This window comes from Magnolia sinica, chromosome 19 (genome assembly GCF_029962835.1).
Source record: "Magnolia sinica isolate HGM2019 chromosome 19, MsV1, whole genome shotgun sequence".
Classification (NCBI taxonomy): domain Eukaryota; kingdom Viridiplantae; phylum Streptophyta; class Magnoliopsida; order Magnoliales; family Magnoliaceae; genus Magnolia; species Magnolia sinica.
Window position 1 is genome coordinate 45929976 of NC_080591.1, and position 250130 is coordinate 46180105.

The window sequence follows — 250130 nt, forward strand, 5'->3', positions numbered from 1 at the left end:
CGGATTGACCAATCCTTACAATCAGGGTTAACCGTTTTATCCAGAATGTGTTTAATTTTCTTGTTGAAAATCTTAGCTTGCCCACTTATCTGCAGGTGGAATGGAGTGCTCACCTTATGAGATATGCCATATTTCTTCATTAAGTTTTCAAATGTCCTATTACAGAAGTGTGAACCTCCATCATAAATGATGGCTCGAGGCGTTCTGAACCGGGAAAGGATATTTTCTTTTAAAAATCGAATGATCGTACATTGGTCATTGTTCCGGCACGGGATCGCTTCGACCCACTTAGTGACATAGTCTACTGCTAGCAAAATATACAAATTCCTAAAGGATTGGGAGAATGACCCCATGAAATCGATGCCCCAACAATCAAACGCTTCAATGATAAGAATAAGGTTCAAAGGCATCATATTTCGACAGGACAATGCACCCAATTTCTGACAACGTTCACAAGCTTTGCAAAACTCATGAGTGTCCTTAAACATAGTGGGCCAGTAAAAGCTGCACTGCAGAATTTTGGTCGTAGTCTTTTTAACAGAAAAATGACCACCATAGGCTACAAATGACAGAAGGAGATGACACTTTGGTGTTCATTGTCTGGCACACATCTCCTTATAATTTAGTCTGGGCAATATTTAAATAAATATGGGTCACCCCAGAAGAACTTACAAGCCTTGATAAAGAATTTTTTCTTATCTTGTGCATTCCAATGAGTCGACGTGAAACCTGTGACAAGATAATTAACAATGTCAGCAAACCAAGATAATTGGGAGAGTTTAAACAATTGTTCATCAGGGAACATATCGTTTATAGGTGGCATTTTAAGGGAATCAGAGAGATCAAGTCTTGAAAGATGGTCAGCCACTATGTTCTCTACTCCCTTTTTGTCCTATATTTCCAAATCAAATTCCTAGAGTTGGAGGATCCATCTTATCAAGCGGGGGTTAGCATTATTCTTAGAGAGAAGGTACTTCAACACCGCATGATCAGTGCAAATGATGGTCTTGGATCCGATCAAGTAAGACCTAAATTTGTCCAAAGTGAACATTATGACTAAGAGTTCCTTCTTCGTAGTAGAGTAGTTCCCTTGGGCAGGATTTAGAGTTTTACTTGCATAGTGAATAACGTAGGGCTTCTTTTCTTTTCTCTGGCCAAACACCGCCCCAATAGCATAGTCAGACGCATCACACATAATCTCAAAAGGAATGTTCCAATCGGGTGGCTGCATGATAGGTGCGGTAGTCAACATGCCCTTGAGCTTAGTGAAAGCTTCTTGGCATTACTCAATCCACTCGTATAGCACATCCTTTTGAAGTAGATTACATAAAGGATGAGAGAGATGACTAAATTTCTTTATGAATCGTTTGTAAAATCCAGCGTGTCCTAAGAAGGATCGCACGTCTCATATGCTCTTAGGTGGAGGTAGGTTAGAGATAAGATTAATTTTAGCCTTATCTACCTCAATTCCCTTAGACGAGATGATATGTCTAAGAATAATTTCCTTACGAACCATGAAATGGCACTTCTCCCAATTTAGTACCAAATTCTTTTCCTCACATCGCTTCAGCACATTTTTCAGATTTTTCAAACACTCGCTGAAGGATGAACCAAAGACAAAGAAGTTGTCTATGAAGACCTCTAAATATTACCCCACCATGTCAAAAAATATACTCAACATACATTGCTGAAAAGTGGTGGGGGCATTACACAGTCCGAATGGCATCCTTCGGTAAGCAAAGGTGCCAAAAGGGGCATGTGAAAGTGATATTTTCTTGATCTTTAAGGGCTATCTCTATCTGATTTAGCCTAAATATCTGTCAAGGAAGCAATAGTAAGAGTGACCAGCTAGCCGAAGGGCAAAGGAAAGTGGTCCTTCCTCGTGACGGTATTGAACTTTCAGTAGTCAATGCACATTCTCCAATCAATAGTAACTCTAGTTGGCACGAGTTCATTAACGACATTAGCTACGATGGTGATCCCAGACTTCTTAAGAACCACCTGAGTTGGACTCACCTATTAGTTATCGGATATGGGGTATATGATACCCACATCCAACAGCTTAAGTACCTTACCCTTAACTACTTCCTTCATGTTTGGATTTAATCAGTGTTATGGTTGTTAGGAAATCTTCACATTATCCTCAAGATGAATGCGGTGAGTACAAATCAAATGGTCAATTCCCTTGAGGTCCGCAATCAACCATTCAAGGGCTCCTTTATACTCAATAAGAGTAGAGATAAGCATACTCTCTTGTTCTTGCTCAAGGTGGGAAGAAATCACCACCGGGTATGTCTCATCTTGACCTAAATAGACATATTTAAGATTAAAGGGCAAAGGTTTTAGGTCAAGATTTGGCGCTTTGAGGCTAGATGGTAAAGGAACTACATTAGTTTATGGTAATTCTTCAAATTGTAGCCTCCACCGGTTAACTTCAAGTACCGGCATAGCATCAAGCATGGCATTCATCTCCCTAATCATGTCATCATCTAAATCAGGGGAGTTGGCTAAGCATGTCTCTAGAGTTTCAGAGTAAAAAGTTAGGATTGATCTATCTTCCATGAAAGAATCTATCAAGTTAATGTCGTGGATATCATCAACATCCTCTGACTGTTTGCTCATGTTGAAAAAGACATTGAGCTCCAATGTCATATTTCTGAAAGATAAATTCATAATTTCTTTCCTACAATTAATGATTGCATTTGATGTAACAAGGAATGGGCGACCAAGAATGACAGGAATTTGAGTGCTTACATCTATGATGGGTTGAGTATCCAAGACAATAAAATCTACTGGATAGTAGAATTTATCAACTTGGACCAACACATCCTCAATCATCCCTCTTGGTACACATACTAAGCGATCAGCAAGTTGTAATGTGGTTTGGGTGGGTTTTAATTCACCTAGACCGAATTGTTCATAAACCAAGTAAAGGGTCAAGTTCACACTCACCCCCAAGTCAAGAAGTTCATGCTTAATTTGATAGTTTCCAATTACACAAGTGATGGTCGGCGATCGAGATCTTTGTATTTTTGTGGCACATTTTGCTTGAGGATGACACTCACTTTTTCTGTCAAAAAGATTTTCTTTTGTATGTTTTGCCATCTTTTGGTAGTGCAAAGATCTTTCAAAAATAATTTGTTTAACAGCATCCAGTAGAGGGATGTTGACCTTCACTTGTTTAAGCACCTCTAGAATATCCTCAGAATTAGATAGATGTTTTGGTGCAATCTACCTTTCAAAATATGTTTTTTCAGGACAATTTCAGAAGTATGTTTGTTTTTAGGATAATTTTAGGATTCCTTTTCTTCACTTCAAATCTTTGATTCTCTTCATTCCTCACTTAGTTTTCATGGATTTTTGGCATGTGAATTCTTCAATCTTGGTCTCCTAAGATCCATCCCTTGCCTTGGTGATTCTTGAGCATCAAATCTATGCTTTTAGCACCCTTCTCAATCCAAGCTCTTAAATTCACCTTGCAACACAAACATGAGTAAAATAGAACACTAAGCATTATCATGTTCATAAAACTAAGATATAAATGGGGGATAATATGCAATATTTAACCTTCAACAATAGCTCTTGGTTTTGCATGAAATTTTCAACCGTATCCACTTGAGGCCTCTTCTAATTTAAAATTTGAGTAAGGGTCACTTCTAGGTTAGCAGTTTGTCCATTCCTCCAACTAAAATTTAGATGGTTTCTCCAATTGAAATTGTATGTATTTGAGGTGGGTCCTCTGAAAGGTCTTTGGTAAAGTTCATGGCATTCGATTGCTCATTCAATATCGCTTGAAAAAAAGGAATTGTTGGGCAATTCTCAGTTGTATGTATGTTACAAGCACAAATACCACAAACAACTTCTTCAGCCTTATCAGATTTGATAGGTTCTACCTTCTTAAGTTCCATGGCCTCAACTTTTCTTGTGAGATTGGTCACTCTTGCACTCATATCATCTTCCTCTTTTAGAACATAAATTCCTCCCCTTTCCTTTAATTGAGTAGGCTTAGAAGTGGTAAGTCTTGGAGAAGTTGTTTACAACCCTAATGTAGGGTCATGATGTAGTAATAATCTCGGTGAGACCGAGGTCGAATCCACAGGGACTAATCTTGTACATTTCTTAATGTAACTAGAACTAGAACTAGAACTAGAATAAGATGTGAATCTAAATCTAAATTAATTAAGAGAATAATTGTGATTAAAGTGATTAAAACTAACAAATTCAAAGGTGGTAACTAGGGTTTCCAAGGATCCACTTGTAGAGATCAGGGAGCCCTCTTACTTGATTCAAGTCACACGATTGGAATTGGAGTCCTATCCTATCCAATTGGAAGATATACAATTAAGATCAATCCGAACTTTCCTTGACTTAATTCTCAATGGAGGAGAATTGTGATAATTGGAAGAGATTCCATCACCAAATCATGCCCATGGGACAATGTCTAACAATAAGATTTACCAATCCCACAATCTCAAAATCAAGAAAAGAAGATACGTAAAGCTATTGCAGATCTACTGTAATTTGAGTCACAATAAACCATTAAGAGCTAAAAGTATTCATTTAAAATCAAAATTGAATTAAAGAAGGTTCAACATAAACATGAATTAAAGTAAAAGAAACATCTCATCACGCTACAAGCTTCACCTTTTAACCCTAGCTAAGAGGTTTAGCCAACTATAAACATGATTGAACTAAAGTCTCTTAAGAAAAGCATTAAAAAAAACTAAGGAAAAGGAAGGAAAACTCTTGGCAACGGCTTTTCCACCCTTTTGCTTCACTCCTCAAACCTTAGAAGATGCTTTCGAGCATCCTAAGAACTCATATTTATAGTTGGGGAACTCAAACTTTCGCACCGAGTTGGAAGAATCCAGAATCCGCCTCAAATTTACGCAATCAGCGTAGAATTTGTGTAACCTTAGGCTAGCCGAAGCAAAATTGACCGACACTCGAGCTAGCCGAAGCAAATCTTTGGCTAGTCGAACTTTCGCAAGTTCTAGAAGAACATGTTACTGGATTTTCAGCCAAACTTTCTTGGGCTAGCCGAATTCTTGGGCTAGCCGAACCAAAACTCGGGCTAGCGGACCGACACTTCAAATCTTGGATTCTCTTCATTCCTCACTTGGTTTCCTTGGATCTTTGGCATGTGAATTTTTTAATCTTAGTCTCTTAAGATCCATCCTTGGCTTTGGTGATTCTTGAGTGTTAAATCCATGCTTTTAGAATCCTTTTCAATCCAAGCTCTTATATTCACCTTGCAACACAAACATGATTAAAATAGAACATTAAGCATTATCATGTTCATAAAACCAAGTAATAAATGGAGGATAATATGCAATATTTGACCCTCAACACAATCCCCAACCAGCATTTTGCTAGTCCCGAGAAAAGCATGCAAAAAATATTTCGAGAACATAAGATAATTTCTATAAGCCCCAGTGATTTTTAAAAACAATTCAGATAATAGAATTCTAAAATACATCAATGTTAAGCATTACTTTCTCCTAAACTCTAGCATTCGGTAAACTTCATAATCAAGTTCAAAGCATTAATCCTCCAATTAGAACCATTCCAAATATTGAGTTCCATAGGTGCATAATGAAGTATAGACTTATCATAATCAAATGTTTAATTCTTCATTTTCATAATAACATTGATAATCAACAGAGCATTCAGGACAAACAAAACCTAAAACGAAACTTGCCTTACAATTCATCTTTAAACTTTCCCTCCTTCAGCTTTTGATTTTCCCATCGATGCCTTTCACTCTATGCTCAATTTTTTTAAAGATCTTTAATAGCTGGCCTTTTTTAATGACAACTATATTTATTTTTAGCTGGGCATTATATATATTTTTTCTTTCATTTCAATTCTTCTCATCGAACATGATGGACAAATTCCCTAGGTTGGTTTCTTTCATGCTTAATAATCACCAAGTAAACAATTCAATGTGAACTAAAGCCTAAAGCTTTAATGTGACGGCTAGATGTGACATGTGAAATCATGACTTGATCAATGTTTAAAACTTCTACTCATGGATTAATAATTCGAACTTAACTTTGAAATCTCCAAGTAACTGAATCCAAGAGACAAATCATCAACATTCAGCATCTTATAATTCTAATTTTCAAAAAAAAATTGCACTTTTCCGCAATTTTTGCTCAAGGACTAAGAAAACAACTAATTAGTTTACTTAATCCCCCATCCCCGACCTAAAATCTACATTGTCCTCAATGTAAAAGAAATAAGCATGTAACACAAAAGAGGTAATAAAAAGAAGAAAGGAAGTAATGGAAAGATAATACCTGAAGAAAAAATTTTGAGGCTTTTCCAATGATCTCAGTGTGAAGATGAGTTAGCACAAAAGACTTAAACAGACGATAAGCAAATTATCCTAAAACAACGGAAACCAAACTATCCTAAAATGGAAAAAAGTAAACTTTCCTAAACAGGGAAAAGTAGTAAACCTAACTACACCTCTGTCAGACTAAGAGGTCAATCTCGGTAAACAGGATCATTTAAAGGTATGGACATGTCCTCTGAAATAAATTTTTCAACAAATGGCTTTAAATGATGTCCCTTCACTTTGAAATCATTGCCATCGTTTGGATTCTGAATCTTGATGACCCTATGAGGATAGACATTAGTAATTATGAAAGGGTTGGTCCAATGAAATCTAGGTTTATCCGAAAAGAGATGTAATCGAGAATTGTACAAAAGGACCCGACCTAGTGTGAATGATTTTCGAAGAATGTGTTGGTCATGAAACACCTTCATCCTATCCTTGTAAATTCTTCAGTTCTTATATGCGTCATTCCAAATTTCTTCAAGTTTATTCAACTGAAGTTTGCATAGCGAGCCAGCATTGTCTAAATTGAAGTTTAGATTTTTAATAGCCTAGTAGGCCCTATGTTCCAACTCCACAAGTAAGTGGAAAGCCTTTCCATAGACAAGTCTAAAGGGAGACATTCCAATAGGGGTCTTAAATGCAGTACGGTAAGCCAAAAAAGCATCGGTCAAACGAATCAACCAATCCTTACAGTTAGGGTTAACCATTTTTTTCAAAATATGTTTAAATTTTCTATTGAAAATCTCAGCTTGCCCACTTGTTTGAGGGTGGTATGGAGTGCTCACTTTGTGGGAGATGCCATATTTCTTCATTAAGTTTACAAATGGTCTATTATAAAAATGTGAACCTCCATCACTAATGATGGCTGCAGGTGTTCCAAACCAGGAAATGATGTTTTCTTTTAAGAATCTAATGACTGCTTGATAATCATTATTTCGGCATGGAATCGTTTCTACCCATTTAGTGACATATTCTACTGCTAGCAAAATATATAAATTTCCAAAGGATTGGGGGAACGGTCCCATGAAATCGATGCCCCAACAATCAAATGCTTCAATGATGAGAATGGGGTTCAAAGGCATCATATTCTGACAAGACAATGCTCCTAATTTCTGACAACTCTCACAAGCTTTGAAAAACTCATGAGTGTCCTTGAACATAGTGGGCCAGTAAAAGCGATACTGTAGAATTTTGGTTGTAGTCTTTTTAGCAGAAAAGTGACCACCACAAACTTGAGAGTGAGAAAAGGAGATGACACTTTGGTGTTCATTGTCTGGCACACATCTCCTTAAGATTTGGTTTGGGCAATAATTAAACAATACGGATCATGAAGAATTTTTTCTTATCTTGGACAGTCCAATGTGTCAACGTGAAACCTATAGCAAGATAATTGGTAATACAGCAAACCAAGGTGAATGGGAGACTTTGAACAATTGTTCGTCAAGGAACATGTCATTTATAAGTGTCATCTTAAGGGAATCAGAGAGATCAAGGTGGGAAAGATGGTCAGCCACTACGTTCTCTACTCCCTTTTTATCTTTTATTTCCAAATCAAATTCCTGGAGTAAGAGAATCTATCTTATCAAGCAGGGCTTAGCATCATTCTTAGAAAGAAGATACTTGAGCACCGCATGATTAGTGTAGATGATGATCTTAGATCCGATCAAGTAGGACCTAAATTTGTGCAAAGCGAATACTACGGCTAAGAGTTCCTTCTCTCTAGTAGAGTAATTCACTTGGGTAGAATTTAAGGTTCTACTTGTATAATGGATAACGTAAGGCTTCTTGTCTTTTCTCTAACCTAACACCGCCCTAATAGCATAATCCAACGCATTACACATAAGTTCAAAAGGAATGCTCCAATCAGGTGGCTGCATGATAGATGTGGTGGTTAACATGCCCTTGAGCTTAGAAAAAACCTCCTGGCATTGCTCAGTCCACTCAAATGGTACATCCTTTTGAAGTAGGTTTCACAAAGGACGAGAAAGGTGACTAAAGTCCTTCATGAACTTTCTGTAAAATCCAGCGTGTCCTAAGAAGGATCGCACATCTCTTATGCTTTTGGGTGGAAGCAGGGTAGAGATAAGATCAATTTTAGCTTTATCTACCTCAATTCCCTTGGACGAGATGATATGTCCAAGAACAATTCCCTTATGAATCATGAAATAGTAATTCTCCCAATTTAGTACCAAATTCTTTTCCTCATTTCACTTCAGCACACATTTAAGATTCTCTAAATAATTGCTGAAGGATGGACCAAAGATAAAAATTGTCCATGAAAACCTCTAGATATTGCCCCACCATATCAAAAAAATACTTATCATGCATCGCTGAAAAGTGGCGAGGGCATTACATAATCTAAATGGCATCCTTCGGTAAGTAAAGGTGTCAAAGGGACATATGAATGTGGTCTTTTCCTAATCTTCAAGAGCTATCTCTATTTGGTTGTAGCCCAAATACCTGTCAAGGAAGCAATAATACGAGTGACTAGCTAACCTTTCTAAAATTTAATCAATGAAAGGTAAAGGAAAGTGGTCCTTCCTCGTGACGGTATTCAATTGCGTATAGTTAATGCATATTCTCTAACCAGTAGTAACTCTACTTGGCACGAGTTCATTATTGGCATTGGCTACTATGGTGATTCCGTACTTCTTAGGAACCACTTGAGTTGGACTCACTCATTGGCTATCCAATATAAGGTATAAGATACCCACGTCTAATAGCTTAAGAACCTCAGCCTTAACCACTTCCTTCATGTTTGGATTTAATCTACGTTGTGGTTTCCGTGAGGTCTTAGCATTATCCTCTAGATAAATGCGGTGAGTACAAATTGAAGGGCCAATTCCCTTGAGATCCTCAATTGACCATCCAAGGGATCCCTTATGCTCAATGAGAGTAAAGATAAGCATACTCTCCTGTTCCTGCTCAAGGTGGGAAGATATTACCATCGAGTATGTCTCATCTTAACCTAAATAGACATATTTCAAATTAGAGGGTAAAGGTTTTAAGTCAAGCTTCGGTGCCTTGATGTTAAACGGTGAGGCACTACATCAGTTTGGGGTAATTCTTCAAATTATGGCCTCCACCGGTTAACTTATAGTATCAGCACTTTATTAAGCATGACACACGTCTCCCTAATTGTATCATCATCCAAATCATGGGAGTGTACCAAATATGTCTCTAGAGGATCATAGTATAAGGTCAGAAGTGCTCTATCTTCCACGAAAGAATCAATCAGGTTAATATCGTGGGAATCGTCTTCATCCTCTAACTATTTTCCTGTGTTGAAAAAGATATTCAACTCTAATGTCATATTCCCAAAAGACACACTCATGGCTCCATTCCTGCAATTAATGATTGCATTTGAAGTGGCAAGGAATGGGCGACCAAGAATGATGAGAATTTGAGAGCTCATGTCCACAATGGGTTGAGTATCTAAGACGATAAAATCTACCGGATAATAGAATTTGTCAATCTGGACCAACAAATCTTCAATTATCCCTCTCGGTACATAGACTGAGCGATCAGCAAGTTGTAATGTGGTTCGGGTGGATTTCAATTCACCCAACCCTAGTTGTTCGTAGACCAAGTAAGGAATCATATTTACGCTCGCTCTTAAATCAAGAAGTTCATGCTCAATGTAGTAATTCTCAAATACACAAGGGATGGTTGGGCTACCCAGATTTTTGTATTTTTGTGCACATCTTGCTTTAGGATGGAACCCACTTTTTCAGTTAAAAAGATTTTCTTTTGAATATTTTTTCATCTTTTCGCCGTACATAAGTCATTCAGAAATTTGGCATATGAAGGTATTTGTTTAACCGCATCCAGTAAAGGAATATTGACCTTCACTTATTTCAACACCTCTAGAATGTCCTGAGAGTTAGATAAAGATTTCAGTGCAATCAACCATTGGGGGAATGGTGCAATCGGCATGCTTTGGAGTTCTGGTTTTAACTCTTGTAGAGTGTTGCTAGGTCTATCAATTTCATCTACTTCCAGGTCCTTAGACTTTTCAGCCCTTACCGAAATAGATTGTCAATTATCTTCCCACTCCTAAGAGTGGTGATAGACTTAGCTTACTCCATTTGATTTGAAGAGCTTAGATCACTTATTTTGTATTGCGATTTAAGATTGGGGAAAGGTTGGGCTAGAAGAATCCCTTTTTCCCCAATTGAATTTTTTGTCTCACGCCCTTGTATGGCCTTTGAAAGGTCTTGAAGGGTTTGTAATATACTCTAAGTGATAAGCTCTTGATTTTAAATATGTTTCCAGACCGAATCCTCTTGAGGTTTCCCTTGATTCAAGAATTGGTTAGGGATTACTTGAAGAGTAGAAGTTTGTCCATTCCTCCAACTAAAGTTCGTATGATTTCTCCAACTAGGAATATATGTGTTAGAGATGGGTCCATTGAAAGGTCTTTGGTAGTTATTTATGGCATTCGATTGCTCGTTCAGTGCCTCTTGAAAAGTAGGTATCATTGGGCAATTTTCAGTTGTATGTATGTTACAAGCACAGACACCACAAACAACTTCTTTACCCTTATCCTTCTTAAGTTCCATGGCCTCGACCTTCCTTGCAAGACTGGCCACTTTCAGTAAGTATATCCCACCTCTCTCCCTTGCTTGAGTAGGCTTAGATGTGGTGTTAGGTTTTGGGGTGATGTCCCATGATTGTGTGGTTTTAGTGAGTTTGTTAAAGTAATCCCACACCTCATCGACATTCTTGTTCATGAATTCCCCATTGCACATCGTCTCGATGAATTGGCACATGGAAGATGTCAGTCCATCATGGAAGAAAGTTGTTATGTGTCACGTTTCAAAACCGTGTTGTGGGCATGAACTAACGAGATCCTTAAACTGCTACCAACATTTGAAGAATGTTTCATCTTCCTATTAGGCAAAGTTCATGATCGACTTCCTAATGGTGGTCATCTTATGGTATGGAAAGAATTTTTTTATGAACTCCATGTCATTCCATGTGCCAATGGATCATATACATAGTGAGTGCAACCAAATCTTAGCTTTCTCTTTCAAGGAGAAAGGAAAGAGTTTCAACCTGACCATGTCCTCAGACACGTTAGGAAAGTATAAAGTGGTTATAACCTCATCAAGCTCTTGTAAGTGTAGGTATGGATTTTCAGATTCAAGTCCATGGAACTTTAGAAGGAGTTGGATCACTCCAGGCTTGATATCCATGTTTCCTGTGTTTCCTGGAAAAATCATACAAGAAGGGGTGCTCACCCCCGCCGGTTGTAAGTAATCATACGAGGCAGGGGTGCATGGTGCACCTCAATCTCATCCTGGACTTCCACAACTTAAGGTTGCGGTTGATTTACAGGTTGATTTGCAACCATAACCTTAATTAACTCTAAGGATCTCGAGTAGTGTCTAACCCTGTGATGGATAGATAACCCCTCAACTAATCCTCCTACACTCAAAAGATGTCGAGTGTTGTCACGGACCCACTTGGGCTTGAAACACTTTCAGCCCTCAATTTCAGAATCTAACATAAACCTAGAAAGAAAAAGAAGGAAATAGAAATCTAGAAATAGAAAGTGATAGAATTAAAAAGAAGTTACCAAATTAGAAGGTTTTATGTTAGGATCTTACAAAAGAAAAAGGAAAGTGAATTAGTTTCTAAAAAGAAATAAGAAAGTTTCTAAAAATAGAATTAGAAAGATGAGTTAGTTTCTAAAACTAGAAAGGAAAGTTTTAAAAAAAAAAAACAGCCTAGTTTCTAAAAACTGATTAAGAAATTTCTAAAAATAGAATTAGAAAGTAAGTTGGTTTCTAAAAATAAATCAGAAAAATCCTAACCTAAAAATAGAAAGTAAACAAATCCTAATCTTAACCTAATTCTAAAACTAGTCAATCTCAGAAAAACTCAATCATTAGTCCCCGGCAACGGCGCCAAAAACTTGTTCACAACCCCAAGTGTAAGGCTGCGATGTAGTAATAATCTCAGTGAAACCGAGGTCAAATTCACAAGGACTAATCATGTACGTTTCTTAAAGTAACTAGAACTAGAGCTAGAAGAAGATGTGAATCTAAATCTGAATTAATTAAGAGAGTAATTATGATTAAAGTGATTAAAACTAACAAATTGAAAGGTGGTAACTTGGGTTTCCAAGGATCCACTTGTAGAGATCAGGGAGCCCTCTTACTTGATTCAAGTCACACGATTGGAATTGGAGTCCGATCCTATCTAATTGGAAGATATACAATTAAGATCAATCCAAACTTTCCTTGACCCAATTCTCAATGGAGGAGAATTGTGATAATTGGAAGAGATTTCATCACCAAACCATGCCCATGGGATGATGGCTAACAACAGGATTTACCAACCCCACAATCTTAAAATCAGGAAAAGAAGATACTCAAAGCTATTGCAAATCTACTGTAATTTGATCCACAATAAACTATTAAGAACTGAAAAGATTCCTTTAAAATCAAAATAGAATCAAAGAAGGTTCAACATAAACATGAATCAAAGTAAAAGAAATATCCCATCATGCTACAAGCTTCACCTCTTAGCCCTATCTAAGAGATTTAGCTAACCATAGACATGATTGAACTAAAGTCTCTTAAGAAAAACATAAAAACAACTAAGAAAAAGGAAGAAAAACTCTTGGCAACGGCTTTTCCACCCTTTTGTTTCACTCCTCAAACCCTAGAAGATGCTTTCGAGCATCTTAAGAACTCCTATTTATAGTTGGAGAACTCAAACTTTCGCACCGAATTAGAAGAATCCAGAAACCGCCTCAAATTTACGCAGTCAGCGCAGAATTTGTGTAACCTTAGGCTAGCTGAAGCAGAGCCAACCGACACTCGGGCTAGTCGAAGCAGAGCTTTGGCTAGCTGAACTTCCACAAGTTCCAAAAGAATAGGTTGCTGGATTTTCAGCTGAACTTTCTTGGGCTGGCTGAATTCTTGGGCTAGCCAAACCAAAACTCGGGCTAGCTGACTGACACTTCAAATCTTGGATTCTCTTCATTCCTCACTTGGTTTCTTTGGATCTTTGGCACATGAATTCTTCAATCTTAGACTCCTAAGATCCATCCTTAGCTTTGGTGGTTTCTAAGCATTAAATCCATGCTTTTAGAATCCTTTTCAATCCAAGCTCTTAAATTCACCTTGCAACACAAATATGATTAAAATAAAACATTAAGCATTATGATGTTCATAAAACCAAGTAATAAATGGGGGATAATATGCAATATTTGACCCTCAATAGAGGTGTCCCATGATTGCGCATTTTCTACTAATTGATCAAGATAATCCCACGTATCATCAGCCTCTTTATTCATGAATTCACCATTACACATCATCTCTATGAACTAGCGCATTGGTGAAGTTAATCTGTTATAGAAAAAGCTTATTGTTCGCCATACTTCGTAACCATGATGTGGACAAGAATTTGTGAGATCTTTGAACCTTTCTCAGCATTGGAAGAAGGTCTCTTCTTCTTTTTGGGCATAATTCATGATTGCCTTCCTTAAAGTGTTACTTTTATGAAACAGGAAAAACTTTTTAAGAAATTCCCAGGTCATCTCAGCCCATGTGCTGATGGATATTGGCTTTAAGGAGTGCATCAACATCTTAGTCTTCTCTTTCAATAAAAAAGGAAATAATTTAAGTCACATTGTGTCCTCAGACACATTTGAAAAGTGCAATGTAATGACTATCTCATCAAACTCCTTGATGTGCAAATATGGACTTTCAAAATCTAGTCCATGTAACTTAGGAAGGAGTTGTATCACTTTAGGTTTGATATCCATGTTTCCTACATTAAGTGGAAAGACCATGCAGGAAGGTGTACTCCCCCCCCCCCCCCTCCCGGGTGATAAATAATCGCGTAAAGTACGAGGCAGGGGTGCATTATGCACCTCGTTTTCATCTTGAACCTCCTTAACTGGTGGTTGAGGTTGAGGTTGAGTTTGATTTCCATCCATCACTTCAATTAATTGAGAGGATCTTGAGTGGTGTCTAATCCTTTGATGGATAGGAAACCCTTCGACTAATCCTCCTTCACTCAAGAGACGTTGAGTGTTCTCACGAACCCACTTAGGCATGAAACACGCACAACCATCAAGTATCTAAACAATTAAACCTAAAAAAGAAAACTAGAAAAACTAAAACAAATAAGAGATCTAAAAAAAAATAGAGAGAATTGGAAAGAGGTTACCGGATTGGAGTTGATATGTTAGGATCCTACAAAATAGAAAATAATGTTAGTTTCTAAAAAAAAAAATTCAAAGAAAAAAATCTTAACTTAAAACCAAAGCAGAAACTTAACCCAAATCTTAACCTAATTTTAATACCAATTAATTTCATAAAAATGTAGTCGTAGTCCCTGGCAATGGAACCAAAAACTTGTTCACAACCCCAAGTATAGGGTCACGATGTAGTAATAACTCATGAGAATGAGGTCGAATCCACAGGGACTAAACTTGTACGTATTCTGAGAAGAACTAGAACTAGAACTAGAAGAAGATCTAAATCTAAATTTTGGAATAAAAGAGAGTACTTATGAATAATGTTTAAACTATCAATTAAAGGTGGGAACTAGGGTGTCAAGGATCCACTTGTAGCTTTTAAGATGCTACCTTGCTTGATTCAATAAACACAATTGGAATTGGAGTCCTATCTTATCCAATTGAAAGATAAAACAATTTAAATCAAATTTAAACTTTTCATTGACTTAATTCCCAATAGAGGAGAATTATAAAGATTGGAAGGGATTCCATCACCCTACCATGCCTAGGAGACGATGGTGAACAATGGGATTTACCAATCTCACTATCTCAAAGCAAGAAAAGAAGATATCTAAAGCTATCACGGCGTCTATTGTAATTTGAGTCACAATAAATTATAGAAAACTTAAAATATTCCTTTAATATCAAATTAGAAATCAATTAAGTTTAATAAGAACAAGAATCAAAGCAAAATAAACATCCCAACATACTGCAAGCTTCTCCTCGTAGCCCTAGCTAAGAGGTTTATCCAACCATATACATGATTGAAACCAAATCTCTTAAACAAAGCATGAAAAATAAACTAGGGAAGAAGAAAAATGCTTTGGCGGCTACTCCACCCATGTGTTATACTCCTTAAGACCTTTCTAGACCCTAGAAGATGCTTTTGAGCATCCTAACGGGTCCTATTTATAGTTGTGGAACTCCAACTTTTGCACCTGTTGGAAAAATCTAGAAATTGCCTCAAATATATGCACTCTCTGCAGTTCACTAAATTAAACTTCACTCTGCACAGCTACAATAAACTCCGAGTTTTAGAATATGCTTTTTCAAGACAATTTTAGGAATATGTTTATTTTCAGGATTCCTTTTTTTCACTTTAAATCTTTGATTCTCTTCATTCCTCACTTGGTTTTCTTGGATCTTTGGCATGTGAATTCTTCATTAATGACTTCCAAATCTCAAAATCTTCATTTAATAATCTTTTGAGCATAAATCTTCCTTTTTACATCAATTTCACCTTAAGCTCTCGAAATCACCTCGCACATAAAAACATGCATAATTAAATCGATTAAGCACTATCATGTATATAAAACCAAGGTATAAATAGGGAGAAATATGCAATATTTCACATTTAACACCTGGCCATAGGCACCTTGACACCCATGACCGGAAAGTTTGCTTTGCCGACCAGATAGTCAACCTCCAAGGGCATGAAGCTAGGGATATCTTCTGCCACCTCTTTAGTCGCCCTCCTGGCCTCTGAAAGGGAGGGAGCGACAGGTTCAGGAACCTCTTCCCATTGCATCCCGGGCAAGATGGAAGGAGTGGCTAGAGGCACCTCAGCAGCATGGACGGGGGTAGTGTTGAATCTCAGCTCGGTGATGGAAGAAACCACGTGAGCAGCAGGGCTCCCCTTCTTTCAAATGGTAGTCTTCGTGTGAAGCATCTCCACAATGAAAGGAGGTTACTTCCTCTTCCCGACCCTTGAGGGTTTGGCCACACCTACAAAGCACAATTTAACTCAGGAAAGCATTAACGTCAGATCTCTAAGTGACAGACGAGCACTTACCAAGAGCAGAAGGGGAAGGGATAGATCTACAGAGCCCAGATCGGTGAAGAATATCTGGAGTGATGAGCAGATATTAAACGCAGAACTCCTCTTTCAATACCCTCGCCTTATCGACTTGGGCTCGGAGGAAAGGGGAGAGCTCGGGTGATCCCTTTGAGTAAACTATAGACCAATACAAGTCAATTGAGTGTTCTACAAAGATAAGAATAGAAAACAGACTTCTCATGAAACCTGACCTAGGAGGGAGAATTTGGTGGGCACTTGAACCGAAAGTCTAGAGAGCTCGGCAGAGGGCGCTTCCCATTCCCCCGATGCCCAAAACCATTTATTCTTCCAATCCTTGTTGGAGGTCGGAAGCCTGGCAATAAGGCCTGGCCGTGGTGTATCCTTGTCAAAAAATAGTACCAGCACGGCTCCACTGGGTCATGCTTTGTAAAGCTCGTATCCTAGTCTGTACCGTTCCGTAGACTCCCGCAATCCTCCCCTTCGAATTTCAGGAACCCGCAACCTGTAATCGGTGTTTGTGCGTGACCCTAAGTCGTATCCCATAAATCTGAGTTGACTCGACTCAAGACTTGTACCATTGTGACCGCCCCATCGCCACAGTTCCAACACCATGTCTTGCGCACCAATGCGAACCGAGGCCAGGAGATGTGGGCCCGCGTTTATCTCAAAGAAACACCACACATTTGCAATCCCGAGAGAATCTCTACAACCCATCTCATCAATCGATCAAGTCAAGTCAAGTCAAGTCAAGTACACATCCCATCTCTGGTCATGCTTTCTTTCTCCCTAAGACAAGCAACCCACCTAAGTCAACTCTCAAGTCAAGTACATCCATCACTCACATCCATTACCCACCCATCACCCCTCTCTTATAACCACCCTCTCTCTCTCTCTCTCTTTCTCTACTTATTTTCCTAAGCACCAAGAGAGGGTGGACATCCAAGCATTCTCAAGGAGAGAGAGCTTTGTGTGTGGCCCACTTCCTACCCCAAGATCCCTCATCCTAGCCCTTCAACCTTCATCAACCTCCATCAAAAAGAGAGCCAAGGAGTTTGGCATTCCATAGAACCAAGAAGATCCAACAGTGGGTGTTTTATAGGCTTAGATTTATGTTTTGATGATGGGCCAAGTGGGGCCTACCGATTGATGGTATGGATCTCACTTTGGACCCTAGGTGTGGCCGATGGCCCACCATGATTCACATGATCATTCCATGATGGGACCATTCTCCATGGACCCCATCATGATGTTTATTTTTCTAGTATGAAAAGGTCATCTAGACCTTGCATTTTGGTGGAGAAGTGATCTCCACTGTTGATTTTGCTTGGTGGGCCCCCATGTAATGGGGCCCACTTGATGTATGTTGTAATGTATGGAAGGGAGGGCCCATAGTGCCGAGGTCCCTCCATCGCACGTTTCTCTCTCTCTCTCTCTCTCTCTCTCTCTCTCTCTCTCTCTCTCTCTCTCTCTCCCCCCCCCCCCTTGATTTTATGGCCCATTTATGATGTATGTATTTTATCCATATTGAGCACCAAGTGGACCAAACCAAGGCCCACGTTGCGGCCACCTTGCTGCCCGTTTGGGCAGGCCCTGTTGAAGGGAAAACACAAATATCAGTTTGGCCCAACAGTGGGCCACATGTGCATGGACCCCACTTGATGCATGCAATCATCCGGGCCATCCATCTGCAGCATGCAGCTGGACTGTTATTCAGCAGCTACATGATGTCTGGACGCTGCTTGTTTTTAAAAATAAAAATAATAATAATAATAATAATAATAATAATATTTATTTATATACATCATATATGTATATCTAGTGGGCCACCACGTGGGACCCATCATTATATATGTGTTCTCCTAGCCGTCCATCCATTGGACGTGGACCCCACCATGGCAGCGTGTGGGGCCCACCTTGATTTGATGTGTTGTGATCCACACTGTCCATGCATGTGGGATCCACCTGATGTGTGAGTTTTATACACACCATCCGTCCAAACGTCCAAGGCCTGGACGCTCGCTGGAGTTCTTAACAAAAAAAATATTATATATATATATATATATATATATATTATAATATATAATGTTATATGGTGGGCCCAACATGGGACCCACCTATAAGGGAAGAGGATTGGCTGGTGTACGCTGACACCAGCTATATAGCTACAGTATATTAGTCAGCAAGTTCTGTGGGTCAACCGTGAGGCACGTGTGTGTCCACACCATCCAGATGGCTGGATGGTGCGCCACACCATGATGTATATGCTTTGGTCCACACCGTCCAGATGGCTGGACGGTGGGCCATGCCATGATGTGTGTATTTTACATCCACGCCATCAAACACTTATCAGGTGGACCACATTACAAAAATCAGTGGAGATTGAACGTCCACCATTGAAACTGTTTGGGGTCACAGAAGTTCTAGATAAATATGAAATTGTTTTTCCCTCTTAATTCAGGCCTTGTGACCTTATGAACAAATTGGATGGAAAATAAACGTTATGGTGGGCCTTGTGCATTGTTAACAGTGGAAATCATTATCTCCACTGCTATTTGTGGTTCTGTCCAGATGATCACCCGATATGATTCATTTTTATTTTTTTGGGTAATGCTATAAAATAATCTCTATAAATAGATGAATGGTGTAGATGGTCCCGCTAGGACGATGGGCCCATCTTGATGTATATGAGGCCCATTGTTGCGGCCCATCTTGATATATATGAGGCCCATTGTTGGGCCTATCTTAATGTATATGAGGTCCATTGTTGGGCCCATCTTGATGTATATGAGGCCCATTGTTGCGCCCATCTTAATGTATGTGAAGCCCATTATTGTGGCCCACCTTTATGTATATGAGGCCCATTGTTGTGGCCCATCTTGATGTATATAAGGACTATGAGTGAGGCCCAATGAGATGTATGTGAGGCCTTTGTGTAAGGCCTAATGTGATGTATATGAGGTCCATTGCAATGTGTGATTCCACCATGATGTATGTAATAATGTTTTGACGGGCCATCCCTTGGGAGCAATGATGGTTTGACGTCCACATTGTAAAAGCAATGATGGTTAAATGTCCACATTGTAACTCTCCCTAGGGCCCATTGTTTGGCCCATTCTCATCTTCCCTTAGTGGGCTAACCCAAAACGTTGGCCCCCCATTGATGATGATACTTTCCACTATCCTTTCAAGTGGACCCCGCCTTAGGATATATGATATACTATTGCCTCAAATAGATTATGATAGTTTGACATGGACCATTTCATATACACTTCTATACCGTTTGGCCCCTATTCTTGTAAGTGGCATACCAGTTAAGACCAATCATCGCCTATTATATCTGATAATCATGCTAGTGTACTTAGTCAGTAAGACACACTAAGAATATGCTTAGTATAATATCATAATACATGCCCATACGCATCATTCGTATGCCTATTATGAGGAGCGTTTGATCATAGCATACGCCGTTGGGCTGAGACATTTATGGGACTCCTTATAAGATGGAGTGCCCCATATGATCGCGCAATATGCGCAAGACTGATGCATGACCAGATGGTATGACTCATGGATTGCACATTGGTGTGACATGATCACTGTACACCCTAACAACATCAGGATCGTGGCCTCCACAGGCACATCGTGGATGGCCAGATTAGATACCGAAAATATTGAGCACATAGGATGTCCTTGGATGAAAGTCTCAGAACCTTTTTGGTACCAGGAGATGCTCTAACGTCTAGACCGAGTAGAAACATGAGCACATGAGTGACGAATACCAGTAGGCCACGTCTCCCATTGTGTCGTGATCGATTGGGAGGGGGTGTGGCCTTATCCGCCCAAGTGAGGAGGTTGTAAGCTAGGCTGAGTTTGACCAGCTCATAAATGGGTTCACTATTGACAAACTGGGTAGGTATTGGAAAACTACTGGTTAGGTAGATAGTGTGGTCTCTTCCACTCGTTGGGCTATGCGGCTAGGGAGGCGACAGTTAGTGTGGAGTGTACAAGACCCTGGTGATATCCCAAAGGGGAACTATACTAATATATGTACTTGATGAGGATTGACATGCTTGTGTTGCATCTTGCATATGACATTTGGCTACGTAGGCATTGTATCGCATAGCCTTGGTATAGCCGATAGCATTCATGCCTTACATGGCATAGCCTTGGTACGACTGATAGTATTCATGGACTTACCAGCATATTCCTGCATTACTCTGATATTGCATACTTGGCACTTGCCTTGCGCATACACTTACACCACCCTCTAAGCTTTTCATAAGCTTATGCATGACCGTTGCGTGCAGGTGATGTTGGATCGCAGCAGCGCTGAGGCGGGAGCGCGTGGCAGATTATTTTGGAGCTTTCTTATCACCTTGTATTTTCCTTTTTGCATTGTACTCAAATGATTTATTATAGTGGATATGTGGTGATGTTGTTTTGTGACTTGGTTATGCTTGTGGTTATGCTCCATTACAAAAAAAAAATCATATTAAAAATCCTCCTTGTAAGGTCCCAGGATCAGAATTTGGCGTATGGGCCCCGAAAGCCAAGAATGAGGTACTATGGAGGCTGTCAGTGATCGGGAATTCTGTGAGCCCAGTTTCTGAGTTTGGGGTGTGACATGCTTGGCTTGGTACAGGTACATGAATTCATCTAGTGTCAGCTCTTTATTTTTGAGCTAATACCAGATAATATAAGCCCCAAACAACGACCTTCAGGCGTTCGGGGTGAGCTACCCTGGAGCCAACCTTAGGTGTTCGGTCATTATCCTCACAAACAGATGGATTAGGAGTTGAAGCCCACATTGGAGGACACAGATGAAGATAGCAACATCCCCTTCAGCCATCTCTTTGGGGACATCGAGAGGAGTAGAGGCTCGAATAACCACATAGTCCGGGATCTAGAAGTCTTAGGGGACTTCGGTCATTTTGGCATCGGTGATGATTGACCCCCCGAGGATGAGTTCAGCGGGTCGTCCAGCTTGTGGCTCAACAGTCGTCCTCACGACCACAAACTGGGCAACCTTCTTGGTGCCTCTGGGCGAGCAGTAGCCTTCGGGCCCTTGGCCTTCCTAGCTTGAGGACGAGCAGTTGTCTCAATAGGCCACAAAGGCACGGCAATTAGCACCTCCACTAAGGCCTCGACCTTGGAACTCACGCTCTCTAGGTCAGTATCATCACCAAAGGCATAGACTTCAGGGATGCCTTCCGAGACATTCGACATTGAAAACTTGACGGAAAAAGGTGCAAAAGCAAAGGAAATGGAACAGAAAAGACCAGGGAATGGGAAAGACTCACCGGAAATCGTCTGCTCCCGGAGCCTGTCTGTAACTAAAGTCTTTGAGCAAATATTGAAATCAACAGAGGAGGAAATTGTTTTTATAACAATGGTCGGCCGGATGTAATCATGATGGGAGTTAATTACTGGAGATGAAGGGCCATCTTGCCGAGCACCATCTCATATGTGGCAGCACACAATCAGCCAAAACGATATGTCTTCAGCAACCATGCAACATCTTCGATAAATGGCATTTAATGCTGCGAATGAGGAGCCATCCTCTAGCCCAATGCTTTACACGCAGCAACTACCCACTCGCCCCAACGTTACATACTCCCATCATCTGCCATGCATCCGTCCACCATAGGTCTGAAGTCGAGGAGCCGCCTCCGCAAAGTACGGCACCTCGGTAGCACTAGGCCATAACTTCGAATCCTCTTCAACACTTCTACCAACGCTAACCGTCAGTAGAGTGTAACGGACTAATCATCCATGTATTTACTCCTCAAGTCCGTGCTGCAAACTCAAGGAGTAGGGGGCTTCTGTTATGGGAAATGTAGTGGGACCACTATTAGCTCGGCTCGGTGATATTACCATTGGTGGAAGTAAAGTATAGCTAATATCCGACCCCATAAGAACAATTCTAAATAATACCGAGCTTCTGCTCAATAGTAGTCTATCAAAAGACAAAAGATCCCTCAATCTAAGAGCTGCCTGGACGAGCAATCTGGATAGTAATCTCCGCAAACTCAGCCAACCAATGAGGCTCGGTGTAAAGCTCAGTATAGGTGAGCCCGACTCGATAACATCCTAGATAGCATAATGGTAAGCTCGGCTCGGACAGTCCTCAGTTGGAGTGAGCTCTGCTCGGACGGTCCTCAACCGATTAGCAAGGCTAAATTAACTCCAATAGCACACGATGGAAGTAATATCCAGCGCACAATCCTAGTGTAACCGCCAGCATTGTTGACCAGGCACGTCCCACCTAATGGCTTAGATTGTGCCTATAATGATGGACCATAACTCCTATGAACATTATAAATGAGGAGCCCACTCATAAGGATAGGTACGCAAAATATCAAACCCAAAACCCCTCTACACTACTAGACCTAGATTCCTAGCCTGACTTTGGCATCGGAGGGTCCCCTACTCTATCCAGGGTCTTTGTTGCCTTTCTCCCATTATGCAGGTGCTCGGAAGGTTGTTAGCTCGATGAGGGTGGACCAGATTTTTGCATCAACAATAACTATCTGCGTAAGTCCTTCAATGCAATCGTCCAACTTTCAAGGCATCTAACTGGCTTTGATGTCATCGAACATGTGCTCAATGGGATCGAAAAACATCCAAATCTATCCAGCGAGTTTACCCCAAAATTCATGATAATTCTGATGTCATCGAACTAGCTTTGATGGCATCGAACTGATCTTCGATGGGATCGAAGGTGTCTTCAATGGGATCGATAATTGCACCCAATTGTCCAGCAACCAAACTTGATTTTCTTTAATTTTCCAATATGATCGAGCCTCCTTCGATGGCATCAAACACTTACTTCGATGGCATCAAATCGTCAAGTTCAGCAGTTACAAAATTATGCACTTTGCAATCTCAAATTTCTTCCTTCTTCACTTAGTTTTCTTGGATCTTAGACTCTTGAAATCTTCATTCTTGGCCACCAAAAATCCATTCCTCACTTTGGTAATTCTTGAGTATCAAATCCATGCTTTTAGCATCCTTTTTATCTTAAGCTCTCAAAATCACCTCACAAGAGAAACATATAGAAATAGATCGATTAAGCACTATCATGTTCATAAAACCAAGAATAAATAGGAGGAAATATGCAATATTTCACAATCAACACCCCTCTCGCTCTCATTTGATCATCAAAGAAATATTCAAGAGCTTCAGTCATAGTACAGGAATTAAGAGCTATAGAGTTTAGGTATCTCGCGGATCATAGCGATGGGAGAAGGAAGGAGTCAGATGAAGAAAGCTGCAAGAAGAGCCTGTTACGTGACCGTGCAACAGAGTCTGGTTGTGCGACCGCACAACAGAGGTCACATATGACCAATATGCTATGCATTTCATGTAGATTTGTCATGGATTCACCATCCTATGTGTGTCTTATACATATTGACGTGAAGTAAGGCTTTCAAACCCGCACACTTCTTCTGTCATTGCAACAGATGCTCTACAAGCCGAAATGATGTCGAAATCATCATTGGATTAATTTTAATTATATTAATTAAGTGTACTTCACTTTAAAATCAAGGGAAATGTGGGAAGTGTAATAAGAATTCAGATTGATGAAATAAAATGATGATGAGTATTTTTTAATTAAATTCTTTTTTTATTATTGAATATAGATATTCCAATTTCTAAAACATGTTTCTGATAGAAACACACCCATAGTGAGCTAACTAGTTGGTAAAATACATAGAAAGCACACTTATATTGTTAGCCACTATGTAAAATCTTCATGCTTTGGATGTATATCTACAACCAATGAAAACCCAGTCTATCGGCAAATTAATCTATGCTAAACTCAAGTAGGAGATGCATATTCGACTGGCATGCGACACCCACAGCGAGCTAAATAGATGGTAAAATACATAGAAAAGTACACCCATACTATTAGGGACCCGGTAAAATCTTCATGCCTAGGATACATATTTTCAACCGACATTATTCCTAATTACTAACAACCTAATCTATAAATAATCCAAACTGTCAAGAATATTTTCAATTAATAGCCCTTCCAACATAAAGGTCCAACCCAAAAGGCAGCTATGGCTGGAAAAGTCCAAATAGAAGGGCAACAAGGTTTCTCAAAGACAAGGTCCATCAATCATAGGGTTGGGCTTCAAGTCCAAAATACTTAAACGACGATCCATAAGAGCAATAACCAATTCTGTATGAATAATCCATATACAACCATTAACTTACATAAATGATTTATAGAATTAACAGATGAATTCACTCAACCATGCATAAAATGATAATTCCAACATACATAAGCCATCCACACACAAGTAATTCAACAGATGCCCATAATACTAGGCATGTCAGCATGATTTGGTCAATTTACAAAAATCTGCATACAAACAACATAACAAACATTATAAGGATAGGCACAATCATACACACATATATGCAAGAACCAAGTTAAAATGTCGGGCAAATCTTGAAGGGTAGATCTTCACTTAATTGTTGTTAGGGTTTTTAAGCTACGAACGCTCTGGCACTAATGTCCTACGGTAGCAACGGATTTTATAGTTGTTGGTCAGGAGAAAATTAGGGAAAACCTAGCTTACAGTTGAAACCAAAATTAACCTAAATTGGAAATATTAGGCCTGTCCTTTTACTTGATCATCTAAATTAGTTTGCTACAATAATGCGTCTAGCTCACCAGAGAGCCTGTTAGGGTTATAGGGTTTCAAGGCTTGGGTTCACTCATGGTTTCCATGTCATTCAGGTCCATGGGGTCAACTAAATTCAAGGTCTCGCTCACTCTCTGGGTTGCACTCACGGCACATGTGAGTATATGGGCGAGTGCTCAACCAACCAGAAAAATAAATAAATAAAACTATAACTGCCGAGGACGCCCAATACCCGAGTAATGGAGGACTGAGTGTCACACCAACTGTGTTTATTTTGTCATCCACCATTGAAACTTTATTAGGCCCACTGTGCGTTTATTTTGTCATTCAAGTTGTTAAGCAGGTCACATGACCCCACCGTATGAAGTGAAAACAAAAATATTAGCGGGGTCCAAGATATCGTGGGCCCCACCGTATTGGGCCCCACCGTGATGTATGTGTTATATCCCTATTGTCCATTGGACAATGGGACCTACAATGATGTATGCCTTATATCCATGTTGTCCATAGGACAACGGGACCCATGATGTACGTGTTGTATTCACACTAACCACTGGATAACGAGCCCCTGTGATGAGTGTGATGTCTACCCAGTCCACTAGACAGTGGGACCACCGTGAGGTGTCTTTTATGTCCACGCTATCCATTGGACAACAAGACCCACCAAAACGTTTATCTGTTATTTGACCAACCAATAAGGTCACTTGGATCGGGATGAACGAAGGACACAAGTATTGTTATTATAAACCTTTTGTGGGGCCTGCCATCCATGAAGCCCACCTATTGTTTGTGTTTTATGTACGCATCCCAACTATAGGTCCACCCCGATGTATATGCTACCCACACCATTCGTGCATGCGAGTTAATTCCCCAAGTTCCTAACAATTCGATGTAGGATTGAGTTGTTTAGGCCAGAAATCTTCTGAACCTCGGAATTCTAACTTGGGGGAATTTGTGCATATCAAGTTCTTGAGGTTTGGATTGGCAGTAAGAGCAGCTCAGCTACATGTGGGTGTCGTGAGTGGTATTAACTTCATGAGAACCTCTAATTTGTGCCAAAGCGAGCCACTAAATTAGCAGTTGAGAGAGGTGAGTCCATCTCCAATTCCTATTATTCAAATTTTAATTAGAAATTAACTTAGGCCTAAACGAATTGAACTTCAAATTCATTATAGGTATCAAGGTTTCCCCAAATCTTATACCTAGGGTGCGCTCAAATTAAAGAATCTCACTTTAGAGGTAATGATCTCTCCCTCAAGATTTCTTACAACATGTTTAGTCTAGTAATAGTTTTAATATATGAATGGTTGTATAAATTCGATTTGGGAATCATGTGATAACACTTGTAATTCACATTACATATGTTAATCTTAAAATGATTGGTAGATTTCTTGATCTCTAGAACTTTGATCATGTACACATCACCTACTTAACTCATGCGCACTATCTTAAGTGTCTGTAATCGCTTGAATATAACTCTTGTCTTATATATTTCACATGAACATAAATCCTAGCATGCTATTGTATAACTAACATGTGCTAGGCTATTAATATGCTTAAAATTATTGAAATGTGGAAATTAAATCAAATCGTGAACTATTGTAAACAGTTTATGTGATTGGGATTGTTATTTAATAAATTGTCACCCTACCATCTTCATGATTTGCTTATGTGATTTGGATCACTAATGATATGAATCAATGAAAGCACACCTCGAACTAGTGGCCTTTGTTATGTGGAGGATTGTGCAAATTGGAATATTTGTGGTGTCCTTGAATGAACTTGATTATCCTATGTGGCTTATTGGAATATTTGTTGTGTGCTTGAATGTTCTTGATTGGCCCATGTGGCTTGATGGATTGGAATATTTGTTGTGTTCTTAAACAGAGTTGATTGCCCTATGGGGTTTGATGGATTGGAGTATTTGGTGTGTCCTTGAATTGAGCTTGTTGGGTTGAATTCCTTATGGTGTCTATAATTGGACTTGTGATAGAAAAGATTATTCTATTGTCATATTACCATTGATTTAATAAGACTACTAGTTGAAGGGGTTAGTTATAATTGGTTTGTATGTAAATTTGACTAATAATGGTTGGGCTAATCATGTATACATGGTATGCGGGCATTATTGGGTTTCTAGCCATTATGAACATGTACTTGTTGTATTTTTGTTGGTGGGTGGTGATTGTATGAATGTCCAATTTGTGTGAAATTTTATAGGGTGGCTAATCATCATAATCACATACTTATTGTATTTTCACTGATGATTAGTCATTGTGTAGTCGTCCCCTTTTTGGTGTGGGCATTATCAGGTGGCTAGTCATTGTGAGTACGTACTTGTTGTATATTTCACTGGTGACTAGACCATTGTACAAATGACCCTTTTTGGATGTGTTTAGTCTTGTTGTATTTTTGTTGGTAACTAGACCATTATATAGTGGGTGTTCACAACCCCAAGTGTAGGGTCGCGATGTAGTAATAACTCGGCAAGACCGAGGTCAAATCCACAGGGACTAAACTTATACGTATTCTGAAAATAACTACAACTAGAACTAGAAAAAGATTTAAATTAAAATCTGAATAATTGAGAGTAATGGTGAATAATGTTGGTTAAAATTTGGCAGTCCAATGTGTTGTGATATTTAGGATATTTTATACCCTTAAGGGCTTGCTTTTTGGATGATGATTATACTACCCAAGCTTGGGGTAGTTAATTTTTGTTTAATTGGTGAATGAACGATGATATCTAATCACCTTCTTTTTTATAATGCTCATGCCATTTCTGTCCTATATTAGCATTTTTTTTAAAGCATGATTAGTTCACATCTAGTTCTTATGCTTCATTCCTATATTTTATAAACTTATGTGATTTCTTAGTCTCTCCCTTTAGCTTTGGTTATACACATACTTCAGTTGTATTGGTTTATTACTTTACCTTTGCCAATCACTGACAAAAAGGGGGGAGAATATTTTATACTCCCAAGTTTGTTGCTGTGTTGTGTTTCTTAAATCTTAATGCAGGAACTTAGTGGGAGCATGATCAACTCTTGAATAGATTTATTTCAAATTTAATCATGTATTGAGTTAATTGTAATATCTTAGGGTTGGTTAGTTCATTTTTATCACGTAATTGACAAAGGGAGAGATTAAAAGTACCCTAGTTTGTCAAGTTACATGAATGTTGAGTTTGTCTTAAGTGAGTCCCAAGACAAATATTTCAAGATGAAGACCTCAACCAAAGAGAAGCTCAAGTGCTCCAAACAGGTAATGAAGCCTCACTTCCCTAAACTAAACCTACTCATAACCCCAAGTGTAGGGTCGCGATGTAGTAATAATCTCAGTAAGACCGAGGTCGAATCCACAGGGACTGAACTTGTGTATCTTCTGAAAGCAACTAGAACTAGAACTAGAAGAAGATGAAAATCTAAATCTGGAAATATTTGAGAGAGTAATTGTGAGAGATTTAATGAAAAACTTAATAAATTCAAAGGTGGGAAACTAAGATTTTCAAGGATCCACTTGTAGAGATCGGGGAGATCTATATTTGATTCAAAGACACAACTGGAATCAAAGTCCCATCTTATCCAATTGGAAGATATCTCAGTAAAACCAAATCTAAACTTCCTTTGACCTAATTCTCAATGAATGAGAGGTGTGAGAACTAGAAGTGATTCCATCACAAAACCATGCCCAGGAGACAAGGCAAACAACAAGATTTACCAATCCCACAACCAATCATAAGAAAATCATGAAGATTAGAAGGATTCCATCACCCAATCATGCCTATGGGACGATGATGAATAACGAAATTTCCTAATTTCACAATCTCAATACATGAAAAGAACATACTCAAAGCTATCGCAGATCTATTGTCACAACAAACCATTAAAAACTGAAAGTATTTCTTAAATATCAAACTTGAATAAAAAATAGTTCAACTTAAACATGAATTAAAGCAATAAAAAACATCACATCACGCTACAAGCTTCACCTCTTAGCCCTAGCTAAGAGGCTTAGCCAATCATAGACATGATTGAATTAAAATCTCTTAAGAAAAGCATAAAAACAACTAAGGAAAGGGAAGAAAAACTCTTAGCGACAGCTTCTCCATGCTTTTGCTCCACTCCACAGACCCTAGATGATCCTTAGGGATGCCCTAGGGACTCCTATTTATAGTTTTATATCACCTCCATTCGCACTGAGTTGGAAATTTTCAGAAACCGTCTCAAATTTACGCAATCCGTGCAAAATTTACGTAACCCTCGACTAGTCGTAGACAATCCTCGACCGGTTGAGGGTCACCTTCGACTGGTCGTGGACCATCCTCAACTGGTCAATGATGACCTAATTTTTTATGATTTGGTCGGTCGAGTTCAAGTCGAGGAATCCTCGACTAGTCGAGCAGATCCTTAAACTGGTCGAGGATGGGCTTGAACTAGTCGAAGGACGCCGATTTTTAGGGTTCCTTTTCTCCTCTTCAAGTCTTCAATGCTCCACCTTCCTCACTTTATTTTCTTGGATCTTTGACATGTGAATTCTTCATTCATGGTCTCATCAAATCCATCTTTGACCTTGGTGATTCTTGAGCATTAAATCCATGCTTTTAGCATCCTTTTCAATCCAAACTCTTAAATTCACCTTGCAACACAAACATGATTAAAATAGAACATTAAGCATTATCATGTTCATAAAACCAAGTAATAAATGGGGTCCAATATGCAAATTTTGACCCTCAACAAAACCCTAAGGTATATGACCCTCATCCAACTTAAAACTTACCTCTAAACTCATTAGAAAACACTATGGTAAGATTAAGTAAGAAAGACACTTAGAATGTTAAAGGAATGAAAATTGCATTATACTAGCAAGTCAATTATATCGATTTGCAATCAAAGACATATTCAAAATATGTCCACCAACAAAATGATCTATTTGCTGGAAGATGGTTCGATACTATCAATATATAGTCTCATTCTGTCCAACAACAAAATTATCTATCTGCTGAAAATCTTGATAATATCAAATACGGTCCGATAATATCGAAATTCAAGCTTCGATACTATCGAACCCTTTTCGATAATATCAACTTAGGGACTTCCTTTAAACAGAAGACATTCTCAAAAGTGTTCATCGATCGAATCGAGTCACCCTCAATTACATCAAGAGTAAGTTCTTAATAACATCAAATCAAACTCAATTGAATCGAACTTATGGAACATCTTTTCCAGCAAGCTTTCAAAGAAAATACATATATATTTGATCATATCGAATATTATTCAATGTAATCGAACTTCGAAATTCGATAACATTGAATGATGATCAATTACATCGAACTTCTGGACAAAATCTTCTAGTGGCCTAAGGTACATTTCTGAAGAGAATTCAAATGGGATCGAACTACCCTCGATAACATCGAAGTGCACATTGATGAATTCGAATGGTATTTGATAAAATTGAGCAAAGTCTGCTCTACACAAAAATAAACATATGTGTAGAAAGTCGATATAATCAAATGAGACTCAACATAATCGAAATTCAAATTTCGATAATATTGAAGACTGTTCGATAATATCGACAATGACAAATTTCTGCCCATTTTATTACAGTTGGGATTCTTTCTCTATAAATATCTCATGTTGCTTCTTCATAAAATGAGCTAGAATCCAAGAAAGTTTGAGTTTGTTATTCCAATATCTATCTATCCTCTTACTCACTCTCTCTTTCCTATTAGAGTTCATCATTAAATCCTTTGCTTGAGCATCAACTCATATCATATATTCTTGGATTGAATTATGAACTCTAACATTCATGAGTTTCCAACTAATCATACTATCTTAGAACTCCTAAATGCCTAGTTCACGGGAACCTTCTCTATTTATTTAAATCTTACCATTTAATAAAGAAGATTAAAAAAAAAAACCCTAAACCTCACAACCTCAGAGCCTTCGCAAAAGCATCATGAACAAGTTGCGGTTCAAGGGAGCTGAAGATTCTTCGTCATCATCGAAGATCTTCACATTGGGCGAGAACGGGACTCACCAACTTACTTTGTAAGTATTTAGAGTCTAAAGTGTTTGAAGCCCTTTCCTTGTGTAGGATTGGGATTCAGAGTTTCAGTGTTAAACTCGCCAGGTCCTAGTTGTAAGCCCCTGATGGGAAAATACGTTGTGCCTTTATATAGGATGTGTAGCCTTACGTAGGTTGTGCCTTGTGTAAGCTTGGGTTGCTTTGTGTAGGCTCCCACTGTTAAGTCCTTAGGTAGGACATGCCACCTTATGTAGGCATCTAGGAACCTTGTGTAGGTGTCCTAGTTTAACCTTGTGTAGGTTGTGAAGGTTTATGGTTAACCTGATTTAAAACCATTGGATAGTGAAATTCGGTACACTCTAAGAGAGAGTGTGTCTACTGGCAGTAGAGTAGGCAAGTAGCCCAACCACTATACATGATTGTGTTTGGGATTGTTTTGAGTACATTTACCTAATTATGCTTATGTTCATCATATGTTTACATTGATGCATGATTTAGTTTATGTATGAGTATTAATAGAAGTCACATCCCACACACAATACATATTATTCTTATAGGATTTGATTTTACATATGTATCTTGTATAAGCCTATGTGAATTGGACCCTTTATTGGCTTGGAAGCTATAAAGTTACTTTGCCTCACTTCCCTGTTTTAAAAGTTAGGCATATGTAGTTATTAAAATATAAAAAAATTTGAAAAAGTCTTATTCACCCTCCTCTAGGACACTTAGTCATACTTTATACTTCAGTACTAGAGGTTCTACTACAATTTCAACTACAAGCTTCACCTCTTAGCCCTAGCTAAGAGGTTTAGCCAACCATAGACATGATTGGATCTAAAACCCTAAAAGAAAACATTAAAAATAAATAAGGAAGGAAGAAAAACTATTGGGAGGTTGTTCTACCGTTTGGCTCTGCTTTTGAAAACCTAATTCATCCTTAGAACTCCTCAAAGAACCCATATTTATGGCTTTATTCGGCTGTCTTTGAATACCACCTCAAATTTACGCATTCTGTGTCACACCCCAAACCCAGAAACCGGGCTCACAAAATTCTCGATCACCGAATCCGGTGCCGACAGCCTCCGTGGTACCACATTCTCGGCTCCCAGCGTGCATATGCCAGATTCCGATCTTGGGATCCTATAAGGAGAATTTTTCAACGTACATTTAACTCGTAATAAGCATAACTACAAGTTTACCCAAATCACAAAGGCAACATCATCATCACATATCCACTAATATAAACATTTGAATACAATGCCGAAAGGAAAATACATATATCAAAAATCATAGCTCTAGAAGACCATTGCATGCTCTAAGCTTAACGCTACTGCAACCTAATGCCACCTACACGCATCTATCGTGCATAAACTTATAGAAAGCTTAGAGGGTGGGGAAAGTGTGTGCATAAGGTAAGTGCCAAGTACACAAATACAACATCATAATCATACAATATTGAAAATACTGACAAAATCATGAATCATACGATATCAGAGTAAGCGAAAACATACTAGTAAATCCATGAATGCTATCAGCCGTACCAAGGCTACATGATGAAAGGCATGAATACTAATGGCCATATCGAGGCTATGCGATGCAAAAAAGTAATAAGTCAATATCATATACTGAGGATGCAAAGCAATATGCAAATCTTGCTAAGTCCACGAATACCATCAGCCATATCTAGGCCATATAATAAGCAAAAATATGGCAACCTAAAATGTTAAATGCCGCAAATGCAATGCAATATGCGGTGCGAATGAAATAACCAAGTTGGAGTGAAGTCGGGATGATAATACATAGCATCACAAGCTATATGGTCCATCACAAGGGAATTCTATCCAAACCAGTCCCATACCTAAATTTGGATAGTCAAACACAATGTGGTAAACTCCTAATCTCAGGTTAGTCGCATGCCCCAACCGAAATCCTGGCCATTGCGAAGGTACACGTAACAAATAGTTGTACACCACTAGCCCGAGTGGATAGTGAATGAATGAATGAATGAGTATGCAACTCCAACTCAATAAGTCCACATATCAGTACGGTTCCTCTTTAAAAAATCACTGGGGTCTAATACACTCAACACCACCTGCTGCCCCATCACGTGCAACCAGGTGAGTGGAAGAGATCTCACTATCCTCCTGTCAATATCGGGCCCAGCTCGTCTATAGCGGACTCATTCATCAAGCTGTCAAACTTAGCCTAACTTTGTCCCCTCCTCTCAGGCAGGTAAGGTCACACCCTCTTCCAACCGACCACGACACAGTGGGAGACGCGGCCTAACAGTATACGGCCCTTATGCGCTCATGCATCTAGTCAGTCTAGGTGTTGGAGCAACCCCTAGAACCAAGAGGGTTTAAAGAATTTCACCCAGGGATATCTATAGCACCCCATGTAAAATAGATTTTTGGTGTCTCATCGGGCCATCCACGATATGCCTGTGGAGGCTACGGCCCTGATGTCGCTAGGGCGTACGGTAATCACAATCACATAATGCAAGATGCATGAGTTACACAGTCCAATTATGCATCAATCCTACGCATACCGTGCACTTATGTAAGGCAACTCCACATATCAAGGAGTCCCATAAACAACCTGCCCTATGACATCTGCAATGACTAACCATATCTCATAACAAATATGCAGATGATGCATATGGGCATGTATCATGATGTTATGCTGTCACATACTCATAATCAGTATTGATAACAAGCATCGATAATTGGCTTATCAAAGGGCCTAAGGGAAGGTCACAATGAGGACATTTAACCATCATTGCCCACCAATATAGACATTTGACCAATCATTGCTCCCAAGGAGTGGCCCGCATAGAGCCAAACATTTAGTGGGTCTATGACCTCACACAAGGGCCTAATATACATCACATCGGGCCTCATCAATGGCCACAATTACATCACAACGGGTCTCATACAATCACAATGGGCCACATAAATCACAATGGGCCACCTACAATCATAATGGGCCTTACACAAGGGTCTCATACATTAAGTGGGCCGCATCACATGGGCCTCAAATGCATCACAATGGGCCGGATGGGACAGCCTATACGGTCCAGAATAAATGGACAGTATGAATATGGATCATATACAACATGGTGGGTCTGCAAGATGGGCCCCAACAAATGGATAGTGTATATGCAACACACACATCACGGCGGGCCTCATACATTCACAATAGGCCTCAATCAATTAGCAATTGGGCCTGATAAAACACATGCTTCTAGTGGGCGTGAAAATTGATGGACGGCAAGGATAAAACATATATCATGGTGGACCGCAGCCCATGAATGGCGTGCACACAAAACATACCTCAGGTGGGTCCTGTCCTAACTAGACGGTGCCAATAAAATACATACACCACGGTAGGACCCACCGTCCTTTAAACGGTATAGATAAAACACATACATCATATTGTGGCCCGACAGATGGGTGGCATGGACATATAATGTATACATCAACATGGGCCCCATGTCACCCTGGACAGATGGATAGAGTGGATACAGAATAAATACATTAAGGTGGGGTCCACGTCCCCAAAAGGATGGACGTTGAGGATACAACATATACCTCATATGTGGGCCCCACATAGACTTGCTGACGTCATACAGTGGGACCTGCAGAGCTTGATGGATGGATGGGGTTGATACAACACATATGTCAAGGCGTGGCCCATCGTCCAGCAATCTGGATGGTGGATATAACACATATTACAGTGGCCCCACACATCTCGTACAAGTGCTGGGGCCCACTTCAGATGGATGATGTGGGTGAAACCCACTCATCTGGTGGGTCCCATGCAGGGCCCACCATAATATATATAATTATATATAAAGATATATAATATAACATTTATTTATTTATTTATGTTATATTTTATATATATATTTAAATCTAGCTGCTGCTTGTATAAACGGATGGGCGGTGTGGATTAAACACATGTGCTTGTGGGTCCCACCGTCCGTATTGTTGGATGGTGAGGATGCACCATGAATACATCAAGGTGGGTCCCACCCCCACACGTGTCACACGTGTAGGGTGGGCCTACGTCATATACAAATGGATGGTATATAAGATACATACATCAATGGTGGGATCCCACCGTCCAGCAGATTGGACGATGGGGATATAAAATATATACATCTCAGTGGGGTCCACATGTACAATGAACACAACTAGGTGGGACCCATAGAACTGTTGCCGTCAGGACAGCATCCATGTGCTGCTGGATGGATAGTCTGGTACAACACATACCTCATGATCGGATGCACAAAACTTGCTGTGTGAGATAGCAGCTACTGCGTGCAGCTGATGGACGATTTGGATCTCACACATAAATAATGTGGGCCCCACGACTAATGACCAGCGTGATTAAAACACACATCACATGGCCTCAAGGCCTGGACGGTGTAGATTTCACAAGTACATCGCATGGGGTCCACATATCAAGCTGATGTTTGTGATTCCCTTCATCCAGGGCCTCCCGAAATCCAGCAGTAAGTGGGCCTCATGATCAAACGGTCCGGTTCAGGTGGGCCACACTCCATCACAAAAAGGGAGAGAGAGAGAGAGAGAGAACGGTGGAGATGGGAGAGACCTCGTCACTATGGGTCCCTCTTTGATACAAAGCATACATCAAGATGGGTCCCACCAAAAGTGGGCCCTCAAATACACAATAATCAATGGTTAAAATTTCATAAAATCACCCACCCTTGATCTTCTTGAACTTCTCCTCATCTTAGCTCCAATGGGACATGATTCAACGGTTGAGATTGATTATGGAGGGTGGGATTGGGTGGTAGGAAGTGGGCCACACCTAGCTTTCTCCTCTCATGGAGCTTGAATGATTGCTTGCTTTGGAGATGGGTTTGAGAAAGAGAGAGAGAGGGTTGGGTGAGTGATGAAGTGATGGGTGAAGTGAGTGATGGGTGTACTTGATGGGTAGAGAGAGAGAGAGAGTTGACTTTAGGGGTTGCTTGGGGATGGGACATGTACTTGACATGTGAGGTGATGTGTACTTGATTGATGGGATTAATGTGATGTTCTCTCGAGTTTAGTAAATGCGCAGTGTTTTCTCGAACTGAACACGGGCCTACATCTCCTGGCCTGGGTATCGCCTCGACGCGCGAGACGCGGCGTCGGAACCGCGGCGACGACGCAGTCGCTAGGGTATAAGTTTCGAGTCAAGCCGACTCTAATATACGAGACATGATTCAGGATCGTCCGCAAATACCGATAACAGATCGAGAGTCACCGAAATTTAACCGGGAGGACCGTAAAAGCCTACGGAACTGTAAGGGCTAGAATACGGGTCTCACACTCTGCATAACGCCTTCAATGTCATTGAACAACCATCAATGTCATCGAACGTAACTTAAATTCAAAAGTCACGCCTTCTTTTCACACTGCATAATGCCTTTCGCACTGCGTAACTTTTCATGTCATCAATCAATCCTTCAATGTCTTGAAGGTGTTTAATCAATCAAGAATGTGTCCAGAGTGTTCTAACGAGTTGCTCCAGAAATCTTCAAAAATTTTGATATCATCGAATTGCCTTCGATGTCAACGAACAGGTCTTCGAGCAATCGCGATGTCATCGAGAAATGCATCTAGTTTGTCCAGCAACCAAACTTGATTTCATGTAATTCTTCGATGTCATCGAACACTAGCTTCGATGTTAGACATTGATGTTCAAATTCTGTAAATTTCTACACTTTTCCTTCCCTCTTACTTGGTTTCCTTGAATCTTAGGGTCTTGAAATCTCCAATCTTGGTCTCCTAAGATCCATCCCTTACTTTAGTGATTCTTGAACATTAAATCCATGCTTTTAACATTCTATTCAATCCAAGCGCTTAGATTCACCTTGCAATACAAACATGTATAAAACATACCCATTAAGTGTTATCATGTTCATAAAACCAAGATATAGACAGGGAAAACTATGCAATATTTGACACTCAACACTCCCCTCCAACCAGCATTTTGCTAGTCCCGAGCAAAACATACGTGAAAGAATCTTCAATTCTTAATGCTCAAACTACTTTTAGAAACAATCTTTTGTACAATCAAGTATGAATGAGTAGAATCCAAAGAAGCAAGAGTGAAAATTTGAAAACCTAGAGCCAAATCACATTAGCAATCGATCAAATAGGCTCTTTCGCAATTACTTAAGAGCATAAGTTCATGTATTAAGTTTTTTAAATGTGCTTAGTGATTTCCAACTTACTTACCATAAAAGTACTATCATTTCATAATGTCAGTCATGCTCATTACCTCAAGATTAATTGAATAATCAAGTGTTGATTCCGAACTTATTTGTTTTTTCTTCTTTTTCTAGTTTTTTATTTTATATCGACGGTCACCTTTATTTATTCATTCTTTTCAATCCTTTCACCTTCATTCTTTTCAGACTTTTCATTCTTTTCCAATCTTTTCATCATATATGACCTTTTTATCGATCTCTCTGTTTTTTAACTGGTTCTTTTCATCTTTTTAAGGTGGATAAAATTCTCCAGATTTACTTCTCAATATCTATCAATGTTCACATACTAACAATCAGAAATTCTAGCATTATTCACAAAAATTAATTTAAATGTATCTTGTGATTTAGACCAACATGATATTCAAACTTTCTCTTAATCAATTGAATGAAAGAACATGAATGATAGTCTACTCAATTGATCAAACTCCAACAATTCAAAATTCAATCTATCTTATCATCATACTCAAAGCATTCTTAATTACTCAAACTTTTATTTTTCCAAACGTATTTTTAATTTCAAAAATTTTAAAATTTTAAAATTTTTGCTCAAAGACTAAGAAAACATAGATTAGTTTACCTAATCCACACCCCCAACCCAAAATCTACATTGTCCTCAATGTAAAAGATATAAGCATGCAATGCACAAGAGACAATGAAAAGATAGGAGAAGTGATGGAAAGGTAGTACCTGAAGATGGAGAATTGAAGCTTTTCCAAAGTTCTCAACATGTAAATGGGTTAGCATGAAGACTAAACAAACTGAAAAATAAACTATCATAATCTTAAATCTTATGAAAGCAATAAACCTAACTACACCTCCTCCATCATATTAGGAGGTCAATCCTGGTACACAGGATCAATTAGAGGTATGAACATATCCTCTGAATCAAACTTCACAACAAATGACTTTAGATGATGTTTGTTTACCTTGAAAATATTGTCATTCGTCAAATTCTTTATCTCGACGGCCCCATGAGTATAAACGTTTACAACAGAGAAGGGTTTGGTACAACGAGATCGAAGCTTCCCCAGAAAAAGATGTAATAGAGAATTGTACAGAAGGACTTTTTGACCGATTATGAATGAATTCTGAAAGATGGTCCGGTCATGGAACACCTTCATCCTGTCCTTATAAATTCTTGAGTTCCCATATGCGTCATTCCAAATTTCTTCAAGTTTATTTAATTGAAGTTTGTATAACAAGTCAGTGTTGTCCAAGTTAAAGTTTAGATTTTTGATAGTGTAAGACTCCGTCCATTCCATACCATGCCTATGTGCACAACAATCCACGCCCTTATCCAAACCTGGACTAGCCATGCATAGTGCACACCCGACTGACCGGAACCTTAAGACCTCAAAACCTATTTTATATCGACCGCCCTGTCGCCGCAATTGTGGAGGTACAACCTGTGCATCTGTATGACGCTCCGTTAGTGAGATACACCACGAAGAATCGTTGGTGTATCATGTGCGCATGTCGTCATATACTCCATTTCACACATGTGCACAACACATGCCATACACACATGTACATGCCGCACATGGGTGAGAGAATCTCTACCCATATGTATGATGTCACCCTCCCATGTCATCCCTCTCTCATGTGCTCCCCAAAGTCAACTTCTCTCCATACCATACCCTATGCATGACATCATCACACCATGTCATCCCATGCCCCTTTAATCCACCATTAATTCTTAATCATGCATAAATTCCCATAATCCTAGCCTAAGCTAACATTAATCACATTAGCCTAACCTAACTAAATTTTTATCCATTTCTCTACAAATACCCCTCCATCCCTTAGCATTTTCACCATTTCCTACAATAGAGAGACAGAGGAGTGATCTTGGTGGGCCTTCAACTCCATCAGTCCCATCCCTTCCATCCATCTCAACCATCCATCTAATCCATCAAGGTGAGTACACCCCCTCCACTCTTATGGTTTGTTTTATTTCTTAATTATTTGGATGATTAATTGTAGTGATGATGTGATGATAATGATAATGATGATGGAATAGGGATTCATTAACCATGGCCCCCACCATTGCATTTAGATGCAATCTGAACCATTCATAGAACTATGACTATTTGGATGAAGGAAATATTCAAAAACGTTTTAGGCTCAGTGATCAAGTGGACCACACTGTATGAAACAGTGTGATTGAAAACCTCACCATTAAAAAACTTCCAAAGGTCCACCAAACCATTGATTTAAAATAATAATAATAATAATTAATTAATAAATATAGAGAAGAGAGAGTGGATGCTGAAGCAAGCAGCGTCCCAGCTACTTTAAAGCAAGGGAGGGGCGGTGGGACCACAACGGGCCCCACCCATGATGTATGTATTTAATCTACAGTGTCATTCAAATTTCTAGCTCATTTTAGCCCTTAAGCCGAAAAATGAAGCCAATTTAAATCTCTGGTAGGCCATACCATCAAAAAGGTTATTTTAATAGTGATAAACTGTTAGGGCCCGCTGTGATGTTTCTATACGTCAAAAAATGCTAAATATTGGGCTCGTTTGGTTTGTCACGAGCCATAGAATCCAATAGATGGACTGGATCATCTTAATAAGGGGCCCCACCTATGAAAATCCATTAAAAAAATTAACAATAGCTCTGGACGATGTTGCTACTAGCGTCCTGCTGCTTGGAATGGGCAGCTACCACGGGCCCCACCATGATGCATGTCAACCATCTACACCATGCATTTGATGGGTCCCCTTTAAAAATGGGTCACCCCCAAAAATCAACCATCCACGGAACTCAGGTGGCCCACACCATCTAGAAACATGTGAAGATCAGCAAGATTTGTGAGTTTGATCATGAAGTATGTCTTATATTCAAACCGTCCATCTAGTTGGCAAGCTCGTCTTAAGGTTTGAGAAGAAAAATAAGACAGCTCTAACTATCAAGTGGTCCACACTACAAAAGCAGCAGGGGATTGAACGTCTACCATTCGAACCCTTTTTGGGTCATAGAAGTTTTGGACCAATATGAAATTTGTTTCTCCTCTTAATTCAGGTCTTCGTGACCTTATGAACAGATTGGATGGAAAAGAACGTTGTGGTGGGCCCTATGAATGGTTTAACGGTGAAATCATTATCTTCACTGCTATTTAAGGTGAGGTCTAGATAATCTTTAGATATGATTCATTTTTTTGGATAATGCTCTAAAATGATCTCTGAAAATAGATGAACGGTGTAGGTATAATAAATACATCACTTTAGGACCCATGTAACTTTGATCTCCTTGAACCATTCGTACAACTCAGATCTCAAGCATATAAAAACACTTACTGGGGTCCACTTGAAATTTTGATGCATCTGAAACTTGGTTTGACCCCTTAACCAAGTGGGACACACATAATGGATGGGCTGAATTTGTGAACCACGCCTCGATGGCCCAACAAATGATTATGAATGTTTTAAAGGGGGATAAGTATGTGCTTCTTTTAATACCTATGTAGGGCCCACCAGACTATGGGGCCCACTATGATGTATAGGCTACATCCAAACCATCTGTCTATTTTAGTGGCACAAGAATCAATGTTGTTGTAATGTCTGCCATTTAAACCTCCTAGAATTTTACCATAATATGTGTGTTAGATCCACACCATCTATTGGCTTTTGCAGACCTTATAGATGTGGCCCTACCACATTAGTGGGACCCACCCACTTGGACAAGCCCAAAATGCCCATAGTTGAAACCTTTAATGATCCACGATGATGTTTAGGAGATATCCAACCTGTCCATTTGTGTTGCACAAATGGTGACCCTCTACCGCTACCAACCTTCTTACGGTCACTTTAATGTTTATTTATCACCTAAAATTGAGTGGGCCCACCATGTGGGACCCACTATAAAGTTTATTTGCCATTGAAGTTTATTGGGGGCTATTGTGTGCCCCACTATTATGTTTATATATCATCCAAACCATACAAAAGTCATCCCTATTAGATAAACTAAAAACATGAAGATATTGCTTGAGCTGAAATTCCCTGTCCCACTTAAACCAATGAACTGGTGATTTTGTGTGGCCCACTTACCTATGCAACCTTGTGATCTTGTATGGCCCACTCACCTGTACAAAAATGGTGATTTTTGGCTTCTAATCTTATGTTTGTAAGATGTGTGAATGACCGCTTAATCTAGTGTAAGGATGCGATATATGTGTTTGGCCCCTTAATCATGTGGGCATGTGACGTATGTATGGCCACCTAATCAAATGCAATTGTGGAGTATATGTGATCGTCTAACCATATGATTGTGAAATTCACACAAGGCCAACCAACTACATGAAATCAGGTGGCATTGGTGACCACCCAATGATATGACCATGTGCTTATGGGCATAGCCATAGTCACCTAAACCATGAACAATCGGGTTGTACATATAGATTTTCTTAGTCATGAGAATTATGATATGAGTTGGATTATACAACTTGATAATGGAGTGGCCCTCATTCCGGTGTCATGCGACATAAATACAAGCCTTATATTATGCTCATAGGTGAGGCAAATGCGGGGACCATTAAACTATATCTAATGTGATGGAACCTAGTTCTTAGCTTCTTGATCATGTGACATAGAATCTTAGTCATTCTCCATATGAAGTATAGGGTGGTCATATTTTAAGAGCTAGTGTAACGTAGTGTAACCGGGTATGGTGGGTATGCTTGTGATTGTACCTTGGATGCTTTGAGATGCGGTCACTAAACCATGATACTAATTGTATGTCTACTCAACCAAGTGAAATTATGGCATCGACAACCTGACCATGTGGGAGCTTAATAAAGTGGTTGTCCATAGATGTATGAGTTATGGTGTAGTAAAAATAAGTAACCATATAACCTTAAATCCTTTATTATGGGAAGTAGAGTGACATTTGTGTGGCCACTTAACCATATGGACTTCTGATAATGGAGTGGCCATAAGACCATGTGGGCATATGAGAATTGTGTGATTACTCAGACTCGTGGACTATACTGATGGTGTAACCTCTTCGGTATGTGAACTTAGGATGTGTGTCAGATTAATTATGGACCCTAACTTGATGTAAGTATTGCATATTTTACCATTTATCCATTAGGTTGGCTAATTCTAGAACATGATTCCAAAATGACCTAGATCCAATTCCTAAATAAGTCAAATGATATAAAATAGTGTTAATTGAATGTATAACTTCCAAACACTTGTGAACCCACTCAATGTACGCATTTTATCCGCACTGTTCAATTGTTTTACCAACCAAATAGTTCGATCATGGAGCCTGCTGACGTGTGCCTTATACATCTGAACTATTCTTCCTTGTACTACCTTAATGTATGTGAGTTGCTTATACTATCTACTTATTGAGACCCATCATAATGTTTGTGTGTGGACCCATCTGCTTGCAGTACCACTTAGAAGTAGGACCCACTGCGTTGTATGAGACAAACCCACATTATCCAACCGTGACTAACTCTTATGTATGTATTATATACCAAGTCGTTCAACTTAGGGCTCACTGTATCTTATGAGGTTTACCTATGCCTTCCAAACCATTATAGAACTACTATGATAATTATTTACAAATCCAACCTACTAACAGCCTACCTGAAGGTGAAACCCTCTACATTATATGAGTTTCACTAGCACTATCCATCTTGTGGCTCATTTACTATATGTTATATCTATGCCTTTCATCTTATAACCACTTGGTGCATGTATTTTGCGTCACCACCACTCATTAACCATAAGGCCCAGTTAGAGTATAACCATGTGGTTCCAATAGAATAAAATCATGTTGGGCCAAAGCCACTAATGAAATATCTATCTTCCGAAGGATATGGTGTAATTCTAAATACAATTAATGCTCGTGATTATGATAGCTATGGATGATATTAGTGATGTTAGTGATTATGGTTAATAGAAGTATGTGATTTAATATCTTGATTAATGTTGTTCTACTTCCTAACATACTAAATTCATCTACTTAACCATGTTGATATTGATCAAACTCATGCACCAAGGAATGATGGTATGTGCAAGTGTACTTCAATACATTTGTTCATGTGTAAGATATGTCCTCTTTAGTTTAGTCACATGACCATGGATTGATATAGTTGATGGTGGCACATGATGATTATATGTCATTTTTTACTTAAAGGTTAAACAGACCCTAAACTCATGGCATTATATGCATACCACATGCCCTTGAACGTATGCCTTATCATAATTGCTTGAATTCATGTATAATCATGACACAGATCAAAATACCACAGTCATGCCGTATAACATGAGTTGGATCTTGATGACGAAATGTATATCTATGATGATAGCTTGGGTTATCCCTGAAAATGAGTAGGACACCGAAAGTGTGGAAATAGGAGGGGATGATATGCCCCTTGGGTTAAAAGTCCTTAAACCCCAATGCTAGCTAGGGATACCTCACCGTCGGGCCGAGTGGATACATGGGTCATGGATTTGACTCCCACTGACGAGGTCGGGTTGAGAAGAGGTGAGTCTAACCTGCTTAAGGGTTGAGGTGCAAACAGGGACCAGTCTAACTCACCGACGAGGAGAAGCACGAATGAGGTCTGCTACTGGCATGCCGGGTGGAAGTTCACCACAGGGCAGGTATGCGAGGTCGATTACTGGTGTCTGGTGCATGGGTGTCGACCACGGTATTTTTTCCAGATATACAATTATGATATGGCATGACATTATGATGATGATGATGTGATTACGGATGCGTGTAATACGGTTATGGTTGTAGTATAGGAGAAATGAAAATATGACTTGGTGATGCTGGTAGCACTGACACGGAGTATTACTATGATGCATATGCATTGCATTGGCATTGACATCATACCTTACGTACTGCACGCCTTTCACTATATATGATTTCTTCGTGGCATATTTATCTTACTTGCATGTAGGACACACTGCACACACGAGTGTACTCACTAGGCTTTTTGCCTAAGCTTCCTATTTCCCATTTTTTCAGGGCAGGAGTAGCTTAGAAGACTTAGCTTTATCGATGCATTGTATCTATTTTTCGATCTTGCAATGTTAACGTTGTGTACCTTTTGGAAAGCATTGTACTTGTAACCATTAGGATTTATAATGGAGAGTGTTGCTTGGTATTTTGATCATCGATCTTCATGCTCAGGTATTATTATTATTATTATTATTATTATTATTATTATTATTATATAAATTTTCAGTCAAAAATCTTTCTTGTGGTGCGCCAAACTCAAGACTTGGTGTATGGAAGTCTAGTGCCAGACTCGGAGCATCACGGAAGTTGTCCGTCTCCGGATTTGGGTCGTGACAGATAGCCCAGTAGGCTCTTTGCTCTAGCTCCACAGGCAGGTGATAAACTTTCCCATAGACTAGTTTAATGGGTGACATTCCAATAGGGATCCTAAAAGTCATACAGTAAGCCCATAAAGCATCAGTCAAGTGGATTGACCAATCCTTATGATCAAGGTTAACCATTTTTTCTAGAATTTATTTAATTTTTCTATTAGAATACCCACTTGTCTATGATTGGTATGGAGTGCTCACTTTGTGAGAGACACCATATTTCTTTATTAAGTTATTGAATGGCCTATTAAAAAAGTGCAACCCTCCATCATTGATGATGGCTCGAGGCGTTCCGAACCAGAAAAGGATGTTTTCTTTTAAGAATCTAATGACCATTTGATGATCATTATTCCAGCATGGGATCACTTCAACCCACTTAGTGACATGGTCTACTACTAACAAAATATAAATAGTTCCAAAGGATTGGAGGAATGACCCTATGAAATCGATGCCCCAGTAATTGAATGCTTTAATGATAAGAATTGGGTTTAGTGGCATTATATTTCGACGGGACAATCCTCCCAATTTCTGACAATGCTCATAAGCTTTGTAAAACTCATAAGTATCTTTGAACATAATGGGCTAGTAAAAGCCGCACTGCAAAATTTTGGTCCTAGTCTTTTTAGCCGAAAAGTGACCACCACAAGCCTGAGAGTGACAAAAGGAGATAACACTTTGATATTCATTATTTAGCACACATCTCCTTAGAATTTGTTCTGGACAATATTTAAATGGATAAGGATCATCCCAGAAAAACTTACGTACCTCAGTAAAGAATTTTTTTCTTATCTTGTGCAGTCAAATATGTTGGCGTGAAACCTATGGTAAGATAATTCATAATGTTAGCAAACCAAGGTAATTGGGACAGTTTAAACAATTGTTCATCAGGGAACATGTCATTTATCGATATTGGTTCAAGAGAATTGGGAAGATCAAGCCTTGAGAGATGGTCAGCCACTACATTCTCTCCTCCCTTGTTGTCTCGTATTTCTACATCAAACTCTTGGAGTAGAAAGATCTTATCAAGCGAGGCTTAGCATCATTCTTAGAAAGAAGGTACTTCAGCGCCACATGATTAGTATAAATGAAGATCTTGGATGCAATCAAGTAAGACCAAATTTGTCCAAAACAAACATTACGACTAAGAGTTCCTTCTCCGTAGTAGAGTAGTTTACCTGGGCAGAATTCAGAGTTCTACTCGCATAGTGAATAACGTAGGGCTTCTTCTATTTTCTCTGGCCTAACACTGCCTCAATAGTATAGTCTGCCACATCATACATAATCTCAAAAGGTATGCTCCAGTCAGGTGGTTGTATGATAGGAGAGGTAGTCAACATGCCCATGTGCTTAAAAAAAGCTCTCTGACATTCTTCACTCTACTCGAATGGGGTATCCTTTTGGAGAAGATTACATAAAGGACGAGAGAGATGACTAAAGTCCTTTATGAAGCGTCTATAAAATCCAGCGTGTCCTAAGAAGAATCGCACATCATGTATGCTCTTGGGTGGAGGCAGGTTAGAGATAAGGTCAATTTTAACCTTGTCTACCTCTATTCCCTTAGACAAAATTATGTGTCCAAGAACAATTCCCTTATGAATCATGAAATGGAACTTCCCCCAATTCAAAATTAAACTCTTTTCCTTACATCACTTCAGCACATTTTTCAGATTGTTCAGACACTCACTGAAGGATGGACCAAAGATAGAGAAGTCGTCCATGAAGACCTCTAAATATTGCCCCACATGTCAGAAAAAATACTCAATATGCATCGCTGAAAAGTGGTAGGGGCATTCCATAGTTTGAATGGCATCCTTTGGTAAGAAAATGTGCCAAATGGACATGTGAACATTGCCTTTTTTTAATCTTCAAGGGTTATCTCTATCTGCTTGTAGCCCGAATATCCATTAAGGAAGCAATAGTAAGAGTGACCAGCTAGCCTTTCCAAAATTTAATCAATGAAGGGTAAAGGAAAGTGGTCTTTCCTTGTGACGGTATTCAACTTTCTATAGTTAATGCACATTCCCCAACCAGTAGTAACTCTAGTTGGCACGAGTTCATTGTTGGCATTGGCTACGATGGTGATTCTGGACTTCTTAGGAACCACCTGAGTTGGACTCACCCATTGACTGTCGAATATAGGGTATATGATACCCACGTCTAACAACTTAAGTACCTAAGCCTTAACCACTTCTTTCATGTTTGGATTTAATCGACGTTGTGGTTGTTAGGAGGTTTTCGCATTATCCTCAAGATGAATGTGGTGAATACAAATCAAATCATCAATTCCTTTGAGGTCCGCAATCGACCATCCAATGGCTCCTTTATGCTCAATGAGAGTGGAAATAAGTATACTCTGAAATCGTGGTAATGACCGCTATAGTCAAAGTGGGAATATGTCAAGATGTCCTAGAAGGGGGTGAATAGGACTTTTTAAAATTTTATGATGATTTAGAACCTATCAACCCAATTCTGTAGTAATAAGCAAATAACAGGATTTCTTCAAGGTAACTCTATTGGCTTCCAAGCCAAAATAGAGGATCCAATCATAAGACTATTCAAAACATAAATAAGTTGTATAATATAGTTCATGATGGATGTGACTGTGTGTGAGATGTGATTCTAATTAGTTTTAGGTAATCATGTAAACATGCATTATGAGAACATTCAAAAAAAATCACACAAGTAGTAAGAGTAAATAATAATCTCAAACACAGTCATTTTTATAGTGGTTCGACTACGTGTCTACTCCACTTCTGGCAGACGCACTCAACCATTGAGTGAAATGGATCTCACTAATGAAGGTTTCAAATCAGGTTTACCTCAAACCAGTATAACCTATACAAGGCTGACTCTAGGACCTACATAAGGTACCTAACATGTCTCCACGAGACACATGTTTATGCCCCACACAGGAGCAAGGGTCAACACACAGCACCTAGATTTTAGGTCACACAAGCCTAGGATCCACACAAGGAACCTAACAGTTTATGCCCTACACAAGAGCAAAAGTCAACACACAGCACCTAAGTTTTAGACAACACAGGTCAAGGACCTACACAAAGGACCTAAGTTTATGCTCTCCACAGAGCAAAGGTCAACACACAGCACCCCCACGTACTCTCCCATCGAAGGCCTCCTATGAGGATTTGAAAGGGGTGAGAAGCACCTTTGACCCAATCCTACAAAAGGAATGATCAAAAGGGTCTGTGGACTCTAATGACTTACAGATAAGTAGATGAGCCCCATTAAGCACGTTGATGAAGATCTCCTCCTTTGATGATGAAGAATCTTCAGCTCCTTTGAACCGCAACACAGATGATGCTCCAATGTAAGGTGACGAGTTGGGTCAAGGTTATGTTACAATCCTACTCTATTAAATGTTTACCTATTTTAGAAACAGAGTGATTCCAAGCATCTATGCATTCAAGATATACCAATTCAATGATTTGCCATTGGTAGCTAGAGGATCCTTGAATGCGAAAGTTTATTCCCCCAATCCACTCTATTGAATATTAATGATGAGGGTGGATTAGAGGATAAACTCCCATGAGAGAAAAAAGGCTTAGGGTAAGTAATCTGAATTAAACACTCAAAAGCTCTATCTCTTTTCTCTACAAACAACAAAAGGCAAGCTCTCATTAAATAGGCAAAAAGTTCCAACCGAAATAAAATAGTCATATTTTCTACAAAGTTCGATATCATCGAGCCGGCTTCGAGCTCATTGAGCGTATACTCTCGATAACATCGATTTGTCGCTCGATGACACGAACTAAATCTATCAAACACTTTTGACCTTTTTGCCAACTAGTCGAGGATATCGAACATGCTTCGATGTCATCAGATTTCAAACTCCGATTTCATCGATTCATTGTTTGATTCCTCGACATTTGAAAACTTGAGAGTAGACTTGCCTTTGAACCTTAATAGGTATCGATATGATCAAGTATCCCTCGATATCATCTGAATTTAAATGTTGATGATATCGATACAGTTTCGATTCATCGATATTTTCAAGGAATTTTCCTATAAACTTGCTGGACAGTTTGTGTTCTATTTCAATGACATCATCCTGGTCTCGATATGATCGATATTTGGATATCGATATCATTGGGTACTCCTCGATACTTGAACGAATTTACCTGAAAGCTTGCTGATCAGATTTGTGTCCTAATTCGATATCATCGAAGGTCCGTCGATATCATCGAGGTTTGAATTTCGAGGATATCGAGGCTCTCTTCGAGATATCAAAAATCTCATGATTTTCCTTAACTGTATTCTAGACACAGACTGATCAGTTGTCAATTTTATCAAGCCATCCCGATGAACTCGAGATTTGAAAGTCGATGATATCAAACATGCCACCGATTCATCGATAATTCAGTCCAGGATTTTATTGTGGTTGTTGGACATCTGAAGTCCTCATTTTGATAATATCGAGTGAGTTTCGAGGGCATTGATAATAGTGTTTGATTTTTTCGAACCACTTATCGATAAATCGACAAAGGAAGAAAACTTAGAGATTCTGATTTTGCAAAATAGTTTTCTCACTTTAAACCTTAAGTTGTTTTATCCATTTTTAGGGGTTTTATTTGCCTGGTGTTTTGGGACAGAGGATGTGAGGCTAAGATTACCTTGACGAATTCGGGCACACATCCTGTTGAGGCAGACTCTTGAATGATCTTCCTATAGGGCTCACTTATCTAGCTGACTCAACACTCATGCTAATTGACAAACCAGGGCACTTTCAATCTCTCCCTTTGTCAATTCGTGACAAAACACCTGAGGTCCTAGAATAGCATCTAGACCAACACCCTAAATTGTGTGTACATAACTCTTTACACAATTTTACAATGCTATTGCAAGTTTAAGCACACAAGTATGTAGCTGCTCCCCCTGTCTTCATGCAACTGCTCCCCCTAACACCTATACCACCATTCATACATTAATACACACAATTTTCTCCGTGGTGGGATTTGTTCTCCCCCTTTTTGTTAATCATTAGCAAAGGGCAGTATAACAATACTAGTTGACTGAAGTTGTAGCATAAAGATATGAGAGAAACAATAGAGATCCAGATATTACCATACATACCAGATATATTTCTAAAAATGCCTAATCAGAAAGAGACAGATGTATAATAGATAACAACATCTCTATGTGCATGGAAACCATTTATGCATACCAGGTCAAAGGAGAGCTGTGAGTTTAATAGATAATAGTTGGATAGCTTTAAATGAAAGAAATCACATACCAACTCTCAATTGTTAAAGAATATGCAGGAGAAGACAATCACAATTTATACCAGCATTTCATAGAATTTCATGCATAATTGTGAGCAAAGAGACATGGCAGCAAAGATATATGAATTATCAAACAGCCATCAACAGAAAATATAAAAGCTGCCCAAGCTTGGCAGTATTTCATCATCCATCCCAAACTAACACAACCAAATATCTAGCCCAACAATGGGCTTACAAAAATACAAGTATTTTCCTCATACGATTTATCGATGATGAGTTCGAGGGCAAACCAATCGACCCAACATTTCAGATTCTCAAGAGTTCGTCGATGAGATTGATACGGTTCCGATGATATCGACGACTCTCGTTCGATTCAATGATTCACTTATCGAGAAGAAGGATGGGACAAGTTATCTCCAGTTTTCGATAATCTTCCATATATGTATATCTTTAAATATTTTCACGTCAGCTTCAGTATATAGTAAAAAATCTTTATAAAAAAGTTGTAATCATCAAACTTATAAACATTAATAATGTTTATGCTCAAAAAGAAGTTCCTAAGGTATAGAAACCTCTGATATATCATGATAATCATCAAGAATGCATCATTTGCATGTATTCATCCAGACTTAGATGTTATAGCCTGGATATGTTTACCATGCTCACTTGTTATTAAGCATATGGATCAAACCTTCCATTTCCTTCAATGACATAACGGTGGTCACTGGTGCGAAGACCCTCCATAACGGATTTTCCTGATAAGTCAAGGATCTTGCATTTTAGTTTGTCAAAGGTAACCACATGTTGGTTGTCACATATTTAAGAGATGCTTATCAGATTGTGAGTCAATCCTTTTATGCAAAAAGCATTTTCCTTTTTCAACATCTCTATTCCTTCTATGGTTCCACACCCTACTACTTCAGCAGTGCTTCCATCACCATAAGTGACTATCCCATCGTCATGATCTGAATAATTTGAGAGAAGGGATTTGTCACCTGTGACATGTCTTGAGCACCCACAGTCTAGATATCATTTAGTATTATTGCTTATTGAATGATTTGAGTGAATAATAAGATAATTTTTCTTTTCTTTCACTACCCATTTTGTGATTGGATTTCTTATTATGGTAGTTTTTGCTTCATTAAGGATTTTGGTAGGCATGTTGGGTAACTGAACCATGTTTCCCTGTTTCATAAATTCGTTTGTTTTTTTATCTAGTTCACCCACCTGATTCAATAGCTCCTTCATTCTCTTGGTCATTCTGGGTGGAGATGGATGAGTTCCTTTTGCCATATTGTTTAATGGACTCTTGATATTCTGTATTGATTTTTCGGTTTGTCTGTATTTACCAATATGATTCAGACTAGAATTAGATTGAGTCTACCTAGGAGTAATACATTCAAATTTGAAATGGCCGGAGTCTCCACATGAATGACAGATAGAAGTAGCTTTTGTGTTACTTCCTGATGCAGATGATTTCTCAAACACTGATGCTGCATTTTTGAATTTTGATTTGAATTTGTCATACCCTAATCCACTCTTGTCTTTTCCAAGTCTTCCCATCCCTAAGAGTTTTTCTAATTTTTCACTACTTTGGGAAAATTTATAATTCAGTTCAACAAATTTTCTAGATTTCTCTGCATCAAACATGAGTGTGTGATTCTCATTCTTCAAATGCACATTTTCTTCTTTCAATAGATCAATCTGTTTAGTCATTTTTGATGATTCAGATTTGAGGGACGATTGATTCATTCCAGCTTATCATTTTTAGAATGGTATTGTTGTAGATAATTGATTAGGTGTGTATTGGCTTCTGAAGTTTTATCTAGATCCATTTGTAGCAATTTATTTTTTTTTTCACCAATCCTAAGTCTTTTAAGGATATTGATGTTATGGATATAAAATTAATTATAGGCATCCTGCAGTTTATCCTTCTCTTCTTCTTCTTTCTCTGTTTCCTCATCATCAGATGGAAATGATTCAGTGGCTTGAGGTTCTTTGATTTTCTGAGTTTCTATGGGAATGTTGGAGGCTGTAGAGACCATAAGAATTTTCAGAGATTTTTGGTCTCCATCACTCTCTAAGTCACTACATTCTTAATTTAACTCTTCAGTATCATCCCATGCAGCTGCCATTGCATTTCCTTTAGTTTTCCTATTTGGGCATTCAGTGAAAAGATGTCCAAACTTTCAGCAAGTGTAGCACTGTGGTTCTTTGGACTTTTTACCAGATTTACCTGTAAAATGTTTGTTGTCCAACTATCTTCCTTCAAATGGTTGACCACGGTTTCTATGGAAGAATTTTCTGAACCGTTGAGCCAACAGAGCTGCTTCCTCATCTTCATTCTCCCTTTCACTTTCATCTTCCTCATTTGTAATGTTCTTTGAAGTTTTGAGGACAATATTTTTGAGTTTAGGAGTTTGCTTGAAGTGTAGTTCAAGTGTTTGTAGGGAACCTACGAGTTCTTCTATTTTCATTTCATCCATGTTTCTACATTATTCAATAGTTGTAACTTTCGAGTTAAATCGTTCCGATAAGGATCTCAGAATTTTCATACAGATTTTTGGAACCAGAACTTTTTCTCCTAATCGACCCATGGTTGCAGATAATGTTCAGTTTTGTGAAAAAATCCATGAAGGTCTCATGCTCTTCCATTCTGAGACTTTCAAACTATGATGTTAGGAGTTGCAGTTTGGATCTTTTCACTGTGCTGGTTCCCTCATGGGTTGTTTCCAATAAGTCCAATGCTTCTTTAGCAGTTCCACACATACTGATTTGATTGAAGACTTCTTGGGACACAGCACAGTAGATGACATTCATTGGTTTAGCTTCAGAGGTTTGTTTCTCTTTATCGAATGTTGTCCACATTTCTTTAGATTTTGGTTTGATGGTAGTTGTGCCATTTTCAAGTACTATTTGTTTGGTTGGCAACACATATCCTTTTTCAACAATATCCCAAACATTATGATCCAAAGATCTCAGAAAGTAGTGCATCCTAGCCTTCCAGTAAGCATAATTTGATCCATCAAATATAAGAGGTCTAGCTACAAATGAGACCTCTCATTTCGCTATATTACCAACTTCAGTCAAGATCACTCTCTAGGCGGTGAAGCCCTTAAGAGAGACCTGCTCTGATACCAATTGAAATTGTGGTAATGACCACTTTAGTCGAAGTAGGAATATGCCAAGATGTCCTAGAGGGGGGTGAATAGGACTTTTTAAAATTTTATGATGATTTAGAACTTATCAACCCTATCCTGTAGTAATAAGCAAATAGCAGGATTTCTTCAAGGTAACTCTATTGGCTTCCAAGCCAAAATAGAGGTTTCAATCATATTACTATTCAAAACATAAATAAGTTGTATAACATAGTTCATAATGGATGTTACTGTGTGTGAGATATGATTCTAATTAGTTCTAGGTAATCATGTAAACATGCATTATGAGAACATTCAGAGAAATCACACAAACAGTAAGAGTAAATAGCAATCCCAAACACAGTCATTTTTATCGTGGTTCGTCTACGTGTCTACTCCACTTCCGACGGATGCACTCAACCCTTGAGTATACCGGATCTCACTAACGGAGGTTTTAAATTAGGTTCAAACTAGTACAACCTATACAAGGCTGCCTTTAAGACCTACATAAGGTACTTAACATGTCTCCACGAGACACAAGTTTATGCCCCACACAAGAGCAAGGGTCAACACACAGCACCTAGATTTTAGGCCACATAGGCTAAGGATCCACACAAGGAACCTAACAGTTTATGCCCTACACAAGAGCAAAGTCAACACACAGTACCTAAGTTTTAGACAACACAGGTCAAGGACCTACACAAAGGACCTAAGTTTATGCTCTCCACAGATCAAGGGTCAACACATAGCACCCCCACATACTCTCCCGTCAGAGGCCTCTTATGAGGACTTGAAAGGGGTGAGAAGCACCTTTGACCCAATCCTACAAAAGGAATGATCAAAAGGGTCTCCGAACTCTAATGACTTATATATAAGTAGATGAGCCCCATTAAGCACATTGATGAAGATCTCCTCCTTTGATGATGAAGAATCTTTATCTCCCTTGAACCGCAACACAAATGATGCTCCAATGTAAGGCGACGGGTTAGGTCAAGGTTATGTTGGAATCCTACTCTATTAACTGTTTACCTATTTTAGAAACAGAGTGATTCTAAGTATTTATGCATTTAAGATATCTCAGCTCAATGATTTGCCATTAAGGTGGTAGCTGGAGGATCCTTGAATGCGGAAGTTCATTCCCCAATCCACTCCATTGAATATCAATGATGAGGGTGGATTGGAAGATAAACTCACATGAGAGAAAAAAGGCTTAGGGTAGGTAATCTGAATTAAACACTCAAAAGCTCTATCTCTTTTCTCTACAAACAACCAAAGGAAAGCTCTCATTAAATAGGCAAAAAGTTCCAACGAAAATAAAACAGTTATATTTTTTTCAGAGTTCGATATCATCAAGCCGGCATCGATCTCATCGAGCGTATACTCTCAATAACATCAATTTGCCACTCGATGACACGAACTCAATCTGTCAAACGCTTTTGATCTTTTTGCCAACTGGTCGAGGATATCAAACATGCTTCAATGTCATCAGATTTTGAACTCCGATTTCATCGATTCATTGTTCAATTTCTCGACATTTGAAAACTTGAGAGCAGACTTGCCTTTGAACCTTAACAGGTGTTGATATGATCGAGTATCCCTCGATATCATCTGAATTTAAATGTCGATGATATCGATGCTAGTTTCGATTCATCGATATTTTCAAGGAATTTTCCTATAAACTTGCTGGACAGTTTGTGTCCTATTTCAATGACATCCTCCTAGTCTCAATATGATCGATATTTAAATATCGATATCATCGGGTACTCCTCGATACTTGAACAAATTTATTTGAAAGCTTGTTGATCAGATTTGTGTCCCAATTCGATATCATTGAAGGTCTGTCGATATCATCGAGGTTTGAATTTCGAGGATATCGAGGCTCTCTTCGAGATATCAAAAATCTCATGATTTTCCTTAACTGTATTCTAGACACAGACTAATCATTTTTCAATTTTATCAAGTCGTCCCGATGAACTCGAGATTTGAAAGTCGATGATATCAAACATGCCACCGATTCATCGATAATTCAGTCCAAGATTTTATTGTGGTTGTTGGACATCTGAAGTCCTCATTTTGATAATATCAAGTGAGTTTCGAGGACATCGATAATTGTGTTCGATTTTTTTGAACCACTTATCGATAAATCGATAAAGGAAGAAAACTTAGAGATTTTCTTGATTTTACAAAATAGTTTTCTCACCTTAAACCTTAAGTTGTTCTATCCATTTTTAGGAGTTTTATATACCTAGTGTTTTGGGACAGAGGATGTGAGGCTAAGTTTACCTTGACGAATTCAGGCACACATCTTTTTGAGGCAGACACTTGAATGATCTTCCTATGGGGCTCACTTATCTAGCTGACTCAACACTTACGCCAATTGACAAACCAGTGCACTTTCATACTCTCTTGTTCCTTCTCTAGGTGGGAAGAGATCACCACTGAGTATGTCTCATCTTGATGTAAGTAGACATATTTAAGATCAGCGGGCAAAGGTTTTAGGTCAAGCTTCGGTGCTTTCAGGCTAGACGGTAGAGGCACTATATTGGTTTGGGGCAATTTCTCAAATTGTGGCCTCCACCGGTTAACTTCAAGTACCGATGTAGCATCAAGCAAGGCATCCATCTCCCTAATAATGTCATCATCTAAATAAGGAGAGTGGGCCAAGCATGTCTCTAGAGTGTCAGAGTATAGAGTCAGGAGTCCTCTATCTTCCATGAAAGAATCGATCATGTTAATGTCGTAGGTATCGTCATCATCCTCTCACTGTTTGTTTATGTTGAAAAAGATGTTGAACTCCAATGTCATATTTCCAAAAGATAAATTCATAATTCCATTCCTATAAGTAATGATGGCATTTAATGTTGCAAGGAATAGGCGATTTTCTTTTGTATGTTTTACCGTCTTCTAGTCGTACATAAATCTTTCGAAAAATTGGCATATGAAGGTATTTATTTAACGGCATTCAGTAGAGAGATATTGACCTTCACTTGCTTAAGCACCTCTAGAATATCCTGTGAGTTAGCTAGAGGTTTTGGTGCAATCAAGCATTGAGGGAATAGCGTAATTGGTTTACTTTGAGGTTCCAATTCTAACCTATGTGGAGCATTTAGGTCTATCATTCTCATCTATTTCCGAGTCCTTGGACTTTTCAGTCCTTATCGAAATAGATTTTTCCATTGTCCTCCCACTCCTAAGAGTGGTGATAGACTTAGCTTCCTCCATCTAATTTGAAGAGCTTGAGTCACTTATTTCATTTTGTGGTTTTTGATTGGGGAGGCGTTAGGCTAGAAGCATCCCTTTCTCCCAATTTTCTAGGTGTAACTCAATCTTTTGAATTGATGATCCAAACATTCTCATTGTTGTTTTAAGATCCTGAAATGCTTGCACCATATTTTGGTTGAATAACTCTTGGTTTTGCATGAACTTTTGAACCATATCCTCTTGAGGTTTCGTTTAATTCAGAAATTGGTTAAGGATTCCTTAAGGAGTAGCAGTTTATCCATTCCTCCAACTGAAATTTAGATGGTTCCTCCAACTTAAGTTATATATATTTAAGGTGGGTCCACTGAAAGGTCTTTGTTAGTTGTTTATGGCATTTGATTGCTCATTCAATATCTCTTGAAAAGTAGGAATTGTTGGGCAATTCTCAGTTGTATGTATGTTACAAGCACAAATACCACAAATAACTTCCACAACCTTGTCGGGTTCTACCTTCTTAAGTTTCATGGCCTCGACTTTTCTTGTGAGTTTGGTCATTCTTACATTTATATCATCTTCCTCTTTTAATCCATAAATTCCTCCTCTTTTCTTTGATTGAGTAAGCTTATAAGTGGTGGTTTTTGAGGAGGTATCCCATGATTGGGCATTTTCAGCAAGTTGGCATTTTCAGCAAGTTTATCAAAATAATCCCATGCATCATTAACTTCCTTGTTCATGAATTCCCCATTACACATCATCTCCACAAATTGGCGCATCGGTGAGGTCAATCCCTCATAGAAAAAGCTTGTTATACGCCATATTTTGTAGCTATGTTATGAACATGAATTTATAAGATCCTTAAATCGCTCTCAACATTAGAAGAAGGTCTCATCCTCTTTTTTTACAAAATTCATGATTGCTTTCCTTAAGGTATTTGTTTTATGATAGGGGAAGAACTTTTTAAGGAACTCCCTTGTCATCTTAGCCCATGTGCCAATGAACCTTGGTCTTAAGGAATGTAACCATGACTTGTCCTTTTCTTCCAAACAGAAAGGAAACAATTTCAACCTAACTGTGTCCTTAGACATGCTCATGAAGTGTAATATAGATATTATTTCATCAAACTCTTTCATATGCAAGTATGGACTTTCATATTCCAATCCATGAAACTTAGGGAGGAGTTGAGTTATCCCTGGTTTAATATCCACAGTTTCTTCATTCAATGGGAATATCATGCAGGAAGGTGTGCTCACCCTTGCCAGTTGTAAATAATCTCATAGAGTACAAGGCAGGGGTGCATTATGCACCTTATTTTCATCTTGAACTTCCTCAACATGTGGTTGAGGTTGATTTGCAGCCATCAATTCTACTAACTCAGAGGGTCTCAAGTGATGTCTAATCTGGTAATGGATAGGCAACCCTTCGACTAATCCTCCTTCACTTAAGAGACATCGAGTGCTATCACAAACCCACTTGGGCATGAAACACTCGTAACTTCAAGTAACTAAACAACTAAACCTAAAAAGAAAAACTAGAAAAAATAAAACAAATAAGAGATCTAAAAAAGGTAAGAGAGAGGGTTGGAACAAATTTACCAAATAAGAATTACTATGTTAGGATCCTACAAAACAGAAAACAGTGTTAATTAAAAACAGAAAATCTTAACTTAAAAACAAAGCAGAAAAAAACATTAATCTTAACTTAATTCTAAAACTAATTAATCTCATAAAAATGCAGCTGTAGTCCTTAGCAACGGCGCCAAAAACTTGTTCACAACACTAAGTGTAGGGACGCGATGTATTAATAACTCGGTAAGACCGAGGTTGAATCCACGGGGACTAAACTTCTGAAAATAACTAGAACTAGAAAAACATCTAAATTGAAATCAGAATAATTGAGAGTAATGGTAAATAATGTTAATTAAAACTTATGAATTTAAAAATAGGGAACTAGGGTGCCAAGGATCCACTTGTAGCTATCAAGATGCTACGTTACTTGATACAAGGAACATAATTGGAATTTGAGTCTTATCCTATCCAATTGGAAGATAAAACAATTAAATCAAATCTAAACTTTTCATTGACCTAATTCTCAATGGAAGAGAATTGTGATGATTGAAAGGGATTCACCACCCTACTATGTCCAAGAGACGATGGTGAACAACGGGATTTACGAATTTCACTATCTCAAAACAAGAAAAGAAGATATCCAAAGCTATCAAAGCATCTATTGTAATTTAAGTCATAATAAATCACAGAAAACTGAAAATATTCCCTTAATATCAAACTAGAAATTAATGAAGTTCAATAAGAACAAGAATCAAAACAAAATAAACATCCCCATATGCTACAAGCTTCACCTCTTAGTCCCTAGCTAAGAGGTTTAAGCAACCATAGACATGATTGAAATCAAATTTCTTAAACAAAGCATGAAAAATAAACTAGAGAAGAAGAAAAACTCTTTGGCGGCTGCTCCACCCTTGTGTATGCTCATTAAGACCTTTTCAAACCCTAAAAAATGCTTTGAATCATCCTAGGGAGTCCTATTTATAGTTGTGGAACTCCAACTTCGCACTTAGTTGGAAAATTTTAGAAATCGCCCCAAATTTATGCACTCTGCACAGTTTTCCAAAATAGGCTTGAAGTTCCAGAATATGCTTTTTCAGGATAATTTTAGGAATATATTTGTTTTCACGACAATTTCAGGATTCATTTTCTTCACTTTAAATCTTTGATTTTCTTCATTCCTCACTTGGTTTTCTTGGATCTTTGGCATGTGAATTCTTTATTAATGACTTTTGAATCTTTAAATCTTCATTTAGTAATCTTTTGAGCATAAATCTTCCTTTTGGCATCAATTTTACCTTAAGCTCTTGAAATCACCTCGCATATGAAAACATGCATAATTAAATTGATTAAGCACTATCATGTTTATAAAACCAAGGTATAAATAGGGAAGAAATGTGCAATATTTCACACTCAACAGTGGGTTTTACCCCAATTTTCCAGCTAGATGTGTATCCCCAGTTATGAGTGCATCTGCATGCATTTATGCATTTAAATAAGATCACATAATAGCTTGTTATTATGTTATATGTCTGTATTTGAAACTATACTTAATTAATATGTTGTGTGTATAATCTTGATGGAATTTCTTACTAAGTTGGCCACTCACATTATTTGATGTGTACTGTACCAAACAGGTGATAAATGGATAAAGCAAGTTGGTAGGGAGTGCGAGGAGGCTCCTAAGGAGGTTGGAAAGGATCTAAGAGACGAGGAGCCATTCCCCAGTGTGGCTGAGCTATACGAGCTCAACCAGTAGATTTATAATTCTTTTCCTTCGCTAGCTTTATCTCGTACATTTGGTTATACTTGGTTTGGACCCTTTTGGATTTATATTTTGATGATATTAGCCCTGATAATTTTTGGTACGGTTATACTTATTTATCTGTTGATGCCACTACTTAATGCATGCTACTTTGATTATTATTAGATAATACTTTGACTATGAGAAAATATGAGAAACAAATCCACGTGTAATTTTATCCTAAAATGAAATATTCTTATTGTGATTGAATAAAAATCTAACCATATATATATATATATATATATATATATATATATATATATATATATATATATATATATATATATAAAGCACAATTAGAGAAAAAGTTTTTTCGAATCCTACGAGTGGCAATAAACCACAATCTAAAGGGAAATCTAAGAAGAAAAAGTGGGGTTATAATGATGGTTGCAGAAGCCAAACCCTATAACCCTATAATGTCTGCATTGTGTTTCTTATCTATAGTATTCGAATAGACATGGAATGTTATTTGTGTGGAGACTCACGAGGTAGAATAAGTTGTGATGGGCTCAACTTTTTCAGGTCTTTTTTTTAAATTATTAAATTTGGTCTTGGTCCCCTCACTAACGCTTGCCAAAACCCATTCCCATTGAAGGGTTTTCTAAAGCATGCAAGGTATGAAAAATCTAGGAACAATAAGAAATCCACATAAAATAATTCATAGCTTTCCAATCAGGTACAAATTTTGGTTTATTTGTTATTTTCGTATTTGATGCATAGATTGGTCCTTTTATTCGAAAGTTTAGTCTAACACCTTAGCCCTGTTTCAAGGCTGATATGCCGGCTTTCATTGCCATCTTCATTTGGGATAGATTAGGAGAAACATTCCTGTTGAATAATCAGCATTGGCAAATCAATAGTTTCTTGGCAGCTTAATCAATATAATCCTAATTGTATAATTTTTATTTATTTTTTATTTTTTATTTTTTTTTGTTTTCTAAAATTTAATAAGATTTAAATAGGGATCAAGGCTATAAATCTAAAACATGGCTTTTTCAATCAGGTATGAATTTTGGTTTATAATTTGTTATTGTTTGATCTTCATAAAATTGGTCTTTTTATTATACAATTTAGATTAACACTTTAGCTCCAGGGCTAATATGTTGGCCTTTATCGTCTCCTTCATCTGGGATAGAAAAAGAGAACTCTTATTGTCAAAGAATCAACATCGGGACATCGATAGTTTCTTGGCAGGTTAATCAATTTAATACTTACTGTATTATTTTTTGTTTTCTAAAATCCCATAAGATTTAAACAGGGATCTTCGCAGCTGTAAATCTAAAACATGGATTTTGAAGACCTTTTATATTCCTCCGTTACATTTGTAGGTTGTTTTTGGGCTGGGATGTATGCATGTGGCTTGTAATTCGGCAGTATTGGTTAGTAATGAAATCTTTACTTACATTGAAAATGTTACTCCATAAAAACTTAGGTGAGCTGCACTAGCAGAATAAAGTAAAATTAGGCCTAAAACCTTTTATGTTGCCAAGATGTGGCTAGTTTTGATACTCAACCAAATTAACTTTTGTATCTTCCCTTCATTTAGGTGAGTCACAACCTAATGAAAGGCTCCATAAAAGTCACACACCATGATGGGAATGCGGATAAATCAAACAGGGCACTGGACAGACTTCATTTTGAGCCGATGAAAAAGGGAATCGGATTGTGTACTGAGTAACTCAGTACCGTAAGGGCTACTGAGTTGAGGTGGCGGCGTTTCATTGGCCCTCATATGTGGGGCCGGCTTCACTCCTTCAAACGGCAGAGCAAACGGCGTTAGCCCGTTTCTCTCTCCAGTTGTGTAGAGAGATTCTCTCCGCGTCTCTCCCGCCGTGCAGAAAAAAAAAAAGAAAACAAAAAAGAAGGAAAATCTCTCCAGCTGTGCAAGGAAAGAAGAAGAAGAAGAAGAAGAAGAAGCAGAGAGGGAGAGCTTCGTAGGTCTCTCCTGTCGATCTCTTCGTCTCCCTCTTGAGTTCAACCTCCCTCTCTTTCTCAGATCGACATCAACTCCTTTCTCTACATGGTGATGTTGATTTAGGATTAAGAATTTTTCTCCTTTCTCTTCTCTCTTTACTTGGTGATGTTGATTCAAGATTAGGGATTTTGCTCCCTTCGGTTGACAGTTTTATGAGAGATTAGAGATTAGGGTTTGAAATTGCAAATCCGCAGTAGGGAATTTTTCAAATCCCTAATCCATAACTTGAGATTTTTCAAATTTATAATTCCTAATTAACATTTTCATATTAGAAATTGAAAATTCATGTTAGGGGATTTTTCAAATCCCTAATCCATAACTCGAGATTCTTCAAATTTCTAATTAGCATTTTTCAATCCCTAATCCATAGTAGGGGGATTCCCTATTTGTTTTTTTTTTTTTTTAATTTTTATAGAGATAACATTCCTAATCAAATGTGCATTTTTTTTTCAATCCCTAATTAGGATTTTGCATTTGTAAATTTAATTGGGGACTTTTTTTTAATCCAATTACGATTTTCAATTTTTAATCCATGGGCTGTATGCAAGCAAACTGTATAGTTATTCTTGGGTCAAACATTATATCCTACCTCTTTTAGTTATGCTTTTACAGGGGATCTTGTGCTTTATTATTTGGAAATGACATAAATCACATGTGATCTGTATTAATCATGAAGAAATGACATAAATCAATGGAAATTATTTAGAAATTATAAAACAGATTTTTTTTAAAAAGCCATATTATTGTTAAGCATGTAACACAAAATCGCTGCTCAGTAGAAGACAAATGCATAAAGAGCTTTCCTCCAGTTCTTGAGGTTTTTTTTTTTTTTCCTGATTCATAATTGCCTCTGAATTACTGAGTTTGGTCTCTTAACTTTATTATAACAACAACAGAATTATTATTCAATTGAGACTTTCAACCTGGAATTCCTAAAAGAAAACGTTGCATGTCTTATCAGAATAGTATTGAGTAATCTCAGGGTTCACTTGGGTGTCTTGGACTAGCAGTTTTAAAGGGGAGTAGTTTCCATAAAAGATTGCATGGAATAGATAGCCTACTCATTTCTGCTCCTTAAGAAGAAATGAACCAGAACCTCATTTTAGGCTGGTATGAAACCAGAAAACCCACTCGATGTAGAATCCATTTTCTGTTATATCCGAGAAAGTCACCTTCTCAACTGCAGGTGGTGTGAAAAGGTTTCCACTGGAAATGTGGTTTAAGAATACTTCAAATTACAGCAAATAGGCCATCTCTAGTGTCCCAAACATGCTGATTGCAGCTGGATCAATGTCTTTGCATCAATCAGTTCAGATGAGCTGGCCTTTTGCAGTTGCTTTTTTTTTTTTTTCTTTGTTGGCTTAAATGTCGCTATATATAGTTTTGAAGGATGTCAATAGTGTGCTCAGCAGTCTGTTTTCCTCTATTGAAAATCATGCAAGTGGTATGTGTGTAATGTTGATCTCCTAAACCGTTGTAATTTGCTTTTCTTAGGCAAGTAATTTTCCCGCTATCTTTGCCTTCTAATAAAGTAATTGTCATCTTTCCAAAAAAAATAAATACAAGCGGTATGTGTGACCCTTCATCCAATGGAATGCACCATGGAGATGTTGTTGCCCAAAATCTTTGAATATCAACTCAATCTTTAATGTTTGGTTGAGGATGGCTCATCTTTGTATAACTTACCTCATTGCTAACCTCCCTTGGGAAACCCAGCTTTTCCTTCTTTTCAAATTGAACAAACCTATGGATTCCACATTTACAGTCATAGAAATATGGCTACGGTTTTTGTTTATCTAGTCGTATTGCCTATGTTTCTGTGCATAACTATAACCATTATTGTTATATCCCACGTGCATATTTTACATTATGAACTAAATTGTATGCATGGTTTGTACGCCTTTTACTTTTGAAGGTCAATTATTGAAATGGATGATAAAATCTTGGAAAGTCAAGCATGTTCTTAAACATATCGAAGGTTACAATTTGATATTGAAATAGATGTTCAAGATGCAAGCCAGTGCAATGAAGATGTAAAGCAAGATGTACTATTCAACATAGGTGATATATTAGATGAAGAACCAAAATTAGGAATGGAGTTTTCTTCTGATGAAAGTGCATATAATTTTTATAATAGCTATGCTAAAAGGATAGGGTTCAGTGCTCGAAGGGGATGGATACAAAAATCAGATGAAGACATCATGGTTTTCAGAGAATTTTGTTGTTCTAAAGAAGGTCGAAAACATGAAAAGAAGCAAACCGATCTCGTAAGGTCTACCCGTCCGATTACAAGAACGAATTGTAAAGCAAGCATGATGATTAAGCTTCAGAAGAATGGAAAATATAGTGTAAATAAGTTTGTGGTAGAGCATAACCATGAGGTTGTTACACCAACGAAGGTGCACATGTTAAGGTCACACAGAAGCTTGACTGATGATCAAAAAGCTAACATAGATATCATAAATGATTCAGGAATAACACCAAGAGCAGGTGTCGAATATTTTAGTAGACAATCTGGAGGTTGAGAGAATATGGGTTTCACGCCAGTTGATTACAAGAACTACTTACAGAGAAAGCGAATGAAAGTGATGGAAAAGGGTGATGCAGGAGCTGTATTGGAGTACTTTCAACAAAAGCAAATTGATGATCCATCTTTCTTTTATGCTATACAAGTAGATAAAGATAATCAAATGACGAACATGTTCTGGGCAGATGGAAGGTCATTAGTGGACTATAGTGTTTTTAGGGATGTCATTTGCTTTGATACTACATATAGGATAAATAGTTATGGACGGCCTTTTGCCCCATTTATTGGGGTAAATCATCATAAGCAGACTGTAATATTTGGTGCGTCCTTACTATACGATGAAACGATTGAATCTTTCAAGTGGTTGTTTCAAACATTTTTAAGTGCGATGTTTGGAAAACAACCAATGACAATACTAACAGACCAAGATGCTGCAATGGCCAATGCATTAGCTTCAGTGATGCCAGAAACATATCATCGTCTATGTATGTGGCATATATACCAAAATGTTGCAAAACACCTTAGCAATGTATTTAATGGTTTAAAAAGTTTTGGTTCTGATTTTAGTAAGTGTGTATATGATTATGAGGAAGAGGAAGAGTTTCTAGCTGCATGGAATAACTTGCTTGAGAAATATGATTTAGTACAGAACAAGTGGCTACAGAATTTGTTTAAAGAAAGAGAGAAATGGGCTATGGTTTATGGAAGAAATACATTTTGTGCTGACATGAAGAGCACACAACGGAGTGAGAGCATGAATGGCGTATTGAAAAAATATTTGAGCTCTAAATATAATCTTTTACGTTTCTTCACTCATTACGAACAAGTAGTGGCCGAACGACGATGCAAGGAATCTAAAGCTGATTTCAATATGAGGCAGAGTACCCCAATATTGTTTGCTGATGTCACAATGTTAAAGGAAGCAGCAAAATCATATACTCCAGAAATATTTGAAATATTTCAAAATGAGTATAAGAAGTGGCTAAGTCATGCAATGTTTAAATGTGGTGAGTTTGGAACGGTTGTCGAGTTTCGAGTTGTTTTTAAAGGTAAAATAGAAGGGCGTACCATTAGATTTGACTCATTAGATAGTACAGTGAGGTGTAGCTGTAAGAAATTTGAATTTGTGGGGATCTTATGTAGTCACGTATTAAAAGTTTTAAATTATTATAATATAGATGTGATTCATCCTCGTTATATTCTGAAGAGATAGCAAAGAGATGTAAAGGTAGGTTATGCTAAAGATTATACTGGGTTAACAATACAAGCTGACTGCAATGTTACTTCAAGTAAATGGTACAATCACTTGTGTCGCAAGCTTCTGAAAGTTGCAGCAATTGCTGGGGAACATGAAGAGGTCTTCAAAGTAGCTGATAAATATGCAGATATATATCATGATCAAGTGATGGAATGTACGAAAAGAATCAAAGAACTTCCATTAATGTCCGATATTGTTAAAGAAAGTGAAGATGATGCACCTACATGCCATTTGTTGACCAAAAGTTTAAATACCGAACATGCACACTCTGAACCCACAGAAAGTTTACATACTGAAGGTGCACCTTCCAATCTGACCTCAAGCGTACATACTGAAAGCACATTCCCTGAGCCAATTGAAATTGAAAACACTGAAAGCGTACGCTCTCGGCTAACCAAAAAACAAGTTACTTTTGTTGATAGTATGGGTACACAAATTGTAAGAGGGATTAAAGTAAAGCCCAAAGTTCGAAGCAACCATCGTGCGTTTAAAAATCCACTAGATCGAATGAGGAAGAAAAGATCCTTATCTGAAACCGTTCAACCACAAGCAAGTCAAATGTTGATGGTGAAGGGAAACAATCATGCACCAAACGTCATGCACCATGCTTCATTTCAACCTTCACATTATATGGTGTGGGTTACCTTCCTGACCCTAGTGGATCTATCAATGCATCAGTGGTTCAGTGTGGGTACCAACTACATGATGCTAGCATGTTTCAACAAAACCTTTTCAACGTTGGATATCAGGTATAATTGAAGATTAATTTAGTAAACTTGTAATATTCTATATTGTCATCTTAAAAAGAAAAAGAAAAAAAGAAAGAAGTTATAATATTACATATAACATTTATATCATTTCTACTTATTGGAGTTTTTATTATTGTGTTGTCGCTCTTTTAGAATTCAAATATTACCGGAGTGAGTTGTTCTGGATCCCAACCAAGTATTAACTTCTACCAGCAAAATCCCTCAAGCACCCCACATGATTCATCTACGGGAAGCGTCTTGCTTAGCCAGGTAAAAAGGATTATTTGTATTTGACATATTATTGAATATACCTTTTGAATTTATATATGGTAAAAAATCGTATTAACTAATATGTGAATTTTCATATGCAGCCATCATTACCATCATATGATAACAATCAATTGTTGGGGTGTGAAGATTGCCACCCACGTTCGAGTAATTAGTATTTCTTTTTTTCAAAGGTAAGCATGTGTTCTAAGTAGTGTTCTATGATGATAATGCAAATTTTGGTATAACCCAATTTGTCTTAAATGTATTTTTTTAATTATTACTTATCTTGCACTTAATTTTTATCATTATTTTATCTTGGATGCAGGTGGAGATGCAACTGCTGTCAGGGGTGGGCTAACTCTTTTTGTCAAGCCCACCTAATTGATTCTTAAAAAATAGTGATTGTCTTATACAATAGGTGAGGCCCATTTCTTTTTGGGGCACTTGCCTAAATGATTGTACGGCTATACAAGAAAGGGAGTAGAAGAACCATCTAGCAGTTTTTTTCTACCAATTGTTTTAAAGGTCAGGATTTCCAAGCTCATCATTCAAATCAAACAACAGGGAGTGCAAAGTGAAGAAAGATTTTTTTTAATTAATTAATTTATTTTTATTTTTTTTGAATTTTGCAATGTCTTTGTGAAGAAAGATTTATTAAAAAGCATAAATAAGGGGTGTTGAAAGATTTATTGAATTTATTTATTTATTTATTTATATACCCCCGTTGTTACTTTTAGATTTTGGGTTTTATCATTGTTCTGTGGTAACCATTTTTTCAATTGCCTAATTTAATATAAGCAATCTGCAGTAAGGAATGTATTTTTGATGTTGGAACCTTTTTGTATTCTTTCACATGACATTAATGTCACATATCAGTTTAATCTCTCTCTCTCTCTCTCTCTCTCTCTCTCTCTCGTTGAAATTTCAATTGTGCACTTGTTCAAACCAAGGATTGGAAATTGGTTTCAGTTTACCTTATCAGTCACCATGGAAATGGGGTTGTATTGCCGCTCATATTGCCCCGTTTCAGGCTATTTTGATCTGCGATACACCCATATCATTAGCCACAAAAACCTGTTTATACCAGGTGATACTAACCATCAAAGGTTAGAGGGACATTTTGAAAATATTAAAACTTATGGCATTCTGAAAATATCGCTGAGTTGAACACGTGTGGAACATGTTCTGGTAGCAGCCTGCTCTGCGCTGACCCTAAAGTCATCGTCAATCGTCCTTTTCTTTTCCAATGGGATCAATGAGATTGTCGCTCAGCAGCTCCAAGATGAATTCGGGGCCTCTGAGTTTCAAGCTGAGTTCTCTCTTCCTAATTCCAGTATTTTCACAGAATTAGAAGAGGAGTGGGTTTATGTAACTGTGAGAGGGAAACCTTCAGCATTCCAGCTAAATATCGACTGCATTGAGAAAAGTGAATTGAGTTTGGACCATGGCATGAAAGATCCTGTTATGGGAGCTGCTAATCTAGAACCAACTGAAAATCACGAGGGATTTATTTCAACTGATGCATTCAGTTCTCTGATTTCAACAATGAGATCGAACTTCATGGGTGTGGTTGCTGCTAAACCAGAAGCGATCTTGGGCGAGAATCTGATAAATTTTGATACAACGGCTTTGGTCGCCCTTGTGTCAGGAATAAGTAATGGTGGTGCAGAACTGTTGTTGGCAGCAACAGAAAGTGAGATGATAAAGCTTTTTAAGAACAATGTCAAGTTCGTGATGGCACAGGTAATCTATCCACTTTCAAGCTTTTCACTGCTTCTCCCATAGGGAATTTGAATGCAGGATTCCATTATTTCTAACCTTGTATAGCATGGTACCCTAGGTTTGGCTATTAGTCATTAAGCTTAGCAATTTAGGTTTAGGGTGCAGCGAGCATGGTGAGTTTGGGATGCATGCTTTTGTGGTTTCAGACTTTAGATGGTGAGATTGTTAAACTGCATGAGGTTGTTTTCTGAAGAACTTTGTAGATAGTTTTAAACTCAAAACCCATTATGCCTCTTTTTAGTTTTTGTTAGTTGGGGTTAATCCATGGTCACCAGATGTTTGTTGACACGAAGCAATATTTTCAATATTCTATTGGATAGAGACCCATGAAGTGGAAGTTGAGAAATAGTGGGCTGAGCTTTTTACCTTGTCACTTGCAGCACTGGACTGCAAAGTCATGATGTCTTTTTTTTTTTTTTTTTTTTGAAAGATGAGATTTTATTAAAAAGAAAAGAAAAACAGCGAGCCCAACAGAAACCAAACCAAGCAGAAAAAAGGAAGAAACACCTAAAAAGACAAGCTAAACTACACACAACCATACCCACATCTGGCAAGAGAAAACCCAAACCAACGAAGTCATGATGTTGTGTTTATATTAATATTCGAAAACATAACTCTACTTGGAAAACTCTTTCAGTTTGGGTTCAACAGGCTGCAAGGATGAAAGTTTCGTTGATTGAATACAACAAGGGCTAAGTTGATCATTGGTTCAGTGTGGGTGTAAAATTAGTGGGATGAGTATATGCAAATCAATCAAGTCGGGTGTAGAAATAGTGGGTCTAAGGCTAATAGCATTTAATCGTTGCTTGTCACTTTACAATCACAGCATTTATGATTGGGTTTCTCTGTTTGAAGTCCAAAACTTTCCTTTTTTCAGGTGATGTCCGAGCTTCAGAATCCAATTCTAGGGGAATTGAGAGGTGTGCTATCTTGTAAGAGAGGTGTCATCCGTGAAAGTGTTCTTTCGGAGTTGAAGGAGGTGTCATCTGTGAAAATTGGTAAAAGGGATTTAATCCGTAGCCATAGAAATATAGCTACGGTTATTATCCATCGAACGACCGTCGTTGTAGGTGCCGAGCCGATTTCTGTAGCCAAAAGTACCTATAGATATAGCTACAGTTATAAAATTATCAGCTACGGTCAATATCCGTAGCTATATCCTAGATTTTAAAAAAAACTATAATCATTCATTCATTCAATTACCACCTGCATAATCATTCATTCAATTACCACCTGAATAATCATTCATTCGTTCATTCAATTACCACCTACATAATCATTCATTCATTTTCCACCTAAATAATCATTCATTCGTTCATTCAATTACCACCTGTATAATCATTCATTCATTCAATTACAACCATTCATTCAATAATGAATGCTTGTAATTGAATGAATGAATCACTAACTTAAGTTCAACTTGTGTTTTATCATTTAGAACTCATCCAAAATACATTAATTTTCAGAAGGAAAGCTACGGGTATTAAGGCATTTGGAAATGCCACCAAAGTTACCTTAGAAGCAAATCTGTTAATACCATGCCTAGTGACGCTGTATGTACTCCAACCTTGGATCACTTGCACTCCTCCTTCAAATGCTTAGAGTTGCCTTGGACCACACTTGGTCGAACTATAGCTACAAATTCAAAGAATATAAAGAATAAATAAAAAGGACAGTTACCCAAGCTGGACCCTTGATGAACTGTTTCATCATCTGTATGCGTGCTTTGCTAATTTCTCGCTTTAGCTCCTGCTAAAAAAAGTTGTACGTGTAAATTTAATTTCAATGAAGAAACTACATTTCGTCTCCTACTCCTTCATGTTGACAGAAGTACTTTAGAGAAGCAACAAAGCAAACCTGAATTTGCTCTAAAACAAAGCGCAGGCCCTTGATTGTTGCAATGACAAAGGAGTTGTTTAATATTTCACCTACACAAGCTATCTCTGCCAGCTCACTCAACAAATTCTGGTGGGCCTTTCTCATTTCATGCCATTCATCAAAAGCTCCAAGAACTGAAGAACAACAGTAGCCAGAACCGACCTCCTACCCATGAGCAGAAATCCCAATTTTCGGATGCGGCTGCAAATGCCTAGTCCATTTATTCATCATCACCCAAACACTGCATTCTTACCATCAAAACCAAAAAAACCACAAAAACACAACAAACTCCAATCAGCTACTGGCAATAAAACTGCAATTTGGATTTATGGAAACTATGGAGTTGAAATTTTATGAAATATCAAAAAAGCTTGTTGAATTCCAAAGAAGTCAGAATATTGTTGATTAGTGTCGCTTATTTGTTAATATAATCATTAGATTGATTTTAGACAGTGGCATAAAACATTTTGACTTGTAACTCTTATGGATCAGTCTAGACCCTGTGGTTTGATTCTAGTACAATTTTAGTTCGTAAACAAGGCTGCAATTTGAAGTATTCTTAAACCACATTTCCAGTGGAAACCTTTTCACACCACCTGCAGTTGAGAAGGTGACTTTCTCGGATATAACAGAAAATGGATTCTGCATCGAGTGGGTTTTCTGGTTTCATACCAGCCTGAAATGAGGTTCTGGTTCATTTCTTCTTCAGGAGCAGAAATGAGCAGGCTATCTGTTCCATGCAATCTTTTGTGGAAACTACTCCCCTTTAAAACTGCTAGTCCAAGACACCCAAGTGAACCCTGAGATTACTCAATACTATTCTGATAAGACATGCAACGTTTTCTTTTAGGAATTCCAAGTTGAAAGTCTCAATTGAATAATAATTCTGTTGTTGTTATAATAAAGTTGAGAGACCAAACTCAGTAATTCAGAGGCAATTACGAATCAAGAAAAAAAAAAAAAACCTCAAGAACTGGAGGAAAGCTCTTTATGCATTTGTCTTCTACTGACCAGCGATTTTGTGCTACATGCTTAACAATAATATGGCTTTTTTTAAAAAAATCTATTTTATAATTTCTAAATAATTTCCATTGATTTATGTCATTTCTTCATGGTTAATACAGATCACATGTGATTTATGTCATTTCCAAATAATAAAGCACAAGATCCCCTGTAAAAGCATAACTAAAAGAGGTGGGATACAATGTTTGACCCAAGAATAACTATACAGTTTGCTTGCATACAACCCATGGATTAAAAATTGAAAATCGTAACTGGATTAAAAAAAAGTCCCCAATTAAATTTACAAATGCAAAATCCTAATTAGGGATTGAAAAAAAAATACGCACATTTGATTAGGAATGTTATCTCTATAAAAAAATTTAAAAAAAAAAAAAAAACAAATAGGGAATCCCCCTACTATGGATTAGGGATTGAAAAATGCTAATTAGAAATTTGAAGAATCTCGAGTTATGGATTAGGGATTTGAAAAATCCCCTAACATGAATTTTCAATTTCTAATATGAAAATGTTAATTAGGAATTATAAATTTGAAAAATCTCAAGTTATGGATTAGGGATTTGAAAAATTCCTACTGCGGATTTGCAATTTCAAACCCTAATCTCTAATCTCTCATAAAACTGTCAACCGAAGGGAGCAAAATCCCTAATCTTGAATCAACATCACTAAGTAAAGAGAGAAGAGAAAGGAGAAAAATTCTTAATCCTAAATCAACATCACCATGTAGAGAAAGGAGTTAATGCCGATCTGAGAAAGAGAGGGAGGTTGAACTCGAGAGGGAGACGAAGAGATCGATAGGAGACCGACGAAGCTCTCCCTCTCTGCTTCTTCTTCTTTCCTTGCACGGCTGGAGAGATTTTCCTTCTTTTTTGTTTTCTTTTGTTTTCTTTTTTTTTTCTGCACGGCGGGAGAGACGCGGAGAGAATCTCTCTACACAACTGGAGAGAGAAATGGGCTAACGCCGTTTACTCTGCCGTTTGAAGGAGTGAAGTCGGCCCCACATATGAGGGCCAATGAAACGCCGCCACCTCAACTCAGTAGCCCTTACGGTACTGAGTTACTCAGTACACAATCCGATTCCATGAAAAAGCGGCCTGCAGGTGTTAGGAGTGGGACTCGTAGTCGAGTGAATCTTTACTTTTCACTGAGGTCCATGCCGCGAGGGCGCCGGTACACTTTTCCATGGGTGGAAGATGGGCGCATCCAATGCCTGCCATACACAATCCACGTTCCCATCGTGGCCCCACACACAACCCATGGTTGGTGTCTCATCCCCACCATTCCCTGTTGTCTAGCCCACCTGAGCTGTGGATCTGAATGGTTTTTGACCCAGGACTTAGCATCGAGGAGACCACCTGATGTACGGACTGGATTTCAAATATCCAACATGGTTGGGCTAGGTGCCTCGTTTTTTATGAAGAAATTTACGACTGTGGACTCCACCTTTTATCCAGTGGTTATTACAATACAAGCTTAACATACGCACTTAGACCTCCTCGTACGGACACCAAATTTGAGGATGAAAATACCCCTGCCTTCCTCTGGCGGGTGTGCAGAGACGAGCGCTGACGGACGGTCTGGCGATGGGAACTCAGGTGGGGCCCACTGTGATGTTTGTGAGAAATCCTCCCCATCTATGTTCATTCATAGGGTCACAAAGACCTAGATGAAGAGGAAAAAAAAATTTCATAATGATCCAAAACTTCCGTAATCCCTAAAAGGGTTTAAATGGTAGACGTTCAATTACCCACTGCCATTTACAGTGTGGTCCACTTGATAGGTAGATCTGTCTTATTTTTTATCTCAAGCCTTAATACGAGTTCTCCAAACACATACCTCATAATGGGACCCACAAAAATCGGTGGAGATTACAGTAGGGAAGAAAAAGAGAGAGAAAAAAAAAAAGAAAAAAAAAGGAGCCAGCGACCTGGTCAATGTTCACTCCCCAAGTATAGGGTTGTGATGTAGTAATAAACTCGGTAAGACCGAGGTCGAATCCACAGGGACTGATACTTGTACGTTTCCTGAAACTAAATAGAAATAGAACTAGTCTAGGATGCGATCTAAACCAAATAGGATTTAAGAAATAATTGTGGAATAATTATCTAAAACTTAAGGAATTCAGAGAAGGGAAACTAGGGATTTAGAGGATCCACTTGTAGGGATCAGGGAGATCTTTTGCCTGCATCAGGAATCATGGAAATCAAACTGAACTTACTTGATCTGGTTTTCAAGAGATGAAAGGTATATGAATTAGAATGGATTCCATCATCTAACCATGCCCAGGAGACAAAGCAAATAACAGGATTAAACTAATTTCCAACCAATCAAAAGTACATGAAAGTTAGGAAGGGTACGATCATCCAACCATGCCCAGGAGATGATGGTGAACAACAGGGCTTCTTGACGTCATAAACATCCAAAAACAAAGAAAAAGAGATATTCAAAGCCGTTGCAGACCCATTATAATTTCATTCCCAACAGACCATTAAAGACTAAAAAAAAATTCCATTAATACAAATCGACTTCAGTTCATGAATTTAAATGAAAAGCAGGAAATAGTATCTCCCATCTCGCCACAAGCTTCACCTCTTAGCCCTAGCTAAGAGGATTAGCCACACATGAATGGGCTGATCCTTAAAAAATAAAGGAAATATAAAGGAAAAGAAGAGAAAAAAAACCAGGCTCTTTCATCTTTTCTTCCTTTCTTTCCCGCTCCAATAGCCAAGCCGATTCTTCTTTTCTTCTCCTTTTCTTCTTCCCTCCACACGCTGCCAGCAGCCCAAGCCAAAGAAGATCCAGCCACGTCCAGTCCCCCCGTCCAGCAGAAAAGCCCCCCGGCTGCACTCTCTTCTCGGCTGCACTCTCCTCTTCCCGTTTCTTCCCTCCTTCCTTTCTTCCTTCAATCCTCCACACGTTCCAGCCGTGGATCCTTCTCTCTCTTTTTCTTTTTCCTCATATAGAGCCAGGAGGTCGGTGCGGAAGGCTGGAGTCCACGGACGAGTTAGCTGCGGAAGCGTTCTTTACGCACAGCAGCCAATTCGGAGCCTACCACTCTTCTTCTTCTTCTTTGCTTTCCTTCCAAAAGGACAACGTCCTCTGGGAGTTTTCGGGCAGACCTTCATGATGAACGGTTCAGATCATCCGTCCGATCGCCCCCATGAGTGCACAACCTGCCGCAAAAGCCGGACAGCGTCCGGCGCAAAAACAGGGCCTGCGTATCGTCACGCTATGACGATGGTGGGGTCCACAATCAGCTTATCAAGGAAATCCACACCGTCCACTGGTTTCCCCTCGGAATTTTAGTTGGGAATCGCTATTTTTGGGTCCAAATCGATGTGGTCCATGGGTGTTTTCATTCAGCCGTCCGTCGTCCGTTTTAACGCTCGAAAACCGATCGCTGGTGTCTTTTGACATTCATCCACCTAGGCCTGAGTGATAGGGGGCATGTGCGTCTTATAGACGGTCCGGATCTGACCGTTGATGCGTGGTGGGGCCCACAAAAATTCGTCCGCAAGTCCGTGTGCGGACGCTGGAAGAAGAAATCGGTCAAAAGTCGGATTGACCGACTTTTCGTCTCTGTGCACGGCCAGTGCACTTATGCACTATGCACACGCATACTCCAGTGGGGTCCATTATGATGTTTTTGAGAAATCCGCTCTGTCTATCCGTTTTCTCAGCTCATTTAAACAGTTGAGACCAAAAATGGAGAATATCCAGATATCAGGTGGGCCCCAGATCAGTAATTTGTGGGCTGATCTGTCCGTTGGGCCACTTTCACAGTGATCCAGGAGCTGAAATTTTACGTGTACGGTTCATTTATGGTCTTCAGGCCACGTATGGAGTTTTGAACTGATCAGATGGTGGGAACCCTATGATCTTGTATTCTGGACACTTTTCAGGTCACTTGAGCTTCAATTGCTCGATTTTCTTGGATCCTTGGCGTGCAAATCTGTCGATCTTGGTCTCCTAGGGTCCGTCCCATGCTCTGGTGTTTTCAGACCGTTAAATCCATGCTTTTAGTACCCTTTCCCAGTCCAGGCTCGTGAATACGCCCTGCATCACAAACATGATTAAATCAGGCTGTTAAACCGTACTATGTTCGTAAATCCAGGCAGTAACTGGGTCTGATATGCAATATTTGACCCTGAACAGTCAACTGGGTTAGAGCTCAGCCTATGGCTACTGATTATAACCATAGCCATAAGTGTAATGCTATGCACTTTTTTCTCTTTTTTATTTTTATTTTTAATTTTTTTTTTACATGGAGAACTTTTTCCCCCTTACATTTTTCTCTAACACATAATTATGTAAATATGTATATATAAGTATATAAAAATATTATTCTATCTTTTAATTCATTTCTTTATCTATTTATTTAACAAGCATATTTCCTAAACTAGAACAATTTACTTAACTTACCATATATGATTTTGGGGTAGGAGAAGCTAATTTAGCCAAGCAACCTAGTTATTTTCCAAGATTCCATCGGGTCGATGGTCGAAAATCCATTTCATTCAGTTTGTGGTCAATTTCAATCACTTCGCAGTCAAACTGGAAATTCGGCGGGGCAAACATGAAATTGAGCGAGGCAAACATGAAACTGAGCGGGGAAAACTAGAATTTCAACGGGGAAAACATAAAATTGAGCAGGGCAAACATGGTGAGTTGGTTCGAGTTGGTGCTCAACCCTAACTCGACCCAAGGTTCCTATACCTAAACCTTGACCCAACCCAACCCAATCTTGGGTTGGGAATTCTCAACCCAAGCCCAACCCAAGAGGGCTCGATGGGTTGATTGGGTTGGTCGGGTGTATACGTGCTAATATTTTCATTATTACATTAGTTTATTATATTTCAATATACCACTTATTTTTTGTATCTATGATTTTATTAATCATATATGTGATTATTCATCATAAAGAACTTCATTTTTTTCTTTAAAAAACCAAGCTAAAATATAGGACTACTCCTTTAAAAAGTCATGTAGCATAACACGCAATCTATTTGGGAGAGAGAAATCCAGCATATCTTGTTAGCTTGAGTCCTTGGAAATGACGTGGACAAATGAGACCCGACATCACTAGTGTACCTTCTACACAAACAATCCACACTCAATTATAATTTATAAGTAACTAATATATTGATCGGGTTCGGGTTGGGTCGGGCAACCTGAGACCTCAACCCAAGCCCAACCTAAGTTTAATCGGGTTGGTGTTTGAATAGCCCAAGCTCGAGATCGGACCCGATATATCCTGCTCGAGCCCAACCCAATGTCGGGTCGGTCACGGGTTGGTCGGGTTGAACCCACCCAACTTTCAGTCGTACATGAAATTGAGCGGGGCAAACTAGAAATTCAGAAGGGCAAACATGAAATTGAGAAGGGCAAACATGAAAATAAGCGGGGCAAACATGAAACTGAGCGGGGGAAAGTAGAAAATCAGTGGGGCAAACATGAAATTGAGTGGGTGAAACTAGAAAATCAGCGAAGGAAACTAGGAAATCAACAGGAAAACTAGAAAATCAGCGGGGCAAACTAGGAAATCAACGGGGGAAACATGAAAATCAGCAGGGCAAACATGAAATTGAGCGGGGCAAACTAGGAAATCAGCAAGGTAAACTAAAAAATCAGCGGGGCAAACTAGGAAATCGGCGGGGCAAACTAGAAAATCAACAGGGCAACACATGAAATTGAGTGAGGGAACTAGAAAATCAGCCGGGCAAACCAGAAAATCAGTGGGGGAAACTAGAAAATCAGCGGAGGAAACATGAAAATCAGCGGGGCAAACATGAAATTGAGCGGGGGAAACTAGAAAATCAGCAGGGCAACTAGAAAATCAACGGGGCAAACTAGGAAATCAGCGGGGCAAACATGAAATTGAGGGGGCAAACATGAAATTCAGTGGGGCAAACTAGACAATCAGCGGGGCAAACTTAACAGATAACTTCATGGCTTGAGCCGATAAATCTAAATGTATCCAATGTTCAAATGGACCACACCAAATGAAATTTTGAATTGAACTTCTAATGTTGATCATTTCTTAGGGGCTACAGAAGTTTTGGATCAAGATTATAATTGTTTTTTCTATTAATCCATGTTTATATAATCTTATGAATAGGTTTGATAATAAACAAACATCACTGTTGGGCCCACTATGGTTTCAACGGTGGAAATTATTATGCCCACTAAATCCCGTGGTATGATTCACTTGATCTTTTGATCGCTTCAATTTGGGGCTAAACCGCTAAAATTAGATGGAAAAACGGATGGACAGCGTGGAAATACTACATACATTCAATGTGGGCCCAACTGAGTTAACTTAGTATAATGGGAGCGTACTGACTAACTCAGTACGTAATCCAATTACGCTTGTTACGCTCCACAATGATGTTTTATTTGTAATACATCATGTTCAATACCCCTCTGTTTTCATCGGAATATGTATACACCAAAACCCCATATGTGGGAGAGAACCTAGACATTGAGCAGGACAAAGATGAAATTGAACGGGCCAAACATGAAATTTAGTGGGGGAAGCATGAAATTCAGCGGGAAATATGAAATTCAGCGGGGAAAACAAGAAATTGATCGGGGCAAACTTGATTTTCAGCGGGGGAAATATGAAATGTGGAGCCCCGCTTAGTTTGCCCCGCTGATTGTCTAGTTTGCCCCGTTGATTTTCTAGTTTTCCCCACTGATTTTCATGTTTCCCCCGCTCAATTTCATGTTTGCCCCACTCAATTTCATCTTTGTCCCGCTCAATGTCTATGTTCCCTCCCACATATGGGGTTTTGGTGTATACATATTCTGATGAAAACGGAGGGGTATTGAACATGATGTATTACAAATAAAACATCATTGTGGAGCGTAGCAAGCGCAATCGGATTGCGTACTGAGTTAGTCAATATGCTCCCATTGTACTAAGTAAACTCAGTTGGGCCCACATTGAATGTATGTAGTATATTCATGCCGTCCATCCGTTTTTCCATCTAATTTTAGCGGTTTAGCCCCAAATTGAAGCGTATCAAAAGATCAAGTGGATCATACCATGTGATTTAGTGGGCATAATGATTTCCACTGTTGAAACCATAGTGGGCCCAACAGGGATGTTTGTTTGTTATCAAACCTATTCATAAGATTATACAGACATGGATTAATAGAAAAAACAAATTATAAGCTTGATTCAAAACTTCTTTAGCCCCTAAGAAATGATCAACATTAGAAGTTCAATTTAAAATTTCATTTGATGTGGTCCATTTAAACATTGGATACGTTTAGATTTATCGGCTCAAGCCATGGAATTATCTGTTAAGTTTGCCCCGCTTGTTGTCTAGTTTGTCTCGTTGAATTTCATGTTTGCCCCGCTCAATTTCATGTTTGTCCTGCTGATTTTCTAGTTTGCCCCACTGATTTCCTAGTTTGCCCCGTTGATTTTCTAGTTTCCCCCGCTCAATTTCATGTTTGCCCCGCTGATTTTCATATTTCCCACTCTGATTTCCTAGTTTGCCCCGCTGATTTTCTAGTTTGCCCCACTGATTTTCTAGTTTTCCTCACTAATTTTCTAGTTTGCCTTGCTGATTTTCTAGTTTGCCCCACTGATTTCCTAGGATTTTCTAGTTTCCCCTGCGCAAGTTCATGTTTACCCCGCTGATTTCATGTTTCCCCCACTAATTTTCTAGTTTGCCCCGTTGATTTCCTAGTTTGCCCCACTGATTTTCTAGTTTCACCTGCTCAATTTCATATTTGCCCTGCTGATTTTCTAGTTTCCCTGCTCAATTTCATGTTTGCCGTGCTGATTTTCATGTTTGCCCCGCTCAATTTCACGTTTGCCCCGCTGAATTTCTAGTTTGCCCGTTCAATTTCATGTACGGCTGAAAGTTGGGCAGGTTCAACTCGACCGACCCGTGACCGACCCGACATTGGGTTGGGCTCGGGCAAGATATATCGGGTCTGATCTCAAGCTTGGACTATACAAACACTAACTCGATAAAACTTAGGTTGGGCTTGGGTTGAGATCTCAGGTTGCCTGACCCAACCCGAACCCGATCAATATATTAGTTACTTATAAATTATAATTGAGTGTGGATTGTTTGTGTAGAAGGTACACTAGTGATGTCAGGTCTCATTTGTCCACGTCATTTCCAAGGACTCAAACTAACAAGATATGCCGGATTTCTCTCTCCCAAATAGATTGCGTGCTATGCTATATGATTTTTTAAAGGAGTAGTCTTATATTTTAGCTTGGTTTTTTAAAGAAAAAAAATGAAGTTCTTTATGATGAATAATCACGTATATAATTAATAAAATCATAGATACAAAAAATAAGTGGTATATTGAAATATAATAAACTAATGTAACAACGAAAATATTGGCACGTATACACTCAACCAACCTAATCAACCCGTCGAGCCTTCTTGGGTTGGGCTTGGGTTGAGAATTCCCAACCCAAGATTGGGTTGGGTTGGGTCAAGGTTCAGGTATAGGAACCTTGGGTTGGGTTAGGGTTGAGCACCAACCCACCCGACTTTAGGCCCTAATTTCATGTTTTCCCCGCTGAATTTTTAGTTTTCCCCACTCAATTTCATGTTTGCCTTGCTCAATTTCATATTTGCCCTGCTGAATTTCCAGTTTGGCTGCGAAGTGATTGAAATTAATCATAAACTGAATGAAATGGATTTTCGACCATCGACCCGATGGAATCTTGGAAAATAACTAGGCTGGTTGGCTAAACTAGCTTCTCCTACCCCAAAATCATATGTGGTAAGTTAAGTAAATCATTCTAGTTTAGGAAATATGCTTGTTAAATAAATAGACAAAGAAATGAATTAAAAGATAGAATAATATTTTTATATACTTATATATACATATTTACATAATTATGTATTATAGAAAAATGTAACGGGGAAAATGTTCTCCATGTAAAAAATAAAAATAAAAAAAAAAAAGAGAAAAAAGTGCATAGCATTACAGTTACGGCTACAGTTATAATCCGTAGCGATAGGCCAAGCTCTAATCCGGTCGACCAGGTCTCGCTGGCTTCGTTTTTTTTTTTCCTTTGTTTTTTCCCTGTTGTAATCCCCACTGATTTTTGTGAGTCCCATTATAAGGTATTTGTTATATCCAAGCCGTCCATCTATTTGGCGAACTCGAATTAAGGCTTGAGGTGAAAAATAAGACCGATCTAGTTATCAAGTGGACCACACTGTAATAGGCAGTGGGGAATTGGACGTCTACCATTGAAACCCTTTTAGGGGTTACATAAGTTTTGGATTATTATGAAATTTTTTTTCCTCTTCATCCAGGTCTTTGTGACCCTATGAATGAACTTAGATGGGGAGGATTTCTCACAAACATCACAGTGGGCCCCAACTTAGACAGGGGAGGATTTCTAATGGTTGACGCTCATTCAACACTGTTTCCTGTAATGTGGTACACTTAAGATCTGGATATACCTCATTTTTTGTCTTATACCATAAAATGATCCGGAAAAATATATGGACGGCTTGGATGAAAATCATACAACACGGTGGGTTCCACAGACCACCGACGATCGGCCATGGCGGGGGTGGCAGGCGGAGTAGCCAGTCCGTTTCTGTGAAAAGGAGGGGTATTTTCGTCCTGGAATTTGTCGTCCGTACGAGGAGGTCTAAGTGCGTAGTTAAGTTTGTATTGCTTCAAGAATATCCGATGGATAAAAGGTGGGGTCCACAGTCGTAAATTTCTCTTTTTTACGCGCTGCGTTAAACAGGCGCTGTGGAGGAGAGTATTCGACTGCCCCTCTGCGGACCTACGCGGCCTATCCTTCGCCGGAAAGCGCGCTCTCTCTCTCAGTAACAGATCCACAGAAGCCTACCTGCAAAAATGGTCGAAACAGAGCATCCCGGCAGCCTTTCGCTTGGATATATCCAGGTTAGGAGTTAATTCCTGCTGATGTCATTAAATTCTTTTTCTTTCTTCTTGGATTGATCTCTTTTCCCACCATTATTCTCCTTTGAAATTCCATCCTATCTACCCTTCGTTTGGATGCACGAACCAATGGAATTGCAAACAAATCCGTTTCCTCACTAGGAAATTAGAAAAATTAAAGAGAGAATTAAATAATATTCATATTTTTATGAGCAAGTAGCCCCCAAATTGCAGATACATGCCTTTCAAGTCCATCTTAATTGTAATTTAGATCTAATACTCTGAATATGCATGCCAAGAAAGGAATTTGCAGTTTGGTTATTTCCACCTTATTAAGGTGGTAATTGCTATTCAATTCGGTTGTGCATCCAGACACGATGGTAGGATGTGTCGAAAAAAAAAAAAAAAAAAAAAAAAAAAAAAAACCAACGAGGTTTGGATGAGCGGCCATCACCGTGGGTTTGACGGCATGGATTCAACACATGTGAGATGATGGGGCCCACAAAGCACCAACTAGTAGCGATCTAGTTATCGGCTAATGTCACTAGCCAAACTAGAGTGGATCCATCAAGGTGGGTGGGATCCCAGATTGTGGAGCCCATTGAAATGTATTTTCCTCACATCCACATCGTTCATCCGTGTTGAAAAGCTCATTTTAGGGGACGCGGATTGCATCTTACCCCCGTCCATCTCAAGCCACGAATGTGCAGTTCTGTGGGTGGGCCCACCATGATGTATCTGTTTATCCATGCCATCCATCCATTTTCTTTGATCAATTTAAGGTATGAACACAAAAATGAGGCAAATCCAACGCTAAAGTGGACCACACCATAGTTGACTCTTGCATTTAATGCAACCCAAGCTTATTATTTGATGTGTTCCACTTGAGCGTTCGATCTACCTCATTTTTTGCACACATATCTTAAAATAATATGAGAGGAGATGGACAACATGGATAAAATGATACATCACGGGGGCTTGCCCCACAGAACTACTTGGTCATGGCTAGAGACAGGTAGGGTAGGACGCAATCTGCGTCCCATTTCAGGACATGATCCAAAAAATAAAAAGATCTGAATTTCAGGTGGACCATACTATAGGAAACAGTAGCAATTGACCATTAAAAAGTTCGTGGGCCACAAAAGTTTTTGGATCAAGATGATATTTGTGTGGTCTCTTCATTCAAGTTTTTGTTACCTTATCAACAGGTTGGATGGCAAATAAATATTCTAGTGGCCCCATGAAGTTTTTAATGGTGGGGATTCAGTTAAGATTATGTCTTGTGGTGTGGCGCACTTGAGATTTGGATCAGCTTCATTTTTTGGATCATACCATAAAATGAGCTTTCAATACAAATGTACGGTGTGGATGTAAGAAAGTACATCATGGTGGCCCCGCTGTCAGGGATCCGAAACCGCCCCCTAGGTAAATAGCACCCGTTCTGCACTGACGCAAAAGAAAAAAAACATGATGAAGAGGAAAACAAATAAGGAAAAAAGAAAAAGAAAAAAAGAAAAACAAATAAGGGTTATCTTGTTAGAGCAGAGAGAGAGAAGGAGACGCAGAGAGAGAGAGAGGGAAGGAGACGTTGAGAGAGGGAGAAGGAGACGTCGGGTCAAAGAAGGTAGGTGCACTTTCAATGCAGCTGTGTTTCCACCCCCCTCTTCCAAATTCGAAATGGATAGCCGTTGCCTGTAACAAAGTAACCTGTGAATTGGAAAACACCTAATTCCCCTGTTACATTTCTTGCAATCTTACCTGATAGAAAGTTACAAGTTGAGACTTTGTTACCTGTAACATTTCTCCCCCAAACACAAACTGTAAGAAAGTCACCTGTAACTTTCTTACATTTTATAGAAGTTACAGGCATCCAAACAACCCCTAATTGTTATGGTCTTTTCTTTCTGCACTATCAAGTTGAAGCGGAATCATTAGTTGAAGAAAGTCGAAGAAACCAGATTGTAATCGCATTTCTTCGAGCATGTGTATGGATGGGCTGGGCTTCATATTGTAATCTTGTTGTTGTTAGGTTTGGATTGAGTAAGAAGAAGAAGCTAGATTTTGATTGATACTTCCTCGTCATGACAACTAAGAAACACCATGACTTTGTTATTATTTTTCAGTTTATCTTAACTAAGCTGAATATTCTTGATTTTATTCACTTGCGCGTCCAAAAATAGCACACACCCCACCCCCCCCCCCCCCTCTCCTCTTATGTGAAGTCTTAGATTGTTGGGAAATGGTTGTATCATTTCATCCAATCTCATTTTTTTATTATGTAAATACTTTCTTATGAAGTTTAACACTACAATTCAAGGGAAATAGAATACAGATTATAATCTAAATAAACCGATTCAAGGATGCTATTAACACATAGATTACTTACAAAATTCACAAGCATCACATGCATCTTGGATGGTTGAATTTGCCACTTGGGGGCAACCTCGTTATAAGAGAGGTATAAGGAGAAGATATTCTAGAAAGATATGCAAAAGTACCTTGTGAGATGGGTTTTTCTTTATTGTCTTTGTCTAACACAATCAATGTTCGAAGTATCCCCAACATTATCGAAATATCCCCGATATCATCCGTATCTCCAGCTTGGGGATACCGATAACATTGGTAGCGATATCGATAACATTGGTAGTATTAGAAATTCCAGACATTGGCGATGTATCACAAAGTATTGCCAATGTATCAATGTCGCCAATATTTTCGACTGTGTAAATTCTAGGTGTCGCTTATATTGCCAATGTATCGATGTTGCCAATGCATTGCCAATTTTCAACTGTGTAAATTCCAAGTGTCGCTTGTATCGCTAGTGTATCAACAATATTTCGATAATATTGCTACTGTATCGATATCACAAAAATTCTATATATTAAAAAAAGTTTCCATTTCGTTTTTTTATGAGTGCATGGTTATATGCAGTGTTCAATTTGTCGATAATAATATCGTGATATTATTGTTATCGTAACATGTGCAATATGGAGGCCACAATCTATCATTTCCTTTCCAGTTGTCGATGATTTCTCGACGAAATATCGTGTGTTATCGATATTTTGAAATATTAATGGGTGTTTGATGGAAGTTTGGATGGATGGATAGATGTGATGGTTAAATGGATAGATGGGATGGTTTATGGTTCGACAACACATGCTTTTAGGGCCCATTAAATGAAAAATTATTATGTATGCATTCTTTTTGCATTTTTTATTCTTATACATGCAAATATATGTATTTTAGCATTTTTTGAAATTTCATTGAAAAATTCCACTGTTTTCCCCATGTTTCCCTGCATTTCTGGTTATTGATGATATTATCGGTGATATGGAAATTGTTTCCGTATCCTCAACCAGCAAAACTTGCAGTGATGCCGATACTTTGAACACTGGTTCTTACTATATTTGCATTCTTGAAGGTTCACGAGATGTTTGCCTTTTACTTCACACATAGCCTTGTTATTTGGAACTTTCAATCTTAGTCATTTTATAGTGTATCATTTAATATCTTTTAATACATATATGATTAATAAATGGTTTTCCATATGTGCAAGTTATTCTCTAAATGTGCAAAATCATCATCATCATCATCTAAGCCCCAACTAATTGGCATCAACCATAGGTCTCCTATTCCGACATTCTACTCTATCATGGACCATACCTCAGTTAAACCATGGTTCCTCAAAGTCATTTCTTACTACCTACACTCACTTCTTTTAGGCCTTCCTCTTGCCCTTCAAGAACCTTCAACTTGAACCAACTCACTCCTAACTAGTGGAGTTCGTGGCCTCCATTGCACATGCCAAACCATCAAGTCTACTTTCCCTCATCTTATGACCTATTGATGCTATTCCCGAGTTCCATCGAATGCATTCATTTTTAATTCTATCCTTCCTTTTCTTGCAACACATCCATCTCAGCATCCTCACATTATCTATGCTCATCCTATGAACATGTGAACATGTCATTCCTTGACTACTCAACATTTTGTCACATAAAGCATGGCTGGCATTATAGTGATTCTATAAAATTTCCCTTCAGTTTCATTTGTATGCGTCAATCACTTAGAACTCTGGAGTCACATTTCCACTTCTATACTTCATCTACCTAGCTTTGGTTCTATGTGCAACATCATTCTCAATCTCACCGCTTTCTTGAATTATTGATCCAAGGTATAAAAATGGTCATTTTGGGGTACTTTTTACTCAACAATCTTAACTAATTCCTCATTTCCATGCTTATTATTATTGAAATTGCATTCCATATAGTTTGTTTTAGTCCGACTCATTTTAAAAAATTTACATTCTAAAGCATCCATCTATAGTTCTAGCTTCGCGTTTACCCCTCTAAATATGCAAAATCCAAAAAAAAAAAAAAAAGAGTTCTGTGAATGTGCTTCTTTCACATTCAAAATAATGGAAAGAGATACTTTTTTCAAATCTATTGGATGTTTCTTATTTATGCGCAAATGGAGTATTTTTTATGAATCAAGTCACATTCATTTATCTTGCATTTCTGCTAGGATATTAGATGATTATTGTGGAGGTTGAATATTGAGAATGGAGTTATTTGTTGTAGGACCAACTAACTGAAGTAGCACCACATTACAAGCGTATTGAACGGAATGAATTCTCATATCGAAAGTAAGAATTGTATTTTTCATTACTTTTTAAAGATTTTATTATTATTATTATTATTTTTTAAATTTTTTTATTTAAATTATCATTTCGATTGACAATCAAAACACATATGGTGATTAATTTCTTATTCCTTATATCTCTTGTCAATGTCTTAGAATTCAACGTAATGCAAATGGGGATGTTTGATGTTGATAGATCATAGAAAAATATAAAAGATATCACAAAAAAAATTCCTCCATAAAACCCAATAGATATATGAAAGTAAAGAAAAACCAATAATCTTAGACACGAAAGTCCAAAAAAGAGTAGACAAGATAATCTACCTTAGAATTTCCATTGATCATTGAGGAAACTCACCCTATAAGAGTAGACAAGGATAGAAGACAGATTGTCTTGCCAAAGAGGTTACTAGCTTTTATTTTGATCTTCTTGAGGTTGGATCTCTTGTAGTTCCAGAGGCTTTCGAATGATGAAGTTTGTTCCTAGAGTTGGCATTCACTTTGGAAGAGGTAAAAAGTGTCGTGGATTTGTTGAGAGGAGATACAATTTCTGGCCCTGATGGGTTTCCGTTGGCATTTTACCAATTTTTTAGGAGATGGTGAAATCAGACATGATTTAGGTGGGCGATAACCATTGTTCAAAGTATCTCCGATATTATTGAAATATCCCCGATATTATCTGTATCTCTAGCTTGGCGGTACTGAAAACACTAATAGCGATACCTATAACATTGGGAATCTAAAAAAATTCCCAGTATTGACAATGTATCGCTAAGTATTGCCAATTTATCAATATCGCCAATATTTTCGAGTCTGTAAATTTCAAGTGTCACTTATATCATCAATGTATAGATATCACTAATATTTCGACTATGTAAATTCCAAATGCCGCTTGTTTTTCTAGTGTATTGGTGGTATATTGATAAAATTGCCAATGTATCGATATCACCAAAAATCTGTTTATTAAAAAAAAAAATTCATTTCGAAATTTTTTATGCGCACATGATTGTATGTAGTGTTCAAATTGTTGATGATTATATCGATCATGTCTCGATATTATTGTTATCACAACATGGGTGATATTGAGGCCATAGTCTTTTGTTTCCTTTCCAGTTGTCGACAATTTCTGGGTGAAATATCATGTTGTTGAAATTCAAAAATATCGATGGATGTTTGGATGGTTGGATGGATAGATGGGATGGTTGCTCAGATAGTTGGGATGGATGTGCTGGTTGGATTGGTTTCTTATGATATCATATGCATTTAGATTCCCATTAAATGGAAACTTATTATGTATGCATTCTTTTGCACTTTTTTATTCCTAAATATGCAAATATATGTATTTTAGCATCTCCTAAAGTTTCCCTGAAAAATTCCACCGTTTCCCCAATGTTTCCCCGCAATTTTATTATCGGTGATATTGATGTTGTTTCCATATCCTCGGCCAGCGAAACTTGTAGCAATACTGATACTTCGAACACTGGTGATAACAAAGGAAATAGTTGGGAGAGACGTTCACCATTGATTTTCTACAGGACCCATCGTGATGATTATGTAAATTTCGCTTGAACCATTATATCACTTACACAAATTTAGGCACGAGGCCCAAAAACCAGGCCCCATCCATGATTCAGGTGGGCCACACCAAGGGAAACAATTTGGAGGGTGTGTTGCCCTGTACACTATTTCCAATCTTGTGGTCCACCTAAATCATGGATGAGGATGGTTTTTCAGCCCTAGGCATAAAATCGGGTCATTCACCTGATGGTTGGAGTGGATTTTGAAAATTCACGATGGTGGTTCCATCCTAACTAGACAAATTCATGTAAATGGCTTTTACCTGGATGTGGATTGTGTAGTGAGGCCCCCACCACCCTTTACCATGGTGTGAACACTATGGGGCCCACCGTGATGTATGTATTTCATCCATGTTGTCCATCCATTTTTCCAGCTCATTTCAGGGCATGAGATCAAAATTGAAGTATATCCAACACTCAAGTGGATCACCACACAAGAAACTGTGGGAATTGAATGCCTACCATTGAAAACTTCTTGGGGGCCATAGAAGTTTTGGATCAAGCCGGTATTTGTGTTTTCTCTTCATCTAGGTCCGTGACACCATATTAATAGTTTGGATGACAAATAAACATCATTGTGGGCCCTAACATGGTTTCAATGGTGGACATCATCATCCCCGTTGTTTTTTGTGGTGTGGTCCACTTGAGCTTTGGATATGCTTCAATTTTGGGTTCACGCCCTAAAATGAACTGTAGAAATAGATGTCGATGTGGATAAAACTGGTGTTTTAAATATCTACGTTATCAGCCGATATATCCCATGATATATCTTGTATCCCACCAGTGTGATACGAAATGCACAAGTAGTGCGATATATCCCACATGTTCGATCTGGTGAGCATTTTCGAATTTTAGTCCTTTTTGTTTTCTATAAATCATGTTAAATTCGTGTCAAATTGTTACAAAATATGAAAAATCATGGATTGGGAGCTTCGATTTCGAGATTTGGAGGAGATGAGCCGAGTTGTAGAAAATTGAAAAAAAAATAAAAAAATTCCTAATTTCTTGCAAATCGTTCGCAATCTTTGTGTCCAAACATCAAATCCTAATCTAGTGATTCTTCATTTGCTTTTGAGTGTATTGCTTGTGTTTCCACACGTCTTCTTACATTTATAAATTATATGAATAGACATTGAATGTACTTGCATCAATTCAGTTAGACAACGTATAGATTAGGATCCCAATACAAAGAAAACCTATTATGTATACTTGTTTTTTGTAATGTTTTAATTTATAAATTGTATTGATGTCTTTTTTAACAATCACCAAAGTTTCATTGAAAAATTCGACCAATTTCCAAATGTTTCCCCATGTTTCCAACAACAGTGATGCATTCCACAATACAACCAATATATCAGTGCGATAACTGATACGTATCCGTATCCCGAGAATGTGATACGTAACACAATATCGGTATTTTGAACACTAGATAAAACACATACATTGCTGTGGGGCCCACATAGTCTTCAACACCACGGTAAAGGGCGGTGAGTGCCTCACTCTAAAATCAGCGTCCATGTAAAAGCCGTTTAGGTGAATTTTTTGTTAATAGTTGGGGTGGGCGCACCATCATGTATATTCAAAATCCACTTCAACCATTACATGTAACATTAAAGTTTAAGCCCAGGGCGCAAAAATTATCCATATTTGTGATTTAGGTGGGGGGCTGCACAAAGGGAAACAGTTTAGAGGGTGGGTGTCTCCCTTCACACCGTTTTCACTCATGTGGCCCATCTGAATCATGGACAGGGCTGATATTTGGGCTCTAGGCCTAGCGTGGGCTGACACGTTTGATGGATGCAGTGGAGTTGACATACACATCACAGTGGGGCTTGCTCACACCGGGGGGAGGGGAGAGAGAGAGAGAGAGAGAGAGGTCTCAAGTCCAACCCATTAGACATCCAATTCTTCCAATAGGTTGTTGATCCCGCATGAAGATTTCCTTATGCAAAAATTAGCCACATCCACTCATTGAGTGGACCAAAACCATAATTTTCTATTTATCAATGGCTAAATATTACTTTCTATGGTGTTGCCCACCTGATGAGTGAATGCGGCTTGTTTTTGAAATAGGTAATCGTCTTGGTGGAGCCAATATATTAGAGAGGTTTGATGTCACATTCACTTAATAGGTTGATGGGGACATCAGAGGACCTACTTCGGTGTACCAGAGACGGAGATGACCACCCACATCAGCGCAACTTTCTTTGTGGATGGGTGATGAGTTCCAAAGACCAATACACCAAAAGCACACTTCAGTGGATTCATCTTTAACTTGTGGCGTCTCATCCGTTTGAAGGATTTGTGCAAGTGCGCTAGATGCTCACTCACGTTGGTCAACTTGACTACCACATCGTCTATATAGACCTCCATAAAGCGACCGATCATGTCGTAAAAAATGGTGTTCATCGCCCTTTGGTATGTAGCACCTGCGTTCTTCAATCCAAAAGGCATCACAACCCAACAATACGTTCCCAAGGGTCCTGGACATCTAAATGCTATCTTGGGAACATTATCCAATGCTATGTATATTTGATTGTACCTAGAATGTTCATCTAGGAAAGACACAATCCCGTGCCCCGCAGCCCGGTCGATAAGCTGATCGGCCATTGGCATGGGATATTCGTCCTTCGGCGTAGCCAGGTTCAAATTTTGGAAATCGATACGTACTCTTAACTTGCCTCTCTTCTTCATCACGGGGACTATATTCGACATCCATTCTGCATATTTAATCTGTCAGATGAAACCAACTTTTAGGAGTTGCTCGATCTCTTCTTTAATCTTGATAGTGACCTCGGCTGTCATTCATCTTGGCGGTTGTTTATACGGCCTGTACCCTTCGTGGGTAATCTATGTTTAACCAAGGATCTATCAAGTCTTGGTATGTTGTGATAATCCCACGCGAAGTAATCGGCAAACTCCGAAAGTAGGCTTGTTGACATCTCTTTTTCAGGCGGACGTAATAAGTTGCTTATAAACACTGGCTTCGGGTCATGATCTGTCCCCGAATTAACTTTAACAAGTGGGTCTTGGACTTGTGGTCGACCATCCTCTTTTTCTTCAAGGAGATCTTCAAACTTTAAACCGTCTTCTTCACTTGGTTCATTATTTCGGCCAAATTCACAAATAGACCTTCATTGGCCTCCTTCAAACTTCCTTCAAGCCTTTTTATTTTGGCTGTGAATTCAACCTCAATCGTTTCCTTCTTTGGTGCTCTGGTCATGGGATTTCCTCGAAGACACAGCGAGGGACCGGCCAATAAAGGATAATGTCCTTCGGCTAGGCGTCATTAGTTCGAGTCACTTTTGGAAGGGCTTGCATGATACTTTCCAGGTTCTTTTTCACGATAATTCTAGTAGGGCGACCAAGTTTATTTCTTCTGGTAAACTTGATGGGTCTTACCTCTTCGCCGTAATAATATGCTTCGTTGGCGTTTGATGTGGCCAAGAATGGCTTATTATTGATAAGAACTAGTTTTACCTTGTTTTGATTACAGAAAATGACGAATTGGTGGAGGGAGGATGGGATACATGCGAAAGAATGGATCCAATCCCTGCCCAACAACACATTGTAACTCGATGAAGTATTCACCACAAAGAACGGTGCCAAAATCGTCATAGTGCCCACGGTCAGGTCGACCGGTAAGACACCGTGTGTATTTGTAATGTGGCTAGCAAAATTACTAACGGTTACTTCTGACGGTATTAGATCGGCCGTGGTCTTACCCAATTTAGCCATCCTCTTCGGTAATAGATTGACTGCGCCCTCGTTGTCTACTAATATCCTAGTCACAAGGCACCCATCTAAATGGGCCGATATATGCAATGGTTTAAGGTATCGTGTCATATTGCTAGTAGGTTTATCGATAATTACTTTTTCAGACGCACCATCAGCCGCTACAGTGACCGTATTAACATGCAATGTTTTCTCAACCCTAGCTTCGCTTCTCTCCTTCCTCATACGGGAAGGAAGTATGCTGTATGATTATTGTAGGGGAATGTTCTTCTACATCTCTGGGCATTGTGTTTGGTTGTGTGGGTCGTGCTGAAAGCTATTCAACAACGTCAATACCATGTTACAATGGAATGTTACGGGAGATAACGAACCAAACACAATTTCACTGCTTAAACCTTGCCCTCCCTAGTGTTTCAGATCCGATTTTATCGATCTAGCTAGGGGGTTCCTTGACTGTAGGTTTTGTCGAGAATTCGGTCGTCGGCTCATGTTTTTTTACATCCACAGTCGATGAGAGTTCGTTGACCAGTCACTCTTCTGCTGGGAAACAATCTTCACTCAAATAATTAGACAGATTGCTGCCACTGTCTTCATCTTTAAAATCTTTCGACCCTGCCGTATCGTTTGGTGGATCGGCAGTGTCCTATGCTTTAATTGGTATGATGGCCTCGACCTCATTCACCGCCACTTGGTCATCTAGCATGGGAGCTTTCCATAATGGACAGGGAAGTCTGGCGCTTGGCTGGGGGAATGCTCCTTCCCTTTCTGTTTCTCTCTTCACTGTGGCCTTTCGTCTTTGCCATCGACGCTTTGGAGTCCTCATCATGATTTCCGGCACTGCTGGAAACTTTGGGTGAACAATTCATTTCCATACTCCTCGTGTATTAAGAGGCTTGACCATCCTCATCAAGGGTAGTCCCCAACGTGAGCGGCGATAATAAGCTGAATTCGTTGGCTGTTGGTGACCACGATTGCCATCACGGTATTCCCTTCTAAGGGAACGTCAGTAAGGCATGGTTGATATGGTCTTAGATTACGTTCCTGAAAACAACACATTTGTTAGTGGAATGTGACCAAGAGCCATGCCATTTACAATAGTTGATCTTTTGTAATTCATCAGCCGAGGGTATTTTATGATTCATGGGGATTTTAATGAATTTCCTAGCCAGCAAAATGTCAAATATTTCCTCGACTCGAGTGACATAAAAAATATACATTTTCTGAGCCTTTTGTGTGGTTAGGGCGGCCAACTCCGCTTTGACCAATGCCGAACAAACCAATGGCTTCTTAGCCACTACCTCGGCAATTGCGATTTCATAGTTGGGGTCGTCGTAATTTGATCCTAGCTACGAATTGGCTCGCCTAGCCCCTTCCTGGAAGAGCTCTTCATAGTGAGACTTTTTTAGTCAAATCATACGGTTCTGTAAACTCCGTACCAATGAATTTTTTGCGGCTAGGCCGTCCTGTGCAAGTTGCATGAATTCAGCCTCAGTCATAACCACTTTGCAGAGGCTTTTCGCTCACTTAAATCGCATAATATAACTTTCACACGGTTCCCCAGGCAACTAACGGAACTGCACGAGATCAGCCATAGTTATTTCCCTGTTTCTGGAAAAGAACTGAGCATGGAACTTCTCTTCCAGCTCTCGCCAAATATGTATTGAATCTAGTGGTAAGTTTAAGTACCAAGTAAAAGCTGCAACGATCAAAGAGTGACCAAATAGTTGCAATTTATGGTAATCATTGTTGGCTAATCCACCGCATTGCATGGTGAATCGGCCGACATGTTCGATAGTTGACTGACTAGGTTCGCCAGAAAACAAAGCAAATTCCAGCCGATAATTCCTCGGCAATGGATGTTGCAAATCTACCCACTCAGGGTATGGCTTGTGATGCATAGGAATAGTGTTGTGGCCCAACACTTGGCCGGTGACCTCTTGAACGAGCTGAATGATCTATTCTCGACATGGTATCCCAAATCGGTTACGTATCAGCCGTAACGGCCGATACGTAATGGTAATGGTGGGACCCGTTACGCGATACGGGGTCGAAACGGCCGTTACTGAATTCTGTGACCGTAATGGCCATTACGGGGCCGTTACGGGCCATAACGGCCGTTACGGACCCGTAACGGCTGTTACGGGCCCTAAAAAAAAAAAAAAACAAATAACCAAAAAAAAAAACTTGCCTTTTTTTTCCTTTCTTTTCTTCTTCTTCTTCTCTTTCTTCTTCTTCTTCTTCTTCTTCTTCTTCTTCTCGAGCAGCTGCGGCTGCGCCCTGCTGCAGCTTCTTCCTGTTCTTCTTCTTCTTCTTCCTCTCTCTCTCTCTCAATCCCTTCTTTCCCCCTTTCCCCTTTTTTTTTTCTTTTCTCTCTTCTTTCCCTCTTTTTTTCTTTTCGTTTCCCTCTCTCCATTTTTTTTTTTAATTTGCAGCAGCTAGCTGCTGACTGCTGTAGGTACGTGTCACGCAAAGACGAGCGCTGACACTCCTCGAGCTCCGAGTTGTACGAACGGTTCAAAGGAGATCAAAGTTATATGGGCTCCACAGTGATGTATTTATTACATCTACATCGTTCATCTATTTTCAGAGATCATTTTAGAGCACCACCCAAAAAATGAATTATATCCAGAGTTCATCTGGACCACACCAAAAATAGCAACAGAGACAATGATTTTCACGGTTAAATAATTCGTAGGGCGCACAATAACGTTTATTTTCCATCCATTCTGATCAGACCCGGTGGGCCCCACTATGATGTATATATTTTATCCATATCATCCATCCATTTTGCCACGTCATTTTAGGTTAGGATTAAAAAAAATTAGTAATATCCAAATCTCAGGTGGACCACACCATAGGAAATAGTGGTTATAGAATGCTCACCATTAAAAATTTCTTAAAGTCCACTGTAATGTTTATTTTCAATCTAACCTGTTAATTGGGTCACATTGACGTGGATGAAGGGACAACACACATGTCAGCTTGATCTAAAACTTTTCTAGCCCCCAATAAATTTTTAACGGTGAACGTTTAACTATTGTTGTTTTTTATGGTGCAATCCATCTGAGCTTTGGATGTGCCTCATTTTTGGGCTCATGCCCTAAAATTATTTGGCAAAATGGATGGACGGTGTGGATATAACACATTCATCACGGGTGGGGCCCAAAAAACTTTGACACGTGTGCTGCACTTTACATCCGAGTCCCTCCTAATTCAAGCCTTAAAAAATTGTACACAAGACATATATTAACTTAAAATTTGATAATTAAATTATGGATTGCAATTGCTAACTCACAATGCCAAAATCAAATTATTTGAATAGTTTTAATTGTTAATTTGTGAACTTTTATTTTTTAAAATAGGGCCTCTTGATTTATTTTATTTTTTTATGATTCACTATCTAATAAATGTCCACCAATTTATAAGTGGGATAATGACAATAAATGGCATGAATTTGATGCTAATTTGGAGAATAGATTGGTCCTCCAAGTCAGCCCCAAATTGGCAACGCCATCTACCTGAATTTAATTTCATTTTTTTAAAGAACTATTGGGAGAAATGATATCAAGTTAAGTATATAAATTACATATTTAAAAAATTAAATATATGAATTTTGTAGTTAAATTCAAGTTACCGGGTTAAAAAATTAATCAGATAGTCCGATACAACTTCTCACCAAAGAGTGGACCGTTACACCACCATAAACATGTTCCAATTTATAAATGAATGCATATTTGGAATGCTTAAAATATTCCGGATTTAATCCATATTTTTTCATATTTTTTTGGCAAAAAAAAATTTGCACCGTTATGGGCCGTTACGCCCCCGTATCGCCGTTACGCCCCTGTATCCGTATCGGTTTCGGAGGGCACCGTTACGCCAACCGATACCGATACGGGACACCTTGATTCCCGATCGACTCGTTGAGGCTCTCCGACTGGTGGTTGGTCTAGGCCGAATCGATTGAGATTATCGTGAAACCTGAAGCCCTGCTGCGGATTGAATCCGACTGGCGACCCATAATTTCTATTGTCAGGTGCAAATTCTCTAACTTCCCATTGCCTAACTTCCATAGGAGGTGGCACGTTCTTGATTTCCGGGACGAGAGTCAGTGGTGGAGTACGTTTTAATGGTGGCATGGATGACGCTGGAATCGCATTGCCGACCGAACTACCATTATGTTGGGGTAACGGTTGCGTCCGTTCTGTTATTTTGGCCAACAATCATTTCATGGCCTTAGTTTGACTGGCCATGAAGTGATTGGTGCCTTCAGCTTGGATACGGAATTGATCAGCCTAAGCCCTCCTGTATTCCTGTACCATTTGGAGGCTCATTTGGACATCTCGAAGCACCATAGATACCTCGTCCAGGAGCATGGCTCGAGACGTAGACGGTCTGACCTGATTTCTGGTCGGTTCGTGTTCAAATATGATGCCTCTGGGGGCACCTGGACCTGCACATCATCACTAGGAGGTAGTGCAGTTAGTGTTGTGGGTTCGGCACTAGAAGTGCAGATCATCCTTCTCATTTGCGGCACAAATCAAACTGGTAGTTAAATAAAACAGTGTCCCGCTTGGCGTGCCAGAAGATTGTTCGTCCGTTTCTTTTCTAGCATGGGTTGTTGTGGGCGTGCGAAAATTGGGATTGCGGCTCCAATTCAAGCCGAACAACAATGACCCCGAGCGCTAAAGTAGGCAGACACAGAGTATGATCAAGTTTCGAGAAGATCGGTCACCTATTCGGCCACTCTCTCAATGTGTAAATGGATCAGGCGATAGTCAGAGGGTGGGGTTTGTCCTCTGATGGTGGGCTACTCCTTTGCCTTTCGTACAAAAGGACTTTCCAGTATAGATTAAATGAAATGAGAAAGAAATCCTTACAGTCGGCTGCTGTTAGTTGCTGAAGGATACTCCTTAGATAATCAAATGAAGTTTAGCGTGCGAGCGTAAACTCCAATTACAACTACAGTTATCAGCTACTGGATTAATGTTATGGATTATACTATGGAATGTAAATGGCAAGTTCGGAAAGTAAACAATTATACTAAGTGTTTCGACAAGAAACAAATGCATTTGGTTTGGGAAATTGTCTTATTCAATCATAACAAAGAAAACGTGTAGAGAACAATCATCATATTTATTCATACTGAGTTCATTTACATCCTTTGATTTCGCTTGATTCTAAGATAGCAAATTCAAAATACAAGAATTGAAAGAGTCTAAATGTCAAATCTGGATATCAAATCCGGCAGCATTTCGGCTTGTGATTTGATCATCTCATTGAGAGGAATGTTGTGCGGCGCGGCCCTGCACAAAGCCCTCTCTCTTCTTCTCCCCCTTCTCCTCTTGATACCTTCAGACTTCTCTTCTTCTCTGGAGCTTTGATCTTCTTCAGAATTTTCAACGTGTGCAAATGAGAGGGGGAGGGGTATTTATAGGTCTTCACACGTGCGAACCCTTGATCTTTTTGCCATGGGGTCCACCTTCCATCAAATCTCAACCGTTTGAACCATTCTGACCAATTTCCCTCTGTGTAGGTGCGTGCAACCATCTAGACCATTTGTGCGGTCCCACGCAATCACTAGGGTTTGCGTGGGTCTGCGCAAACACTACATTTTATTCTTTTCTTCACTTTCTTCTCATACTTCTTCTTCTAGTTTCCCTTTCTGATTTATTCTTGATCCTTTCATTCATCATTTTTAATGCCTCAACAGATGCCCACTTGATCCTTTGTTTGTCATTTCTATGACAAAGAAATAGGATCAATCAAACTTACCAACTTCCACTTGTCGTTGCGTGTTTCCCCTTAACGAATAATCGGGTACCCTAATCGGGTCCAAATCCCCTATAAATACTAGAGTCGATTCCTTCATTTTCATCTTCCAATTCCTTGCGGAAGCCCTATCTTTTTGTCACTCACCCGCGCAACGGCTTGTCTTTGCGCGTGCTTGCGCAATACATTCTCCCTCTTGCAGCAAAGTCCACTTTTGCGCGCCTCCACGCAACAACTTGCTTGTTACGCGTTCCTGCACAATCACCTTTATCCCTTGCAAAGTCTCTTCAGAATTTTTCACGTCATGAGTCTCTCCCCTGCTTGCATAGTACTGCACAACTGACCCATGTTGCGCATCCGCGCGCAAACAACCTAAGAATAATTCTTTCGAAGTCTGAAAATTTTCAGATCTTCGAAATCTTTCTTCAGCCCTTACATCCTTACTCTTTAAAACTTTGTCTTTGACTTGGTAACTCTTGGCCCATAAATATGTACCGCTTGAAGGCTTCTTCTTCAAGAAGAAAGGATCATCCGTCTTTTTCAGGATCTAAACAGTTTCTCCTGCATTTTTGGAATTATGCAGAGATAAATGAAGAAACTTTAGAGCTTCATAACTCCTCTGACAACGAAACAACTGTCATCCCCATCAATCTGCCGCGTCACTAGTCAATTTTACATAGTGAACCATTCCATCGACGAAATATCCTTGTTTCCGTGGATAATTGGGTCATGAAGGAACCAAGAATTTTGATGGGATATCTATAAGAGAATAAACCCCGCCAAAGAGCTGGCAGGATTCATAAAATGAGATTTTTGCGCCCATGCCACGATCCTCAGCTACCTTTCCCTGCTCACTATTTCGAGACTGCTCAGCAACTCTTCTTTTCTGAAAGATTACCCTGGAATGCAGAAAAATTCTTAGCAATAGGTCTTCTGTCTCTTCACAATTTCTAGAGTGCTTGGGCTCGAGCCGCCGCTCGAAAACACACCGTCATTCTGGAGTAGATTAATCTCTCTGATGCAATCATAGCTATATCAGAACATTTTTATACGGATACAACTATTTTCAGGGGCTTCCTCAATCATTGGTCTCCAATTACCAACTCATTCCATCTTCCTTCGGGCGAAATGAGTATCACCTTATGGGATCTTCTTTGTATAGCAGGTCTTCCCATCATGGGTAATATTTTTGATACATATATACCTTCTAATGGAGAGCTCGCTTTTGCTTCTGCAGGGAATAATAAATCTGGGATTTCAAAGACCACACTCGAACTTTTCAACGCACTGGCTAATTTCCCTCAGCCTGATCGCATTACTTCTCTTGAATGGCTAGCTCATTTTTCTCGAAAGTTGCGGTATACTTTCTCCTTCCTGCCTTCTATTTCCAGAATTTCGATCTTATATCGTTTTGCTTTAATAACTATATCTTTGCCTTAACAGCTTTGCAGGCCATAACCATTGAGAACTCAAGACCATTCGCAAGAACATTAAGAGTACCACTGAATATAGTTCTTCCTGCGAACTAGCCGCTTTTCTAGGTTACTGGTTAAGCTTGGTAATATTCCCGAACTTTGAACAGATAGATATCATCAGGCCATCTTTCTTCGTAGTCGCCGGTGCAATGGCGGAGGGCCAAAAATATTCACTAGCTCCTCCGGTTCTGTGCTCCCTTTATCGCACTTTTGGGGAAGTCGTTTCTGGCTCTAAAGATCCTACCAACGGATATTTCACTATTTGTGCTCCGTGGCATGGCTAGGAGTATACTTCCCTTGGACATTTGCTGACTCTGGAAGAGCGTATTCGAATCCTGATCGTCTTCCTATTCAACATTATCAATTGAGATAAATGATTGAGAAGTGAAATGGCTAGGTCACTAGAAAGATAGAAAGCAATGATCCTATCGACTTTCATCAATTTCCATTTACTAGTTCTCTCGAGGATGTAGCAGTTGTTGATGATGACTCCATCTCATTTGGCGAGCATTCGTTCCTTGTCTCCATCAGGTCCAGTACTTTGCCTTTAAGAGAAGGTAGTGTATTTTGGCGTGAACCATACTATCTAAGTAGATTTGCTCGCTAGTTTGGCTTTGACCAGACATACCGGAGACTTGCGATATTGTCACCAGAGAAATGAGAAGTTACGGAGTTGGGCCATACAATTGGCCTCTGATATGGAAACGGCTCTTGAACATTCATATCGGATCGCATTGCATAATTCTTGGTTATAATTATCCATTTGGTGCTTTTTATTGCTGGATGTGCGGGTTCATCAATACTTGGCGCACAATTATTATTCAGTAGATCATGCCATATGGATTCTTCCTCCTCGCCTAAAAGATTTCCAGAAAGACCAAGGCATCGGCTACTTTGAAGAAACAGATCGTGCCCCCTCTCCAAGCCAACTTTGCATAAAGATTTCTTCAGAAGATAATATTTCTAGAGTGAAGCCTGCCAATACTCATGAAGGATGGATAATTTTTGTCACTCCTTTGAAGAATACACCCGAGTCTCTGGATTTTCCGAAAGAAAATGATGATTCCTTGCAATTCTATCCTCCTCCGCCCTTGCAAAATTTACAAGATAACTCTCCTTTGTCATTAGAAAGGCGAGAGATAGAAAGGCATCATCGTCCTCTTCAAAAAGATAAACACATCATAATTGAAGATTCGTCTTCTTTGGAAAGATAAGCATATCGTCATCGAAGCCTAGCGACTGATCTTAAAGCATCTCATCTTTATAATAGAAAGTAATGAATATTTTGATCATAATTGATATTGTTGTAATTCGAACCTGTTTCAGACGATATGCATTTTGTATGTTTGTTTAATCTAAGCACGAGATTCTCATATCAGGCAATTTGCATCTTTGAGTATATCTTAAGCAAAATAGGCGAACATTCATTCGCAATATCATCAATGTATCTGCAGCATTTTGATGCTACACATAGTTTAAACTTTTGTGTAGCGAATCTTGTATACTTTGACTGGATATGACTTGACTTAACTGGACTTAGCTTGGCTTGACTGAACTCGACTTGACATGACTTGACTAGACATTTTCACACAATTTTAGCTCTTGAGTAGTGGAGCAAGCATAGTTTCTTAGACTCATGTTGGAGTCGGGTCTTATACGAATGGTCGCTATAACTCTCATGAGTTCGCTGGACTTATCGTGGCCGGGGAGTTCACGAACTGCGATCCATCAGAGGGACCTAGTGAAGCTACCGGGGCCGTAAACTCTGTGGGATTTACGCACAGGGTTGGCTGCAGTAACTCTCTAGAGTTCACGGGGTGCACAAGGCTACCTTAGGGTACCAAATCCAAGGTCGCCAATCCATCAATGAGTAGGCTAAAAACCCTTCCTCATGAGTTTCTACTGGAATCAAACCAAGAATTTGGGAGGTCTTATGCATGGTTGGCCTATTTATGGACAATGGTCAAAGAGCGCACACTGCAGACCGCTTTCTCTTTGCCTGCAAGGTCGGACTCATTCACAGGAGGGCATTTTCTTCATTCCCCGTGATGTTGTCGGAAGCTATACAGACAACATTGGTCTTATGCGTGACTTGCCGTTGTGGACTTTTTGGCCGCTTAGGGCCTTTAGTTGCTGGCTCCATCTGCTGCCCACATGGATATGCATGTGATGGCCTATACGGGCTTTTTAGGGCCACTGGCTTCTCACTGCTGCCCAAATAATATATATATTGCCGATGATGGTAGGTTTTATGCGTAGTTGGCTGTATAGGTTTGGCTAGGCTGCCTTAAATGATAAGGTGCCATCGCCGCCATAAGGTTTATGTGTGGTTGGTCATACAGGCTTGTTCGCCGTCATGATTGTGAATCGACAATTGATATACCGCCGTTGCCGATGATGTTTTGACAATATTCATGTTATGTTTAAAATAGTGTATCGACATCAGCTTGGCGATGATAGCAATTTCGATAAGGCAACTTTTGTTTAAGTGATTAATGACGATAGTGATAGTTGATAATTTTGGTGATAATCATCGACGCTTGGCGATAGTTGACGATAATATCATTTGATGATAATCATCGATGCTTAGTCTTGATATGCTTGAGAATTCGCCCTTTATTCATTCATACGAGGAAGAATACGTGGCTTCGCCTTTTGAGGCTGTTTCATCATTTCACTTATTCTTGCCTCCATTTGATTAGGAAGTATTGTACTGATAATCTTCGTAATCGAAATCACAGTGATCTTAGAGACAATATATCTTGATACAGCGAATTTTGACGAATATACTAATGCCTTATCATTTCGTATGGACTATTTGAGATTAGAATTGCCCCCAGTTTCGTGAATATATTTGTCTTATAGCTTTGCATCCTGATTACGAAGATATGAAAGATCGCTTCAATTAGGCTTGTGTGCTCTTATCTCCTCTCTTATATCATTTGCTTTCCTTATTATTATTCCACCGCTATCAATCATCTCCTGTAATATCTTCTTCAGATTAAAGCAATTCTCAGTTCAATGTCCGAGCAAATGATGATAATAACAATAGTCACTTTCACTTATTTTCTTTATCTCTTTCGGAAGTTTTGGCCATGGCAACTTGATCTTTTCTGCCGCCAATAACTTGTTCAGCATAGGAAGTATATCATCTTCTTCGAACGAACACCTTCCATAATCCTTGGACTTTCCGAGTTCTTTCTTTATTCTCTTGGCTATATGTTTATTCATATCTCTCCTGCTAGATTTCCTCTGTTCATCTTGTTGATTCTTTGTCTTTCTTTCTTCTTCCGTGATACTGATTGAAATTCTTTTAAGATTTTTAAATATCTCACTTTTATAAGACTATTTTTGCAGTGATCTCTTCTACACGACCAGCCTTTTCGATTAGATCCTGAAAGGTGTGTATATTCAAACCAATAAGATTCAATGCAATGTCTGGTCTTATGCATACCATGCATAGCTTAATTCGTTCTCTTTTTTCTTTCACTAACCGTAAACTTGGTGCCCCCAGGGTTCTCCATCGACTAATGAATTATTTGACTGGTTCATCTTCTCTTTGGCGAATAGAAGCTAAGTCATTACTGACTTCTTCAGAAGATGATCCAACAAATCGCAAATTATAATGAGAACTTGTAATAGAATCTATTGTAATTGGCCATTCTCTTGTCACAACAACCTTCCCTTTGTCTTTCCAAATTTTCAAAGGATCTCTTGCAAATGTCGCGTTCACAGTCACTTTCTTGTCTCGCTTCTCATTCTTTTTCATTACCATCTCACCTTGTTTTATCATCCTCTGCAACATGTCCTTTAGCATAAAGCAATTTTCCGTTGGATGTCCCACATAATGGTGATAACGGCAATACTTCTTATCCTTAGTCATCTCAACTTCTTCTAGATGCCTGGGCTGAGGTAATCGAATGGTCCCAACAACCAATAACTATTCCATCATTGGTATAACTTCTCTTTCGAAATCATATTCTTTATGGTAGTCATACGATCGAGTTTGCTTATCGTTTACTTGACCTTTATAATGATCTGAATCTTCCCTCTTCCTTATTTCTCACTTATTGTAAAAGGTATTTCTTTTCTTTTCTTGATCAACAGTATTCACCATTGATCTATTCGATCTTCTTTTTTCCGTTCTGATCTGAAATGCTGGCATTTTCCTAGCATCAATTCCAATGCATGTGCTTTTGTTGCAAGATCTCGAAAGGTTTTTATATTAGCACTTGTGAGCCCAAAGGCAATCCCTGGCTTCATATAATTCAAACACATGTTTACTTGTTCCATCTCTTTTGGCAACTGTCTGCATGAAGCCCCCGAAGTCTTCCATTTGTCAATAAATTTTCCTACAGGTTCATTTTCTCTTTATCTGACAGAGGCCAATTCTGCAATGCTGACGTCGCGATCTGATGAGAAGAAATTGGATATAAACGCATCTTGCATTTGTTCCCAAGTTCTTATCGACTTCGGTGTTAGGTTAGAATACCATCGAAACACTTTGCCTATTAGAGATGAACTGAAGAGCCGTAAACAGTATTGTGAAACAGTAGAGAAATTCCCCGTGGTGGTGATGAAGTGTACGGGATGTTCTTCTGGAGACCCATTTCCATTAAACTTTTGAAAGTTGGGTTGTTTGAAGTTTGCTGGGAATGGAATATCCTCCACTTCTCTTGTATACAGTGTTTTGTTTCGGAATCTCCCAGTATGTTCACGTTCTCTTTTTGTTCTAACAATCCCTGCGGCCATTCGTCGTACTTCTTCTTGAGTTATCACTCCCGCCGGAGGAGCAGATCCGTGCGATCCTGCCCTTAGTAACTGAGAGCCTTCAGGTTGTTGTTCCTGTTCATTCATGGCTGCCATCATTGGAGGGACTGCAATCCGAGCCACGTTATGTGCTAAATCAGTCAAAGCTTCTCGAAGATTTCTGTATTCTTCCATTAACGTTCTTTGTGTTTGCTCCATGTTAGCCATATGATCTTCAGTAGTCGGCTGTGGACTTTGATTGGTTCCTGCCATGCACACGCTGGCTTCCACATTGTCCGAAAAGGCGGTTGTAGGAGTAGAGTATCCGAGTATGATGGGACTTATAGATAGAGGGGTTCTATCCGGACCTTCCATACTTCCGCAGGATTCGGCCGACTGCGATATTTCTTTTTGAGGCGTATCTTGAGGTGAAACAAAAACTGTATTATTCATCGGTGCTTTGCCTTTCTCCTTTCTCGTCCATCGAGTCTTCATAACAAGTAATGCTGGGAAGTCTTGTGATGTCAAAGAAGGAAGAGATATCCCTGGATACAGGGCCGGAGGAGCGAGTTCAGGATTATTTTTAGCTGTACTTTGTGTTATTGGTCCCCTGATCTTATGCGGAGATGAATTCATCTTTGCAGTTACTATATTGCGCGTCTTTGTTCTTCTGGATCCTACAACAATCCAATCATTATCATTCAGCGGATATGACTTCGGCCATAACTTGGGGCTTGTCATTCATGCTTGTAGTAAACTCGACTTTATGATTTGTAAGTTGATCCATTGCGTACTCTACTACAAACCCGATCGCTATGAAGTAGAATTTCATCTTCTTCATCGCGCTTGCCATTGATCGTAATTTGAAGTTTTGTCTTGTAACCTTCGAACAAGAATAGGGAATCGCAATTAGTATTTGAATAATAAAATATTCTATCTTAGGAATGAAGGGGAGGATGTTCCCGTTGAGAGTCGCCATTTTGGCGTCGAAAAGACGCCAAATTATGACAAAAGTTCCCGTAACCTTCTCGATGTTAATCTTAAATAAGACTAGTCCCCAGCAGAGTCTCCATTTTGTTTCGACAAGAAACAAATGCATTTGGTTTGGGAAATTGTCTTATTCAATCATACAAAGAAAACGTGTAGAGAACAATCATCATATTTATTCATACTGAGTTCATTTACATCCTTTGACTTCCCTTGATTCTAAGATAGCATATTCAAAATACAAGAATTGAAAGAGTCTAAATGTCAAATCTGGATATCAAATATGGCAACATTTCGGCTTGTGATTTGATCATCTCATTGAGAGGAATGTTGTGTGGATCTGATCATTTGATCTCTCTTTCTTGAGCTCATGTTCCTGGACAAAAGGAAGATTGAAGATTGCATTTCATCCAATCATTTCAGCAGAACTCCGGCTTTCGAGTATTCAATTTCGCGCAATCTCTCTTCTTCTCCCCCTTCTCCTTTTGATACCTTCGGACTTCTCTTCTTCTCTGGAGTACCGATCTTCTTCAGAATTTTCAACGTGTGCAAATGAGAGGGGGAGTGGGGTATTTATAGGCCTCCACACGTGCGAACCCTTGATCTTTGTGCCATGGGGCCCACTTTCCATCAAATCTCAACCATCCGAACCATTCTGACCAATTTCCCTTTGTGCAGGTGCCCACAACCATCTAGAACATTTGCGCGGTCCCGTGTAATCACTAGGGTTTGTGCGGGTCTGCGCAAACACTATGCATTTTGTTCTTTTCTTCACTTTCTTCTCATACTTCTTCTAGTTTCCCTTTTTGATTTATTCTTGATCCTTCATTCATCATTTTTAATGTCTCAACACTAAGAAAAGTAATTTACTTAACAGAGAGAGTAAATGATTACACTAAGGAATGTAAATTGATAGGATAATTGCAAAGATAATTGGAAGATAGATTTTGGTTTGATTGGTTTGGAATGAGACAAATTTTTTACTTGCTTTCCCTTCCTACTTCTAAGCTCTGATCCAACAGATCTGGATCATTCCCACGTTCTAACAGTTATTATAACCGTTCTCCATTACTGGGATTCTAGATGCTTCCCACGTTCTGGCTCCTTTGACCTTTTTTTCAGCCACCTGTCCAGTGATTGTGCGAATTCAACCGTTGGACACTTGTCATTTGGTCATTTGGTCATCTGAATTCGGTCGCACCCTTTTCGACCGCTTAGGTGATGTTTGGTCATTGCTGATACGTTTTGGCTCCGCTTTCCTAGGCACAACCATACATATCTGCAGAAGATCCTGCAACTATAGCATGCACGTCCATACAGATCACATGTAAATGACCCGATTGGTTGAAAACAGGACTCGGTCGAATCGGGTACAAACAATGGTCGCCTCGCAAAGGACTGCCCAAACAAAGAAAGAGGTCTCTCTTATGATAGATGAAGCAGGCAGGTGAGGATGATGAGGACAGTTGTGACGTAGAGGAATATGAGCCTGATATTGGTGCTAGTGATGAGAAGTTTGATGATCAGGAGACTCACACTCTTGCAGTAGTTAGATGCACCTTTGCCCAAGCTAAAGAAAATGACGATTGGTGCAGGAACACGATCTTTTACACTTATACCAAGGGTGGAGAAAAGAATTGTAAAGTGATTGTGGACAGTGGTAGTTGTGCCAATGTGATCTCTACCAGCACCATGAGTCGATTGGGCTTGAAAACTGAGTCTCACCCTCAGCGTTACAGAGTGTTGTGGGTTGATGAGTCCTCCATTCCGGTCTCACAACGATGTTGTATTCTCATCGAATTTGGGTCGTATAAGGATTCGTTGTGGTGCGATGTGGTTCCCATGGATGTCGGCCACATCATCTTGGGTAGGCCTTGGTTATTTGACTTGGACGTTACAATATTCGGTCGCTCGAATATTTGTATATTCATGTTTGAGGGCAAAAAAATTAGATTGAGTCCTCTTTTACCTAAGAGCATACCGGGAAAGAAGGAGACCACCGAAAAGGGTGATCCTGAAACTTAGAGGAAGTTCAAACCCAAGTCTCTTCATATCATTAATGCAAAAGAATTTGAAAGAGAGACTAATGAGGACTTGGAGGTGTATGCCCTCGTGACTAGAGAGGCTACCCCCAGGTTGGTGTAGAGTTGCCTAGTAAGGTGATTTCAGTTATAGATGAGTTTAGTGATGTCTTTCATGACGAACTTCTGGATAAGCTTCTACCTATGAGGGACATCCAACATGTCATTGATCTTGTCCCTGGTCGACTCTCCCAAACCTTCCTCATTACATAATGAACTCCACAGAGCATGCGGAACTTGAGAAGCAAGTTGATGAGCTTCTTAGGAAATGGTTCATTCAGGAGAGCATGAGTCCATGTGCCGTGCCCGCCCTTCTCATGCCCAAGAAGGATGGCACGTGGCATATGTGTGACAGAGTCCTCTACAAGATTATCGTTAAATATCAATTCCCTGTACTGCGTCTTGACGATATGTTGTACATGATGGCTAATGCCATAATTTTCTCCAAAATAGACCTCAAAAGTGGGTATTGCTAGATCCTTATTCACTCAGGTGACGAGTGGAAAACGACCTTTAAGACGAATGATAGGTTGTATAAGTGGCTAGTCATGCCTTTTGGGCTGACCAATGCCCCGAGTACATTTGTGTGGGTAATGATCCATGTGTTGAGACCCTTCATGGGGAAGTTCCTAGTCGTGTACTTTGACGACATCGTTATTTATAGCATGACTAAAGAACAACACCTCCACCATCCGAGGCAAGTTTGTGGGATCCTTAGGGCAGAGAAGTTATATGCCAACCTCAAGAAGTGTTCATTTTTTTCTAGCAGTGTCATCTTCTTAGGTTTCATCGTGTCATCTGAGGGCATGCCTACTGATCTTGAGAAAGTCAATGCCATAGTTAGTTGGCTTGAGTCGCGTAATATTCACGAGGTGCGTAGCTTCCATGGCTTAGCCACCTTTTATAGACGGTTCATTAGAGGGTTTAGCTCCATCATGGTTCCCATTACCAATTGCATTAAAAAATGGGAGTTCCAATGGACTAAAGCAGCCTTTAGGGCATTCAAGGAGATTAAGGTCATGATGACTGAAGCTCTTGTCATGCGACTTCTAGATTTTGCCAAGGCTTTTGAAGTCACTCGTAATGTGTCTGGTGTAGGTATATGTGGAGTGCTTAGTCAGGAAGGACACCCTGTCGCTTTCTTTTGTGAAAAACTAAATAAAGTGAAACAAAAGTATTCTACTTATGACAAGGAATTCTATGCGGTGGTACAGTCCTTGCGCCATTGGTGATATTATCTATTAACGTAGGAGTTTGTTTTATTATCTGACCATAAGGCTTTGTGTTATCTCAACTCGCAAAAGAAGTTGAACCCGAGGTATGCCAAGTGGGTCCAATTTCTTTGGGGTTGAAAATAAACTTGCGATGCGTTGAGTCGTAGGGTTGTGTTACTCCACTCCATGAGCGTTAAAGTCACTAGGTTTAAGCGCTTAAAGGAAGATTATCCTAGTGCCCAGATTTTGGAGAGGTGTACGTATCGTTGTTAGATGGTCAGTTTAGGGGTAGTGAGTTCGTCCTAGTCAGTGAGTTTTTGTTTAGGTGATAGATTGTGTATACCTCGTACATCCCTCCATGACTTTCTTATCTGTGACCTTCATGTTGAAGGGATAGCTGGTCATTTTGGGCGTGACAAGACTATTGCCCTTGTTGAGGAGCGCTTTTATTAGTTAAGTCTCAAGCGAGATGTGGATAATATCATAGGGCAATGTAGGACCTGTCAACAGGCATAGTAGAGGAAGTAGAACACCGGTTTATGTACACCCAGTGTTTGAAATATCGGTATAGCGCAATGCATTGTACCCTTGGGATACAGATACATATCAGTTGTCGCATGGGATATCATTTGTATCACATAATTTATCGCACTTTTTGAGAAACATGGGGAAACATTGGGAAAATGATTGAATTTTTCAATGAAACTTCAGGTATTGTTAAAAAAATCTTAATACAGACTTTTAAATCATAACATATAAAAGTCATGCGTTATCTGATTGAACTAAGGCAACTATATTCAAATATAATGCATAACATTTATAAATATATTAAGACATGTATATCCACACTGTCCATCTGTTTTGCCACCTTAATTTACTGCATCCCAAAAATAAAGCAGATCCAATTATCTAGTGGACCATGCCATAGGAAACAATATTGATTGAAGGCCCTACCATTAAAACCTTCTTAGGGCTCACCTTAATGTTTTTGTAGTGTTATTTACTATCCAATCTGTTGATAAGTTCACATGAGCCTGGATGAAAGGAAAAAAGCAAATATATGATTGATCCAGAACTTTTGTGGCCCATTAATAGTCAATCACCACTTTTCCTTTGGTATGGCCCACTTGATAATTATGAGGTCATTCCCATTGCGATGAAGTGAAAACACGAAAAACTTATCCTGATATGAAACTTCCGCAACCGTAAAAATGTTTCAACGATGGTCACCGAATCCTTGGTGTTTTCTCTCATGCAGCCCACCTGAGTTTTAGATCCACCTCATTTTCGGTCACATGTCCTAAAATGAGCTTGCAAAATAGATGGAGATGGCAGATTTCTCACAAACATCACGGTGGGCCCCACCTAGCATCCCACGCAGGAACTTCATGCGCGAAGGCTTTCCCATGAAATCTGCGTCTAGTCGGGCTAGATCAAAAAGGTCTCGGAAGCCATTTTTTATTGTAGAGAGGGTTCCAACCTTTCGAAACCCTAAAACCATGAATTCTCTCCCAAATCTCCAGATTTCACTAGATTTTTTTCTCATTTTCTTTTGAAATCACTTCCGTTTTCAAGCAATAATCTATTTGAAGAAAGAAAAAAAGGGAATTGAGATTTTCTTTACACTAACCTATGAATGGCGAGCTTCGATTCAAATGGCCCACCAAATGCAGCTTCCAATCAAGGCAATCTCTTTTACAGGTACGGAAATCCACCCAATTGAAAGTTTCCCTTTTTTCCCCCCCTCATTTTTTTGGAATATTTGTGCATAATACAAATTTTCTTAGTTTCTTCCAACGAGTTTCGTATCATAGGATTGCGATACTGATAATATTGGCCAATATATCGGCTGATAGTATCGATATTGCGAACACTGTATGCACCTTTGCTAGTCCCCCACGCCCCATGGGTTGATATTAGCATCGATTTCGTGCTTGGGCTCCCCAAGATGATTAAAAGCATGATTCCATTATTGTAGTTGTGGATTGTTTTTCGAAAATGGCTCACTTTCTCCCATGTTCTAAAATGTCTGATTCCCCTAATGTTGCTAAGATATTCTTTGGGGAGCTAGTTTGTTTGCATGGTTTGCCGAAGATCATTGTGTCAGATCGAGATGCGTAGTTTACGAGTTATTTTTAGAAAACTCTATGGCACATGATGGGAACTATGTTGCAGTTCTGTTCGGCATACGATCCTCAGACTGATGGTCAGACGGAGGTTGTCAATTGAAGCTTAGGGAATCTGCTACGATGTCTGGTGGGAGACAATATTAGGACCTGGGATGCAGTTTTGCCCATAGCTGAGTTTGCATACAACAATGCCATCAATATGTCCATAGGAGTGAGTCCATTTGAGATTGTATTTGGGTACAACCCTAGAATGCCTATATATCTCATACCCATGTTCGTTTCACACAGGCTATCTGAGTCCACAGAAGAATTTGCACGGCATATTCATGATTTGCACAATGAGATAAAGAAGACATTAATGCTAGTAATCAACATTATAAAATCTCTATAGATTCACATCGTAGGTTTAAGGAGTTTCAGGTGGGTAACTACGTCATGGTCCGCATTAGACCTGAACGATTTCCACAGAGAACCGTGAGGAAGTTGCATGCTCGCAGTGCAGGTCCATATGAAATTTTGGCAAGAGTGGGCCCTAATGTGTATGTGGTGGATCTTCCATCTGACATGGGCATTAGTGCAACATTCAACGTGGAGGACCTTGTGCCTTATGACGGACCTACACATTCACCTTCTAGCTGTCCTGCAAGCCTTTCTCATACTCTAGATGATGGTGTTCCTGACCCCGTCCCCAACCCATGGCCTTTACCAGAATCTGCTTCCCACCTATTGCCTTCTCTTCCATCAGTACTTGGTCAAAAGGAAGAGATTGAAAATGTTCTGGACCACCAAGCGGTCTCTACCCGCCATGGAGGATATTAGAAATACCTTGCGAAGTGGAAGAATAGACCGGAGTCAGACAACACCTGGATTATAGATGCAAAATTCCAACGTATTGATTCTGACCTCCTCGAGCATTGATGGGGACATTAGAGGACCTACTTGGGTGTACTAGAGACGGAGACAACTACCCACATCAACTCAACTTTTTATTTTTTATTTTTTATTTTTTATTTTTTATTTTTTTATGGATGGGAGACGAGTTTCAGATGGGGCTTGCCTGGCCATTTTGAAGACCCCACATGCATTGGACGTGCATTAGGAAGACCCCACTTTGGGATGATGCATGTGGGCTGCTTAAGAGACCATTTTACTCAGGATTTTTACTTTGTGTCGATTCGACCGTTGGATCTTGTCGATCAGGCCAACGGGCCACCAGATCTTTGATCTGAGCCCCTTGGACTCTGATCTTGCTTCCTTTATGTTTTTTGTTATTTTTAAGATTTATTCGATGGATTAGATTGATAATAAGTGTTTTAGTTTTCTTATTTTGGATGATGAGCCATTTCACTTAAGTGAGTGGCATAGTTGTAATTATGTTGAATTTTTAATTATAAGAGTGCCCCCGGGGGGGAGAGCTCTCTTATGGGAAAGAATTTTCCTGCTTATGTTTTAGGGTTCATGAGAAACCCTCCATTTCAATTGAATTGTGGAAGGGTAGAGGCTTGCTCGGTGGTGGATTCCCTAATGTGCATCCTTCCTCTTTTTATTTTATTTTTATTCTTCAAAAGGTATTCTTCTTCTCTTGTCTTCCTCCTTCCCCTTCCATTACAACCGTCTAAACACATTAAAACCCCACTCAATCCTCCCTCCCTTTCTTTTCCCTTACCTAGACACGTGTGGACTCGCACATGCACATGCATGCATGCACGTGCGTCTGCACGGGCAGCCATGTGTGGGCCCCTGTTTGGGGTTTTCCCTCTTTGATTTCCATACAAAACTCCCTAAACCGTAGATCCTTTGAATTCCTAAAATCCCCATTCCTAAATCTCTATCCATGAATACAAAACCCTAATAAAAATCTGAATTTTTTTTGTGAAACTTTCTCCAAACCAGAATTTTGCTTGCATCATTGTCTATTCATGTGGTTGTTGCACTACCCAAGCTATATTGGAAGTCCTTACTTCCAAGTGGGTCACTCTTGAATTATTTTATATTTTCATGCACTGCGTATGTGATAATCTAGGATCTTTGTATTATAAATCTGAATTTGTGGATATGATTGATTTTACATGTTGATTGATGAAATTAATGTGTAATTGATCTCTCATCTTGCATCCTAGGATAGTTTCCATCATCCTAAGTCATAGGTCCTCTTGGTGGGCCAACATATTGGAGAGGTTTATCTATGTGTCAACCATAACTTATGTTCCAACTAGTTGGACTTGAGACCGTGTGTGTGTGTGTGTGTGTGTGTTTACACACATAAGGATTTGTTGTGCTAATGTCCTACCTTTACGAGGACGTTAGCCCCCAAATCTTTTTAATTACATTTGGGACACCCAAAGTCAATTTGAACCATTCACACTTTCATACAAGTAGGGCCAAACCATGGTGCAATATCATGCCTATCAGATGATCCTAAGCATCTAATCAATAGCATCGAAAGTGGAGAGTCAAGATTGAGTGGATAAACAAAATAGGCCCAATGATCATCTTGAACCATCTATCCGATCAAACTTATTTTGTACTGCTTATGATTCTAATGAGCACTTTGGTTTGATGATTACAACCATGCGATACATGGTTCGTAAAATACCGATGGTTTAACGAATTGGCCTCATTAATAGGGGCTAGGATCATTTGATCAACACGATTCTTGCACAACAGGTTGTTCCCAATGGCACTATTGAATGAATGGTCCCAATTAATGATTGGGCACGTGCCATTAAAACGTTTTGGGGACATTGCTAATGTCCCCAACTACTCATGAAGGTGGGGACTTCAGCAAAACTATATATATCTAAAGTTTAACTGTGTTGACCACAAGGTATGGTGTAACAAACCTGTTATTGTTGATACTAGAAAGGGGCTGTTGTAGATAGAATCAGGGATTAAAATATCATTAGAGGGAGAATTCGTCCTCTTGTTCTCGTTAGAGAGAGAGAGAGAGAGAGAGAGAGAACAACATCTCCTAGAAACTTTGAAATTTCATTGATGATCATAAAAATGCTTACATGGTATATTTATTCTCCATAGGACTCCTATCTCTATCTTAGTAACCCATGACAACCCATCCTTTGGTAACCACATAGATCTAACCTTATTCATTGGATACTCAATTCAAATTCAAAAGAAAATTAACTCTTCAAATTCATAGGAAAACTAATTCAAATTCAAAGAAAACTAACTCTTCCTATTCACTTGCGGGGTTGTAACATTCCACCCTTCTTCAAATCAATATCGTCCATAAGGTTCGAAGTCCGGATAATGCTTTTGAATTTTTTGCCACATTTCCCATGCTGCATCTTATGTTGGGAGATTAGCCCATTTGATTAGTACTTGAGTGGTATCTTTGTTATTCCTCTTTACGATTCGATGTTCAAGACTTGCCTCTAGTACGATTCTATGACCCCAACATCTGAGTAAGCTCACAAGGTAGTGGAAATGATTGACTGGCCACAAATCTTCTTTTTGAGGCAAGACAATACTGGAGGCACATTGACTGGTAGCTCAATTTTGTATGCAACTGTACCTACCTTTTCTAGCACTTTATAAGGCCCATAAAATGGAGGTGCTAATTTTGTAGAACTGCGTAAAGCCATGGACGACTGTCGATAGGGCTGTAATTAAAGATAAATCATGTTTCCAATCTCAAATGACCATTCGGTGCACCATTTGTTTGCCCAAGTCTTCATCCTAGCTTGGGCCGCTGAAAGGTTTTCCTTCAAGAGTCGAAGGAGCTATCTTGTTTCAACAACTCTTGTTCCACACAATGGACCATGGTTGTGTACATAAGTTTTAATCGTACGAAGTGTCTGTCCATAAACAGCTACATATGGCGTCATCTTAATGTATTCATGAAAGGTGTTATAACTCCATTCAACCCATGATAACCATCGCACTCAATATCGTGGTTGATGGCCCTGAAAGCAACGTGAATAGGTCTCCACACATCGGTTACCCTGCCCAGTCTGTCCATCCGTTTGGAGATGATAGGTGGAGATCATCAACAACTCTATTCCTTGCAATCGAAACAATTCTTTCTAAAAAGCACTTGTGAAAACAACATGATGTAGGATAACTAACGACTTGCTCTAAAAGCTTGAACTTTTAGAGCGTGGCGAATCAATCCATTTATCTTATAACTTAGGGTAGGCCCTCGGCCGAACCCCCCTTGTGGGCCCTACTTCACATGGTTCTCGCCTCACACGAGCCGCTTTTAGAGCATGGCGAATCAATCCATTTATCTTATAACTTAGGGTAGGCCCTTGGCTGAACCCCCCTTGTGGGCTCTACTTCACATGGTTCTCGCCTCACACGAGCCACCCACCTCACACGGACCACCCACCCCGAGTGTGTCCCCGCTTCACATAAGCCACCCCACTCGACCCTTGTGTCAAAATGCCCCTGCATTAATCACCCCTGGCAAAGAGTGTCGAACACAAGACCTCCCGCTCAGATACCAGTTTTGATGCAGGACAACTAACCGCTTGCTCTAAAAGCTTGAACTTATAAAGTGTGACAAATCAATCCCTTTATCTCATAGCCCAGGTCAGGCCCTTGGCTGAACCCCCCCCATGGGCCCCACTTTACATGGGTCTTGCCTCACACGAGCCACCTGCCTCACATAGGCCGCCCACCCCAAGTGTGCTCCTGCTTCACACAGGCCACCCCACTCAAGCCCGGTGTGAAAATGCCCCTGCATTACAACATCACGATTACAAACAATGGAGCTAGGCATTGCCATTTAGTTTGAAAATATGATCAATGAAGACTTGTGCTACTTGGGCCACATTGTAGGGATGTGATAAGGAAGTGAAGTATTTACTCAACCGATCGACCATGACAAATATCGAACGCTTACCATTTGAAGGAGGTTACCCATCAATAAAATCCATGGATATGTTGGTCCAAATGCGAGAAGGAACTGGCAGTGGTTGTAGCAGTTCCGGTGAAGCAACTGATTCCATCTTATTCCTTTGGCATACGTCACAGGCAACAATATTATCTTCTATGTCTTGCTTCATGCCTTGCCTATAGATGGGCGACGAATGCGTTTGCTAGTTTTAATTAACCTGCATGGCTGGTCTTCAAGGAGTCATGCATTTGTTGAAGTACAACCTTTTTACCCAATGCATTTAGATCTAACACCAATCTGCCCTTGTAGCACAACTGAACATGTTCAATGGTATATTTAGTATAATTAGATGATCCGGCTCGAATTTTTTCTGTGGTACCAGTTGCATATGCACCACTAGCTGTCTGTAGAACCAGCTCTTGTAGCCAATGGGTCTTCGACATGGAAATGACTGCTAATGATGCGTTGGCGGTTTACCTAAAGAGTGCATCAATGACTTGATTTTTAGAGCCCTTGTAAATTACTCCCATTATCTTGGATAACTATTTTTGTTGATTTGGAGTTGTTAGCCTTTGATCCAATATACATTTGAGACTACGATGATCTGTTCGAATCTTAAAGTGACACCCAAATCAAGTAAGGTCTCCACTTGGTGATGGCATAAATTATGGCGATCATTTCCTTTTCGTAAGTGTTAAAACCTTTGCCGTGCTCAGGAAGCACCTTACTAAAGAAGGCTATTGGGTGTGCTTCTTGCATTAGTATTGCCCCTATTGCTGCTTTAGAATCATCACATTCAATGATGAATGGCTTGGAAAAATCAAGGAGTGCTAACACCAGAGTTGTGGACATGGCTCTTTTCAATGCTTCTAAAGCCGATTCCGCCGATTTTCCCCATTTGAAAGTCTTTTTGTAATAGGGCTGTCAATGGTGCACTAATCTGCCCATAGTTGTGCACAAACTTCCTATAATTCTCGGTAAGTCCAAGGAAGCCTCGTAAGGCTTTAATGGTGGTGGGTTGAGGCCACTCCATCATGCATTGCACCTTCTTCGGGTCAACAACCACTCCTTGCATACAATATAGTCCAAGTATTCCACATGCTTACCCCCAAAGCTACATTTACAACGCTTAATAAATAGCTGACTTTCGCGTTGTATATCGAACACAATTTGTAGCTGTGACAAATGTTCATCCCACCCCTTGCTATTGATTAAGATGTCATAAAAAAATCCAGCACAAATTGGCACAGGTACCTGCAAAAGAGGTAGTTCACAAGAGCTGGAAAGTGGAAAGGTGGCTGGCGCATTTGTTAGCCCAAATTGCATCCCCAAAAACTCATAATGGCCATCATGAGTGCAGAATGCTGTCTTTGGAATGTCATCTTCTTTTACTCGAATTTGATGGTATCCCGAATGAAGATCTAATTTCGTGAAGTAGGAAGCCCCTCTAAGCTCACCCAAGAGTTAATCAATCATTGGTATAGGAACCGGTTCTTAACCGTTACATCATTCAATGAACGGTAATCAATGCACATTCTACATGAGCTGTCTTTCTTGAGAACTAGTAGTACCGGAGAGGAGTAAGGCTGCTGCTTGGTCTTATGATCCTGGCCATTAACATCTCGGACACCTGGCACTTAATCTCTCCCTTTTATAGTGATACCGATATAGCTGCACATTGACAGGCCCACTTCTGAGCAGTAAATTAATTTGATTGTCACGATCTCAAGCTGGTGGCAGGCCTTTGGTTCTTCAAATATATCTGCGTACTGGTTGAGTAGTTGTAACAATTCCAGATTCTTGGGTTCTTTGCTTACTAACTTTGCACAAGATGCCCGATTTCCTTGGCTAAATTGAGGTTGGGGTTTAGTCATCTTGTGTCGCTCCTTCATCTTGTCTAATGTGCAGCATTTGAAGTTGGATGTGGTTGCCTTGCTCATCACATTTATAGGTGGTGGGGCTAGTTTCCTGCTCCTTGCAGCTCAAAACCTTGAATTTTTATGCAGCTGAGTATGTTTTTTATCGAACAACTGCTCTAGAGAGATAGTTTGAAACATTGTCAAGGGCTTTTGGCTTTTGACATCCGAATAAATGTCATCCTTGAGTCTTTTGATGAGGAAACTAACAAGGCGACTTATAATATCAGGTAGTCAGCTAGTTATGTGTTCAAACTCGGATTGATAGTCATGTAGAGAGCTAACCTGATCCGTGGAGCTATCATCAAAGTCCATTGGTCTGAATTGTGATGGCAACGCCTCTGTAAAGGTCCTCCAAAAGATGACATTGTTTTGTTGCTCCAACCAATGATACCACTAGAGGGCTTCTTTTTCCAAGGGGAAGGAAGCTACCTCCACATGTTGATCCATTGGAATCAGATGGAAATTTAGAAACCTCTTGGCTTGGTTTAACCAAGGTACCAGATTGTTGCCGTCAAAGTGTGGAAATTCTAGTCGCAAGGTGCACTACTGAGTCACGGCCCCATCTTCACCATTGTCATCCGTCTGGTCGGTATTTCCACATCTTGCAGTTGGGCTGTATGTAGAGATTTGTGGATTGTGTGCATGTGCGGCATTTTCTTCTCTCATCTCTTGAAGGATGCCTTCATGTTATTCATCCTCTTAATAATTTGCTGCAAAGGATCTGCCTGGTCCATGTTTGTAGCCTTCTTCTTTTGATCGAGTGCATACCATAAACTGCAGAAAAGTGCTTTGATACCAATTGTAACAATCCTGTTACTGTTGGTACCAGAAAGAGGCTGTTGTAGATAGAATCAGGGACTAAAATCTTATTAGTGGAAGAATTCAACCTCTCATTCTTGTTAGAGAGAGAACATCTCCTAGGAGCTTTGAAATTTCATTATTGATCATAAAGATGCTTACATGGTATATTTATTCTCCATAGGACTCCTATCCCTATCTTAGTAACAACCCATAACAATTTACAACAACCCAAGATTTCCCTAATCTCCTTCCCATCCTTTGGTAACCACTATGATCTTACCTTATTCATAGGACACTCAATTCAAAGTCAAAGAAAGCTAACTCTTCAAATTTGAAAGAAAACTAACTCTTCAAATTTAAAGAAAAACTAACTCTTCCTATCCACATGTGCGGTTGTAACATATGGTCCATTGGAAGGATAACTTCCAACCTATTAAGTGAATGTAATATCCAACCCTTCCTATAGGTTGGTTTGGCAAGGAGGATCACCCATGGAAAAAGTCAGCCCTATCTACTCATCAGGTGGCCACACGATAGAAAACAATGTCTAGCCATTGATAAATAGCAAAAATACAAGTGTGGTCCACTCAATGAGCAGATATGGTTGATTGCTTCACAAGGTGATCCTTATGATAGGGCCAACCTATCATGTAGGTTAGATGTCGCACACACGTGAAAGGTTGGAAGTTCTCCACTAGGTGGACCGTAACTTATATATTCCAATTGGTTGGACTTGGGACCTCTCCCTCTCTCTCTTTATGTATACATGTATGTGTGTATGTGTAATTCTATATATAAGCCATCATCTTAACACATGTTCTTGAGTAGAAGATCCTTCTACATCTTGGAATTGCGAAACTGCTAAAACAAAGTTGTCTTTGATCTTTCTTCGGATGATGTTGTATAACGATGGCCATGGACCCTAGTTTGTAACATTTCGCCATTTCATTAACACAACTCCTAACATCATACTCAAATTTGACGACCTTTGTTTCATTAGGGCCCGGTGCAAGGGGATAGGACATTGTGTGGTTAGGACGAACTTGTAAAACTTAGCCGTGAGTAGTGAATGAAATATCGATAATATTGGTTGATATTATCGGTATCGCACGTGCACGATACGAAACCCACCTAAGTTCATGGGTTTTGGGATATTGACGTTATTATTATGATATATCGCAATGTATCACCGATATCAACGATACATTTTGATTTATTGTCGATATAATGCTATGTATCAACGATACTAGTGATAGGAGGCCCCAAAAACTGGAAAAAATTGGTGATTCCTCTCTATCATTCTCCCCCACTCTCTCTCTCTCTCTCTCTCTCTCTCTCTCTCTCTCTCTCTCTCTACACCAGTCTTTTCGAAATAAAAAAGGCTGGAAAACATTATTACTCCAGTGTGTCACCCATGTTAGGCGAGCAAAGTGGTTAGCAATTCAGGTTGGTCCCATCGTGGTGTTTATTTGAAATCCACTCCATCCATCAGGTGCGTCACCCCATGTTTGGCCTAGGGCCCAAAACTCAGCCCCATCTATGATTCAAGTGGACCATATGATTTGAAACAATGTACAAGGCAGTGCTCACCCTCCAAACTATTTCCCTTGGTGTGGCCCATGTTAATCATGGATGGGCTTGATTTTTGGGCCACATTTCTACATTTTGTTGTGGCATCTAATGGTTGGAGTGGATTTCATATAATCATCATGGCGGGCCCTGTAAAAATCAAGGGTGGATGTTTCTTTACCAATTGTTTCCTTTGGTGTGGCCCACATGAATCACAAGTTAGCCCGATTTTTTGGCCCTAGGCCTAAAGTGAGATTATGCATTTAATGATTGGAGTGGATTTCATATACCGCATCACGATGGGCCTTGTAAGAAAATGAAGGGTGGGCATCCTTCATTTCAACTAATATATTTAAAAAAAATCTTACCAGACCCCTTGACATTTTATGGGGCCCACGTTGATATGTATGTGAGATTTACCCTAACCATTATATGCGTAATCCCATGTTAGGTCTAGGGCCAAAGAATCAGGCTGACTTGTGATTCAGGTGGGCCACACCAATGGAAACAATTGGTAGAGAGATATCCATCCTTGATTTGTATAGGGCTGACCGTGATGATTATATGAAATCCACTCCACCCATTAGATGCCATAACAAAATGTAGGCTTGGGGCCCAAAAATCAGTCCCATCCATGATTCAAGTAGGCCACACCAAAGGAAATACTTTGGAGGGTGAGCATTGCCCTTTACTCTGTTTTCAATTGTGTGCTCCACCTGAATCATGGATGGGGTTGATTCTTTTAGTCCCGGGCCTTACATGAGGTGATGCACTTGATGGTCGGGGCGGACTTCACATAAACATTGCGGTGGGGCGTACCTAAGCCATCGGGATCCCTATTCTCTATTTAGATGCATGCAAAAATTGTATGTGTATGATATGCAAGTACAACATTCATGCTCATTCACTCTGAAATTGTACACGTGTCATATATGCAATTTCCCCGATATTATCAATAATATCCCCTAAAATTATTTGTATTATCTGTAGCTCGACAATATCGATAACACCGGTATTATAAAAAATTTCAGGTATCGGTGATATATCGCTAAGAATCGCCAATGTTTTCAATTGTGTAAATTCCAAGTGTTGCTTGTATCACCAATGTATTAGAGATATTTCGATAATATCACCATTGTATTGATTGCACCAAAAATCTGTTTATTAGAAAAAATTCAATCACAATTTTTTATGGGTGCATGGTTGTATGATGAAATGCATCATGCGTGTTTGTATGTGTGTATATGTATGCATGCATTGATGAATGTATGTATGTATGTATGCATTCATGGATGGATGGATGGATGTGTGTGTGTGTGTGTGTGTGTGTGTGTGTGTGTGTGTGTGTGTATGGATGGTTGGATGGATGGATGTATGGATCATGCATGTGCATTTGTATGTATGTATGTGCATGCATGGATGGATGGATAAACCATTTCCCCTGTGTTTTCCCAATGTTTTCCTAAGTCAGCGTTACACGCTTTTAGGATCCCATTAAAGAGGAACTTCTTATGTATACATCTTTTTTGTAATTATTTGGTTTCTAAATATGCAAATATGTTTCTTTTAGCATCTCTTGAAGTTTCATTGAGAAATTCCACCATTTTCTCCATGTTTCCCCAATGTTTCCCTCAATCAACGCTACATATCTGGGTATTGGTGATATTAATACAAGTTTCCGTACCCCCAACCAACGATATATGTAATGATACTGATACTACAAACACTTCACATATGAACTCAAATTAAACCAATTAAGTTGTGGAACCACTGTTGCTAAGTCATAGTCCTAAAATGAAAATTTTGAACGATCCCGACCTTTGATTCGTGGACACTTATTTATTGAAACATGACCATTGGATATTTTTCATTCTTAACTGTCCAAGAAATGTCCACCAATCTTATCGTCAGATGAGGAAATAAACCTAATTTTTAAGTCATGATACACAATATGGATAATTTAATTTCAATTGCTTGTATGCAATGTGTGCAATTTTTAAAAATAATTAATTGATTGTGTTCATACATTCCTTCTATGATTTATAAACTTTATTAGTTGATTTTGAATATCGTTGCACCACCTTATCAAACAATGCATAGTTTAGGACCTTATACGAAGGAAACTTATTATGAGAACTTATTTTTTTGTGATCTTTTGATTTCTGTGTAATGATGTCTTTTTTAACATCCCCTGAAGTTTCATTGAAAAATTCGACCAATTTCCCAGTGTTTTCTAAAAACAGCAAAACATTACACTATACATCTGATATTTCGCATGCAATAACCAATATGTATCCCAAGGGTGCAATACATCCATTGATCCCGATACTAAAAACCTTTGCCGTGAGTACTAGATCTAATTTTCTACTCCAATCTACGAAGCTAATGCCATCAAGTTTTCTTATTGAGAATGTCAGCTAGCAGTTGACAATCATTCTCTTTGAATATTGTGGAGACCAAATTATAGTGAATCATAAGCACTACCTGGTTACATACATCGAGACTAAAAGGTCAATCATTCCATATGAACTTTCGTAGCCTCCATTGCATCCTACTAAGGGGCAGAATATATGGCAGTTTTAAGCGCACAAACCATATTAGTTATCCTTTTTTGTGGGTGATTGCATTTTAATTCTTACGGTTAGACCAGTGTTTTAAATAGCATGTAGCGTATAGCGTGGCGTTTGGTCCTCCATAGCATGTAGCGTAAGCTACATAGCGTGTAGTGTAAGCTACACAATTCGTAATATTTTTAATTAAAATAATAGAAAGTATGATAAAATTTACAAAATGCATAATTTTTATGAGTTCTTGGCTACGAATCTGGATCATCAACCACTTGTTTCCATGCAAAATCTCTCTCTTTCCTCTCTCTCTCTCTCTCTCTCTCTCTTTCTCTTTGCCTTTAGACATTTCTAAGTATGACTTCTTTATTTATTTATTGAAACATCACAAATTCATGGTATAAACCACAATTTGGATGGTCCAGATTGATCTAAGTGCTCTATCTACGATATGGACCACAATTTGAATGGTCTGGATTAATTTAATGTAGTGCCATATGTCATAGGTATAAGTCATCACCATTTTAAAATAGGTGTTAAACTAACATAGAAAAAACACTTTAAAAAAGAGATTTTAGGTAGCTTATGCTATCCATGCTATACACTATTCTATGCTACATGTAGTGTATGCTACATGCATTGTAGCTTACGCTACATACCCTGTAGCTTACGCTACCAGGGAATTACGCTACTTGCATATGCTACATAGCATTTTCGCTACACTACACTACGTAGCGTACGCTACACGCTATGCTACAGTGCTACTAAAAACACTGGGTCAGACAAAGCACTTATTTTAGGAGTTATATTTGATGACAATGATCAATCCATCATGTGGAACCCAATTATCCATTGATTTTTATCAATACATTGCTTTTGATCCAACGCCCAGTGATCATGGGGTAAAACATCAACCAAGCAATGAATCATTGTTTCAAGCAGGCCCCATATGTGATCCATGATGAGGGTCATGCAATCACATGCTATACCCATGCAAGATAGAATGTTCTGGGACCATAGCTCATATAAAAACAAATAAATGGATCAATTGCAAGTAATAACATTCAACAATCAACTCAATAATGAAGAATGGTTTCCATGGATAAGATCCTCCAACTTATATGACCATCCATGGGTGATGAGCCATGTCAGATTTGGTTTGGATATGAATCAAAGGCCTAATGCAGCCATCCAAACTCACTGAAGATGGTGGTTAGACATCATGTGACCCAATTAGGAATTTTACAACCAACATATGCAACACTTCAGAATGATCACAAAATCCTTGAACTACCCGTCAAATGATATCATGCCACTACAAACTTTTGTATAGTTATAGTCCATCCATCCATGGATTTAACCAACACAAAAAAGCAGTTTGCGAAAACTCATCACCAATTAAAGTTTATGATAGGTTAAAGTTGGTTTGTAATCTGTCCAGTGATGCAGGATTGATGCATGAACTAAGTAACATACGAGATCAAATAACCGAATTAAGATATTTAACAAAAAACACAAACATCGCTATAATCATCATATATATCATGAAGATCAAAAGAAAACCATGCATAATCCTAGCCTAAGCTACCAACATCGTAACTAAAGATCATTAAATAAAAAGAAACTAGGATCTAATGGATGTAGGGACATCCAATTAGGATAGGATATAGTCTATTTCAAAATAGGAAACCTAATACAACTTAGGGTGAAAATTAGAATTCGAGTAATTTGGGAAAGTAGGAAAATTAGGAATTTTAGGTTTACGGTTAGGATTTCGTGGATGGAAGAGAGGGGTTTTGATATAATGATGGTGGGAAACTAAATTGGGTAGGTGAGATTGACACGTGTGGTTGTATCATCACACGTGTGGCGTGGGAGGATGGGTTTAGGTCGGTTAGAATTTGGATTGTGGATGGGTATGAGAAGGTTGGGTTTGGGAGAAGACGAAGATCTGTGATAGGGAGAATGAAGAACCTGAAGAAAATACCTGGATGGGGAAGAAAAGAGAAGATGGTGTGGGGATAGATGGAGACTTTGGACCTCCGTTGATGAAGATTAGCCTAGCCTCGCACCAATCTTCCTTCCAAATTGCATGGAAGTATCTTTAAATTGCATGAAGATGGGAGAAGAAAGCAAGAGCTTCTCTCTCTCTCTCTCTCTCTCTCTCTCTCTCTCTTATCACGAAAATCCAATGGGAGAGAGGTCACACACCCCCCCTCTTTTTATAGATCCAAGAAGTTTCAAAAATTACAAAAATCCCTATCTTGTGAATTTTAACGAAATTAGTCCTAGTCTAAATAAAATCAACTAAAACACTCATAATGTGTCCAAATATAAAATAATCAAAAACTAAATCCTAAATTATGATAATGTCTAAAACTAATGTGGATGATCAACGATCAGTGGCCTGATCATGTGATCCATGCGATCCAACGGCCCGATCGTCGCGTCCCTTCGATCCAACGGTCTGGATCACTCCATAAAGCGGCCCATGTGCATCTTCCCAGTGTGGGGTCTTACAGATGCTCGTACATGCACATGGGGTCTTCAACACGATCACGAGTACTTGCCTAGCCACAGGGAAATCAGCGCGGCCCGCTTCCTCCTTTGATATGTACGTAAGGGTGTACGTGACGTGATGTCCTCATCATCCAGTAGTGGCAGTTGTGAAGTTTTTTTTGACAAAATTAGCAACATCAAGATCCATGAATCTATTAATCTTTTACAATCCAAATCTGAGCCATAGGTGTTCATGTATTTTGGAAGCACGATGGATGTAAAAAAGATCCAAATGGATTAGTGAAAATAGATGATACCCACTGCTTTTGGAAAATTCTATCTCAAAAATATGAAATTTAAAACATTATAGAATCCAAACTGTAACTGTGCTTCTTTTGAAACTTTCTAGATCTTAAGGTCTATGTTCTTAGTAGGATTCTAACAATGAGCTTCATTTAAGACTGGAAATCTTGTCAAATCACCACTCCAACCAGAAATAGAAATTTTGGCCGTAATTGCAATTTCCACACTCCACACAATTCCAGACTCTTGTGATATTTTCCAAGGAGAATTCTGTCATGTTGTGAACTTTTGGGGGGTATGATCCAGGCCCTACACATGTTATCCACAGGACCTACATAGCTTAGACCATCATCTCCATCTCCTACATCCCAACTTTTGGGGTTTTAAAAATGCCCATTCATAGCAAGTGCTGAGATTGATCAGCCCCAAGGCTGTTATTGTGCATCGGTCTAGGCCCTGTGATTGTTTTGAAGCTTTGATCGAGGGCTACAAAGTGATGAAATCTGTACTAGAAAAACTCCAAGACTTGGAAGTTATAGCTGGTTGACTTTAGCTTGAAAATAGAAAACCTTGAGATCTATTTTCATCGAAACCACGGAGGCCATTGTTTCATTTCTTCTCCAATCATGAACATATGATTTCGAGGTGAGTTTTAATCACATTAGAATGATCAACGAGTCACCATGCTAATTAACTTTAGATGATTACAACAGAGAGGAAAAATAGTCTCCTTCCCTTCATGCATTCATGCTAAAGAACCTATCTTCTTGCTATGTTTTCAATGTTATCACCCTGAAAAAGTCTTGAAAGAATGCTTGAAAACCATTCTAGACAGCCCCCATGTGACGAGGTTGAAATACCCCATGTTTGCTTCAGGCATGACATTGGGATCCACGGTGATCCACAAACCATCCCTGCAACACTTGTGATGAATGAGAAGAATTATAATCGATCAACAAGAATCAGCACAAGCTAGGATTTTTGTAACCATCCTACACATCCACTAAGCCTTGGAACCTCACTCTAATACCAATTCAGTTGCCAGGAAAAAGTGAATTTAGTTGGCTATCAAGTGGAACTCAAAATCATGTGATGATAAGGTAAGCAAAAATCAAAGCAAACAAATAGCAATGAAGGCGGGATCTCATCAAACCTCTTGGAGAAGAAGAGCCACCAAACCCTAAAGTAGGTGGCCCCCTTAAGCTCCCACCCCAACTTAACCAGAGCGCTTAACTCTTTAAAGGATGTTGGGCTCCCTCTCTTCACCCCAAATCCTAATTTTTTTAGTAGAGGGAGACATAATTAGTTTATGGGCGTAGGACTTTATGGGCATTTTTCATAGAGCTCCATGAGGTTAATACCCTATTACCTTAACTTAGTTACAAAGGATGCCATCATTATCCTATATTTATGAAAGAGGTCTTCATGCACATGACCTCACACCCATTTGTCTACACCGTATGTTTATCCTCCACTTGATCATCACCGCTCCATTAGATGGTCCCATGTCTCAAAGTGTACCCCACCATATAGAAATTGAAAATCTACCGTTGGGTTTGTTATTGACCATGACCTAAAACAGAATCTTTTAAGAAAAAAAGACTGCTTTTCTTTCAAAATTGCTTTGGAAAACATCCTTTGGGCACAAAAGAAGGCATGCTAACATGACTCACTAGCTGATTGGATACGGTGTCCTTCCATGGTGAAAGCAATCCTCACCAGGGTGCTAGTTTGTTTAGATCCCAGTTAGGGCATGCACAGTTTCACTTTTGGATGACCGAATTGCAGTCGGGCATCTCCCCTCCTTGGAGCTTACTTGGCATGCATCAAAGTGATCTGAAGAGAGAACTTCCATCTCCATACCCTTCCCTATGGTCTGGGGATTGGCAACATATGTAGTTGTTGCTCTCTAAGTTGCACCAAAGAGCAAACCTCCGTATTGGTCATGTCCAATGTGCCAGCTAATCGTGTTGTGCACGCCCATGTACTAATGTAAGCACCCATCTCCAACTAGTTGTGACTGAATCAATCATTGCTGAGGGTGGCAATGGGCTGGGTGGCTTGCCTGAACGGATGAGCCTGACCTGATTTTGGCCTGGGCTTGGACCTTGGCTTGTGGGCCGGGCTTGGGCCTTGCATGCATGGCCCGATCGATTCTTGGGTCGGGTTTGGGCTCAAGTCATTTTAGCCCAACCCGACTTTATATGCACATGTTATATCCTACAACATGTCGTTCCAATCCTTGGTTAGGCAACCCATCCATCTTGAATGTAGACTGTTGGTTTCATTCCTCTAAAATACTTATTTGTTTGTGCATGTGTGGCATGCTTGATCAACAGATAGATCAAGTGCATTCAAGTGGGAAATAGGGAATTTACCAATTTTCAGGCTGGGGCCCAACCATTTTTTATTTTTTATTTTCGCTCGGGCTTGGGCATGTTGTGCTAGGCCCATGTTTGGCTCTGGCCTCGGGTCTTAGTTGTGGGCTGGACCTGAGCCTAACATAGCCAGGTCCAAAACCAGCCCATTGCCACCGCTAGTGCTAACTGCTAAGCAGTCATTCAGTGCCATGACAACCTCGCTCGAAGTGTCCAAGCACATCACTGATCACTAACTCCTTTCTGATATCAAGGAACTGCAAGACCATGTCTCCCATTGTCATTGATCATATTAGGGCGCTTAGATTTCTACAATGCAACCAGGGGACTCGTTGAATTTATCTACCTATATGATGATCACATCACCCACCCATCAGATGTGGCTTCATTGGAATGAGAGCAATTAGACTTCACTTTGATGGATTATTTGACAGTGTGGAGCAATTTGATCCTGCTACCTTTTCTGCCTTGGTCGTCCTTCTTGTTGATTGTAATTGGCTTTTTTGCCATTTTAGTTAGCAATAAAATCTTGCTTGCCTTCCAGGGAATAAAAAACATAGTGCTGTATGAGTGTCCATGGACAACCTGATTGGCTTTCAAGGGCATACAAGCCAACAAATATTAAACTCGCTGTTCTGTTATAACATTGCAAAAATTCGAAAAGCTTGCTGCTTTGTTTTCCAGTGATAAATTTATTTCCAAAGAGTTACGGTTAGCCAAATATTACAAATTCTATGCCAAACAATGTGTGCTTTTGGCCTAATTTATGATGTAGAGCTTCCTGAATGCTTTATCGTCCACTTAGTCAATTTGAACCTACTCATGACTGTAATTTTCTATTTCCAAAAAGATTTAGTGGCATTACTAACATGCTTGTAATGTATGGCAGTTTGTTGTCATTTCTTCATTTTCTTATTGGGTTACCATTTATGGTCTTATGTAGGCACAAGAAGCAAAAAGAGGAGGATATGGCTATATGCATATGCCAGTATGATGCTAATCATCCTGATAGTGCATGTGGAGACAGGTGTTTGAATGTACTAACTAGCACAGAATGTACACCTGGCTATTGTCCTTGTGACACTCATTGCAAGAATCAGGTTAAATGGAAAAGGTCATTCTTTTATCATTTCATGTTTGAAGGAATTCCACATGGTTTACACTATTACGGCCATGTTTGGATTGGAGGAATCCATGGTGTGGGAAAGTAAATTTCAATGTTCATGTAATGATTATTTCTTCAATTTTTTTTTTTAAAATTTTTTTAATTTCTATTATTTATTTATTTGTTTATTATTATTATTATTATTGCCTTTTCTTTGAGAAAATTATTTGTTCAAGTTGCTGTGCTCCTGGATTCCTTTAAACAGGGTGTTTTTTGGACTGCAAAATGCTATGGTGGAAAACATCAATAATGGTCACAGTTCCTATTGCAAGGATTCCTTTTCGAGATGCATGAATCTCTGGGGGTTTTCCTATCAGACATTGATTCCAAGGTTTTAAACGTGTATCCAAACGTGATCTGCTGTCAAATCATGGGAGTTAAAGTTTCTCTTCCCTCCTTTTCTGATGGATTCCTCCAATCCGAACATGCCCTTAAAGAAATTAAATATAGTGAATACAATTCCCCTTGTAAGAACATGTGAAACCTACTGTACAAAATAATCTTGTGACTGTGGTTTGTTGGCTACATTTAGTTATGGGCCAACAGCCCTTTCTTCTACCGCATTCATTTCTCTGTTGGATATCATGTTTGCCACCCTCTTCTTCGATGCTTGGTTGGGGAAATCTTGGGATCAACTTCGGCAACTCCATTTGGTTGTTAAGGGGTAATTGTGTTTGGATGACATAATATACTATAGTTTCATAATTGGAAATATACCGTAGTGACATGTTTAAATAATTAATTTCTCAAGATCTCTAGAACGTGTTAAATTTTATACGATCTTTCTGGTTGTGACCTTAGACTTGTATAAGATGAGGACATTAGTGCCTATATCGATCATTGTTCAAATAGTGGCCTGTCATCACAGCAATCAACTGTCCCAATCGATCCAACGGATGGGATTGGGGTGCAGCCCATCTTTCTACAGAAAATCACTCAGACTGGACATATGAAATGTATGGATCAAAGGCCTGCAACAGGAGGAGTGTAGCAGGTCCAGTCTACCAGGCCTAGAGTTACAGCCATGAAGTAGAGGTTTGCGCACGGACTATGTCTTTCTACGTCGGGTGGTCTGCATGCTGGACATGAGGAGACTTCTGCACTTCGTGTAGGTATGCTGGAAGCGGAGCAAGTTTCTCCGTGTCTGAGTCCTATGCATTGTGCATGACTGTAAGCTAAAAATTATCAATAAAAGTTGGAAGGTAAAACTATCACTTAAAACCAGTGTTTTAAATATCGGTGATATTAGCCGATATATCCCATGATATATGTTGTATCCCCTCTGTGCGATACGAAGGGCATAGGTAGTGCTGATATATCTCACCTATTCGATGCAGTGAGCATTTTTGATTTCGATCCATTTTTTTAGCTGTAAACAAGGTATTCCATAACAGTAATGGTGGTCGTAACGGCCACCGCCATTACCTATACGATTAGAGGTGGGCATCGAGTCGAGTCGGACCGAGTTAGGTCCGACTTGACTCAATCCGGTTTTGAAAAAGGCCTGACTCGAACTCGATCCAACTTAGTACCAAGTCCAACATGCCTGACTCGATCCGAGTTCGGGTTTGGGTTGGACTGATCCGAACTGAGTCCGACTCGGTCAGAAATACCAAGTCGGATTGAGTTGGCACCGAGTCGGATTAGGTCACTTGGCCGGGTTACTGTGGCAAGGCCGTAAGGTCTTGGGCTCAAACACGTGACCCGAGGGATAAGCCCAAGCTTAAAAATCTAGCCTTGGGGATTGAGTTGGCACCGAGTTGGATCAGGTCGGTGGGCTGGTGTAACACCCTGAAAATCGGGGGTCGAGCATAGGCCCAACTCCCGAGTTCTAACACATCACTTATGCAACATAGATAATGATGATTAAATGTTGTCTGTATTAGTGCATTAAACATGAATGGGATTATACCAAGACAACATATCATACTCTAGAGACAAGTGAGTTTTGCAAGCGGAAGACTGTAATACATGTATAAGATATATGAACTGTAGTAGGTCTCCGAAGTGTGATCATGTTACCGGGTTAAATATATACATCTATACTCCCAAAATGTACAAAATGAATATACATGTGTTGATGCAGGACATGGAAAATTAAATATGATATGCAAGATTTCAGGCTTAGATCCTACCAATTCAAAAACAATCATACAAATTCCACGTCCCACATGAAAATCCAAACATATAATTAAAAAGGGGAATCTATGCGGGTCCAAGCCGACACAGGCTAGGACTGGACCAATAAAAATTATAAACCAAACGATGTCAAAGGGAAATAAAATCAACTACTCATGCATAAAAATCAGTCCCTAATCCAGGGGATTCCCTAATTTCAATTCAAGGAATCCTAAGGTGATAAAAAGGGGCAAATCAATTAGGGATCATGTAATGTAGGGTTAGGATTCATGAAAAACAGCTATGAGAGGATAAAAACCTGAGCCAAAAGATGATCCCGCGTGTGGACAGCAACAATGGCCCAGACGGATGTGCGTGTGATCCCGGCCGCACGTGTGTGGGGCCCACTATTCAGAAAAAGGCCACCTTGGCCCTGGTCGGCCAGGGATGGACTCCAAAATCCCCAAATCTCAGCTCAATCCGATGTATGGTTTGTGCGTGGTGCTTCACCGAAGTTTCAGCTCGCCTATGGGCCGAAATTTGGAAACCTGCTGTAATGAAGAAATCTGATGCAACAAAAGGACAAATTCGAAGTACGGATGGTAGGGGAAGATGGAAAAAAAGATGATGGAAGATGGGGGTGAATTGGGATCGATGTGGCTTCGCACCACGGTAGTTAGCCCTTCGAAAAGGGAGGGCTTCGCACCCACTTTTGAATTCTTCCATAACTCACGAAGAGAGTAGAAAAATAAAGCAGGAATTTTTTTATTAACTTCAATGAATCAAAAGAACTACAAGGGGTGCCTATTTATAGGAAAAATCCTATACCCCAAAACTCCCACCATGTGAGCAACCTATTACTTGGCAATGAAGTAAACTAAAATAAAACCAAACAGAGAAATCTAAAGCGTTCACAATGTTCTAAATAATAAAAATAAGCAAAACCTAAAATATGAAATCAATCCAACGAGTGAGCCACAATCATGAGATCCCATGATGGGCTTTTCTTGACTAGCGGGCCCACTTTTCTGAACCAAAACTTGTCTTTTAGCTAGGAGGCCCTCCCTGGACGTCGTCATCGAGCTAGATCGATGGTAGGGTCCTCCTTCTGCGTACGTACGTGCATAGGGGTGGTGGTGTGCGGGCGTGCGTATGCATGATATCCTCATCAACTCTCCCCGGCTGCGAAGATTTCGCCACTGGCGAAATAAAACTCCTGAACCGCTCTAGGATGTCGGGATCAAGTCTCTGAAGCTCCTCAGTGAGCCACGCGCTGTCCGAAGCTGGGCGTGACTTCCATTTAACTAGGTATTTCTGAAACCCGCCATCCGATGTGGAAATTATCTCATGGTCCAGGATATCCTCTATTTCCTCTCTGGGTGTGTGAAGGCTAGGTATGGGAGGCAGAGGCTGGGATGAAAGGTCGGGAAGAGGCCATGCATCAAAGGATAAGGTTGGGACATCAGGATGGGTGGGCAAAGGGCCGGACAAAGTATCAATGGATCCCTGAAAAGCAACTAGATCCTCCAGATTGAATGTGGAACTAATTCCCATGGAAGGTGGAAGATCTACCTTATACGCATTGAGACCGTTTCGCTTTATAATTTTGAAGGGCCCAGCGCTACGCACGTGTAACTTATGAACGGCCCCTGGAGGGTACCGCTCGGGCCTGATACGGACCATCACAAAGTCCCCAATATTGAACTCTTTAAAACGTCTATGTAGGTCTGCAGAAAATTTGTAATGCTCATTACTAGTAGTGATCTTTCGCCTGATTTCTTGATGCAATGAATGTATGTAATGCGCAAAAGACTCTGCAGACTCTGATGGCCTATGGGACAATGACATGGGGATAAGATCAATAGGTTTCCTAGGCTTATAACCAGTAACGACTTCAAAAGGAGTTAGACCTGTGGACCTATTGACAGAACTATTGTATGCAAACTCGGCTATGGGTAGTACGGCGTCCCATGTCCTGGTATGCTTCCCCACTAAACATCGAAGTAAACTCCCTAGGCTCCTATTAACCACTTCATTCTGGCCATCGGTCTGAGGGTGGTAGGCAGAAGAAAACTGGAGCCTAGTATTCATCATGTGCCATAGTGTCTTCCAAAAGTAACTCATGAATCTCACGTCACGGTCAGACACTATGGTTTTTGGTAACCCATGCAGTTTGACAACCTCACTAAAGAATAGCTTGGCAACATGAGAGGCGTCGGAGGTCTTAGAACAAGGAATGAAGTGGGTCATTTTAGAAAAACGGTCCACGACAACGAATATGGAGTCATGCTTTTGAATAATCTTGGGAAGTCCAAGCATGAAGTCCATATTGATGTCCTGCCAAGGGATGAATGGGACTGGCAAAGGTGTATATAATCATGTATTCTGTTTCCTCTGCTTTGCCAAATGACAAGTACGGCATTGCCCTATAATTTTGGTCACATCCCGCTTGAGGCTTAGCCAATGAAATCTATCCTCCATTAGGGCAATGGTCTTGTCACGACCAAAATGACCTGCAACGCCCCCTGAATGTAACTCCCAGACAAGAAAATCGCGAAGGGAGGTGCGTGGTATGCACAAGCGGTCACTCGTAAACAAATATCTGTCCAAAATCAAATACTCACTATTAGCTCCTGACGGACTCTTTAATAAAGACATATACACAACTCCAAAATTTGGACACTCAGAATACTCTTGTTTGATGCGCTCAAGGCCCATAACTTCAACGTTCATGGAGTTGAGTAATGCGACTTGACGACTCAACGCGTTGGCAGGCTTATTCTCTACACCGGCCTTGTGCTTAAGCACAAAAGTGTACTCTTGAAGGAATTGAACCCACTTAGCGTGCCTGGGGCTTAATTTCTTTTGAGAGTTCAAGTATCTCAAGGCCTCGTGATGTGAGAACAAGACGAATTCTTGCGGTAACAGGTAATGTCGCCAATGGCGTAGTGATTGCACTACCGCGTAGAATTCCTTATCATAGGTGGAATATCTTTGCTTCGCCTCATTCAGTTTCTCACTAAAAAAGGCGACAGGGTACCCTTCCTGGCTAAGTACTCCTCTGCCGATTCCTGACGCGTCACATGCGACTTCAAAAGCTTTTGAAAAATCTGTAAGTCGCGTGACTGAAGCTTCGGTCATCTTGACATTTATCTCCTTCAAGGCCTTCGAGGCGGCCTTTGTCCATTGAAACTCTCCCTTTTTTATGCAGTCCGTGATGGGAGCCACAATGGAACTGAAGCCTCGAATGAACCGCTTATAAAAAGTGGCTAAGCCATGAAAGCTGCGCACCTCATGAATATTGCGGGGTTCAGGCCAATTAATGATGGCCTTGACCTTCTCGGGATCCGCCGATACACCCTCAACTGACACAATAAAATCTAAGAAGATTACACTGCTAGACAAGAACGCGCACTTCTTTAGGTTGACGTACAACTTCTCGGCCCTAAGGATCCCATAAACCTGCCTCAAATGGTTGAGGTGTTGCTCCTTAGTCATGCTATAAATCAAGATATCATCAAAGCATATGACCAGGAATTTCCCCATGAAGGGTCTCAACACTTGGGTCATCACACGCAGGAAAGTGCTTAGGGCATTTGTTAACCCAAAAGGCATAACTAGCCACTCATATAGCCCATCCTTCGCCTTGAAGGCCATCTTCCACTCATCACCAGGGCGTATACGGATTTGGTGATACCCACTTTTGAGGTCGATTTTTGAGAAGATAGTAGCATTAGCCATCATATCTAGCATGTCATCAAGACGCGGTATGGGAAGTCGATACTTGATTGTGATTTTGTTGATAGCCCTACTATTAACACACATCCTCCATGTGCTATCCTTCTTAGGTGTAAGAAAGGCGGGCATGGCACACGGACTCATGCTCTCTCGAATGAAACCCTTCTCTAAGAGTTCATCAATCTGCCTCTTCAACTTAGCGTGCTCCTTCGGGTTCATTTTGTAATGTGGGAGGTTTGGTAGAGTTGCCCCAAGGATTAAATCAATGGCATGCTGTATATCCCTCATAAGGGGAAGCTCATTCGGTAAATCATCAGGAAAAACATCACGAAACTCATGTACCACCTGAATGGCCTCAGTGGGTAACTCTACGCTAGTCTCTGGTACACTCTCCCTAGCCACAAGGGCGTATATCATCGAGTTCGCTTCCATCTCTCGCTCAAAATCTTTGGCATTCAACATATGGAGCGGTTTGGACTTGGACTTCGACTCCTTCACTTTTGGGCCGCTCACACCACTCAGTGTGGTGAACTCTTTTCCAGTTGTATTCTTGGGTGGCAGAGGATTTAGCTTAACCTTCTTGCCCTCAAACCAGAATGTACACACATTTGAACGACAAAATATGGTAACATCCCTGTCATAGAGCCACGGCTACCCGTAATGACATGACCCACATCCATAAGAACAACATCACACCAAATTGTGTCTTTATAAGATCCGAACTGACTAGGGACAAGACAGCGGTGCGAGACTGGAATGGATGTTTCATCAACCCAGGAGACCCTATAGGGCTGAGGATGGGCTTCCAGCTTTAAGCCCAAACGACTCACAGTGCTAGTCGATGCCACGTTGGCACAAATACCACTATCCACGATCATCTTACAGCTCTTTTCCCCACATTTTGCATAAGTGTAGAAGATCGTGTTGCAACGCTAGTCATCAGTGTTCTTGGCTTGAGCCAGGGCGCAACGGACAATTGCGAGGGTCACAGACTCTTGTGCTCCCTCTTCCTCATCACTAGGGGTTCCGACTGGCTCATATTCCTCCTCCTCACTATCACTCTCTGGGGGCACTACTTCTACTTGCCCATCAATAAGGAGTACTTTGGTGCCCTCTCTCGTGCCGCACTGGTGAGCAAAGTGACCAAACCACTGACACCTAAAACACCTAGTGGCCCCACTTCCATGTGAACTAGACCCGACAATCTCTTTACCCTTATCATCCTTAGGTCTGGGTTGAACATTAGGGGAAGGTTTGTTTTGGAATCCCGTGTTAGGTCTAGCCCCAGAGGGGTTGGCCTTAGTACCGGATTCGCGATAGTCAAACCGCCTTCCCACAGATGCTTTAAGGTATTGCTTGACATATAACACTACCTGGTACAACTGTTCGATAGTGTCTATGTCTTTGGCGAGCAATTCTCTCTTAATGTCAGGACGGAGGCCCGTTTTAAAACGAGTAAGGGTGAGTACGGGGTCCTCATCAACCTCACAGCGGGTCGAGTACTCTTCGAATTTCTCAATATAGTCAGCAACACTCATAGAACCCTGTCGAAGAGACTGCTACTCCTCAATCAACCACATGCGATAAGAGAAAGGGAGGTACTTCTCTTTCAGTGTTTCTTTCATTTCTCCCCAATGAACTATTGGGAGTTCCCTCGCTCTTTCTTTTTTTCGCTCAACCGTCGCCCAAAACCTCTTTGCCGACCCACAAGCTTCATCTTGGTGAATCGGACTCGTCGAGCATCCGACATATCATACCACTCAAAATAGTGGTCCATATCCGCCAACCAATCTAAAAAAGCTTTAGGGTCTAAGTGGCCATCAGAAGTAGGGGCATCTACCCTAACTCCCTTGAGGAGTTGTGCAGCTGGGTCATATTGATCATAATGTCCCTCACGGGGTGGGTGCACAGGTACGCGCCCATGACCAGCTCCTTGGCCGCCTCCATTCCTTGGTCTAACCTCCTTACCAACTGCCTGAGATTGGGCATCCTCCCCAGTGGTGGGGTTTGCCCTGAAGGAGGCCTCTATTTCTTTGAGGCTTTTATCTATGTGTTGTTCCAAATGCTTATTCAAGGACTCAACTTGCTGGGCTAACTTGGCCACTGTTTCTTGTAGTTGCTCCATGTTTAGTATGGGATGCAAACCGAAACCGCGACCCGTACGTGTGGGCATACACTGACTTGCTCAACCTAAGGACCTGCTATGACAACTATATGCGTCTAAAAACTAAATGACTCTACGAGGCTCTATATGAAGGAGACTACACACTGTTACTAAAATTCAGCTATATATGATGGACTGAATGCATGAAGGACTCAAACAAACTGAACCCTAAATATGTGGTGAATTCCTCTACAAGAACCCTAGGCTTTGATATCAAATTTGATGCAGGACATGGAAAATTAAATATGATATGCAAGATTTCAGGCTTAAATCCTACCAATTCAGAAACAATCACACAAATTCCACGTCCCACATGAAAATCTAAACATACAATTAAAAAGGGGAATCTATGCGGGTCCAAGCCGACACAGGCTAGGACTGGACCAATAAAAATTATAAACCAAACGATGTCAAAGGGAAATAAAATCAACTACTCATGCATAAAAATTAGTCCCTAATCCCAGGGATTCCCTAATTTCAATTCAAGGAACCCTAAGGTGATAAAAAGGGGCAAATCAATTAGGGATCATGTAATGTAGGGTTAGGATTCATGAAAAACGGCTATGAGAGGATAAAAGAGGATAAAAACCTGAGCCAAAAGATGATCCTGCGTGTGGACAGCAACAATGGCCCAGACGGACATCCGTGTGATCCCGGCTGCACGTGTGTGGGCCCACTATTCAGAAAAAGGCCACCTTGGCCCTGGTCGGCCAGGGATGGACTCCAAAACCCTCAAATCTCAGCTCGATCCGATGTACGGTTTGTGCGTGGTACTCCGCCGAAGTTTCAGCTCACCTGCGGGCTGAAATCTGGAAACCTGCTGTAATGAGGAAATCTGATGCAACAAATGGACAAATTCGAAGTACGGATGGTGGGGGAAGATGGATAAAAAGACGATGGAAGATGGGGGCAAATTGGGATCGATGTGGCTTCGCACTACGGTAGTTAGCCCTTTGAAAAGGGAGGGTTTCGCACCCACTTTTGAATTCTTCCACAACTCACGAAGAGAGCAGAAAAATAAAGCAGAAATTTTTTATTAACTTCAATAAATTAAAAGAACTATAAGGGGTGCCTATTTATAGGGAAAATCCTATATCCCAAAACTCGCTCCATGTGGCAACCTATTACTTGGCAATGAAGTAAACTAAAATAAAAACCAAATAGAGAAACCTAAAGTGTTCACAATGTTCTAAATAATAACAATAAGCAAAACCTAAAATATGAAATCAATTCGACGAGTGGGCCACAATCATGAGATCCCATGATAGGCTTTTCTTGACTATCGGGCCCACGTTTCTGAACCAAAACTTGTCTTCTAGCTAGGAAGCCCTACCTGGACGTCGTCATCGAGGCAGATCGATGGTGGGGTCCTCCTTCTGCGTACGTACGTGCGTAGGGGTAGTGGTGTGCGGGCGTGCGTGTGCACAATGTCCTCATCATGTGTGCTCCAAAATACAGAATAACATTGTAAGGGCTTCTAGTCAGTGTCCCTGTAGCCCCGGCGATCAGGACACGGCTCACATGAACCCGCCCGATAACTGCATGTAGGAGAATGCCTCCTCGTCATCCTCGAAGTCTGGCTCTGCCTCGTAGGCATCGCCACCACCTGCAGCTAAGACAGTTTGGTTGGTGTGTACAACACTGTCCCAGAACGTGGGAGTGAGTGATCAACTCAGTGGAGCTATAAAGCAAAGGTTAATATGTTATCAATTCAGTCAAGCAGTAATGATAAAGCAATATAACAAGCATTCCTAAGTACTCTGGTTAATGCAAGGATGTTATGTGTTAATGATGTATGCCCTCGCTTACACTACCTCTGCGAACGTCATCTCATGGTCGCGGCATACATCCTTTCCACAGTGCTCAACTCTAATGCCAAAGGCACATGCAATGCGGTGCATGAACATGATTACCGAGTTTTTATTAGACCTTTTCATACAGCAGGATTGGGAAACTAAGGTACCGCCCTTATATCATTTCTTGAACAATGATCCATTCTAGGGTCGTCAGTCCTAGTAAATCTCATACGATGTTGCGGTTCTAGGTCACTACAAAGGGCTCGTCACCTGATCAGTGTAGGCCTAGTTTATACTCTAGTGGCTACGGAAAGGCTCGTCGCCTCAACGCAGTCTTAGAGTATGCTTGAGGTCACTACAAAGGGCTCGTCACCTGATCAGTGTACGCCGACAGCTCGAATACAGTGTCCCATACCACCGTATTCGGCTCACTAGGCGGTGTTGCTCACTGGTCACTACGGGGAGGCTCGTCGCCCCAGCGTAGGCCGACAGCTCGACCATGATGTCTCATACCACCATGTCCAGCTCATGAGTCTTAGCGGATCGAGGTACCAAGGTTAATGGGGTTTCCAGTGGTGAGTTTGGTACCTTAGGTTCAAGCAGTAGCGTTCATACATGGTGAACATACATCGGGTCAATCGGGTTACTTGACGAGCTCGAATAGTACGAGCGTACGTCAAGCCAATTGACATGGAGTGCATAAGCACTCCGTGTGGCCTAACCACTGTCGACAACCCAAGTACGACTTGGATTCATCGAACACGTCCGGTGTGGCGAAACAACCTCAGCCACCAATCCAGGACCTGTTACCGATTGCTTGGACTATACCATAGTCCCAAACACACTCCAAATACAATAGGAATACGTATGTGCTAGTCCAAAACAGCATGTAGCAACCAACTTAAATATAAGTCTCATTTGAGCATTTCAACGAACACATAGTGTGCATATTAGCGTACATAGGCATTTCAACCATAAAGCACGTAGTGGTGTATAGGATACATAAAAAAAAACTATAACCATGGTTAAGGGAATTGAGAATCCTATCTCAACACCCTCATTACATGTATTTTAACAAGTAGTTCCTCATTGAGGCATTTTATCAAACACTTAGACTACACATATTACATACATGCAATAACTTAGTTAAAACACATGTTATAGCAAATCCTTTCACAAGGAGATGCCACGTATACAACGATCATACATTTACAATCAATAATCATGGCAAGCACGAATCATAATTCCATATTCATTCAAGCATATCAACAAACACATGGATTTCACTATTTTCAATACAGTTCATATAGGTGTAAAGTGTGGGAAACATCGCATCTAAGCATGTGGTATCATTCAAGTCAGTCATAAATCATTAACTGACATTGAAAGCCTTGAAAACCATAACCTAAACATTTATAGTCCGCACCTTTCGCCGGTAGACTCGTAACGCACTCAGTTTAAAAGCTAAGTCTTTGTCTACGGCACCACAACAACCTATAACAGGGAATAGGTTAGCTATTCCACCATTTACACTATTGAAAACCCTAAAACAGATTAGGGTTAAGTTTTCTTACCTAAGAACGGAATCGGAATCGCCGGAATAGCGACACGAGAAGGGTGGTTAAGCACGTGGAGCGGCGAGATTGAATCCCCGGAACAAATGCCAACTCTCTCTCTCACTTTCTCTCTTTTTCCTTCTCTTTCTTTTCTCTTCTCTCACCTAGGGTTAGAAATTCGTATGTAAAGCGAGAGAGAGGGTTTAAGACCCTTATATAGGCCCAGGACTGATGGCAATGGCCCTAGGGCCAAGGTATACCTAGGTTATATCCAAAAGGTGTTTGTTTCAGTCTAATGGAGCTGCTCTGGAGGCCCCTTTTCTGCGTGCGGTCGGACTTAAGCTCCCTGACATTGGATCTAGGTCAAGCTGAGTTTTCGGTCCGATCGAATTTACAGATCGACCGTGGCGGACCAATTTCAGTTCAACGGTCATCGGTACTCGATCAGGGCCAAAAGTGCACCGACATGTGTTGGAAATTTTCCTTGATCCGAGGGTGTAATTGGGTCAGATTCCGACGGTCAGAATACTTAGATTTGGCCTGCAAGTGAACAACTCAATTCACTTTAGTTTCAGTTCGTTTTCTAAAGATATTGGCGTTTCTCACACACTTCGCTCCGGGCTCAAATTGTGCGTTTCTGGGTACTGTCAGGACTTGATTTCCAAGATGGTTGTCAAGTCCAGTAATGCAGTCATAACCGTCTAGTTTCGTGGTAGTCGGACTTTCGACGTGCGGTCCAGGTCCGATACGGAGTTTCAAAGTTCTCCCAAGAGCAACTGGGTTTTGAGATGGATCCTAAGTTTTAAGGTAGTGTAGCATTAACGATTCTACACGTTTTGGGTCCTACAGATCATATTTATAGTGATTAGTGCTAATTTTACAGGTACTCTAGTGTAGCACTAGCTAATTCTCGTCTAATTTCTAAAGGATTCGGTCCTGAGTGATTTCTGCCTGAGGTGATACTCGGGTTTTTGCACGGATTTTTCCGAGACGTTACAGCTGGGTTACTATGGCAATGCTGCAAGGGCTTGGGATCAAACACTTGACCTGAGGGCTGAGCGTCTGAGCCCAGGTTTAAAAATCTAGCTTTGGGGTGTCCAGACTATGTACAGACGTCGCTTAAAAGCACTAAGAGTGGTCTTCTTTGAAATCAGAAGTAATTAAACCATGTCTATAAAACAAACAAAGTAAATAAACATTGTCAAAAATCAGAAGTAAATAAACCATGTCCACATATAAACCAATAAACATTTCATTCATTCAATATCCTTTGTATGATGAATGCCTTTGTGGCGTGTAACCTCAGTAACCTTGTCCATAATTGTAACTCCCTCCATGTTCGTCGCCAGAATCATCCTTTAGTTCTCTTTTTACGGCTTTAACTGCGGGAGAACTTTAGGTTGGCTCCGAGCTGGAGGTGTCCAAAAGGTGGTTGTTTACCTCTGCTGAATCGGATGGTGGAGATGCCTTTCTATCGTCCTCATTCATAGATTCAACAAGTTTTTTCAGCCGCTTTTTATTATCCGATTTGTACGAGATTCCCAACCGCCCATAGAATGCTGAGAGACTTTTAAGAAACTTTGATGATTTACTTGTGCCTACTTCGGCATCATGTTGTCTTGGAGGGGGTTGATGTTGTTGTCTGGTCCTGGATGCCATTTTCAAGCTTTCTTTTATGGCCTCTTTATAATCTTGTTCTTTTTGTTCCCTTAATAGTCTCTCTTGTTCTTCTTTACTAATTGTGGAGGCAGTTCCTCTACATAACTCTTCTTCAATTATAATAGGCCTGCTTTTATATTTTCTGTGGCTAGTTGTATTGGTTGTAGTTGTAGGGGAAGGGGTAGAGAAAGTCTTTGTATTTGAGTCGAGAATGGCTTGAAATAAATTCCGGACTTCCCGAGGAGCTTTGCTACATGGGGTTGCGTCTCCTCAACAAGCCAAATGTAATTTCAACCGATTTGTTTTGTTTACAAATTGGTTTCCACACTACTTGCATTATAACTCTATCTTTCTGTCCTTGGGCTCTATAATCCCAAATATTTGCTGATGGATCTTCTTCCAATGACATATCTATAGGTGTTTATTTTGAAAGAAAAAAATATTTGGTTGGGTTAAGGCAATATAATTAATTAATGAATGAAGATAAATAAACGCAATCAGCCAACCATATGAGATTTAAACAACATTAACTAATTTAAAAGCCTAAATGAAAAGATGAAAATATCCATCCACCCATCAATTATTTATATATTTTTTGAAGGCACAGGGTGTCCCCACCTCTTTTTTGAAGTGAGACTAATCCCTGCGGATACACGCAATCACCCACAACCACGTGTATCGGGTAAAGCCAAGGAGGGGAATCGAACCCTCACCTATAGGGAGCAAACCTATGGTGAAGACCATTCGCCCAAAGCTCGTTGGGTATCCATCCATCAAATATTACAATTTAACTCTAAAAAAAATAACTGTCAAAATCCTGTTGTAAGCAAATGCAAGAGAAATAGAAGGCAATGTCTTATCCTGCTTCATGCAATTGTTGCAGGTACTGTCTCATCTTGCATCCCACCCTCCTCTTCCTCAAACTCCTCATCAACAGAGTTCCCTGTCCCCCAGATCGGACATAGCCAATCCTATGTTGATTCTATTGTAAGTGAGCTTCGATACTTGTTCACGACCCTACTTCTCGTACTAAAAAAAGATTCTGACGCCATGGTTGAAATTGGAATTGATAATGTCTTGTGCCATTAACGACAGCACATGGTACTGTGAATCACGAGCTTTCAACTTCCACCAGTCTAAAACATCAAATTCTTTGCCTTTGTTCTCTACAAGTGGCTCCTTAAGATAGAGGTTAAGTTCTGTTTGGGTTGTCTGTGTTTGAGTCTCAACCTGTGTCATGAAAGACATGAAACCCAAAGTTTGTACATAGAAATTGTACAAATTGTCAATTGTATCACGAATTTTATCGACCTCAGTGGCATTCTTCTCACCATACAACTTATTAAAGATGAATATAACCATGAACATTTTGTATCGAGGATCAAGAATGACTACAACAACCATTACCAGACTGCATTCAGACCAATACTTATCAAACTTTAACTGCATATCCATAGTCATTGATTGTAAAAAGTCTGGTCCACTACAGCTTCTGTACAAAACATCTTTTACCCTCCAAAGTTCTGGCAGAAATATATTCATTGTTGGATACTTGCTTCTTAAAAATTTCTTCGTTGTGTCGTTAAAAATTGAAAGGAACTTGCAAACTACTTCAGTTCTTGTCCAATCATCATCAGAAGGCAACCAAAGATTTGCATTATCACTCTCTGCAAAGTGAGAGAATGCATCGCTGAATCCAACATTTCAAAAGTTGAATTCCAACATGTCATGACATCCAGCTTCATCGTTCTCTGAGATGACAAATTCTACTGTTTCACGATCTCATTGTATGTGTATAATTGTGAAGGTGACCCTTGTATGTATTTTACACTCTCTTTTATGTTCTTGATCATTGGCTCAATTGTTTTAAGGCCATCTTGTACAATCAAGTTTAGAATGTGGGCACAACACCTAACATGAAATATCTTTCTACCAAAATACGAGTCACCGATGGCCCTAAACTGGTTCCGCAAGTTCATTTTCATGCTATCGTTTGTAGAGGCATTGTCCAAAGTTATTGAGGAAATTTACTTCTCAATGCCCCACTCCACAAAACATCTATAGATGCAGTATGAAATCATCAATCCAGTGCGAGGAGGCGTAAGATAACGAAAGTTTATGATTCTTTTGCAGAGCCTCCATTCAACATTAACGTAGTGGGCAATTAGTGACATATACCCATTTTGTTGATTGGATGCCGTCCACAAATCTGATGTCAGGCTGATTCAGGAAACCGATTCCAACTGTCCTTTTAGCTTGAGCTTCTCGTTTGCATACATCTTCATGTACACTCTCTTTATTATTGTACGGGAAACCTGGTATCTGGGGTTAAGCCCTCTGGCTAATTCGACAAAGGAAGGACTCTATACCATCTAAAATGGTCTTCCATTGGCAGTGATAAATATGGCCATTAACTCATTCACACGGTCTCTGTTATACTTATAGATGGACAATATACCTTGCGACAGACCCACTAAAGATTGGGTCAATGAAAGTGTCTGTTGCCCTGAGGTCTGACTTCTCACTTTTTTATGGCACTTCGAAATATGTTTCTTCAGAGTTATGGTCGACCCATATACTTGTTTAGCTGTACTTACATTTTATCTTCACCGTACTGTTTTTCAGGGTTATTTCTTTAAAATCTTCCCAATCTACTGATCTTTTTTTTTTTTCCTGAAATCTGTGACTGTGAGGTACTAATATCAATGGACAACTCTTCATCTTCTAGACCTAATCCTTCATCATCCAAGATCATCGGCGATGTGACTGTCAAACCCCTGGGGGTATTGGAGATTTCCTCACTAGCCATCTACTAATTGAAAGATACGAAATCAGATTAAAATTAGCATTGTAATACCTTAAAGGTTTATACTAAACCTTAAATTAGTCACCTATCCAAGGTTGGATAGATTGTAATACTTTCATATTCCCATTTAAACGCCCATGCCGAAAATCCGGCGGCATTTCCCCATGTCTCTCTAGATAAGTTGATCTTTCATTACATTCCGATGCTAAATATCTAAGCAATGTAAAGATATTTGATATGAGAAATGAAAATGAAAAAACATATCCAGAGAGAAATGAAGAGATAGAGTGCAGAGAAGGCATGAACATTTAAATATGTTATATGAAAGCATAATATCTTTCTAAACCATGAACTGTCCAAGATGGGACAATTTGAGTGATTTCTATGCCACCAAAAACACACTATATTTATGTTTGGCCACATAGAAATCCTCAAATGGGCAACTAATTATCTTACTCACAAGTCACAATAATAAGCTAAGAAAAAAGCAATGTAATCCATATATATTAAGCTAACTATCTAATGCACAATAATAAGCTAAGCAAAAAAACAATGTAATCCTTACATATTAAGCTAACTATCTAATGCACAATAATAAGCTAAGCAAAAAAAAACAATGTAATCCATACATATTAAGCTAACCATTTGATGCACAATAATAAGCTAAGCAATAAGCAATGTAAATCATAATTCCCAAAAATTAACCACTAATTGTTTAATTCAAATAAATAGAACACATTAGCAATTTATGATTTAGGGATTAGGTTTAGCTGTTTAGGTCTTAGGGTATAGGGTTTGGATTTAGGGTTTAGGGTTTAGGCTTAGGGTTAGGTTAGGTTAGGTTTTAGGTTTAGTTTTGGGGTTATGGTTTATGGTTTAGGGTTAGGGTTTAGCCCGGCCGCACTCGAGCCAGGCGGACGCACCAAAGCGAGCCTGACCGCACCGCACCTGAGCCAGGCCAGGCGGGACGCATCACAGTTCCACGGCGAGCCCGACCTCATCGCACCCGAGCCAGGCCGGGCGCACCACAGCGAACCCAGCCGCACCACACCCAAGGCAGGCCGGGCAGGAGCCACCACAGGTCCATAGCGAGCCCGACCACACCACACCGAGCCTAGGTTGCTCCCGAGTCACCCTGGATGCACCACAATGAGCATAGGCTGCTCCAAAGCTAGCCTGGGCTTACCCGAACCATCCCTTTGAAATTATGAATTGTTAAATTAAAAAAGAAGAAGAAATTATCTTAATTGAGCCGGATTGCTACCGAAGCTCGAGATATGCGGGAGGAGTTGGGAGGAAGTGGAGAGGAGAGAGAGAGAGGAGGAGGAGGAGGAGGAGCTCAAAATATGATGACCGGGCGGGTGCTGCTGTGCCGGAGAATGGGTTTCGGGTTGGCTTGGGTGCGGTGGCTAGCGGGTAGGGTTAGGGTAGAGGGAAAGGGTTTTTTTTTTTTTGTTTATATAGTACTCGACAACTGGATCGAGTCGGGTTTCGAATTGGGTTGAGTTCGACCGGATCGAGTTTCGGTTCGAGTTACTGTGTAACTTGAACTCAACTCGGGCTAAGGCTACTCGATCCAAACCCGACTCTGCCATTCGGTTCGGGTCGAGTCTGGTCTGACTAAGTTGGACGAGTCGAGTCCACCGAGTCGGTTTGACTTGCGTGCAAGTCTATTTATGATACAGGGTGTAAAGACTGTTATGGCCTTTTAAATTTTTTTTTTTTTTTTTAATTGAAAATTTTTCGAAAAACCTATATTGGCCTAGTAATGGACTGTTATGTAGCTTTACGACCTTTACGGGTGGTGTAATGGGCCATTACGGGGGTTGTAATGGCCTTTACTGGTCGTTTTTTTTCCATAATGGCCGTTACGGCCTTTGCGACCTCGTAACGTGTAATGGTTACCACTGTTACCTTTATGTAACAACCTTTATGGCCCCGTAACGGCCTTTACGGCACACAGTGGTTGTAAATCACATTAAATCAGCGTCAAATGGTTACAAATCTATGATTCTTCATATTTTCTATGAAAAATCATGGATTTGAAGCTTCGATTTCGAAATTTGGGGGAGACGGGCCAAGTTGTGGAAAATTGGGAAAAATTGAAATTTCTCAATTTCTCGCAAATTGGTTGCAATCTTTGTATCCTAACACAAATTCGAACATGTATATAACCTAATCTGATGATACTTCTTTTGCTTTTGAATGTATTGCTTGTGTTTCCATACATGATTTCTTACGTTTATAAATTATATGAAAAGACTTTGAATATACTTGCATTAGTTTAGTTAGATAACGCATATATTAGGACCCCATGCACAAAGGAAACCCCTATTATGTGCGCTTTTTTTTTTGTAACGTTTTGATTTCTAAGTGTGTATTGATGTCTTTTTCAACAATCACTAAAGTTTCATTGAAAAATTTGACCAATTTCCTAATGTTCCCATGCTCCCAACAACAGCGATACATTGCGCAATACAACCGATATATCACATGCGATAATCGATATGTATCAGTATCCTAAGGGTCTGATACATTATGCGATAATGATATTGAAAACATTGCTTAAAACTAACATATAAGTAGAAAGCTTAAGGGGAAAATCATCACTTTATGAGCCAAATCGCCTACTAATGTCGCAAGGAAGTGTGTATGCCCTTAGTATCGAATTCTACCATGAATTGTAAAATTGTACAATTATATTGAAGTTTTACACACTATATATGGTTAAGATCATAACCTAGGGTTTGGATTGCTTAGATTTATGGTTTTGATGTAGAACTAGGGTAGTTGATCTATGGTTTAGGCTAGGTTTCGAACACTAATTAAGCAATGAATAAAAAATAATAATGGTAATAATATTAATAATAAACGAATTATTATAAAGAAATACCAACTATAACTAATATTATTATAATCTAACAAGGACTAATGATAATAGTAAGAGTAACTCTTATAATAAAATAATAGCAATAATATTAATAATAATAATTCACAAGTTGATAATAAATATACCAACAATATCTAGTATTATTATAATAAAACTAACCGTCTAATAAATGCTACAAATAATACTAAAATTAATAAAATAATTACTAATAATAATCTAATAAGTAGTAACTAATAACACCAATAAGAATTACACTAATAATAATGATGACTAATAATTCAATTAACACAACTATTTTGGGAAAGAGAAGTTGACTCACCTTTGCTGCGCGATTCGACCCAACTCAACTGGATTGCTCAACTCAACGACCCAACTCGACCTCAAACTTGGATTTGATTGCGACATGATTCAGTCAAGATCTCTAATGCCCCAACCAACTAGTGTTGGTGTACCCCAAAACCACAATTCAGAATTCTAAACTGCTATTCACTCAACAAAATTCATCGAATTGCTTCAACAATACCTTGACTCCATTCAACCCGATGAGGAAACTCAAGAAGACAACCCGATCTTGAACTCCCCTGGCACCAGGGCTTATGTTGCAGCCTTGAAATAGCCCCCAAACCAGCTATAACTGGCTAGACAGAAACCCAACTTACATCGACCAGAAACAGGGTCAAAGTAACTTGGTGAGTCGACTTGCGATTTGCTGCAACTTGGAAGCGTCACTCAGCAACCCCACCTCTTCTTCTCTTTCTGCTTCTTCCCTCTCCCACCTTTTTCCTCACACCTCTGGAGCTCTAGTAGGTCTCTGACGTAATACCAGATCTGAAAATGAGTTGACTCGGTGAGTTGAATGGACTCGACAACTGGAAGATCAACTAGACAAAGCTTTCTCCCTTCACTTACCTCCTTTTCATTGATCTCCAGACACAATTAGACAATTTCTGAGCAAGTAAGAAGACCTTAGACTCGACCCGGACACAGTGCAACGATCCGACTCGGTTGGACCCTGATTTGGACTCGTTGCGGTGCTCGAAGCTCCTCTTTCTCTCTCAACTCTTCTTCTTCTTTTTGCCTTTCTTTTCCTCTGATATGAAGAAAACGAGTCTAAACTCAGTCCAGACGCACGACTTAACTAACATGAACAATGACTCAGATGAGTCGAGTTGGTGCGGCATTGACTTGAACCTTCTCCGATTTCTTTCTTCTCTCTTCTTCTCCTTTCTTCTCTCTCTCTACTTCCCTTCTCTCTCCCCCCAAAATTCCAAAATTTGGACCCAACCGGACTGACCAGATGCTTTGACTCAAACCACATCTAGGCCGAGACTTGGCGCAGCACAGGGAAGAAACGACACTCCCTCTCACATTTTCTAACTTTCTAATTTGGGAAGTGGTTGCCCTAAAAGGAGGCTTATATAGGTTTTCGATTTGTCAAGAGAGTTCGACAGTTGATTTCATGATTCGTTGTAAAATTGATTTTAATCTGAGCAACTTGAAGACAATTAGTTGTTCAAAACAAATTTTTCTTGCATGGCCCCTCTCCATTGACTTTGATGATTTTCCATAGAATTGGGCCACACGATGAATGTCTTCAATTGGAAAACAAGACCCAGTTCGGAATGGTATGATTTCAGCCAATCGGGGAAGAAGATGGCCATGATAATGACATATTTTTATTGGATGGTTAATCCTCCATACCGTTGATCATGGGTGGATAGGATTGGTTCCTGAAAACTTGTGGGACCCATTGATCGGAGTGGTTTACACAAAAACTCGGTGGGTTCCGAGATATCCTTTTGTGGACAGATTTCTTGAGATAATAAGATCTCACGTGAGATCTCCAAGCTGCTGTGAATGGGGCTAAGGAAAGCCCTAGCTTCGACTTCCAGGATGAGCCCAAGAGAGGTTTCTAGAAAAGCATATCAATGGCTAGGATTGAGCCAACACATGAATGAGAAAATATTCTTTCCGCCCGAGCTCCCGTTGTGGAAAACCCTAAAACAGAGATGAAATAAAGGCTGAGATTTGTTCAAATGAAGGGTTGGAACTGGAGGGAAAACGACTGCCTCGAATTGCCAACATGTTGGTAGAAATGAAGTTTTCATTTTCGGCAAAACAACCAGACACAGTGCTACTTCCACTCATGTTTGTGCGTTTGTTCGTAAGTGTTAATGTGTGAACCTTGTTGGGGTTTGGTCAACATCGACTACTCTATGAGATGGAGGATTCTAATCTCTAATGGGCAAACTAATGGTGGGTCAGATTTCGAACTAACGGACGTGTCAGTTCGTTTGTGGGAAAACATGAGAGAGAGAGAGAGAGAGAGAGAGAGAGAGAGGAATCCTCTCCTATTCGGGTTTGCATTGGGTCACCCGTTAGACTGGGCCGGCAATCCAGTGCACCACGGGCGTACACCAGCAGTGCACACGCACTGCCCCAAAAGTGGGGTCCATCATGATGTTTTGGTGAGATCTTCCCTGCCTATCAGCTTCTACAGATCCTATTAGAGTTCCAACTTAGTAATGAGGCAAATCCAAAAACTCAAGTGGGCCACACCAAAAGACTTTCGTGTTTACCTAACGATCTTTATCAATTCGATGATCGGATTAACACCGAATCTGAACATCAACTGTCTAAAGAGTCCTAGGACCTGTTTAAGTGAAAGTCAACAGTAGATTTGGTGATCAGATGACCCAATGGGGATGACCAAGTGGTGGGTTGTTAAATTGAGGGTTGTGGGTCCAATGAATGATGAATCTAATGATCCAGGTTTCGAAATTGATTGTGGGTGGTTAGATTTTTCTATCAAGGAAATTGAAATCCTAAAAATAGGTTTCTCTAATGATGTGATGGTCCATCTTAAAAATCAACGGATGGATGATTTGATCGATGGATGAAGATTACTCCCGAAAATCAACTACATGCTAGAATAAAGGTGAACATTCTATTAAGTTAGATTTCTGTTTATACTAATCTAAGTCTTCATGGTAACACCCAGTGTTCGAAATATCGGTATCGCACAATGTATCGCACCCTTGGGATACAGATACGTATCGGTTATCGCACGGGTTATATCGTTTGTATCACATAGTTTATCGCACTTTTTGGGAAACAGGGGGAAACATTGGGAAAATAGTTAAATTTTTTAATGAAACTTTGGGGATTGTTAAAAAAGACCTCCATACACACTTTTAAATCATCTGAAAAAAGAATGGCACATAATAGGTTTCCTTTGTAGAGGGTCCTAAGCTCTGCGCTGTCCGATTGAACTAAGACAACTATATCCAGTATCCACCCCGTCTATCTGTTTTTCTATATCATTTTAGGACATTATGCAAAAAATTAAGCAGATCCAATAATCAGGTAGACCATATCATAGGAAACAATGGTGATTGACCATTAGTGGGCCACTTGAACTTTGGATATGCTTCACTTTTTGGGCTAAAATCATAAAATTATGTGGTAAAATGCATGGATGGAGCAGATAAAATACATGAATTATAGTGGCCCCACAGAGTTTACTCACTACGTCGTTCCCACCCCAGACGCACGCGGATTTCCTGCGAAAACCTTTCGCGGGGAGTTCCTGCGCTGGGAACCCAGATGGGGCCCATTGTGATGTTTGTGAGAAATCCTCCCCTTCCATCAGTTTTGTGAGTTCATTTCAGGACAATATGCCAAAAATGAACCAAGCTCGAGTGGGTCGTGCTAAAGGAAAATGTGGTTAGGGAAGTTCCTACCATTGAAACCTACCTGAGTTTGACAGTGATGTTTTCGTGCCATCCATACCATTAATAACTTCATTCCTATAGGGAGGAAATGAAATCACAAATATTAGCATGATTCAAAACTTTCATGGCCCATGAATATTTCAACTGTGGACATTCAATTATCATGTTTTCTTCCCACTTGAGCTTTGGAAACGGTTCATTTTTGGCATCGTGTCCTAAAATAAACTCACAAAACGGATGAACGGATAGGATTTCTCACAAACATCACAATGGGCCCCAACTCAGTTCCCAACGCAGGAACTTAATGCGAAAGTCTTTCGCAGGAAATCCGTGTCCATCGCAGGCGCTCCTTCCGCTCAGGTTGTCTAAACGGTTCAAAGTGAAATGGGCCCCACAGTAATGTATTTATTATATCTATATCGTTCATGCATCTGGAGAGATCATTTTAGATCAAATGAGTAATATCCAAAGCTCAAGTGGACCACACCACAAATAGTTGTGGGGATTGATTCTCACCGTTAAAACATTTGTAGGGCCCACCATAATGTTTATTTTTCATCCAATCCATTCATTAGGTCACACAAATCTGGATGAGGAGGAAAAACAAATATCATATCGATCTGAAAATTTTGTGACCCCAAAAGGGTTTCAATGGTAGACCTTTAATCTTCCACTGCTTTTTTCAGTGTGGTCCACTTGATCTTTGGATCTGTCTTAATTTTTGGCTCAAGTCTTACGACGAGCTCGCCAAATGGACGAATGGTTTGGATATAATGCATACCTCATGATGGGACCCACAGAACTAGGTGACGACGTCAACACACCAGTCGGTGGTGTGCAGTACGAAAGCGGATTGCGTACTGAGTAACTCTGTACGCTAAGCGTACTGAGTAAACTCTGTGGGGCCCACCGTCATTCATGCATTGTATCAACTTCGTACATCCGCTTTATTATATAAATTTAGGGCTTTAAACCAAAATTTAATTATATACAAAGTTTAAGTGGACCACACCACTTGAAATGGTGTGAATTGAAGTCTACCATTGAAAAGTTCTTGGGGGCGCACAGAAGTTTTAGATCAAGATGATTTTTGTGTTTTCCATTCATCCATGTCTACGTGATCTTATGAATAGTTTGGATGACAAATAAACATCACTGGGGCCTTAAAAATGTTTCAACGGTGGAAATCAATACTTCCACTGTTTCCGTTGGTATGTTCTACCTGAGCTTTTGATATACTTCGGTTTTGGGCTCAACCCCTAAAATGATCCGGAAAAACGTATGGACGGCGTGGATAGACCACATACATTCAAGGTGGGCCCAACTGAGTTTACTCAGTACGATAAGAGTGTACTGAGTAACTCAGTACACAATCCGATTTCGTGCAGTATGCCACCCTATTCAAAAAACAGGGCCAGACGCCCTTTTTTTTCTAAGCAGAGAGGGTTCCAGCCCCAAAATCTCCCAAATCTTCGGATTCCGGCGAAGATTCTCCAGATTTCGACGAGGATTTCCCCCGATGTCGCCCAAATACCCGGATTTCTTTGGATTTTGACGGATTTCTCTCCCAAATCGAAGATTTTGCTTGCACTAACCTACGAAAGAAGCTTCAATTGGAATGGCCCACCAAATGGAAGCTTTCGATGGTGACGATCACTTATACAGGCACCGAAATCCAGTTTCTTGTTTTTTTTTTTCGATTTTTTCGGATAATTATAGTTTCGATTTTTTTTTTAGATTTTTTCGAGGAAATCGTGCGATATCGTCGAAATATCGTGCGATATCAATGATATATCGGCCGACATCTAAATTTGGGATTTTTTGGTATCTTCCGAGGGTTATCGGGGGTGTATCGTCTCGCATGGGTGCGATAACGATAATATCGGCCGATAGTATCTATATTTCGAACACTGGTAACACCTGATTACTCAAAAGTACAGGGTGTTACAATTTAGCACGGTATTCCATTAGATATTCTCCGAGTCAATTACAAGGATTCACCCAACTATGGGCTTGCATTGCACCCCGGCTCAGATGCCCTGGCAATTCATCATTCCTGGAATGGGAGATGGAGTGATCAACTTGTGATAGGAGGAATTATCACTTTGTCCTCTTGGGTAGAAATGTTGTTTTGGGACCAGAGATCGATGAGGAGACAAATGGTGTTCAATAGTGGATTGTATGAGTGGCAACAGGTTTTTAGTTCGACTGCCAACTCAGCCACTCCACTCACATGCGACAAGCTTAGGAAAACTCCCAAAGCTCCATGTAGGTCACTAGACCCCACATGGATAATGTTGTTAGGGCTTCCTAAGGTGTAGTAATCTTGCACCACAAACTGCTATGGAATTAGGACATGACAAATATGAACCAGTGACTGAACTGATGATTTGAAGTGAACCTGATTCTTAAACTAGAGCAAACCAGGGGAACAAATTGTAGAAGCCTGCACCTAGTGAACCATGTTCATTCGGAAGTTGCAACTGGCAACCAGTGGACCTGATGTTGAACCAATGAAGCCAATGAACCTGTTATTGCGGTTGTTACTTGTCTCTCATGTACTATGTATAATGCATGCAAAAGTGGTTATAGTGAACCGCATATCAACATGTGAGAATGTGTAACATGTTTGATGCTGAAAGTAGTTGTTAACATTGATGTACCTTTTCTCAGTTTCTTTGAATGTTGTGTCTTAATTTTAGTGTTAACCATCAGATGTGCTTTGTTGACAGAGATTCCAAAAATGCGAATATGCCAAGTCAAAACTGTTTAAAACTGAAGGCCGTGGTTGGGGTCTTCTAGCAGATGAAAATATTAAGGTAAATCTTGACAGACCCCCCCCCCCCACTTTTAGCATGCTTAGAACTGTTGTACGACTAGAATGTATTCAATAGCCTCCAGGTAGGGGCTCAAACAGGTGATGCTTCGGAAAAACAAAAATCAAAAGTTTTTGTCATTGAGAATCTTGGCTGGCGGGTTGACAAAAAACACTCAGCTCTGATTAATGGATCTAACTTTTTTCTCATGTCTACAATGTTTGTGCCATTGAGAATCTCAGTTGGCAGGTTGATGGTTATTTTCTCTGAAAGTTGTGTTCACCAAATTATAGTAAATAACCATCTGGTTAAATGCATCAAGAATAAATACCCAAACATTCCAATTGTAAACGCTGGAGAGAAGCATCTTAATTTAAGTGACAACTAACATTCACAGTCTCAGGAATCTTTAAAACAAGGTTTGAAGGGAAACCATAAACATTCCTTGTGCACATACACTTCCACGGAGGGGTTCACCATTGCATTTGTTTGTAAATGGGAAAAATGATATGTTCCGTCATCACATTTCCTTAACGCCAAAGTTGTACAATGATTTTTAAGATGGTAATTCTGAAAACAGTCTTAGAGTCCTTGCAAAGAGATTAGGTAATAAAGGATTCTAGTAAGTGCTGTACCCCAGTCATGATTCAAGTGTAGTGCTCCATGCTCAATCCAGAGGCAGATTCTGATGCCGCATAACTACAAGAACCAACCCTAGCTGTAGGGTCGGGATCATGATGGATTTACGCAGTCCCCATTGCATCCCAATAAGGGGCAGATGACATGACAACTAACCACACAACCATATTTGTTTCCTTCCATGGTGGGAGACCACATTCTAACCCATAGGATTTATATAAAGCACTTAACCTCTAGATTATGGAGTGGCAATCTAGGAATAATAAAGCTCCATCATGGGGAAACCAATTACCCATTGGTTTATTGTCAAGACATACTTTTGATCCGACTCCCAATTAGCATGGGCTAATATATCAACAAAGTGATGAATCATCTATTCAAGTGGGCCCCACATGCAATCCATGATGAGAACATGCAAATCACGTGCTATACCCATGCTAGACGAAACGTTCTAGGGCTATTATGTACATCGAAACAAATCTATGGATCGAATTCTTACAAGAAAGCAACATACATCTCAATCACAAAGGTGTTCAATGGACAACATCCTCCCATTCAGCTGACCATCCATGGGTGATGAGATACATCAAATCAGTTTTGGACTTGAATAAGAGATCCAATCCAACTGTTCAACACAAACTGATGGTGGATTATCATGATGTGGCCAATTTGGGAATCTTGCAATCTGCACATGCAGGTTTGTGCAGTGATCAAACAAATCGTAAACCATCTATTAAACAATATTGGATTGATCTTAAATTTTGCATGGTTGTAGTCCATTCATGGATCTAACCAATCAAAAAACGATCTGAAGTTATGACAGGTCTAAGTTGGGCCTGGAACATGTCTAGCAATGGCAAATTCACAATCGTGTAAAAATGTTAAAACTTCATCTGCCAATCCATTGATTTTCATGATTCAAATATGGACAGCTGCACATGTGTTCCACAAATACAACCAATGTAAAGAATATCATAATGGATCAAAGAAAATAGATGATACCCACCGGTTTTTTTTTTTTGCAAAATTCCAATGTAAAAACGCAAAACCTCAAGAACCGTCATAGAATCCAAATTGGGACTAATATTCTTACGAAACATTCAGGATCCTTGGATTTATGTGCTCAAAGGATCCCTTTGAATTTGGATTCTTCTTTGTACTTGCTTACATTTTTCTTTTTTAAATTGTGGTATCTTCATCTACATCATCATTGCCGTCATTGTCTTCAACATCATCAATAATTTATTAAGGATTGGGAACTTCCAAGCCAACAACTCTTCTTTTAGTTCTTGGAAACTGCCTCTGCTTCTTATGCTTTTTCTCCTTTCTCAACAACACTCTTATCTACATTTGTACCTCTATATGCAAATTCAGATACGGTCATGTCTTGCTTTTAATGTACTAGAGATATTTTTAAAGCGTGTGATTCCTTTAGAGATCACAATCTGATTGTAGTTAGATTTTACTTTATGTCTATTTCCTCCATTCTCTCCGTGCAACCACCCAATACGAAACATTGGAGCCAAGAGGAGCCACTATCCATTAGCACTGTGACAGGAATTGATGTAAAGCCTATTGTAAAGTCTAATTCTCACAAAAACTAGTATGGTGTGGTGGTATGGGTTCTGTGTCATGATTTTTTAAAGACGTGAAAACATTGTAAAACTTAGTTTTTTATAATGCAAAATCAATTCCCTATTTGCATGTACGTCTCAAAATCAAATTCCTAATTTGAATTGTTCAAATCTAACCTTATGTTCATGTGCCCTTGATGTGAATTGATGCCATTCCTTCTCAAATCAAGAAGGTTTCTTTCTAAGCGATAATCTCTGTGTGTTTCTCTCTTTAAAAGGTTTAGATGTCCAATCTTGGAAGAGAGGGGGGATGGTTTTGGCTTTGGTCCTTGCCCCTCATGAATAGGAGCTATATATAGGAGAAGCTCTAGGGTTTCATGGAAAGCAATTTGATATGTTGCCACCTTAAGGATTCAAGTATGCCCTACATCAGAAGCCTGTCTTCTAGCTTAATCTATACACCAAATTGACCAAGTCCTTTCACTTAACTATAACATTTAATCATTGTTTAAATTATCTCCAATATTATTGAAATATCTTAGATATTATTGTCATCTCTAGCTTGGCGATACCAATAACACTGGTGGCGACACCGATAACACCGATAGTATTAGAAATTCCAGGCATCAACAATGTAGTAAGTATTGCTAATGTATTGATATCACCAATATTTTCAATTGTGTAAATTCCAGGCATCGCTTGTATTGCCAATATATCGATATCGCCAATATTTTTTACTGTGTAAAGTCTAGGTGATACCGTGTTGCTTGTATCACAAGTGTATCGACGATATTTCAATAATATCGTCAACATATAGATATCACAGAAAGTTTGTTTATTAAAAGAATCTATTTCGATTTTTTTTTATCAGCACATTGCTACATGCAATTTTCAATTTGTCAATTCTAATATTAATAATATCTCAATGTTATCGTTATCACAACATGGGCAGTATTTTGAAAATATTTATGATTCTAGCCACAATCTTTTGTTTCCTTTTCAGTTATTGCTGATTTCTTGGTAAAATATCATGAGTTGTTGATATTTTGCAATACCGATGGATTTTTGGATGGATTATTGAATGGTTAGATGGGATGGTTAGACTGTTTCTTACGATAACACATGATTTTAAGCCTCCATTAAATGAAAACTTATTATGTATACATTCTTTTTGTGAATTTTTATTCCTAAATATGCATATATGTGTATTTTAACATCTCTTGAAGTTTCACTGAAAATTCTACCATTTTCCCATGTTTTCCCACATTTCCAGTTATCAGCGATATTATCGGCGATATCGATATTGTTTCCATATCCCTAGCCAACGAAGCTTGTAGTGATACCGATACTTCGAACACTGCATTTAATCCATATATCTAAAATCCTATGGAAGGCTTTATAATCAACGTCAAAAGATCCGACCATTAGATCTTCACTAAACTTAAAAGCAACTCTTTGGTGAAAGCAAAAGGTCCAACAATTCCAATTCATTATAGAACATTTTGAAAATATTTATGATTCTAGCCAACTAATACGATTTTGATGAAGCATCTAAAAAGTGAGATCTAGCCACTAAGTCTTGATTGACAAGTGGATCCCTAATTGGAGTATATTGGGCCTCAAATGAATCTTAATATGTGTGTCAACCACTAAGGTAGCATTGAAAGATATATCAAAGCCCTCATGTCAACATTCCTGAAGTCCCTTTGGAATCTTAGGTCAATGGAATAGTAACAAGTCTAAGCGAGTGCATAATCAAGTTGATCCAATCCTCGCATGATGGGTACTCTTGGTTAGGAAACTCGATACGATCCATCCAATATAGATTCAATCAAGGTTAGACTTAGGTTTTTATGAGTAGATAAACATCCATACTTACATGTGTGAAAGGGTAATGGCAATTGGACCGTTATGTCCACTTCACCATTCTTTCCCTAAGGCACTAAAGAGATTCCTTAGAAAATCCCTATCACCCATTTAAATGTCTAAGTTTCATATTATAATAAATAACAAAACATAAAAAAGTAGAGTCACTTATGACCCTATTCCATTCGTCAATAAAGGTCACTAACAACTGAGTTCCAATCAACAAAACCATCAATCAAGTCGAATTGGATTTCCAAGGTATACATAAACCCACACTTCATGCATCCACCCATGTCCTATTGTTCTCATAGAATCGAAGTGATCCACCTTATATATCACTTTCACAGGCAACTACTATTGTGTTTCAATTGATTCTATTGAGACTTGAGAGCATCATATGGTATGGTGGCTTTCATTATGAGCACACACGTGGGTGGCTATAGAAATCAATTAATTCCACATTTTTCTACTTGCATGTGGCATCATTTTCCCAAACTCTAGATTTTCCCAACTTTTCAACTTATCACATAATTGTTTTGTAGTTTGTCTTGTCACATAATCGTATCATAATCTATTAATATGAAAAATCATTCAAATGGAATATTAATATGTTTATAACTTAAAAGACGTAATTTAAATTTTTTTTTTTTTTTTTAAAAAAACAATTATCACGAATTGTGTTCAAAGTATCGGTATCTCTACAAGTTTTGTTGGCCAGGGACACGAAAACAATATCGATATTGTTGACAATGTTGTCGATAACTGGAAATGCGGGGAAACATAGGAAAAACGGTGGAATTTTTAAGTGAAACTTTAGGAGATGCTAAAATACACATATTTGCATATTTAGGAATAAAAAATTGCATAAAGAATGCATTGTCCATTTAATGAGGGCCTAAAAGAATGTGCTATTTTAAGAAATCAGTCCAACCATCCCATCCATCCATCCATCTATCCAACCAACCGCCCAACCTGTCATACATTGACGATATTATCAAAATATTGTTGATAAATTGGCGATACAAGTGACGCTTGAAATTTACACAGTTGAAAATATTAGTAATAGATTGGTGATATCGATACATTGACACTGCAAGCTACACTAAAAAATTACACAATCGAAGATATTGGTGATACATAGCGATACAACGCCGATACCTAGAATTTCTGATGCTACTAGTGTTATCGGTATTGCTATTGGTGCTATCGGTATAACTACCTATGTTATCGATATTGCTACTGGTGTTATCGGTATCACTACTAGTGTTATTGGTATCACCGAGCTGGAGATACTGATAATATCAGGGATATTTCGATAATATCGGGGATACTTCGAATAATGATCACAAAACAAAAATTCCTTTTCTATTTGTTTTTCCAAAAAATTAGAACTTGCCAAAAAATCTATATCTAAGGCCATATCATTGTAAAATCATGTGTAGGTCTCTTCATTCATTGGCAATCATCTCTTCATTCAGGGTAAGCCCACTTTGGAAATGTGGAGCCAATTTATTAGTTCCTTTGGCATGTCTTGGACAATGCCTGACTCAGTCGAGAAGTTACTCCTAAGTTGGCATGGTGTGAGAGTCAGGAGGAAAAAGACTGCTATATAGATGTTGACCGTTCTAGCTATCTAGTCAGTGATTCGGGGAGAAAAAAATAGTAGGTGCTTTTGTAATGCTTTTAGCAAGGTGGCGGAAGTATTCCTTAGGGTTAAATCTTTTGTTTGGAATGGGATTCGTATATAAAGTCATTAGAGGATTATAATTTAGTTTCTTTTTTTTCTTTGCTTGTAATCCATGGTGCTTTTTTCTTTGCTTGTAATCTATGGCGCTAGCTCAGAGCTTTTTCAATGAAAGTTCTTGGTACCCTTCATAAAAAAAATTTAAAAAAATAAAAAAAATAAAAAAAAAACATCATTTTTTCTGAAGTTTTAAATGTTTGTAAAAAAATAGATAGATCCGAAATGAAAATAATGTAATGATAACATGTTAAAAGAAATTAATAACATAGGAAACAACAAACAAAAGGCATTTTTTGAATTTTTATTACTTTTTAAAAAAAAAATTATTTATAAAAGATATATTTTATCATAGATCATAAAAGATATATTTTATCATACATCCATAGATCTAGGTGAAAATTATGTAGTGATTATGACAGGTTAAGAGAGTTAATAGTAGAAAAACAGCAAAAAAGAAGAAGAAAAAGAAAGCATTTTGGGAACTCTTTTTATACTTTAAAAGAAAAAAAATTTTAAAAAAAACTTTATCATTAGTTCATGGATAATGGACCTAAACCAAAGTCCATAGATCTATGATTTAGAGTTGGTTTTGGGTTAAACTGCCCAATTTCAAACTAAAAACATCACATTTACCTTGGATTTGAAAAGCCCCAAAATGCCTTTTCCAGTTGGAAATTTTGGATCAGAAATCCGAAGATTTGAATGCGCATGTGCTACAAATGCTGGGAATGGAGTCTCCCAAAGTGAGTTTTCTCTTTCTCAACCCTCAAAAACCCATAGAAATGATTGACAGATGGGGTTTAAGACCCCATCTTTTGGTCTTATATGCTTATGACAGGTCACACTGTGCAACTTGTCCTGACACGTTGTGTAATGGGGCGACTCGTCCTAAGTTAACGTGGTGTGACTCATCACAAGTCGGACCAAGTCAACGTTGAGTCACCCAATTTTAGCATATAGGTGTGTTCGACCGATACCAAGTCGTGTCAGGAGGTATTTAAAACCATAGTCTAGATTCACCTTCAGGATGACAATTAATTTTAAACAAAATCAGGTCCTGCTCTCTAGGCCATTATTTCCTTTAATGTTACTGCTGGGTGGATTTTTAGCTAAAGAGGGTGTTGTTTGTGCTTCTTTGCATGTTGGTGATGCTGATCCATTGTCTTCATGGATAGTGTCCCTTTTTGTTTCTTTTAATAAAATTGCTCTGCTTACAGGAAAAATAAAAATAAAAATTGGCTGCTTTTCAGAAAAAATAAAATAAAATTGGATTCCAATTTCTATCCTTCACGAGTGAGCATTTTCGTAACTGATGCAGGCTGGACAGTTTATTATTGAGTATTGTGGAGAAGTAATTTCATGGAAAGAAGCAAGGAGGAGGTCCCAAGCTTATGAAGCTCAAGGTAAAGGACATATTTTCTTGATACATTCCAATTACTGCTATTCCTGCCATTTGGACATGAATGAATGACTTCCTGCAGGTCTCAAAGATGCATTTATCATATCCCTTAATGCCTACGAGTCAATTGATGCTACTAGGAAAGGAAGCCTTGCTAGGTTTATTAACCATTCATGGTAAGCTGGCCTAGAAAATGGAAAACATAAATATGATCATTGATAGGATATCCTTAGGAAGTTTCATGATAAACACTGTCAATTCGGCAAAAGAATGTTACAACGTATGCTGGTCAAATTTTATCTTTTGTTCCCTTTTCTTTTAGAAGTTACGGAAGTCTTCATAGGCCTTTCATTTGGCTAATGCTCATTTGGCATCTAAGTTCTATTTTTTGAAGAATGCAGTCAACCAAATTGTGAAACAAGGAAGTGGACAGTGCTTGGGGAGATACGGGTTGGGATATTTGCAAAACAAGACATTCTTGCTGGGACAGAATTAGCATATGATTATAACTTTGAATGGTATGGTGGTGCTAAAGTTCGCTGCCTATGTGGTGCATCTCTTTGTTCTGGATTTCTTGGGGCAAAGTCTCGTGGTTTCCAGGTGAAGTTTCAAAAGAGTTTAAATTATTGACCCATAACCACTTCAGCATGACATTTTATTTTGACAACTGTTCTTTTCAAATACAAAAGATGTCTAGGTGTATTGGATAACTTATTTCATGTTTTTTGTTCTTTGCATAGAAAAAGCATAGTAAGTAGGATTATGGATGTACTGTAGACAATTATGCATGTCTTTAAAAATTTTATGCTAGATCTTACTTGCAGGCAATGTTTGAATTGTCGGTATTGCTACAAGTTTCGTTAGCTGGGGATATGGAAACAATATTGATATCGTCGATAATATCGCTAATAACCGGAAATGCAGGAAAACATGGGGAAAACGGTGGAATTTATCAGTGAAACTTCATTTGATGTTAAAATACACATTTGCATATTTAGGAATAAAAAAAACTTGCAAAAAGAATGCATACATAATAAGTTTCCATTACTGGGAGCCTAAAAGCATGTCCTGTTGTAAGAAATCAGTCCAACCATGTCATCCATCCCATTTATTCATCCAACCTCCAACCTTCCATCTAAACATCTGTTGATATTTCAGAATATCGGCAACACAATATATTATCTAACAAATCGTTGACAACTGGAAAAGAAACAAAAGATTGTGGTCTCGATATCAACATGTTGTGATAATGATAATATCATGATATTATCAATATTATCGTTAACAAATTGAACACTACATACAACCACGTGCCCAAAAAAAAATATGAAATGGGATTTTTTTAAAGATACATATTTTTGACAATATTTATACATTGGTGATATTATCGAAATATCACAGATACACTGGCGATACAAGCAACACCTGGAATTTACACAGTTGAAAATATTGGTGATACAACAGCAATATCGATGCATTGGCAATACCAGTGACACCTGGAATTTACACAGTTGAAAATATTGACGATATCAATACATTAGCGATATTTAGCGATACATCGCCAATACCTAGAATTTCTGATACTAGCATTGTTATCGGTATTGCTACCAGTGTTATCTTTATTGCCAAGCTAGAGATACAGATAATATCAGGGATATTTCGATAATATCGGGGACATTTTGATAATATCAGAGATAATTCAAACAGTGGTTGCAGGATCCTTCAATTGGGTGCTGCTCCTGCTTTGTATTGCGTTTCAGAATCTCACTTCTGCTCCTGCTTCCTAGCTGTTTATACTTGCTCACATTTTGAAAGAGATGCTTCACCACTTCCACACTGAACCATTGCCACTTGGCTTCATGCTTAGTGCAACTATAATATGGATCCCTTTTGACCTTTGTACATTTGATGGTTTTAGACGAAAAGAGTATCATATTTTCAGAACTTTCTGATATTAGACCCCCTATCAGTCTTATTTTTCTATGTTTTGGGCCTATTTGGACAGAGGAAGAGTTTCAGCTTTTTGGAATTTTCAATCTGTGGCAAGTTGAATCCAAAAATATTGGCTGTTTGGTTCATCTAAGACATGCAGACTGGAGGTGGGATGGCGTTGAAAGAGTGCACTTTTCTAATGGGTTTCATTTAGTGGATGTTTGGTAGATAGGATATCCCATCCAAGTTGATCAGAGATGTTGCTGTTCAAATATGCCCTTATGTAAAATTTGTGATGCTTTCATTTTGAAAAGAAAAAAAAAAACCTTTTCCATGTTCTTCATGTGATGTTTTGCAACCTATTGTTAATTATTTGAAGTATGCTGCTAGCCATTCTTGGCGACTTCTTGCACTGTTTGAAACCAACTGGGTTTTTAAAGGCATGTAAACTCTTAATTGGTGTTTTAAAACTCAAACTGGTTAGGGCAATCACTAATAACATGGGCCCATCTTTATCAAAATGGGTCTACTACTAAAACATGGGCATCAAAATGGGCCACACCACTAAAAACATGGGTCCATCTTTTATTTATTTATTTATTATTGAAAGATAACAAAAAATTTATTAGAAGTGGGAAAAGAATACAAGCCCACATGACACTAAGAGAAACAAAAAAAGAAAAAGAAAAATAAAAAAACCTGTCAAGACGGCCTAAATATAGGCAGACCAACTAGATACAAGCTGTTAATGAGTCTAATGGCCTCCTCCACCCCCATACTTGCATTTACCATTTCTAGTCCCCCATATGACCCAGAAGATTGCCATAAGAGTCAGCCTCCACTTGGCTTTGCCCACTTTTCCCACTCCTCCCCCATGCCAAGCCCATAGGAGATCTTGAATAGACTATGGCATGACCCAGTCGACATGAAACAAAGACAGGAAGTGAGCCCAAACTTTTAATGCAAATATACACTGCACAAACAAATGATCGATCGATTCCACACTCTCCATGCACATTACACAAATATGGGGCAGGATAAGAGCTCTCCTTTGAAGATTATCTACTGTAAGGACCCTCGTACGCTCCATATAACCAACTATGGAAAGTGTGTGGTGGAGAAGAAATTGATTTGCCCAAGCTTCTCAAAAGAGACCGAACAAAAAACTTTCCCGAGAGTGGCACTTCCATACCATTGAGTCTACACGAGAAGTGCAAGGAAGAGCCATCTTAAGAAGATCCAAAAGCCTGAGTAACTCTTTGAATTCGTCATCAAGCAAATCTCTGCGATAAGGGGGACTCCATATCACTGCATCTCCACTCATCGGAAAACATTCCGCCATTGAGATGAACCGATCGGGAGCGACCCGGGCGACCCTAGGGAATAGGTCCTGATTAGCTCATTCTCTGCACCAAACATCCGTAAAAAAACGGATACAATGGCTGTCGCCTAACGAGAAAGCAATCCCACTGCGAACAAGATGGTTTAGCGCCACAATTGCCTTCCAAATGTGAGAAGCTCTATATAGAGAAGACCTCTTCACATACTATCCACCCTCCTGAACCCCATATTTTTTGGCGATTACTTCCCTCCAAAGTCTTCCTTCCCTGGTCCTGAATCTCCAGGTCCATTTCCCTAAGAGAGCTAGGTTAATAGGCTTGCATAGCTCCAACCACCCCAATAGGTGGAACTTTTTATCGTCCGATGTTCCTTTCTTGAAAAAATTTCTTCGTAGTTTATCAAGCTTGTCCAACACATCTTTGGGCATTTGAATAAAGACACAAGATACACAAGCATGTTGGTGAAGGCTGTCTTGATAAGTATCAACCACTCCCACGACAACAGATATTGACACTTCTAGGACCAGTGTTTTTTTTTTTTTTCCAGTTCTTTCAATCACCCTATCCCATAGATGCTTAGCCAGTTTACCAATACACAATGGAAGACCTAGATACGTTAAAGGAAAAGACCCAGGTTTGTAGCCAAACATGCTTGAAAGATGCCGTAACTCTTCTTCACTAACATGCACCCGCAACATTTCAAACTTAGCTACATTGATCCTCAATCCTAACATAGCTTCAAAGCAAACAACTAATTTCCGTAAATTGCCACAGATGACTCCTCTGCATCATAAAATAATAGAGCATCGTCCATGTAGTAAAGATGGCTTATTTAACAACCATCCACCAATGTTTTGAAACCATTGAAAAGCCCATTTTCCTCCCCTTTGCGGAGCATCCTGCTAAATGCCTCCCTGATAACGACAAACAAATAAGGGGATAAGGGGTCCCCCAGCCTTCATCCCCTAGAAGCTTAAAAAAAATCCTTTCGGCGACCGTCCAACTTCTCCACTTCATACCGCATCCTAAGCTTCTAAGCATATTATCTAAGAAATCCCAATCGGCATGATCATAGGCCTTTTCCGAATCTAGCTTACACATGAGGCCACTCTTCTTCTCTCTGTGCCTGGAATCGATGCACTTATGTGCAATCAACGCACTATCCAGAATCTGCCAACCTGCCACAAAGGCACCCAGAAACTCTGAAATTATCTTTAAAAGAACTCTTTTAAATCTAGAGGTGAGAATCTTAGTTAGAATCTTGTACAGGCCTCCAATGAGACTTATATGCTTGAAATCTTTCAGATGGGCAGCCCCATCAACCTTTGGAATGAAAACAATAAACGATGCCCCAAGATCTCAGGAAAGACAACCACGTTTGGAGAATTCATTTAAGTAGTCTATAACATCCATTTTAATATGGGGCCAAAATTTCTGAAAAAATAGAATAGTTAATCAACTGTTTTTCTTAATAAAATACATAACTGCAGCCTTGGAATTCAAACGTTTGACCTCCCCTTTGAAGCACATTGTCATATCTGCTCTGTAGGTGATTTACATGCTTATTCTTTTCATTTTGTTACTTTATTTATATTATTCACTAGATGTCCTGGGTTTGACCAGTAGTTGGACCAAAATGCCCCCCTTAAAAAAAAAAAAATTGGTCTTAGTCCAGTTTGGGTTTTAGTTCTGTTCAATGTTTTAAATATCGATGATATCGGCTGATATATCCCATGATATATCTTGTATCCTACCTATGTGATACAAAACGCATAGGTAGTGCCGATATATCCCACATGTTCGATCCGGTGAGCATTTTCAATTTTCGATCTGTTTTTTTGTTGAAATTATTTTAAATCAGTGTTAAATGGTTAAAAATCCATTGGTTCTTCATGTTTTGCATGAAAAATTGTGGAGTTAGAGTTTTGATTTTGATATTCATTGGTTCTTTATGTTATTCAAAAATTTCCTTCAAGCAACTATCAATTGAGACTAATTTCGAAGTATTTAGGAGTTTTTCATGAAATAGTCATCATCATTATCACATATACTCTAATTTCGAAATTTGAGTGTAGGTGGTCCGATTTTGAGAAAATTGGGGAAATTTCAAAATTTCCCCAATTTGTCCCAAATTGTTTGCAATGTTGCACTCCAAACATGAAATCAAGCATGTATGAGAGCTGATCTATTGATTTTTTAAGTCCTTGTCAATTTTGAAAAATAAAATCATTTTTTTAATTAAAAATTATTTTAAAATATATTTTTTTGAAATTTCCCTTCAACCAGTTGTCAATTGAGGCTAATTTCGAAGTATTTAATAGTGTTTGATGAAATGATTATCACATACACTCTAAATGTTATGCATTGAATTTGAATATAGTTGCACTAGTTCAGCCAAACAACGCATAGCTTAGGACCCTATACAAAGGAAACCTATCATGCACACTTTTTTTTTGAGATGTTATGATTTAAAAGTGTCTATTTAAGGTCTTTTTTAATAATCGCTAAAGTTCCATTGAAAAATTCTGCCATTTTTCCAATGCTTCCCCATGTTTCCCAAAAAGTGCAATAAATCACCAGATACAAATCATATATCCCTTGCGATAACCAATACATATTTGTATCCCAAGGATGCGATACGTAACAGGATACCGATATTTCGAACACTAGTTCTGTTAATGCTTTGATTTAATGGTGAGATCAAGAATCTCCCTCCTAAGCAGGAATTATATTGAACCTGAATTTCTTAGTAAGGGAAACTTTTAGACTAGACATACCTGAATTTGTTTTGCATGATCAATATTTCCTGTTCATCTTTCACTACTTCCAGTGCCTGGAAATAACCTTGGTTCTCCCAATTCCTTCATTTACAACATTTGGAAGGGAGTTTTCACTCTTTCTACTTCTAGTTGGATACTTCCATTATGATTAAGTCATCTACATGTTGTGCACATATGATTGTTTCTTTAGTAGAGTACTTAACAAAGCTGCACACCGCGCATCAACAAAAAAGGAAATAAACCATGTGATTGAATGAATTCTTTGACATTTGGAAACCAAGCTCTAGGTTATAGAATCTTCAATCCTTTGGTTGTTGCATGTATAACTCTCTATCAATATTGTTTTAGGAGCACAATTTCCACGTACATCTGATGAAGTTCCATGACTTCCTTGCTGCTAATATAATACTAATATGAACACATGTGATTGATATGGGGATGAACTTTTATCTGTCTACTCTATCAGTTGGGGGAAACCCATTAGCCACTGAAAGCACCTTGAATTTCTGTGCTTCAGCAGTGTATTTTATTTCATATATCCACTTCCAACCAATGATCAGAAGTTGGTTACTTTGCTTCTGTTTACATGCACAAAGGGTTATGCTGATTAAACCTTCCAATTGTGCATCATATCTAAAGAGAAGAACACTTTTTTTCTGAATTTAGTAGCTATACGTTTTGTATCATGAAAAACATTCACATGTTCAATTGGAATATCTATCACAATTACATTGTTAATCGAAAAAACTCAATTTAGTGGCCTGGGAAAGATATATTGAACCAAGTGAGGAGTTTTAGTGTGAAAGGACAAAAGTATATCTGTATCCCTTTCTGTCTGTATCCATGGTAGATATCACAATATGGAAAACATCTACTACATCTTTATAATTTGGACATATATTGCTTCTTTATAATTTGGACATTTATTGCATCTTTATAATATGGACATATATTGCATCTTTACATTGTTCTAACAAATTCAAACTGGTGGCCTATAAAGGATACATAGAACCAAGGTGGGGAGTGGTGTAGTCTCAAAGTCTAACAGATATTTAGTACATCCCTTCCAGTCTTTCTTTTAGGATATTTCTTCTCTGTCCTATATTTTGAAAGGATGTGATGAGCTCATGGCTAGAATTGTTTTTGTCAAGTATAGTTTGTGAAATGGAGCTCTACCAGATGGCAAATTGGTCCCCATCATTAGGATGGTAGGGGTTCATATCAGGTCGGTAGTAGGTTGATGTCATTGTGATTTCTCGTTGTTTGCATCTACTCTTTCATGGCTACAATGATCTACCAGAACAAAGCATCAATGTGGTTTTCTATTGGATGAATATATTAGAAAAATACATTTTATGTCTTTTCCATCAAACCTGTCATGTTTTTAATCACTAATGTTCTGCATAAGCCGCATGACTAAACACATGTAGATGCATTAAATCTCCCTTCTCTTTTTAATGGATTTAATGAGGTACCTTCATTCTTGGTATCAACATGTGATTTATCAAATACACTGCTGTGTTCTTGGCTTCCCTCCAATAAACCTTCATAGGTTTTTAACATTCATTGTCGCTCGGCCAACCTCATCAACTATGTATAAATTCTTCTTTCAGAAATTGTTTTACTGGTGTGGCCTGCATGTCAACTTCCTAGAAACTCTTTTAAGTGTTAAAATACTTGAAGTCTATTATTAAGGAAATAAATCCAAGTATAACGTGAAATTTATCAATGAAAGATGAGGCTGGACTTGGCCTTGCATCTTAGAAGTAGTTTTTACTGTTCAAATCCTTGGCTTCCATGTACTTGGACAACATCACTATGTTTCTTTATTGCTTAGAGATGACACTGTTTTACCATCTCCTGTAATTCTTACCATTTCTTGAAGTAGTGGTTATTATTACTATTTCATTATGGAACATCTTTTGTAGGAAGATACGTATCTCTGGGAAGATGATGATGACAGGTAAATAATGTGCATCTTTTGGTGTTTGATGCTTGAGCAAACTAAAGCTTTTCACCCATCACTATGCTTCTAATGTAGTTTCTTAATATCCTTTTGATTACAATATTGATCTTTCAATTTGTTGGATTTGGTATCATGACTTAGTTATTGTATGTTCTCAGGCATGTTACTTTTTGTTTGTAAAAACCTGTGTAGTTTTTTTTTTTTTTTGAAAGGTAATGAGACTTTATTTATAGAACCTGCCAAAGCAAAAGCTGTGGCGGGGAAAGACTACAACTCAAAGAAAGATAAAAGATTACAGAGATCCATGGCTTTCGATGTAGACACCCATCCCAACACTTCAACCTTGATCTTTCTCACCACCTCTTCCACAGATCTACTTTTTTGAAAACATATTCTGTTCCCCCCAAATAACCCACAGCACTACATTAACATTAGATGTCAAATCACCTTTCCTTTCTTCCCGATCACTCCACCATGCCAAGCCAACAAGAGGTCTTTAATAGACTCCGACATCACTCAAGATATGTTGAAGGTAGCGAGGAAGCGCACCCACACCCTTCAAGCAAAATGGCAATGAACGAAGAGTTGATCTATCGACTTATCATCATTCTTGCACATCACGCAAATGTTGGGGAGAATTATGGACCTCCTTTGATAGCTACTGATGGTGAGAACCCTCTTCCTACCCACCAAATATACAAAAACTGCTACCTTTGGGGGAGGGGGCACGAATATACCGAGAGTAGTATGCATAAACCATCCTTGCATTCGATGACAGCTTCCGAATCATCTTGTAGAATGATCGAACTAAGAAGCAACCCGATTTGTACACATGCTCGAGCATCACACCCCTCTCGCCTAAGGAGGGGCGGCAATAATGCAAGCAATCCAAAAGGCTAACCGAATCACCCACTTCCTTGTCTGAGAGGTTCCTTTGGCATGAGGGGGGCTAAACCAAAACATCTCTGCAAATGGAAAAACAGTGGGCTACTGTAATAATCCTTGTTGGAGATCGACCAACTAATCTTGAGAAAGTTGAGTTAGGTTTGAGAAGAAATCAGTAGGAAGAGTGGAAAATAAGGTGTAAAAAGAGACAAAATAGGAAAAGGATGGTTAGGGCAATGGGTTGTGTCACAACATCTACACAACCCTCATATTATTTATAAATATGTACATATGGTGCTCTAGAAAGCATACAAAACATATACACACATGCACTCAAATAAAGACAGTTCATAGTGACATATATATTTCAACACACCCCCTCAAGTTGGAGAATAGATATCAAACATGCCCAACTTGTTCACTAGATGATGCAAGGGATCTCGAGCAAGGGATTTAGTGTACAGATTAGCTAGCTACTCCTAGGAACAATTAAATGGAGTTGCAATTTCTTTAGCATCCACCTGTTCACAACCCCAAGTGCAGTGTGACGATGTAGTAATAACTCGGTGAGACTGAGGTCGAATCCACAGGGACTTGTATGTGTATCTTTCTGAAATAAACTAGAAGTAGAGCTAGAAACTAGATAAGTAATAATATAAAGAAATGAGAGATTAATGATTTAACAATCAATAATAAAAGGGAAACTAGGGCGCCAAGCATCCACATGTAGCTATTAAGATGCTACCTTACTTGATTCAAAGAGCTACAACTGGAATTAGAGTCTTATCCTATCCAGTTGGATGATAGATCAGTAAAAACCCAAAAATCTGAATTTTCCATCAACGTAGTTCTCCCATGAAGCATTCATGTGATAATCTTAGGGAATCCAACCATCCATCATGCCATAGACTATGATGAATCATGAATTTTATAGATCACACGCTTCTCAAAACAGATTGAGAAAATATTTAAAGCTATCACAGCATCTATTGTAATTTGAGTCACAATAAACCATAGAAAACTAAAAATATTTCTTTAATCAAACTACAAATCAATAAGAATTCAACATATACTTGAATCAAAGCAAAGAAAATATTAAAATAAACTACAACTTCACCTATTAGCCCTAGCTAAGAGATTAGCTAGTCATAGCTAACTTAAAAACAAAAGAAAAATTAAAAGATATAGTAGAATCCATGAAGAAATCAAAGTGGAAGAATGTTGTCGGCGCTCCACTTAGGCCTTCTCTCTCTTTGCAAACCCTAGAAGATGATTTGGAATAGCCTAGAGACTCCTTTAAATAGTTTTATAACTCAAACATTCGCACAAACTTCGGAAAAGTTCACAAACCGCCTCAAATTTACGCACTCGGTGCATGTTCCCAAAATAGACTTTGATGTCTATTTTGGAAATCATTTTAGAACTTTCATTTTTTAGACTTGGAGTTTCAGAATATGTTTTCTTTGGCCAATTTTCAGGATTCCTTTTCTTCACCTCAACTTTTTGATTATCTCCATTCCTCACTTGGTTTCCTTGGATCTTTGGCAAGTGAATTCTTCATTAATGACTATCAAATCTCCAAATCCTCATTTAGTAATCTTTTGAGCATAAATATTATTTTTAGCATCAATTTCACCTCAAGCTCTTGAAATCATCTCGCACATGAAAACATGCATAGTTAGATTGATTAAGCACTATCATGTTTATAAAACCAAGACATAAATAGGGGGAAATATGCAATATTTCACACTCAACACACCTCCCAACCAGCATTTTGTTAGACCCGAGCAAAACATGCGAACACAACTTAAAATTTTCAAATTACAACCCTCCCTTAAATAGCAATTTTCTGCACAAGCCTATACATGTGAGTGATATTCAAGCGTGTGGAAATAAAACATGAGCAATCTAAATCCCAATGTCCTTAGCAATCAAATAAACTAAGTCTTCGTTCATTACTTAACAAATAGAATAATTCCAAACATCAAGTTTCTACTGTGTTTAGTGAGTTCTAACTTAAAATTCCATGAATTTGTTATACCTTTCATAATGTTAGCCATGTTCATTACCGTAAAGTGGACAGTTCACCACAAATACTGATTCCGATCATGTCTCGTATTTCACTTATCTTGCAGCTTTTGATTTCATATCAATGGCTTTCACCTTTTTTTTCATTCTTTTTATGAAGTTTTCATTTAAAACAAATCCCATAGGTGGCCATGATCTTACTGTTTTCTAGTTGGTTTGTTTTTCTTCTTTTAATCCCTTTTAGGTAGACAATTATCTCCAAATTTGGCTCTTGATCACTTTTAAGTAATTCACATGTTATCACTTAGAAAGTAAACAATTTCATAGGATATAAATTAGATCTGAAATGTGATCTAGACTTAATTATTGTTTTAAAATTTTCTATTAATCAACTAATTAAGAAAACTTAATCAAAAGTTACTAATTAACTAGTCACTAGATTTTCAAAGATTTATTCCATATCTTATCATAATACTCGACATGTATTCAAATCACACAGAATTTTGCTTTCTGAGAGAGTTTTGAAACAGAAAATTCGAAATTTTTTAAACAAATCGCTCAAAACCTAGAAAATACTGATTAGATCCATCTAATCTGACCCTCAACCTAAAATTTACATTGTCCTCAATGTAAGAAATAGTCAATAATACCAACATGAGATAAAGATAAGAAAAGGAGTAGTGAGTTAGGAAGATAGTACTTAAGAAGGACTAATGCAGTGCTATTCAAAGTCCTTGCTATATAGGGGTTAAGCAATGATAAACATGAATAACTAAAGCAAAATTCTATTTAACCTAATCCTAAGAAAGCAATAAACCTAACTATACCTCCATCAAACTCGGAAGTCAATCTTGATAGACAGGATCAATTAGAGGGAAGGACATATCCTCTGAGTCAAATTTCTCAGCGAATGGCTTGAGACGATGACCATTCACTTTGAAAAATTTTCCATTCGTTCTCGTCGACCCCATAAGGATAAACGGTTGTAACAAGAAAAGAGCTAGTCTAACGAGATCAAAGCTTACCCGGAAAAAGATGTAAACGAGAATTATATAGAAGGACCTTATGACTTGGCATGAATGATTTTCGAAGAATGTTCCGGTTATGGAGCACCTTCATTCTGTCCTTGTAAATTCTCTAGTTCTCATATGCATCATTCTGAATTACCTCGAGTTCATTCAATTGAAGTTTGCGTAGTGAGTCAGCATTGTCCAAATTGAAGTTCAAAATCTTAATCGCCCAGTAAGCCTTATGTTCCAACTCCATAGGCAAGTGACAAGCCTTCCCGTAGACAAGCCTAAAGGGAGACATTCCAACAGGGGTCTTGTAAGCTCTACAGTAAGCCCATAAAGCATCAGATAGTTTGATTGACCAATCTTTGCGATTGGGGTTAACCGTTTTTTCCAGAATTTGTTTGATTTTGCTGTTGGAAATTTCATCTTAACCGCTTGTCTGCAGGTGATGGGGGGTACTGACTTTGTGAGAGATGTCATATTTCTTCATTAATGTCTCGAATGGCCTGTTGCAAAAGTGTGACCCTCCATCACTTATGATGGCTCGAGGTGTTCCGAATTGGGAAAGGATGTTTTCTTTTAAGAATCGAATGACCGTTTGATGATCATTGTTCCAGCATGGGATAGCCTCAAGCCACTTGGTAACATAGTCTACTGCTAACAAGATGTAAATGTTTCCAAATGATTGGGGGAATGGTCCCATGAAATCAATGCCCTAGCAATCAAACACTTCAATGATTAGAATGGGGTTCAATGGCATCATGTTTCAACGGGACAGTCCTAATTTTTTACAACTCTCACAAGCTTTGCAAAACTCATGAGTATCTTTTAACATTGTGAGCCAGTAAAAGTCGCGCTATAAAATTTTGGCCGTGGTCTTTTTGGTAGAAAAGTGACCACCACAGGCCTGAGAGTGACAGAAGGAGATTACGCTTTGATGTTCATTGTCAGGCACACATTTCTTTAGAATTTGGTCTGCGCAATATTTGAATAGTTATGGATCATCCCAGACAAATTTGTGTACCTCAATGTAGAATTTCTTCTTATCTTGCGCAGTCCAATGGATCGGCGTGAAACCTGTAGCAAGATAATTTGCAATATCAGCAAACTAAGGTAATTGGAAAGTTTAAACAATTGCTCGTCAGGGAACATGTCGTTTTTCAATGTCGACTCAAGGGAATCGGGTAGGTCAAGTCTTGAGAGATGGTCAGCCACTACATTTTCTACTCATTTTTTATTGCGTATTTCAATGTCGAATTCTTGGAGTAGGAAGATCCATCTTATCAAACGAGGCTTGGCATCTTTCTTAGAAAGAAGGTACTTCAGTACCGCATGATCAGTGTAAATGATGATCTTGGATCTGATCAAGTAGGACCTAAATTTGTCCAAAGCGAACACTACGGCTAAGAATTCCTTCTCCGTAGTACAGTAGTTCACTTGACCGAGGACTTAGCTTGCCATTACTATCATCAAGTTTATATGAACAAAACAAGTACAACAAAAAACTCAAGGAGACAAGGGAAAAGTTTTATCACGAGGATGTAGAAGTTCAAAGGAATACTTATTGTGTAAAATCCTAAAAGGTATGTGATTAATAAGAAAGACAACAGTAAGTAGAGCATAATCCCAAAAACGTTTTGGAACATTCATAGTAAAGAGCAGCGCAGTGTAGGTTCGAGAAGATGACGATTCTCCTTTCGGCAACTCGATTTTGTTGACAGGTCCTTCGACAAGAGGTTTGAGACAAAATACCATGATCCTGCAAAAATGTCAAGAATGCTTTTGACTTATATTCACCCTCATTGTCAGAACGAAGAACTTGAATCGAGCATTGAAATTGATTAACGACTTCATTGTAAAAGGACTCGAACATAACAAAAACTTCATGTTTGAATTTCATAAGATAAATCCATGTCATGCGAGAATGATCATCAATGAAAGAGACAAAGTATTTGTAACCTAGAACAAAGTCAACAGGCCTGGGGCCCCAAACATCAGAGTGAATCAATTCAAGAGGTCTAGACTTCCTCGTAGTTGAGCTGGGAGGAAACATGGTTCTTTGATGCTTAGGAAACTCACAAGTATCACAACATAATGGTTTGACAGTAGAGATAGAAGGGAAAATAGTCTTAGTCTTGTTAAAAATGCCCTAAACTGCTATGCCATTTAGACATGGATTCCCTAAACGACAATGTCATGACTAGCAGGGGTATCATCGAGGAAGTAAATCCCGCCACGTTTATTCCCCCCACCAATCATCCACTTCTTCTGGAGATCTTGAAACACAAAGTGAGAAGGAAAAAATGTTTTGGAACAATGCAATAATTTAGTAAGAAAACTAATAGACAACAAATTCAATGGAAAGGATGGAACATGAAGAAAAGAAGATAGTTGCATAGCAGGAGAAAGGGTAATGGATCCAATCCCAGAGACGGGAGAGTGATTGCCATCGACAATTGTAACAGAACTAGACTAACTAGTAGGTTCATAAGATTGGAAAAGATGAAGTTTACCAGTCATGTGAGATGTAGCTCGTCGATGACCCAGGAGGGAGATGAGGACACATGGAGTGCAATACTTGACTGGGCTAAGCTAGCACTAGAAGAAGAGATTGGGTCACATGACTGGCGGTGCCTGCACTGTATGTTTCTCGAGTCCCGAGAGATGGTAATTGAATCACTTGAAGCCGACACCTCGTGAGACAATGTTGTAGGTTCTTGATGAGATTTCTCAGAAGTAGATGGCATGACACCCACCGTACAAGCACCTCCCCACAAAGGGCGAACAACAATATCCCAACATCTATCAATGGTATAGTTTGTGCCAGTGCAATGAGAGAAAATACGGAAAGATCCATCACAACCATGTCCACGACCACTAAAAATGCGGTTACCACGACCGACTTTATCAGGGACTCGACCTCTGGATCTACTGCCATAACTAGGAGCATGACTAGAACTTGAAGCCCAAGAAGTAGAGCTCGAAAGGTGATTACCAGCTATGAATGCATATCTATCATCAACATGAGTGATAGGTGTAGCTGAGGATGGGTCAGTAACTCTTTGAACTAGAGAAGAGACAACTAGCAAAGAGGGGAAGGGCTCCATAACTATGATCCGAAGACGAGTAATCTAATATTCTGAATTGAATCTAGAGAGAAACCGCATGTTCCAAGTCTCCTCACGTTATCGTGGGATGAGTTCATGATCTTGACTACAATGAGATGGGAAAGGAGATTCTTGTTGAAACTTGGATATGTCCGAAATCAACTTGTACACCCTAGATATATTACGATCTTCAGAATACATGTCTCGGATGGTATCCCATATCTTCTTAGCCGATGTTAAAAACATAACAGAATTGCTAATGGTGCTCTCCATACTGTTTAGAAGCCAAGCCATGACTTGGTAATTTTCTTTAGTCCAAGTTCTAAATCCTTCATCAATTGAATCTGGAGTATCATTTGAGATATAAGAAAGGCACTCCTTTCCTCCCCAAAAAGGCTTGACGGATTGGGCCCATTGCAAGTAATTGTTCCCATTTAACTTGACAATTGTGATCAACAATGTGTGAGAATCGGAAGGCCCCATAAGAGCTCCGGTAGAAAGCTTATCTTCCATACTTGGTCGAAAGAAAAGATGGAGAATGACCAAATATATATAAATATAAATATATATATATATATATATATATATATATATATATATATATATATATATATATATATATATATAAACCACATTTAGAATTCTTAATTAATATAAAATCAAACCCAACTTTTAGTGTATAGCCAACAACCCACACAGTTTGAAAATAAGAACTACATACCAAACCCAAAAACTTAAAGAGGAAGAGTTAGAAACATGCCTAAAAGGGTGCTGGACACCAACCCCCAGCTTAGTTCACACAAAAAAGGGAGAAAAATGGCAAAAATGTCATAATTGTACCCTAATCTTCCCCCAGAATCATGGAGAAACCATTCCCCATGTAAAAATTAAAAATTAAAAAAAAAAAAAAAAAAAAAAAAAAAAAAAAAAAAAAAACCCTCCTAAGACTATTACAATCAAACCTACCAACCCCCTTTTGATCTTCCTCAGAAAAACTAATCCGATTGAAAGAAATCTCAGAAAAAATCGAAATGGGCCATATCCGAAAATACCTTGGGGCTTCGAAACTCACCTTAATCTTGCTCAAAAAATTCTATAAAAACACCACAATCCGTTTAAAATCAAGATCTACCAAACCATACACTTCATTTGCTACATGGCTGTACAAATAGTGCAAGCGCTGATGTCAGCCGTACGGAAGCCAGCATTAGCAAGATGCGACATCTACGAACAAAAGGGCAAGCTGAATCCAAGCTCTGATACCAAGTTGAGTTAGGTTTGAGAATAAATCAGTAGGAAGAGTGGAAGGGAAGTTGTAGAAGGAGACAAAAGAGGAAAAGGATGGTTAGGGCAATGGGTTGTGTCACAACATCTACACAACCCTCATATTATTTATAAATATGTACATATGGTGCTCCAGAAGAGCATACAAAACATATACACACATGCACTCAAATAAGGACACACCATTCACAGTTACAAATATATCTCAATAGAGAACACCTCCTGAAGTGGGCTTCCTCCATTCCACATCCAAAAGCAAACACGCCTCCCTTCTCGCATGGAGAAGGACACTCCGTCTTTGAACTTAGAAGCCACCATAGTGACCGCTTTCCATAATCCTGATGCCCTATATAGAGAACATTCCCTAACCCCCACCCCCTGTCTTGGATCCCATACTTGTAAGCAATCACTTCTCTCGACATTCTCCCTTCTTCTATGTCGAACCTCCATTAGGCCAAGTTAATAGCATCCAACACCTTTATACCCACTCCTTTGACAATAGCGCTACATACCTCTTCCCACTTTAGAGGATGAAATTTCCACTTTCCATAATAAATCTTGCCTCAACTTCTCCAGTTTGTCTAGAACTGATTGTAGGCACCTAAAAGGAGACAAATTAAAGGGGCATATTTGGTAAGGTAGCTTTAATTAACATCAACCGTCCTATTAAAGAAATGAGATGACTCTTCTAGCGTAAAAGCTTCCAATCAGTTTTTTTTTTTTTTTTTTTTTTAATCACCTTATTCCAAAGGTGCTTTGCTGCTTACCAATAAATGAATAGAGATTGAGGTATGTCGATAAAAAAGAACCCATGCCACACCTGAACACTTAACGCTAGTCTCGACGCACCATCTCTAGTTTTACGAATACCAAACATCGCTTTTTATTTGTATCTTCACACCTAGCATCACTTCATAACCTCACTATTTTTGTAAATTATCCACCATGACTACATTAGCATCCAAAAAACAAATGGTGCCATCGGCAAACTGGAGATGAGAAATATGAATTCCCCATTGGCCATCCTAAATCCATGAATAAGCCCAACCTCGTGACCATTGTCTATCATTTTTCTTAAGGTTTCCGCGACCACAACAAACAAGGGGGAAAGCAGGTCACCCTGCCAAATGCCCCTCGATGCCTTAAAGAAACCTTTCGGCAACCCTTTGACCAAGATAGAGAACACGACTGTTTGAACACACTCCTGGATCCAACCCCTCCATTTTTTCCCATAGCCCACCTTCCCAACATATAGTCAATGAATCCCCAATCGACGTAATCATACACCTTCTCAATATTCTACTTGCACGCTAGACCCATCTTACCTTGTGCTTAGAGTCGATGCACTCATGAGCAATATGCGGATTGTCCAAGATCTACCTGCCCCCTACAAATGCACCCAAGTTTTTGGAGCTAACGTTTGTAAGAACCACTTGGAGTTTGATGGCATGGACTTTGGCTAAAATTTTATAAGGATCCCCAATAAGACTAATTGGCCTGAAATCTTTTAAACAGTCCACTCCTTCAACCTTCAGTATTATAGCGATAGACGAAGCCCCTAACTCTGATGACAACCGACGTTTCTCACAAAATTCAGATACAAACTAAGCAAGTCACCCCTCACCACATCCCAGAAAACTGGAAAGAAATCCATAGGATAACCATCTGGACCCAGCGCCTTATCCCTTCCCAAAGAGTCTATTGCTTCTTTGATTTCTTCCTTGGAAACTGGTTTTTCATGGAATCCTCTTCCTCATCCGACAATTTGAAAGGCAAATTATCCAGCGGAGGGCACTTCCACCTTTCACCTATTAGCAAACTCCTATAATACCGCGCAATTATATCACATACTTGGGACTTCTTCTCATCCCTTTTACAATCCACCACAATGTTGACAATCCTGTTATTCCTCACCCTTGCAGTAGCAATACTATGAAAGAAACACATGTTTTGCCAGACTGCTCTTGAGCGCTCTCTCCACTTGATTTCCTCTTGTTTAAGACGATTCAAGTAGTTTGGGGATAACGCACATCACTTTCTCGGCCTCTAATTACTCTTCTCCCCTCCTCCTTAACATCTAAGGCTTGGACGTTTCTTAAGATATTGTCTACCTCAGCTTCTCAATTCCCAAAAACCTCCCTCTTCCATAGATTTGTCCTTCCTTTTAGCATTTTGATCTTCTAACTTTGTTTAAACCCAACTAATCCCTCAACATCAAAGGACTCCCACCACTTATTCCCTATGTTCGTGAAGCCCCCAACCTCCAACCACTTGAGCTCAAATTTGAAATGTTTTGGGCTCCAATTCTCCTCTTTTACCTTTAGCAAAATTGGACGATGGTTGGAAACTGACCCATAAAGGTCCCACTGTTGAACTAGCAGGTATCTCTCCACCCACTTAGAGAAAACAAAACTCCTATCTAGACGCGACATTATGGCTCCCTCCTACCCTTTTGTCCACGTGAATTTGGTGCCTCAACGGAATATCCACCAATTCATTCCTATAATCCAATTAGAAAAATCCTTCATGCTGCAAGTGATGTAGCTACCATTTGACTTCTCATGGGTGACTCTGATCACATTGAAATTTCCCTCTTTGCACCACAAAATCATCTACCTCTCCTTGATGGAGTTGAGTTCCTCCCATAGCAGAGACCTTTGGTCTGCTGACAACAGGGCCCATAAACTGCCCTAAATAACCATCTAAATCTCAAAAAAGTGTCCCTCAAAGCCAGAGAGACAAAAAACGAACCACACCACCAATCCTCTTTGCCCCACACCTTAACATTCCTCGTCACCATAATTTCCGCTTCTTTGCCCCACACCTTAGTATTCCTCGCCACCATAATTTCCGTCGCTTTGCCCCACACCTTAGTATTCCTCGACACCATAATCTCCCCCCCCACCAAAAAAAAAAAAAAGAATCGAGCACCTTCCGTTCAAAGGACTACAATTTGGTCTCCTATGAGAAGATTACATGAGCTGTGGCCCTTGGGCATATATCTCTAACTTGGATTCTTTTTTGCTTGCACCTCAGACTCCTTACATTTCGTCTATAAGAACCTTCATTGATTAACCGTCCTCGCTCCTATGCATTTCTTCATGCCACTAGCCTTGGCCCCTGAGTCAATGTGAATTGGATTTAGTTTGATCCTTACCAAGCTCGAGCTTAGCCCATTATGTGATCTCGAGCCCATGCCTGTTATGGGTCCACCATTCCACATGTAAAGCCAAACCTAATCAAATCTATTAGGGCCTATTTGATTTTTCAATGCAAGTGTAAATACCTAGTAAATGGGTAATTATGACACTTTCACCCGTTTGGAAATTTTTGGGAATTCCTGCCTTGGAAACTGGTTCAAAAGTGCTAGTTAAAATTTTTGGACCTCACGGTGACGTATATGACATATCTGTTCTGTCCAACCGTTTTACCACACAACATTTTGAGACATGAGCCGAAAATTTATGTAGATCCAACACTCAAGTGGCCCACACCAAAAGAAACAAAAGCCCTTAGAAGTTTTTAACGATAAGTGTTTGATTCACTTTTTTCTGTGGCGTGGTCCACTAGAGCTTTGGATATGCCTCATTTTTTGGCTCATGCCATAAATTCAGCTGGCATAATGGATGAACAATGTGGATAAGCGAAATGCATCACAGTGGGACCCATAGATATTTTGCAATGTTCTCGGTTTTCGTCTCGAAAAAGTAGGTAGTCAAATCAAGTACAGATGAAAATGTTGTAAATGCACAAGGAAATAATTTTTGCCCCCTTTGCAGGGTATTTACCAATGTACTCGAAAATCAAATAAGCCCTTAGAGGAGAGAATTTGAGAGAGAGAGAGAGAGAGAGAGAGAGAGAGAGGAGCAACTCATAGGGCTAGGATGTCTAGCTCTACTTTATTTATAAAAATAGGAGAATGGTACAATTACATGTATATCCTTATTACGAGAAAAAACTGAAGGTAGACAATTGACAAATAAGGAAAGCATAAAAATAAAGATAAAATAGGAAAAAGGCTAAAACTAAGGGCCATAACACATAAGGCCCAAGTGTATGTACTCATGGGCCCAGTCATATGCCCATATGCACATACAACTACACCCCCTCAAGCTAAATCATAGATATCAATCATGCTTAACTTGTCAAGAATACGTCGTCTAGTTGCCACTGTAAGAGCCTTTATGAAGATATCCGCCAACTGCTTGGAAGGTAAAACAAATGGAGTGGAAACAACATCTGTAGTAACCTTCTCACGAATAAAGTGTCAATCAACTTCAATATGTTTTGTGTGCTCATGAAAAATAGGATTAGAGGTAATGTGAATGACAACTTGATTGTCACAACACATCAACACATGAATCTTCATAGGAATTCAGAAATAAAGGTTTTCAACCACATAAGTTCACATTTCATATTCGCCTTAGTACGATACTCTATATCAACACTGGATTGTACTACAACTAACTGCTTCTTAGTCTTCCAGGTGACTAAATTATCGAAAAAAAGTACATTAGCCTGACGTTGAGCGACACGATCATCCGGAGAACTTGCCCAATCAACATCAGAATACCCCTCAATATCAAGATAATGGTGATGACTAATGGGGGTACCACGCCTTGGGGATGTTTTGATATGGTGTAAGATGCAACAAATGGCTTTAAGATGACTAGAACGGGGATGATACATGAACTGACCAACCAAACTCACTACATGAGACATATCTGGCCAAGTAATCATCAAATATATTAATCTTCCAATCAAGCACCGATACATACAAGGATCATCAAGAAAATCCTCATCATCTATCCTAAGCTTCTTATTAACTTTGAAGGAAAATAGGTTTGACACCAAAATTTCTAGTTGAAGGCAACAAATCAAGTGGACTAAGAGACCTCAATTCCATGAAAGTATGTTAATGGTCCCAAATCTTTGACATTACATACCTTACTCAGATATAATTTCAACTTTGATATGTCGTTAATATCATCACCTGTAACAATAATGTCATCCACACACACTCACAATAATAGTCCCCTTCGCATGCCTCGTGACAAACACAGAATGATCAAAATGGATGCAAGTGAAACCAATACGAATTAAGGCTCCACTAGACTTTTCAAGCCAGGTGTGAGGAGCTTGCTTCAACCTATATATTGCCTTCTTTAAACGACATATCTTTCTCTTCTCCCCCCATTTGAACAAATTTAAGAGGAAGCATATAGATCTCCTCGGTCAAATCACCATTCAAAAATGTATTCTTAACATCCAACTGATGCAAGGGCTAATTCAAATTGGTAGCAAGACAAATAATCACCCGAACAAAGTTTATCATAACAACAGGAGCATAGGTCAGAATAATCCTCATCAAAGGTTTGTATAAAACCTTTAGGTACAAGGCGGGCTTTATGACGAGCCATACTTCCATCGGGATTGTACTTGAGAACATACACTCATCAACAACCCGCATGATTTTTCCCAATTGTTAACTTAGTCATCTCCCATATATAATTCTTTTCTAGAGCCGCCATCTTATCCTCCACAACTCGGCGCTACAGAGTAGAAATTTGAGTCTTCTTAAGGTATTTAAGAATTTTGGAGGAAGAACACTCAACAATTGAAACAATGGACTGATGTTCAGGGGACAAGGAATGATAGGAAACAAATATCTGAATAAGATGAGAGATACATTGTCTTTTTGTTTTTTCTGATAGCAAGAGGTGAATCTAAGGTAGGTTTTAAATAAGGATAATCATAAATAGATAGTCGAGTAGGAACACTCTCAGTGCCTATAGCTGAAAGAGCATGCTTCGTGGTGTCTTGAGAAGTACCATGTTTACAAACATTCCTTTGTTCATATACTTTCAATTTGACTTAGTGGGATCAGTAACAACTTCATGTCTAGCATTGTCAGGTTTAGAAGGCATAGACATTATTTGATTAGGCTAAAGAACATGAACAAGAAGAACCATAGGATGTGTCTCCCCCTTTCTATAAAAAAAAAAGTACCAAGCATCTTCCATAAATTTAACATCCATAGAGACAACGCTTTTTAGTAAGAGGATCAAGACATTTATACCCATTTAATGAAGACTAATATCCCAAGAAAATGCATTTGGCAACTCTATTTGACAAATTGTCTATAAGGATCAATGTTATGGACATAATATACACACAAAGACACACAGGGGAACGTCAGAGATTGGATAAAAGTCTAAAAAATAGTGAATGGAAGACTTTCTGGTAAGAATGTTTAGTGGGAAGATGATTGATCAGATTGCAAGATGTAAGAACAACATCTGATAAAAAAGATTTAGGAACAGACATTCCAACAAGAAGAGCCCGGGTAACTACTAAAATATGTCTATTCTTCCTTTTAGCCATGCCATTTTTTGGTGTGGGATATATGCACATGTGGTCCGAGAGTTAATACTATATTCTTAAAGATAAGCTATCATAGTATGAGAAATGTATTCTCTTGCATTATCTGTACGAAGAGTGCTAATACTCACATTAAATTGATTTTTAACCTAACTACGAAATACTTTAAAAATAGGCTGACCTCATCTCTAGATGTCATTAAATAAATCTATGTCATACGAGATGCATCATCAATAAATGAAAGAAACTTAAATCCATTAGAAAGAATAGCAACTGGACCCCAAATATCTGAATGAACAAGAGAAAATTCTATTGGAATGTTTCTACACATGCGAATAGATAGACTTAGTGTTTGGCTAAATGATAAGCCTCACACTTTAAATTTTTAACGTCACTAGACTAGATTGACGTTGCTAGACTACAATACTCAATGTTCGGAGTATCCCTGATATTATCCCCATCCCCAACTCAGTGAAAATGATAACATTGGTAGCGATACAAATAACATTGGTAGTCAGAAATTTCATGTATCGGCAATGTATCACTAAGTATCGCTATTGTATTGATATCGCCAATATCTTTTACTTTGTAAATTTCAGGTGTCGCTTGTATCGCCAATGTATCGATATCACCAAAAATCTGTTTATTAAAAAAATTTCCATTTCAAAATTTTTATGGGTGCGTGGTTGTATCATGTATACAATGTGTAAATTGTTGATGATAATATCGATCATATCGGAATATTATTGTTATCATAACATGAGCGATATTGAGATCACAATCTTTCATTTCCTTTCCAATTGTCAACAATTTCTTGGCGAAATATTGTGTGTAGTCAGTATTCTGAAATATCGATGGATTTTTGGTGGGAAGGTTTGATTGTTGGATGGATAGATGGGATGGCTGTATGGATAGTGGGATGGTTGGACTGGTTTCTTACGACAACACATGCTTTTAGGCTCCCCATTAAATGGAAACTTGTTATGTATGCATTCTTTTTCAAAATTTTGATTCCTAAATATGCAAATATATGTATTTTAGCATCTCCTGAAGTTTCATTGAAAAATTCCACCATGTTCCTCATGTTTCGCTGATGTTTCCCCGTATTCCTGGTTATCGGCGATATCAATATTATTTCTGTATTTCCGGTCAGCCCCATCTAACCATTACCCACAAGGGACCGACACAATAAACAATAAAGCTTGGATTTTTTGGCCAGCCTGGCCAGCAGATCTGATGGTCAAGCCTGAGCTTGTCTCATGTCAGGGCAAGGACTGAAAGCCCAATGGGCAGGCGTTATCATTTTACGATCCTATTTTTCTGTCATCCATTTGTTGGGTCGTGATTGGATTGACATTTTATCATATTCTATCCTAGGATGGGGTTCAATTGGCCTTTTTTTTTTTTTTTTTTTTTTTTTTGGGGTGGGGTGTTGGGGGTTTAAAGTTTGTGTGTTTTAAAGGTAGGCTGGGGCTTGAACTTGAGATCTCAATGTCGAGACAGAGACTGCCTACCATTGAAATATGAGGCTAAACTGAAACTGGCCAAGTTTTCTTTAGACTAGGGGAAAATTGGGAGAAACTTTGACAGTTTTATGAGCATATGAATTGTATAATTTCAACTTTGCTTCTATTATTTTTTCTTGGATTCCATATCTCAAGGACAGGAAAGTTCCCTCAAAATCTGAAGTCATCCTGGAAACCTTATCTTTTTATTTTAATTTGACTGAATAAAATTTATAATCAGCCCTAAAATAAGATAGTCATTGTACAGTATGAAGTTTGTACCTTTCATGTGATTAATCAAGAGACAGCATAAGACTCCCAAGGGCATGTTTGGGTCCCACAGGAAAACGTGTTTAATGTGTTTTTTTACAGGTGCTGACAGGTGGCATCAGTGCCTGTCAGAAATGTACCTATGATGGGGAATTCGGGCAAGGCTGGCCCAACTAGTGAGCCAATGTCCCCATAATTCTAGGGAAGGCCCTTCTCCTGATGATCACTCCGATCTAGAACACATGGCACACATTTGCATATGTGTGAGAACACATGGCAGTTCACTTAAACAAATGCAGCAGGGTGTTGCAGATTTAAAAGTAAATGTAATATGGGTGGCACCCAACAAGGCTATTAAGTAGATTTTCTCCTTATTATTATTTTCATCCAAATAACAATATATTCATCTTTTGTTGGTTAGAGACATCGGTAACTACTAATTTATTGAATTTCATTATTATGTTTACCTGCATAGATATCTGCTTCCGTACCTTCCCAATTAGTTGATAAGCCTTAGATGATGATGATGATATCCAAACCTCAAATAATGGCAGATACTCAGTTGAAAATGTCCCTCTTTATGATTCCGAGGAGGATGAGCAAACGTCAAAGCTCCTCAAGACCACAAGCTTCTCAAAAACTCTATCTGATGCTGAAGGAAAGCACGATCATTTAATGAGATTGGATGATGGTTTAGCAACTGAGCATTGTTCTCATCTGGATCCAATTGTTGTAGAACCCCTCAATTCAATTCTGATGGAAGATGTGGTAATGGATGAGGCGAAAACTGAAGTTAATGAAGATAAAAAAATGTGCTCACAAGATGCTCATAAATTTTCACATAAAAATGCAATGATATCTCGTATCCGAAGTAATAGTGCTTGCCGGAACTATTACATACAAACAAGCCCTTTGTCAAAGAAAAGCTCACCACACTACTCTAGTGGAAGATCAAAACATAATGCCCCAAAGCAGTTTGATGCAAAACTTTTTGGTCAACGACTCGCATCAAAAGAAGCACTAGAAGAGGTTCTAGCTTATGAGGTACTAACTACTCCCTGTAACTGTTTAAGTTTTCATTGTTGTTTCATGTTTTTGAAGTTCACTGTAGCATTTACGTGTCAGTGCATAACCCTTGGCTATCAAAGTTGGTTTAAATTTTGATTGCCGGACAACATAATTTGCAACAAACATTTGATATATCATAGATTGGAGAAAACTAAGTAGATTTACAACTGTTTGAAGCCTTCAAGGTTTTCGGTTCTATTAAAAATGTGTGTTTGCTTGTGGTTTGTTAATGTTGATGTTATGTCGCCCACTCATTAGATGAGCTGGTGGAGACAGTGTAGCATGTGTGAGTGATCCAGGATTCAATCCCTGGTAGTGTTACCTTAAAGAAGAAAAAAAAAAAAAAAAAGGACTATGCTATCAAAGTGTGTGCTGGGATTCTTGGTATTTCTTGTTTTGGTTCATGTAGTTTTGGAATATCAAAGGGTTTACAGAATCTTAGAGCGATTTGGGCATTTACTGATTTGTCTGGTTTTGGGTGTAGTTGCTTGTGATGGGAATGAGACATCTATTAGGCTTTATTTTGGTTGTGCATATGAATTTGATATGGTTTGGTCCATGCATATTGGTTAATGTGTGCATAACTCTCCTTCCCTAGGTTTTTCTCTAGTTTATTGGTTCTGATTGGGTTTCAAATTTGAAATTTATTACTAGGTCTTTGTATATCCATGTAGGTGCATGTCATCTTGTATTTAGTTCATTCAAGTAGCGCTCTGTAACTCCGACCATCTCATTCAACAAAAATTGTTTGGGGCCTTTTGGGAATGATGAATACTATGGACAAGAGAATGGTCTGTGAAACCATGTCTTCTCCTGTCTTGGAGCAAAATTGCATGTGGAAATCATTTTCCCTACCAATGTTATCCCATGGAAAATGCCCATTTTCATTTTCCAGATTTAAACCTGTTAAATCATTCTCCACAGAAAGCCATGAAAAACAGGTGGCTGTTTAATCCTCCTTTCCTCGCTCCACCACTTAAGTGATGATCAAATTCCTCTCGCACAATGGAAGTACATGATGTACTTTAAATCTTCCTTCCTCTCTCCTTCATAGAAGAAGTTATCTTGTTTATTTATTATTTATTTTTGTTTTTTTTTTTGGTTTTTTTTTTTTTTTAAAGTATTGTTTTCATTATCATGGATGTGAATGGTTTGAGTGTAGGTGATCTGAGTGTAGGTGTGCATGGAACCAAGGTGTTCCGTATTTGTTACGATACAGTCGCAAAGATCAATACGTATAGGTAACAACCATAACCATTACACGATACAGGGGAGAAACAGGGGCGGTTGGTTTTTTGGGACTGTATTGGCTGTTATGAGGGCCGTAACGGCCATTACAGAACATAAGGACTGTTACCCTGTAATGGTCAATAAACAACAACTTTTTTCTATTTAAATCCATTTTTCTCCTCATTTTTCTACTTTTCTCATTCCAAAAACTTTCCTAAATTATTCTACTGCAGATTTTGACTACTCCTACCATAGTTTTTAGGATTAAAACCATAGATTGAAACAATTTGGGCAAATAGAAGCTCCAAGGGCCATTTTTTTTCAAAAAATCGAATAAGTGGTATTTATGCCTTTTTGTTTCTCGATTTTGAGTTCTAATGCTTGATTGTGATGTGTAAATATTAGAGACACATAACCATGTTCATAAACTCACCAAACAACCAAAGACAACACTCTCTTACCAAAGAGTGGACTATTACGCTACCATAAACATGTTCAAAGCAAAAAATGATTGCATATTTGGAATATTTACATTGTTCTGGATTTTCTAAATATTTTTCAGAATTTTTTGGGCAATTTTTTTTTCCAACAGTTATTACGAGGGTCTTAATAGTCGTTACACCCCCTGTATCAGCTGATACCCATATTGGTAACAGTGGTGATCGTTGTGGCCACCGTTACCGATATAGAATACCTTGCATGGAACCCTAAGTGCGGTGTGCATTGAGTTGTCAGTGCTAGTGGGGACAGAGTTTCAATTTCCTTTTTATTGAATGCAGGTGTGGGTGGAGTTCATTTTTTATTGAACCTGTGAATATGTGCCTCTTTTTTTTCTAATTAAATCATGTATTGAGTAGAGTCGTGAATGGATGTGTGCATGGACCACAAGGAGGTGTGGATAGAGTTTTGATTTTTGTTTTTAATTTTCGAATTGATGTTTAAATATCTTTGGGGGTTTTTCTTAATTTAATCATGCATTGAATGGAGGAGAATACGTGTGTGCATGGAGATGTCAATGGGCTTGGATGGAGTTTTTTTTTTTTTTTTTTTTTTTTCGAGTTTCAATTTAGTCTTGTATTTAATGAAGGTGGAATGGGTGTGTGTGGAGGTGTAATAGAGTTTCTTTCCTTTTCTGGGTTGAAATCTAGCTTTCTCGTTCCGTTTTTTAATCATGTATTGAATGGAGGTGTGAATAGGCATGTGCATGGAGCTATAGTGAAGTTACCAATGGAGGGGTCAATGGTGTCAATTTTTCTTCTCGGATTTGGTATGTGATTTTTTTTCCTTATATAATTAACTTGTGTATTGAGCCATTGTTTGAGGGGTCTTTCAATGCGTGGTGGCATCCATCAACTTATACTATTGCCAACCAACTAATAAATTGAGGTTTGGCACAATATCATTGCCAACCAACTAATAAATTGATGACTGCTAACACATGTTAGACACAGCGGGACCCACCATTTATCTTCAACGGACCTACCATTAGTAAATCCAGACCATTGCATTCGTAGATGCAACCAGCGATGGTGTAGAGATTTGAAATTATTCATTATAGTAAGATCACAACCGTCCAATATCTAGCGGCCCATAATGGCACCATAAGTCCTATAACGGCCGTAATGGCCCCGTAACTAGCAAAATATGTTTTCTTTTTTCACGAAAAAAAATAAAGAAAAAGAAAAATCCTTTACAGCTGTTACAGCTTATATCTTAACAGTAATGGTGGTGTCTGTTGTAGCCACCGTTATTATAATGGAATACTTTGGTTCCCTTCCTTACCATGGATGTGAAGGCCATCTCTAGCTTTCTTAACACATGGCCAAACCATCTTAATTGACTCTCTAACATCTTTCTTCAATTCACACTTCTATGTTTCTTTGAATATCCTCTTTCTTAATTTTGTTCATGACCTCCCACATGTTCATCTGGACGTCGTAATCTCTACACTGGGGGATTGTCAGTGGGTGGGGTTGGGGCCAAGTCAGGTCACAACTAGTTGAGCTCTACCTGATGCCTAGTTACAAAGATTGAATGTTTGTCTTTTTCACCTTTTATGTTCTAAATTTAATACATGTGAGAGGCCAAAACCAATTGCCCTATAGGCCTAACAGGCCAAGCCCAAGGTTGACCCGTGGACTTAGTGCTCGAAACCATGGGAAATCACTTGGTTGGGCACTCTAGCAATCCCATTCCCCACACTTGTCTGCAACTTTTGTATTTCATTCACGTTCCCAGTTAGTTCTGCAATAATTCCTCACATAGCATAGCTTGTTTAACAAGTGTCTTATAAAGTGATTGATGAAGAATATGATGCTTTTATTCATAATCAACCATGGTAGTTATTTCCCAACACTTCCCGTATGAACAATATTGATCTTACGATCAAGCAAAGGGCATGATCAGGAAGCTCTGTTGAACGTCAAAAAGCTCGATTAGCTGTTAGGGCATCAATTAGTCGTATGTGACTTTGATAAATTTTCAAACCAGTCGTCAAACTGGTTACCATTCACACTGTTCTTTCCCTGGCCATCACCCATAATTGGCCTATAAGACATTTGGATGTTAAAAATGTCTTTTTCATGTTTTCTTGTCTAACAAAGTCATTGACCACCGTGGTTTAAGATACCACTTGACCAAATTTTGTTTGTTGGCTGTAGAAATCCATCTATGGATTCAAATACGCTCCACGTGCTTGGTTCACCCACTTTAGCACATTCCTCCAAATTTGGTTCTTGAAATTAGGCTGATTCATCTATGTGTATCGACTTTATCCTTCTCTGACCAATTCCACTGATACGACATTATACTCATGTGTGAAGTCTTTGATTGTGTATCTTTCATCTTGAACTTGCCTCTCAGTTTGACATGAAGGACTTGCTCCTTTGCATTGCTTTTGTGTATGGAAGCTATTCATGGTTCTCGTGGCATATTTCTATCTCAATTGTGAATGCTTTGCATCTTCTGTTAATATTTAGAATGATAGATGTTAAGCCTATCTCTGCACTTGCTGGACTGGTCCTTTGTCATTGCCCCCTGATGATTTGTATCCTGATCTTTCTTATTATTGTCGATCATAGGCACTTTATAATGCACTCCCACATTATCAGATCCATTCTATGTTGTTTCCTGTTGTCCAATGAACTCTTTGCTATTTGAAGGGCACCGTTTGTCATGGATGTTGCATTCGCTCTTGCCACCTTTGTTATTTTTGTTACATATAGTGATGCTGACTAGATTGGAAATCTTTATGATCAACAATCACCACTAGATAGTGTTGTAGGATGATGGAAACTACCCTAGGATGCAAGATGAGAGATCAATTTACACATTAATTTCAGCAATCAACATGTAAAATCAAACATAATCACATAATATATTCGAAAATTCAGATTTATAACACGAAGTTCCTAGGTTATCACATACATGGTGTATGAAAATATAAAATAATTCAACAGTGGCCCACTTGAAAGTAGGGACTTCCAATCTAGCGTGGGTAGTGCAACAACCACGTGGATAGACAAAGATGAAGCAAAATTCTGGTTTGGGGAAAGTTTCACAAAAATTCAGATTTTCATTAGGATTTTTTATTCATGGATGGAGATTTAGGTATGAGATTTTTAGGGATTCAAAGGATCTATGGATTAGGGAGTTTTGGAGGAAAATCAAAGGGGGAAAACCCCAAATGGGGGCCCACACGTGTCTTTGTAAAGGAGAAGAAAGAGAGGGAGAATTTAGTGGGGTTTTGATGGGCTAGAAGGTTGTGATGGAAGGGGAAAGAGGAAGATGAGAAGAAGAATTATCTTTTGAAGAAGAGAAAGAGGAACGATGTACCTTGGAGAATCCACCACCAAACAAGCTTCTACCCTTCCACAATTCAATTGGAAGGGAGGGTTTCTCACAAACCTTAAAACATAAAGAGGAAAATTCCTTCACACAAGCGAGCACTCTTTTTTCTTTCTTTTCAATAACACCACGAGGGTTGGACCTCCACCCTCCATGCTTTTATAATTAAAAATTCGAAATAATTACAACTATGCCACTCACTCAAGTGAAATGGCCCATCATCCAATATAAGAAAACTAAAATATTTATTATCAATCTCAATCATCAAATAAATCCTAAAAATAGTATATAAAAAAAAAACATAAAGAAAGCAGGATCAGAGTCTAAAGGGCCCATATCTGGAAAATCTAGTGGCCTGATGGCCTGATCGACAAGATTCAACAGTCAGATCAACATGAAATAAAATCCTATGACTAAAATGGTCTCCTGAGCAGCCTACATGCATCATGGTGTCTTCCAGATTCACATCCAATGCATGTGGGGTCTTCAAAATGGCCCATCAGGCCCTATCCGGAACTCGTCTCTTATCCACAAAGAAAGTTGCGCTAATGTGGGTGGTCATCTCTATCTCTGGTACACCCGAGTAGGTCTTCTAAGGTCCCCATCAATTCTCTTTGGCTGAGAAAAATTCGTCATTGGCGAAATAAAGTTGTGGTAACGCTCGAGGAGGTCAGGATCAATGCGCTGGAACTCTGCCTCTGTAATCCAAGTATTGTCCGACTCTGACATATTCTTCCACTTCACGAGGTATTTCTGATATCCTCCATGGCGGGTAGAGACCGCTTGGTGGTCTAAAACATCCTCGATCACTTCTTTCCAACCAGGTAGCAATGGAAGAGAAGGTAATGGGTGGGAAGTAAAGTCTGGTAAAGGCCATGGGCTAGGGACAGGGTCAGGGACACCATCATCCAGGATAGGAGAAAGGTATGTAGGAGGGCTAGAAGATATATATGTGGGTCCATCATAAGGCACAAGGTCCTCCACGTTGAATGTTGTACTAATTCCCATGTTAGATGGAAGATCCACCACATACGCGTTAGGGCCCATTCTTGTCAAAATTTTATTTGGACCTGCACTATGGGCATGCAATTTCCTCATAGTTCCCAGTGGGAATCGTTCGAGCCTAATGCGGACCATGACGTAGTCACCCAGCTAAAACTCCTTAAACCTACGATGTGAATCTGCAGAGATTTTATAATGTCGATTACTAGCATTAATGCGCTTCTTGATCTCAATATACAAATCATGAATATGCCGTGCAAGTGCGTCTGTGAATTCAGATGGCCTATGTGAAACAGACATGGGTATGAGATCTATAGGCGCTCTAGGCTTGTACCCAAATACTATCTCAAATGGATTCATTCCCGTGAACCTATTAATGGAATTGTTGTATGCAAACCCAGCTATGGGAAAAACCGCATCCCAGGTCCTAATATGGTCTCTCATTAGACATTGTAGGAGATTCCCTAAGCTTCAATTGACAAACTCCATTTTCCAAAAGTAACTCTTAAACTGCACATCTCGATCTGACATAATGGTCTTCAGCAAACCATGTAGACTATCTCCTTAAAGAATATCTTTGCCATGTTAGTGGCCTTAAACATTTTAGAACATGGGAGAAAGTGAGCCCTTTTCGTAAAACGGTCCTCATCCACAAAAAATGGAATCGTGCTTTTTAATCCTCTTAGGGAGCCCAAGCATGAAAACCATGCAAATATCAACCCATGGGGCGTGGGGTACTATATATAAGCTGGTGTTCTACTTCCTCTGCTTTGCCAACTGACAAGTTTACATCGCCCTATAATGTTAGCCACGTCTCACTTGTGATTTGGTCAATAAAAGTGCTCCTCTACAAGGGCGATTGTCTTGTCACGCCCAAAATGACCAGTTATCCCTCCAGCTTAAAGCTCTTAGACAAGAAAGTCACGGAGGGACGTACAAGGTATACACAATCTATCACCTCTAAATAAAAACTCACTGACCAGGACAAACTCACTACTACCCTTAGACTAACCATCTAACAACGATACATACACCTCTCCAAACGCTAGGTAACTAGGATAATCTTCCTTTAAATGCTCAAACCCAATGACTTTAACGCTCATGGAGTGGATTAACGCAACCATACAACTCAATGCATCGGCATGTTTATTCTCAACCTAGGCCTTGTGCTCAACACAAAAGTGTACTCTTGGAGAAATTGGACTCACTTGGCATACCTCGGGTTCAACTTCTTTTGCGAGTTGAGATAGCGCAAAGCCTCATGGTCGGAAAATAAGACAAACTCCTGCAGTAACAGATAATGTCACCAATGGCGCAAGGACTCACTACCACATAAAATTCCTTGTCATAGGTAGAATACTTTTGTTTCGCTTCATTTAGTTTTTCGCTAAAGAAAGCGACAGGGTGCTCTTCCTAACTAAGCACTCCACCTATACTTACACCAGATGCATCATAAGTGAGCTAAAAAGGCTTGGAAAAATTTGGAAGTCGCATGACAAGAGCTTCAGTCATCATGACCTTAATCTCCTTGAGCGCCCTAGAGGCTGCTTTAGTCCATTGGAACTCTCGTTTTTTAATGCAATCGGTAATGGGAGCCATGATGGAACTAAATCCTCTAATGAACCGTCTGTAAAAGGTGGCCAAGCCGTGGAAGTTACGCACCTCATGAATATTACATGGCTCAGACCAACTGACTATGGCCTTGATTTTCTTGGGATCTGCATACATGCCCTCAGATGACACGGTAAAACCTAAAAGAAGATGACACTATTAGATAAAAACAAGCACTTCTTGAGGTTGGCATATAACTTCTTTGCCCTAAGGATCTCACACACTTGCCTCAGATGGTGGAGGTGTTGTTCTTTAGTCATGCTATAAATAAAGATGTCGTCAAAGTGCACAAGTAGGAACTTCCCCATGAAGGGTCTCAACACCTAGGTCACAACCTGCATAAATGTACTTGGGGCATTAGTCAGCCTAAAAGGCATGAATCGACACTCGTACAGCCCATCCTTCGTCTTGAAGGCTGTTTTCACTCGTCACCTGGGCGAATATGGATCTAGTGATACCCACTCTTGAGGTCTATTTTAGAGAAAATTGTGTCATTGGCCATCATGTCCAACATATCATCAAGACGCGGTATAGGAAACCGGTACTTAACGGTAATCTTATTGATGGTCCTGCTATCCACACACATACATCACATGCCATCCGTCTTGGGCGTCAAAAGGGCAGGCACGGCACATGGACTCATGCTTTCCTGAATGAACCATTTCCTAAGAAGCTCATCAACTTGCTTCTTGAGTTCCGAATTCTCCGTGGGGTTTGTTCTGTAATGAGGAAGGTTTGAGAGAGTCAGCCCAAGGACAAGATCAATGGCATGCTAGATGTCATTCATAGGCGGAAGCTCATCCAGGAGGTCGTCAGGAAAGACGTCAATGAACTCATTCATCACCAAAATCACCACACTAGGTAACCCTATACCAACCTAGGGGGTAGCCCCTCTAGTCACGAGGGCATACACCTCTGAATCCTTCCTAGTCTCTCTTTCAAATTCTTTTGCATTAATGATATGAAGAGACTTAGGTTTGGGCTTTCTTGAAGTTCCAAGATCACCCTACTTGGTGATCTCCTTCTTTCTCGGTATGCTCTTAGGTGGAAGAGTACCAATGTTTAAAATATCGACGATGTCGGCCGATATATCCCACGATATATCTTGTATCCCACCTGTGCGATACGAAATGCACATGTAGTGTCGTATATCTCACAGTTCAATCTAGTGAGCATTTTCAATTTCTGATCTTTTTTTATTGAAATTATGTTAAGTCAGTGTCAAATGGTTATAAATCCATTGGTTCTTCATGTTTTGCATGAAAAATCATGGAGTTAAAATTTTGATTTCAATATCCATTGGTTCTTCATGTTCTCTATATTTTTTTCCCAAAATTTTCCTTCAACCAGCTATTAATTGAGACTAATTTCTAAATATTTAGGAGTATTTTATGAAATGATCATCACATACACTCTAATTTCGAAATTTGAGTGTAGGTGGTCTAATTTGGGAAAGACTGGGGAATTTTCAAAATGTTCCCAATTTTTCCCAAATTGCTTGCAATGTTTGCACTCCAAACATGAAATCAAGCATGTATGAGGGCTGGTCTATTGATTTGTTAGGTCCTTGTCAATTTTCGGAAAATAAAAATCGTTTTTTAATTATAAATTATTAAAATATTTTTTTTAGAAATTTTACTTCAACAAATTGTCAATTGAGACTAATTTCCAAGTATTTAGGAGTGTTTGATGAAATGATTACATAAAATCTAAATGTTATGCATTCAATTTAAATATAGTTGCATTAGATCTGTTAAACAGCGCATAGCTTAGGACCCTATATAAAAGAAACCTCTTTTTTAGGATATTATGATTTAAAAGTGTATATAAAGGTCTTTTTTAACAATCCTTGAAGTTCCATTAAAAAATTCAACCATTTCCCCAATGTTTCCCCATGTTTCCCAAAAAGTGCGATAAATTACCGGATACAAACAATATATCCCATGCGATAACTAATACATATCTGTATCCCAAAGATGCAATACATAATGCGATACCGATATTTCAAACATTGAAGAGGACTTAAATCTAATTTTATTGCCGTTAAACATGAATGTACAAATATTCTAGCGACCACAACGAATCCCTATACGACCCAAACTAGATGGGAATACAACATCGTTGTGAGACCGGAATGGAGGACTCATCAACCCACGACGCTCTATAGAGTTGAGGGTGAGACTCGGCTTTCAAGCCCAATCAACTCACACTGCTAGTAGAGACCACATTGGCACAACTGCCACTATCCACGATCACTTTACAATTCTTTTCTCCACACTCGGTATAAGTGTAAAAGATCATGTTCCTGCGCCAATCATCATTTTCTTTAGATTGGGCAAAGGCGCATTTGACTACTGCGAGAGTGTGGGTCTCCCTGATCATTAAACTCCTCATCACTAGCACCAATATCAAGCTTATGTTCCTCTACATCGCAATTGTCCTCGTCATCCTCACCTACTTCATATATCATAAGAGCTTTACCTCTTTCTTTGTTTGGGCATTCCTTTAGGAGGTGACCATAACCATTGCAACGGAAACACTGCATGTTCTCACTTCCCTTCAAACTAGTGCTGACTAGGCCCTTACCTTTAACATTTCTATTATAGGTAGGAGCACTAGTTGAGGCTTTGGTCTGGCTCCCAAGGTTAGGTTTGGTTCCCTGAGGAGCAACCCTGCCACTGGAATTACGAGACCCAAACCGCTTCATGGTCGGTTGCACTAGGTATTGCTCAAGCTCCTCTACCCTAAAAGAAGTGATGATAGTTACCCGTGTTGAGAAAATGTTTCATTATTCAAGACAGAGACCTCGCCTCATCAATGGCACGGTAGATGATCCCTCCCATCTCATCAATTATGAAGAAGCCATCTCTGATGAGCAATTTCATTGGGCCAAAGACATCCTCAAGAGAGTTGGGGGTTTGGTGGGCCTATCTTTTAGAGTCAGTGATGAAGATGTAGTAGAATTTTTCCATTTTGTTCGATCTAAAGGTGCTCTATGTCATCAGGAAATGCAAGCAATAAGGCCCAAAAAGAATCCTAAGCAATGAAGAGAGTTACTTAGTCTCACATGTTCTATTAACTACAATGTAGCGGGCAAAGCAAGTGGGGGGAAGAGAGTGTGTTCAGGTAAAGCTGGTCTCCAATGATTATTCTCTCTTGGAACGTTCGAGGATTGGGTTGCAAGGTCTCAACTATTTCTTTGGATCTCTCTCTCTCTCTCTCTCTCTCTCTCTCTATTCTATTTTGTGAAATTTCTTCATGCAGTTTTCTTACGAAAAATCTTCCGAAGATTGCATGACTCTGTGTATGAGGAATTTCATTGTCTAGGTGAATCAGCATGAGATGGTTGATCTTCCCCTGGTTGGGGCCAGGTACACTTGGTCAAATGGGCAAGCTAACGCCTGTCTGTCTTGGTTGGGCAGATTCTTGGTGGCAGCAGACTTGTTAGAAAAGTTTCCATGTCTGTTAGTGTGGTTTACTAAGAGAAGTGGCATATCATCATCCCATTATGCTTGAAATAGATGGTGATATTTGGGGCCCTAGACCCTTCATATTTGAATTCTCTTGGCTGGAAATAGTTTGTTTTGAGCAGTTGGTTGTTGAATGGTGGACATCTTTTTCTGTTGAAGGATACGCTGGGTTTAGGCTAAGTAGAAAGCTCAAGATGTTGGAAGATAAAACAAAATTGTGGAAGGTTTTGGGGGCCAAGGATGCAGAATATGACAAATTGGCAAATGAAATTCATTATCTAGATCTCTTAGAGGAAGATGGTAATTTGTCGGCTGAAGGTAGGGCAAAGAGGGCAGATCTTCAATCGTTTGTGGCAAACCGATAGAGAAGAAGAGGTCAAATGGCAGCAGAGATCGAGAGTGGTTTGGTTAAAAGAGGGGGATAAGAACACTAAATATTTTCACAGTATCGTAAGTGCTCGTATGCTTGGAAATAAGATATCTAACATGGTGGTGGATGGGTCCAAATCTTCTGATAAGAATCGAATTTGTGATTTTATAGTTAAATTTTATGATAACCTGTTATTAGCTGACCGATGGAATAGATCGCGGATAGATCTTTCGAGTTCTCTAAGTTTTCAAGTGAAAATGCTTCATTTCTTGAAAGTCTGATTTCAGAGGATGAGGTAAAAGAAACTTTATTTTCTTCGTGCAGGAAGAAGGCCTCGAGTCCAGATGGCTTCCTATTGTTATTCTTTCAAAAATTCTAGCAAGTGGTTAAGATGGAGTTTTTGGACTTCATAGCGGACTTTTCGTAGTAGAGCCGCCTATCTAGAGAGCTCAGGGCTACTTTCATTGCTTTAATCCCTTAGGTGGAGGGAGTGAATCATCGTAAGAATTTTACACCGATCAACTTTTTAGTGGGTCCTTATAAAAATCTGGCCAAGATTCTTGTTAACAAGTTCAGAAAGGTTTTTTCAAAGCTCATTTTTTACAATCAGGGTGTGTTCATTGTAGGAACACAAATTTTCGATTTGGCACTTATAGCACATGGATGTATTGATTCAAGACACGGGGAGGGGAAGAGGGGGTTAGTGTGTAAGTTGGATATTGAAAAGGCTTACGAACATGTGGATTGGGATTTTCTAGGTTGGGATGTGGAGAGAACTGGAGAGGGTGGATCAAGGAATGTCTGTAATCAGCTCATTGTTCTATTTTGGTGAATGGTTTGCCGAAAGGGTTTTTCGGGGCGTTTTGAGGCCTCTAACAAGGACATCCATTGTCCCCTTGTTTGTTGTGATCGAAGAAGCCCTCAGTATGATGCTTCATGAAGGGGAAGAAAATGGATTATTCAATGGGTTTAAAGCATCTGCCGACGGGCCTCAAAGAAGTCACATCCAAATCTAGTATGCAATTCGGTTGATAATTTGCGCAAAGTTCTAGTTTGTTTCAAAGTTGTGTTGAATTTGAAAATTAATGTCTCCGAATCAGAAATGTTGGGAAGTTGGCTCTTCATCTTTGGGACAAAATTATCGAAAGCATTGAGAGAAAGTTGGCAAGTTATAAATGCAAGTACTTGTCTCTGGGTAGCAGATTGACCCTCTTTAAGGCAACTTTCTCTAATATGCCAGTCTACTTTGTCTCTCTTCAAATGCCCTAAATCAGTCTTGGACTGGCTTGAAAGATTAAGAAGAGATTTCTTTTGGAAAGGAGCTTCGGATTCTAGAAAATTCCATCTCCTCAAATGGGAGGAGGTTTACAAGCCTATTGTTAAAAGTTTAGAGGTTTGGTACAGAAGCAGGTAGATTCTGGAGGGAGATCATAGCTTGCAAGTATGGAATGCAGGTGGGTGAGTGGTTTGTGAAGAGATCATCTTTATATAGAGCTTCTGGTGTGTGGAGGGAAATTGATTCAACATAATATTTGGTTCATAGAGGGGTTTCTTTTGTGCTTGGGAATGGTCTCCATATTTGGTTTTGGGTGGACATATGGTGCAATGACAGGGCACTTCAAGATATTTTCCCAAGAGTGGCTTCCCTTGCTCCTGATGGGTTCATTTCGATGTTGTTTGTTTCAATTGGTGTGGGGGTGTTGTTGTTTGAAGTCCTTGCCAAAGAAATATGACGGATGAAGAAATTGTTAAGTTTTCAGGTCTTCTTGAGCTTTTGGAAAAGACATGCCCGTCTTCTCTTGCCCCACACCCCCCCCCCCCCCCCCAAAAGAGTGGTAGCCTTCGTTCTGTTGGTAGGTTGAAAGAAGGCTCCTCACCATTGATAATCTTCAAAGAAGACCTCTAATTCTTCCAAATATTTGTACCATGTGTATGGAAGATGCAGAATTGATAGATCACTTCTTCATCCATTACCCCTTTGTGCAAAGAATGTGCGGGCATTTCTTCGGTTTGCTTAAGACCAATTGGGTTATTTTTCAAAGCAGTGGAAGATTTCCTTTAGGCTTGGCATGGGGGAGGAGTTGGAAAAGTTGAAATGGCTAAGTGGAGGCTGATTTTAATGTACGTGTTTTGGGTTGTGTGGGGAGCTTGAAATGGGTAGTGTTTTCGGAAAGAGAGCATTGACATGGAGGTTGTTATCAGTAAAATCAATTATAGGTTGGGTTGGATCTATAAATGCAGATTTGGCTTTTAGTCTTTTTGCTCTCTTTTGATTTTGTTGACTTTTGTATTCTTTTCTCACTTTTTGTGGGGGTTTCAATAAAATGTTGGTCGCTCAAAAAAAAAAAAAACATGAAGAGTTCCGAGTGGCCAAGTTCTTATCTGGGTTTACATGTAAGTATGAACCGATTTGTGCTCAGATTTTAGGTGGCAAAGATGTGTCGTATCAGACAACAAGGCGAGGTAACGATGAGGAGATCCAATAAAGAAGAGGAGAACTTGGAGAAAGGATACTCAAAGATTCATAGATCTTCATGTGAGAAACCGATCTACAGTACAGAAAGATGTGGTAAGGAAATGGGATGCTCAAATCGTCTGATACTGCTGCATCTTCAATAGCGCATACAATCGCATCTTGATGAGCCGGTTGGTCCACGGATTGAGCGAGATCGATGGCTTGAAGCGGAGCAGCAAATCCATTCTGGCGATAAGATCCTCCTTGAAGGACGTCATGGTGATGGTACGATTGTTCAAAACGTGACAAAGAAAATCAGAGTCAATGGCGTATGGAATATATGTTGTATCCAAGAAGCTTGTCTCCTAGTATGCGGCCAGCCCAACCTCGTACCTTCTTTGAAACATCAACCAATAATTGCAGAGCTGACGGGAGAATCTTCTCTCTCCATTTACAGGGAGAGCATAGGGGTATCCTAGGAAAAGGCTCTCCACTTCAGTTGGAGTAGTCTAACGACGGATGGACCATAGTCCCCTTCAGTGAGAAAGCCACCGGTTTCCAAGTTTGCAAGCTTCCCTTTTCTCTTTGTATCCAATTTCCCAAAGGATTGGGATGAATATATGATGTCACGTGTATTTGGCAAAATTGGAAAGATGTTGGAGATTGTTGTTCCTAGGAAGCGTGGGTCGAGAGATGAAAGGGGTTTAGCGTTTGTCAAACTAGAATCAAAAGAAGCAGCAACCACAACCATTGCTCAGCTTCATGGTGCCAGTTTCAATGGTTAGAAATGGTTAGAAAATCTCAGTGCAATTCGGAAAATTTGGCCCTATGCATTAATCGGAATGGGTACCCACCCCCCCCCCCGTCTTCCCACTAGCATCGTTGAAGAAAATCAAATTGATAGAAAGAGAGCTTTAAACAACGCATCTTTTGAATCACATTCATAAACCCCGTAAGGGGGGTTCTTCTCCTCATTCACTATCGAGAGTCTGATCGATAAATACTGTCAGGAGCAGGAGAGAGTAACCAATCTTTTTCTATTTATTAAATATGTTGATCCAAAGACTTCGTCTGAAAGTTGTGTCCTCCGCTGTTGCCAGTCGCTCGAGTCCATGCTATCCTTTTGGATATGAGAAGAAAGCTCTCTCTTAAAAAGCCTGCAACTGCTGCTTTCAGCTTCTATAGTCACTCCACCCAAAAACCAATTCAGCTGACCACATCGACCCTCCTTGATCAGACTCTCGAAATATAATGGATGGGTGATCCTTCTCTTAGGTCATTAAAGGATCTAGTTTTCAGTCTCTACCTCCTTCGAAGAGGGTGAAGTTTATCGAGGTTCAAGTCATTTCTTCCCCTGTTGGTCCCAAAATCTCGGCCGACTATTCCATGGTTCGGGTAGCTGCCACCTTCTATTCCAATTGTCTAGTACTTTATACCTAGGAAGAGGTCATCTTGTTGGACATCCAATGGTGGCTCCATAATCATTGCCTCATTATGGTTGGCAATTTCGGTGTGAAGCCCATCAGAGATGCCCTGTTCCTTTTTAATCTGAAGTCTCCAGCTGCTTTCGACCGCATCCTCAGGATGGATCCTCAGTATAAGGATTGGAAGGTGGTGTTTGTTTCGATCAGAAACATGGGTTAGAGATTGAAATATCCACATTCAATAATAACAAAAGGAAAATCAATGAACTATCATCATCATTTTATTTCATTAATCTGAATTCTTATTATACCCCTCACATTGCCCTTGATTCTGAAACAAAGTACACAATTGGCGTAATTCAAAATAGCTCAATAATAATTTCGACAGCATTTCAGCATGTATAGCGTCCGTCGCAATGATAGAAGAGTAGTGCGGATTCGAAACCCTTGCTTCACGCCTATGTGCTCGAGGCATGCCCATGAAAGAACGAATTCCTGATGAATTTGCAAATCGCATAACATATGGACCACCAGGGACCCCTGTTGTGTGGTCGTGTGTTAAAAGGCCTTTCTCTGCATACTTGAATCTCCTTCTTTCCTCCCGTGCTGCATCCTGTGAGATACCTGAATACAACAACTCTTAGCTCTGAAGACTCCTGAGTATTCCTCTAATCTCTCTGATGCTCTTTTCTCTCTAGTGTGTCAAATGAGAGGAAGAAGGGGTATTTATAGGCCTCCACACATGTGAACTATCCAATCCGCGCAACTAAGAGCTATTGCACGTTCGCACAACATATCCCTGCTGCGCAGTCGCGCAGTGGGCTGTCGTGCGAGTCTAGACAAGCTGCCCTTTGCCAGTCATCCAACAATCCTCTTTCAGTTGCATAGCAATAGGGCAATCTTGTGCAAATCCTCTTCTCTTTTTTTTGTGCTCAAACAGATGCCCCCTCGATCCTCCTTTGATTTTGTTGTGAAAGGAAAAAGGGATCGAACCCTTGTCCAGACAAAAGTCCTTATTTCACTTGTTACGCAACCGCGCAAACTGTTATGCAATCAGGTCCACGCGATAGCTCATTCAGTCTTGCTATCTATATAAGTCAAGCTCTCTTTCACTCAACTCACTTTGCTTCCAACTCCTTCCCTACATTCTGCCATTCTATTGCACAACCGCATAACAGACCCCTTTTGCACACCACGCAACTACCCTTTATCTCTATGGGGAACGGAGGAGTTCAGGACCCGTGGCTTTTTGTCTTCCCGCAACTACAACGCATGGGCCAAAGCCATAATCAAGAAGCACTCAGACGTCCTCATCAAGATAGACCTCCTAAATGTGAGCAAGGTCACATCTGATTATTTTTGCAAGCATGTGACTGTTTTCAAGGGCTTGCTCAACTATTGTTGCTCGACTACCAACTTCTTTCACCTGCCCTTGGGTGAAGTTAGTATCACCTTGTGGGACCTACATAGGATGGTGAGTCTCCCAATAATAGGCCATTTCTTCAACGAGTACGTGCCTATGAACGAGGAGTTTACACACTTTTCTCCCACCAACCGCCAACCAAAAGTCTCGAAAACCACCATCGAACTCTTTAAAGAAATAGCGAAGTTTCCCGACATCCATAAAGTCCCACATCTCATCTAGCTCCCTCATTTCACTAGAGATTTGCGGTACGCCCTCTTTCTCCGCTCCGGTTAGATCTTTTGTATACTTATTTATTATCTCTTTGATAACTATATTACTTCTTTTGGCCTTACAGCTTTGCGGGAAAGCACACGCAAGAACTTGACGACCATAGGCGGAAAATCAAGGGTCATGTGGAGTACAACACTTCCAGCGAGCTGGCTGCTTTTCTAGCCTATTGGCTCAGTCTAGTGGTGCTCTCCAGCTCGAAATGGGCAAACTCCATCCGACCAACTTTATTTGTGGTCGCAAGAGCGATGATAGATGGCAGAAAGTACTCCCTGGCTCCTCTAGTCCTCTGCTTGTTGTACCGTGCCTTCGGTGATGTAGCTACACACTGCAAGAGCCTAGCAATTGGAGCGTCTTCAGCCTATACACCCTAGCATTACTTTGCAGGGTGGCTCGCTGTATACTTGTCCTGGACTTACGACGAACCAGAGGTGTACATGAACCCAGATTGCCTTCCACTCTGGCATTATCAAAGGCAGAAAATGATCAAGAAGACGTATGACTAGTTAGTGGACAAGATTAAGAGAACATAATCCATCTCTTTCTTTCAGTTCCCCATCTCCAATGTTCCCGAAGACAAAGGCTATTGACGACAACTCTCTTTCCCCAAGCGAGTGCATCTTCTTCATATGCATCCGATCCAACAACCTCCCTTTGAGGGTCGGTAGTGAGTTCTGGCATGAACCCTACTATCCTAGTAGGTTCGCCTGCCAATTTGGCTACAATCAGACGATCGCAGAGGACTGCAACGTTGTCACTAGAATCATGAATTACGGCATCAGACCATACAACTGGGTGTTGATATGGAAGCAACTTCTGATCGTGCGCACGGGGTGGCGCTTTGTGTTTCTAGGTTACCAGCACTCAGTCCAAGCCTCCTATTGTTGGATGCGATGGTGGGTTCTCACCAATCCTTCCTGATACGCCATTGTCATTCGGTGAACTATCCCGTTTGGATTGCTCCGCCGAGATTGAGGAATTATAGGCCTGAGCAGGGAGTTGGCTATGTCATGGAGAAAGATCATACTCCTGCCCCCGGTCAGGTTTGCCCAAAGATTTCTCTAGAGGAGCCTATTCGTGAAGTAAAACTTGCCAACACTTTGGAGGGCTAGATTACATATGGCATTCCCTTAGAGGAATTAAGAAGGCTAGGAGAACAATTTGCCGTAACTACAACCCCAAGCCCACCAGAAAAAGGGTAGTGACCCAGCTCCACAAATGTTGGCAACTGCTCTTTATACCCCTACTAGGGGGACTGTGGTAGATACTTAAGGTAGGCCAGACCCTTCGGTTGTATCCCCTTCGATGAGGTCAGTAGGGCAGAGCTTTTCATCTCCCTTGACTCGCTCACAGACACAATCTTGTCCCCCTCAAATGCAACAGAGCCAATGAGGCATCTCTCCTACCCCTCTAGAAGAGTGCATATGGGTAGGGCTGGCCCATTCAACAAAGGCAAACAAGTAATGATTGAATAACTTGCTGAGGAGGAATCGTCAAAAGGGAGGTTGATCAGGATACGACAGTCTGGGTGGCTGACATTAATGCGAAACATGCATTGACAGATGAGGCCATGATTGCATTCTCCACTGCTCCGACTATAGCTGGGGCAGCTGACATTAATGCAGAACATGCATCAAACGGGATTGACAAAAATAAATAAAATAAAAATTCTGCCAAAAAATGTGGAAATTAATATATATATATATATATATATATATAGTGTTCGAAGTATTGGTATCGCTACAAGTTTCGCTAGCCAGGGATACGGAAACAATATTGATATTGCTGATAACCGGAAATGCGGGAAAACATGGGAAAATATTAGAATTTTCAGTGAAATTTCAAAAGATGCTAAAATACACATATTTGCATATTTAGAAATTTTAAAAAAAAAAATGCAAAAAGAATGTATACACGATATGTTTCCATTTAATGGGGGGCTTAAAAGCATGTGTTGTCGTAAGAAACGGTTTTACCATCCCATAGATCCCATCTAACCAACCAATCATCCATTGATATTGCAAAATATCAACTACTCACAATATTTTTCCAAGAAATCGTCCACAATTGGAAAGGAAACAAAATATTGTGGTCTTGATATTGAGCATGTTACGATAACGATAATATTGAGATATTATCAATATAATATCTCAATATTATCAACGACAAATTGAAAACAACATACAACAATGTGCTTTAAAAAATTGAAATAGAACTTTTTTTAATACAAAAAAACTTTTTGTGATATATCTACATTGGTGATATTATTGAAATATCATCGAGACAAGTGTCATTACACAGTCGAAAATATTGGCGATATCGATACATTGGCAATACAAGCAACGCTTGGAATTTACACAATTGAAAATATTAGTGATATTGATACGTTGGCGATACTTAGCAATACATTGCTAATGTCTGGAATTTCTAATACTACTGATGTTATCGGTATCGCCAAGCTAGAGATAATGATAATATCGGAGATAATTCAAACAATGTGTGTGTGTGTGTGTGTGTGTGTGTGTGTGTGGATAGGAAAAGGTTCTATGCGGTCGAGCTCATGGGAACTCCCCATGAGGTTGAGCTATGTGGGCCCCACCATGATGCGTGTCAAACATCAACCCATCAGTTAGATGCACCATTCCATGGTGTAAAGTCAATCTGTGACTTGTGTGGCCACACCACATACAAAAGTTGAGAGGGATTACCCTCCATTAAAATATTCAGAATCATTTTTTGGGCCCACTGAGATGTAGTTCACAAATCCAGTCCATCCATTATGTGTGTCCCACTTGGATGAGGGATCAGACTAAGTTTTAGACACATCCAAATTTCAGGTGGGCCCCACCAAGTGCTTTTATATGTTTTAGGCATGTCTTCACATGATTTTAGATGGTATGGCCCAACTGAGTTCTGTATAGCATTGATTTTTGGGATATCCCATAATTTAAAGGGGACCCATTAAATGCATGGTGTTGATGTTCGACATGCATCATGGTGGGGCCCACACAACTCAACCTCACGGGGAGTTCCCATGAGCTGGACTGTGTAGAACCTTTTCCCACATCTATATATATATATATATATATATATATATATATATATAAAACTCTAGTAGAAGCTACTGTTTATTTGTGTTTTTGACATGTATTCAATGGTGTATCAGACCTTTCTGTGGTAAAAATGTTGTTTGTGCTTGACCTGCTGCAAGCCGAGTTTTTTAGTCATTGATCCCTAAATTTGGTGTCATATGGATGTTAAAAATTCATTGGTTGATATTCAAATTTTAGTTTCTATTGTAATAGTTCTATTACATATTTTAATCAAACATCACATGAATCACCATTTGCCATAGATTATCTGTTATTAAAATATATGTCATTCCAATAAATTATATCATCATCAGCATCATCATCTAAGCCTTATACCAATTAATTAGGGTTGGTTACATGATTCCTCTTCCATGATTCTGATAAAATTTATCATAGTAGTAACTTAACACAAGACCATGGCAAGAGGGGTTGCCAGTGGGAGTTTATGACTAGCGCCCTCATAATGTATACAATATATGCTAAGCAGAAAAAGTGAAATTTATTTTTCAATATGCATCACTCTAATTAATATACTATCATTATAAACACAACCATTAATTGAGTTCCAATCTCCGCTTTGATTTCTCGTATCCCCTTAATCTTGTGATTTTCTCTCCAAAATCAACCTAAAAGTAGTCAAAGTTAGGTTCTAAGTTTTCTCTAGTGTTGAAACGTAGAGGAGGAATGAGAGAAAAATGAGAAAAATAAATAAATAAATAACATGATTTTAAAGCATCTTGGCCCATAAATAATACACACAATGCATATTAGCACTAACACGACCCATATCAACTAATAGAGGCACCTTTTTTAATTTGACCCTTCTACACCATATCCCACATCGGCCATGGCCAATACAAATATGATGCTAGCATATATCGGTTGTTATGCAACCAATATTTAGAACCTTGGAATAACATTAGTGGATGCTGATGTTAGTTGCAATGAAATTTTTTCGATATTGATATCAACAGATGTATCATACCTCAGGGATAGGGAAACATGTCTATTATCACATGGGAAATATTGGATGTATCACGTAATGTTTTTTGCTTTTGGGAAACATTGGGAAATTCGTCGAATTTTTCAATAGAACTTTAGGGGATGTTTAAAAAACATCATTACACACTTAGAAATCAAAATATCACAAAAAACAAGTGCACATAATAAGTTCCTTATTATAATATCCTAAACCATGTGTCGTCTAATAAAAGTGATGCAATTATATTCAAAATCAATTCATATCATTTATGAATCTAAGAAATGGAATACAAGTGGAAGATTTGACAAAAAAGGGATTTTTTTTTTTTTTGAGAACCCAAGCGTTGTTGTTAGCAATGTTCCAAATATTGATGATATAATCGATCATATCAATGATATTATCGGTATCGCCAGGTCAACAATACCAAAATTGTTGGTAGTTTAAAATTTTCAAATACTGTCAATATTTTTGATAATATCATATATATTTGGCTATATTATCGATATCAACGATAATTTGAGAAGAATCCCTTATAAAATTCCCTAATATCAATGATATTATTGATATTATCCTCAACAACAACGATATTCTTGATACTTTGAAACATAAGTAAATAGGTGAAAGTTGACAAAATTTTGTGAAAAATTTCAAAAACCCAAAATATCTTCTTCTTCTTCTTCTTCTTCTTCTTTTTTTTTTTTTTTTTGAAATTTTGTTCCTTACATTATTTAGATCACTCTTGGTTTTTATTGAACTAAAGTTTGGATTTGGGGAGAAATCTCAATTCGAAATGAAGACAGTCTAAAACTCAAAGGTGATGAAAAATACATTAAAAAAAAACTTCATCATTTTTCTTCAAATGTTGGCATGGATTGCAATGGAAATTCATGTCCATGCATGATCATGCATTGACGTGGAGTTGTGACAAAAAAAAAAAATCGATTTATGTTTAAAATGGGGGACATTGGTGGAATCCTAATTTTTTCATTTTTATATTGGAAAATGTGTTTTCCATTTTTAATTTATGTGAAAAAACTTATCTATTATTAATGAATGTTGGCCAATCTATTGATTGGTTACAATTTTTATATATTTATTTTATACTGATTTTTTCTGACAATACGTGGTTAGGTTTGTATAAAATGGAAACTTATTGTGCATAGTTATCTTCCAATCTTCTGATTCCTACACGTGTATACATGTTTCTTTTAACATCATTTGAAATGTCATTAAAAAATTCTACCTTTTTCCCAATGTTTCCCTCAGACAGCAATACTTTTTTCCGAAGTATCAACAATAATATTGGCAATACCGATACGTGTTTCTTTATCCCAGGTTACCGATACATATAATGATACCAATACCTTTGAACACTAATTGTCAGTATCAATGATTGACAATAGTGTCATCAATACATCGTCGATAAAGGTGATCCATTACGATAATGTCGTTGATATGCAAAAGTTCTGCAACTTCCTGCGGGTTTTGTATCGCTGAGGTGTGCAATATCACACACATTGGTTGCAAGAACCTTCCAATTGTAATGGTTATGTGTATTACAATAGGTGATTAGGGAAAAGATGAACAAAAATCTATATATGGAACATCTTGATTTCTCAGCCAATTCATGTTCACAAACAGGTGCAAAGTTTCAAGGTGTCTTGAAGTGTCCAAAATGGCAAACTAAAAAATGTAGGCACATGGATGCTTCCATGCAGATAATACTTTAATCAATAAATAAAACTAACAAATAAAATAAAATAGTGAAAACATTAAAAACAAAGGAAATTATTTCTTATGAAAGGTAAAACTAGAGGTGCGCAGGACCCGACTTGACTCGAACCGAATGGCAAGGTCGGGTTCGGATCGAGTAGACCCACCTAGATCCGCATCCCGACTAAGTTGAGTTCGGGTTACTATGTAACCCAATTTGACCCGATCCGAAATCCGATCCGGTTGGATCCGATCCAATCTGAAACCTGACTCGGACCGGAATCGGGTAGTATAACATAAACCTTTTTTTTTTTAACCTTTACCATTTCATCTACCCTAACCCTACCAGCATTGGCGCCGCACTGAACCCGATCGAAATCCAGACCAACCAGCCGCCCAGTAGCCGATATTTACCGGTCATCGTCATCCATTCATCAGGTATGTATGTTTTAAAAGTTTTTTTTTGTGTTTTTTGGGCTCGGGATCTCGGGTGCAGGCCACTAGTGGTCCACCCTGGCTCGGGACCTCGGGTGCAAGCTGCTGGTGGTCCAGCCAAGCTTGAGACCTCGGTCATGGCCCACCCTAGCTCGAGACAGGCGCGGATAAGCTACTGAACACGACGGTAGCGAGTTGGTCCCACTGTTTTGTATGATGGGGTCCACTTGAGATTTTTATCTGCCTAATTGTTTCCATCATGCCATAAAATGATCGCCCCAGATGTATTGACGATGTGGACACAATACATACTTCATGGTGGGTCCCACCCTACCTCGCTGGTGGTCCGGCCGATCCAAATCGTAGCCAACTTGATCCGACTCGGTTTCTCTGACCGAGCCGGACTCGGTTCGAGTCAGCCCAGCCAAGATTCAGTTCGAATCGAGTCAAGCCTGCTGGACTCGGTACTAAGTCGGATTAAGTTCGGGTTAGGGAGTTGGCAAAACTGGATCAAGTCGAGTTGGACCTAACTCTGTCCGACTTGACTCGATGCCCACCTCTAGTAGAAACAAAGGAAATTAGAAAATAATATTTACCAAAAAAAAAAATCTTAAATAAATTAGAGAACCCCAACAAATGAATTTAAAAAAGAACAAAACAAACAGAACAAAACAAATGAGGTTTTCCTTTTCTATATGGGTCTTGGTATCTATATAATGGAAAAATGAACTAAAATCTAGAAAGTGAAAGATCCTTATGAGTAGTTTCTTCAATAATAAGAGATTGAAGGCACTAGGGTGAGAAAACTTTGGCTTGACAAAAGAAGTCACACATCATATATTTCTAAAATAATAATAATAATAATAATAATTTCTATATTTATAGAGTGAAAATTTGAAAATTTTCTAATATGCACAATTCAAATTTATATATTGTCACTAAGACATGACTATCATATGACTGCCAGTCCACTTCAATTGTTCGATTCTTGCTCCATTCTTTTTCTTCTTTTTTTTTTTAAGAAATTCCATTTCTAACATCAAATTTACAAGATTCGGGAAACCCAGACAAAAAATTCCATTTCTTGCTCCATTCTTGTGTTTCCATGCTTCCTCTAGGTTTGAACTGTAGAGAAGAGGGGATACATGCCATCTTGACCCATAAACAATGTGTCATGCATGTCGATGACAATATGGGATGAATTGTTTTTTTCTTTCTTTATTTATTTTTAATATCAAACCGTTCACCCCATTCCCATATTGTCCACGACCAATATGGTCGACACAACCGTATTGGCCATTATGCAACTGATATTTGCAACCTTGACAATAACGAAGTGGATGCTGACAGTCATTTCTGTGTTGCACATTTCCAAAACATCTCTCTAGTTTTCAGGCTGGTCTATCATCTCGATTCTTGTTTTTGTAAGCTTATATCAATAATGATAACTCTTTTGTGCTAGTGAAAATTGTGTGAGAGATTCAAGACGTGATTTGCGGCATGTGTGGTCCTGGCAACCCATTAGGTCAGGCCAGCATGTAGTTGTCTTGGCCCTAAGTTGGGTTGATCTACTCATCAGGTGCCTACAGGGTCTGGCTCCATGGATCAGTGGTAGACAATCTCTGTTTCAATACTGAGATCATGGGATCGAGTACCCATGTGGTGTGGGTGTGTGGGTGGGTAAAAACAAAAGGTGGCTTCACATTAGAATGGACAAATAGGATCAAGATGAGCAACATTCTATATTCAACTACTCGGTTGACCAACCTGCTAGGTCGACCATCTTGATTTTATGGCCAGTTCATGTTCATGATGTGGCCCCAGCTGATGAGTGGCATGGCCTGGAAAGTTGCCACATTTGTAGCTGCCTTGAATCATCTCTTCAGTCTCCTTTGTGGGAATTGCCTCAGCATTTCTCATCCATGGTTCCGACCATTTTCCCTTGGGTGGATGATCTCTCGATAAAGCCTCAGTTGCTCCTGAAAATTTTATTTTTCCATCATTTTGGGAGGCAAGATGCTCATTCTATCTTATGAGGCACTCCTAGTTTCAGAATCCATAGTTTCTCTTTTATTTTTGAATATCTAGGGTGCATTTGGATTCCCATCTGATCGAATTGTAGTTGTTAGTCTAGTAGAGTGTCAGCATCTCAATTGGGACCTAAAAGAAATGGAACTGCAATTTGAGGGCTACTTCCTCATTATGAAATCCAGGAAACATCTTTGATTGTTGTTATCAATTCTTGATTAAATTGATTTTCTCAATTCGATTCACAGAAAGCATTGAATGGTGCTGACAGTCTTTTTGTGTTGTTTGTGCAGCAAGCAAGGAACCTGGCAACATCACAACTTGATTCCTTGTATAATGAAATAAGGCCTGCAATCGAAGAGCATGAGAATTATAAATTATTAAAATATTTTTTTTAGAAATTTTACTTCAACAAATTGTCAATTGAGACTAATTTCCAAGTATTTAGGAGTGTTTGATGAAATGATTACATAAAATCTAAATGTTATGCATTCAATTTAAATATAGTTGCATTAGATCTGTTAAACAGCGCATAGCTTAGGACCCTATATAAAAGAAACCTCTTTTTTAGGATATTATGATTTAAAAGTGTATATAAAGGTCTTTTTTAACAATCCTTGAAGTTCCATTAAAAAATTCAACCATTTCCCCAATGTTTCCCCATGTTTCCCAAAAAGTGCGATAAATTACCGGATACAAACAATATATCCCATGTGATAACTAATACATATCTGTATCCCAAAGATGCAATACATAATGCGATACCGATATTTCAAACATTGAAGAGGACTTAAATCTAATTTTATTGCCGTTAAACATGAATGTACAAATATTCTAGCGACCACAACGAATCCCTATACGACCCAAACTAGATGGGAATACAACATCGTTGTGAGACCGGAATGGAGGACTCATCAACCCACGACGCTCTATAGAGTTGAGGGTGAGACTCGGCTTTCAAGCCCAATCAACTCACACTGCTAGTAGAGACCACATTGGCACAACTGCCACTATCCACGATCACTTTACAATTCTTTTCTCCACACTCGGTATAAGTGTAAAAGATCATGTTCCTGCGCCAATCATCATTTTCTTTAGATTGGGCAAAGGCGCATTTGACTACTGCGAGAGTGTGGGTCTCCCTGATCACTAAACTCCTCATCACTAGCACCAATATCAAGCTTATGTTCCTCTACATCGCAATTGTCCTCGTCATCCTCACCTACTTCATATATCATAAGAGCTTTACCTCTTTCTTTGTTTGGGCATTCCTTTAGGAGGTGACCATAACCATTGCAACGGAAACACTGCATGTTCTCACTTCCCTTCAAACTAGTGCCGACTAGGCCCTTACCTTTAACATTTCTATTATAGGTAGGAGCACTAGTTGAGGCTTTGGTCTGGCTCCCAAGGTTAGGTTTGGTTCCCTGAGGAGCAACCCTGCCACTGGAATCACGAGACCCAAACCGCTTCATGGTCGGTTGCACTAGGTATTGCTCAAGCTCCTCTACCCTAAAAGAAGTGATGATAGTTACCCGTGTTGAGAAAATGTTTCATTATTCAAGACAGAGACCTCGCCTCATCAATGGCACGGTAGATGATCCCTCCCATCTCATCAATTATGAAGAAGCCATCTCTGATGAGCAATTTCATTGGGCCAAAGACATCCTCAAGAGAGTTGGGGGTTTGGTGGGCCTATCTTTTAGAGTCAGTGATGAAGATGTAGTAGAATTTTTCCATTTTGTTCGATCTAAAGGTGCTCTATGTCATCAGGAAATGCAAGCAATAAGGCCCAAAAAGAATCCTAAGCAATGAAGAGAGTTACTTAGTCTCACATGTTCTATTAACTACAATGTAGCGGGCAAAGCAAGTGGGGGGAAGAGAGTGTGTTCAGGTAAAGCTGGTCTCCAATGATTATTCTCTCTTGGAACGTTCGAGGATTGGGTTGCAAGGTCTCAACTATTTCTTTGGATCTCTCTCTCTCTCTCTCTCTCTCTCTCTCTCTCTCTCTCTCTCTCTCTCTCTCTCTCTCTCTATTCTATTTTGTGAAATTTCTTCATGCAGTTTTCTTACGAAAAATCTTCCGAAGATTGCATGACTCTGTGTATGAGGAATTTCATTGTCTAGGTGAATCAGCATGAGATGGTTGATCTTCCCCTGGTTGGGGCCAGGTACACTTGGTCAAATGGGCAAGCTAACGCCTGTCTGTCTTGGTTGGGCAGATTCTTGGTGGCAGCAGACTTGTTAGAAAAGTTTCCATGTCTGTTAGTGTGGTTTACTAAGAGAAGTGGCATATCATCATCCCATTATGCTTGAAATAGATGGTGATATTTGGGGCCCTAGACCCTTCATATTTGAATTCTCTTGGCTGGAAATAGTTTGTTTTGAGCAGTTGGTTGTTGAATGGTGGACATCTTTTTCTGTTGAAGGATACGCTGGGTTTAGGCTAAGTAGGAAGCTCAAGATGTTGGAAGATAAAACAAAATTGTGGAAGGTTTTGGGGGCCAAGGATGCAGAATATGACAAATTGGCAAATGAAATTCATTATCTGGATCTCTTAGAGGAAGATGGTAATTTGTCGGCTGAAGGTAGGGCAAAGAGGGCAGATCTTCAATCGTTTGTGGCAAACCGATAGAGAAGAAGAGGTCAAATGGCAGCAGAGATCGAGAGTGGTTTGGTTAAAAGAGGGGGATAAGAACACTAAATATTTTCACAGTATCGTAAGTGCTCGTATGCTTGGAAATAAGATATCTAACATGGTGGTGGATGGGTCCAAATCTTCTGATAAGAATCGAATTTGTGATTTTATAGTTAAATTTTATGATAACCTGTTATTAGCTGACCGATGGAATAGATCGCGGATAGATCTTTCGAGTTCTCTAAGTTTTCAAGTGAAAATGCTTCATTTCTTGAAAGTCTGATTTCAGAGGATGAGGTAAAAGAAACTTTATTTTCTTCGTGCAGGAAGAAGGCCTCGAGTCCAGATGGCTTCCTATTGTTATTCTTTCAAAAATTCTAGCAAGTGGTTAAGATGGATTTTTTGGACTTCATAGCGGACTTTTCGTAGTAGAGCCGCCTATCTAGAGAGCTCAGGGCTACTTTCATTGCTTTAATCCCTTAGGTGGAGGGAGTGAATCATCGTAAGAATTTTACACCGATCAACTTTTTATTGGGTCCTTATAAAAATCTGGCCAAGATTCTTGTTAACAAGTTCAGAAAGGTTTTTTCAAAGCTCATTTTTTACAATCAGGGTGTGTTCATTGTAGGAACACAAATTTTCGATTTGGCACTTATAGCACATGGATGTATTGATTCAAGACACGGGGAGGGGAAGAGGGGGTTAGTGTGTAAGTTGGATATTGAAAAGGCTTACGAACATGTGGATTGGGATTTTCTAGGTTGGGATGTGGAGAGAACTGGAGAGGGTGGATCAAGGAATGTCTGTAATCAGCTCATTGTTCTATTTTGGTGAATGGTTTGCCGAAAGGGTTTTTCGGGGCGTTTTGAGGCCTCTAGCAAGGACATCCATTGTCCCCTTGTTTGTTGTGATCGAAGAAGCCCTCAGTATGATGCTTCATGAAGGGGAAGAAAATGGATTATTCAATGGGTTTAAAGCATCTGCCGACGGGCCTCAAAGAAGTCACATCCAAATCTAGTATGCAATTCGGTTGATAATTTGCGCAAAGTTCTAGTTTGTTTCAAAGTTGTGTTGAATTTGAAAATTAATGTCTCCGAATCAGAAATGTTGGGAAGTTGGCTCTTCATCTTTGGGACAAAATTATCGAAAGCATTGAGAGAAAGTTGGCAAGTTATAAATGCAAGTACTTGTCTCTGGGTAGCAGATTGACCCTCCTTAAGGCAACTTTCTCTAATATGCCAGTCTACTTTGTCTCTCTTCAAATGCCCTAAATCAGTCTTGGACTGGCTTGAAAGATTAAGAAGAGATTTCTTTTGGAAAGGAGCTTCGGATTCTAGAAAATTCCATCTCCTCAAATGGGAGGAGGTTTACAAGCCTATTGTTAAAAGTTTAGAGGTTTGGTACAGAAGCAGGTAGATTCTGGAGGGAGATCATAGCTTGCAAGTATGGAATGCAGGTGGGTGAGTGGTTTGTGAAGAGATCATCTTTATATAGAGCTTCTGGTGTGTGGAGGGAAATTGATTCAACATAATATTTGGTTCATAGAGGGGTTTCTTTTGTGCTTGGGAATGGTCTCCATATTTGGTTTTGGGTGGACATATGGTGCAATGACAGGGCACTTCAAGATATTTTCCCAAGAGTGGCTTCCCTTGCTCCTGATGGGTTCATTTCGATGTTGGATTGTTTCAATTGGTGTGGGGGTGTTGTTGTTTGAAGTCCTTGCCAAAGAAATATGACGGATGAAGAAATTGTTAAGTTTTCAGGTCTTCTTGAGCTTTTGGAAAAGACATGCCCGTCTTCTCTTGCCCCCCCCCCAACAGAGTGGTAGCCTTCGTTCTGTTGGTAGGTTGAAAGAAGGCTCCTCACCATTGATAATCTTCAAAGAAGACCTCTAATTCTTCCAAATATTTGTACCATGTGTATGGAAGATGCAGAATCGATAGATCACTTCTTCATCCATTACCCCTTTGTGCAAAGAATGTGCAGGCATTTCTTCGGTTTGCTTAAGACCAATTGGGTTATTTTTCAAAGCAGTGGAAGATTTCCTTTAGGCTTGGCATGGGGGAGGAGTTGGAAAAGTTGAAATGGCTAAGTGGAGGCTGATTTTAATGTACGTGTTTTGGGTTGTGTGGGGAGCTTGAAATGGGTAGTGTTTTCGGAAAGAGAGCATTGACATGGAGGTTGTTATCAGTAAAATCAATTATAGGTTGGGTTGGATCTATAAATGCAGATTTGGCTTTTAGTCTTTTTGCTCTCTTTTGATTTTGTTGACTTTTGTATTCTTTTCTCACTTTTTGTGGGGGTTTCAATAAAATGTTGGTCGCTCAAAAAAAAAAAAACATGAAGAGTTCCGAGTGGCCAAGTTCTTATCTGGGTTTACATGTAAGTATGAACCGATTTGTGCTCAGATTTTAGGTGGCAAAGATGTGTCGTATCAGACAACAAGGCGAGGTAACGATGAGGAGATCCAATAAAGAAGAGGAGAACTTGGAGAAAGGATACTCAAAGATTCATAGATCTTCATGTGAGAAACCGATCTACAGTACAGAAAGATGTGGTAAGGAAATGGGATGCTCAAATCGTCTGATACTGCTGCATCTTCAATAGCGCATACAATCGCATCTTGATGAGCCGGTTGGTCCACGGATTGAGCGAGATCGATGGCTTGAAGCGGAGCAGCAAATCCATTCTGGCGATAAGATCCTCCTTGAAGGACGTCATGGTGATGGTACGATTGTTCAAAACGTGACAAAGAAAATCAGAGTCAATGGCGTATGGAATATATGTTGTATCCAAGAAGCTTGTCTCCTAGTATGCGGCCAGCCCAACCTCGTACCTTCTTTGAAACATCAACCAATAATTGCAGAGCTGACGGGAGAATCTTCTCTCTCCATTTACAGGGAGAGCATAGGGGTATCCTAGGAAAAGGCTCTCCACTTCAGTTGGAGTAGTCTAACGACGGATGGACCATAGTCCCCTTCAGTGAGAAAGCCACCGGTTTCCAAGTTTGCAAGCTTCCCTTTTCTCTTTGTATCCAATTTCCCAAAGGATTGGGATGAATATATGATGTCACGTGTATTTGGCAAAATTGGAAAGATGTTGGAGATTGTTGTTCCTAGGAAGCGTGGGTCGAGAGATGAAAGGGGTTTAGCGTTTGTCAAACTAGAATCAAAAGAAGCAGCAACCACAACCATTGCTCAGCTTCATGGTGCCAGTTTCAATGGTTAGAAATGGTTAGAAAATCTCAGTGCAATTCGGAAAATTTGGCCCTATGCATTAATCGGAATGGGTACCCACCCACCCCCGTCTTCCCACTAGCATCGTTGAAGAAAATCAAATTGATAGAAAGAGAGCTTTAAACAACGCATCTTTTGAATCACATTCATAAACCCCGTAAGGGGGGTTCTTCTCCTCATTCACTATCGAGAGTCTGATCGATAAATACTGTCAGGAGCAGGAGAGAGTAACCAATCTTTTTCTATTTATTAAATATGTTGATCCAAAGACTTCGTCTGAAAGTTGTGTCCTCCGCTGTTGCCAGTCGCTCGAGTCCATGCTATCCTTTTGGATATGAGAAGAAAGCTCTCTCTTAAAAAGCCTGCAACTGCTGCTTTCAGCTTCTATAGTCACTCCACCCAAAAACCAATTCAGCTGACCACATCGACCCTCCTTGATCAGACTCTCGAAATATAATGGATGGGTGATCCTTCTCTTAGGTCATTAAAGGATCTAGTTTTCAGTCTCTACCTCCTTCGAAGAGGGTGAAGTTTATCGAGGTTCAAGTCATTTCTTCCCCTGTTGGTCCCAAAATCTCGGCCGACTATTCCATGGTTCGGGTAGCTGCCACCTTCTATTCCAATTGTCTAGTACTTTATACCTAGGAAGAGGTCATCTTGTTGGACATCCAATGGTGGCTCCATAATCATTGCCTCATTATGGTTGGCAATTTCGGTGTGAAGCCCATCAGAGATGCCCTGTTCCTTTTTAATCTGAAGTCTCCAGCTGCTTTCGACCGCATCCTCAGGATGGATCCTCAGTATAAGGATTGGAAGGTGGTGTTTGTTTCGATCAGAAACATGGGTTAGAGATTGAAATATCCACATTCAATAATAACAAAAGGAAAATCAATGAACTATCATCATCATTTTATTTCATTAATCTGAATTCTTATTATACCCCTCACATTGCCCTTGATTCTGAAACAAAGTACACAATTGGCGTAATTCAAAATAGCTCAATAATAATTTCGACAGCATTTCAGCATGTATAGCGTCCGTCGCAATGATAGAAGAGTAGTGCGGATTCGAAACCCTTGCTTCACGCCTATGTGCTCGAGGCATGCCCATGAAAGAACGAATTCCTGATGAATTTGCAAATCGCATAACATATGGACCACCAGGGACCCCTGTTGTGTGGTCGTGTGTTAAAAGGCCTTTCTCTGCATACTTGAATCTCCTTCTTTCCTCCCGTGCTGCATCCTGTGAGATACCTGAATACAACAACTCTTAGCTCTGAAGACTCCTGAGTATTCCTCTAATCTCTCTGATGCTCTTTTCTCTCTAGTGTGTCAAATGAGAGGAAGAAGGGGTATTTATAGGCCTCCACACATGTGAACTATCCAATCCGCGCAACTAAGAGCTATTGCACGTTCGCACAACATATCCCTGCTGCGCAGTCGCGCAGTGGGCTGTCGTGCGAGTCTAGACAAGCTGCCCTTTGCCAGTCATCCAACAATCCTCTTTCAGTTGCATAGCAATAGGGCAATCTTGTGCAAATCCTCTTCTCTTTTTTTTGTGCTCAAACAGATGCCCCCTCGATCCTCCTTTGATTTTGTTGTGAAAGGAAAAAGGGATCGAACCCTTGTCCAGACAAAAGTCCTTATTTCACTTGTTACGCAACCGCGCAAACTGTTATGCAATCAGGTCCACGCGATAGCTCATTCAGTCTTGCTATCTATATAAGTCAAGCTCTCTTTCACTCAACTCACTTTGCTTCCAACTCCTTCCCTACATTCTGCCATTCTATTGCACAACCGCATAACAGACCCCTTTTGCACACCACGCAACTACCCTTTATCTCTATGGGGAACGGAGGAGTTCAGGACCCGTGGCTTTTTGTCTTCCCGCAACTACAACGCATGGGCCAAAGCCATAATCAAGAAGCACTCAGACGTCCTCATCAAGATAGACCTCCTAAATGTGAGCAAGGTCACATCTGATTATTTTTGCAAGCATGTGACTGTTTTCAAGGGCTTGCTCAACTATTGTTGCTCGACTACCAACTTCTTTCACCTGCCCTTGGGTGAAGTTAGTATCACCTTGTGGGACCTACATAGGATGGTGAGTCTCCCAATAATAGGCCATTTCTTCAACGAGTACGTGCCTATGAACGAGGAGTTTACACACTTTTCTCCCACCAACCGCCAACCAAAAGTCTCGAAAACCACCATCGAACTCTTTAAAGAAATAGCGAAGTTTCCCGACATCCATAAAGTCCCACATCTCATCTAGCTCCCTCATTTCACTAGAGATTTGCGGTACGCCCTCTTTCTCCGCTCCGGTTAGATCTTTTGTATACTTATTTATTATCTCTTTGATAACTATATTACTTCTTTTGGCCTTACAGCTTTGCGGGAAAGCACACGCAAGAACTTGACGACCATAGGCGGAAAATCAAGGGTCATGTGGAGTACAACACTTCCAGCGAGCTGGCTGCTTTTCTAGCCTATTGGCTCAGTCTAGTGGTGCTCTCCAGCTCGAAATGGGCAAACTCCATCCGACCAACTTTATTTGTGGTCGCAAGAGCGATGATAGATGGCAGAAAGTACTCCCTGGCTCCTCTAGTCCTCTGCTTGTTGTACCGTGCCTTCGGTGATGTAGCTACACACTGCAAGAGCCTAGCAATTGGAGCGTCTTCAGCCTATACACCCTAGCATTACTTTGCAGGGTGGCTCGCTGTATACTTGTCCTGGACTTACGACGAACCAGAGGTGTACATGAACCTAGATTGCCTTCCACTCTGGCATTATCAAAGGCAGAAAATGATCAAGAAGACATATGACTAGTTAGTGGACAAGATTAAGAGAACATAATCCATCTCTTTCTTTCAGTTCCCCATCTCCAATGTTCCCGAAGACAAAGGCTATTGACGACAACTCTCTTTCCCCAAGCGAGTGCATCTTCTTCATATGCATCCGATCCAACAACCTCCCTTTGAGGGTCGGTAGTGAGTTCTGGCATGAACCCTACTATCCTAGTAGGTTCGCCTGCCAATTTGGCTACAATCAGACGATCGCAGAGGACTGCAACGTTGTCACTAGAATCATGAATTACGGCATCAGACCATACAACTGGGTGTTGATATGGAAGCAACTTCTGATCGTGCGCACGGGGTGGCGCTTTGTGTTTCTAGGTTACCAGCACTCAGTCCAAGCCTCCTATTGTTGGATGCGATGGTGGGTTCTCACCAATCCTTCCTGATACGCCATTGTCATTCGGTGAACTATCCCGTTTGGATTGCTCCGCCGAGATTGAGGAATTATAGGCCTGAGCAGGGAGTTGGCTATGTCATGGAGAAAGATCATACTCCTGCCCCCGGTCAGGTTTGCCCAAAGATTTCTCTAGAGGAGCCTATTCGTGAAGTAAAACTTGCCAACACTTTGGAGGGCTAGATTACATATGGCATTCCCTTAGAGGAATTAAGAAGGCTAGGAGAACAATTTGCCGTAACTACAACCCCAAGCCCACCAGAAAAAGGGTAGTGACCCAGCTCCACAAATGTTGGCAACTGCTCTTTATACCCCTACTAGGGGGACTGTGGTAGATACTTAAGGTAGGCCAGACCCTTCGTTTGTATCCCCTTCGATGAGGTCAGTAGGGCAGAGCTTTTCATCTCCCTTGACTCGCTCACAGACACAATCTTGTCCCCCTCAAATGCAACAGAGCCAATGAGGCATCTCTCCTACCCCTCTAGAAGAGTGCATATGGGTAGGGCTGGCCCATTCAACAAAGGCAAACAAGTAATGATTGAATAACTTGCTGAGGAGGAATCGTCAAAAGGGAGGTTGATCAGGATACGACAGTCTGGGTGGCTGACATTAATGCGAAACATGCATTGACAGATGAGGCCATGATTGCATTCTCCACTGCTCCGACTATAGCTGGGGCAGCTGACATTAATGCAGAACATGCATCAAACGGGATTGACAAAAATAAATAAAATAAAAATTCTGCCAAAAAATGTGGAAATTAATATATATATATATATATATATATATAGTGTTCGAAGTATTGGTATCGCTACAAGTTTCGCTAGCCAGGGATACGGAAACAATATTGATATTGCTGATAACCGGAAATGCGGGAAAACATGGGAAAATATTAGAATTTTCAGTGAAATTTCAAAAGATGCTAAAATACACATATTTGCATATTTAGAAATTTTAAAAAAAAAAATGCAAAAAGAATGTATACACGATATGTTTCCATTTAATGGGGGGCTTAAAAGCATGTGTTGTCGTAAGAAACGGTTTTACCATCCCATAGATCCCATCTAACCAACCAATCATCCATTGATATTGCAAAATATCAACTACTCACAATATTTTTCCAAGAAATCGTCCACAATTGGAAAGGAAACAAAATATTGTGGTCTTGATATTGAGCATGTTACGATAACGATAATATTGAGATATTATCAATATAATATCTCAATATTATCAACGACAAATTGAAAACAACATACAACAATGTGCTTTAAAAAATTGAAATAGAACTTTTTTTAATACAAAAAAACTTTTTGTGATATATCTACATTGGTGATATTATTGAAATATCATCGAGACAAGTGTCATTACACAGTCGAAAATATTGGCGATATCGATACATTGGCAATACAAGCAACGCTTGGAATTTACACAATTGAAAATATTAGTGATATTGATACGTTGGCGATACTTAGCAATACATTGCTAATGTCTGGAATTTCTAATACTACTGATGTTATCGGTATCGCCAAGCTAGAGATAATGATAATATCGGAGATAATTCAAACAATGTGTGTGTGTGTGTGTGTGTGTGTGTGTGTGTGTGGATAGGAAAAGGTTCTATGCGGTCGAGCTCATGGTAACTTCCCATGAGGTCGAGCTATGTGGGCCCCACTTTGATGTATGTCAAACATCTGCCCCATCAGTCAGATGCACCATTCCATGGTGGGCCTCGGCCTTAAAATTCAAGTCAATCCGTGACTTGTGTGGACCACACCACATACAAAAGTTGAGAGGGGTTACCCTTCCATTAAAACATTCATAATCATTTGTTGGGCCCACTGAGATGTGATTCACAAATCCAGCCCATCCATTATGTGTGTCCCACATAGATGAGGGGTCAGACCAAGTTTCAAGTGGGCCCCACCAAGTGCTTTTATATGTTTTAGGCATGTCTTCGCATGATTTTAGATGGTACGGCCCACCTTAGTTCCGCATACATTTATGGGATATCCCATAATTTAAAGAGGACCCATCAAATGCATGGTGTTGATGTTCGACATGCATCATGGTGGGGCCCACACAGCTCAACCTCATGGGAAGCTCCCATGAGCTCGACCGCATAGAACCTTTTCCCTATATATATATATATATATATATATATATAAATCTGTAGAAGCTACTGTTTATTTGTGTTTTTGACATGTATTCAATGGTGTATCAGACCTTTCTGTGGTAAAAATGTTGTTTGTGCTTGACCTGCTGCAAGCCGAGTTTTTTAGTCATTGATCCCTAAATTTGGTGTCATATGGATGTTAAAAATTCATTGGTTGATATTCAAATTTTAGTTTCTATTGTAATAGTTCTATTACATATTTTAATCAAACATCACATGAATCACCATTTGCCATAGATTATCTGTTATTAAAATATATGTCATTCCAATAAATTATATCATCATCAGCATCATCATCTAAGCCTTATACCAATTAATTAGGGTTGGTTACATGATTCCTCTTCCATGATTCTGATAAAATTTATCATAGTAGTAACTTAACACAAGACCATGGCAAGAGGGGTTGCCAGTGGGAGTTTATGACTAGCGCCCTCATAATGTATACAATATATGCTAAGCAGAAAAAGTGAAATTTATTTTTCAATATGCATCACTCTAATTAATATACTATCATTATAAACACAACCATTAATTGAGTTCCAATCTCCGCTTTGATTTCTCGTATCCCCTTAAATCTTGTGATTTTCTCTCCAAAATCAACCTAAAAGTAGTCAAAGTTAGGTTCTAAGTTTTCTCTAGTGTTGAAACGTAGAGGAGGAATGAGAGAAAAATGAGAAAAATAAATAAATAAATAACATGATTTTAAAGCATCTTGGCCCATAAATAATACACACAATGCATATTAGCACTAACACGACCCATATCAACTAATAGAGGCACCTTTTTTAATTTGACCCTTCTACACCATATCCCACATCGGCCATGGCCAATACAAATATGATGCTAGCATATATCGGTTGTTATGCAACCAATATTTAGAACCTTGGAATAACATTAGTGGATGCTGATGTTAGTTGCAATGAAATTTTTTCGATATCGATATCAACAGATGTATCATACCTCAGGGATAGGGAAACATGTCTATTATCACATGGGAAATATTGGATGTATCACGTAATGTTTTTTGCTTTTGGGAAACATTGGGAAATTCGTCGAATTTTTCAATAGAACTTTAGGGGATGTTTAAAAAACATCATTACACACTTAGAAATCAAAATATCACAAAAAACAAGTGCACATAATAAGTTCCTTATTATAATATCCTAAACCATGTGTCGTCTAATAAAAGTGATGCAATTATATTCAAAATCAATTCATATCATTTATGAATCTAAGAAATGGAATACAAGTGGAAGATTTGACAAAAAAGGGATTTTTTTTTTTTTTGAGAACCCAAGCGTTGTTGTTAGCAATGTTCCAAATATTGATGATATAATCGATCATATCAATGATATTATCGGTATCGCCAGGTCAACAATACCAAAATTGTTGGTAGTTTAAAATTTTCAAATATTGTCAATATTTTTGATAATATCATATATATTTGGCTATATTATCGATATCAACGATAATTTGAGAAGAATCCCTTATAAAATTCCCTAATATCAATGATATTATTGATATTATCCTCAACAACAACGATATTCTTGATACTTTGAAACATAAGTAAATAGGTGAAAGTTGACAAAATTTTGTGAAAAATTTCAAAAACCCAAAATATCTTCTTCTTCTTCTTCTTCTTCTTCTTTTTTTTTTTTTTTTTGAAATTTTGTTCCTTACATTATTTAGATCACTCTTGGTTTTTATTGAACTAAAGTTTGGATTTGGGGAGAAATCTCAATTCGAAATGAAGACAGTCTAAAACTCAAAGGTGATGAAAAATACATTAAAAAAAAACTTCATCATTTTTCTTCAAATGTTGGCATGGATTGCAATGGAAATTCATGTCCATGCATGATCATGCATTGACGTGGAGTTGTGACAAAAAAAAAAAATCGATTTATGTTTAAAATGGGGGACATTGGTGGAATCCTAATTTTTTCATTTTTATATTGGAAAATGTGTTTTCCATTTTTAATTTATGTGAAAAAACTTATCTATTATTAATGAATGTTGGCCAATCTATTGATTGGTTACAATTTTTATATATTTATTTTATACTGATTTTTTCTGACAATACGTGGTTAGGTTTGTATAAAATGGAAACTTATTGTGCATAGTTATCTTCCAATCTTCTGATTCCTACACGTGTATACATGTTTCTTTTAACATCATTTGAAACGTCATTAAAAAATTCTACCTTTTTCCCAATGTTTCCCTCAGACAGCAATACTTTTTTCCGAAGTATCAACAATAATATTGGCAATACCGATACGTGTTTCTTTATCCCAGGTTACCGATACATATAATGATACCAATACCTTTGAACACTAATTGTCAGTATCAATGATTGACAATAGTGTCATCAATACATCGTCGATAAAGGTGATCCATTACGATAATGTCGTTGATATGCAAAAGTTCTGCAACTTCCTGCGGGTTTTGTATCGCTGAGGTGTGCAATATCACACACATTGGTTGCAAGAACCTTCCAATTGTAATGGTTATGTGTATTACAATAGGTGATTAGGGAAAAGATGAACAAAAATCTATATATGGAACATCTTGATTTCTCAGCCAATTCATGTTCACAAACAGGTGCAAAGTTTCAAGGTGTCTTGAAGTGTCCAAAATGGCAAACTAAAAAATGTAGGCACATGGATGCTTCCATGCAGATAATACTTTAATCAATAAATAAAACTAACAAATAAAATAAAATAGTGAAAACATTAAAAACAAAGGAAATTATTTCTTATGAAAGGTAAAACTAGAGGTGCGCAGGACCCGACTTGACTCGAACCGAATGGCAAGGTCGGGTTCGGATCGAGTAGACCCACCTAGATCCGCATCCCGACTAAGTTGAGTTCGGGTTACTATGTAACCCAATTTGACCCGATCCGAAATCCGATCCGGTTGGATCCGATCCAATCTGAAACCTGACTCGGACCGGAATCGGGTAGTATAACATAAACCTTTTTTTTTTTAACCTTTACCATTTCATCTACCCTAACCCTACCAGCATTGGCGCCGCACTGAACCCGATCGAAATCCAGACCAACCAGCCGCCCAGTAGCCGATATTTACCGGTCATCGTCATCCATTCATCAGGTATGTATGTTTTAAAAGTTTTTTTTTGTGTTTTTTGGGCTCGGGATCTCGGGTGCAGGCCACTAGTGGTCCACCCTGGCTCGGGACCTCGGGTGCAAGCTGCTGGTGGTCCAGCCAAGCTTGAGACCTCGGTCATGGCCCACCCTAGCTCGAGACAGGCGCGGATAAGCTACTGAACACGACGGTAGCGAGTTGGTCCCACTGTTTTGTATGATGGGGTCCACTTGAGATTTTTATCTGCCTAATTGTTTCCATCATGCCATAAAATGATCGCCCCAGATGTATTGACGATGTGGACACAATACATACTTCATGGTGGGTCCCACCCTACCTCGCTGGTGGTCCGGCCGATCCAAATCGTAGCCAACTTGATCCGACTCGGTTTCTCTGACCGAGTCGGACTCGGTTCGAGTCAGCCCAGCCAAGATTCAGTTCGAATCGAGTCAAGCCTGCTGGACTCGGTACTAAGTCGGATTAAGTTCGGGTTAGGGAGTTGGCAAAACTGGATCAAGTCGAGTTGGACCTAACTCTATCCGACTTGACTCGATGCCCACCTCTAGTAGAAACAAAGGAAATTAGAAAATAATATTTACCAAAAAAAAAAATCTTAAATAAATTAGAGAACCCCAACAAATGAATTTAAAAAAGAACAAAACAAACAGAACAAAACAAATGAGGTTTTCCTTTTCTATATGGGTCTTGGTATCTATATAATGGAAAAATGAACTAAAATCTAGAAAGTGAAAGATCCTTATGAGTAGTTTCTTCAATAATAAGAGATTGAAGGCACTAGGGTGAGAAAACTTTGGCTTGACAAAAGAAGTCACACATCATATATTTCTAAAATAATAATAATAATAATAATAATTTCTATATTTATAGAGTGAAAATTTGAAAATTTTCTAATATGCACAATTCAAATTTATATATTGTCACTAAGACATGACTATCATATGACTGCCAGTCCACTTCAATTGTTCGATTCTTGCTCCATTCTTTTTCTTCTTTTTTTTTTTAAGAAATTCCATTTCTAACATCAAATTTACAAGATTCGGGAAACCCAGACAAAAAATTCCATTTCTTGCTCCATTCTTGTGTTTCCATGCTTCCTCTAGGTTTGAACTGTAGAGAAGAGGGGATACATGCCATCTTGACCCATAAACAATGTGTCATGCATGTTGATGACAATATGGGATGAATTGTTTTTTTCTTTCTTTATTTATTTTTAATATCAAACCGTTCACCCCATTCCCATATTGTCCACGACCAATATGGTCGACACAACCGTATTGGCCATTATGCAACTGATATTTGCAACCTTGACAATAACGAAGTGGATGCTGACAGTCATTTCTGTGTTGCACATTTCCAAAACATCTCTCTAGTTTTCAGGCTGGTCTATCATCTCGATTCTTGTTTTTGTAAGCTTATATCAATAATGATAACTCTTTTGTGCTAGTGAAAATTGTGTGAGAGATTCAAGACGTGATTTGCGGCATGTGTGGTCCTGGCAACCCATTAGGTCAGGCCAGCATGTAGTTGTCTTGGCCCTAAGTTGGGTTGATCTACTCATCAGGTGCCTACAGGGTCTGGCTCCATGGATCAGTGGTAGACAATCTCTGTTTCAATACTGAGATCATGGGATCGAGTACCCATGTGGTGTGGGTGTGTGGGTGGGTAAAAACAAAAGGTGGCTTCACATTAGAATGGACAAATAGGATCAAGATGAGCAACATTCTATATTCAACTACTCGGTTGACCAACCTGCTAGGTCGACCATCTTGATTTTATGGCCAGTTCATGTTCATGATGTGGCCCCAGCTGATGAGTGGCATGGCCTGGAAAGTTGCCACATTTGTAGCTGCCTTGAATCATCTCTTCAGTCTCCTTTGTGGGAATTGCCTCAGCATTTCTCATCCATGGTTCCGACCATTTTCCCTTGGGTGGATGATCTCTCGATAAAGCCTCAGTTGCTCCTGAAAATTTTATTTTTCCATCATTTTGGGAGGCAAGATGCTCATTCTATCTTATGAGGCACTCCTAGTTTCAGAATCCATAGTTTCTCTTTTATTTTTGAATATCTAGGGTGCATTTGGATTCCCATCTGATCGAATTGTAGTTGTTAGTCTAGTAGAGTGTCAGCATCTCAATTGGGACCTAAAAGAAATGGAACTGCAATTTGAGGGCTACTTCCTCATTATGAAATCCAGGAAACATCTTTGATTGTTGTTATCAATTCTTGATTAAATTGATTTTCTCAATTCGATTCACAGAAAGCATTGAATGGTGCTGACAGTCTTTTTGTGTTGTTTGTGCAGCAAGCAAGGAACCTGGCAACATCACAACTTGATTCCTTGTATAATGAAATAAGGCCTGCAATCGAAGAGCATGAGAAGGACAGCCAAGACAGCGTGTCGACCACTGTCGCGGAGAAGTGGATCGAAGCTAGCTGCTGTAAGCTAAAAGAAGAGTTTAATCTTTATTCCGCAGTCATCAAGCATGCTTCACTTGCTCCCCAGAAGACAACACGGGTTGAAATACCCCTTGAAGGAGAAGGTGGTGAAACTGAACTGAAGTACCTCAAAATGGATTAGAGGAATTTGAGCTAAGGCAAATGGCTTCAGCAGATTTTTATTTTTATTTTTTTTTTATTTTTTATTTGAAAGAAAAAATCTCATTGAATGGCTTCAGCAGAAGATTTGAATATCGTTGAATGACAGAAAATCCCTTGGATGCAGAATTTTCACAAGATCACACTTTAGAGAAGCCAATATTGGTTGGCTTTTCTTCTTATTATTATTATTATTGTTGTTGTTGTTGTTGTTGTTTTCGTTTTTGTTATCCTGCTTATTAAACTATTTCAAGGGATAGGATCTGATGTTGAGCACTACATATATTTTTTTTTTCAAGTTGCCTGTTGAGTTTTAGAACTATGATCACAATGGTCATGGTCATGGGCCAAGTGCTGATATGAAATGGATAATTTGCTGACCTGCACTATAGTTCAGAGATCAAGACCACTGATCTCATGGGCTTTGTCTGAGGGATCCTTCGAAAATCATCCTGATTTGAAGATTCTAACCATTCCTATAGCGAACTAATTTTTTTCACTGCGTGCAGTCCATTCCTATATTTTCTTCTTGATCAGCTAATTGAAGGGTTCGGACCATTAGATGATGGCGATGGTAACAATAAATGGTGGGGCATGCTCCATCTGAGGTGGTGAATCACCGAAATATGGTCCCACATGCACAGACTCCTATGATTCCTCTGACAGGAGATATCTGCATGCTGTGGATATTTTGACATCTGCGCATAGGTACACACGTGTATGGGTGTAATTTCGGGCATTTTATTCACACGTAGATATGAGAAATGCGAACATCCCTACCATCATGGGATGTTGACAATGTCCCCCAGGATTTTAAGTGACACATACCATGGTCGTTCATCGATAACGTCCATTCATTCATTATGGTGGAAAAGCCACACCAACAATGTGGGCCATCTTTTAAAGCCAGTCAATTTTTGCGAGCCATAGATCGTATAGTTAGCATCATCTAATCAAAGTGCTTCTTCAGAATCATAAGCAATTCAAAGTTGGATCTATGTAATAAACATTTGAAGATCACGATCAGAAATATCATCTTTCCTCAATATTGTGTCCATTCGTCTTGTATTGATAAGATTGTCGGGGGCCGTTTGGCATCTCTACAAATAGCTCTTATTTGCTGATTAATTTTGATGTCTATTAATTTAGACATTAAGAGAATTTACCTCTTATATCATTAAGTGCGGGGAATTTTTTCTTTTTTTCTTTTTTTTAATAGCTTATTTGCTAAAGGGCAGAAGTTTTAGGGTTTTTTTCGGACAAGTTTGTCCCTGTACTTTCCCATATTGCCCTCCTCTCTCTCTCTTTACGATCTCTCCCATCACATTGAACGTGGGCTCACGTGATGAACAGCACATATTGAAGGTGGGCATCACGATAGATGGTCCACATCAAAAGGTGGGACTTGCATGATGGACGGTTAACATCGAAGGTGGTCCCACATGATGAACGACCGATATAAAAGGTGGGCCACACAATAGATGGTCCACATCAATGATGGATGGTGGACATTGAAAGTGGGCCCACATGATGGACAATCAATATCAAAGGTAGGTCCACCTGTGAATGACCTATATTAAAGATGAAGCCCCAGAAGATGGTCCACATCAAAGGCGGGACTAGCATGATGGATGGTAAACATTGAAGGAAGGCCCACATGATGGACTGTTGACATCAAAGGTGGGCCCACATTATGAACAATCTATATGTAACGATCAAGATTGAGAAACGACGATCAAAGCATTTTAGCGTGCTTTGGGCATATCAAACAGTCTCTGAATCAGGCGATTCTTTTTCCATTTGAAGTCTTGTTAAGTTAGCTTTCCAACAAACTAAAAATCGTTCAAATCTAACCTCCGATGAAGGAGTTAGGAGGGTTTTTGTGGGAACAAAGGATGTCGGAAAAATTCTGCACCATTTACACTCACTACACTTCTGGAGGCCCAAACGGTCTCGGAATGCGACAATTCAAGTGGAGTTTCGAAGAGCACTGACTCACCTTTCCAATGAACCAAAACTCAACCCAATCCAACATATAAAGTGGGAGTTACAAGCGTTTTATTCGCATCACGAGATTTCGAAAGATTAACCATCGTAATTGAGAAACGACGATCGAACCCTTCTACCGTGCTTTTGGGATATTAAACGGTCTCCGTATCAAGTGATTCTTTTGTCATTTGAAATCTTGTCAAGTTAACTTTCTAACGAGCTAAAAATTGTCCAAATCCAACCTTCAATGAGGGAGTTATGAGGGTTTTCGTGGGAACATGGGATCTAAGAAAAATTATGCACTATTTAATCTCACTCCACTTTTGGAGTCCCAAACTGTCTCGGAATGCAACGATTCTAGTGGGGTTTCGAAGAGCACTGACTTACCTTTCTGATGAACCTAAAATCGAACAAATCCGACATATAAAGAGGGAGTTACAGCATTTTATTCACATCACGCGATTTCAAAAGATTAACGATCAAGATTGAGAAACGACGATCGAAGCCTTCATGCGTGCTTTTGAGATATCAAATGGTCTCTGAATCAGGAGATTCTTTTTTCATTTGAAATCTTATCAAGTTAGCTATCCAATGAGTTAAAAATCATCTAAATCCGACCTCCGATGAGAGAGTTGTGGGGGATTTCGTGAGAACAAGGGATGTCGGAAAAATTCTACACCATTCACTCTCACTCCACTTTTGGAGGCCCAAAGTGTCTCGGAATGCGACGATTCCAGTGTGGTTTCGAAGAGCACTGACTCACCTTTCTAATGAACCTAAAATGGACCCAATCTGACATATAATAAGACAGTTATGAGCGTTTTATTTGAATCACGCGATTTCGAAAGATTAATGACAGAGATTGAGAAACAACGATCGAAGTATTCTAGCGTGCTTTCGAGATAACAAACGGTCTCTGAATCAGGCGATTCTTTTTTCATTTGAAATCTTATCAAGTTAGCTTTCCAACAAACTAAAAATCGTTCAAATCCGACCTCCAATGATGGAGTTACGAGGATTTTCGTGGGAACAGAGGATGTCGGAAAAATTCTGCACCATTTACTCTCACCCCACTTTTGGAGGCCCAAAGGGTCTCAGAATGCGACGATTCCAGTGTGGTTTTGAAGAGCACTGACTCACCATTCCAATGAACCTAAAATGGACCCAATCCGACATATAACGAGACAGTTACGAGCGTTTTATTCGAATTAAGCGATTTCGAAAGATTAACGATCGAGATTGAGAAACGACGATTAAATCATTCTAGCGTGCTTTTAGGATATCAAACGGTTCTGAATCAGGTGATTCTTTTTTAATTTGAAGTCATGCCAAGTTAGCTTTCCAACAAACTAAAAATTATTCAAATCCAACCTCTGATGAGAGAGTTATAAGGGTTTTCATAGGAATAAGAGATGTCAGAAAAATTCTACACCATTTACTCCCACCCCACTTTTGGAGGCCCAAACGGTCTCAGAATAGGACGATTCCAGTGGGGTTTCAAAGAGCACTGACTCACATTTCCAATGAACAAAAAACCTCAATCCGACATAGAGAGAGGGAGTTTGTAATGCCCTGAAAATCGGGGGTCGAGTAGTAGCTCAACTCCCGAGTTCCAATGCATCACTTATGCAACATAGATAATGATGTTTGAATGTTGTCCATGTTAGTGCATTAAACATGAGTGGGATTATACTAAAACAGCATATCATATTCCAGAGATAATTAAGTTAAGTAAGCAGAAGACTGAGATAAGTATATAATGTATAGGAGTGTTTCTCAATCCCCAGATTATGAGTAGGTTATCAGGCTAAATATGTACATGTGTTGATCCACAATATACAAAATACAAAAAAAAATGTACATGTCAAACTAATTCATATAATCCCTGTAATCTCGTCGAATCAGAACAAGGTCAACGAGGACCCGCCTGATAGCTGAACATAGGAGAATTCTTCCTCCTCGTCCATGAAGTCCATTTCACCTGCATAGACTCCGCCATTACCTACATCTACAATAGAGTCTGAGTGGTATTTTAAAACACCGTCCCAGGTGGAATGAGTATCTAATTCAGTGGAACTATAAAGCAAAGGTTAACATGTTATCAATTCAGTCAAGCAGTAATGATAAATCAGTACAACATTCATGTCCTAAGTACTCTTGTTAATACGAGGATGGTATGCGACAATGATGAATGCCCTCGCCTGCACTCCCTCAGCGACATCATCTCACGATTACGCATGCAACACTCTCAGTAAACGTACGCTTCCTCGCCAAAGCATATACAATGCGATGCATGATCGTATTAGCCAAGTTCTAATTTAGGCTTATTCATACAGCAGATTCGGGAAGCTAAGGTACCTCCCTTATATCATTACCCAAACAATGATCTATCCAGGGTCGTCAATCCTAGTCAATCACATACGATAGGCAAGTTCAGGTCACTACGGGAGGCCCGTCACCATCCGCGTTGGCCTGTTTATACTCGAGGTCACTACGGAAAAGCTCGTCACCTTAGCGTAGTCCTAGTGTATACTCGATGTTACTCCATCGATGCCCTACCAACTGGTACTCTATTTTCGAAGGCTCGTCACCAACTCGACTGGGGACCACAACCAGGCTATGCCGGGGTAGGCCGACAGCTCGAATACAGCATCTCATACCACCGTATTCGGCTCACGAGTTTGGTTTGCTCACTGGTCACTACGGGGAGGCTCGTCGCCCCAGCGTAGGCCGACAGCTCAACCACGATGTCCCATACCACCATGTCCGGCTCATGAGTCTTGGCGGATCATGGTACCAAGGTTAAACGGGCTTTTCACTAATAAGTTGATACCTTAGATTCAAGCAGTAGCGTCCATACATGGTGAACATACATTAGGTCAATCGGGTTACTTAACAAGTTCAATTGGTACGAGCGTACGCTGAATTAGTCGACATGGTACCACTGTCGACAATTATCGTATGACTCGGATTCATCGAACTTAACTAATGTGGCGAGACTAGTTCAGCCACTCATTCGGGAATCATTATCGATTGCCTGGACTACGCAGTAGTCTCAATCATACTCAAACACTTTAGGCATTCATATGTGATAATCAAAACAGCATGTGACAGACAATTCAAATACAAATCTCATTTGAGCATTTTGACAAACACATAGCACACATGTTATCATACGTAGCGTTTCATCCATAAAGCACGTAGTAGTAAGATAGGTTACATGAAGGAAACTGTAACTAAAGATAAGGTAATTGAGAATCCTATCTCAATACCCTCCTTAAACACATTTTAGCCAACATTTTCTCATTCAGGCATTTTATCAAACACTTAGACTACACATGCCAACATACATGTAATAAATTAGTTATAACATATATTATGACAAGTCCTTTTACAAAGGAGTTGTCACACATACAACAATCATATATTTACAATTCATAATCATGGCGAGCACAAATCCAAATTCTATATTCATTCAAACATTTCAACAAATACATGGAATGTATTATAATCAACATAGTTTATATATATGCATAATATACGGAAAACATCGTATCTAAGCACATGTGATAGCAATCAAGTCAGTCATAAATCATTAACTAACATTGAAAGCCTTGAAAACCATAACATAAATGTTTATAGTCTGCACCTTTCGTCGGTAAACTCATATCGAACTCAGTTCAATCACTACGTCTTTGTCTACGGCACAACGGCTACCTGAATCAAGAAATAGGTTAGCTATTTCACCGATTCTACTATTTGGATTCCTAAATCAGATTAGGGTTAGGATTTCTTACCCAAGAACGGAATCGGAATCGCTGGTGTAGCGACACGGAAGAGGTGATTTAGCAAGCGGAGTGGTGGGATCAAATCCCTGCAACGATCTCCCAGACTCTCCCTTCTCTCCTTACTCTTTTCCTCACTTTTCTCTCCTAGGGTTTGGAGAAAATCGTATGAAATGGGAATGGGGTGGTTTAAGAGCTATTTATAAGCCCAGAACTGATGTCAATGGCCCCAGGGACATGGTATACTTAGGTTATAGCCAAAGGTTGGCTATTTCTGATAAACGGGGCCCATCTGGAGGTCCATTTCCTGCATACGGTATGGGGAAAGTTCCCTGACAATGGATTTATGTCAGGTTAAAATTTCAGTCCGATCGGATTTGTGAATCGACCGCGGAGCACCAGTTTCAGTTCAACGGCTATCGTCACTTGATCAGGGCCACAAGTACACCAACATATGTTGAAAATTTTCCCTGATCCAAGAGTGTAGTTGGGTCAAAATCTAACGATCTGAAACCTTAAATTTGGCCCGCAAGTGAACGGCCCAAATCACTCAAATCTAAGTTCATTTTCTAAAGATATTCGCGTTTCTCACACACTTCGCTCCGGGTTCAAGTTGTGTATTTCGGAATACTATTTGGACTTAATTTTCGAGATAGTTGTCAAGCCCAATAAGGCGGTCATAACCGTATAATTTTGCAGTAATCGGACTTTCGACGCACGGTCCAGGTCCAATACGGAGTTTCAAGATGCTCCCAAGAGCAACTGAATTTTGAGATTGATCCTAGATTTCTCGGTAATATTGGGTTAGCGATTTTAATGGTTTTGGGTCTTATAGTTTATATGGAAAGTGATTCAAACCAAATCCATCGATTGTTTAGTTTAGTACTTAACTAAATTTCACCCTAATTACGACAGAATAAGGTCCTAGGGTAGTTCTATGCCCCTTTTTGGTACTTTTTGTTAGTATATTATTTTAATTATTTTTTTAGTAGTTCATCATCAAGTTTACTTCATCTCCACCAAATTTCATTTGATTTTTTATTGTAGAAAAATTCTAAAAATTTTAGAAGTAGCAGCTGTCCGAACTAATAATTTTTAGACAATTGTCACATCAACATAGATTTAACTATATTAAATTTTTTATTATATTTTTTTACTTATTTTTATATAAAACTAGACTTATCAAGCTTCAATCTGGCTTTTGAACTACCTAATTCAGAGTTATAACGAGAGAGATATGACTTTTTGAAGTCAATCGAAAAGTGTAGAAAATCTGCAGCGAGGGTCCACCAAAACTTGGTGCACCGGCGGCGCGCCGCCGATCAGGCGGTGGCGCCACCCGCTCGCTGTGAAGTCTGGTGGTAATTCCGCCACTTGATTCTTAAAATGAGTGTATCTTGTAAACTGGAATGAGTTATTCGACATACAATATATGATTTTGGGGTAGGAGAAGCTGCTCTATCCAAATAACCTATTTATTTTATTAAATTCCATAAATTTAGTGGTTAAAAACCTATTTTTTTTATTTATTTACTATTTATAGTAAATTTTAGTTTAAGTATTGTTCTTCATCATTTAAACTTTAGGATTAGTGTCTAATATAAAAGTACTTAGAAAAATTTAAAGAATAAGGTAGGGAAAGGTGAGATTTTAGAGGAAATGGGTTGGAAAGGGGATTGTGACTTTGGGATTTAGTTCTGAGAAGTCAATAAGGTATTATGATCCAGGACATTACGGAGTTACAAGCATTTTATTTGCATCACGAGATTTTGAAAGATTAACGATCGAGACTGAGAAACGACGATCGAAGCATTCTAGCGTACTTTTAGGATATCAAATGGTCTTCAAATCAGGCGATTCTTTTTTCATTTGAAATCTTATCAAGTTAGCTTTCCAACGAACTAAAAATCGTTCAAATCCGACCTTCGATGATGGAGTTATGATGGTTTTCGTGGGAACAGGGGATGTCGAAAAATTCTACGCCATTTACTCTCACCCCACTTTTGGATGCCCAAAGGGTCTCATAATGCGACGATTCCAGTGTGGTTTCGAAGAGCACTAACTCACCTTTCTAATGAACCTAAAATGGACCTAATCTAACATATAACGAGACAGTTACGAGCGTTTTATTGGCATCACACGATTTCGAAAGATTAACGATTGAGATTAAGAAACGATGATCGAATCATTCTAACGTGCTTTTAGGATATCAAACGGTCTCCAATCAGGCAATTCTTTTTCAATTTCATGTCATGTCAAGTTAGTTTTCAAATGAACTAAAAATTATTTAAATTCGATCTCCGATGAGGGAGTTATGAGGGTTTTTGTAGGAACAAGTGATCCCAGAAAAATTCTACACCATTTACTCTCACACCACTTTTGGAGGCCCAAACAGTATTGGAATGCGATGCTTCTAGTGAGATTTCAAAGAACACTGATTCACCTTTCTAATAAACCTAAAATGGACCCAATCTGACGTATAACAAGACAGTTATGAGCATTTTATTCGAATCACGCGATTTCGAAAGATTAGCGATAGAGATTGAGAAACGACGTTCGAAGCCTTCTACCATGCTTTTGGGATATGAAACGATCTCCGAATCAGCCTTTTTTTTCATTTAAAATTTTGTCAAGTTAGCTTTCTAATGAGCTAAAAATTATCCAAATTCGACATCCGATGAGGGAGTTATGAGGGTTTTCATGGGAACAAGGGATCTAAGAAAAATTATGCACCATTTACTCTCACCCCACTTTTGGAGGCCCAAACGATCACGGAATGCGACGATTCCAATGGGGTTTCGAAGAGCATTGACTCATGTTTTCAATGAACCTAAAATCGAACAAATCTGACATATAAAGAGGGAGTTACAAGCATTTTATTCGACTCACGCGATTTCAAAAGATTAACTATTGAGATTGAGAAACGACAATCGAAGCCTTCTTGTGTGCTTTTGAGATATCAAACGGTCTCTGAATCAAGAGATACTTTTTCATTACTTTTTTCATTTGAAATCTTATCAAGTTAGCTTTCCAATGAGCAAAAACTTGTCCAAATCCGACCTTCGATGAGGGAGTTATGCGGCATTTTGTGGGAACAAGGGATGTTGGAAAAATTTTGGACCATTTACTCTCACCCCACTTATGGAGGCCCAAAGGGTCTCAGAATGCGACGATTCCGGTGTGGTTTTGAAGATCACTAACTGATTTTTCCCATGAACCTAAAATGGACCCAATCCGACATATAACGAGGTAATTACGAGCGTTTTATTCGCATCACACGATTTCGAAAGATTAACAATCGAGATTGAGAAACGACGATCGAAGGCTTCTAGCGTGCCTTTGGGAGATCAAACGGTGTCTGAATCAGGCGATTCTTTTTTCATTTGAAAGCTTGTCAAGTTAGCTTTCCAACGATCTAAGAATCGTCCATATCTAAGCTTTGATGAGGGAGTTGTGAATGTTTTTATAGGAACAGGCGATGTCAGAAAAATTCTGCACCATTTACTAGCTGTAAGACCCGCATCCTAGCCCGTACCATTCCATAACTTCCTCGACCCTCCCAGTCGAATTTCGACGACCAGCAACGCGTAGATAGCATTGGCGCACGCTCTTGAGTCACATCCTGTAAACCCGAGCCGACTCAAAACGAGACCTATGTCATTGCGACCGCGCCGTTGTCGCAATTTCGGCGACGCGTCTTGTGCGTCAATGCGACGCTCAGATTATGAGATCCGGCCCGTGCATTATCTAGGTCATTGATCACTTGATTGTGGGACCCACCTACCCTTGTTGTTGTACTTCCCTAGAAAAAAAATAATAATTACTATGATGTCACCATAGGGGTGACATCACCCTACCCTACCCCTAGCCCTAACTCCTTACAAGCAACCACTCCCTTCCCTTTTTCCCCATAAGTCAAACCCATTAATTCTCACCACCTCACCATCTCTCTCTCCCATCACTCCCTTACATCACCCCTCTCTCTCACTTCACTCCCTTCTAAGCAACCCATGAGAGCCAACGTCCACCTCCATGAGAGAAAACTTAGTGTGGCCCACCTTCCTATCTCTCATCCCCACCCTCCAAAAACAATCTCAACCGTTGAAGTTCGTCCTTTGGAGCTCTATATCGCGTTGGCGGAAGAAAGAAGTCCAAGATCTAATGTGGGTGATTCTCTCTCTCTCTCTCTCTCTCTCTCTCTCTCTCTCTCTCTCTCTCTCTCTCTCTTCTTCCTTTATTTTGTGGCCCACTCAATAAGATGTGATGCCTATTTGTCCATCAAATGGACCCCTTGGCCGTCCAAGCTATGTGGGCCCTACCTTGTGGGTGATGGAAAAGTACAAGTATCAAATTGATCCATATCAGGTGGGCCACGTTTATGTGGGACCCACCTTTACTAAGATGTGGGCCACGTGCGTGTGGGGCCCACCATGGTGCTGTGTACATCCATACCGGATGCTGGACGTGAGGAAGAGGGCGGGCTAACATGGAGTGTATGCACTGGCACGGTGTGTACTAATAAGGCCTGAAAAAAAAAAAGGAAAAAGAAAAGAGAAGTTAGCTTTTGGAATAGCCTACTCATGTAGGCCCTACCTTGATATATGAATCCAATCCATGCCGTCCATTCTATTTCCCACATGTTTTTAGGCGTTGAGGAGAAATTTGAGGCTAATCCGATTCTCAGGCGGGCCATATCATAGGGATTAGTAGTGTATACCATTAAAACATACCTTGAAGCTTCCATTCGTCCAAAACAGGCCGCATATTGGACTCATTTGGTCGGTCTTGGACCGTGGAATCCAATGGCTGGAGTGGATTCATCGGATACGGGCCCTACATAGGAGATTTTGTAAAAAAATTCGTTTTAAAAAAAAAAAAAAAAAAAACAGCAGCAGCAGGAACGCTGCTGCCGCTGACAGGCCAGCAACGCCCAGGCGCTGGCGGACGGGCGACCGAGCTGGGCCTCATGGCTCCAGCCGTGGGCCCCACTGTGATGCGTTTTAAAGATCAATGCCGCCCATTTTGTGGGTCCCTTAGGGCCGAGGGCAATCATCAAAAATCAACTATATACGACACTCAGGTGGGCCACACCATTTAAAATCATGTAAAGACATGTCCAAACATATAAAATCACTTGGTGGGGCCTACCTGAAATATGGATGCCGCTGAAAATTGGTCTAAACCCTCAGCCAAGTGGGACACACATAATGGGTGGGCTGGATTTAGGAACCACATTCGGTGGGCCCCAATTTTTCAAGGTCCATGCGACCTTTTTATAGGTTGGATGCAAGAAAACATCTGTGGGCCCTACCCCATGGTCCGCGTGACCTTATGGACAGTTTGGGTGTTATATAAACACTCCAGTGGGCCCCAGTCCAGTGGGCCCTCCTCTGCCCCACGTGAATTTATAAACAGGTATGGCAAGTAAACATTGCAGTGGGCCCCTGGCCCATGTGACTTTATCAGCAGATTGGATGCAAGGAAATATTGTAGTGGGTCCAATGATTGTGTGACCTTATCAACAGGTTGGGAGAGAAATAAATATTGTAGTGGACCCCAGATCTATATGACCTTATCAACAGGTTGGATGCAAATAAATATTACGGTGGGCTCAAGGTCCATGTGACCTTATGAATAGATTGGATTGCAAATAAATATTACAGTGGGCCCTAGGCCCATGTGACCCTATGACCAGTTTGGATGAAAAATAAACATCATGTTGGCCCCAGTTTGGATGGATAGTATGTTGGGCCCTAGGTTGGGTGGAAAATAAACATTTTGGTGGTTCTTACTTAAGACCCATTTATGTATGTGTTGTGTCCACAATTGTGGACCTCCATCAGGAATATGTGACTTATCTATGCCTTCCATCCCTATGGGACCCACCGTGATGCATGTGTTTCATCCAACCATCCAACCATTTCTTTTTGGAAAATGATTTTTTTAAGGTTTGGGACGAAAATAAGACAGATTTATTTATCAAGTAGATCATAGTGCACGGTGAGGATTGAACGGCTATCTTTGAAATCCTTGAGATCTTAAGATTAGATTGGATGGGAAATAAATGTTATGGCGGGCCTTGAAAATTTTAGTAGTGGAAAATCATTATCACCACTTATATTTGAGTGTGGCTCATTTGATAAACATATGGCCATGTGGTGTGGCCCACTTACCATATTTATGGCCCATTGTTAAGGCCCACCTTGTTATATATGAGGTCCCTGTGATGCGGCCCATTAGATGTATTTGGGGCCCATGGGTTGAGGCCCAATATGATGTATATAAGGCCCATTTCAATGCGTGATTCCGCCATGATAAATGTATTGTATATCTGCACCATTTAGCCCGCTGGATGGTAGGACTCTTCCCTCTCGATGTATGTATTTTATATCCGCACTGTCTACCCGTCTTGATGGCGCAGGGCCGCTTGCTGCATGTGCTGGGCCCGCCCACATTGTACAGGCTCACCATGCTGAGTGTACTTCACCCACACCGTCCACTTGTGCGGCCCGCCTAGATGTACGTATTTTGTATCCACACCGTCCATAATGTTGAGATAGTGCAGGACAATGTTTGATCGGCGCCGATTTATATGGATATGTTTGGACAGTACTGATCATCATATGTGGGCCATGAGTGGAGCAATACACATGTTATACCTACAACTGTTGAAATGATTTTTGGTGCGGCCCATATAATGAGGCCCACCTTGATAAGTATATACGAGACCCATGTATGAGGCCCATTTGATGTACTGGAGGCCCATGGGTCAAGGCCCAACAGGACGTACATAAGGCCCATTGTAGTGTGATTCACCATAGTATTTATGTTGATTTTATAGTGGATTATACCTTGGGAGCAATGGTGGTTTGATGTCCACATTGTAAGGGTGACGTTGGTTTAATGTCCGCATTGTCACTCTCTCCCTAGGGCCCATTAATAGGCCCGTACCTGTAGCATATAGTCTGTCTAGGCCCATATTCGTTTTGATCAGAGCCCACCTCATATGTTCCACCCTAACCGTCCGGGTCATAAAGGACTAGCCTCGATGTATGTTTTATTCACACCGTCCGTGGGATGTGTGACCCACTAGATGTATGCATTCTATGTCCTCACTAACCATCTAGTGGGACCTATCTGCTGCATGTGCAGGGCCTACCTATTGTGCATTGTACGACTCATTGATGCGGCTCACTTGTTGTATATGAGGCCCATTGGTACGGCCCAATGTATCGACCACCATGATGTGTAGGCCAAGTGCTTTATGTGTAAGGCTCACCTGTGATGACTAATTAAGGCAACTTATTGGATATTTGGGCCCACCTTATGATTAACCCTATGCAGACCACTGCTTGGGAGCAGTGTTGGTTGAATGTCCACATTTTTGGGTAATGATGGTTAAACGCCCACATGGTGACCTTTCCTTAAGCCTAGTTAGACCCATTCTCATCGATACTTATTGTATAGGCCGATTCTAATTGCCAAGGCCGAGTATCGAGGCCGGTTCTGAGCGTCGAATCCGATTATTAAGGCCGATTTAGTTTGTCGAAACCTATTTGATGTATATGCAACCCCTAGTTGAGGTCCAATGAGATGTGTATTCGGTCTGCGTAATGTATATGCAGCCCGTGTTTAAGGCCTAATATGAATAAGGGTTCTATGTAATAAGGCCCATTGTGATGTGTATTAGGCCCATAATGCATGGCCCATTCGACATATTCGAGACCCATGTGTAGAGCCCACGTGTTGTGTATTTGAGGCCCATGTGCAGGGCCCACCCGTTGTGTATATGTGGCCTTTGGGTAAGGCCCATTGTGTTGTATATTAAGCCTTTCTGTAAGGTCGTGGTCCCATTATATGAGCGTCATTCCTTGGGGGGCAATGTTAGTTAAATGTCCACATTGTCGAGGCCGATTGTTGAGGCCAGATATTGATACCGATTATAAGTATGTGACAGCATAGCATCATGATACATGCCCATACGCATCATCTGCATGTTTGTTATGAGATGTGGTTGATCATTGTGTACGTCATTGAGCATGTTGTTATGAGACTCCCTGATAGGCGGAGGTTATCTCACATGAGCACGCGGTATACGCAGGATTGATGCATGACTGGATTGTATGACTCATGCATCTCGCATTATGATTACTTTACGCCCTAGCGACATCAGGGTCATAGCCTCCACAGGCATATCGTGGATGGCCAAATGGGACACCGAAAATGTTTGGTTCTAGCATACGGGCGCCATAGATGTCCCTGGGTGAAAATCCCTAAACCTCCGTGGCCAGGAGACGCCCCAACGTCGAGACCGAGTGGATACATGAGCGCCCGAGTGCCGAATACCAGGAGGCCGCGTCTCCCACTGTGTCGTGGTCGGTTGGGAGGGGGTGTGGCCTTACCCGCCCGAGGGTAGGGGGCAATACTAGGCTGAGTTTGACCGGCTCGTGAATGGGTCCGCTATCGACGCGCCGGATAGGTATTGACAGACTATTGGCCAGGCGGATAGTGAGGTTTCTTACGCTCACTTGGACTGTGCGGCTAGGAGAGCGGCAGTGCCATTTGGAGTGTATTAAACCCCGGTGATGATCCTAGAGATGAACTGTACTGATATGTGGATTTAGTGAGCAGGAGTTGCATATTCATTCATGCATTCATTCATTCACTATCTACTCGGGTTGGTGGTACGCAACTAGTTGTTACGTGTGCCTTCGCAATGGCCAGGATTTCGGTTAGGGCGCGCGACTAACCTGAGATCAGGAGTTTACCACATTGAGTCTGACTATCCAAATTAGGTATGAGACTAGTTTGGATAGAAGTCCCTTGTGATGGACCCAGCCTGCGATACTACGTACTGTCATCCCGACTTCACACTCCGGCATGGTCATTCCATTCACACCGCATATTGCATTACATCTACAGCATATAACATTTTGTCTTACTGTATTTCTGCATTTATATGGTCTAGATACGGTTGACGATATTCGTGAACTCATAAGGAATTGTATATTACATTGCATCGTCGACATTTGATATTTGGATCTTTATGATTCCTCGTTTGCGTAGCTGTTATATATTGCGTATTCTGATATTGATTGGCTCATGGACTTGCTCGTATTTCCGCTTACTCTGTTATCGTATGATCTATGATCTTGTGAGTATTTCTGTTTACTCTGATAATTCCTGCTCTTGTCAGTATTTCTGCTTACTCAGATAATTCATGATCTTGCTAGTATCTCTGCTTATTCCGATATTGTACGATTTATGGATTTCCAGTACTTCCAGTTTGTATGATAATGGCATTGTATTGAATACTTGACACTTACCTTGTGCACACACTTACACCACCCCCTAAGCTTTCTATAAGCTTATGCACGATAGATGCGTGCAGGTGTTATTAGGTTGCAGCAGCGTTGAGCTTGGAGCGTGCAGTTGTATTCTGGAGCTTTGATTTCGATATGTGTATTTTCCCTTTCAGCGTTGTACTCAAATGATTATATTAGTGGATATGTGATGATGATGTTGCCTTTGTCAATTGGGTAATCTTGTGGTTATGCTTATTATGAGTTAAATGTACAAAAAAAAAACATTAAAAAAAAATTCCCCTTGTAAGATCCCAGGATCGGAATATGGCGTATGAACGCTAGGAGCCGAGAATGGGATACTACGGAGGCTGTCGGCACCAGATTCGGCGATCGGGATTCCTGTGAATCCGATTTTCGAGTTTGGGGCGTGACACTCTCACCACACTTTTGGAGCCCAAACAGTATCAGAATGCGACAATTATAGTGGAGTTTTGAAGAGCACTGACTGACCTTTCTAATGAACCTAAAATTGACCCAATCTGACACATAACGATGGACATACTAGCATTTTATTCGCATAATGCAATTTCGAAAGATTAACGATTGAGAATGAGAAACGACGATCGAAGCATTCTATCATGCTTTTGGGATATCAAACGGTCTTCGAATTAGGCGATTCTTTTTTCATTTGAAATCTTGTCAAGTTATCTTTTCAACGAGCTAAAAATGGTTCAAATCCGACCTCCGATGAGGGAGTTATGAGGGTTTTTGTTTGAACAGGGGATGTCGGAAAAATTCTGCACCATTTACTCTCACCCCACTTTTGGAGGGCCAAAGGGTCTCAGAATGTGACGATTCAAGTATGATTTCAAATAGCAGAGACTCACCTTTCCAATGAATCTAAAATGGACCCAATCCAACATATAACGAGACAGTTATGAGCATTTTATTAGCATCACACGATTTCAAAAGATTAACGATCGAGATTGATAAACGACGATCGAAGCATTCTAACGTGCTTTTGGGATATCAAACGGTCTCTGAATCATACGATTATTTTTTCATTTGAAATCTTGTCAAGTTAGCTTTCCAATGAACTAAAAATCGTTCAAATCTGACCTCCGATGATGGAGTTATGAGGGTTTTTGTGGGAACAGGGGATGACGGAAAAATTCTGCACCATTTACTCTCACCCCACTTTTGGTGGCCCAAAGGGTCTCAGAATGCGACGATTCCAGTGTGGTTTCGAAGAGCATAAACTCACCTTTCCAATGAACCTGAAATGGACCCAAACCGGCATATAACAAGTCAGTTACAAGGGTTTTATTCACATCATGCGGTTTCAAATGATTAACGATCGAGATTGAGAAATGACGATCGAAGCATTCTAGCGTGCTTTTGGGATATCAAAAGGTCTCTGAATCAGACGATTCTTTTTTCATTTGAAATCTTGTCAAGTTAGCTTTCCAACTAACTAAAAATCATACAAATCTAGCCTCTGATGATGGAGTTATGAGGGTTTTCATGGGAACAGGGGATGTCAAAAAAATTCTGCACCATTCACTCTCCCCCCACTTTTAGAGACCCAAAGTGTCTCGTAATACGACAATTCCAATGTGGTTTTGAAGAGCACCGACTCATCTTTCCAATGAACCTAAAATGGACCCAATCTGACATATAACAAGATAGTTACGAGCAGTTTATTCGAATCACGCGATTTCAAAAGATTAACGATAGAAATTGAGAAATGACGGTTGAAGAATTCTAGTGTGCTTTTGGGATATCAAACGGTCTCCGAATCAGGCAATTCATTTTTCATTTGAAATCTTGTCAAGTTAGCTTTCCAATGAGCTAAAAATGGTTCAAATTTGACCTCCGATGAGAGAGTTATGAGGGTTTTCATTTGAACAGGGGATGTCGAAAAAATTCTGCGCCATTTACTCTCACCCCACTTTTGGAGGCCCAAATGGTCTCAGAATGCGACGATTCCAGTGTGATTTCAAATAACACGGACTCACCTTTCCAATGAACTTAAAATGGACTCAATCCGACATATAACAAGACAGTTACGAGCATTTTATCCACATCAGGCGATTTCGAAAGATTAACGATCGAGATTGAGAAACGACGATCGAAGCATTCTAGCGTGCTTTTGGGATATCAAACGGTCTCCTAATCATGCGATTCTTTTTGCATTTGAAATCTTGTCAAGTTAGCTTTCCAACGAACTAAAAATCGTTCAAATCCGACCTCCGATGATAGAGTTATGATGGTTTTTGTGGGAACAGGGGATGTTGGAAAAATTCTGCACCATTTACTCTCACCCCACTTTTGGTGGCCTAAAGGGTCTCAGAATAAGACAATTCCAGTGTGGTTTCGAAGAGCACTGACTCACCTTTCCAATGAACCTGAAATGGATCCAATCCGCCATATAACAAGTCAAGTATGAGTATTTTATTTGCATCATGCAATTTCAAAAGATTAATGATCGAGATTAAGAAACGACGATCGAAGCATTCTAGCATGCTTTTGGGATATCAAACAGTCTCTGAATCAGGCGATTCTTTTTTCATTTAAACTCTTGTCAAGTTAGCTTTCCAACAAACTAAAAATTGTTTAGATCCGACCTCCAATCATGGAGTTATGTGGGTCTTCATGGGAACAAGGAATGTCAGAAAAATTCTGCACCATTCACTCTCCCCCACTTTTGGAGGCCCAAAGTGTCTCGGAATGCGACAATTCCATTGTGGTTTCGAAGAGCACTGACTTACCTTTCCAATGAACCTAAAATGGACCTAATTTGACATATAACAAGACAGTTACAAGCATTTTATTCAAATTATGCGATTTCGAAAGATTAACGATAGAGATTGAGAAACGACGATCGAAGCATTCAAGTGTGCTTTTGGGATATCAAAGGGTCTCCGAATCAGGCGATTCTCTTTTCATTTGAAATCTTATCAAGTTAGCTTTCTAACGAACTAAAAATCGTTCAAATTTGACCTCTGATGATGGAGTTATGAGAGTTTTGGTGGGAACAGAGGATGTCAAAAAAATTCTGCACCATTTACTCTCACCTCACTTTTGGAGGCCCAAAGGGTCTCAGAATGCGATGATTCTAGTGTGGTTTCAAAGAGCGCTGACTCACCTTTCTAATGAACATAAAATGGACCCAATCTGACATAAAATGAGACAGTTACGAGCTTTTTATTCGAATCACGCGATTTCAAAAGATTAACGATCGAACCATTCTAGCGTGCTTTTGGGATATCAAATGGTCTCCGAATCAAGCGATTCTTTTTTAATTTGAAGTCATGTCAAGTTAGGTTTCCAACGAACTAAAAATTGTTCAAATCTGACCTTCGATGAGGGAGTTATGAGGGTTTACATAGGAGCAAGGGATGTTGAAAAAATTTTGCACCATTTACTCTCACCCTACTTTTGGAGGCCTAAACGGTCTCGGAATGCGACGATTCCAATGGGGTTTCGTAGAGCACTGAGTCACCTTTCCAATGAAAAAAATTGACCCAATCCAACATAGAAAGAGGGAGTTACAAGCATTTTATCACATCACGCGATTTCAAAAGATTAACGATCGAGATTTATAAACAACGTTCGATGCCTTCTACCGTGCTTTTAGGATATGAAATAGTCTCTGAATAAGGTGATTTTTTTTCATTTGAAGTCTTGTCAAGTTATCTTTCTAATGAGCTAAAAATTGTCTAAATCTGACCTTCGATGAGGGAGTTATGAGGGTTTTCGTGGGAACAGGGGATCTATGAAAAATTATGCACCATTTACTCTGACCCCACTTTTGGAGGCCCAAACAGTCTCGTATTGCGACGATTCCGATGGAGTTTCGAAGAGCACTGACTCACCTTTCAAATGAACCTAAAATCAAATGAATTCGACATATAAAGAGGGAGTTACAAGTGTTTTATTCGCATCACGTGATTTCAAAAGATTAACGATCGAGATTGAGAAACAACGATCGAAGCCTTCATGCATGCTTTTGAGATATCAAACGGTCTCCGAATCAAGAGATACATTTTTCATTACTTTTTTCATTTGAAATCTTGTCAAGTTAGCTTTCCAACGAGCAAAAACTTGTCCAAATCCGACCTCCGATGAGGGAGTTATGCGGGATTTTGTGGGAACAAGGGATGTTGGAAAAATTCTGCACATTTACTCTCACCCCACTTGTGGAGGCATAAAGAGTCTCGGAATGCAACGATTCCAGTGTGGTTTCAAAGAGCACTGACTCACTTTACCAATGATCCTAAAATGGACCCAATCTGACATATAACGAATCAGTTACGGGCATTTTATTTGCATCATGTGATTTCAAAAGATTAACAATCGAGATTGAGAAACGATGATCGAAGGCTTCTAGCGTGCCTTTGGGATATCAAACGGAGTCCGAATTAGGCGATTCTTTTTTCATTTGAAAGTTTGTCAAGTTAGCTTTCCAACGATCTAAGAATCGTCCATATCTGAGCTTGGATGAGAGAGTTATGACTGTTTTTGTGGGAACAGGGGATGTTGGAAAAATTCAGCACCGAGTCTACCAGCGAAAGGTGCGGACTATAAATGTTAAAGTTATGGTTTTCCAGGCTTTCAATATCAATTAATGATTTATGACTGACTTGAATGCTACCACATGCTTAGATGCGATATTTCTCGCACTTTACACATATATATGAACTATGTTGAATATAGTGAAATCCATGTGTTTGTTGATATGCTTGAATGAATATGGAATTATGATTCATGCTTGCTATGATTATTAATTGTAAATGCATGATCGTTGTATACGTGTTATCTCCTTTGTGAAAGGATTTGCTATAATATGTGTTTTAACTAAGTTATTACATGTATGTAATATGTGTAGTCTAAGCGTTTGATAAAATGCCTCAATGACGAAATACTGGTTGAAATACATGTAATGAGGTGTTGAGATAGAATTCTCAATTCCCTTTAACTATGGCTATAGTTTCTTTTATATAACCTATATCGCTACTACGTGCTTTATGATTGAAATGCCTATGTATGCTAACATTTACCCCATGTGTTTGTTGAAATGCTCATGTGAGATCTGTATTTGATTTTAGTTGTCATATACTATTTTGGCTTACTATATGTGAATGATATTATTTGGAAAGTGATTGGGGCTACTAGGTAGTCCAGACAATCGGTAATGGTTTACGATACGTGGCCGTACTACTTAGCTACGACACACACGCCTGATGAATCCAAATCGTATGCTGCTTGTCGACAGTGGTTAGGCCATACGGAGTGCTTATGCACTTCATGTCGATCGGCTCGACATATGCTCGTACCAGTCGAGCTTGTCAAGTAACCCAATTGACCCGATGTAATTCACCATGTATGGACGCTATTGCTAGAACTTAAGGTACCAAACTTACCAGTGGAAATCCCGTTAATCTTGGTACCTCGATCCGGTAAGACTCATGAGCCGAACATGGTGGTATGGGACACGGTGGCCGTGCTGTCGGCCTACGCTGGGGTGACGAGCCTCCCCGTAGTGACCAGTGAGCAACACCGCCTCGTGAGCCAAATACGGTGGTATGAGACACTGTATTTGAGCTGTCGGCCTACACTGATCAGGTGACCAGCCCTTTGTAGTGACCTCGAACATGCTCTAAGACTGCGTTGAGGCGACGAGCCTTTCCGTAGCAACTAGAGTATAAATTAGGCCTACACTGATCAGGTGATGAGCCCTTTGTAGTGACCTAGAACCGTAGCATCGTATGAGATTTACTAGGACTGACGACCCTAGAATGGATCATTGTTCGGGAATTGATATAAGGGAGGTACCTTAGCTTCCCAATCCTGTTGTATGAAAAGGTCTAATAAAAACTCGATAATCACGCTCATGCATTGCATTGCATGGTACTTTGGCGAGGAAGTGCATAGAGGAAGGGGTGCATGCCGCGACCATAAGAGGAAGATCGCAGAGGGAGTGCAGGCAAGGACATGCATCATTAATATATATCATTTTTGCATTAACCAGAGTACTTAGGGATGCTTAATTGTATTGCTTTATCATTACTGCTTGATTGAATTGATAACATGTTAACCTTTGCCTTATAGCTCCATTGAGTTGATCACTCACTCCCACGTTTTGGGACGGTGTTGTATACATCAACCAGACTATGTCCTAGCTGCAGGTGATGGCGATGCTTATGAGGCAGAGCCGGACTATTACGATGACGAGGAGGAGTTCTCCTATATGCAACTCTCTGGCGGGTCTATGTAGGCCTGGAGTTGCGTTGTCAGGGCTACAGGGTTTTAGATAGAGAACATTACACATTTTGATTTTGTATATTTTGAATCAAACTTGTAAATATTTAACCTAGTGACATTCATACTCTGAGGGCTTGCTATTACTTTTGTACAGTTTATATACATATCACAGTCTTCCCCTAACGCACTTTAATTGCCTCTGGAGTATGATATACTGTTTTGGTATAATCTCATTCATGTTTAAGGTACTAACGTGGACAACATTAATCATCATTATCTATGTTGCATAAGTGATGCATTGGAACTTGGGAGTTGAGTTTATGCTCGACCCCCGATTTTCAGGGTGTTACAATAGATGTGATGAATGTATGGACGTTTGTATGATTTGGTGGCATGGATGGATGGATGGATGGGATTGTTAGATGGTTGGATTATTGAATAGATGGGATGGATGGATGTGTAGTTTGATGGATAGAGATGGATGGATAAATGTTCGGATGATTGGATGAGATGGATGGATGGGATGGTTGGGTGGTTGGATGGATGGTTGAATCATTGTGCATATGTGTTTTGTTTAATTTATATATTTATTTATGCATGTTTGTAAAATATATGAATGCATTATACTTATTAATTGGTTTGGTGAGATTTGAGTGATTCTTGTTCTACTATTGAACTGATTTCTTATAACAACCCATGCTTTTAGGTCCTAATTAAATACAAACTTATTATGTATGTATTTTTTTTTACAATTTTTTTTTAAAAAATTCTTAAACATGTAAATATGTGCATTTAGGTATTTCCTAAAGTTTCATTGCAAAATTACATATTTTTCATATATTTTCTTGGCATTTCTAGCTATCGGCGATTTTATCGATATATCTCCATCCAGCGAAACTTGTGGTGCCAC

General features: G+C 39.4%; 3 protein-coding genes across 12 annotated transcripts; all 3 read left to right on the forward strand.

Moving 5' to 3' along the window:
• Window positions 1-61560: 61560 nt before the first annotated feature.
• LOC131235297 (protein FAR1-RELATED SEQUENCE 5-like) lies at window positions 61561-67333 on the forward strand. Of its 2 annotated transcripts, XM_058232440.1 has the most exons (5): window positions 63167-66176; window positions 66330-66446; window positions 66548-66637; window positions 66772-66864; window positions 66972-67333. In XM_058232440.1, exon 1 carries the CDS (start codon window positions 64174-64176, stop codon window positions 65380-65382), a length of 1209 nt encoding a protein of 402 aa, XP_058088423.1. In that variant the 5' UTR covers window positions 63167-64173; the 3' UTR covers window positions 65383-66176; window positions 66330-66446; window positions 66548-66637; window positions 66772-66864; window positions 66972-67333. The 2 variants fall into 2 exon arrangements, 1 of the variants encoding a protein (XP_058088423.1); XR_009166044.1 differs by lacking the exons at window positions 63167-66176; window positions 66972-67333 and adding an exon at window positions 61561-61690 and having other exon boundaries at window positions 66772-66964.
• Window positions 67334-67433: 100 nt separating this feature from the next.
• On the forward strand, window positions 67434-69381 carry LOC131234603 (uncharacterized). Its single transcript, XM_058231536.1, has 3 exons — window positions 67434-67533; window positions 67639-68189; window positions 69106-69381. Exons 1-3 carry the CDS (start codon window positions 67434-67436, stop codon window positions 69379-69381), a joined length of 927 nt encoding a protein of 308 aa, XP_058087519.1.
• An 11485-nt stretch (window positions 69382-80866) lies between these two features.
• Window positions 80867-228087, forward strand: LOC131235008 (histone-lysine N-methyltransferase ASHH1). 9 transcript variants are annotated; one of them, XM_058232069.1, is made up of 11 exons: window positions 80867-81035; window positions 85613-85677; window positions 127227-127383; window positions 152642-152728; window positions 159867-159951; window positions 160030-160123; window positions 160349-160547; window positions 167928-167962; window positions 184993-185482; window positions 187933-188003; window positions 227582-227780. In XM_058232069.1, exons 1-11 carry the CDS (start codon window positions 80988-80990, stop codon window positions 227631-227633), a joined length of 1383 nt encoding a protein of 460 aa, XP_058088052.1. In that variant the 5' UTR covers window positions 80867-80987; the 3' UTR covers window positions 227634-227780. The 9 variants fall into 9 exon arrangements, with proteins under 9 accessions (XP_058088052.1, XP_058088053.1, XP_058088047.1 ...); XM_058232070.1 differs by lacking the exon at window positions 227582-227780 and adding an exon at window positions 211151-211227; XM_058232064.1 differs by lacking the exon at window positions 187933-188003 and having other exon boundaries at window positions 227582-228087.
• Window positions 228088-250130: the final 22043 nt, after the last annotated feature.

What these genes read in the sequence shown, in the direction of transcription:
- LOC131235297 (XM_058232440.1), top strand. Translation starts at nt 64,174, where the DNA reads ATGGGTTTCACGCCAGTTGATTACAAGAACTACTTACAGAGAAAGCGA.
- LOC131234603 (XM_058231536.1), top strand. Translation starts at nt 67,434, where the DNA reads ATGGAAATGGGGTTGTATTGCCGCTCATATTGCCCCGTTTCAGGCTAT. An exon ending in CAAAAACCTGTTTATACCAG is followed by an intron (nt 67,534 to 67,638) that starts GTGATACTAACC and finishes ATGTTCTGGTAG; the next exon opens with CAGCCTGCTCTGCGCTGACC. An exon ending in TCAAGTTCGTGATGGCACAG is followed by an intron (nt 68,190 to 69,105) that starts GTAATCTATCCA and finishes TCCTTTTTTCAG; the next exon opens with GTGATGTCCGAGCTTCAGAA.
- LOC131235008 (XM_058232064.1), top strand. Translation starts at nt 80,988, where the DNA reads ATGGTCGAAACAGAGCATCCCGGCAGCCTTTCGCTTGGATATATCCAG. An exon ending in TAGCAGATGAAAATATTAAG is followed by an intron (nt 152,729 to 159,866) that starts GTAAATCTTGAC and finishes TAACTGATGCAG; the next exon opens with GCTGGACAGTTTATTATTGA. An exon ending in TGGGAAGATGATGATGACAG is followed by an intron (nt 167,963 to 184,992) that starts GTAAATAATGTG and finishes AAATAATGGCAG; the next exon opens with ATACTCAGTTGAAAATGTCC.